Source organism: Dendrobates tinctorius, unplaced genomic scaffold, assembly GCF_039654945.1.
Source record: "Dendrobates tinctorius isolate UK_male_01 unplaced genomic scaffold, ASM3965494v1 ptg000158l, whole genome shotgun sequence".
NCBI lineage: Eukaryota > Metazoa > Chordata > Amphibia > Anura > Dendrobatidae > Dendrobates > Dendrobates tinctorius.
This window is the reverse complement of record NW_027361825.1, coordinates 35102403-35331949: the sequence shown is the minus strand read 5'-3', so window position 1 is coordinate 35331949 and position 229547 is coordinate 35102403. Positions and strand designations below refer to the sequence as shown.

General features: G+C 44.7%; 3 protein-coding genes and 1 long non-coding RNA gene across 25 annotated transcripts; 2 read left to right on the top strand and 2 right to left on the bottom strand.

Moving 5' to 3' along the window:
• Nucleotides 1–5863: 5863 nt before the first annotated feature.
• LOC141052085 (uncharacterized) lies at nucleotides 5864–9376 on the top strand. 2 transcript variants are annotated; one of them, XR_012220738.1, is made up of 3 exons: nucleotides 5864–5968; nucleotides 6521–6891; nucleotides 9063–9376. It is a non-coding gene; the product is annotated as an uncharacterized lncRNA (long non-coding RNA). The 2 variants fall into 2 exon arrangements; XR_012220737.1 differs by having other exon boundaries at nucleotides 5864–6891.
• A 175-nt stretch (nucleotides 9377–9551) lies between these two features.
• Nucleotides 9552–49366, bottom strand: SHKBP1 (SH3KBP1 binding protein 1). Its single transcript, XM_073549295.1, has 18 exons — nucleotides 49210–49366; nucleotides 47720–47773; nucleotides 46093–46138; nucleotides 39180–39253; nucleotides 39011–39069; nucleotides 38785–38865; nucleotides 38054–38224; nucleotides 37647–37737; nucleotides 30576–30766; nucleotides 30321–30436; nucleotides 29758–29845; nucleotides 23246–23362; nucleotides 22858–23028; nucleotides 22512–22667; nucleotides 16232–16328; nucleotides 15975–16159; nucleotides 14657–14792; nucleotides 9552–14094 (listed from the first exon to the last, which is right to left on the bottom strand). The coding sequence occupies exons 1-18, from the start codon at nucleotides 49266–49268 to the stop codon at nucleotides 13545–13547; spliced, it is 2442 nt and encodes an 813-aa protein (XP_073405396.1). The 5' UTR covers nucleotides 49269–49366; the 3' UTR covers nucleotides 9552–13544.
• Nucleotides 49367–53883: 4517 nt separating this feature from the next.
• Nucleotides 53884–112738, top strand: LOC141052080 (G-protein coupled receptor 4-like). Of its 19 annotated transcripts, none has more exons than XR_012220736.1 (4): nucleotides 53884–54032; nucleotides 98780–100373; nucleotides 110720–110856; nucleotides 111319–111330. XR_012220736.1 is itself a non-coding variant. In XM_073549282.1 (4 exons), the coding sequence occupies exon 4, from the start codon at nucleotides 98820–98822 to the stop codon at nucleotides 99858–99860; it is 1041 nt and encodes a 346-aa protein (XP_073405383.1). In that variant the 5' UTR covers nucleotides 55239–55425; nucleotides 58976–59058; nucleotides 66380–66578; nucleotides 98780–98819; the 3' UTR covers nucleotides 99861–102197. The 19 variants fall into 19 exon arrangements, 18 of the variants coding, with proteins under 18 accessions (XP_073405383.1, XP_073405381.1, XP_073405384.1 ...); XM_073549282.1 differs by lacking the exons at nucleotides 53884–54032; nucleotides 110720–110856; nucleotides 111319–111330 and adding exons at nucleotides 55239–55425; nucleotides 58976–59058; nucleotides 66380–66578 and having other exon boundaries at nucleotides 98780–102197; XM_073549280.1 differs by lacking the exons at nucleotides 53884–54032; nucleotides 110720–110856; nucleotides 111319–111330 and adding exons at nucleotides 55239–55425; nucleotides 58952–59058; nucleotides 66380–66578 and having other exon boundaries at nucleotides 98780–102197.
• Nucleotides 112548–227115, bottom strand: SPTBN4 (spectrin beta, non-erythrocytic 4). Of its 3 annotated transcripts, XM_073549274.1 has the most exons (37): nucleotides 226934–227115; nucleotides 219741–219893; nucleotides 205204–205355; nucleotides 204776–204949; nucleotides 204107–204198; nucleotides 203939–204019; nucleotides 202910–203025; nucleotides 201087–201199; nucleotides 195028–195215; nucleotides 194539–194656; nucleotides 193212–193370; nucleotides 192826–193128; nucleotides 190609–190759; nucleotides 189245–189558; nucleotides 188088–188647; nucleotides 186908–187045; nucleotides 185538–186294; nucleotides 181959–182161; nucleotides 181485–181575; nucleotides 162305–162451; nucleotides 147998–148261; nucleotides 134781–135005; nucleotides 133197–133286; nucleotides 132594–132872; nucleotides 130490–130620; nucleotides 127986–128190; nucleotides 127314–127691; nucleotides 126950–127194; nucleotides 125587–125725; nucleotides 124788–124872; nucleotides 121474–121670; nucleotides 120720–121384; nucleotides 119788–119854; nucleotides 118522–118799; nucleotides 118237–118410; nucleotides 118112–118154; nucleotides 112548–117330 (listed from the first exon to the last, which is right to left on the bottom strand). In XM_073549274.1, the coding sequence occupies exons 2-37, from the start codon at nucleotides 219886–219888 to the stop codon at nucleotides 117169–117171; spliced, it is 7632 nt and encodes a 2543-aa protein (XP_073405375.1). In that variant the 5' UTR covers nucleotides 219889–219893; nucleotides 226934–227115; the 3' UTR covers nucleotides 112548–117168. The 3 variants fall into 3 exon arrangements, with proteins under 3 accessions (XP_073405375.1, XP_073405376.1, XP_073405377.1); XM_073549275.1 differs by lacking the exons at nucleotides 201087–201199; nucleotides 202910–203025; nucleotides 203939–204019; ... (3 more) ...; nucleotides 219741–219893; nucleotides 226934–227115 and adding an exon at nucleotides 198907–198972; XM_073549276.1 differs by lacking the exons at nucleotides 181485–181575; nucleotides 181959–182161; nucleotides 185538–186294; ... (14 more) ...; nucleotides 219741–219893; nucleotides 226934–227115 and adding an exon at nucleotides 172959–173338.
• Nucleotides 227116–229547: the final 2432 nt, after the last annotated feature.

Below are 229547 nucleotides of genomic sequence, written 5' to 3'. Positions count from 1 at the left end.
GTCCTGAACAAGAGACCCCCTAGAATAACTCAGAATTCTCTGATATTTTCAGAAGGCTTTTCTTCAGTGGACAGTGCTTGGACTACAACGGGATAGAGACAGCTTTATTATATGTTTGTATATTATGGTTATAATACGAAGCATCGGGATTACCATTATATTAAATAAGGTAATACCTTGCAATAGTGAATAATTACATAATGGTATTTTTTTTCAAGCGTATGTCCAGTTTATTTTTCAGCATTTTGGGTCAAGTATACCATTACGGATTACTTTAATATCTAGTAGAAGCTTGCATTACTTGCAAGCAGAGAGGAGGCGGGCAGCCATGTGGGTGTTTCACAGAAGCAAGGTGTCTTCCACTTCTTAGTGATTGAACACTTCTAAAGCATAGACACTGTATAAGTAGGCTTTTTAAATGGGGCCATAACATGCTATTGCAATTTATGGTCCCCCTTTGTGCATTACAAATTCATCTTTATCTCCCTTAGATCCTTGCAGGCTTGGGGCTAAATGCAGAATTCAGGCAGGGTTTATATGAGAAAGTAGCAATATTTTATCATTAGAAAGGGGGATTTTTGGTACTTACCATAAAATCTCTTTCTTGGAGCCTTCATTGGGGGACACAGGTTACCATGGGGTGTATGCTGCTGTCGCTAGGAGGCTGACACTATGCAAATAAGAAAAAGTTAGCTCCTCTCCAGCAGTATACACCTACCAACAGGCCCAAATTACCTCAGTTGGTGCCAAAGCAGTATAAGGAGCTACTATAAGAAACTCAACCTATGTACCAACCAAAGGCACATTGGCCAACACGGTACATTAAGGGAGGGTGTCCCCCAATGAAGGCTCCAAGAAAGAGATTTTACGGTAAGTACCAAAAATCCCCCTTTCTTTCTCGCTTCATTGGGGGACACAGGTTACCATGGGACGTCCAAAAGCAGTCCCAAGGGTGGGAAAGAAATGCTGAGAGAAGGAAACTTAGGTCGGCCGGTGGGAGACCGCCGCCTGCAGTATCTTCCTGCCCAAGCCTGTATCAGCAGAGGCGTGAGTATCTACCTTGTAGAACCTCACAAAGGTATGGAGTGACGACCAAGTAGCGGCCTTGCAGACTTGCAAAGCCGAAGCCTGGTGATAAACGGCTCAGGAAGCTCCTACAGCCCTGGTAGAGTGAGCCCTCACCCCCGGAGGAGGCCGTTTGTCCTGGACGTGGTATGCCTCCAGAACCGCTGAACGAATCCAACGAGCAATGGTGAATTTGGAGGCTGGGAACCCTTTCCGACGACCATCCGAGACGACAAACGGAATCGGACTGAAGGAAGGGAGCAGTCCTAGCAAGGTAGATTCGAATTGCCCTGACCAAGTTCAACTTGTGCAGGGATCTCTCCAAGGGATGAGTTGGAGAGGGACACAGAGAGGGAAGAACAATGTCCTCATTGATGTGAAAAGCAGAGACCACATTAGGCAGAAAGTCCGGAACCGGTCTAAGCACTATCTTATCCTGGTGCAAAATCAGGAAAGGGGAACGGCAGAACAACAGAACAATGCTGCCAACCCCGAGACCTTCCAAATAGAGGTGATAGCGACCAGGAAGGCGACCTTCCACGAGAGGAGGGTAAGAGAAATATCCTGAATCGGCTCGAAAGGCGCACGCTGGAGGGCGCTCAAAACAAGATTCAAATCCCATGGATCGACAGGAGACTGGTAAGGAGGCGTTATGTGAGCGACGCCCTGAAGAAAAGTCTCCACCTGGGGAAGAGAAGCCAGATCTCTTTGAAAGAGGATAGCTAGAGCAGACACCTGACCCTTTAAGGTACTGAGGGAAAGGCCGGAGTCGAGACCCGACTGCAGAAAACCCAAAACGGAGGGAAGAGAAAAAGTCATAGGAAACACAGTTATCCTCACACCACCGAAAAAGGTTTTCCAACATTTGTGATAGATGCGATATGATGCCGGCTTCCTTGCCTTAATCATGGTCTGGATGACTTTGTGGGAAAAACCTGCATCTCTCAGGACCGCGGCCTCAACGGCCATGCCATTAAATTCAGAGACCGAGAATTTGGGTGGAAGAAGGGCCCCTGCGATAGAAGATCCGGACGGTCTGGAAGCCTCCAGGGAACGTCTGAGAGCATGTTTCCTAGCTCCGCATACCAGGCCAATCGTGGCCAATCTGGAGCTACTAACAGAACGGGAACCCCTTCTGCCTTTATCGTTTTCACGATTCTTGGGATCAGGGGAAGAGGTGGGAACAGATAAGGCATGCAAAACTGGGACCACGGAAACACAAGAGCGTCGCAACCGATGGCCATCAGATCCCGAGACCTGGCTACGTACTGCGGAACATTGTGGTTTGTTCGAGATGCCATGAGGTCGACATTTGGAACACCCCACCTCAGACAAATTTGGTGGAAGACATCGGAGTTGAGAGACCACTCGCGGCTCAGGAAATCGGCTTCCCAGTTGTCCACTCCTGGAATGTGTACGGCTGATATGGCGGGAACATGGCTTTCTGCCCAACGCAGAATCTTTGCCACCTCCAGCATGATCTGCTTGCTGCGAGTTCCGCCTTGGTGGTTTATGTACGCCATGGTCGTGGCGTTGTCCGACTGGATGCGGACTGGCTTCCCCGCGAGGATGGACTGCCAGCGGATGAGGGCAAGAAAGATTGCCCTGATCTCCAAAAGATTGATTGGCAGGAGAGCTTCCTGAGCATCCCAGCGACCCTGCGCCGTGAGGTGGAGAAAACCTGCTCCCCAACCCAGGAGACTGGCATCGGTGGTGATGACCTGCAATAAAATGGGAAAGAAGGATCTCCCGCGTAGGATCGAGGTGGGAAGCGTCCACCAGGTTAGGGATTGCCTCACCTTGAGAGGCAGAAGCACTGGATGGTCCAGGGAGAAAGTTGTCTTGTCCCAAGCAGACAGCAGGGCCAGCTGGAGAGGGCAGGAGTGAAACTGGGCATACGGCACTGCTTTGACGGAAGCAATCATCTTCCCTAGGGCTCTCATGCAGAGCCGAATAGGAAGAGGGACCAGGCGCTTTAGGGCTTTGATCTCCTGTCAGAGGGAAGAAATTTTCTTCTTTGGAAGGCACTCGAGCTTGGCTGGTGTCGAATTCCATGCCCAGGAAAACAAGACACTGAGAAGGGATCAGGGTCGACTTCTCTTTGTTGACTATCCAGCCGAGGCGATGCAGCGTATCCAGAGTGATCTGGAGGCTGTGATCGCAGTCGCGGCGAGATGGACCCTTGATCAGGAGATCATCGAGATAAGGGATTATATGAATTCCCTTTGAACGAAGGACGGCCATGACCGCCGCCATGATGTTCGTGAAGACTCTGGGGGCGGACGCCAGACCAAATGGGAGAGCTGTGAACTGGTAATGGCACGCCTGTATGGCAAATCTGAGGAACTTCTGATGCTGCACACAAACAGGAACGTGCAAGTAAGCGTCCTGAATGTCCACAGAGCAAAGGTATTCCCCCGGTTCCATGGAGGTGATCACCGAGCGCAAGGACTGAATTCGAAAGTGGCGAACTCGAAGGTGACGGTTCAACTGCTTGAGCTCCAAGATCGGTCAAAGGGAGCCATCCTTTTTTGGGACTACGAACAGGTTTGAGTAAAAACCGGAAAACCATTCATGCCAAGGAACGGGTACAATCACTCCTGAGTTTAGTAGAGAAGAGACAGCTTGGGAAAGCCCTGGGGCATGAGAGGGCTGCTTTGGTGGGCGAGAAAAAAAGAAATGTCCTTTTGGGAGCGAAGAAAATTCTATTTTGCAGCCTGATGTGACAACCTCCCCCAGGCGTCATCGACCGCCGCCAACCAAGTTTCTTTGAAAAGAAGCCTGCCTCCCACCGTGGAAAGATTCCCAGGTGGGGGTAATCCATCATTTAGAGGAAAATCTGTGGCTGTGAGAACCGGAGGGCTTAGAGGGGCGGCTCCTAGACCTCCAGCGAGGGGCAAGTTTGAAGGAAGGTTTCCTTCTTTCTCCCTGAGCGGAGGGATGGTCCAGTTGAGAGGATCCGCCTGAGGAAGAGAAGGGCCGAAAAGGCTGAGGGCCCTTTCTGTTGAAGGTGTGTCTTGGCCTGGATTGGGGCAGAGAAGTACTTTTGCCTCCGGTGGCATCCAAAATGATCTGGTCTAGCTTGGCCCCAAAGAGTCTGGCGCCCTGGAAAGGCAGGCCAGTGAGGGAATTTTTGGAAGCCGGATCTGCGTTCCACGCCTTCAGCCAGAGGATGCGGCGAATAGCGATAATGTTGCTGTTTGCTCTTGCTGAGCAAGAAGCAGCATCCAGGGAGGCATTCAACAAGTATTTACCAGCATGGGCAATTTGATCTGCCAAATCTGCTAGCTCCTCTGTGAGAGCTGCTGCCACAATGCCTCAACGGAGTATCTTGGCCCAGGCAGATATTGCTTTCGCCACCCATGAGGAGGCAAAGTTAGGGCAAAAGGAAGTGCCTGATGCCCCAAAGGCTGATTTGGCTAAGGCCTCAATCTGTCTGTCCGTAGCGTCCTTGAGGGATTACGCATCGGGAATGGACAGGACTGTTTGAGATGTAAAACATGAAACCGGCGGGTCCACCTTAGGAGATTCTGACCATTTGCTGGCGCGGTCAGGACTAAAGGGGTAAAGGATGTCCAGATGTTTTCTTCCCGGGAAGTGTTTTCCGGGGTTTTCCCAGTGTCTAGAGGTAGTGATGTCAAACTCGTTGTGATTGGGAAAAAGCTTGGAAGGACGTTTTACCTGTTTGAATAAAACTGATTGGTCCTGAGCAGTAGAATTTTCCTCCTTTATTTCGAGCATTTGTACAATAGCCGAAATAAGGCTACCTACCATGTCCTGCATTCTAGAGGTGTGATCTGCGTCAGAGTCAGACTCTGACAGAGAGGCTACGTCTGACCCGACATCCGCCTCCGAGGAGGGGGAACGGGCAGAGAGGGGCACCCTTGGTGCTGCAGAATCTGGGGAGCTAGACAGAGTACGCTTCCTAGTCCTTTCTCCTGATCAGTCTCTGGGAAGGTCATGGTCAGGTGCGTGCGAATCACCGTGAGAGGTGTTCGGAGCATCGGTGGCGGCAGAGATGCGGCATACGCTCCAGGACCTGTACCAGGGACTGTGAAATTTTGGTGACGTCTGAAACTGACTGAGACATGACAACGGTCAGACCTGAAACCGACTGGGACATGGCAACAGCCCACTCAGGGGGTGGGGGAGTGTTCTCATCTCAGGCGTTAGAGTCCTGAGGTGCCGACATGGTGGAAGGACTGCAGGATGAGCAGAAAGGGGACGGCTGACCTGAAGCCCACTTTCTCTTACAGCGGGCACAAGCGTAGTGAACTACCGTAGGGATATAGCCAGAGGCCCCTGCAGAATTAGGCATAGGTAGAGTCTATGTGAATACTGCAGCAGAACGCTATGGAGGTGATACTGCTGAGGTAAGCTAACAGACGTCAGGGTAAGGAAAGCAGAGCCTACCAGACACCCAGCGATGCAGTAGCGCAGGTAGCCGAGTCCCCCGCCGAAACCCAGATGAGGAGGCTGGTATCTGAGGTCCCAGAGAGAAAAGACTTGCAGGAGCATAAGATGGAGGCTGTACACTCTGAGCCAAAAGGAAGGGGCGTGTCCGGCCAAAGAAATTGAAAGTGGCGTCCTGATAGGCTGGCCCACCTGTGGAGGCGTGACCAGCGTGCTATGAACGCAATGTGAGAGTCGGGACCTAGGAACAGGCAGGGGGGCGTGCCCAGCGCTGGAAAATGAAAGGAAGGCGCCGATTGGCTGATGCCAACAAGGAGGCGTGCCCGAGCAGGGGAGAAGAGACGGTTGATAGTGAGAGCCGGCGGGGGCGTGGCCTAACCGGAGAACAACCCGGAGGAATAGGGCTGTAAGAAAATGTCGGACAGCGCGTGCTATGTGAAAAATGGCACAGAATTTGAATCCGAGAAGCAGGGACTGCAGTGGCATACTGGTGGGTGCTGCAGGGGCTTAGCGGTGTCGGGGGGGGTGACCTACTGCCTGTTTCTTGAATCCGGCTCCTCTTCATAGCTGAGGATGGCATCAGGAGCCCTCGGGGAGGGTCCTGGGAAAATAATCCTCCTTCCCGCACCGTGTCCCAACGGCGCAGAAGACTGTGTCACCCCTTAAGAATAAGGGGGAAGGCCACCACCGGCCAAGGACTGGCCACCGAGAGTTGCCCTGAAACACCACGACGGGTGACAGGGGACAAAGTCATGCCAGTGCGCCCGAGAGTGGGCGATGTGGGTGACACCACACTGCTCTCTCGGTCGCTTAAATGTGGGAAAACGGTGAGAAATCTGCACCATTACCGAACGAGCTGTATCTGAAAAATAAAGGTGAAAAGATTAATAACACACACAAAACTTGTAAGGAAAAAATACTGCAAATCTGGTGTTAAATCCAGGTCCGCCTCCTTCAGACAGTAAGCAAAAACTGGGGTAATTTGGGCCTGTCGGTAGGTGTATACTACTGGGGAGGAGCTAACTTTTTCTTATTTGCATAGTGTCAGCCTCCTAACGACAGCAGCATACACCCCATGGTAACCTGTGTCCCCCCAATGAAGCAAGAAACAAAAGGTAACTTTACTTAACATTTCAGAATAAACTACAATGTCTACGAACAAAAGAATAACTATATTTGGCTGTTATGTGACTTGTATCCCGCATTTTTACCAGTTTCTCCTCTGCAGGCTCTACCTCTTAATTTGCAATGGACTCTGAGCTGGTGTGAAGACAAGCAGCCATGATATGTCTCCCTTACCCATAACAGAGACATGAGAGATTTCTTTTTTATTAGCACAGAGCGAGAAGCAGCATGGAGGACAAAATATATCAGTACTGAGCAGTGTAGATGTGAGTCCAGCTCTGGAGTGAGGTAAAAGACTTGTTACAAAGCTCAGCAGAATCTTACTCTGTCTCTCCTCTGCTCTTCTTCCCATCTACATAGAGTTTAATAGTTGTAACCTAATACCTCTCTGTGGTGGCAACGTGTACAGTCATGGCCAAAAGTTTAGAGAATGACACAAATATTATATTTTCACATGATCTGCTGCCCTCTGGTTTTTATGTGTGTTTGTCAGATGTTTTTATCACATACAGAAATATAATTGCAATCATATTATGAGTAGCAAAAGGTTATATTGACAGTTAGAATGAGTTAATGCAGCAAGTCAATATTTGCAGTGTTGACCCTTCTTCTTCAGGACCTCAGCAATTCTCCCTGGCATGCTCTCAATCAACTTCTGGATCAAATCCTGACTGATAGCAGTCCATTCTTGCAAAATCAATGCTTTTATTTTGTCTGAATTTGAAGGTTTTTGTTTGTCCACCTGTCTCTTGATGATTGACCACAAGTTATCAATGGGATTAAGATCTGGGGAGTTTCCAGGCCATGGTCCCAAATCTCTGTTTTGTTCCCTGAGCCATTTAGTTATCACCTTTGCTTTATGGCAAGGTGCTCCATCATGTTGAAAAAGGCATTGTTGATCGCCAAACTGCTCTTGGATGGTTGGGAGAAGTTGCTCTTGGAGGACATTCTGGTACCATTCTTTGTTCATGGCTGTGTTTTTAGGCAAGACTGAGAAAGAGCCCATTCCCTTGGCTGAGAAACAACCCCACACATGAATGGTTTCAGGATGCTTGACAGTTGGCACGAGACAAGACTGGTGGTAGCGCTCACCTGGTCTTCTCCGAATAAGCCGTTTTCCAGATGTCCCAAACAATAGAAAAGGGGATTCATCAGAGAAAATGACTTTACCCCAGTCCTCAGCAGTCCACTCCCTGTACCTCTTGCAGAATATCAGTCTGTCCATGATGTTTTTTCTGGAGAGAAGAGGCTTCTTTGCAGCCCTCGAGACCAGGCCTTGCTCCAAGAGTCTCCGCCTCACAGTGCGTGCAGATGCACTCACACCTGCCTGCTGCCATTCCTGAGCAAGCTCTGCACTGCTGGTAGCCCGATCCCGCAGCTGAAACACTTTTAAGAGACGGTCCTGGCGCTTGCTGGTCTTTCTTGGGCGCTCTGGAGCCTTTTTGGCAACAAGGGAACCTCTCTCCTTGAAGTTCTTGATGATGCGATAGATTGTTGACTGAGGTGCAATCTTTCTAGCTGCGATACTCTTCCGTTAGGCCATTTTTGTGCAGTGCAATGATGACTGCACGTTTCTTTAGAGATAACCATGGTTAACAGAAGAGAAACAATGATGCCAAGCACCAGTCTCCTTTTAAAGTTTCCAGTGGTGTCATTCTTACTTAACCATGACAGATTGATCTCCAGCCCTGTCCTCATTAACACCCACACCTGTGTTAATGGAGCAATCACTGAAACGATGTTAGCTGGTCCTTTTAAGGCAGGGCTGCAATGACGTTGAAATGTGTTTTGGGGGATAAAGTTAATTTTCTAGGCAAATATTGACTTTGCAAGTAATTGCTGTTAAGCTGATCACTCTTTATAACATTCTGGAGTATATGCAAATTGCCATTAGAAAAAATGAAGCAGTAGACTTTGTAAAAATTAATATTTGCTTCATTCTCTAAACATTTGGCCATGACTGTATTGTTATGATAAGATAGGAGTTATTGAAAGTACAGTTCAAATTAGGGAATGTCTAGGGATACAATTATAAGAGATTGGGCAGTATAGGGCATGATCAGCTTAATTTCTCAGCATCTTTCCATCTCCTTGAAAGGGTACTGTAGTGGTAACAGTTTGGGACATCAAGAAAACACCTGACAGGTTTCCTTTTAGTGGGAGATACACTTTACAATTATCATTAAACTCAACACATGGATTTTTGTATACCAGATCCTTTGGTACACTGGGAGATAAGCGAGAGTCATGGGTGTGTAGCAACATGAGGTCCTGCAATTTGGGAAGATCAGAGGTTCCCCTGGTAAATACCGCCATTGTGCGATGAGACGGTCAATCCTCATATTTCACTCTTGGCATTAGGCACTGGTGCATTTAATATACACAACACAATCAATTATGAACTTATTATTAATTATGTCATTATTATGACTCATGGACTGTCTGTTCTGACTTTGTAGATTTCAGCCATGAGTGGGTTATTTCTATATGCCTCTTACAACGGGGACCTGTCTCTCCAGACTTCGCTTTCAACGCTCAGCACTGGACCAATGCACAGAGCAGATCCTGGCGACAGAGGGAGAATTACCTGCGAAACTGTTTGGATGTGGATTGCCATTCTTGCCACCATTGGGAATATCATGGTCCTAGGAGTAGTGTGCGCCTGCACCTTCTAAACTAGGAAATAACGCCAATATAGAACAATACCGTATCCACTAATAGAGGGATGCAAACAATCCACGTCTATTAAAAAATAAAAACACAATATATTGTATGCATGTTTGTTTTTTTTCAAATGTATGTATATATGCACCAAGTTCCTATTCATAGCGACCAGTAATATAATAGAACTGGCAGGACACGTGTGGACGTTTTTTGGTCAACCTTCACAGTTAACAAGTCACAGTCGTTTAAAAAAAAAATAAAAAAAAATTATATAACGAAAAACATACATGAAAGCTTATTTTTATTAATATTTTAGAAAGAAAATACAAGTCAGGTGACAAAAGTATTAGTCAAACAAAGAAATATAAAATTTAATAAAAAATAATGGCACTGAGTTTTATTAATGCAATGCATTGACCTGAACAGACGTCACTTCTCAGCGTGGCAAAGATATATATATTGTTTTTTATGTACAGGATATTTGGTCTAGAGGTTCCTGTTCTGCAGCGTTGAGGCCGACCTATTAATGCATTTGTGTAAATTACAGAAAATGTCACTCCTGCCGCAATTTTTCCAACATGTCCAAATGTGTGCCTTACTATTTTTTCTTTGTTTATTTCTGCTGCTTTTTTTAAAGGTTCAATATATTGATGTAAAATTTCCCAAGAATCCATTATACAGCTCTGGCAAAAATTAAGAGACCACTGCAAAATGTTCAGTTTGTCTGATTTTTCTCTCTATAGGTATATTTTTGAGTAAAATGTAAATTGTTCTTTTAAAACTTCTGACATGTCTCTGAATTTTCAAGCAATAAATTTTGTATTTTTTTTCTGACAAAGAAAAATGGTCAAAAAAGACAACAGTGCTTTCAGACCTCAAATAATGCAAAGAAAACAAGTTCATAATCATTTAGAAACAATACTAATGTTTTAACTCAGGAAGAGTTCAGAAATCAATATTTTGTGGAATAGCCATGAGTTTTAGTCACAGCTTTCATCCGTCTTGTCATGCTTTCCACCAGTCTTTCACACTGCTTCTGGTACAAAAACGTAAGCAGTTCTTCTTTGTTTGATGGCTTGTGACTATCCATCATCCTCTTGATAACATTCCAGAGGTTTTCTATGGGGTTCAGGTCTGGAGAATGGCCTGCCTATGACAGGGATTTGATGTGGTGGTCTCTCAATTTTTGCCAGGGGGGGGGGGTGTGTGTATGTATATATATCTATCATATCTTTTGCTTTGTTGGGGGTCTAACTTCAGAGATTGTAGTGGCCATGGCCCTGCATCCCTATGAGAACAATACTTTGAGAAGCAATTTTTGAAAAAACACTGGTTATGCCGTGAATTTTTATATTTCTGCAGAATACCTGTGTACCACATGCAAATGAGGCTGAAGTGCTTTTGAGGTATGGAAGCTCTTCCCGAGCCTCTGCTCTCCGCCGCTCTAATAACCGCCCATCGCTGTCAGTCAACCAGAAGGATCATGACTGTCTGGGTACGACTCTTTGTATCTAAACTCCAGCTCCTTTTCAAAAAGCTGGTGTAAAAATGACAAAACAATATTTTGCCCAATTATGTGTTGTGCAACAGTTTTCAAGTGCAAAGAGATAAATCAGACCCTAAAAGTGTCTAGTTTGCCCTTTTATAGATTTGTTAGGTCTAAGATCTGTGTTCCTGTTAAGGAAAGTTTTACTTTTTTCTGCTGGAAGTCGCTCACAGTTTTTGCACAGGATTAGGAAAGGAAACACAGACCCTCACATTCACTCAGAAAAGCCCCCAACATACAGCCGTCTTATAATACCAGACTAAAGCTCGTTAGTCGCTCACTCAAATGACTAAAATATTAGTAACAGCACTTAAAAATGGTCATAATTATAAAAACACATTGCTTGTAGCAAACACATCTGTAAGCCGGGTTTCACATTTCCGTATGGAGGAGCTGCGGAGGGCTGCTGACTTTCTCCGTGAAGCTCTGCTCACGGCCACACCTCCTCCGGTCCGCTCTGCCTCCGTCGGCATGGGGCCTGCGCCCCCCATCTTTAGCATTAGGTGCGCCGAACGCAACGTGTTGCATCTTGGTTGCATCCACATACATCGGCCCGGCCTGCTTACCTAATGCTAAAGATAGGGCATGCAGTACGCATGCCGACGGAGGCGGAGCTGACAGGAGGAGGTGCAGCAGTGGGCGGAGCTTCACAGAGGAAGTCCGCAGCTCCTCCATATGCAAATGTGAAACCAGCCTAACACTTTCATGCCTCTTTTACATTAAAGAAAAAAAAAAAAAGATAGATAGATGAGGGACCGAGCAGTGTCAGTAACCAGGGGCAAGTAATGTACAAGACATTCACTAATTCATAAAACACTAGATCTGTTCATTGACGTAACGGAGGAGAAGATGGAAGAGGAAGGTGAATACAATGAACTAAACCCTTTCAATCCTAGACCACCAGGGATGCTAATACTAACCCCTTACAATCCTAAACCACCATGGATGCTAAAACTAACGTCTTACAACCCTAGACCACCAGTAATGCTAATACTAATCCCTTACAACCCTAGACCACCAGGGATGTTGTTGATACTAATACAACCCGAGACCATAAAGGAAAGCAGATACAAACCCCTTTAAACCCAGGATCATCAGGGATGCCAATACTAACCACTTACAATCCGAGACTACCAGGAATGCCACTTCTAATCCCTTACAATCCTAGACCACTAGGAATGCTAATACAACCCAGGATCATCAGTAATGATATTACTAACCCCTTACAAACCTAAAGCACCAGGAATGCTGATACTAACCCCCAACAGCCCTAGACCATCAAGGAAGTATAATTACTCTTAAAAGCACATTTTTCATAGTGTAAACTTGGTTATATATTTTTACTTGAAAACATAGTATATACTTTATGCATGGACGATGGCCAAACACTATCTTGAAGGTTGCAAGGTAATCTGAACAAAATATAAAAATAGTGGATGAGACAATTTTTGGATAGGGTAAAACAAAGGGATGTTAATAAAGTTGAACAAAAAAAGATTTTGAGGACCCAGCGGCCATGTAGGTAACCTGTGTCCGTTGGACCAGAGTCACATGTACCTCCCACTACTAAACGACCGTGGCACAATGCATGCACGACAGAGCAGATACTGGGCATGATGCAAGAAGGTTTACAGTGCTCTGGTCCAGTAGCCACAGACTACTGACATGGTCACTGGACTAGGGTCCTGGGAATCTTTTGGCTCAACTCCAGCAGTTTACTGAATTAGAAAAACGTGTTTTTTCCCCAAGAACAGCACCACACCTATCAAATCATTTGTGTCTGATATTACAACTGAATGGGGCTGAGCAGCAAAGTCAGACACCTAGAAGAAAGGTTTCTAAAATAAAGCAGCCATTCCTCCAACACTTAAAATAGGTTGCCCAGGATTCTAAAAACACACTATTCTTATCTATGAGCTATATCTGGTATTGCACTTTAGATTATTCACTTAAACCCACAAACAAGAATAGTGCCATTTCTGTATAAAAAAAAAAAAAAAAAAAAAATTTAAAAGAAAAACTACATATCCTGGACATCCCCATTAAAAACTGCATCCAAACTCCTCCACTAAAAAGTCAGTCATTTCCAAACTATAATTCCTTGCAACCAAGATGTGGTTTGATCCAGAAAATGAAAATAAAGAATACTAAATAAATATCCCTATGTATGTGCCGAACTATGCCAATGGCGAGATGTCAGCAGACGTACAGTACGACGATTCCCTGTGCTCGTTGTTCACAGTGATTGTATAAAAGGTTGGATGTAAAATATTACCTTAATTCAATGATCTGGCTTTGACACAGCCAGAATGGCACTTGGAAAAGGCACCATTGAGTAATACCCCTCAGGCTCGTCTAATAAGGCACAAATCTAAAAGGTGAAAAATTGAGACTTGAATCCGTATTGCTGCTGCTTCTACTACTACTACTAGTTTAAAAAAAAAAGGAGTATAACGCAAGAATAAAAGTTTATAAAAGTGGACCCACAATAAATAAACGAAAATGTGGAAAAGGAACAGAATTCTCAGTCGATACTAATGGCAACGAATACATATAGGGCCATCCAGGGGCTCTGATGACGTCGCGTCTGCAAATACCTTGTGACAGGTGCAGAAAAGAGCGTCATTGGACAAACCCTTTAATACTTTAAGTAGGTCCAGGAGGAAATCAAATAGTGTTGCCCACATGATCTTCACTCGTTAATGGCGGCTTCTCGTTTACGCTGTGACTCTTAGAAAGAAGTCTCATTCAGTCTGGGCTTTGGTGGGGGTTTAGGGGGAGATGGTGAAGGTGTAGGAATATCAAATACTGCTGCAGAGGATTGAGGAGATGAGGATGGCGCGATGCACAGTGGTGGTGGCTGCTGGGGTGCAGGAGAGGCCGGCCGTCTCACTGATGCGCAGCCCCGTGATGGCTTGGCTCTGCTGGCAGTCACGTCGATGCTAGATCGACGGGAGTCAGATTGATGGGACTCTGTGAAACGAGCAAGCTCTTGGCAGCGCTCCACAAAATTGCCACTGATATGAGGAGATGGTGGATTAGAGCCCTGGGCATCTACTTTTAGCTGGTTGTTCTGAACTTTCCCGGGTCTTGTGTTGGAACGGGGCAATGTGTCCGACTTGTGCAATGAATTAAAGCTTCCTGAGAGGTGCGGCTGCAAGCTGCACAGAGAAGCCCAAGCTTCAGAGGGGCGAACAGATGTGGCTTGGGGGCGATGTGAAGAGGACACCATGAGCCTTGAGAAACGATCACGTGGGATGTCACTTAGCTGGGACTGTAAGCTGCAGGAAGGAACCATGAACAGGTTAAAAAGTCATTATAGGGAACCAGTCACCTTGGAAAATGCTATTTACCTGCAGATGAAGAGTTACTCTGCAAGTTACATGACGTCACAATGCTTCATGGCCACCACAGTGAAGGTGCGGTTAACGGGTAAAAATTAACTTTTTCCCTCTTGGGAACCTCCAGCTTTCAGTTATCGAGGTGATACAAGGAGCGGCTACAGTCACCGCTCACTATCCTGCAAGCACGCCACGGCACATCGAAGGCTCGCTCTATACAAATTCTCTGCAGAGCCAGCTGTCAAAGTGTCAGGACATGGTTACAGCTGCTGCAGACAACATAGTAAGCAGTGCACACCCCAAAAACTGAAAGCCAGCGGCTTACAGGAGGAAACAAGTTAATTTTCTCCCGATAGCTGCACTTTTTAATCAGGTTCACAGAATGTCTTGCACTGATCCATACAAGGCCCTGGGACATTAAATATATTTAGTGCAAAGTCAAGGACAAGAGGACGTGTAGGTGATCACATGGTGCATGGTGTTATACCGACAGTATACGTACCTGGATATGGATGCACGAGGATTCACAGTGTGAGAGAACGATGTGGCCGGGCTCATCTCAGGAGTACGAGTCAGAGCCAGGTCACACTGCTCCAGCTGTTCCAGCAGCTCCTCCTGAGTAAGACCCCCCAGCTCCACTGTAAGGGAGGAGAAAATGGGAAAGACTAGTGATCACCTTAGTTTAAAGCCTAAGTAGACCTTTACAGTTTTGTTTAGTCAATTTACTTCCTGAATGCAATTATTAAAACATTTCTACCATTTTGCTACTGCAGGGTGTATACAAGTCCCTTATCTACCGTAGTCTACGTGAGGACAGAGAGCATAAATTAAAAAAAAAAAAAAAAAAAAAAAAAAAGAGAGAAAAGCACATGGAGATGAAAAAGGTGCAGGCTAGAAGCAGTGCTGATGTTGAGCTGATGAAGACAGTAGCCCCCCCCCAATAAGCACAGATATCCCATCCAGCCTGTATAACTGGGAGAAACACTCCCACATCAGAAAAATCTAACACTTGGGTCTGCATAGCAGGGAGTCTGAAAATTCATGAAAGACTAAAGATTGCAGATTGAAACATGCTATTTTATTAGGCCACTACTAATATATGTAAAAAAAATAAAAATTCCCCCGAAGTCAAAAGGTGACCATAATCTAGAAATAGTCAAAGTCAATGCTCCCTCATATAGCTGCAGCATTTTGTCAGGGTCCCTTAGTGGTTCAAATCAATTTGAGAATATGCAAAGACAAGGACCTAATAATAAAGGCACCATTTTCTAAGGCTATAGGGGGTGATTAAAAAGATCCCACAGAGACTACAATAGGATAGTAAAGTTACAGGGAACCTGTCACTTGATTCATGCTGCCAAAACACGCTCTGGAGCTTGAGAGAAAATATAGTTAGAGGGTCCAACCAGGAAATAGTCCAGCACGGTCCTAGGCCGACTTATGCCAGCAACACTCCAGGTATCTGACAGGTCTTTCCTATAGAGCGGTGCTAGGAAAAATCTATAAATTCTCTGAAATACCGGAGTGTTTCAGGAAAATCAAAATCCTGGATGCATTCGTGAAGCCGATGTCCTGATTTATGCTGAACAAGGTTTGGACAGCCAAAGTTGCATAACAGGTTCCCTTTAAAGAGATCTTCTTGTAGATTGTGAGCCCTCACGGGCAGGGTCCTCTCTCCCCCTGTATCAGTCGGAGACTCATTTTATTCTGATTACTGTATTTGTTTTCTATGTATACCCCTTTTCCTTTTCACATGTAAAAGCGCCATGATACAAATGGACCGGAAAGCTGGACAGTGTAATGCTTAAGAAAGCTCCTACCTCTATTTTCACCCTTATTCGCCACCTCCATGGCAGTGGTAAGATCCCACATCTGGAGGCAACCACTGGCATGTCCCGTGAACAGGTAGCGCCTTGGGCGGGAACCTATCCGGCTAGATCCTTCGCACTCATGAACTGTGAAAGAAGTAATAGGGGAACCATCCACAGAACGAACCTCGCATATCCTACAGAAGACAAGGTGTGATTAACCCCAGTAGAAATAATAATGGGGACAATGGATTATAGAAATGAATTACCTCTTTCCAGTGGAAGACAGACGGACGTAGACAATGTTAGAATCGGGAACAACTCGCTGAATGAATACCTGTTGGTCGTCTCGTTCTCCAAAAGGACCTGAAAGATCAAAAACAGGATATTTTGGGTTGCTTACCGTAAAATCTGTTTCTCGGAGCCTTCATTGGGGGACACAGAGACCATGGGGGTGTATGCTGCTGCCACTAGGAGGCTGACACTATGCACAAAAAAGGTTAGCTCCTCCTCCGCCGTATACACCCCACCGACCGGCAGGAAATTCCTCAGTTAGTGAGAAAGCAGTAGGAGAAGTAACGGAATAGATTGAAAACAGAACGAACAACTCAACTGTAACCAAATCGACAAACATAAGAACACGAGTTGTAGAACATGGGAGGGTGCTGTCCCCCCCAATGAAGGCTCCGAGAAACAGATTTTACGGTAAGCAACCCAAAAAATCCTGTTTTCTCGTTCGCCTTATTGGGGGACACAGACCATGGGACGTCCCAAAGCAGTCCCTGGGGTGGGAAACAAACTTCCATTAGGCCAGTGGAATCACCACCGCGGCCTGCAGAATCCTTCTACCTAGGCTGGCGTCCGCCGAAGCGTAGGTGTGGACCCTGTAGAATTTCACAAAAGTGTGAACCGAAGACCACGTTGCAGCTTTGCAAAGCTGCAGCGCGGAAGCTCTGTGGCGCACCGCCCAGGAGGCACCCACCGCCCAGGTAGAGTGCGCTCTGATCCCTGAAGGAGCTGCACGATGCTTGACCCGGTATGCCTCCAAAATTGCCGATCTGATCCAGCGAGCAATAGTGGCCTTTGAGGCTGGGTGACCTTTCCTTGCACCGTCTGGAATGATAAACAGAGTCTGACTTCCACAAGGAAGATGTCCTGGCTAGATAGACTCTCAATGCCCTGACCAGGTCCAGCTTGTTCAAGGATCGCTCCCGAGGATGAGCTGGGCTTGGGCAGAAGGATGGCAGAACAATGTCCTCATTGAGGTGAAACGAAGATACCACCTTTGGAAGGAAAGAGGGCGGAGGCCGCAGAACTACCTTGTCCTGATGAAGTACCAAAAAAGGAGAGCGGCAAGAAAGGGCCGCTAATTCTGACACACGTCGGATGGAAGTAATGGCCACCAGAAAGGCCACCTTCCAAGAAAGGAGGGCAAGGGAAACATCCCTGAGAGGTTCAAAAGGAGGACCTTGCAGAACCCCAAGAACGAAATTAAGATCCCAAGGATCCACGGGCGCTCGGTACGGAGGAACCGTGTGAGCCACACCCTGAAGAAAGGTTTTGACCTGGGGCCGGGAGGCCAGCATCTTCTGAAATAAAATGGACAGTGCCGAAACTTGACCCTTCAAGGAACTGAGAGCAAGCCCCGCATCCAGCCCTGTCTGAAGAAACGCCAGAACAGAAGGAAGCGAAAAAACCATGGCCGCGATGTCATTGGCCTCACACCAGGAGAAATAGGCTTTCCAAGTACGGTAATAGATCTTGGAAGAGGAAGGCTTTCTGGCGCGGATCATGGTATGAATCACTCGATCAGAGAATCCTGCCCGTTTCAAAACCTCGGTCTCAACAGCCACGCCGTTAAATTGAGCGACCGAGAATGGGGGTGGCAAATCGGGCCTTGCGACAGCAGATCTGCCCTGTCGGGAAGCTTCCAGGGGGCGTCCGCGAGAAGGTTGACAATGTCCGCGAACCAAGACCTTGTGGGCCAATTCGGGGCGATGAGGACGACTGGAATCCCTTCTGCCTTGATTTTCTTCAACATCTTGAGAAGAAGAGGCAGGGGAGGGAACAGGTAGGGGAGCTCGAACTGTGACCAAGGAACGGCCAGAGCGTCGGCGCCCACTGCCATTGGGTCCCGAGACCTGGACACGAATTGTGGTACCTTCCTTTTGAGGCGAGACGCCATGAGGTCTACGTCCGGGGTTCCCCACCGACGGCAGAGCAGATGAAACACCTCCGGATGTAGGGACCATTCCCCTGCCGCGAGACCCTCGCGGCTTAGAAAATCGGCGGCCCAGTTGTCCACGCCGGGAATGTGAACCGCGGAAATTGTTGGAACAAAGGTCTCAGCCCATTGAAGAATTCTGGACACTTCCGCCAGGGCTGAGACACTCCGTGTCCCCCCTTGTCGGTTGATATACGCCACCGCTGTGGCATTGTCTGTTTGAATCCTGACAGGCAGGCCCTTGAGGCGCCGTTCCCAGTGGACGAGAGCCAGAAGGATCGCTCGTATCTCTAGGACATTGATCTGCAGAGCTGATTCCCGAGTCGACCATCGACCCTGAACAGTGTGATTGCGGAACACTGCACCCCAGCCGATGAGGCTGGCGTCCGTTGTGCCAATCTGGGAAGAAAGGACCGCCCCGAGAGAATGAGGAGAGACGTCAACCACCAGTTGAGAGACTGCTTGATCCGGCATGAAAGACGAACCGGACGATCCAGAGACAGAGCCGACCTGTTCCACCTGGACAAAATGGCCTGCTGGAGGGACCTGGCGTGAAACTGAGCAAAGGGAACTGCCTCTATTGCTGCCACCATCTTCCCCAGAATCCTCATGGCTGTCCTGAGAGATGAAAACCGTGCGATCTGTAGTGATCGGACGCCCTGCTGCAGGGGAAGAATCAGACAGGACTTTTTCCGGTTGACGATCCACCCAAAACTGGACAGGGTGTCTAGAACGATCGCCACACTTAGGCGGGCCTGATGAAAGGAGGGAGCCTTGATCAGAATATCATCGAGATACGGAAAAAGAACAAGATCTCTGATCCTCAACAAGGCCATCAACGCCGCCATAATCTTCGTGAAGACCCTGGGAGCGGTGGCGAGCCCAAAAGGGAGCGCGACGAACTGATAATGTTCGTGGTGAATCGCAAACCACAGGAACTTCGGATGTCCGGAAAATATGGGCACGTGTAGATAGGCATCTTGGATGTCTATGGAACACATGAATTCCTGCTCCTCCATGGAGGCAATCACCGAGCGAACCGACTCCATCCGGAAGTGGCGGAAGCGAACTCTCTTGAGTAACTTGAGATCCAAGATGGGTCGAACCGCCCCGTCCTTTTTCGGCACCACAAACAGGTTTGAATAAAACCCTGTGAATCGTTCCAATTCGGGAACGAGCACAATCACCCCGGAGCTGAGGAGAGAGGCGATGGCCGAACCGAACCCCGGGATCAAGGCAGGATCCCGTGGCGGACGGGATTGGAAGAAGCGATCCCGTGGAAGAGAAACGAACTATTTTGTATCCTGTCGATACTACCTCTCTGACCCAAGCGTCCTCTACTGAGGTGAACCAGACGTCGCTGAAGAAAAGAAGTCGACCTCCCAATTGGAAGGGACCCACGGAAGACCGATGATAGTCATGCGGACGTAGACCGTCCAGATCTAGATCTGGGTGGTCTTCCCTGGGAAGAGTGGGACCGCCAGGACGGAGTGGGGCTGAAGGAGACCTTCTTTCTTTCCTGACGTGCTTGTGGCCTTTGCTGGTTGGAAGGGTTTTCCGCCGCATTGAAACGGCGGAAAGACCGAAAGGGACGGAACTGACGCCTTGGAGGAGGTCTGCGAGGCTTGGATTGGGGGAGAAGAGAACTCGTACCTCCGGTAGCGTCCTTAATAATCTGGTCCAATTGGGTCCCAAAGAGACGCACTCCTTGAAAAGGCAGATTAGTCAGAGACTTTTTAGAGGACAAGTCCGCCTGCCAGGCCTTGAGCCAAATTGTACGTCGGATTGCCACGATGTTGCTTGACGCCTGAACCTCGAAAGATGCGGCATCCAAGGAAGCAGAAAGCAGATAATCCCCCGCATGGGAAATCTGATTGGCGAGATCGGCCAAATGCTCCGATTGTGCCTTATCCAGAATGCCCTGCCGAAGGTCCTCTGCCCAAGCGGATATAGCCTTTGCTGCCCAAGATGAAGCAAAGACTGGACATACCGCCGCAGATGCCGCCTCGAAGGCAGACTTTGCTAGGGATTCTATGATTCTGTCATTAGAATCTTTTAGAGACGCTACACCCGACAGTGGAAGAACAGTATTATTAGAGAGCCCAGTTGTCCGTGAGCTCTTTAGCGAACGGATACAGCACGCCGAGACGCTTTCCTCTTTGAAAGCGTCTAGTCGGATCTTCCCTTTCCTTGGTAAAAATCTTCCCAAACTCGGAATGAAAGGGAAACACCCTGGAAGGTGTTTCCGCCCGTCTGAACGAAACCTCCTGATCTGAGGATTTCGCAGGGGCGTCAGTGATGTCGAAGGTATGGTGAATCGCGGCAATGAGGTTCTGCACCGTAACCTTCATGTTCGCATCCTGATCCGAATCCAGCTCTAAGACCCCTTCAGATTCCGAAAGCGCTTCACCTGACTCGGGAGAGGAGGCCCGAGAGGGAGACTGCTGGGGAGTATGGGGTGAGGTAGGGCGAGGAGAGGACTCCGCCTGGAGATCCTGCCTGGGTCTCTTGCGACTGACACTGGCTGGCTCAGATGGGACGTCCTGGGACGTGCTAGGTCCCGCAGAAGCTCCCAAGGGCAACTTATCCAGAACGGCTACTAGGGACTGAGACACCTTGGTGAGGTCTGCCACCGACTGTGATAGGGAGGAGGCCCAACCCGGCAAGGGGGGCTCACTCACCCCTGGGGCTATGGATGGCTCCTGAGCGGCGTCGGGCTGGATTGGATTGCTACAGTCCAGGCAGAGGGGAGAGGACTGACCTGAGGGAAGTTTGCGGTTGCACGAAGAACATGCGAAGAACTTGACTAGGGTGCAGGGGAGGGCCGAAGAGCGGGTACGATCAGGCTTAGGGATAGACATTGTGAAAAACCTGAGGTAGTGCCGGAAGGTTGGGGGACAGAGGGCGGAGAAGGGTCAGTCTGCCGTGCAGAGCTACTCACGGTCCGGTGTCCCCAAAAGCGATGCTGCTCGACCTGTCCGGGGATGCAGATCAGGGAGAAGTCCGGCTGGCCGTCCCAAAGAGGCAAAAAGCTGCTTGCAGAAACTGCTCAGGGGCTGGGGAGCCTCTCCAGCTGCGTCCGGCTGGCAGGCTGTGAAGATGGCGCCTGCCTGTAGAAAAGCGCGGGTCCCGGGGAAGGGGAAGGGCGGAGCTCCTCGCAGGGTTAATAATTGCTGCCCTCTAGCCATAATATGCTGGGCAGGAGAGGGAAAGGCGGGGGGAGGGCCTGGGGAGAGCGGGAGTGAAGCCCGCTTAGTAGAAAGGGGCGGGGGGGCGTGGCCGCGACGCTGCGGTAGGCCCGAACACAAGCCGGGGCCTAAATTAGTTGCGGCGGCCGCCTGTCAGCAGGGGGTCGGCGCGGAAGACGCGTCGCAACACCGGGCCACGTCCCTGCCCAGAACTGCCTGACTCCAGTGCTACCCCTGCCGAAATGGAAAAAAAGGGGGGGAAGCGCAGAACGAGGCCCGTGAAGACCCGGGGCCTGCATGGATGCGGTGACCGTGGGGGGATGCGGGGAGTGCAGGGACCCCAACGTGGTCCCCCTGGCGACCGCTCCAAGAGAAAACGCCGGGGGAAGACTGACATACTCACCCAGGCAGGGGGCCTTACAATAAAGGTACCTGAAATTCCCACGCTGTCTCTATGAAATCCGCGCCTCATCCAACCTTCAGGCTCTGGTAGGCGAGAGGGTGGGAGGCGGGGGGCAAGGACCGTCCGTGTGGCTGGCACCTACTTGTGCGAGGCTCCTGGTCCTGCTGCGGAGACCTATGAGGATACGGGGTGGCAGTACACGCCGTACTCATAGTCTCTTTGTGGGAGTACGGATGTGACTGTTCACTCCGTATCCCTCCGGAACCTGCAAAGAAACGACGCACACTGAGGTAGATATGGGTCTAATAAAAGACCCGTGTCCACCTCCTACTGACACTAAGCTAAACTGAGGAATTTCCTGCCGGTCGGTGGGGTGTATACGGCGGAGGAGGAGCTAACCTTTTTTGTGCATAGTGTCAGCCTCCTAGTGGCAGCAGCATACACCCCCATGGTCTCTGTGTCCCCCAATAAGGCGAACGAGAAACATGATATTAAGCTAAAAAAAAAAAAAAAAAAGTAATATTCATTCACTGGGTCATGATAAGGCACAAATCTTTTTGTTGCCAGTCTTAGAAAAATCCAATGTCGTAATTAATAAAGATAGATTTTTTAGATTTGAAAGGAAGATATAAATGCTGACGAGCATATCAAAAATTTTCCATAAGTAACACTTAGTAGTAGCAATGTTACAGTATCTTTCTGACTATGCACAGAGCAATGCTTCCAAATATTACCAATATCATTCCCAGCGCTGCAGCCCGCGTGTCCATCAATGTCTTCTAGAGAAAGGATTTTGAAAGATGCCAACGGTGTGGATCCAGGCTGGGTAGAAATCATACCACGGAAGCGAGTGACCGTCCACGTGCGCACGTGATTATTATCTGCACAAACTGATTGGAGACAAAAGTACAGAGGATACAGCCGAAACAGCAACAGGATGGCTGTCCATATCCGAAATACTCAGCACAGGTAAAGACAGGAATGAGAGCGCTTTATGGCCAGATTTACGTGCAACGGTCTGGCTATGAACTTTCAGAATTAAGAATCAAAATTAAACGTGCAAAAACTAAAACTAATTACCTGATATGAGGTGTCGCTCTGATAGCATGATTTTAGTGACTGGGCTACGGTGGACTGTAAAAGTCTGAAAGAGTTGAGGTCCAGAGCCAACAGTCTCTGGGTGCTGAACTATAACCCTGACAACTCCAGAACTTGTGCCATATGCAATCTCAATCCAATTACCACTGTCACCTGTGTAAGAAAGTAATGTGCGTATTCTGTCAGAAGAGACACACAGTGGGACTTAAATATATATAAAAAGTTAATGATGAAAATCTTTATTCCCCAATGTAACAGTCAGATGTGATTTTATGGACGATTTAACGTGAGGAGAACATCAGACAAAGGCTGGATCGGATCAGATTTTAAGCTTAAAAACATTGGGGTGGGGGGGATTGCAAACTCATACTTGTTTTGGGTGTGAGATAGACGCTAAGGGCAGTTATGGCATCCTCCGAAGGATCTCGGTAAAGTTCTGTAACAAGAAGATCATTGTCCTTCATTCGCAAAGGAAACTTCTGGACATCTGTGTAAGAACAGAAAAAAGACACAATATGAGAAACCAAAAGAAGGTTAAAAAAAAAAAAAAAAAAAGGAGATTTTTGTGTACTCACCGTAAAATCTCTTTCTCTTAGCCTTTAATTGGGGGACACAGAACCTTGGGTGTTATGCTGCTGTCCACTAGGAGGCGACACTATGCATAATCTGAAAAAAGATTAACTTTGGCTCCTCCTCTGCAGTATACACCCCTGGACGGCGTCAGCCTTCTCCAGTTTTGTGCCAAAGCATAAGGAGGAACGTAACCAAATAACATAACCATGCCTGTAAGAAGGCTACTATGTACGAGCTCAAGAACAATATGAGAACTCAACAGGAAACAACGGCCCGTAAGGGCAACAGGGTGGGAGCTGTGTCCCCCAATTAAAGGCTAAGAGAAAGAGATTTTACGGTGAGTACACAAAAATCTCCTTTACTCTGTCGCCTAATTGGGGGACACAGAACCTTGGGACGTCCCAAAGCAGTCCCTGGGTGGGAAGCAGTGGACGAATATTGTGCCGACAGTCCCCTAGACTTGGGGTACTGCCGCCTGCAGAACCAGTCTACCCAGGCTCGCATCCGCTGAGGACTGGGTATGAACACTGTAGTTTTTCGTAAACGTGTGTAGGCTAGTCCAAGTGGCCGCCTTGCACACTTGTTGTGCCGAAGCCTGATGCCGAATGGCCCAGGAGGCCCCTACTGCCCGTGTAGAGTGTGCCGTGATACCGGCCGGAAGAGGGGAACTGTTAAGTCGGTAGGCCTCATGTATGGTGGACTTGATCCACCTGGCAAGGGTAGCCTTGGAAGCCGGCAACCCCTTGCGACTACCTTCCGTAAGAATGAAGAGGGAATCGGATTTCCGGAAAGGTGCAGTCCTGGACACGTAAATCCGCAATGCCCTGACTAGGTCAAGCGTATGCAGAGCCTTCTCCACTCTATGTACCGGAACCGGGCAAAGGGAAGGCAGTGAAATCTCTTCGTTAAGGTGAAAGTTGGACACAACCTTCGGAAGGAAGGATGGTACCGTGCGGAGAACCACCTTGTCCTGGTGAAAGGCTAGGAAAGGTCGTCTGCAGGAAAGTGCTGACAATTCCGACACTCTGCGTAACGAGGTGATAGCCACTAGAAAAACCACTTTCTGAGACAGAATGGAGAGTGGAACTTCTCTAAGAGGTTCGAAGGGTGGAGCTTGCAATGCTGTCAGGACCAGATTGAGGTCCCACGTATCCATCGGACGTTTGTAGGGAGGAACCAATCGGGAAACTCCCTGGATGAAAGTCCTTACTTGCGGTTTAATAGCAATGCGCTTTTGAAAAAGGACTGAAAGCGCCGACACCTGACTCTTAAGCGAACTTAAGGATAGCTTGGCATCTAGGCCCGATTGAAGAAAACCTAGTACCTTCGGGAGGTAATAAGGGAGTGGGACTTGTCCATGAGATTCGCACCAAGAAAAGAAGGCTCTCCAGGTACGATAATAGAGCTTGGCAGAGGCAGGCTTCCTTGCCCTGATCATAGTTGCAATGACTGCCGGTGAAAAACCTGCCTGGGTTAGAATCCAGGTTTCAAGGGCCATGCCGTCAAATTGAGGGCCCCTGAATTCTGGTGGAAGAACGGACCTTGAGACAGAAGGTCGTGGCGGTCGGGTAGACGCCAGGGGGCGTCTGCCGTAAGTTGGACGATGTCGGCGTACCAAGTACGTCTGGGCCAGTCTGGCGCGATGAGGATGGTCGGAACTCCCTCTTGCTTGACCTTCCTCACGACCCTGGCTATTAGGGGGAGGGGTGGAAAAATGTACAGGAGTCGGAACTGGGACCAGTCCTGGACCAGGGCATCCGCTCCGAGCGACCGCGGGTCGTGTGTCCTGGCCATGAAATTGGGAACCTTGGCATTGAGATGGGATGCCATTAGGTCCACATCCGGGGTTCCCCATCGTTGACAGATCTGGTAAAAAATCTCGGGATGGAGAGACCACTCCCCCGAGTCCATTCCTTGCCTGCTGAGGAAGTCGGCTTCCCAGTTTTCTACACCCGGAATGTGTACCGCAGAAAGAACCGACCTTGTGTCTTCCGCCCAGCGGAGGATATGAGCCACTTCTCTCATTGCCTGGGAGCTGCGGGTCCCGCCTTGGTGATTCACGTATGCCACAGCCGTGGCATTGTCCGACTGTATCCGTATGTGCGAGGCTGCAAGCAAGTGATGAAAGGCTCTCAGTGCCAAGAGAATGGCCCTGATTTCCAGAACATTGATGGGCAATGTCACTTCCCTCGGTGACCACTTGCCCTGTGCCCTGTGATGTAGGTGTACCGCCCCCCAGCCTGTCAGGCTTGCATCGGTAGTCAGGATCTTCCATTGTCCTGAGAGGAATGGCTTCCCTCGTGTAAGCGAGGTTGGTTTGAGCCACCAGTGCAGGGACCTCCTGGTCGATGACGTCAACCTGAACTCCCTGTCGAGGGAGAAGGGGTTCCTGTCCCAAGATCTGAGTATGGCTAGCTGAAGGACCCTGAGGTGAAACTGGGCAAATGGCACTGCCTCTATTGCTGCTGCCATCCTGCCGAGGATTCTCATGGCAAACCGGAGAGATCGAGGAGGACTGCGAAGGAGTGTGCAAACTCCCAGACGGATGGCCAGTGTCTTGTCCTTGGGAAGGAGCACCAGGCCCCTGGTGGTGTCGAATACCATTCCCAGGAATGTTAGAGTCCGAGTTGGGATGGTCGACGATTTCTGTAGGTTGACTAGCCATCCCAGGCGACTCAGAGTGTCTAGAGTGATTGAGACACTGACCTCGCAGTCTTTGAAAGTGGGAGACTTGACGAGGAGGTCGTCCAGGTACGGGACGACTAGAATGCCTCTTGAGTGCAGGACGTCCATGGTGGCCGCCATGACTTTGGTGAACGTTCTTGGAGCCGTGGCGAGTCCGAACGGAAGGGCGACAAACTGGTAGTGGTTTTGGTTGACCGCGAACCTGAGAAACCTTTGGTGGGCGGGAGCAATTGGTATGTGGAGATACGCATCCTGTATGTCTATGGAGGCGAGGAATTCTCCCTGCTCCATGGATGCAACGATGGACCGGAGGGACTCCATGCGGAAATGACGGACCCGTACGTAATTGTTGAGCTGTTTTAGGTCCAGTATGGGTCGGACGCCGCCTCCTTTCTTGGGGACTACAAACAAATTTGAGTAGAATCCTCGGAATCTCTCGTTCGCGGGAACCGGCACCACAACTCCTGATTGAAGGAGAGAGGAAACCGCTTGGTGGAAGACACGAGCCTTTTCTGGTGGTGTTGGAGGAACAGAAAGGAAGAACCGGTTCGGTGGAACGGAAGTGAACTCTATCTTGTATCCGGAAGACACTATTTCCCTGACCCACCTGTCTTCTGTAATAGGCAGCCAGACTTGCTGAAAGAGTAAAAGTCGGCCGCCTACTGGTGGGGTGTCTTCCGGAGGTCTCGAGTCATGATGAAGTGAAGTTCTGAGGTTTTCCTCCCTTGGGTTTCGCTTGGCCTGCTTTCGACTGCCAAGCCCTGTCCGGTCGCTGCTGCGTCCGTGGGTTGTCTCTGCGTGGAGAACGGTTGCGGTTTTGCACTGGGCGCGAAACGGACCAGCCCGAGGAATTCCGAAAGGATCGGAATCGCGTCTGGTTTCTTCGTTTGAACGTGCGTTTCGGTTTTAGTTGAGGGAGAGAGGTACTCTTACCCCCGGTGGCATTGGCTATCATGGTGTCCAACTTTTCGCCGAAAAGTCTACCAGTAGAATACGGAAGTCGCGTGAGGGACTTCTTTGAGGCCGCATCCGCTTTCCATTCTCGCAGCCAGAGGATGCGTCGGATCGTGATCGCGTTTGATGCTATTCCCGCTACACCTCTGGCGGAATCCAGGGCTGCATGAATCATGTAGTCTGCTACCACTGCCATCTGGACCGCTTGGTCCGAGAGTTCAGGATTTGAAGCCTGAAGACCCTCCTGTAGTCTTTTGGCCCAAGCTAGGATGGCCTTGGCTGCCCAAACTGAAGCAAACGCAGGGCCCAGAGAGGCGCCTGCCGCTTCGAAAATAGAACGAGCCATGCGTTCTACTTGCCGGTCTGCTGCGTCCCTGAGGGTTGAGCTATCCGGCAGAGAGAGTAAAGTCTGCGCTGCTAGCCCAGAAACCGGAGGGTCCACTTCAGGTGGATCTGCCCATTGTTTGTTGTCTTCATGTGGGAAAGGGTACTTCGCTTCCAGATATTTGCGATTAGTGAATTTTTTGTCAGGCTGCGCAAACTGTTTGGTAAGTATTTTCTCAAACTCATCGTGATTAGGGAAGACCTTAGGTGGTTTTTGAACACTTTCGAAGCAAATCCTATGTTTTGGGACTTCCGGGGGCGACTCTGGAATTTTTAGCACCCGATGAATAGAAGAAATTATGTCCTCAACTAGCGCTGTATTGCTAGGGGGAGAAGGTACCACGGACCTGACCGTTTCATTATCTGAGTCGGAGTCACAGATGCCCTCCGAATCCTGTGCCTCACTAAGGTGATCCCTGGAGGGCGACCTGGGGCGGGGGTCTTCTGTGGTGGGGGATCCCTGTGGTAAATTGCACTGTCTGTCTGTGGCAGGGGACTGCCCAGGAGACCTGGAATGACGCTGTCTCTCCCTAGAGGGGAACGACCTTTTGCTATAGTGCGACTCAGGTGATCGAGACCTGTGAGTCCGCTTACGTCTGTGAGAGTCAGAAGCAGCATGTTCCTGAGACAAGCTGTCCGTTTGCTGTGTACCGTCCATAGCCGGGGTCCGACTCTGCAGAGCTTGCAGCAATGTAGCAGTTAGGTTGTCTATGGACTGTGACATAGACTGAGACATCTGAGTTGCCCATTCCGGCGTGGCCTGTGACACTGAAGCGTCAGTAGGGACTCCCTGGGGTTCTGACCCAGAGTTCTGGATGCAGACCCGGCAGTGCGGATACGTGCTCCCACTAGGGAGCGTGGCTTTGCAGGCTGTGCAGAATGCATAGAAACATTCCTGCCTGGTTCTCTTCCTTGAGCCCGGCATAGTGCACAGAGGCTGGCTATAAGGGATCGTACAGGGGTGGCTACGCAGAGGGAACCCACAGAAAGCCTTATAGGAAGTATAGATTCACAGCTGAGTAATGAGAACCCAGCTGTGAGCTTACCCCACCGGTGTGCCCCTAGGTCCAGCGCCGACAGATCCAAGTTCTGTGCCCCCCGGAGACCGCTGTGATGCTTCTCTCCTGGATCTCATCCAGAAAAAATGGCCACCGGGGCTCTGAGGAGAGGGAGGAGGGGGCGGAGAGCTGAAAAGGGCGCGCTGGGCTGTGTAAAAACGCGCCCTTTCTGCCTCAATCCGCCCCTTCTATGACACTCCAGTGTGTCATTTTGGTCATCCGGGGGGCGGGCCGGGGGGCGGGGAAAAGGCGGCGGCTTCAGCTAGGCCGAAGCCGCGGTCTAAATTTGAAGCCTGATGCCCAGGAGGGCTCCAGAGCGGCGCGGTAGTCCGGGGGGGGGGCGGATTTGTACCAGACCCCCCCAGAACGGTCGACTGGATAGCGGTGGGGGTAGCAGGGGTAGCGGTTTTTGTATGGGGGGCCCCTGAAGGGCTATGGAGCCGCTGCTGCTGCAGAGACAGGGACGCAGCAAAAGCCCTGTTTCTGCTGTGCCATCCAGTCCGCACCCTCCCCCGGCCCCCACAGGATCCCTCAGCCGGCCTGGGGTCCCTGGAAGCTGCGGAATGCTGCCTGATCTCCGACCCTACCTGAGGCGTCTCAACCTAATACCCCCTGCGGGGGATTAGGGAGGGTGCGTCTGTCACCGTCAGGGGGTCTTCATCCTCGCCTCGACCTCAACCCAGACCCCTTAAGGGTGTTGGGGAAGGAGGGGGGTCTCGACCTCGAACCAGGACCCGAGGGACTGGGGAGGGAGCGACATGGGGAAAAAAACCACCTCAACCTCAACCGGGTACCCCTAATAGGGGACCGAGGAGGGAGCCATGCCGGGAGTCTCGCTGGAGACCCACTTTTCTTCATCTGTATTTCCGTGAAAAAAGGAAAAAAACGGAAGAAAAAAGGTGTGCCTCCTTGCGACACTAAGCAAAAACTGGAGAAGGCTGACGCCGTCCAGGGGTGTATACTGCAGAGGAGGAGCCAAAGTTAATCTTTTTTCAGATTATGCATAGTGTCGCCTCCTAGTGGACAGCAGCATAACACCCAAGGTTCTGTGTCCCCCAATTAGGCGACAGAGTAAAAAACCACACAACATCAACTTAGTAGAGAAATATATAATGGATGAATGGAGTTGAATAAGTCATGAAATTGGGTTTCATTTTTGACATGAAAGGGAAAAAAATTAAAAAATGTACCTACCCATCATTAACCAGCGAAAATAAAAGTAATTTACCTACATAGTAGATGGAGCCATTATTACACCCAAGCAGAAGGAAGGATCCAGCGGTGTCATAGCTGTTTATGGGTACCACATCCTGGATCTGTCCCAAAATGGAGAAATGCGTGAAGTGTCACAACAGTCACTCATTGCAATACATACAGGGCGGCACGGTGGCTCAGTGGTTAGCGCTGCAGCCTTGCAGCGCTGGGGTCCTGGGTTCAAATCCCACCAAGGACAACATCTGCAAGGAGTTTGTATGTTCTCCCCGTGTTTGCGTGGGTTTCCTCCGGGCACTCCGGTTTCCTCCCACATTCTAAAGACATACTAATAGGGAATTTAGATTGTGAGCCCCATCGGGGACAGTGATGATGATGTGTGCAAAATGTAAAGCGCTGCGGAATATGTTAGCGCTATATAAAAAATAAAGATTATTATTATTATTATACACACAATAATATACAATGTGAATTTAGGTTTGCATGTTAATGTAATATGTGTGAAAAAAATTAAAATCATTCAGAATTAGGTAAAAACCAAAGATAAATGTGTCCATTGAGCAGAATTAGAAGTCCCACCTGCCAGTGTTTGGTCACTGCGTTCCACACGCCTATCTTGCCGGTATGGCTGGTGGCTATTAGCTGATTTCCCACAAAGAACAAGGCTTCAGCAGGGACCCCGAGACTAAAGACCCCTGAAAGAGGTATAATAATAGTAAGCTACTAGCAACAGCCTAACCTAGGACTTCTCCTCATCAGAGAATGCTGCAATCTCCAAAGCATCAATTGAGCACATGGTTACATTTATAGATGCCATGTTCACACTTGCCTTACCTATTTCGCTTCCTGTGCCATCAGCAGTGATTGCCCACAAGATGATCTCACTGCAGGAAGAGACTGCAAGCATTTTGTCATGGTCTCCCAGGGATCCTCCAATCGTCTTGGCATTAAGAGCCACCCGCTCAATAACCCAGTCCAGGCAAGGGCTAGTGAAAATCAGCTGCCATCCAGAAGTCTCTTTCATTCTAAAAAAAAGTTGCAGAAAAGAGGGATTTTGGGTTCTTACCGTAAAATCTCTTTCTTGGAGCCTTCATTGGGGGACAAAGATTACCATGGGTGTATGCTGCTGCTGCTAGGAGGCTGACACTATGCAAAACAAGAAAATTAGCTCCTCCCCGGCAGTATACACCCACCGACAGGCACCAAGTACCTCAGTTGGTGAAAAAGCAGTAGGAGAAGCAACCAAAAACTATGAACATATGTACCAACCCAACAAGGGACTCGAAGACCCAACACGGTACAACTTAAACAGGGAGGGTGCTGTGTCCCCCAATGAAGGCTCCAAGAAAGATTTTACGGTAAGAACCCAAAATCCCTCTTTCTTTATCGCCTTATTGGGGGACACAGATTACCATGGGACGTTCCAAAGCAGTCCCGAGGGTGGGAACAGCCATAAAGGAACGAAAGAAGGAAGGACTTAGGTCGGCCGATGTGCGACCGCCGCCTGCAGAACCTTTCTACCAAGAGCTGCATCAGACGAGGCCTGGGTATGAACCCTATTGAACCTCGGAAAGGTGTGCAAAAACGACCAGGTCGCGGCTCTGCAAAGTTGTAAGGCCGAAGCCTGGTGTCGCACAGCCCAAGAAGCCCCTACAGCCCGGGTGGAGTGGGCTCTCTCTCCCGGAGGGGGGCGTTTTTCCTGAAGTCGGTAGGCTTCCAGGATGGTAGAACGAATCCAGCGAGCAATTGTGGATTTGGATGCCGGAAGCCCTTTCCGGTGACCTTCAGAGATGACAAGCAGGGAGTCGGATTGGCGAAAAGAAGTGGTCCTGGCAAGATAAACTCGCAAGGCTCTCACTACATCCAGTTTGTGGAGCGACTTTTCCAGAGGATGAGCAGGCGCAGGACAAAACGATGGAAGGACGATATCTTCGTTAATATGAAAGGGGGATACCACCTTTGGAAGGAAGGAAGGAAGGAAGGAACTGGCCTGAGAACGACCTTATCTTGGTGGAGGATTAGGTACGGGGAACGACAGGATAAAGGCGCCAGCTCAGAAACTCTCCTGATGGATGTAATGGCAATTAGAAAAGCCACCTTCCATGAGAGAAGGGACAGAGGAATGTCCTGGATTGGTTCGAACGGCACCTTTTGGAGAGCGCGAAGAACGAGATTGAGATCCCACGGATCTATCGGAGAATGATGAGGAGGAGCCACATGGGCGACTCCTTGGAGAAAGGTCTTCACCAGCGGCAAGGAAGCCAGCTCTTTCTGGAAGAGGATTGCCAGGGCAGACACCTGGCCTTTGAGGGTACTGAGAGACAGGCCCGCATCCAAACCGGACTGGAGGAAGCAAAGTATGGATGGAATGGAGAACGACAATGGAAAAACATCGTTATCAACGCACCAACGGAAAAATGCCTTCCAGTACCTATGGTAAATGCGGGAGGAGGCTGGCTTCCTAGCTCTGATCATGGTTTGAATGACCCGGCTGGAAAACCCTGATTCTCTCAGAATTGCGGCCTCAACGGCCACGCCGTTAAACTCAGAGACTGTGAATTCTGGTGGTAAAGGGGGCCTTGTGAGAGAAGATCTGGACGGTCTGGAAGCCTCCAGGGGACGTCCGCGTGCATGTTCACCAACTCCGGGTACCAAGGACGTCTTGGCCAGTCTGGAGCCACCAGAATGACTGGGATGCCCTCTGACTATCTTTTTGACAACCCTTGGGATTAGGGCAAGGGGAGGAAACAGGTAAGGCAGTTGGAACTGGGACCACGGAATTACCAGGGCGTCGCAACCGACGGCTAGAGGATCCCTGGACCTGGCTACAAAGTGAGGAACTTTGTTGTTCATCCGAGATGCCATGGGATCGACGTCCGGGGTGCCCCAACGCTGGCATATCTGATTGAAAACTGTGGGATGAAGGGACCATTCGCCTGATGCTAGACCCTGGCGACTTAAGAAGTCGGCTGCCCAATTCTCCACCCCTGGAATGTGAACGGCGGAGATCGCCGGAACGTGACGCTCTGCCCAAAGCAGTATCTTCGCCACTTCTGACATTACCTGCCTGCTGTGAGTACCGCCCTGGTGGTTTATGTACGCCACGGCGGTGGCGTTGTCTGACTGAATGCGGACTGGTTTGCCTACGAGGAGAGGCTGCCAATGAAGGAGAGCAAGGAAGATTGCTCTGATCTCCAGAAGGTTGATGGGAAGAAGAGCCTCCTGGGCGCTCCAGCACCCTTGGGCCGTTTTCCGACGGTAAACTGCCCCCCATCCCAGGAGACTGGCATCGGTGGTGATGACTTGCCACTGAGGCGGAAGAAAGGACCTTCCCTGGAGAACTGGCGCCGACAAAGTCCACCAAGTCAGCGATAGTCTGACTCTGAGCGGAAGGAGGATGGGGCGGTCCAGAGAAAAGAAGTCTTGTCCCAGACTGAAAGGAGGAACAGCTGGAGAGGGCGCGAGTGAAATTGTGCGAAAGGCACTGCTTCCATGGAAGCTATCATCTTCCCCAGGACCCTCATGCAGGACCGAAGGGACATGATCCTCGAGCGTTTTAGGGATTGGATTCCCTTGCAAAGGGTTGAAAACTTGTCCCTCGGTAGAAACACCCGGGCTAGATTCGTGTCGAATTCCATGCCCAAAAAGGTCAGATGCTGGGTAGGGTGCAGGATGGACTTCTCCTTGTTGACTATCCATCCGAGGCGTACGAGAGCATCCAGGGTTATCTGAAGACTTTGAAGACAGTCTTGGCGGGACGAGTCCTTGATCAGGAGAACGTCCAGGTAAGGGATGATGAGAATCCCCCTGGATCGAAGGATGGCCATGACTGTTGCCATCACCTTCGTAAAGACACGGGGAGCGGAGGCTAGGTCGAAGGGAAGGGCCGTGAACTGGTAGAGATTGTCCTGAATCGCAAAGCGGAGATATCTCTGATGTTGCAAACAAATAGGGATGTGGAGGTATGCATCCTGTATGTCCACAGAGCAGAGGAACTCCCCGGGTTCCATCGAGGCTATTACCAAGCGCAGAGACTCCATCTTGAAGTGGAGGATCCTCACGTGGCGGTTGAACAACTTGAGGTCCAAAATTGGACGAAGGGAGCCGTCTTTTTTCGGGACTACGAAGAGATTCAAGTAGAACCCTGAAAACCGTTTGTTTGAAGGAACGGGAACGATAACCCCGGCGGAAAGGAGGGAGGAGAAGGCCTGAAGGAACCCTGGAATCTGGGACCGCTGTCTTGGGGGTCGAGACAGGAAGAAGCGACTGTTTGGGAGGGAAGAAAATTTGATTTTGTATCCGGATGTGATGATTTCCCTGACCCAAGCGTCGTCGACAACGGATAGCCATGCGTCCTTGAAAGAGGAAAGTCTGCCTCCCACCCTGGAAGGATTTCCAGGTGGTGGTGACCCGTCACTTAGATGAAAATCTGCCGGACCGGGGCCCTGAAGACCTGGAGGGCTGACCTCTTGATCTCCAGCGGGGGGCGGGTTTATAAGATGGTTTTCTCCGGTCTCTGGAAGCGGTGGGCAGGTCCTGCTGGGATGAACCTTCTGCGGGAGAGAAGGCGCGAAAGGACCAAAACGGCCGAGAAGCTTTCCTGTTAAAAGACCTTCTAGGCCGGGACTGAGGAAGGGAAGTACTCTTACCACCAGTGGCATCCGAGATTATCTGATCCAGCTTGGCGCCAAAGAGCCTAGAGCCGTGAAACGTCAGGTTGGTGAGCGACTTTTTTTGAGGTGGTGTCCGCACTCCACGACTTCAACCAAAGGATGCGGCGTATGGCTACTATGTTGCTGTTAGCTCTTGCTACGCACCCAGCCGCGTCCAAGGAGGCGGCCAAAAGGTATTTACCCGCATGATTAATCTGGTCTGCTAAATCTGCCAGCTCGTCCTGAGGTGCTGCCGTCGAAATGCCCTTGCAAAGAATTTTTGCCCAAGCTGAAATGACTTTCGCCACCCAAGCGGAGGCAAAAATAGGACAGAGTGAGGCGCCGGATGCCTCAAAAATTTACTTCGCCAATGATTCTATTTGCCTGTCTGTCGGATCTTTAAGCGAATCTCCGTCCGGAAGGGACAGAACCGTCTTAGAAGACAGACGGGAAACTGGTGGTTCTACCTCGGGAGCTTTGGTCCATTTTGTGACTAGATCCGCATCGAAGGGATATAGCACATCTAAGTACCTGCGGCCTGAAAAACGTTTCTCAGGATGTTGCCAGTGATTGGCTAAGGAAGTGTCGAACTCCTTGTGATTAGGAAAGGTTTGAGAGGGAGGCCTCGCTCTCTTAAAAGAAACAGAGCATTCCTGAGGGGGTGCCTTATCCTCCTTTATCTTGAGGGTTTGGAATATAGCCGATATGAGACTATCCACCATGTCCCGAGTTCTAGCTATGTTGTCCGCCTCTGAGTCAGATCCAGATTGGGAATCCTCGTCGGACCTAGGGTCGTTTGCTGATGAGGGAGACGAGGAGCGTAGCCTGGGCAAAGCGGAAGGACCTTGCAACCTGGAAGAAGAGCCAGACAGAACCCGCTTCCTAGAGCCCCTACCCGGCCTGTCCGTCTGAAGGTCGCGGTCAGGTGCAGGCGACTCACCATGAGGGGAGGTCGGCGCACAGATGGCTGTAGATACCTGGGGTAACCGTTCTATGACCTGGACCAGAGACTGAGAAACTTTAGTCAGATCAGAGACCGACTGAGACATTCCAACGGCCCACTCAGGGGGTGGGGTGCTCTCATTCCGGGGCTCGGAGTGCTCCTGAGGGGCAGACATGGTGGAAGGGCTGCAGGACGGGCAGAAAGGAGACGACTGACCTGATGCCCACTTCTTTTTACAGCGCGCGCAGGCGTAGTGAATAGCGGTGGGTCTAGAAAAGAGAGCCCCTGCAGGATTGGACATATGTCTATGCGGTAGTAGCGCTACCTGATAGGGAACTGCCGTGGAGAGCTAATTATAGCGTCAGACTGTAGAAGCGCCGAGCCTACCGAGGTTCAGATGCGGAGCAAAAAACCGTTGTGTCCCCCAGGAAGAGATCCGGTGAAGGGAGAGAAGATGATATCCAGAAATGACAGGAAACGCTAGCGGTGGGCGGGGCTTAACCGCCGAGCTGCGTGATTGGAAGAGGACCGAGGGGAGGCGCGGTTAAGGTCAGACTGACAGCGCTGAAGTCAAAGCAGCCCTATGATGGGCTAAAAAGTGCGCGAAGAAAGCGCGTGCAGAGAGGGAAGAGGAAGCTTTCAAACTGAAAGTGAAAGCGTTTCCCTGTGCACTAACATGCGACGGCACGCCCGGAGCCAGTGAAGCCGCAGGGACAGTGAAGGTACCGGGTAGGTTGCTGCCCGCGGAAACCACCGCTGGACCCCCCGGTGATAGCAGAAGGGGCGCGCGTCTGACAGAGCACCCGGTGAAAAAAGGGCGGGAAATTCAAATCGGCCCTGAGAGGCACCGATCCTGATAACATTAATGTGGAGAGACTGCATGGTGGGTATTTCAAACAGGGGGCGCTGTACCGCCTGTAATGGGGCTGAATGGGTCAGCTTGGGTCCATTTTTGAGAGCGGGGCTGGAGGAGACATTCAGATCAGCTTACCTGACGTCCCTGAAGAGGATGACCGCAGGGGCCCACGATAGAGAGCAGGCCGCTGGGAGAGATGATCCTCTGTACCCGCACCATGTCCGTATGGTGCAGAAGACAGCGCCAAACTCATGCTGGCAGGGGAAACGTCACCGCTGGCGGCCGCCGTCTTCCTCTCAGCCCTGTCCCGGGAGAGGGCTGAGGAGGGGAATCGGCTAGGACCGGCCACCCGTCAATAGCCCATAGCACCCGAGAGTGATAGGGGAAGGTCCCGCCTGCGGTCCTGAGAGTTGCGATGTGGGCAATACCACAATGCTCGCTCAGCCGCCTGATATGGAAAAGCAGGATGAACTGACATCCTGTTTCCTGATGCTGAATCTGAAAAATAAATTGAAAAAAATTAATGCACACAACTAAAACCTGAAAGGAAAAAGAATTTGTTATATGCGGATCTGGGGAGCTCCCGGTCCACCTCCTACAGACACTAAGCACAAACTGAGGTACTTGGTGCCTGTCGGTGGGTGTATACTGCCGGGGAGGAGCTAATTTTCTTGTTTTGCCATAGTGTCAGCCTCCTAGCAGCAGCAGCATACACCCATGGTAATCTTTGTCCCCCAATAAGGCGATAAAGAAAATCCCATTATCCAAGGTAATTAAATTATTTTTAAACTTTAATCAAAGTATAAATTTTAAAAAATCATAAAATGCAAAAAACACACACAATCTTCCATGTGTCATGACGCTCATCCGGTTACACTGGGTTGATATTTCCATGTCAGAAGATGTGATAGGTGGTGGTCTGGCATCAGTTCCCTTCCAATCATTAGCACAAAGAAGAGTTGCAATAGTCAGTGGGCCTTTCACGCTCACTGTTTTTTTCCATCATTTTCTATTGATGAAATTGAAATGATGAAATTAATGAAATTGATCATTTGAGGGCTCATTACACAAGACTAAGCTCAGTCAAACCCACCGATTTTGGAAGCATCGGCCAACAATCAAATGTCTTTGTGAATACTAGCAATTCTCTCCTGACATAACCTGTTGAACTTCTAAATGTTGATGCGTTTTTCTCCAGAGACAAAAAGCAAAACAATCAGCGTCAAAAATATCAAAAGGAGCAGCGACTGATGTACAGGTGGGCGAGTAATGTGTACTGGTGGGGCTTCAATGTGCCAGCCTAGTTGCAGCTAAATACGTGTGGCTACCAGTAGGCAAGTGTAGCCAGCTGGGGAGGAGACTTTTTTCTTAAGGTCAGCCTCCTGATACCAGCAGAATTCTCCCATGGTTTCCCTCATGATAAAAGTTCAACTTCCTTCCATACTAAACATTACCTGTAACAGATTATGAACTGAGCAAAAGCCACGGCAATCCAATTATGATGTCCACAAATGATTCTGACCATGCCAGGGTCACCAGACAGCCCTAGAAGCAACCAAGTCAAGAATGTTTCAGTACAATATCGTATGTAAAGCAGGACTGAAGGTTTGTATTGTCTCTGCATGACCTAAAACCATGGGACACAAGAGTTATAAGTAGTCTGCATTCCCACCTAATGTATTATGCATGTGATTTATGTGCGGTTCTCAATGTGCAATCTGACAGCAGGCGTCCTTGTAATATGGCTGGTGACCCATCGTGTATCCTTCCAATGTTCACAAGGATCTGTGAAATGTCTATGCACAGATCCATGTAAGACATATCTCTCTCTATTGTAAAAATGAACATTACAACAACCAACCTCCATTTCCATAGCTCCTCTCTTCCAACAAACGTCCAAGAATGCCAGCACCCCCCAAATTGGGGGGCATAGTGTTACTCCTCCGAACAGGTGCACGCTCGTTTCCTGCACTTCGGGAGCTGACCTGCAGCCCGGACACGCTGTGACGATTCCTCTTCTTGGCCGGAAAAACTGCAAAAGAAATGATCAAGGCTTGTTTAATCGGTCGCTCCCTGCTGCAGGATGAAAGTACTAATGATGCTGACACATATAGTGAATTTGTACATCCCAAGAAAAAAAGCTCCAAATAACTTAAGGTTTTAGAACCCGCTTACATATTAAATGATTGGCTGATGCAACAGATTTCAGTGACTTTAGTCAAATCTGTATAGGGGGCTTATGGTTCACCAAGGTGCAGCATCGGGCAGTGCTGAGCACAGAGGGAGCAAGGTCTTCCAACCAAAAGCATTCCTGAAGAATCCTTTACTCACACAATATTTCCTCTGCTCTTTAGAGATACTCTGGGAGAGAACGCTGCAGGCCTTAAGTTGCATCTTCCATTGCCTGTTCCCGAATCTTGGCTGTAGGGAACAGGCAACCACTTGGGGGAGCTCAGACTATTCAGATGTTTATGTCTACCATTTAGTTCAATGGCAGCTGTATAAATTCCTGTGTAGCAACCTCCCCCTAGTGGTGTATGAGTGGTTTCAGGAGGGTGAAGAAAAAAAAAAAAGTCCTATATAGTCTCTTACCTGGAGGGGGGAGGTATCCATTAAATAATACACTCCCACACGAGGAGCGTTCCAGCTCTTCACACAGCTGTAGGCGTCTAACTAAAAATGTAAAAATAATATATATATATATATATATATATATATATATATATATATATATATATATAAAATTATCACACACGGTAACCATTACATATTCTTTCTAGTGTAATATAGACTGACAAAGTAAGAAAAAATATGATACCTAGCGGTGTGATCCCATAAAATTCTGCTTCATGTAGGAGAAGGGAACTGTTAACACCTCTACAAAACACCAAATAAAAATAATAAAATAGCCAGAGGGTAAATACAGATACTGTATATATGGGTTAGATTATATACTGAGCCTCTATGCATTCCCTCCATTTACTAACCTGGTATCCAACTCTTTGGTTCGTAAGAAGTTTAGTATTGAAGCAAATACTGTGGGGTCTCTGTCTATAAAGATCTGTTAAAAAATAAAAAGCAAAATGGGTATTATCACACTGCAATGGCTCACTTTAAAGGGCTTTTATGGTGCTCCGTAAAGTACAATTTCCTAAAAATAAAAAAAAAAATAAGATATTAACCCCTTCATGACATGCACCATAATAGTACAGCTACAAATAATTTACTGCATTACACAAGCTTCCATCCGGGCCATCTTCGTAACAATATCCCGAAAGGACAATTCCTATGTCTTAGAAGGAATTGTAGTTTACTGTCGGATTTCCAGAAAGAGTCACGGCTGCTCATGGATTGTTTCCGGGAACGAGGCTATCCATGAAAGGTGATTTTGAGGGCTTTTGAACACTCTCACAACAATACGAGGGAGGATGTTTTGAGAACACAGGTGAGACCCCAATTGAATACACTCAGCTTAATAACCCAAAATAATAACCAATGGGGTGACATTCACCAAATTTTGGAAAATAATTGGGGGGATTTTGCTGAGTGAGACAAAATTAAGGCCGTTTATTGTAGAAAAGCTTACTGTCGTAGCCAGAAGGGCTAAAAACTTAAAGGACTGTCTTACAAATAGTCACTTTAGATGACCCATATCCAGACTTCGGTCTGGTAATTCAAACGTAGGGTCCCTCCCGTGTGGTGGTTGCTTGATATGTCCATTTATGTTATCGGATACCGGAATCTCACTACCATCTTTATCCTTTCAGCTCAAGTCAAAGGCTGATTTGTGGCTACAACAAGGTGTATGTGGGACAAACCACCCAGGAACTACGCCGAAGGGTTTAACAGCACATATCAAACATATCCACGGCTAGGAATGATAGATCCAAGGGTAAGCAGATCACCTCAGTAGCAGCACATATCTTAGACTGGCATAATGGGAGCTCCAGGACCCTCCGGGATATGGGATTAGAGGGGGTTACCTTGAACATCAGGGGTGGTAGGTTGACAAGACGAGCTTCTGAGAAAAGAAGCTCGTTGGATCTATGAATTAAAAAGCATAACACCGGGAGGCTTAAATGAAGAGTTACTGTACATGGGTTTCTATAAGAGGACATAGCGGGATGGCTTTCTCCTTTTTGTGGATTACCCAGTGTGCAGGTCTTGAGCTGTGAGCCTACCAAGCTATTGGGTATTCTTCCTTTGTTATTTCTTTTGTTACTCTTCTGATCTTATTTTTTTTCCTTGTTTTTTCCCCCTAGTTACCCTTTAGCCCAACCTGTAGCTCGGGAGCCACATGTGGCTCGCGGTCCCATGAATTGTAGCTCGCGGCTGTCTGCCAGCTTGGAGTATTAGCTCCAGGTCCAGGAAACAGGTGTGAAGACCACATCTCAAAATGGTGAATTTTGTGAGTAGCCCTGCACAGGAGAGCAGATCTGGATGCATACACTGGTCTCAGGGATTTAGAGATAATTTGAGTATGGTAGGCTGGTAACAGGATGATACTACCTGTAAGAGGAGATGCTTGAAGCTGGATGTAACAGTGTGTTGCGAGAAAACTGAATGGGGATATTGTGGGAACCCTTGGATCCTGGTATTTTGCTTCGGGGTGATTTCTGTGGAAAAGCTTTGGTTATCATTGCACCCAAACTGGGGGCTTTGGTTGCTACTGCTGTGAGGGGGCAGTACCTGGATGTGGCTCGCAACCCTCAGGGCTGAATGTGGCTCTCAAGGTCAGAAAGTTTGGGGACCACTGCTCTAGGTGATACTTTGAAGATTCCACATCACTTGTAGAAAGGAGGCGATAACAACAGCCATCACTGTGGCATATGAAATACTTGGTCTGCAACCATTCCTTGACCGGTGGCTTCTGCTGCAATATTCGACCCTTGACCCGTGTAACCGGGACGACAAGAACTTTACTTTGATGGACAAGAACCTTACCAATTATCAAGAACAAGATTTTTGGAATCTTGTGATTTTAAGCTAACATCTAGAGTATTTATATGTATTATTTATATAGCACCATTGATTCCATGGTGCTGTACATGTATGCATGCTGTTTTCATCCTGAGCAAAAAATATTTTTTTTTATAAAAAAAAATCTTTTGTTAGATTTATCATTCAACTTCCCCACTTCACCATTTTTCAGTGGTCCTTATGGGACCTGGTTTTGATTCCTACTGTGTACAACGTATATATACGGTTTGAGATAATGTGATTTGGCTATCTGTTCAAAAGGTATAACAATGGACTGGAACTGTATCTTTATATAACCTTTCTTGGGGCTTCATTACTACTGGACAATTTAGTCTAAAGGTGCATATTATTCAGTATTGGTGGTGGGAGGTTGTGATCCAGCACTTGCGCACTTCCTAGCGGGATATCTGTTTAATTCTGCGCAAGCGTGTATGACGGGAATGAATGTTTGGCTGCGTCATTACAACTGTTATGGTGCACATGCGCACCCCTTCATTGAAGGGATTTTATTTTGTTTATTTTGCCTATGATCAAACCGGACATTGATACGTGTAGTAGTTTTGCTATGACGTCCTTCGGCTCTCTCTAATTCTGTGCCAGACACCTGTATTTTACTTGTGCGCAGTACGCATGTTATGTTGCCATAGTATCACTGGTTTATTGCGCATGCGCACTTTCCTTTTTAAAGACTTTTGTGTTACACTTCTTGTGACTGGTCTAATCTGGACCTGCGCAGTAGAAGTGTTGATGCGCCGCTCAACCTTGCTTCCTGGTTCCTGCCATCACATGCTTCACAGCAGGTAGGAACTAATGATATCTATTTTATGTATATATAGATCGGTAACACACCACTACAAACTACTGACCTTGAGGAAGACACCTGGGTATGTCAATACACGTGGGTCATAGCACCTACCTAGACCAGTGTATACTTGACCTAAGGGGGACTGGTTTAGAGTGTTAGATGTAAGATATAAACTGACCACTGCTATGGTCCCTTGAGGGTATTTTTTCTATTACCTCCCCAAAAAGGACAACTTTTTTGACACTTGCTTATTTGCTTGAGCCATTGGGGTACTCTTGTGTTATTTACTTGCACATGCTGGTCCTTGTTATTTAACAGTGATAGTGTACACTATTTGCCATTTCACTTGTTAATTATTTATTGCATTTTGGTGAGAGAACAGCATGCATATAATAGCCATTTAGCACTGTGATATTGTACCATGTACTATTTGGTTTGACTCCAGGGGGGGGCGATTCAAACATTTAATTTAACCAGTTATTTATACCATTCTGGCTGGTAGGTGTCGTGTCCCTCCCTTTGATATGGGCTCCGGCGCTGAGCCCACATCTTTCCTGGCACGCCAGCTGTTTTGAACAGCTGAACTGTGCCCCACAGCGGGTGGAATCGCGTTAAACGCCGCTGTCAATCTCTGACAGGGGCATTTAATGTGATGAGAATTCCTGCTACATACAGGCGATCTGATCATCGCCTGTGTGTAGCAGAGGCGATCGGGTTATCGCAGCTTCGAAGGACGCAAAAAGTAAAATATATATATATATATATATATATATATATATATATAAAAAATATAAAAAGAATAAAAGTTCAAATCACCCCCCTTTCGTCCCATTCAAAATAAAACAATAAAAAGTCAAAACGCCAGAATTATGTTTTTTTGGTAGCCGCAACACTTCATTAACCCCTTAGCGACAGAGCCAGTTTGCAGCTTAATGACCAGGCCAATTTTTACAATTCTGACCACTGTCCCTTTATGAGGTTATAACTCTGGAACGCTTTAATGGATCCCGCTGATTCTAAGATTGTTTTTTCGTGACATATTGTACTTCATGTTAGTGGTAAAATTTCTTCGATAAGTCTTGTGTTTATTTATGAAAAAAACGGAAATATGGCGAAAATTTTGAAAATTTTGCAATTTTAAAACTTTAAATTTTTATGCCCTCAAATCAGAGAGATGTGTCACACAAATTTCTTAAAAAATAACATTTCCCACATGTCTACTTTACATCAGCACAATTTTGGAAGCAAAAATTTTTTTTGTTAGGAAGTTATAAGGGTTAAAAGTTGACCAGCGATTTCTCATTTTTACAACAAAATTTACAAAACCATTTTTTTTTAGGGACCACATCATATTTAAAGTCATTTTGAGGGGTGTACATGACAGAAAATACCCAAAAGTGGCACCATTCTAAACACTAGACCTCTCAAGGTGCTCAAAACCATATTCAAGAAGTTTATTAACCCTTTAAGTGCTTCACAGGAACTAAAGCAATGTGGAAGGAAAAAATTAACATTTAACTTTTTTTTGCAAAAAATTTACTTCAGAACCAATTTTTTTTATTTCCACAAGTGTTAAAAGAGAAAATCAACCACAAAATTTGTTGTACAATTTCTCCTGAATACGATGATACCCTATATGTGGGGGTAAACCACTTTTTCAGCACACGGCAGAGCTCGCAAGGGATGGAGCGCCGTTTGACTTTTTCAACGCAGAATTGGCTGGAATTGAGATTGGATGCCATGTTGCATTCGGAGAGCCCTTAATGTGCCTAAACAGTTGAAACCTCCAACAAGTGACCCCATTTTGGAAACTAGACCCATTAAGGAACTTATCTAGATGTGTGGTGAGCACTTTGAACCCCCAAGGGCTTCACAGAAGTTTATAACGTAGAGCCGTGAAAATAAGAAATCTATTTCTTTCCACAAAAATGATCTTTTCGCCTCCAAATTTTTATTTTTACAAGGGTAACAGGAGAAATCATACCCGCACAGTTGTTATGCGATTTGTCCTGAGTACGCTGATACCCCATATGTGGGGGGGAACCACTGTTTGGGCGCATGGGAGAGCTCGGAAGGGAAGGAGTGCCATTTTGGAATGCAGACTTTGATGGAATGGTCTGCGGGCATCATGTTGCGCTTGCAGAGCCCCTGATGGGCCTAAACAGTGGAAACCCCCCACAAGTGACCCCATTTTGGAAATTAGACCCCCTAAGGAACTTATCTAGATGTGTGGTGAGCACTTTGAACCCCCAAGCGCTTCACAAAAGTTTATAAACGCAGAGCCGTGAAAATAAAAAGTCTTTTTTTATTTCCACAAAAGTGATTTTTTAGACCCCAATTTTTAGACCCCCAAAGTTGGCAAATAGTGGAAACCCCTCAATTCTTGCTCCAATCCTAACCCCAACACAGCCCTAACCCTAATCCCAACCCTAACCCTAATCCCAACCCTAATTCTAGTTCGCCCTAACCCTAATTCTAGTTCGCCCTAACCCTAATTCTAGTTCGCCCTAACCCTAATTCTAGTTCGCCCTAACCCTAATTCTAGTTCGCCCTAACCCTAATTCTAGTTCGCCCTAACCCTAATTCTAGTTCGCCCTAACCCTAATTCTAACCCTAGCCCAACCCTAACCCTAGCCCAACCCTAACCCTAGCCCAACCCTAACCCTAGCCCAACCCTAACCCTAGCCCAACCCTAACCCTAACCCTAGCCCTAACCCTAGCCCAACCCTACCCCTAACCCTAATGGAAAACTGAAAAAAAAAATATTTTCTTTATTTCATTATATTGGCCTATATAAGGGAGTGATAAACGGGGGGGTTATGTACTATTTTTTTTATTTTGATCACTATGATCGTTTATCATAGTGATCAAAATAATGAATGGAATCTACCAGCCGGAGCCGGCAGATTCAAGATGGCGGCGCCCATCGGAGGATGCCGGCGGGACGTGGGACCACCGGGAGGGGACGGAGGGCCACAGAGAGGTACCGGGGGGGATCGGGGACCCTATTTCTCTCTCCTCTGATGTGCGATCACATCAGAGGAGAGAGAAATTAAATGTAAAATCGCGTCTTTTTTTTTTTTTTTTTGCGGTCGCCGTTATAGGGTTAATAACGGCGATCGCAAAAGCGGGGGTCGGTAAAAACCGACCGATTCATGTTCTCTGGGGTCTCGGCTACCCCTGGCAGCCGAGACCCCGGAGAAAATCCGACACTGGGGGGCGCTATTCACTTAAATCACAGCGCCGTGAATTAACGGCGCTGTGGTTTTAGTACCCTTAATTACCGCCGTTAAAAGGCGTATCGGCGGTCGTTAAGGGGTTAAAATGCAATAACAGATGATCAAAACATCGTATCCACACCAAAATTGCATCATTAAAAACGTCAGCTCAGCGCACAAAAAATAAGCCCTCACCCAACCCGAGATCCCGAAAAATGTAGACGCTACAGGTATCGGAAAATGACAATTTAAAAAAAAAAAAAACCTGTACAAGTTTGGTATCTACGAACTCATAATGACCTTTCAAAATCATAATGGCAGGTCAGTTTTAGCAAACATAGTAAAAAAAAAAAAATCCAAAAAAACAGTTGTGGAATTGCACTTTTTTTTGCAGTTTCACCACACTTGGAATTTTTTTTTGTCGGGTACCCGACATGGTAAAACCAATGGTGTCGTTCAAAAGTACAACTCATCCCGCAAAAAACAAGCCCTCACATGGCCATATTGATGGAAAAATAAAGTCATGGCTCTGGGAATAAGGGGAGCAAAAAAAGGGCTACGGTGTGAAGGGGTTAACCCATCAAATGAAGAGTCAAGGTTTCCATGACCCTGTACTGGCTGTCATCAGGCTGAAGCAATGACGTGCCAAACTACTGATGGGGTCCTATGCCATCTATACGGACATTACCACTGTGGCTAATGATTGGCATGGTCCCGTGTCATGTACAGAACAGCCGCAGAGCTGTAATCAAATCCCAGAGTGGGAGCACTGAAATTTTGTGTTAATACATGGCTGGTTAATTTTAGTGCAGCTTATAACGGAGAATTATGAAAACAGAAACTTCTGTATAAATACATTTTAATGGCAATTTTTGCAAAATTTCAACAAAAACTCACGGCGCCAGTTTCATCTTTTAGGGAGGAAATGCGGCCACTGAGAAGGCTGTAGAATAAAAAAAAAAAAAAAAAACACATTAATGAGGGCCAAGGAAAATATTTTTTCTAATATCGCCCATAAGTGTTCATAATCTGAGCTACAACAAAAAAATATTCTGAAATTGGATTGTTTTCATAATTAAGGCAAGATGCTGACACAATCTTTTTTTTCTAATAGCAAATTTTTTTATCCTATTTTCCGGACATGATTATGGGGACAACCATTGCACCTGGCATCTAATAACAGCATTTATGATCTGCTTTAGGCTGCGTGCACACGCTGTGGATTCACCTGCGGATTTTTCCGCGTGGATTTGCAGGTAAATCCGCAGGTAAAGTGACCTGCGGTTTTACTGCGGATTGGCCAGCGGTTTTCTCTTGCGGTTTGACACCTGGACAATGGAATAGGTGTCAAACCGCAGCGGAATCCGCAGAAAGAATTGACATGCTGCTGATTTCAAACCGCAGCTCTTACGCACGGAAAAATCCGCAGCATGTGCACTGCGGATTTGAAAACCCATAGGATAACATTACACTGTACACTGCCTGCGGAACTGCTGCGGATCCGCAGAGGCAAAACGCAGCGTGTGCACACAACCTACCAGCAGCCTTATGAACTAAACAAATGAATACCCTGCGGATGACATGCTCACTTCTATGGGAGAGTGTTGTGGGCACGCTCTGTTACCTGTGCAGAGGTCATTATGCAGGGAGAGAGGAATGAGGCAGATACTATTATTTATCTATGACTGGCCTGAGACAAAGCTGCACAATTTCAGGATGAAATTAAAAAGAGAAAGTGCCATCATATTTTCCATATCATTAGCTAAATTTGAAATCTTTCAATATTCACAATTATCACAAAGTCTAATATTAGATTCATTCTTCCTGATCAGTACTTTTCACTAGTCTCATTATCATTACAGACAGGATTACAATGACTAATAACACCTCTATACACAGTAGACAACACAGGATCCACGATTCTCAATAGGTGATGTCACAGCTCACCTGCTCCTGTACAATGATTGATAACACCTCTATATACAGTAGATAACACAGGATCCACCAATCACAATAGGTGATGTCAGAGCTCACCTCCTCCTCCTGTACAATGACTGTATAACACCTCGATATACAGTAGATAACACAGGATCCACGATTCACAATAGGTGATGTCAGAGCTCACCTCCTTCCCCTCCTTTATGTTTGATAACACTTCTATACACAGTAATAACACAGGACCCACCATTCACATTAGATATCACAACTCACCTCCTCCTCCTGTACAATGACTGATAACACCTCTATATACAGCAGGCAACACAGGATCCACCATTCTCAATAAGTGATGCCACAGCTCGCCTCCTCCTCCACCTGTACAATGACTTTTGCCCACACCATAGTGTAGCCTGGTCATGTTTTTGTCTATGGAGATGCTGTAAAGAAGGCTTGCATGTCTGGGTTTCTGAACTAGTACAGCCAACCTGGCTTCAGTAGAACTGGAGGGTACTGGTCTTACATTAGTACAACCCCATAAATAAAGATGTAAAAACGCAAAAGGCTTAACATGAACATTATACAATACCTGGAGAAAAAGGAGTCTGAGACCCACGTCAGGGTCTGTCTGGATGTGCTGAACCTGCGGATGATAATGACATTTCATTAGACCTTCTCGGTTACACAATGCAAATCCCACAACTAATAACTCTGGGGGGGGGGTCTCTGTGTTGGCCGCACCCTAATTGTTAGAAGAGGACCCTTCACTATTACATGAAGATAAATTTTCTAAACTGACCAGCAGCCAATTTCCAGGTGCAATGGCCAACTAGTTCCTGGCCTTTGTCCAGCCAAGCACTAAAGAGTAAAGTCCCCCCCCAACATATGTGCTTCATGGACCCCTGGAGTAGAACATGAGTGTTTTGCAATACTGCAAAATCTGTAATTCCCTATCCAAATGTAATTTCCAGCATTTTCATTACAGCATGGACTAGTCATTTACGAGTAGGTGTAGATTTTTCCTACTTGGGTGGAGAGGTTTAAACACATAAGTGTAGGTTCTGTGCAGCTTCCTGAGACAAGTATCTCCACCTAACTGTATTCATGGAAAACCTCTGCACAATAGTGGGACTGCTGCCAACTTTACTCTTTTTGTGATGTCAGCACTGTACAGACTGCAGACTAAACCAGCGATCGCTAGACGTACAAAGCCCGACACATTAGACGGATGGCAGCCAGAGCTGGTGGTGGTGCCTGATGGCAGAAAGATTGGTTGTGCGAAATCTGAACATACCAGATTATTTTACCCTCCCGTGAGATAATTCACCACTAGAGGTGTCTGGCAAAGACTCCCCTTTTCCGGAGTCACAAAGCCCACTCTGAGCCCCCCAGCTCTACTAAAAGCTCCAGCGCCACCATTCTTGATTGACAGCCGGTCATCTGACAGTCATGCAAACGGTGGCGCTATCCTCAATTGACTTTCCATGGATCGGCCTTACCTGTCACAATCCCACTTGATCCAGGATTTATCGTGGGAGACAGACTAGCGTCTCCAGATACAATTATTACACTAGAAATCCGCTTCTAAAACCTGCACGTCAAGCTTTTTTTTTTGTCACAGATATTAATTTGGATTTGGCCACAGAAAAATCTAAATAATAAAAACCTGCTGCAGATTTAAAGGATTATTGCCATCTTGTACATTTATAGCATATCCACAAGCTATACCATACTAGTCTAGTAGATAGGTCTAGGTGGCTGATGGAAATCCCCATACAAATGACTGACCACCTCTCCCCCTGACAGCAGCACGTGTCAGGACCCCATTCCCTCAATAGATGCAGGTCCCATTGGTGGGATCCACAGTCTATATGTATATGCCATGTATCAATGAGATAAACAACATTTCCAGTAACTTCTAGGACAAAGTAAACGTGATCCTCTCCCAGTGCAAGCGGCCATAATATAAGGAACACACAGGTCCAGAGCTACCCACCATTATCACACAGCCACTTGAATGGTGCCCCTCTGCTTTTCCTGCCAGCAGCGCTCATTTCACCCTCCCTTTTACACACTCACCTCTTGCCCCCAACATTGAGGTGTATGACATCCCCGCTGCGGCCTCCCGGCGCCGCCATACCTCACTCCCTCAGCGACCACCTCACACAGGAGCAGCCGCGGCCATACTTCCGGCAACACCGGACAGACCTGACAGACACTGTTACCGGCCTGCTCATTGGTTGCAGCTCCTGTCAGTCACAATTTTGCCCCGCCCCTTACATTTATTAGTGGAGGGGAGGCGCCAAGTTATTAATACTAGGAGACGGCGGCGCCAGTAATGGGCTCTGTGAGGGAGAGAGCTGTCTGTGTTGTGTGCAGGGCTCTTCATGGGCTGTTTATTAGACATTTTCTGCACACACATTATTTTTTTCTGTATAGTCATGGCAGCATTTTGCCTTTTTGCTTTCTGAGCTAAAAGCTGAAATATTTATATCATTCCCATATTGTGGCCCGTACGACATTAGACTGAACACTGTCGAGGACATAGTGGACAATATTAAACGTGTCTAACAGAAAAAATACTTTATTGATACCCTTTAAAAAGAAACTTCCATAATGTTCCCTATCATAGGCATGCTAATTATTTATTTACTTATTTTAGGAGGGAACCTCAATCCTTTTCCCTAATAATATTCCCTCATAAATGATCCTTTCTAGCTGCAGTGGAGGTTGTCACCCTAAATAAACATGCGATTCACGGCGTGCCCGCTCACCGTTGCTTTTTCCCTGGCAAACCCTAGGTACTACAACCCCTCACAGGAGGCAAAGATACCAAGTCAAATCACCAATTTTACACATACTATTAAGGCCTAAACAAGCCGAGATAAAGTGACTGTGCTTGGAAAAATGATATTAATTTCAACATGGCCTTGAAGTGTGAAAAAAAAATTCACAAAAACAAAGTGTCAGTGCCTCTGATAAGTGCTACTAATATTGTCACAAACAAAATACCTATTTGCTGACAATCCAATTAACCACAGTTGGTCCCAGCTTGTCACAAAATAAACCCCACATAGCTACAGTATCACCACAACCTCAAGGCGTTTCCCCATTCCATCCTGTACATGGGTCATGGGGAGGCTTTTAGGAGATAACCCTTTTCGGGAGGTATAGGGTCAGATATGGTTTCATGGTGTCCATTCCTCAACAGTGATGGCCTGATATGTAGCATTATGTATCTTTATAAAGAAAGAAGAATTGGATCCAACACCTCTGTTTAAATCACAGGCTTTATTTCATGCTTTAAGGTCCCGTTACATTTAGCGATGCACCAGCGATCCCAACAACGATACAACCCGGTCAGGATCGCTGGTGCATCGCTAAATGGTCGCTAGTGAGCTGCCAAACAGGCAGATCACACCAGCGATGCAGCAGCGGTCGGCGGTCGTTACTTACCTGTCAGACGGCAGCTCTGATGACGACTTCTTCCCGCGTCCATGGAGTCGCTCGTCGGCGCCAGCAGGAAGCTAGCGATGAGAAATGGACCAGGACGATCTCACGCGATCAGCGATAACCAGCAGGGAGCCGGGTCGCAGGTATGTGCCACATGTAGCGAGATCGCTAGCGATATCGCTGTTGCGTCACAAAATCGGTGACGCTTTAGCGAGATCTCGCTATGTGTGCAGGGGGCTTTAGAACAGTGCTCTCCAACCTTTCTGACCTTGAGAGCCACATTCAGCTTAGACAGAGGGCCACGAGCCACATTCAGCACTGAGAGAGGGGAGCGAGCCACTTCCAGCTCCCATCTCCTTCAAAGTAATGTCAACCAAAGCCCCCATTACAGGTATAATGATAACCAAAGCTTTTCCACAGAAATCACTCCAAAGCAGTACACTGAGATCCAGGGGTTCCCACAATACCCCCATTCAGTATTCTCCCATCAAGCACTTCCAACACTGTCACATCCAGCTTTCAGCACCTCCTCTAACAGGTAGTATCATCTTCCAGCGTACCATACCTAAAACATCTCTAAACATAATAATAAGTATTATTATTAATATCATTATTATTAAACCCTTAAGACCAGTATATGTGCATCCACATCTGCTCTTCTGTACAGGGCTACTCACAAAATTCACCATTTTGTGATGTACTCTTCATACCTGTTTGCTAGACCTGGACCTAATGCACCAAGCTGGCAGACAGCAACGAGCCACAATTCATGGGACCGCGAGCCACATGTGGCTCCCGAGCCACAGGTTGGGGAACCCTGCTTTAGAACATAGTATTATGGCAAAGTTCACACTTGACATCTGAGGTTATGATTAAGAAGCATCGGTTCAAAACGCGTCAACTTTATTTTTGAATCTCTAGTGGGACTGTCTCCTCGATGAGATACATTCATGTACTAAAGCATGAAATAAAGCCTGGGATTTTAACAGAGGTGCTGGATCCAATTCTTCTTACTTTATATGGACTCTTCCCTTTAGATGTGGGATCCCGAGCACTCAATGATAGATGAGCTGATCATTTCTTCTTTTTATTGCATTATTTACCTTTATATATTCAAAGATTAGTGTCACGGATTTAATTAGCATGTCTATGATCAGGAACATTATGGAAGTTCGTTTTTAAAGGTATCCATACAACTTTATCATTTTTATTCCTCTTTTTTTAAAGAAGGCAAAGTGACCAATAAACATACATTTGCATTTTGCAGTTCACCGTTCGGGATAAATATGTTACTAGTTTGGACAGTAACCCACGCTACTATACCAAATGTGTTTTTTTTTAGATTAGGATGAACATATTTGATCAGAAAAAATGAGCTGATGGGGATTTCCCAAATCAATCAATTTGTGAAAAATGGTCAGCACACAGGCGGCATCATTTTTTTACTGACCCATAGACTTGCATTGAGGCTTGACTTGGATCAAAATTAGATAAGTCTCTGTGACTTTGTCAGAAACACTCGGTCTTGAAAATTATACGTACATGTGAACAGCCCCATAGACTATAATGGGTATGAATTCTATGGCTGTGTGCACACACTGCGGATTTTGCTGCGGTTCCGCAGCGGTTTTGGCTGCTGCGGACCCGCAGCAGTTTTTGCTGCGGTGTACAGTACCATGATTCCCTATGGGAATCAAAAACCGCAGTGCAGACGGTGCGGAATTTTCCGCGCGGATTATCTGCGGTTTTCAATCCGCAGAAAGAATTGACATGTCAATTCTTTCTGCGGATTCCCCTGCGGTTTGCCATCTCCTCTATTGAGGAGATGAAAAACCGCAGGGCAAAACCGCAGAGCAATCCGCAGGTAAAACCGCAGGTCTTTTGACCTGCGGTTTCACCTGCGGATTGTACAAAATCCCCGCGGATGAATCCGCACCTAATCCGCAGCATGTGCACACAGCCTATCTGTGAAAAACAGATGTCTGAATGAGCCCTGACAGCACATGTGTCAAGCACAGGGTCGGACTGGCCCCCCCGGAGAACCGGAGGATTCTCCGGAGGGTCCAGGCACTGACACCTGCTGGCATACTGGCCAGCAGGTGCCTAGTACCCCCACTGCTTCAGGGGCCCCCAGGCCAGTGGTGTGTCGCTAATAGTGGCATACCCAGCTGCTATGGGGCCCCTGAGTCAGGGGCCCTCCCGGTGCCGGCGGAGCAGCAGCTGGAGACAGGAGCCTGTCCCCCCCGCTGCTAAAGAGAAATTAATATTCACACTTCCCCACACCCCCATCGGCGTGGAGAGAAGTGAATATCATTTCACTTTAATAGCGGGCAGTGTTAACCGCAGGCTGAGGCTGACATTGCCTGCATGTGAAGTCGGTGCGGCTGCATCGGGGTCCCGGAGGTGGGCCCCTGGAGGGTGGCTAACTCTGAGGGCAATCGATGGGCAGGGAGCGATCCCTGGAGCTTGGCAGCGGAGCAGAGCTGCAGGGATCTAATGCCGCCCTGCTTCCTGCCCTTCCTGTCTGACACAGCGCAGCTGGATGATGCCATCATTCAGCGTGTGTTAGGGCTGGTGGAATGCACCGAATTATAAAATAATAGTAGGTGCGCTCGCAGCCCGGGGTCCACCGTGCAGAGGTGGTACACTGCTGCTAAGTAATGGCGGAAAAATTAAGCGGTGTGAAACCAGTCACACGTGGGTTACGTCACCCAGTGTGAACAGGGGCGAACTCTGTTAATGCACAGAGCCGCACAACCGCTGTCCGTAGATGCCGGAGCCTGTTAAGCTCACAGAGCCCGGCCAAAAGAGCGCACAGTGTACGACCACAGAACTCTACCCCAAGGACACGGGGTTAGAGTACTTCTAGGCCCACTGAACGTGCAGTGTCGCTGCCGCGAACGCCGCTATAGACGCTGGCTATGGAGCACGTGCACTGAGGCGTGCCCAGTCCCTGGTGAGGACTGATGCCTGACTCAACCTCTGTCCTACCTACGCCTAAGCCTGCTGCACAACACAAGCGTACCAAGGGTAGGGGTTTCTTAATGAGTCATTCACCAGAGACATTCATGCATGCATACATCACTCACACCACATAGTCTGCAAATACAGTCTTATGCTAGTGCATGACCGAGCAGCCATGCGAACCTTTTATAGCCGTGTCTGGGACCCTCCTGGCTACTCGGATGGGCCAATCCGAACAGGAGCAGGACCTGAGCATGTGACCTTCGATCTCCAGTAGGAGATCACTCCACGGGCATGCTCAGTGACCCGACATGGGGACTTAGTCCCTGGAGAATCTCGCTGCTGAGCAGCATGTATTGTCATAGCTGCGCCAGAAGTGGCAGCAGCAAGCAAACCCATGGAGCTGGTCTGGGCAGAGTGCCTGGACCGACAAGTTTGCTGAGCAACCTCCTCTGCGGCTGGAGAGGAATGGGAGACCACTGGAAGTAAGGCTTGGGTTTCTTTCTGTGCAGTGACAGAAATCTGATGCCTAACAGCGTGGCTGTTTCAGAGAGAAAGCTGCCAGGATGTGTTGAGGTGCATGAGAGAGCGGTGTTGTGTGTATTGGAGATTGGTAATAATGTGGGTGATGGAAAGAGCAGTGGTGGGGGAGAAGGCAGTGGTGGTGGAAAGGAGGATGGGGGAGTGAGCAATGAAGGTGGTGGTGAGGAGGCAATGATGGAGGTGGTGGGAGAGAAAGCAATGATGGTTGTGGTGGAAAGGACAATAGTGGTGGGGAGAAGGCAATGATGGAAGTGGTGGAAAGTGCAACGATAGGGGCTGCATTATACCTTATGAGGGGGTTGCATTATATTTTGTGGGGTGCTGCATTATACCTTATGAGGGGGTTGCATTATATTTTGTGGGGTGCTGCAATATATTTTGTGGGGTGCTGCATTATACCCTATGAGGGGGGCTGCATTATATTCTATGAGGGGGCTGCTTTATATTCTATGTGGTGGCTACCCCAACCCCTGCTACATAATTAAGACGTGTACTACCTTATATTATAGATATGAGCATTTTTTACCACACAATAGGTGGTCTTGTATTTATCTCTATGTAGCTACATAGTGGGCCCCAAGAATGATTTTCTCTGGTGGGCCCAAGGTGCTCCAATCAGACGCTGGTCACGCAACAGCAATTCAGAAAAACATCTGTACAATTTGCTGTCACGCATGACTAATTTAAAGCTGAGATTTTGCTGCAAAACAATTGCCAAATAGCAGCTAAGTTGCACACAACTTGCACTGAAGTCTACGCAAGTGTGCGACTTGCAACCAATGGTAGAAAAACCAACATCAAACAGAAAAAGTTCCAGCTGAACACCTTTTTTTTTCTTCTATGTAGAAATTCCATCATGTCTGCAAACATCAGCGGCTCTGTGCTGCAGTTGGTCGCAGATTGCAATGAGACACCAATGGAAATCATTAGTGTTCACTCGCTGCGTAGCCCTAGCCTTAAAAATCCAATAAATGTTAAAATAAGAGAACTCATGGATCTACAAAGTGTTCTTACTTCAGTTTTAAGTTTTTGCAGCTATATGTTATGTTGTTTTCTTTTTCCACTTCCTGAAGCATCAACTTTGTACATTGGAGTTCCTACTATCAGTTTCCCTGTGCTGCAAAGGGTTAAAGGACAACAATTCTGAATATGACACAGAAGACAGGCCTGCAGCAGTTTAATGAGGGGAGGATTTGACACAGGGATGGGATGGGGGTAGCACATCCACCCAATCTGAAGCACCTGGGTGTCTGGTTTCTGCTTCCCTGCTGGTCACGATTTCTGTACACAGTGACAATCAGGGTGCAGCCTATATACAGCTGCTGACTAGTGCAGGTAAGAGCATGGCTTGACCTATTATTTGCTGTGTCCAGTGCTTGCTCTCCTGGGGTTCTGGACTGTGGTTTTCTTGCATTCTTTCATAAGACCCCATGGGGATGGATGTAATGTTTTGCAATGTGAGTTCAGCAGAGACTCCTATGCAATATATCCTCTTGTCAAGCTAGTAAGGAGGGGGAGGAATTAGGAAATGCATTTGCCAAATTGTGGACATAAACAGTCTAATGCGCCCCCTACAGACATATATTTATATTAGAGGCATATAATGCAATGTGTTCTAATGAGAGCAGTCTTGTGGGTGTTAAGAGTATCTGGAGAATTATTGCAGCTTCCACTCTTTGGGGGTATGTTCACACTAACTTTACTGATGCAGGTCTGCTTCAAAATCCACATTAAGAAGCTCTATGAGAACATACCTTCTGCACTGAAAACTGTGAAATCCACAATATAAGGGTGTGTGCACACGCTGCGGATTCTGCTGCGGTGTACAGTACCATTATTCCCTATGGGAATAAAAAAACACTGTGCATACAAATCGCATGACAATTGCATATTTTTGGTCCGTTTTTTTTCCCATCCAGAAAACGGACCGTTTTTTTAATCGCAAATGGGTATGAGCCCTAAGAGGTAAAGGGGCCAGCATTCACTTTCAAATCAGCAAGCAGGTTTTGTAACAGACACAAAGTGGGCCATATGTACGTACTGTCCTCACACAGGGGGCCACTTCCGTCATTGAAGCTGCACACAGCATCAAATCCAGAATTTTGGTCAATTTACATTGCAATGTGTGGATAACAGTTTGTAAAATCTCATGCACTGAGGGGAAATGACAAAAGCCGCTTGAAGATGTAGCATGTCAGGGTATGTGCACACGTAGTGAAATCTGCTGCGTTTCTGCACTGGTTTTGGCTCTGCGGAAAAGCAGCAGATTCTGCTGCGTTGTACAGTACCTTTATTTTCAATGCAAAAAAAAACGCAGTGCACATGCTGCAGATTTTTCCGCGCGGTTTTGCTGCAGTTTACAATCCGCAGCATGTCAATTGTTTGGTGCAGAAACGCTGCAGTTTTACACCTCATCCATTATGAGGTGTAAAATCCTGCGGATTTACCTGCGGTTTTCTCTCCAAAATCCGCACACCCAAAAAACTACGTGTGCACATAGCTTCAGATGTCGCATCTTTTCACCAAGACGGGATATGTGCACAGCAATATCGTTTTGATGTTGCTGTGCACTGCGTTTATTTTATGGGGAGCTTTTTCCGGGAGATTCCAGGCAGAATCCGCCTGAGTAAGTGGTTGTGTGAAAATACCGTTAGATTAGTCATAAATATGTGTGTAATCCTGGCTGGAGTCACACATAACAGTGTTGGGTGTGCATGTAACACGTGTCCGACTTGCACCTTCTGAGAAACCGCTTCCTTAGTGCATTTTTCCACTGCAATTTTGTTTCCGCTACAGAGTCTGAAAAAATGCTATTGCGCTTTTAAGTGTAGAATCCCAGTGGCTCTGCACTAAAAAAAACTGCTACATCAAAACTGCATAAAAAAGAAAAGCGGCAATAATCAGAGCGTATTTTGGTGTTGACACCTGCAGAAAGACTAGCAGCATTTTCATATGTGAGAACACACCTAGTGACTTTTACTGCCTTATTAACAATAGACAAGCCATTAGCAGTTAATTTCTAATAGTGTGTGATAGATATATATCTATCTATCACACACACACACACGGTGGTCCGAAGGCTGGAACCAAAAGAGCAAATGAAAGCGTAAGGCTATGTGCCCACGGTGCGTGTTAAAACGCACACCAAAAACCGGACTCCTTCCCAGAAATCGCGCGTTTTTTTCACCGCGATTTCACCGCGATTTCGATCGCGATTTTCGTGTGCGATATTCAAGCACTTTCCAAGCGATTTGAAGCATCGCTTGGAAAGTGATTGACAGGTTGGTCACACTCGTCAAACATAGTGTTTGACAAGTGTGACCAGGTTTTTACTATTGAGGCCGCCTATGCGGCATCAATAGTAAAAGATAGAATGTTAAAAATGATAAAAAAAAATAAAAAATCGGGGTATATTTACCTTCCGGCGTCCCGCGATGCATTCCCGGGCCACAGCGTTCCCAGTAATGCCTTGCGAAACCTGTGATGACGTAGTCTCGCGTTGCTATAGCGATCTCGCGAGACCACGTCATCACAGGGCCTTGCCGCAAGGCATCGCTGGGAACGCTTAGGCCGGGAATGCAGCGCGGGACGTCGGAAGGTAAATATACCCCGATTTTTTTATTTTTTATTCTTTTTTTTACAGGGGTATGGTACCCAGGGCCTGGAGGACAGTCTCCTCTCCTCCACACCGTGGGTACCAACCGCACATGAGACGCTTAACTTCCCGCATGGTGGGCATAGCCTCATGCGGGAAGTAAGCGATTCTCATGCATTCCTATGGGTGCGGAATCACGTCAATTCTTTGCGATTCCGCACAAAAGAATGAGCATGCTGCGATTTTTTTCCGCGATGCGATTCCGCCGCGGAAAAAAGCGCAGCATTAGCACAGCATGTGCGAAATGCCATAGGAATGCATGGGGGGGCGTTCTGTACACGATTTTTAAACGTTTCCGCTGCGTTTTCGCGCCGAAAATCGCGGCAAAAACGCTTAAAAATCGCTACGTGGGCACACAGCCTAATACTACATGATACCCATTCAAACATCTGTTGAGTTATGATCTCACAATCGGTGTTTGAGTCTCTGAAGTTGCAGATTTTCTGTTGTATATCTGCATGTATCAATTAGGTTAATTGCATTGTTAGTTTTTTTTCTTTGTTTTCTTTTTACAGGCATTTTTATAGTATTTTTTTGTCTTTTGGTCTGTTATGTTTTAAATGTTTGATGTTTCCTGGAATTTGGCTTTAGTAAAACTTTTTAGTGATAGTTATGTATGGATTACATGAGTTATTTACAAGCAGATTTTTCACATCTAATGCAATTCTATGGGGAAAACTTAAAACTCAGCGTACCCACAAGAAAACTGAACACGTTGTGGATTTCAAACACGCACATTCTGAGTCTCATGACCTATAGAGACAAGGAACCGTTTTTAAAACTGATGTATGGTAGTGATGAGCGAACGTGCTCGGATAAGGAGCACACCAAAGTCACTCAATAGCACCTTATCAGAGCACATTTGCTCACTATAGTGTATGGATCATGAAACTCATATAGGTCAGTTTGCTGTTTGAGAAGAAAAAAATACAGCACTAGGACATGTCACATGGATGTGTGAATGTAGCCCAAATAATGGCAAGCTAAAGTTTTGCCCAAAGTGAAGGAAGATTTGTATCTACTTTTGTCCAAATCCCACTAGATACATTCAAAGCAAATTTTAGGGTTTGCTAAATTTTAAGAATTGATGTTTTATATGCCTCTCAAAGTGATTCTGCTTCTGCAGCTCTAGTCCTCCATAGATATATAATGGGAGGTTTTGGTTTTTGCGTGTTTTTTTTTTTTTTTTTTCTTCTCTTTTTTCAGTCTTTGAACATGTTACCATAATAGGAAAGGCACTTAACAGCAAGCTGAGCATGAAGTAATAAAACCCAAGAAAACACATTCTACAGCGCCGCTGGAAGCATTTACAGGTATAGAGATTTACTTATAAAAAGCAAAAATGAAAAGTTGGAAATATTGTCACAATTATGGAGAAACCTTTTAATCCTGCACAAGCGAGCAGATTTTCATTATGTAACCCTGCTGGAAAACACGGCAGGGAACCCCCCCTCAGAGAATGCAAGGACAGAAGCATGCAATCAGCTGATTGGAGGGATTAGAAGTAACGTCAGACTGGTAAACCCTGTTTTTATTCTTCAGATATGCCATCCCCCACAATTTATGGCATTACCTCATATACAGTGGGGAAAAAAAGTATCCAGCCACCAATTGTGCAAGTTCTCCCACTTAAAAAGATGAGAGACCTGTAACTGACATTATAGGTAGACCACAACTATGAGAGTCAAAATGAGAAAACAAATCCAGAAAATCACCATGTCTGATTTGGCAAGATTTATTTTGCAAATTAAGATGGAAAATAAGTATTTGGTCATTAGCAAACGTTCATCTCAATATTTTGTTATATATCCTTTGTTGGCAATGACAAAGCTCAAACAATGTTGGTGGTATGATGGCCCTTTCCTCCATGCAGATCTCCTCTAGAGCAGTGATGTTTTGGGCCTGTCGCTGGGCAACATGGTCTTTCAACTCCCTCCAAAGGTTTTCTATGGGGTTGAGATCTGGAGACTGGCTAGGCCACTCTAGGACCTTCATATGCTTCTTACGAAGCCACTCCTTCGTTGCCCTGGCGGTGTGCTTGGGATCATTCTCATGCTGAAAGACCCATCAATGTTTCATCTTCAATTCCCTTGCTGATGGAAGGAGGTTTGCACTCAAAATCTCATGATACATGGCCCCATTTATTCCTTCATTTACACGGCTCATTCATCCTTGTCCCTTTGCACAGAAACAGCCCCAAAGCATGATGTTGCCACCTCCATGCTTCACAGTAGGTATGGGGTTCTTTGGATGCAAATCAGCATTCTGTCTCCTCCAAACACGACGAGTTTTGTTTCTACCAAACAGTTCTACTTTGGTTTCATAAGACCATATGTCATTCTCCCAATACTCTTCTGGATAATCCAAATGCTCTCTAGCAAACTTCAGACGGGCCCGGACATGTACTGGCTTAAGCAGGAGGATACGTCTGTCACTGCAGGATCTAATTCCCTGGCAGTGTAGTGTGCTTCTGATGGTAGCCTTTGTTATAGTGGTCCCAGCTCTATGCAGGTCATTCACTAGGTCCCCCGTGTGGTTCTGGGATTTTTGCTCACCGTTCTTGTGATCATTTTGACCCCACGGAGTGAGATCTTGCTTGGAGGCCCAGATCGGGGGAGATTATCAATGGTCTTGTATGTCTTCCATTTTCTTTTATTGCTCCCACAGTTGACTTCATCACACCAATCTGCTTGCCTATTGCAGATTCAGTCTTCCTAGCCTGGTGCACTGCTACAATTTTGTTTCTGGTGTTCTTCGACAGCTCTTTGGTCTTCACCAGAGTGGAGTTTGGAGTGTGACTGTTTGAGATTGTGGACAGGAGTCTTTTATACTGATAACAAGTTCAAACAGGTGCCATTACTACAGGTAATGAGTGGAGGGCAGTGGAGCCTCTTAAAAAAAGAAGTTACAGGTCTGTGAGAGCCAGAAATCTTGCATGTTTTTCAGTGACCAAATACTTATGTTCCACCATAAATTAAAAAAAAATCTTGCCAAATCAGACAAGGTGATTTTCTGGATTTCTCTCATTTTGACTCTCATAATTGTGGTCTACCTATGGTGTCAATTACAGGCCTCTCATCTTTTTAAGTGGGAGAACTTGCACAATTTTTACAATTTTTGGCTGACTAAATACTTTTTTGTTTTTGTTCCCCACTTCTTATTTTCATGGCGTAGTATCACTCCGTCCGGCCACTTAATAGAATGTTTATCTGTGCAATGTGCACAACATTCATCATGAAATGCATGGCAGAATATGGATATTATGTACTCTACCTGTCCAATATGTGGTACTATGATAATATTTATCATAGCACAGCCTAATGAGCTAAGCTGTTTATCTGGGCACTAGTTCATCACACTGTATTTACTTAGATGCATCATGTACAGTTGTGGCCAAAAGTATTGACACCCCTGCAATTCTGTCAGATAATACTCAGTTTCTTCCTGAAAATGATTGCAAACACAAATTCTTTGGTATTATCTTCATTTAATTTGTCTTAAATGAAAAAACACAAAAGAGAATGAAGCAAAACATTGATCATTTCACACAAAACTCCAAAAATGGGCCAGACAAAAGTATTGGCACCCTCAGCCTAATACTTGGTTGCACAACCTTTAGCCAAAATAACTGCGACCAACCGCTTCCGGTAACCATCAATTAGTTTCTTACAATGCTCTGTTGGAATTTTAGACCATTCTTCTTTGGCAAACTGCTCCAGGTCCCTGATATTTGAAGGGTGCCTTCTCCAAACTGCCATTTGTAGATCTCTCCACAGGTGTTCTATGGGATTCAGGTCTGGACTCATTGCTGGCCACCTTAGAAGTCTCCAGTGCTTTCTCTCAAACCATTTTCTAGTGCTTTTTGAAGTGTGTTTTGGGTGATTGTTCTGCTGGAAGACCCATGACCTCTGAGGGAGACCCAGCTTTCTCACACTGGGCCCTACATTATGCTGCAAAATTTGTTGGTAGTCTTCAGACTTCATATGCCATGCACACGGTCAAGCAGTCCAGTGCCAGAGGCAGCAAAGCAACCCCAAAACATCAGGGAACCTCTGCCATGTTTGACTGTAGGGACCGTGTTCTTTTCTTTGAATGCCTTTCTTTTTTCTCCTGTAAACTCTATGTTGATGCCTTTGCCCAAAAGCTCTACTTTTGTCTCATCTGACCAGAGAACATTCTTACAAAACGTTTTAGGCTTTTTCAGGTAAGTTTTGGCAAACTCCAGCCTGGCTTTTTTATGTCTCGGGGTAAGAAGTGGGGTCTTCCTGGGTCTCCTACCATACAGTCCCTTTTCATTCAGATGCTGACGGATAGTACGGGTTGACACTGATGTACCCTCGGACTGCAGGGCAGCTTGAACTTGTTTGGATGTTAGTCGAGGTTCTTTATCCAACATCCGCACAATCTTGCGTTGAAATCTCTTGTCAATTTTTCTTTTCCGTCCACATCTAGGGAGGTTAGCCACAGTGCCATGGGCTTTAAACTTCTTGATGACATTGCGCACGGTAGACACAGGAACATTCAGGTCTTTGGAGATGGACTTGTAACCTTGAGATTGCTCATGCTTCCTCACAATTTGGTTTCTCAAGTCCTCAGACAGTTCTTTGGTCTTCTTTCTTTTCTCCATGCTCAATGTGGTACACACAAGGACACAGGACAGAGGTTGAGTCAACTTTAATCCATGTCAACTGGCTGCAAGTGTTATTTAGTTATTGCCAACACCTGTTAGGTGCCACAGGTAAGTTACAGGTGCTATTAATTACACAAATTAGAGAAGCATCACATGATTTTTCGAACAGTGCCAATACTTTTGTCCACCCTCTTTTTTTATGTTTGGTGTGGAATTATATCCAATTTGGCTTTAGGACAATTCTTTTTGTGTTTTTTCATTTAAGACAAATTAAATGAAGATAATACCAAAGAATTTGTGTTTGCAATCATTTTCAGGAAGAAACTGAGTATTATCTGACAGAATTGCAGGGGTGTCAATACTTTTGGCCACAACTGTATGTAGGAGGGCACGGATTGCTGTATTTATCTGTAGACATTATGGAACTATTTTGGTGTTAAATTTTGGGAACTTGTGACTCTTTCTAAAAAAATATTTGTTTTGCTTACATTAACTGTAAAGTACTATTTTTCTATTGTCACTATCCTAGATGATATATAAAATGCGTGAAAAAAATATATGGTTTTGGAGGCAGTGGCTGTGTTTATTGGTATGTTGCAAGGGTGTAGGCTTTACATTTCTTTTTAATTCTTTGCAGTTCTTCTTCTCATGAAAGAGTCTTAATTTTGCCACACTTGCGCTTAATGAGAATGCAGTTGCTCTTAGGGTTTGTGCACACGCTGTGGTTCCGCTGCGGATCCGCAGCAGTTTTTGCTGCGGTGTACAGTACCATAATATCCTATGGATATTAAAAACCGCAGTGCAGATGGTGCAGATTTTTCCGCGTGGTTTTCCTACGGTTTCTAAACCGCAGAAAGAATTGACATGTCAATTCTTTCTGCGGATTGCGCTGCGGTTTCATTGTGGAGATGAAAAACCGCAGGGCAAAACCACAGGCTAATCCGCAGGTAAAACCGCAGGTCTTTTGACCTGCAGATTTACCTGCGGATTTTGCAAAATCCGCGCTGCCAAATCCGCACCCCAATCCGCAGCGTGTGCACGTACCTTTATACATCTTGGACCCAGAACTAAACATAAGTAATGCCAGTGTGCAACATATTTTTAAAATTGGGATTTGCAGCCATTTGTAAGATCAATTAGATATACCTCTGCTCTGTGACTTACGTGTTTCTAGAAAACAGGGAGCAGTCTAACGTTTCCATAACTAGAAAGGTGGGTGCAGATGATCAGCCCTCTTCATTGACTGTGGCACTGGAAAGACCCTGTTCTCAAGCATAATTTGCACACACCTTAAAGGGAACCTGTCAGGTCCTTTTTAGCATGTAAACTGTCCCCAGTGCGTTGTTGGTGATGCAATGTGCATCACTGACACTTTTTTTTTTTTTTTCATTAAAAACGGTCTAATCATGTGCAAAAAGCACTTTTAATGTACATAGTAAAATGGTAACTGCTCATTTAGTCATAGTGGTGTGCTTCATATCATTCAGTCGAGGTTGTCACTGTCCACGCAACTTGAATGCTGTTCCCGGGGTTGTGTCAACGTCACTCAAATCCGCTTTGAAAAATCCCGCGCTTGCGCAGTGTATATCGAGGATCCGCGCATGCGCTGTGACGCTGTGAATAGCGGCTCCAGCTGCACAAGGTCAGTGAAGCTGAGTACTATACACAGCTTTAGTGCGCTTGAGTGGGAGCCACTCCACTATACACCGTGTAAGCGCTAGATTTTTCAACCATGACTGAATGAAATTAAGCACACCCTTATGACTAGATGAACAGGTACGATCTAACTATGCAAAGTGCTTTTTGCACGTGATTACAGCGACGTTTTTAATTAAAAAAAAAAAAAAAATGTGCTAATGATGCACACTGCATCATTAACAGTGCACTGGAGACAGTTTACATGCTAAGAAGGACATGACAGGTTCACTTTTAAGGCCGCGTTCACACGTTCACTATTCGGTCAGTATTTTACATCAGTATTTGTAAGCCAAAACCAGAAAGGGGTGAAAAATACAGAAGTGGTGACGTGTTTTGCCTCTGATTGTTCCTCTCCTGATTTTTGGCTTCCAAATATCCCTCTTCCACCTTTCCTGTTTTCTATGTAAATATTTAAAAATGTAATAAAAATTATTGAAACACAAACACTGATGTAAAATAGTGAACATGGCATTAAAGGGACTCTGTCAGCAGAGAATGACTGTTCAAAACAAGCACAGGCACTTGGTGCACCCTTCACGTGGCCAAACAGTTCAATGCTCCTTCCCACCTGTTTTTATTGAAATCTCTGGCTTCAATGACCCTGAGAATGGCAGAGATAGGCGGGAATGTGAACTTAAAGAAGCACTCCTATCAAAGTTTTTATCCTCTTATATAATTGCAGTCATCATATTATAAAGCACTTAGGCTAAGTGCACACGTACCGGAACTCTCGCGGAAATTACATTTTAAATTCCCGCGATTTTTCCCGCGGAAAAACTAGCATTTTAAAATAAAAAATTTTAAAATAAAAAATATTGTTATTCTCACCCTCCGACGTCCCGCGCAGCCTTCCCGCTTCTCTTCACGCTCTCGTTCCCAGTAATCCTTTGCGAAAATGCTCGCGATGGCGTCCCTTCTCGCGGGATCGCGACGTCTCGCGAATGACCGCGAGACTTCGCGATCCCGCGAGAAGGGACGCCATCGCGAGCATTTTCGCAAAGGATTACTGGGAACGAGAGCGTGAAGAGAAGCGGGAAGGCTGCGCGGGACGTCGGAGGGTGAGAATAACAATATTTTTTATTTTAAATTCTATTTTTTACAGGGATATGGTACCCAAAGCCCGGAGGACAGTCTTCTCTCCTCCGGACCATGGGTACCATCCCCAATTGTTCTGCTTACTTTTCGCATGGTGTGCACAGCCACATGCGGGAAGTAAGCAGAACAATGCATTCCTATGGGTGCGGGATCGCCGCGATTCCGCAAATTAATGAGCATGCTGCGGTTTTTACCGCGAAGCGATTCCGCCGCGGTAAAAACCGCAGCATTAGCACAGCATTGCGGAATCCCATAGGAATGCATGGGATGCTTATTTTTCACGTTTTCGCGGCAAAATCGCGCGGTTAAAACCGCTGCGGAAACGCGAAAAAAACGCCACGTGTGAACACAGCCTTAGGCTATGTGCATATGTTACGGAAACGCAGCAGGTTTTCTGCGCAGAATTGCACCAAATCCGCAAATGATTAACCTTGCATGAGCAATCAATGGGAATCCAGAATTGGTGTGCACATGCTGCGGAAGATTCCCTCCTGATTCGCAGCGCTTTATTTTCTGCAGCATGTCAATCATTTGTGCACATCTGCAGCGTTTTTCCCCCATTGACTTCCATTGAGGCACAGAATTCCGCAGGTGTAAAAATGTTTGCGGATTTCATGTGGATTTGGCTGAAAAACTGCAGCGGATTTTTAAAATGCAAATAAATCAGAAGGAGGAAGCATGTACATTATGGGCGGAGAATCCAAAATAGAGCCAATTGTGATTGAAACACATCAACAATGGATGTAGGACTTGAAAAAGGAATTTTATTTTTTTTTTTACAGTAGTACACCTTACAGTACAAAGGGAATCTGTCACCTATTTTTTTGTATATAAGATGCGGCCACCGCCATCAGGGGCTTAGCTACAGCATTCTGTAGATGTAACCTGAAAGAAGAAAAACGAGTTATATTGTACTCACCCAGGGGAGGTCTGGGTCCTATGGTCACGGTCCAGTCCAGCACCTCCCATTTTCTAGCAATGACGTCCTCTTCTTTGCTTCCCGGCTCAGGCGCACTGCTCTGCCCTGGGGGCTGTGTGACGTCCTCTTTTTTGCTTCCCGTCGCAGCTCTGGCGCAGGCACACTGCTCTGCCCTGAGGGCAGAGCAGAGCAGTGTGCCTACGCCGGAGCTGCGACGGGAAGCAAAAAAGAGGACGTCACACCGCCCCTGGGTGAGTATAATATACAGTAACTCAATTTTCTTCTCTTTCAGGTTACATCGGAGGCTTATCTACAGCATTACAGAATGCTCATGTACAAAAAAAAAATAGGTGACAGATTCCCTTTAATGAGCTAACAAAACCACAACCAAATACGCATGTCAATCCGCTTGAAAGCCGCACAAAAAACACGCAGAATATCCACTGCGTTTTCTGAAAAGAGATGTAGAATCCGCGCAGAAGTTTCCCCAGGTAAATCCGCAACGTGCGCACATAGCCTAACAATTGCTCATTTTGCCTTTCTACCAGCTAATTCTTCTTTTCTCTGCTGTATGTAGAAACAGGCAGTCTCTTGTCCCGACATTTCTCATCCTCCTCTTCAACTTCTGACTCAGCTGCTCCCTCCCAGTGCCAGGGACTTTTGCAGTGACTCATGAGGGAAAAGAGACTTTCTGTTCCTACATAGAGCTTAGAAGGATTCAGCTAGTCAGAAATTAGTCACGTGATATCACAGACCTAATAGAAAAGAGAAGAATTAACTGGGTAGAAAAGCAAAATGAGCAATTGTAATTACACAGTGCTGTATAATATGATGACTGCAATATATTAAAAGGACAAAAATTTTGATTGGAGTTCTTTAATTGTTTGGCCATGCCACTGTGCTCCGAGCGCCAGTACTTGGAGTGGACAGTCATTCTGTGCTGACAGAGTCCCATTATGCTAATCAGTTGTACATCACTTAGGAAGTGTGTGTGCATAGATATACAGCTCTGGCAAAAATTAAGAGACCACTTTCAAATATTCAGTTTGTCTGATTTTTCTCTTTATAGGTATATTTTTGAGTAAAATGTAATTTTTTTTCTTTTAGTCAATAAACTAATGACAGCATGTCTCTGAATTTCGAAGCAATAAATCTTGTAATTTTTTTCTGACCAAGAAAAATGGTCAAAATTAAAAAAACAAAAACAGTGCTTTCAGACCTCAAATAATGCAAAGAAAACAAGTTCATAATAACTTAGAAACAACAATACTAATGTTTTAACTCAGGAAGAGTTCAGAAATCAATATTTTGTGGAATAACCATGATTTTTAATCACAGCTTTTATGCATCTTGGCATGCTTTCCACCAGTCTTTCACACTGCTCCTGGTACAAAAATTTAAGCAATTCTTCTTTGATGGCTTGTGACTATCCACCTTCCTCTTAATTACATTCCAGAGGTTTTCAATGGGGTTCAGGTCTGGAGAATGGGCTGCCCATGACAGGGTCTTGATGTGGTGGTCTCTTAATTTTTGCCAGAGCTGTATTTAAAACTCAACTTTTTCTTCTTTTGAGTTGGCCCTGCCTCTTCCCTAAAAGGTGAGTGGAACATTGCCTGATCTTCAGTATCAATTCTTATGGAACTTATTTTTGGACTTCCATGCGCTGCTTGACAAAATACAGGATTCCAATTATTTTATTCCCAACGCGTTTCAAAGTAAGAGCTACTTCTTCCTCAGGGGATGACAAACAGTTTAGAGATGAAGGGAAGATTAGAAACAGGTCTATAGTTAGCGGCACAGTTTTGGTCGAGGGATGGTTTTTTAAGTAGTGGATGTATGATGGCATGCTTAAATGAGGAGGGAAAGATACCAGAAGAGAGAGATGTTAAATATTTTAGTTAGGTGAGTGGTGACAGCAGGGGAAAGGGACTGGAGGATATGTGACGGAAATGGGTCACTGGTGCAAGTGGTTGGGCGAGAAGATGCAAGGAGCCTGCTTACTTCTTCTTCTGTGACTGTTTCAAAATCAGAGAGTGAGCTAGATGCAGTGGGGGAGGGAGGACAGTGCATGGTATGAGGTGATTGGGAGATAATTTCCTGTCGAATCTGGTCAATTTTTTCTTTGAAGTAATTGGCCAGATCGTCAGCTCGGAGCTCCGTGGTTGGGGCGTGTACTCTTGGGTTGAGTAGAGAATGAATGGTGTCAAAGAGACGTTTCGGGTTATTGGACAGTGAGGTGATGAGGGTGTTGAAATAGGTTTGTTTTGAGAGGTGAAGGGCAGTGTTGTATGTTCTAAGCATAAACTTATAATGGATGAAATCTTCGTGTAGATTGAATTTTCTTCACAGACGTTCAGCGCACCTGGAGCACCACTGCAGGAAACGTGTTTGCAGGGTGTGCCAGGCTTGTCGCCGTCTGTGTTGTGGTGGTCTATTTATAGGGGGTGCAAATTCATCCAGGGCACTTTGAAGTGTTTCATTGTAATGTTTCAATGCAGAATCAGGACATGAGAGGGAGGAGATAGGGGCCAATGAAGACTGCAAGCTCTTCATAAGTTTTTGGGTGTTAATGGCCTGTATGTTTCTATAAGTATGGACAGTGGGGGTGACCTGAGCAGCCTGGCAGTTCTTGATAGAGAATGAAAGAAGGTTGTGGTCAGAGAGCGGGAGGGGGGAGTTTGCAAAATCATCCACTGCACAAAGCCGAGAGAAGACCAAGTCGAGGGAGTTTCCGTCTTAATGCTTTGGAGAATTAGTAAGCTGCGAAAGGCCAAACGAGGAGGTTAGAGATAAAAGGTGAGTAGGAGAGGGGAAGAGCAATGGGGATGTTGAAATCTTCCATGATGAAGGTAGGGATGCCACAGGAGAGAAAATGTGGAAGCCAAGTGGCAAAATGATCCAGGAACTGATGGGAGGGGCCGGGAGGACGATACACCACCGCCACTCGCATGGAGAAGGGGGTGTAGAGTCTGACGGCATGGACCTCAAAAGAAGTGAAGACTAGTGAGGGTAGTTGAGGGATAACCTGAAAGGTACATTTTGGTGATGGAAGCAGACCAACGCCTCCACCTGCTCTATTGTCTGATCTTGGGGTATGAGAGAAATGTAGTACCCCATATGAAAGAGCAGCAGCAGTGGTAGTGTCTGACTGCTGGATCCAGGTTTCAGTAAGAGCCAGGAGGTTAAGAGAATTAGAAAGGAAAAAGTCATGAGTGAAGGAGAGTTTGTTACACACTGAGCGAGAATTCCAAAGGGCACAGTTAAGAGAGACAGATGGCATACAGGGAATATTAATAAGATTAGAGGGGTTTCTGAGTGTAGCAGTTGGGGGGTTTGACTTTCTATAACATGGGGGACCAGGGTTGGGAGCAATGTCTCCTGCGACTAGGAGGAGGAGGATAGAAAGAGTGAGCAGATGGTTAAGTGATTTGTGAGAGCATCTCTGATGTTATATGTTTTGTAATATTAACCCGGATAAGACCCTATTTGCGCTTTTCTGTTCCTATAGTGTATTATACTGATCTCCAGTACATATTATGCCATGTTGTGAAGATTTTCTGCAGGTGGGCACTGGGTTTTTTTTTTTTTTTTTTTTATTTGATGCATCTCATTCCAGTGGACTTTTCTGCAAGACTAAAGTGAAATTTATAAAAAATGTATTGACCAGGCATAAAAAGTATTATTCTCATTTGTGCAGCAAAGGTGAATTGTTGTAAATGGAGAGGCTGCGTTCACACATCGCTGTTTTTTTTTCTCTATGATCAAAACCGTGAAGAAGAAAAAAATATACATAATAGTGGTAATGATCTTGAGTCCATTAAATGACCAGAATAATTTCAGGAATTGCTTGCACATAATTTGGCCAATCTAGAACTTGTATTTTATAAAAAGCAACATTCTCAATGCAAACAAATATAGAGAAGGGTGAAAAAAAATAAATAATGACATAGGTTGTTGCATAAAAATGTGGTTGTATGAAGGAAAATATAATTCACCAACCCCCCTCCCCTATGAACTACATCACTTTGCTTCCACATTTGGTTGTGTGCACTGATGTGTATCTTGTAGAGGTATTACTGATCTTATTGCACTGCCAGAGAAGACTAGTAGAAGATTCTTGATTAAGAGGCCTGCCCTCATCCAAAAACCTCAAGAGGAATGAAACTGATCCCCCTCCTGTATTAATTAGTGATGAGCAAACACGCTGGCACAAGGTGTTATCTGAGCATGCTCGTGGGGGATTTGAGTGTCTTCGGTGTGCTCGAAAACTGTGTTTGAGTCTCGGCGTCTGCATGTCTCACAGCTCATCGACAGCCCCAACACATGCAGGGATTGCATGTTTGTTAGACAAGACGTGCGGGGACTCGAACATATTATACGAGCACGCCGAAGACACTCGGTTAGCACCTGAGCATGCTCAGATAACATCTTATCCCAGCTCGCTTGCCCATTACTATTGTTAACATATGTAGAAAGAGGAGTGTTTTGTTTTTTTGTTGTTTTATGAACACAAAAGTCTAAGTTCTTCTTTAACTAGATGGGAAAAAAAATATTCTGTTAGCAACTTTTTTCTTTTTTCCAGTTTTGTGGTTTATTTCCTTAGACTTGTGGTTTGTTATGCATATTAGTTCCTCATTAAAATGTGCTTCTTTAAAGGAAACCTGTAAGGACAATTTTACTAGTCAAACTAGTGGGATGACTTTATAGGTGACAGAACAACAATACAAATTATACCTCTCTTGTAGTAATCTGATGTACCAGTGCAGAGAAATGAAGCTTTGAAGCCACATGCTAATTATCCTGGCACTCGGATTACATTGACGCACCCCTAGTAGCTTTCAGAATGATTTGTATAGGACTTCTGAACTTGATTTCTCAGCATTTGCACATCACATTACTACAAAACAGATATTTAGAATTATACTATGCGTTATACATCCAATAACACTAGTCCTGAAAAGTTCACCTTAACTTGCAATGGAGAGAGTATAATAAAAGTATACCATGATAATTCATACATTGTAACCCGCCCCCATAATTTTATTTATATATGTAATAAACGTGTGACAAAAAAGCAAGTTGGCACTGCCAATACTGCTGCCGATGTGAGACTGTCATGTCCATACTGTTCGTGGAGGATAAACCCCGAGATCTCGGGTGCTAGTGCAGAAAACACAATGTCCTCTCATTTTATTTATATGTGTTTAGATGATAAACCATTGTTACCTGCTTAAAAAAATGCATTAAATTATCTCCAGTCATTCACTTCAAAAACACTTAAGAAACTTCAATTGACAAATGCATATCCTATGTAGATCTAAAAATTGAGTGCTCCATGCAGATTGTGCACTTGATTAATAATAACATAGGACATAGTTTTACTGTAGCCCTTTACTTCCTCCCTAATGAAAGAGAGAGAGAGAACATTTAAAGGGGTTGAAAGATCCTCCGTCTAGCTCATCAATATGAAATCAGTGGGAATCCAACACCCAAAACTCCACCGATCGGCTGTGTGTACCTTCAGCGATGGACTGATGGAAGTGGTGAAAAGCTAAGCTCTGTTAAATGAGTAGTTCCTGGGTTCTGCAGCTCATATCCCATTAACTTCAATAGGAGCTGATCTGTGAAACTTGAGGATGCTCAGTGTATAGCGCTCTGCTGTTCCAGCTTCATTCCTTGTATATATCCAGCTTGGAAGCTGCTGATCAGACAGACATTCCTGTTGATGGCAGATTTGGGGAGCACTTGGTTGACAACTATCTAAAATATGTGGGATTAGTAGGTGGAATTTTGCTTCTCTCCCTATTGAAAATACTTGGACATTGAAGGTATGTGCCCATGTTGCGGATTCATCTGTGGATCCGCAGCAGTTTTCCAAGTGATGTACAGTACTAAAGTATGTTATCCTATGGAAAACAAAAACCGCTGTGCACATGCTGCGGAAAATTACGTGCGGAAATATAGCGGTTTATTTTCCGCAGCATGTCAATTCTTTGTGCAGATTCCGCAGCGTTTTTACACCTATTCCATTCTAGGAATCCGCAGGTGTAAAACTGCAGGCCAAAGCCGCAGGAAATCCGCAGGTAAAACGCAGGCATTTTGACCTGCGGATTCTGCAGATTCCGCGTGGAAAAATCCGCAGATGAATCTGCAATGTGTGCACATACCCTAAGAAGTAGCTGTTGGATTTGAGACATGTAGAGGAAGGAATACAATGTAAGGAAACTGAAGGAAACCCGTGCAAACACTGGAAGAACCTACAAACTCCTTGCAGATGACGTCCTTATTGGACCCAGGACAACAGCGATAACCACGGAGACACTGAGCTGCCCAAAGCTACCGTACATGAAAGCAAAAAAGTACAAGCTCTCCACCAGCAGTGACTTTACAGTGCATAGGAGCATTAATCATACCTGCACTGTGTTATTCAGGGACCATAAACTTGGGAACCTGAAGTGTTCAAATGTTGCATTCAGAAATCCTACTTGGAGCAACTACTTCAGGACCACCGGCAGAAGAAAAATGGACATGGTGGGAGTGTGAACATTTTGGCATGCCACAAATTACAGTGTGAAGATAATGAAGAAGTCATGTCTGCTACAAAGACCTACAATGTCACACATGAGGAATGTCTTTGAGTGATACATTTGTAACGAGCCTTCTGTGGGAGGATGGGGTTCGCATTACATGCATTCTCTAGGTCTGACCTTCATTCTGAAAAATATCTTACTGGAAATTGGAGATCTGTCAATGGTCTGATAAAATGACTCTTCCTTCCTTGAGGAAAGCTGACACTTGCCTTCTAGCTAGACTGTGAGTTTAGTTGGTAAGAATGATTTTAAAAATGTTCCCAGTTACCTTCACATCATCATATATACTGCAAAAGTAGCAGAGACTACAACCAATGTTTATGGGGATCTCCTGACTTTCCGCAACCGTTGGGGGATGAATTGGACATATTGAATTCAAGTGCACAATATTTTTGTTCTCAGAAGTGTCTGGAAGCAGCTTTCTTCTCTCTCCCCATTAAAAATACAGAACTTTGCCAAGCTGAGTGTTCATATGCATAGTGAAGACTGGAAAGAGCAGTCAGTCAATTTACTAATCACCTGAGAAATTATTGACGTGCTCATTCACCTCCAATAATAAAAGGGTTATCCGATATCCAAAACTACTCCACTTCCTTGCTGGATCAATGTCAATGTTTTGCACAGACCCCTGCCAAGATGAGCGCATGATTGACTGGTGTTGTGCCTATTCTAATGAACAAGGCACATGCATGATCCCTCCCCTGCCATCAGTGGCATACTATAGTTGGTTGTTTCCAAGTCGTTGACTAATGTCGCAGTGTCTGTGTAGAGTGGAGAGCCTTAAGTTGGTTGTTGCCTAGCTCTGTATTGAGAACCTGACTCCGGGATTACTCTTTTCTTTCCTAGGAACAATAGCAGCTGTATCGGTTGTTCACAACCAGAGCTCCTCTACAAGAGAGGACGCTCCACCAATACACATGGCACAGTTTGGGCAGCATCTACAAGAGAGGACGCTCCACCAATACACATGGCACAGTTTGGGCAGCATGTATCACCTGACAGATTCCCTTTGAGGCTTTTTTCATACATTAGTATTTTTAATCAATATCTCATCTGTATTTGTAGGCCAAACCTAGGGCTGTCTCCAAAACACAGTGTCAATCTTTCATAGTTTTTCTCTGTAAGTTCCATTTCTGGTATTGGCATACAATGATGCAAAATACTGACCAAATACTGATGTGTGAATGAGCCCTAAGGCTAAGTTCCCCATGATAATGCTCAGTGAATTTTTAAGCAGCAAAGTGTAAAGCTTTTAAGAAAATCTTGTGCCTTTTTTTCACAATGCAAAAACTGACCTGTGATGAAAATGTGAATTCTGCAACATGTCAGTTTCTGTACTGTAAATACTCATATTTGCAGATTTTCCCCATATACTTGAGTGAGATGAGAACAGTTAGCAGATAAAAAAGGCATCCGTGATCTATTGCTTTTCTGCAGTGAGAATGCATATGATCTGCACAAATGACTTTATCAATAACGTTTTAGGAAAGCTAAATAACATGACATTTAAAAAAAAAAAAAAGTTTTATTGTAAAACATGACATATCAAAAATAAATGAAACGGAAACTTAAAAAAATGCAATAAAATACACAAGTAAACTAATTTAGCAAATTGTTCATCACAAATGCACCAAATACTCATTGTGGGGACTTGGAGTTGTAGTAAAATTGGAATGAGTCTACATGGCTATAGCTGCAGAACAGGACATGGTACCTAGGCTAAGTAAAAAAGAAAAAAAGTCTAATCCCTTTCAAGTTTGTACATTTCACTGTTTCAGACTTTACATTGTTGTGTTTTTTTTCTGGAGATAAGGCGCTCGGCCAAGTTAAGTTTTCATATGAGATGGGGAATAGGGAGGAGATGGCGGTCGGCCAAACAAGGGTACTGATTTGAACTGATAAAAACACAATTTGTACAACAGTGGTGTTTATATGTCTCCATATTAGTATTCAAAATTAGATCAGCGACCTGACAAACTTACTGTAATGTTTGGCAGATTTTAGGAAATTTACTTTACCTCATACTGTAGCTGTACCACAGTGTCCCGTAAACTCCTCGTCCAAGAATCACTTAGTTGTGCTGGTTTCCCTGCAAATCTCAGTCGTGCTACATCACCTTATTTGATATATGTTTGCACAGGAATTCTTACTTTTACACTGTGTCCCACTATGGGACCCTCCTTTTGTGCAGGCTGATCTGCATGCTATAGAAGCTGTCAGCGCTGCAGCAACTTCTATGCACTAACCTGAGAGACTTCCTGACATGCACTGCGCATGACAGGAAGTCTGTCAGGTATCATGGCAGCGATCGGGCCCCCCTCGTCATGACGCGGGGTCTCCGATCCAAAGTCAGAGGGGCTATCAGCCCCTCTGCCGGCCCCGGAACGCTGCGATCATGTTTGATCACAGTGTTCCGGGGGTAAAAATGCCGGGAGCGGTCCGTGACTACTCCTGGCACTTAGTGCCAGGTGTCAGCTGTGAGAATCGGCTGACACCTGGCCGCAATCAGCCGCGCATCCCTCGTGAGCGCGGCTGATCGCACATGACGTACTATCCCATCCATGATCACTAAGGCCCGGGGCACATGGACGGGATAGTACGTCAAATGTCACAAAGGGGTTAAATCACTTTTTCAAGCTGGTGTTATAAAGTATTCTAGTTTACTGAGATAATGACTTTTGGGTTTTCATTGGCTGTAAGCCATAATCATCAACATTCACAGAAGTAAACACTTGAAATAGATCACTCTGTTTGTAATGACACTATATAATATGAGTTTCACTTTTTGTACTGAAGAACTGAAATAAATTAACTTTATGATGATATTCTAATTTAGTGAGAAGCACTTGTATAAGTGAGCAATATAAATAATAGTACAGGCAAGACCTCCTTTACCTCCATAGACTGCAGAGGTTTTTTGCCAGCAGGGGGAGCCTAAAACACAGCTTCTATAGTCGTCTGTCTCACCGCACAATATAATTAATTATAATGAGTTTATCATTGTAATTTTGTTACTTCCTTGTTACTTGTGGTTTAAAATGAACCCCAGTTACCTGGAGGAATCAAATATGTGATTGTTTGCCTGTACCAGCATTCATGAAAGAATATTTTGCTGAGATTGGAAACATTCCTAGAATTAAAGCTGATAATCTCTGCTCTGGTCCGGTGTTCAGTTCTGTCGCCTGCTGAGATCGGTCTTCACTCGTGCAGGCGGCACTTCTTACACTTACTAGGTGTCATGACGTGATGACCTTGCTTGAGGTCTGGTCATTAAGGATATGTGCACACGCTGAGGATCCGCAGCGGTTTTGGCCCTGTACAGTACCATTATAACCTATGGAAACCGCAGTGCACACGGTGCGGAATTTTCCGTGCGGTTCTGCTGCGGTTTCCAATCTACAGAAAGAAATGACATGTCAATTATTTTCTGCGGATTCCGCTGCGGTTTAACATCTCCTCCATTGTAGAGGTGATAAACCGCAGGGCAATCCGCAGGCTAATCCACAGATTTTGCAAAATTTGCGCGGAAAAATCCGCAGACCAATTTGCAGCATGTGCACACACCCTAAGACTCAGGTCCCAGTAGGTGCGGATATGAAATGCAATAGATGAAATGTGCAATTTAGCTTTCCAAAATTAGTGAGGTTATTTGCAGTGGGATTTACTGAGGTTGTACGTCCGCTGCAGGAGGTCAGCGGCAGAAATGACCCATGGGTACGGACGTGCTCACAAGGTGGAAAAGCAAAAGGTTTTTCTTGATCGGTAAATTTGCTGCCTTTTACATTAGCAATAAATGTCATGTGCACATACCCATACTAGACATTCATATTTAATCTGTGTTTTCAAAGTGTGAACAAGACCCGAGTCAGTAACTGGCTGCCGATCATTAACTCCTGCACACTTGGTGCTCCAGTCTTGCAGACCTTATTCACGTTTTGAAAAGTTTCCAAACTTAACTTTATGCTGCTTTAGTTTTGCTTGTTTCTAGGAAAAAAAATGGTAGCCTGAGGATTTGTGTGAGCGCAATGTAGTGAATACACAATGATGGTTACAGTTAGTGGTAGACAATGGCAGAGCAGGGGGCAGAGAGGTGCGAGAAGGGCACAATGACCCTGAGAAATCAGCTTGTCAGAAGAACAATATGGAGAACACAGGACCAGAGTCTCAGATCTTCCATCTAATTCTGGTTTACAGTGAAACCCACTGTGTTCTTGATGCAATTAACTCGATTGTTTTTGCTGACCTGCAATGAACACATAAATCAATTATTAGTAAGTGTCTCTTTCTTCTCTGCTAATGTGGGAGTTGGTTGAGACTCCCATAATGATTATTGGTGAGTGCCAATGCATAATCACTGGGTAAAGGGGGTAAATAATAAAGTGATCTCTTAGTTTCCAAAAAATGTATCTGGCCGTCCAATCGGGATACACTGGAATTGTACGTTAAACGGTTTTCTATTACTGTGCAATTACTGTTAGCATCAAATGTGCAATATCAATGCTGCATAATAAATTCGGTCATATATTAACATATGCTTCAAGCAGGAATTTCACAGGAAGATAAGGATCAAGGAGCAGAGATGCTTGCAGGCAAAGGCTGAAACATGCTGCATACATTAGTATGTTATGTACAGTGGGTTCAGAGAAGATGCTACATGGTGTATAGGTCAGGAGTGTTCAGAAAAACACATAGTTAATGGCTGAAGTCCAGTCACTAGAGCAGTGGTCCCCAACCTTTCTGACCTTGAGTCACATTCATCTATGAAAGAGGGTCACGAGCCACATCCAGCTTCTGCCCCACTCACACTAGTGACAACCAGAGCCCCCATTACCGGTATAATTACAGTCAAAGCTTTTCCACTGAAATCACCCCAAGGCAGTATGCCAAGCTTCATGGTTTCCTATCTTACCCCCATTCAGATCTGCTCTTCTGTGCAGGGCTATACACAAGTCAACATCTGGAGATCTGCTCTTAACAGTTGTTTGCTACACCTGGTGATAGTGCACCAAGCTGGTTGACTGTTGCGAGCCACACATCATAGACCTGCGAGCCACATATGGCTCCCGAGCTATAGGTTGGGGACCCCTGCACTAGAGCATCATTGTTGGACCATTGCATTATCTGCTACTTGCAACATAATTTTGTTGAAATTGTCAAATATTTATCATTTTTTTTTCTAGATGAGTAAAATGAACATAGTTAATTAAGGTTTCTGCATTAAGTGCGGTTAAGCAGGTGGCTTCAATTCCTTTGAGCTGGACATTTATATAGCTACCCATTTGCTGTGTGTCCATATTCGGGTTCCGGTCCTGATTGACCCTTTTTCACATTGATTTCACTATGACACATGGTAAGATTTTAATACTAGAGGTTAGGACCATCCGAATTTCGGTACACCTTGACACCGGTGGGATGGCTTTCACACTTTCTAATCAAAAACTGTTTACGAAGTACTCTATTTATATGCACTATTGTTTTTACTTATTTGCTTACAGCAGGGTATGTGTTACTTTTGTTTCTGTCTTAGGTTTTGTCTATTTAATGGTCAGTGTGAACATGTTCCTATATTTTGCATGCAACTTCTACACCAGTTGAGTTGTTTTTTTTTTTAATTAACTTGACTATGATCATGGATCTTTTTATTGTATGGCGCATATACAGTATTTCACTGCTTTATGAATAAAGCTCTTCTGTAGTCACTGTAAAGAGGCATTATTTTATGGAGGTGCATTATTATTGTACAGGCCACCATTCAGTGTAAGGCCAATCCTGGCCATATTGCTATAGTACAGGTACCTCTTTGCTCATTCAGGGTTAGAGATTTCCACCTTCTTCATTCCTTCTCTAGCACCTTGACCACATTGGCCAGTATTGCACTCCTTTGGGGAAGAAAAATCAGCACTAGTTATTAGTGTTGGTGTTGCATTTTACCCGACAGTAGGGTGCATCAGGATTATTATGTGAGACTAGCCCAGAGTGAGAGGCGCTTAAGTGTAGGGACAGACACAGTTTCCTGTCAGGAAGTTAGATAGGGCCCAGCATGCCACAGAAGCAGACCTAAGATCGAACCAAGCAATAGAACCGTATTGTCATGGAGTGACTAGCCCAGTGTTACACGACCCAACGATTGGTCGGTAACCAAAAAATACAGCAACATTACTCCATATACACCAGATTTGGCTGTACACCAGAAAGCTGCTCCTGCTTGGTTGGTCTCCAGAAAGGACCTGTACCACCAACAGTCAGCTGATGCATCAAGTGACCTTTTGAAGGAAGGTGGGAGTGGTCACCACAGACATCATCAAACCCAGCAACAATATAATTACACCAGCAGGCCACCAGGGGGAAAAACTGACATTAACCCCCGATGGCTTGAAAGGAAAAAAGTTTTAATATGAAAAGCCAAATCTGCCACAGATCAAAAAGGGGATCGTGACACACATGACATGGGTGTGCCTAATGTGAGTGGAGACAGTCTGGTCAGAGAATAGCGAGATCCGGAGTAAAGAGAGAGAGGAGCGATCAACTGGAGATTGGTCCTGGGACAGGATGCCTAGCATTATGGGCCTGAGTTTATAACTCCGAGGGGTAACGGCTCAACACAAAACAGAGCACGTGAGATGAAGAGAGTGCCCCGGGTGGGAGTTTAAAGATGTCAGAAGCAGAGAAGCTAAGTACCGTCCATATTGGATAACTTTTCCCTAGATGGGGATGAGAGGATGTGGAACTGCAAGTTGAGAATAGGACTTTCATAAAAGGGACTGTAGTACTGTGCTGGGCTATGTTGAAGGAAGAAGAACCAGTGGAGACAGAGACCAAGTGAGTTAAGAGAAAGGACCTGAGACTGTGTGTGAAAATGCTCCGTATTGTGAAGGAAACGTTCATCAAGCTGTGTACCCGTTATCTGTTGTACATATTTCCTACCAAGTTATCATTCAGTAAAAAGTTTATTTTTGACAGTGGTCTCCCTCATTGAACTATTCAACATCTGGTCCTGGCCATCTCGAACCATCAGTTACATGTGGTCTGCACTTGAGTAACACCACCATAGACAAAGTCCACACACCGACTCAGGACCCTCTCCTTCATGTAACGTGTCAGGGCGTAAGAGCACGAGTACCTCGACCACTACTTCTGCTACGTGCCATGTTACATTGGTGCCCATATTTGCTCCATGCCACCTGCATCACACGCGATATGTATAGGTATGTTTGCATTTTATGCTTATTGGCTCTATGCTGGGTAAATGAGTAATTTATCATTCTTGTATTAGTCACAATACTGACATCTGTAAACTGCAGACGTCAGGTCAATCCCTTCCTTCACTATGTCTGTGTTTTGTTTCTCCTCCGACATAGTTATTTTAGATAGTGTATCTAAGAACCAAGAAGAGCACACTGAACATTGATCACAAAATGAGTGTGGGACATTGCATAGGAAATAAAACTCCATTATTAGACAATAGGTGGCAATCCATACAATAGAGTGTCCGCACTTGTAGAAAAACAGTGAATGGCACTGATCGCACCAGTTTGTCTATGCAAACGTCCAGGCAACGTGCACATGACAGACATCTTCTCATTCTGGTTTAATATGTTTCCCATTCCATTGGTGATCCTCTAGGATATTGATTACATATTGACTGTTATTAACTGAGATTGTAACTGACCAGTTTGTGTCATTGTTTAGTTACCTTACATCACCCCTCTGTGTTCCCCCTTGATTATTATTTTTTTTTATTCTTTATTTTATTTCATCATTTTTTTTTCATCTGCATCTTACTGTTTTTCTACAAGTACAAGCACTCTATTGTATGTATTGCCACCCATTGTCTAATAAAGGTGTTTTATTTCCTATGCAATGTCCCACACTCATTTTTTTTGACCAATGTTCGGTGTTCTCTTCTTGGTTCTTAGTACTACCCCGAATGGTCTACCATTCAGTTCCCCAGCACATGTATGCCATCTTTCATGCACATTGATGTGTATAGTATTTCTCATCTTTGTATCTATATGACCTGCTACCTCCAGTTTTCATTTGTTCTGGATGGTGTATCTGTAGTGCTGTGTATACGCTTCCTCCGATATAACAAGCTATGTAAACCAGCTATCTAGACAGTGTGTCACTGTGACAATATTGGAATTTCCACAAATGTTCTGTCCCCCTGATAATGGCAGCTGGCCCCTCACTAGTTAGATTATATCTTAAAGTGTTCATTTTGTCACCTAGAAAACTCGCTGGAAAAGCACTTAAGGTGCCCAAGGAAAACTCGCTAAACCAATATCATGGCCTCTCATCCTCCAACTTGGTGAACAATGGTTTCAGCTTGGTTTTTAATACCTGACGTAAGGGGTACACTTGATTCATGCGGGCCTTTCTTACCAATCTCCCATCTACTCCTTAGTTTCTTTGAAAGATTATCTCTTAACCGATAACCTCCCCCTTTTTCACAGAAAACACAAGACACCAAATGGATTAAATGGCCACAGCGGTCTTTTATTAAACATAAATTACAAACAGTTTACAATAACCTCCCGGGAGGGGTGGTCCTCGAAGCCCGAAATATCTCAATTGCAGATATGTAAATCCCACTTTGGCCTCCAGGATTCGTTTTTCCCCAGCAGTTATGCACCAGCTCGGAGGCAAATAGTAACCAAACCCGGCCAAATCCAACCACTTAACAAGCCCCTTAATCATCCCAATCCACGGGATTAATTGCCCCATCCACTTAAAATCACACAGGGGGAGTCCAGGACCCCTTGAGATCCCCCCCCCTCCAGTCCGCCATTCCCCAATTCCACCAACTTCGAGGACCTCCCCCCATGCCCCAGTGCCGTGACAGATTATACATGACATGCGTAAATTTCTGAACCACAGACGACTATACCAACAAAAAGGGAGGGTGGGTGGGAAATTCTTAGTGTCGCAGGGATCCACGTGGAATGGCTGCTCCTGCAATATGGCTGATCCCCTATGTAGTGCCCCACCTCTGACCCCTCCTACTCCCATGAGCTAACACCCTTACAACACCCTTGCTCTTATATTAACCCCGAATGCCTCATAAACCTATAATGCTCCCTATATTCCCATGTTAACCCCGTCATGACGGCCTCCCTTGAAGGCCAGGGGCCCCGTACGGCCTCTCGACCCAGGCAGAAGCTTCAGGCCTTCATTAAGAGCTGCCCTCATTTGTTATACCTAGGAAAAGAAGATGGTTTGTAGAGGTCGCAAACTGGGAAATTTTTCAACAATCAGAAAGTGAAGCTTAAATTTTTTTCCAAAAATCACACGTTATCTTGGCCGACCTATACTCCACTCATTGTCAATTAGACTGTTGGAAAAATCTGTCCTCCACTTTCCTCAGCAGTTCCATAGAAAATAAATATCATTGAGGTTGAGCATGGAAATCTCCGATCTATTCAAGATGGGGATCTACAGAGCCCCAATATCAACATCAGAGGTTGTTGGACAGCAAGCTATTCCTTATGCTATTGATGGGGTATAACGTGGTGTTCGTTTTTTGTTTTTTTTTGTTTGTTTTTTTGGAAAACCCCTTTCACCAAGCTCAGTCTTCAGGAACTTTCTCCTACCCTTTACCTTACCCATTATCAACTTTCACTATTTAGGCACTGAAGTAAAAAATTAATTAGATATCGAATGGCTGTTTTCTTTGTGTATTGAACGGTAGTACGGCATGTTATGTAGTAATATGGCATTATTGGATACTGTACTGTATAGCAGTAATATTTAGACATAGTATGCTGGTATTATTTGGCCACTGAATTTCTTTATGGTGTAGGCATGCTTTGGAATAATTTTAGACTTGTTTAAACCTCTACGTAAAAATATTGCATATGTGAAATTAAATTGTAAAAAATGGAGAACAAGGTACAATTTTCTATTTGTACAGGGCCCTGTCTGAACAAAAATATTCTCCCCACTGGGATCAATAGACTTTGGTAGCTGATAAGGTCATCTTTATGGGGGTCGTCTTCATTTTTATTCTATTTCTAGTTCTATTCTTATTCTATTTTTATTATTTATTTAGCGCCATTAATTCCACAGTGCTTTCCCTATTGAGACTCACAATCTACAATCCCTATCAGTATTCTTTGGAATGTGGGAGGAAACCAGAGTTCCAGGAGGAAACCCACATAAACACGGGGAGAACATACAAACTTGGTGAGATTTGAACCCAGGACCCCAGCACTGCAAGGCTGCAGTGCTAACCACTGAGCCACCGTGCCGCCCCATCATAAAAGTTGCTTTTGTTAGGTTCGTACGTCTCCTTTTTTTTTTTTTTTTCCTCTGGAGAAGCCTGTATTAGACCCATTATCCAGTTTTCAGTCTTGATAAAATCCTAATTGGTCTCATGGTTTGAAGCTAAATCTGACATTCGAAAATGCTTTTATGCCTTCGTCTGCTAATAGATATAAGTAACATTTACTAGTACACAGGACAGGAATCTGTCCTTGAGATTCAGCTACAAGGCAGCCGTGATGGCTTAGCCACATATTTGCTTTAGCCGACCCCCTCGTTTGCAATAACCGTAAAGATGTGTATAAATGAATGTCTATATAACAGGTTTAGACTAGTCCAGGCCATTGTGAAAGAACTATCTGCACACGCTTCCCCCGGATGGCGGAGGATTGTATCGTATATTACGGTATGATACGTTGCTTCTGGCTTTAAATAAAAGACAATAATAATAATGGATCTCAATAGGACACTAATTTAATTTTGTAGTTGCTTCCTGCCTTGTGTGAACATGGAACATCTCAGATACTTGTGAAGGGGTAAAGTGTGAAAATGGCAGTAAACGGCCTCTACCTCCACTGGCTTGCATTGTTGGGTCTAAAAGGACCAGATCTGCAGTCAACCACAGCGTAGGGGGTGCAATCATCACTCTAAAGGCCCCGTCACACTAAGCGACGCACCAGCGATCACGACAACGACACGACCTGGCAAAGATCGTTTGTGCGTCGCTACATGGTCGCTAGTTAGCTGCCAAACAGGCAGGTCTTCTAAACGACGCAGCAGCGATCTGTATAACGACCTCGGTGGTCCTTGGGACCTTGTCACACAGCATGTAGTGTTTTAATGATTCAACCTATTCTCGCCTGCGCCGCAGAGATATGAGTCGACAACTAGGTTGCTTGTCGTTTATAAAGGGTGTCAAGGGGGGCGTGGCATGGCCGACGAGGAGTGAGCATGTGTTCTGGAGAACTCCCGCTCCTATACCGGTTACCGACCTATTAGAGACCTATTCAGATGACTTCTACCCCGATGACCACCAGAAGAGGCAGAGGGAGCACGTCCACCGGCCCCGCAGCATCTGAAAAGGCTCCCCATAACATCTCCCGCTACTTCACAGGAGCAGGGAAGAAGAAAGCCGCAGGCGCCATGATGGATGCGGCGCGCAAAGTACAGCCGGCCCCGCCGTCAGCAGGAGGCTAGGTACAGGAGGTGGGGGAGCAGTCTGAAGGGAAGGAGGACCGCAGGGGGACCCCTCGGGGATCTGGCGAGATGGCCTCAGAGGCGCCTCAGGAGACGTGGCGCTCTCCTCATAACAAAACCGCTGAGACCCTGGAGGCCCATCTTTCACAGGGAGACCCCGCAGGCAAGCCAGCACAGCCTCGCACCAGCGTGGCATGTGAAGGACCAGAGGTGATTTCTCCGGGGCTCTCCACGCTCTCAGAGAGGCACCATTACTCCCCCTGACACCAGTCTTATCACCACCAATGGTGCTACAGTACAGGGGGAAGCCGACCCTACGATGACAGGGCACTCAAATTACACCATGTCATCTGCCCATCAGGCTGGACTGCCATCTGTCATAGCTCCCCCACCTACCCACCAATTAGCTGCATCCCTGACCCCACAGTGTGGACCTTCTGCCCCTTTCTTTATGGGACAATCTGCAGCACCCATGGGAGTCGATCTCACATTACTATATAATAAAAGACATCCCGACAAAACAGGACATGGAACAATGCATTGTTCGTTTGGAGTCTTCCTATAAAGCTGAACTTTCCATACTTAAGGATGACATCCAACAATGCGGAGAGAAAGTTGAACCCCATGACCAGCTTCTGGCTTCCTTGAATGATAGAATGGAGGCTCAGGAGGCTGCCATGGCCACTCAAGCTAGACAGCTACAGACCCTAGCAGAGATGCTGGATGATTCTGAAAACGGGATGCAGGAACAACATAAGAATACGGGGATTACCCAAATCTATATCTCCCCAGAAGTTAGATACCTCTTTGAGAGGCATCTTCAACTCGGTATTAGATAAGCCCCAAGACACTCCATTGGAGCCACAATTTTAAGCGTGCCCTGAAAACTCATTTATTCAGACTGGCCTACTGCCTCAACACATTAACCTAATCTATCCCTATGTGGCACAGCCAAAAGTTTTTACCATAACCAGGTTCCCCGCATCATGTTTCCACATGCTTTATGCATCCATTAGCCCTCTGCATCTGTACTGTTACACACTTAACATTATGGCTGGTCCATACAATCAGGGCAACTGTTACTGTAGGGAAGGTGATCTGATGGACGGACTTGTCAGCAAGTAGGAAAGAGGGTTTGCACATTTTAGACAGATAGCAGTTATGACAGTGGGGAAACAGCTAGGAAAGTGTAGGTGACGTGCGGTACCTTGGGTTGACCACTAGATGGTAGGGAGGAGTGTAAGTTCAGGACTTAACAGCAGCTTAGGGCTTTAGAAACTGTTGGTCATGGGGGGCGGAGTTACAGGGAACCAGGAAAGTTATAAATTTGACGGGAGGGTTCCAGAAAGTTCCAGTCCCCGGGAGGTGCTCAAGAGACAAGGAGTCTGTGACAGTGTGTTTGCTGTGAGGAGAGCCAAACCAGAGGACTGAGGAGAGAGAAAGTCAGGGGGTGGTCCTGACATGAATTACCGCAGTACAGACGAGGCTCCGGGGAAAAGCATACCGTATTAAAGACGAAAACTGACCAGTAAAAGTGCTGATGGTGTACGGGCCTAAGGCGGCCACAGTGTCTGTGCTGACAGGATCGTCGCTCAGTGAAAAAAGGTACGGTATGTGTGTTTACGTCCCTGGTGGAAAAGTACGGTGTGGGTAGCGAGGCCTGGAAACGGAGGCCCGTGAAGGTATTACGTGTACTGCTGAGGCCATCAGTCGGACGGTAAGGAATAAACTTGGACTTGTTGTACCCGAAACCTGCCTCCATCTTTTGTCTGTGACGTCTCTGCGCGGTATAAAGAGGGACCACCCCCCAGCCTGGCCCACGACGCTACATTACCACCCACCTTTCGTGTCTCCCTTTTTTCCCTCATAGATTGTAAGCTTGCGAACAGGGCCCTCATTCCTCTTGGTATCTGTTATGATCTATGTGATTATGGTTATGCTGTAATGTCTATTGTCTGTACAAGTCCCCTCTGAAATGTAAAGTGCTGTGGAATATGTCGGCGCTATAGAAATAAAATTTATTATTATTAGATCGTGCCCATAGGGCTCTGGGCCCGCGTCCTAGTGAACAGGACCCACTGAGAGATGTGATTTGCCGGGTCCGTAAATACCAACTTAAAGATGCGGTCATGGGGGCAGCCAGGAGAGCAAGACCCATAATCCACTTGGACACCCGCATACAGCTTCTACCAGATCTGTCCAGATGGACTTTACAGAGGCACAGAGCTCTTCGCCCTCTCTTGGATATGTTGCGGCAGCACGACCTTCTCTACACCTGGGGCTTCCCGTTTTGCTTCCGGGTTCAGAAAAGGGGCAGAGTGCATTGTTTGAGTCACCCTAGTGGAATCCCAGAATTCTCGGCCTCCCTGGATATACCTGAGGTGGACATCCCTGACTGGCCACCCTTACCAACATTTTATAGACTGGATGATCCTCGCAGGGGTCAGGCTCCTCAACGGCAGCGACGACTCAGAAGACGGCCCAATGGACATGGGCGCATACATCCAGGAGAGGGAGACGCTGATTGATTACTCAGCTTTTTGATTTGGGGTTGGCTCTCATCTATTTGGGTGGGGGACGGGGATTAGGGATCATTTCTACTGGCAATACAGAACTGAAGCTCAAATCAGTTTTTACCATCAGTTGATTTCCCCTTTTCTCTTCCTTCCTCTCCCCTTTTTCCCCCTCCCTCCCCTCGTCCCCCCCCATATACTCTTAGACAGCCGATATTCCATGCTAACTACTTTCATATGCCTTTAATCTCTCACCATTCTGTTGTGTCCTACTTCAAAGGAAAATTTGATTCCTGGAAGCTTATGCTGCTTCAGGTTTAAATGTTGTGGTTTCTTTAACACTGCCAGTCATGATGATACTGATGCTATTTACGATGTGTAATATGTTAACGGCTTATGTGTTTATTAGCTAAGGTTATCTGGTAGATTCTCTGCTCTAGGGGTATGCGATTGTTATATCATTACGAGGTTGGGGACCGGAGGAGACGGCATCTCCATATCCCTTCTTGTCGTATACTTAACCCCCCCCCCGGAGGTGCTGTTTCGCCTCTGAGGTGCGCAGCAATTAACACCTCCACTAGGTTCCACGTTATCTGTTGAAGTGTACCTATCCACGCTCGTATTGTTAAATTTTTCTTCTACCCTTTGCTTTTTTTCTCTACTCCTTTGTCTACTTTCTTTGTTTACATTCTCCCCACCCTACTAGCTTCTCCCCCCCTCTCCACAGCGGGCACTGGACTCCGAAGCTGATCCATCCTTTTGAACGAAGCCTGACTCTCGATTCCGGTCTACAAATACAATGCCTGGTAAGACTACCACACAAAAGATTACATTGGGCTCTTTGAACGTTAGGGGCTTTAATGTACCGCAGAAACGGTCGCATATTCTATATGGTATGCACAAAAAAAGAGTAAACGTATTGATCCTACAGGAGACCCACTTTAAAATTGGACATGTCCCTAATATACCTGATCGCTATTGCACGACCTGGTTCCATAGCGCCAACCTGGACTCACGATCCCGAGGTGTGTCTATATTACTCCACAAATCCCTCCAACACACCATACTGGACACTCTAATTGATACTGAGGGCAGGTACGTGATCTTGAAAATCCAGATTTTTTTCAATAACCTACACTATAGCGGGTTGTACGCCCCCAGCTGGGACCAAATTCAAACCACCAGGTCTTTCTTGAAGACAGTGGCCGATTTCGCGGAAGGGGTTGTTATACTTGGGGGAGACTTTAACCTGACTCTTAACCCAACGATAGACTCCACGGTGGCAAAATCCTACCTCTCTTCGTCAGCTGTCCTCTTTGAAAAGGGATCTTCGTGACCTACGTCTTACCAATGTTTGGAGGCTCCTTAACCCCAACGTGAAAGATTATACGTTCTTCTCCACGCCACATAATTCATATGGCAGAATAGATTTCTTTCTCCTTAGTCATTGCGCATTGGCCTGGGACCCGAAACCGTCCATTGGCAGTTTCCTCTGGTCGGATCCTGAACCAGTCTTTTTGGACATCAGTCCTCCTGACTCGGTGACACACCAGTGGACGTGGAGATTGAATGATAATCTTCGAAAAGACCCTACTTGCGTGACTGATGTTAAGACTACCATAGCAGCATTCTTACAAGATCACACGCACCACACAACTGCTATGCCTATCAAATGGGAAACCCTTAAATGCGTCCTTAGAGGGGTACTTATTAAACATGGTTCCCGCCTGAAACAAATGAAAAATAGGGAAATTATGGACCTCACTGAAAAAATACTAACCCTGGAGCCGAAGCATAAGACTGGTTTGGGGGCGGGGACGCAGACTGACCTGATCAAATGTAGAGATGACCTGAAGTCCCTGCTAAACGAGAAGTCTCGTCATCATAGAAATCGCTTTCAAAGTATACTATACGGCCAAGCTAATAAATGTGGACGCCTGCTGGCTAGGTTTCTGCACCCACGCTGTCAGACCACATATATCGCATCTCTCCAGCGACACTGTGGTCAAACAACGTCGAACCCAACGGAAATCCTTGATATAATGCGACGCTATTATCATACATTGTACAATATTAACGGAGATAGCCCCCCTCAAGCGCCCCTGGACCCCCAACCACAAATAGAATCTTATATACATGATACCGCCCTCCCGACATTGGCCACAGACTTAACGACACCATTGGAAACTGATTTTACGACTGAAGAGATTGACAAAGTCATTCAGAACACCCCGGCTGGTAAAAGTCCGGGACCGGACGGCTTCTCCCCTCATTTCTACAAGATGTTCCGAGAGCAACTTAATCCCATTATGACGTTGGTCTTTAACTCCATCGTGAGCGACCCCTGCCCCCCGTTTGCCCCACAATCCTTAGAGGCTTTTATTACAGTAATACCGAAGCCAGGGAAAGACCCCATGGTGGTGACTAATTATCGCCCAATATCCCTCATTAACGTTGATGTAAAACTCTACGCGAAAATTTTAGCTAACCGGCTGGCTCCCCTCCTGCCTTTAGTTGTACATTCGGACCAAGTGGGGTTTGTGCGGGGGAGAGAGGTGAGAGATGGCATAGGCAAGACCCTCATTTTGACTGCACATGCTAAATTGAAGCATAAACCGCTGGCTTTGCTGTCGATTGACCCGGAGAAGGCCTTTGACCGTATACACTGGGGCTTCATGTTTTCGGCCTTATGACAGATGGGCCTGGGGAGCCGTTTCCTACATAGGATTGCAGCTCTATATTCCGGTCCTTCGGCGAGGGTTAGAGTCAACAGTGCAATGTCAGACTCTATAGCCATTGGGAACGGCACACGACAAGGCTGCACTCTGTCGCCCCTTTTATACACGGTAGTTATGGAACATTTGGCAGTGGCAATTAGAAGGAATCCCAGTGTGCACGGTCTATGGGTAGTCTGCGCTCATTATAAGGTCTCTCTTTATGCTGATGACCTCCTGCTGTACGTATCCCAGCCACACATTACCCTCCCGTCGTTGATGGCGGAGTTTCAAAAATATGGTGCAGTCAGCAATTTTAAAATCAATTTTCAGAAAACTGAAACCCTTAATATATCCCTGGGACAGGCAGAACTTGTGAGTACCATAGGGAATTTCCCATTTCGTTGGAAATCCGGAGCTATTCAATATCTTGGTGTTCAAATTCCCACCGACATGACTGACCTTTACAAATTAAACTATTTGCCCCTCTTAGAATCGACCCTGAAACGTTTGAGAGAGTCCGGACGAAAGAACATTTTGTGGTTTGGCAGGATGAACTCATTTAAGATGAATGTTCTTCCCAGGTTTTTATACCTGTTCCAGGCAGTTCCGATTATACCACCGAAGGCATTCTTCCAGACCATTAGATCTGCACTGACCCGTTTTATTTGGCAGACTTCTAAGCCCCGTCTAAAGTATACCATCCTGACTACCCTGAAGTCCAGAGGCGGTTCGGGCCTCCCTGACCTCGAACTCTACCATCGGGCCTCCATACTTGCACGTTTATTCGACTGGCAATTCGGCCACCGTTCCAAGCAATGGGTTCAACTGGAACAGACATCCTTTAATATCCCTCTACGACACCTCCCATGGATCTGACGCTATGACTTTGCTGCAGACGACTCTGAGGGATCCACGGGCTTTTTGGCGCGAGAAGCTCTACAGCTTTGGAATCGTTTAAAAATTAAAAAGAAATTGATCAGCGCCCTGAACCCGTTGACACCAATTTTTGGTAACCCAGATTTTCCTCCTGGTCGTCAGAGACCAATTTTTGAGTTGGCATATTAGTACTGACTTACGCCTGGGACAGGTTCTAATGGGAGGGGATATCCCATCTTTGGAAACCTTACGGGAACAGTTTCCCACTAGGGCACTCTCCTGGATGGAATACAATCAACTGAGGTCGTTTGTCCGGGGACACATGGTTGACCGCACTTCTCGCCCCCCCATGACACGGTTGGAAAATTTACTACAGCAGCAGGACCCTCCCTCTCATCTGATTTCTCTTTTATATAAGGAATTCCAAGCTGATTACTCGGAAGCGATCCCTAGTTACATCTGAGCGTGGGAAGAGGAGATGGGATATAAATTCTCTGCTGAGGATCTTGATAAAGCTTGATAAAGCTGAAGTCCATTTTCCCATCAGTAGGCGACACCTGTTGGCGGTGTGGAACCGAAAGAGGCACACTATTCCATATATGGTGGCAGTGCCCCGCTATACGACCCTTCTGGAGGAAGGTGTTCTCGGCTTATCATAGAATTTCTGGAGATCGTCCCCCCGCAAATTGCCATCTTTTCGATCCTTCCGGGACCCATATCCACTCAGAAACGGAGCCTTCTCCGGTTCTGTATCACCGCGGCATGCATGGTAATTCCACGCCATTGGCGCACGGCGACACCGCCAGCTATGGCGGAATGAGTGTCGGAATTTGCAGACATCTTCCGTATGAAAGAACTGATGGCTGAAATGGGAGGGGACAACATCCGCTTGATCCGTGTGTGTCAACCTTGGATCATGTTCAAGGAAACTACCGAACTATCTCAACTGGTTGAGGAGGCTTCATAGAGGTCGGTGTGGAGCTCTGGTGTCCGCTTCCCCCCCCCCCCTTTTTTTTTTTTTTTGTTCCTAACCTCTCATAGGTTTCAGACACGTGGTTGAAAACCTATTACCCCTAATCTTCCCACCTTAACCTCTTTCGTGCTCTTTTCCCCTCTTTCTTGTCTCTTTCCTTCTTCTTCTGAAATACACCTCTGCTGATACCTGTAAAGATGTTGCTACGTATGTTTACAATTATTGTTTTCTTGCGTCTGACCATTATATACTACTATTGTACCAGATGATACTTGGGGAGGAATGACATCTCTCCAGCCTGTTATATTGCACATAAGTAATGTATATCGAATGTTTATATAGTTGAGTTTATCAACCTATAGTGCCAATTACTTGGATTGATTCTTGTACATGGTAGTGCATATGAACCCTATACCAACATTCATCCCACTGAGACATTACGAGCCCTTGTCTCAGAAGATGTTTCGGTCTTATACGAGGCTGGCTATACTGCGACCTTGCACGGCTTGGTGTACAATGTTTGATGTCTTGTATGTTATCTTTGTCTTTCTGTTTTTTCAATAAAAATAGATTCAACATAAAGGGTGTCAAACTCAGCGATTCAGGTGCACCAGTGGGACACCAACGATCAAAAAGCGGCCCAGGACGTTCGAGCAGGATCAGCGACATTGCAACGGGGGCCACATCGCCGCTGCATGTCACACATAGTGACATCACTGACAATGTCGCTGTTGCGTCATCAAATCGGTGTTGCTTAAGCGATCTCGCTAGCGATCTCGCTTAGTGTGAAGGGGCCTTAATACAATCGCCATAGCTCACGGTGCGATATTGCACCTAATGTATCATTATGGTTAAGGTTACATGGCGACTTTGCCTGCGACACATGCAGCCAACGATTGCTCTATATTGCAGCATAAGGCAGGTGAATGGGGTTTCTTTGCAATCCGTAAGATGCCACAATCGCGACAAGACGCAAAAATTCCAGTTTTTTTTGCAACTTGTGGATGGCAATATGAACCCATTCACCTGCATTACGCTGTGATGAAGCAGCAGGCAGATCTCTGGTTGCACAATCTGCGTAGTCCCAGTTTATGGCGGTTGCATAGAAATCAAATGTGTATCTTCGATTTCTTGCGTCTTCAATTCTGTCATAATTTTAAAAAGGGTATGCTCACACAGTTTGTTTTTCAAGGGTTTCGGCATGAAAAACACATTGCATTATATGGAGATAATCCCCATTCAAACTTTTTTTCAAAGACTCTGCCTTGGAATCTGCTTTGAATTTTGGGGCAAATATATGTCGGGTTTTTTCACTTGAATATTCCTGGAGGCCCCACATAAATATGGGGAAAGTATCCATGGTCCAGGAAGATGTCTCTGGTTAGATTATGTGACTTTATGCTGTATGATGTGGGCAGACCTAGTATGGTAGCACTAAAAGTCCATATGATGGACCTATAGACACTGTGTGCCACCATACCGTATGTTCTATAGTCTCTTATAAAAGCTGCGTTTTGTAATATGGCATCAGAAACAAGGTGAGGAGCAGTGTGGCTCCGTAGTAGGCTATGTATTCCTTAATATGACAGTGTGCGTGGGTCTGAACAAGTATTCAGAATTGGCAATGCCCCTTATGGTTGCTCTGTTATTTGATCCTTTACATTAGTTTGATGCTATGAAGCAATTGCCTTTTAAGTACTTTTCCCAATTTTATGTCAAAAGGACTTCTAAACCAAGGGAACTCTTCAATTCAAAAAATACCATTTATTGTGCTACTATAATATGTGGTAGGGTATACGGAGGAGTGAACACGACGTGTAGCACCTGATGACATAGACAAGGCATCAGATGCAAATAAGCCCTTGTCGTCTTTAGCTTTTTATTTTTTTTTTTGGCATGGACTGATTACAGTGAAGACTATTGTGTGCATCAGCCAATGGCCAGGTAGAGGTTAATCTAGGATATGTGACAGGGCAGACTTTACACAACCTCATTGTCACTCCTGCCCCCCTGTGCTTATTAGTGGGAAGCTGGGCTGATTCAGACACATTGTAGGAGCTGAGCCTGAGTGGTGAGATCTAGAGGAGGAAGCCAGGTAAGAAATGTGTGCTAGTCCCATGTCTGTGTGTGCTGGCTGCATGGATGCAAGAATATATGGAGCGGATGCCATTGCGAAAAAGTGATCTAGTAGACCAGGCAAAAATCTACATTCATAGATGGTGACCCACCTACAAGACATCTGGAAAGCCTGGGCATTGGAGTTTATGGAGTATTGAATCTACCTTAAACAAAGGAGTATACAATTTTCTTTACTACTTTTCCTCCATTTGGCATCCAATAACTAGGCTGTATACATTTTTTTTGCATTATCTGAAAAGTTTTGTAAGTTCGAAAAGGGTTGAGAGGGGCAGGAGCAAAGCTATGGACAGTGGCATAACGTGAAGTTTGTGGATAATATCTCATGGATAATATCTCTCATGGCGTTTTAATAGCATTGGTCCTCATAAATAGACCGAATGGACTTTTTTGGGAACCCCTGGATCCGGGACATGGACGCGACTGCCACCCCTGCACCCACTATAGTTTTACCTCTGGCTATAGACCAATCCAATCGGAAAGATGGTTTTCTGCTTGATTTAGCTGAGTATCTATGAATGGCATAGGGTTTGTTATAGAGGGGTGCAGAGATGCCACTCTCTGTGATGGTATGTTAGGAGGCCAAACGACTCCTGTCACACCAGTGTTATAAATGGTACATGGTAGGTGGGGATCATATTAAGAGTCTCCATCTCTCAGCCCAAACGTCAGGTACCAGTGATCGAGGCCAACAATTTATTGCTAAATACCATTTTTTTGCCTCTTTACCATAATTGTAAACTACTCGACCCTGAGTTAAAAAAAAAAGGTTTGAGTTGTAATTCATCAGTGTAGGGATTGGTGATGTGGGCATGAGACCGTTATTAGAATAAAGAGGTGAAAGCTTGGGGTTATGGCCCCTTTAGATGAGCCAATAATGAGCGTTTGTCGGAATGGTCATTTTCAACCATTATCCTTTCCAAATAATCGGGCAATCACCTGGCAAGTGAGCAAAACGCTAGTTCTATGCCGGCTTAAAAATCTTCTTTATTGGCATCACTTTGCTCAGTGTAAGCAGGTCATTCTGCCTATAGCATGATATTATATGGGCACAGAGCGATTAGCCATCATTCTGCGCACATTGAATGTCCGTCGGCCAGTCTAAACGGGCTATTATAAGACCCCTTGTATGTAGTAGATTAATGGTTGTCTAATGGCCTGGCTTGTGCCATGTAAACCCACCTTTAGACTAGCTATATTCACATCAGCCCACGCATTTCACAATCCGGCTACTGTAGCTGTACGTTTGGTCCTGTTTTGATTGTCCCCTCCTTTGTGACATGAAAGCTACCGCAGAGCTCTCAGGAACGAGGCAGATAATTGCGGTATTTTTCTTGTAGAGACATGAAAGGTTTTAGGTCTTGTGAGCCGTGTCGGGGCTGTGACTGGAATTGGAGAAGTAGTATGGAATTGTAGTAAATGTCTTATCCCAGTTTAGCAGCCCATGTTACTGTACACACAAGCACTGGTTTACTAGCGGCAGGGCCGCAGGGGCCTGGATCAACACCAGAAGACCTATTGGGGGCGCTGTATGGATAGTAGAGTTTCTTATTAAAGTATTTTTACATGATGTTCTCTGTATATTGGCTGGATGGCTGCATGTATAGATGTAAACATATACACCCTATGTGTTCTCACCTTTGGGCTTAGAAACTTATTCGAGATGGCCACAGTAACCCAAGGGTCTTTGTTATTGTGGTGTCACCAAATTCCTGGAAGTGAGTAGTCCTAGCAACAAATCAACTATTGATTGTTGATAATATTGTGACCAGGGTCCTTGGTGGATCATTTGTACCCTCCCCCAGGGTCTCTTTTCAGATAAAAGGAGAATGGGATTTTTTTTTAGCCTTTTTAACTCTCGTTATTACACTTTTTTGTTCCATTGTGACAAAAAGAAGAAAGATCCTCTGTGCTCATGTCTCACCACCCAAGAGGTGGCTTTTTTTTTCTAAATAACTTGTGAAATAAAAAAAAAACAAAAAAAACAAAGAACAAAAACCCCAAAATATTTTAGGCCAGGGTGCTCAGTGCTGTGGAAGATTAAGGGAGCGTTGCTTGGCACCCCAGAAGACAACAGTGGCTACTTCACTGGCTAGAGTATCTTGGTGGTAATCACAGCACCGACATTGCAAGAGCGATGTGTCTGTTTCATTTTATGTGGAGCACTTTAAGGGGTTTTTCAGAATTGGGGCTCAAGTACTTTGTGGCTGCAGACTTGTGAAACTTCACAACGTGCACTGTGCTCGTTATCAGGATTCTCCAATGCCAAGAGTGGGCAGTCATGTGACCACAAGTATGTAATTTGCATACTTCCAGCCACATTCTGACTAGAGTTTCCGAACTCGCTCAGTTCACTTGTATTGAGTAAGGCCGCGCACGTTTAGTTGGCACGTGACCGTATGTATGCGATATGCATACCTGCGGCCATGTGACCGTCCACTCCTGGCACGAGAGCATCCTAACAGAGCGCTGTGTCACTTAGAGTGGCTACAGACTAGAACGCCAAACCTGGAAAACCCCTTTAAGAAATTAAAAACTCCACTACTGGACAACCCCATAAATACATTTTGTAAGCACATACTTAGGCCTCATTCAGACATCGCATTTTCACGTAAGACATCACAATATATACTCGGACATGTGAAACCAGCCTTACAAGATCTGTATGGGGTCCTTCTTGAAATTAAGTATACATCTCCTGCTCTGTCATTTGGGGGCTTTATAACTTTTTTTTGTATTTTTTAAGAATAGTGGATGTCTTCCACAAATGCCAAGTCTACCAGATTTGACTCATTAGGGTCACAAGATGCTCTTATATACCCTTTAAAGGGATTGTCCCCTAAAGATGACTCCTACCAAATGCCAGAACATCATAGAGAAAGGAATCCCAGCATCAAGAGGAACCCCACAATGTAACGCACCTTGTGTGGCGTCCCTCCTCATTGACAACAACTTTTAAATTTAATCTTTCAATATATTTTAGAATAATAAGATACTAGTAACGAAAAGATTGAGATTGTCACCAGCCCTGTAGTATAAGGTGTGTGCATCAGTTATGCATTTTGGGTGGAGTTGCCTTTCTAGTGTAGAAAGCCTGCTGTGTGCTGCACAAGTACATTGTCATATTGGTATCAAAGCAAATATAGTCTTAGAGGGAAACATAAGAGGGCAGATCTGGACCTAGCAACTGAGGAAATGAAGCACTTCAGGGCTTTTCTTTTCAGGTTGGAAAAATCCAGATAATTTAATATTCGATGAAGCGGAGTCATGTGTTTACTTAACTCTTTCTCCACCAGACTGCAATAAAGTCATTGTGAATTGTGAAGACTGTCTGGAGTTATCAGTTAGGAGGAGTGAGACTTTCTGTGGGACTATCACAATGGACTCTTGTTAGGGCTTGTGTGTGAAATAGCAGGGGATCATTATTATAAGGAAGTATTTAAATAGATAAAAGGATTATGTTCTCCTAAGCACTTTTTTTTTTTTAGCATTCCTATATGCCTATCTTGCATCCTGCCAAATAAATGAGATTTGGGGATCTGCTGTCAGGACTTTCTCATGGGAAAACAATTTTTTTTTTTAACAATGCAGATTAAATTGGTGTCATGGATAACAACCAGGGGTGACCAGTGTTCCTCAATGTCCTAGGACCACCTAACACCAGCTGCTTGATGACTCTGCAAAAAACTCCCCATATCTGATCTTCCCCTAAGTGTGAAGTGGCCTTTACTTCTTAGATTAGGTGCTCAAAGTAAACCCACAGATACTTTTATGGCGAGACTTTAGTTAAAGGGATCCTGTCATCAGATTTTTCATTATTAAATTAGTGCCTGAAAATAATGTTCCTGCTAATTAGGATCCTAACGATCCATTCCATGTGTCCAAACTAAAAGCGGTCTGATGGGTGTGTACCGTCCAACCTCATTGCCTGCTTTGAGCTCGCTAGCCTGATTGTATCAATCACAGTCAGAGGGGCTGGAATAGCAAGCAGTAAGTGGATGAGACCAGGATCACACATGCGAGGAATACGGCCGAGTCTCGCATGTTAATACCGGCACTGCTGCCGGCTTTTGGATCAGAGCGTGTGGCCACATAGCAATACATGGAGCCGCACGCTCCGCTGGTGAGTGCCGGCGGCGGTGCACGAGACTCTGCCATATTCCTCGCATGTGTGATCCCGACCTGAGGCTGAGGATGGTCTCTGCTTGCCCATAGGACCGCTGTGTGCCAAAAACCATGCAGGAGAGCATTTATGGAGATAATTTTTATTGGTATGCTAGGATGCAAGCGCTCACAGAATGGGAAACATGGCTGATTGTTCGGCCGATAGCCATCACAGCCGATTCTCCCATCCACGAGTGCTCATTTGACTGATCGCTTCTGTCTTCTCCATGTGAAAGCTGGTGACTGACATGTTGGCTGGCAGCTTATTTCCGACAGAACAATGAAATCGGACATATCCGATTGACGTTCTCTCCTGACCATCAGTTGGCCGGCACTCTCATACACCTTAGGCCTTTGGTGTTAACCCGCTATATCGTTAGGTTCAGCAGACATTAGTCTACTGTGTATGTATAGCAGGGGTGGGGAACCTTTTTTCTTCTTAGGGCCTTTTGGATATTTATGCCATCCTTCGCTGGCCGTACAAATCGTGCGCTAACTCTTCCCAAAAGGTACGCACTGGTGCGAGGACATAATCTTTCATTGCATATGCCTCAGCATTCAGTAGTGAACGCTGCATGCTTATGTTCACAGAGCAAAAATAAATTAAAGGGCTGATGTATAGGAACCCTTATGATATGTGCACACGTTGAGTATTTGCTTGCAGACATTTCTGCAAGGCTTCTGCACCTCTTGGCAGCAAAAACTCTGCAGAAAAATTTGCAGCATGTTTTGGTGCATTTTTTGCATGTTTTTATTTCCTGTGCATGCAAGTCAAAAAATGCACAAAAAATTGACATGCTACAGATTTAAACACACAGCAAATCCTGAAGGAAAAATGGTGATCCTGTGTACAGCACTTCGGGATTCTCTTTGACTTTCCTGGTATAAGGATTCCTTAGCGTTTTGGGGCATATTCCATGTGGGAAAAAAAACAGCATTAAAAACGCACCGTGTGCACACAGTCTTAGACGCCTGGTAGCAGCATATCTCCCCTAAAAACAAAAGTATCCTGCATGCCCCCGAAACACATCAGATGATGGGGTTGGGACAGTTTTTGTTTAATGTGTATAGGGGCTTTAGGAAGTTAGTGTTTTTTTGGATGGAAGGTGGAATTAGGAATTTAGCAGGATCGTTGTGCATGTGTGTATGTGTATATATGTTGTGTAATGCATACATGTTGTGTAACTCGTGGATTACCGTCTGTGTGCAAAGAAATATTGGAAGTTAAATGGGACTGCTCTGATCTTGTATACTATTATTCACCAGGATCTGCAGGCTGCAACCCAACAGGCCTCGCTGTGCGACAATGTGTAACGAAACTGTATCGTGCCCATTTCCAGACAAATATGAAGCCATCCTGTTCCCTATCATCTACAGCTTCGTCTTTATTGTGGGACTACTGGGTAACCTAACTGCGATTGCAGTGATCGTCCAGCTAATCAAGAAAAACAACATTTTGGGAGTGTATCTTGCCAACCTTTGTGCTTCTGATCTTATGTACATCTTCACCCTTCCCGTCTGGATAGTCTACACCGCCAAGGAGGATTGGGATTTTGGGATGCTTAGCTGTAAGATAGTGGGCTTCTTCTTCAATGCTAATCTCTACACCACTATCGCCTTCCTCAGTTGTATAGCCACGGACCGCTTTATTGCCACCGTTTTTCCCCTACGCTCAAGGTTCATTCGGAGCATGAAGAAGGCATTGATAACATGTGTGGTGGTGTGGATCGTTGTCCTCGGCTCCCACTCTTATTTCTTGAGCAGAGACGATCTGTTTATATCAACCCAAAATGTGGCACTCTGCTATGAGAAGTATCCCATGGAGCGATGGTTGGCTCATCTCAACTATTTTAGAACGATTTTATTTCTTATCCCATTGTTTCTTCTCGTATTCTCCTACTGCTCCATCATCCGTACAATTCATCATGCTTGCAGCATGGATATTGAGCAAAAGAAAAGAATTACTGGCCTTCTGTTGTCCATGACCGCCATCTTTATCATCTGCTACCTCCCCTATCATGTAATCCTTTTTATTCGTTCCTACTTCAGTGACTTGGAGTTCTGCAACTGCAAGCTCGAAATGCAGATCAGACCAGCCTATCGGATATGCTTTGCCTTCACGAGCCTAAGTAGCGCTCTAAACCCTTTTATCAATATTTTTGTCAGTGAAGGGGTAAAACGGGATTTGAAGGTGGAAATCAAAGCCATCTGGTTTTTTTTGCTATATCGAGGAAGACCTGACAAAAGGAGAAAAGGAAAGTGCCTTAACTTTGTATGTCATCAAGCCACAAGAAACGGTAATCGTCTCCTGTGCACACATCAAACCAAAGTTCAGACCCGATTCTAGATAAAGGAACCGTCATCTTGTCGACGTTGATTGACTAGATGTGTAGCTTCTATTGGAAAACTTGAGAAATCTGCAAAATATGGCAAAAATTAAGAGGACTCGATCAGGTCTATTTGAGGACAATCTGTAGACCTTATGTACAGTCCAATATTTTACAACCCTTCTACTTCTGGATCTTCTTCATGGAACATAATTGACTTCTTCGTTGAGACCACTCATTAATGCAATCCTTAACTGACTGCTCCATGAATTGAGTAATTTATGTATTTTTAAGGGAGTTGTCCAAGCTTAGAAAGACATCACTGCTTTCTTCCAAAACCAGCTCCACACCTGTCCATGGGTTGTATGTGGAATCGCAATACAGCTGGGCTGCAATAGGAGTTACACTAATTTTGGACAAAAGCTGCCGTGTTTTTTTTTTTTATTCCTAGACAACTCCTTTTATATTATAGAGAGAACCAGATCATGATGGGACAAGTGCTTGCCAAGTTGTCCTCTCCAGACCATAACTGGGTCAGTGAACACAGATTTTTTTGCTCTGCAATCTCAGTATTTTTGATTTTGTTTTTTTTTGTTTTTTTTTTTGTAGAATTTATTGCATTTGTGTCAGTATTACAGAGGTTTGGAAGGTTTTCCATACAACTCTGGTCTAAACTTTGTATCAAATCTTAAAAATATTGATCTGTATCAGATCTACGGCTTAGAATTTTTTTAAAAAAGGTGCTAAAAAATAGAATTACAAAGCCAGAGAGTCCAATCTAGGAGGCATAAAGAAATATAGTTATTTGACCTTGAGTTGAATTGTGACAGAGAGCAATAGATTGAATTAGACTGCACAGCACATAGTTACCGTGTTTTCTTCAGATAACACCTTTTTATCACTTATGCACAGGATAGGTTATACCTTAATGGGAGTGGGTGTCCGACAACTGGGACCTGCAAGGATTGCTAGAATGGGGAACTTTTATCTCTCTTAGAATGGAGCAGCAATTCACATGTTCGACTGCTGTTCAATTCCTTCTCTACGGGGATGCAGAACATTGCGCTCAATTTTTTCAGATAGCCCAACAGAGAAAGAATGGAGCAGAGGTCGAGTGTCCGACCAGCTGCTCCATTTTGTAACATGATAAAAGTTCTCTGTTGGGATAAAAACTCCCCATCACTAATCCATGGTATTGATGATAACCCCTTTAAAATATACCTTTGCTTTAGGCTGGTTTCACATGTGTGAGAATAGACAGCAATGTGAGGACCAGCACAGGTCTCCCTACCCGAACGGCCTCATTCACATACATGAGGCTGTGAAGCTCGGGTCAGGTAATCCACAGGTGGTCCGTACTCTGATCATGAATGTTGGACTGTGTTGCGATAGTGATCTGCATATCCATTCCGTTGTCTTCTTTTGTGTGCGGTGTTCTTCCTAACCTTTTATCATAAAACTGGTTAAAACAATGGTATTTTAAACTAGGTTTTCCATAACTTAAGGTTCCCACATACACATTAGATCACTTTTGGTTAAACGATCTTGAACTTTTTTGAATTATTTCAAAGGAGAAGGCCTGAATACCAGAAATGTCAGCCATTGAGGTTCAAACTTCTTGACTCTTATATTCCCCGCAACCATCATCTGTCGGGGAGAGTCGAATGTCCCTGTACGCATTAGACTGTAGGTCGATCTTGTCGTTATTGGTCTGTTCAGCTAACTTTAGTCTGATATGTATGGGGACATGTAGGACTCAACGTCAGATTAAGATTGCCAAAATTACCTAATGAGTAAAACAAATGGCTACTTTCTTCTCTATGGGCTGTGTGGGGTATTATAAGTCAGTCCCTATTCAGTTGCATAGGGCTGAGCTGCAGTACCAGACACGGCCCATAGAGCAGAGTGGAGCTATTTACGTAGTCCTGTGTTCCCTCAGTCATGTTACCTCTTTAAGGAGCCATTACGTTTGACAATGGCTGATAACAGTAAGCTATACAATTCCTAAACTTCATAGTCGTTTTAGTGAATGTATTTAGGCACAAGTCAAGTCGCCACTCGTAGAACATGGCGGTATGACTGATAGAAGTGTCTCAGCCGGGTGGGCCTTGCAAATTGGGAGCATTAAATCGTTGTGCTTTAACAGGGACTATTTTTTGTAAGAGGGACGCGTCATGTTGGGTAAGAGAGCGGGAGTCGCCATGTTTTACGACCGGTTTAAAAATAAAATGAGACTATTCTAGTAGCATTTATTTTTTTTTCTAATATTTCTGATATGTGCTGTAAATGTTTTTGCCTTCTAATTGATGGCGATGGACCATGCGTCACAAAATATCAATAAAGTTGTTTTTACTGAACATGACGTCTGTTTTGCTCTAGTAATAATGGCGCCTCCTAATGGCCAGATTAGAAAGCACAGCACATCATGGGTAATACGAATAGGTTGTGCCGATGGGCTATGTTCTAGTTTACATGGATACTGATTTTGATCTTGGTGCCCATAGCAACCAATCAGGACTCTGCTTTCATTTCATAAAGTGCTCTTGGAAAATGTGAGAAGCACTGTGATTGGTTGCTATGAGCAACAAAACTAATCTGTCTGTAGCTCATTGAAATGCAGCACACTTTCGTAGCCACTCGCTTCCAAATACTCTCGGCTGTGGTTGTTAGACTACGGCTACATGACTAACTAAAACCTGTCTCTAAACCGTGGAAAACATCCTGTCACAATGTGACTCTTAATCATAGGAAATATATTTATGTATATATGACTCGTGACTATGACCTCTCCCAAAATTGTGAACTTAGGGTGCTCATACACATTTAGAGAAATCTACACAGAACCCATGTCAGGGAAAGAAGGACCCATGTCAGGGAAAGAAGGATTAGGCATGTCGGGTTTAGTATGTCCTGCAGGTGATAAGCCGATGTCAATACCATTAATGGGCCATAGATCGAGTTAAACAAAATGAGGTTTACTCCTCGGTCCAGCCTTTCACTTGGTCTCTGTTGACTGGTAGCAGCGGTGACATCTTGTCAGTAGCATTGCATCAATCACTGAGCTCAACCATGTAGACTGTTCAAGCCGCTAAGGAGTTCAGTGACTGGCAGTGGTATTGTTGACATGACGTCACTGCTACAGCTGATCAACAGAGACTGGCACAGTGGCATAGGGACAGCGGTGGACCTGTGATGGGTACAGAAAGCCCCCACGGTGCCACTGCCATTTGAGGACGAGGAGCGTGAATAAGTGTATAACTGCAGGTGACGCCTCCGTGTTATCACCTGTTTATGCTGCTTATTTGCTCCCTCTTGTAGGCAAGCGCACCATCGGACCTGTGAAGGTCAAGGGGAAAGTTACCGCGAATGCCTGAGTCTATAGAGGTGCAAAATTGTGCCCCATAGCACCTTTATGCCATCACCACTACTGTCACATCATCAGGATCTTCAAGCGTCATTTTTTTTTTTTTTTGCTTATTGAGAGTGCAGCAATTGAGAAGTTGATTCATCAGCTGCCACTCTCTGCATAGGCAGAAACCCAAATAACAAAGCATAATGAAATGAGCTTTATAATCTCAGTTGCTGCCTATGCAGAGTGTAGGAGTTGATGCAAAACTTCTCTCGATTGCTGCACTCTGCATAAGCAGCAACTGAGATGACAGAGGATGAGTGGCTAATGAACAAAGATTACCGATTAATGTGCATGGCCCTTGATTCAATACTATCTTCATTCATTACTAACCAAAGGTTCATTACTAAGTGCGTCTATACGTTATATACACTTTTTCTAAACCTAACTAGGACTGACACTTAGGGCCAGGGTTAGGGTAATACAAATTGTTACTTTTTTACGTAATACAATTTTTTTTTTTTTTTAATATTTTAGCAAAAGGCTGAAAAAAAAAAAAGATGAATTTGTGAGTCAAAACGAATGATCGTTGTTTTACTGTACCAGCCAACAGTCATTTGTGATCTGTGTCTAAGCGTCAGAGGGGAACATAACATCCTTAGTCGCCAGGGTCCCTACTTTTTGTATTCCTTAGTCATTTGGTAAACCTTCTTTTTTTTCTCTGTTTGGCACTACGCTAACTGATAGGTTCCTCTTTGGATCTCTGTTAATCATCAGGGGACCATCGACAAAATTAAAAGTATAATTGTTATATTTATTGCAATTACCGTTATCTGGTGAAAACGCAGCACTGCATGCTATCCTGTGATAGAACAAATAAAGCGAAAAAAAAAAGTCGCCGCATATGACTTCAGAAAAGACACTTTAGGAAATGCACCCTCAATGTTTTGTTTTGGTATTAAAAATGTTGCTGGTCCGCCGGAGTATAAAAAATGCAATGAGCACAACCCTAAAGTGTTGTTTAGCCCTAGTGTCTTCTGCTGGATTTAGATAGCGCGAATATGGCCAATAATTGCGCGCTGATCAGCAGTCGTTTAATTTCCTGCTCAGCCAAGCCGAACACAATTCAATGTGCGCAGAACTCCTCGTTCATACAGTTTGTGTCCATACAATATCATGTTATGAGCAGCACATCACCTGTTTACACGAGGGACAACTGCTGATTTTTTTAATTTTTTTTTAAGCCAGCAAGCAAATGTCTTGCCCATTTGTCAGGTGTTTACCGATATGTTTAGATGGGCCAATATTAAGGAATTATTGGTCCGTTTACATAGGCCTTTATACAGAAAGCCACATTCGCTCACTGCCCTTTAGTGTTTTAAAAAATCTGCTTTAATATCACAATAATCATTGCATTCAATGAGGTGTTAAACTGATAAAACTTATTAAAAATGGCATAAAAAGAATTGAGAAATGGCAACTAAAAAGATTTGAGTCCTCAATCTCAGCTCATGATTATTCTACAAGGGTAGAAGAAGCCATATTGGTGCTAAAGGCAGCCCCTTCTCTTTCAGTTCCTGAAGTATAAGACAATAGCTGTTAATTCATTTATTTACGCTGTTAATCATCAATCCTTTTCATTCTGTCCTCCCCATACAGTGGATCCGGAAAGTATTCAGACCCCTTTAAATTTTTCACTCTTTGTTTCATTTCAGTCATTTGGTAAATTAAAAAAAGTTCATTTTTTTTCTCATTAATGTACACTCTGCACCCCATCTTGACTGAAAAAAAAAAAAACAGAAATGTAGAAATTTTTGCCAATTTATTAAAAAAGAAAAACTGATATCACATGGTCATAAGTATTCAGACCCTTTGTTCAGTATTGAGTAAAAGCACCCTTTTGAGCTAGTACAGCCATGAGTTTTCCTGGGAATGATGCAACAAGTTTTTCACACCTGGATTTGGGGATCCTCTGCCATTTTTCCTTGCAGATCCTCTCCAGTTCCGTCAGGTTGGATGGTGAACGTTGGTGGACAGCCATTTTTAGGTCTCTCCAGAGATGCTCAATTGGGTTTAGGTCAGGGCTCTGGCTGGGCCAGTCAAGAATGGTCACAGAGTTGGTCTGAAGCCACTCCTTTGTTATTTTAGCTGTGTGCTTAGGGTCATTGCCTTGTTGGAAGGTGAACCTAGGCAAAGTCTGAGGTCCAGAGGACTCTGGAAGAGGTTTTCTTCCAGGTTATCTCTGTACTTGGCCGCATTCATGTTTCGTTCAATTGGGACCAGTTGTCCTGTCCCTGCAGCTAATGATAATAATAATCTTTATTTATATAGCGATAGCACCAACATATTCCGCAGTGCTTTACAGTTTTAAAACAGCTGAAAAAAAGCAGCTGAAAAACACCCCCATAGCATGATGCTGCCACCACCATGTTTCACTGTTGGGATTGTATTGGGCAGGTGATGAGCAGTGCCTGGTTTTCTCCACACATACTGCTTAAAATTATCACCAAAAAGTTCTATTTTTATCTAATCAGACCAGAGAATCTTATTTCTCATAGTCTGGGAGTCCTTCTCATGTTTTTTTCGCAAACTCTATGAGTGCTTTCATATGTCTTTCACTGAGGAGAGGCTTCCGTCGGGCCACTCTGCCATAAAGGCCCGACTGGTGGAGGGCTGCAGTGATGGTTGGCTTTGTGGAACTTTCTCCCATCTCCCTACAGCATCTGTGGAGCTCAGCCACAGCGATCTTGGGGTTCTTCTTTACCACTCTCACCAATTCTCTTCTCCCACAATTGCTCAGTTTGGCTGGATGGCCAGGTCTAGGAAGACTTCTGGTGGTCCCAAATTTTTTCCATTTTTAAGGATTATGGAGGCCATTGTGCTCATAGGAACCTTGAGTACTTTTGCAACCTTGGCCAGATGAGCTCCTTGGCCAGTTCCTTTGACCTCATGATTAACATTTGGTCTGACATGCACTGTGAGCTGTAAAGTCTTATTTAGACAGGTGTGTGCCTTTACAAATCAAGTCCTATCAGTTTAATTCAACACAGCTGGACTCCAATTACAGTAAAGGTACTGTCACACTTATGTACCAGCGATCCCGACCAGCGATATGACGCGGTCAGGATCGCTGGTACATCACTAAGTGGTCGCTAGTGAGCTGCCACACAGGCAGATCTCACCAGTGACATCGCTGGGGACGGGGATTGCTACTTACCTGTCACACTAGGCGATCCTGCGTCCTCCCGCCCGCGTCCAAGCTTGTCGCTCGTCTCTCCACAGGAAGCGCCGCAGGAAGCTGACGACGACAAACAGTCCTGAACGTTCTCGCGCGATCAGCGATAACCAGCGGGGGAGCGGGTTGTAGGTAAGTATCAGACACAGCGATATCGCTAGCAATATCGCTATAACGTCACAAGTTATAGCGATATTGCTAGCGATATCTCTTAGTGTGACAGGCCCTTAAGGAGTAGAACCATCTCAAGGAGGATCACAAGGAAATGGACAGCATGTTACTTAAATATGAGTGTCTGAGCAAAGGGTCTGATTACTTATGATCATGTGATATTTCAGTTTTTCTTTTTTAATTAATTTGCAAAAATTTCTACATTTCTGTGGGGGTTTTTTTCAGTCAAGATGGGGTACAGCGTACATTAAGGAGAAAAAAATGAACTTTTATGAATGTACCAAATGGCTGCAATGAAACAGAGTGAAAAATTTAAAGGGGTCTGGATATTTTCTGTACCCACTTGACTTTGTTATCCTTAAGCCACTTTGTTACCATTTGGCAGTATGCTTCTGGTCATTGTCCATTTGGAAGACCCATTTCTGCCCAAGCTTTAACTTCCTGGCTGATGTCTTGAGATGTTGCTTCAGTATTGCCACAAAATCTTCTTTTCTCATGATGCCATCTATTTTGTGAAGTGCACCAGTCCCTCCTGCAGCAAACTAACCCCACAATATGATGCTGCCACCTCCGTGTTTCACAGTTGGGAAGGTGTTCTTAGGCTTTCAAGCTTCTCCCTTTTTTCTCCAAACATAACGATGGTCAATATGCCCAAAAAGTTCAATTTTAGTTTAATCAAACCACAGGACATGTCTCCAGAAATTAAGGTCTGTGTTCCTTTGTGCATTTGCAAACATTAATCTGGCTTTTGTTTCTTTTGGAGTAATGGCTTTGTCCTGGCAGAGTGGCCTTTCAGCCCATGTTGATACAGTACTCCTTTCACTGTGGATATTGACACAATCTTACTAGCTTCGGCCATCATCTTCACAAGGTTTTTTGCTTTTGTCCTTGGGTTGATATGCACATGTTGGACCAAAGCACGTTCATCTCTGGGACACAGAACCCAGTCTCCTTCCTGAGCGGTATGATGGCTGGACATTCCCATCTTGTTTGTAATTGCGTATAATTGTTTGTACAGATGAACGAGGTACCTTCAGGTATCTTGAAATTGTACTCAAGGATGAGCCAGACTTGTGTAAAGGGCATGTCACACTAAGAGATATCGCTAGCAATATCGCTATAACTAGTGACGTTATAGCGATATTGCTAGCGATATCTCTGTGTCTGATACTTACCTACAACCGGCTCCCCCGCTGGTTATCGCTGATCGCGCGAGAACGTTCAGGACTGTTTCTCGTCGTCAGCTTCCTGTGGCGCTTCCTGCTGTGAGGACGAGCGACGCGTGGAGCCGGGCGGGAGGACACAGGATCGCCTGGTGTGACAGGTAAGTAGCGATCCCCGTCCCCAGCGATGTCGCTAGTGAGATCTGCCTGTGTGGCAGCTCACTAGCGACCACTTAGCGATGTACCAGCGATCCTGACCGCGTCATATCGCTGGTCGGGATCGCTGGTACATCGCTAAGTGTGACAGTACCTTTAGTCCACAATTCTCTTCTTGATATCTTGGCTGATTTCTTGAAACTTTCCCATGATGCTACACAAAGATGCAATGTGTTTCAGGTGTGCTTTAAAATACATCTTCAGGTTTGTCTCTAACTTAGATGTTGCCAAAAGAAGCTTCCAAACACATGACATCATCATATGGGCAGTCCAGAATTGTTTAAAGGCATAGTAATCTTAGTGTATGTAAACTTTTGACTTTGCAGTAAGTAATAAAAATGCCTTAAAACATTCTCTCTCTTTCAGTATTCTGGAATTTGGCAAATATTAATAATTATGGTAATCCTAATTCACCTAAAACGGGAAAGGTTTATTCTGATTTCATGCCAAATATTGAGAAAAACATGCAGATGTGTCTTTTGAAAATTCTGGTTTCAACTGCATATGGTTCTCAGTGTAGGCCTTACTGGCCACCAGATTATTCCTTTGTTGCATGTTCTGTTCATTCCCCAATATACTAAAGCAAAATAAAGGATGGAATCTCCAGCGCTGGACTTCAGTTAAAAATACATCATTTATTGTAAATTCTTAAAATCGAACAGAAAAAAGTGTGGATAAGGACATACAGGCAGATGGGGTCTCTGGTGGTCTCCAACCTTGGTTGGAGACCACCAGAGACCCCATCTGCCTGTATGTCCTTATCCACACTTTTTTCTGTTCGATTTTAAGAATTTACAATAAATGATGTATTTTTAACTGAAGTCCAGCGCTGGAGATTCCATCCTTTATTTTGCTTCAGTCAACACCCCTGATCAAGGTGACTCCGTGCGCAGGAGGATTATGGATCGCAACCGAGACTGGTGAGCTGACCTCCCTTCATTTTCCCTATCCTTCTATAATTATCCAATATACTAAAGGAATTCGCATTATTTGCCACACAAGCACAGCTTCTGATAATTGCGTTTCACCCCTTAATAATGCCCTACTTTGCTTATGCCCATTTTCATATGTCCGAAATTCACGGTCCGAGTGCGGACTTCGATAACTGGACTGGCTGTGGGTCTCCAGACCTGGACTCAGCAGTGTCACATGCATATAGGTGGTGGTTGAGTTCAGGAGACCTCTGGCTAGTGCGGACATCGTAGACCAGGGTTCTCAAACACGCGGCCCCTGAGGCTGCTTTATGCGGCACACAGACGCTGTAGACCCCTTGACGATCCCTGTCCGGTCCAGTGGGCCGCTGACAGCAGCGTCTTATTTCAGCTGAATGTGCGTCCTTAGACTCAGTTGAAATGTATTGCCGAGCAGACACTCTCTAGTCTACACAGCAATAACAATATGCCAGCCGCCAGCCAATCAGAAGCCAGCAGTGGACATCGGCGTGTCGGCGCGGCAGTGTATGATGTCACTGCCATGAGCCAGCATGCAGATGTCAGCTGCTGGCCTATGATTGCACAGCAATACCAATACAAGCCGGCACCGCCGGCCAAAGTCTCTGTGCTGCAATACACTTCAATTGAATGTGTGTCCAAGGACACACATTCTACTGAAAAAAAGTGCTGCTGTCAGTGGCACCTGTACCGGGCCGTGATTGTCAAGAGGTCTACAGTGCCTGTGGCCACAAGTGCGGTAAGGATGCGGAGAGAACAGAGGACAGATGAGAAGAATCTCCACCCCACCCTTTATGTGTATGTGAGGAACGGCACAATAGAGGGCATATCTACAATATTGGGACCTGGATGGGGACACATCTACAATATGGGTAAGAATGAGGCAGCATTACAAGATGAAGAGAAGGTCGCATTACTACAAGAAAGGGACCAGGTTGGGGCATTGGTACAAGACACGGACATGGATGGGGCATTGGTACAAGATGGGGACATTGCTATAATATGGGGACCAGAATAGGGACATTGCTACAAGATAGGGACTAGGATGGGACATTACTACAAGAAGGGGACCTGGATGGTACATTACTACAGGATGAGGACATTACAAGATGAAGACTAGAATGGGGACATTGGTACAAGAAGAGGACCAAGAAGGGAACATTACTCTAAGATGAAGACCAGGATGGGGCAGTACTAGAAGATGGGGACCAGGATGGGCGACATTACTACAAATGGGGTCTAGGATGGGGGACATTACGACAGAATGTGGACAAGAAAAGGGCACATTACTACAAGATGTTTGTTACAATTAGCACTATATAGTAATTCTAAGACATTATTACTGTATGTGACCAATTGGGGGAAACAAAATTGTAAATATTTAAAAAAAAAATCAAAATAAAGCATGAAAAAATATTTTGCCACTAAAAATGCTGTTTTATATATAAGCTAAAGTATCAAAAAAGTGCATATTTGTTATCCCCACATCCATGTGACCCAATCTCTAAAAAAAATAATAAAATAAACACAGCAAAAATGTTCAAAAGGTGTATAGAAAAATAAACGGTGTCAATAAAAAGTCACTTTATCCTCCAAACAATGCGGCCCCCCCCAAATTCAAATTTTTTCTATATGCGGTCCATATACCCAGCTGAGTTTGAGACTCCTGTCATAGACCATAAGCAGACTGTGAATGTTAAAGATTTACTGGCCTACCTCTAGTCACAAGCCCTGATATGGTAAGCATTAAATGTAGCTGACATCTGATGATTTTTTTTTTTTTTTTTTTAAATAGCCTCTTCAGAAAGGAGGAAGTCAAGAACTCTAGTGAAGGTAGCAATCCTAGAAGTCAATATCGACTCTCATCAGTGTTTTCCCCTCATCAGTGCAAAGCAGGAGAGCTGATTTGGCTGGGTGACAATCTTCTGACAGGTGTGTCTAAGGAGTAAAGTTTCTCCTTGTGAAGAGTGTGAAGTTGACATAAGGAGACTTCTAGGCCATGCAATGCTTCTCAGGGAATTTATATACAGAAACAGCTGCTTCAGAAAGGAAAACAACAGGAACTTTAGCGCCTCCTTTTGAAAGTAGCAATCTACAAGGATAAACTTTACCTTTAAACACCTTCTCAGAAGCCTCTCACTGAGTCAAAACCACTTTCCCGCTTTACTCTGATGAGGGGCAAACACCTCAAAACATATCTCAAATAGAGTTTTATCCTAACTTGTGTGACCAGACCCTTTTAAAGGGTCAATATTAACTTTTAAGATTCCTGCTTCCAATAGGTGGCACTAGAGTTCCTGTTCGTCTCTGAAAAGGCTATTATTTGTATATATATATTTTTTTTACACAAACTATTAGAAAATAGTATTTACATGACTGTTTATTTCCCATTAGGTCGTGTCTGAGGATCCGGTATGGCATGTGGAAAAATCTGTGATTATTCGGCTCCATATGAGGCCACACTTTTCCCAGTTATCTATGGACTGGTGTTTACCTTTGGACTGGTTGGCAACTTGGCTGCCATAGGTGTTATCTATCAACATGTGAAGAGGGGTAATGTACTTGGTGTATATCTGGCTAATCTTTGTGCCTCCGACCTCATGTATATCTTCACACTTCCAGTGTGGATTGCCTACACATCCAAAGATGACTGGCTTTTTGGGGCTCTCACCTGCAAGATAGTAGGTTTTTTTTTCAATGCCAACTTGTACACAACCATAGCATTCCTCAGCTGTATCGCTGTTGACCGGTTTGTTGCCACCGTGTTCCCATTCCGGGCCAGGGCATTGAGAACTATGAGAGGCGCCATGATAATATGTGTTGTGGTTTGGCTGATTATCTTGGGGAGTCATTCTGTATTCCTTGCCCGGGATGAACTCTTCAACTCCACTCAGAATGTCAAGCTTTGCTATGAAAAGTATCCAATGGAACAGTGGATGGCTCGTCTCAACTACTTCCGGATCTTTGTGGTCTTCCTCATTCCCTTTGTACTTCTAGTGGTCTCCTACTGCTCTGTTGTTTATGTGGTTCACCGAAGTCACAGCTTGGAAAAAGAGAAGAAGCGAAAGATCATTGGGCTTTTACTGACCATGATGGCCATCTTTGTCATCTGCTTTCTCCCATACCATATTGTGCTCTTCATCCGTTCTTATGTGAGCGACCGTAACATCTGCACCTGTAACATAGAGCTAAAGGTACGTCCAGCATATCGGATTACCTTTTCCCTGACCAGTCTCAGCAGTGCTTTGGACCCTTTCGTCAACATCTTTGTCAGCGAAAGCATTAAGCAAGATCTTCTGAAGGAGGTCAGAGCGGTATGGTCTGGATTTCGATCCCTTCGACACGCACGAAGTTCTATAAGGCGGACTTCACGGAATGATGGATATAACTCTGTAACGCGTCACCTAGAAAATGATCAGTTACTGGAGAGGAAAGAGGAGACTGTACTTTGATGTGTAAAAGTTGGCTGGTCAATTTTGTGACATGCAGCAAATTGAGCCAGGGCTACCATTGGTCTCCAAAACGGCCGATAACTTGTGTATTAATCTCCCTACATTTTCACTGTCTTCAACCTTGCTTCCTTATGTTTTTCCAAAGAGGTAACAAAAGAAACCCCAGACACATTTAATGCTGTCACGCCTTTATTCCTCATAAGACTACAAATCCAGACAGTGCATTGAAAACTCTGGAAACTTAACTTTTATTTAACCTGCCGCACTGAGCCCCTTGGGAAAATACATGTTTACATATTAATGCCTTTCTGTAATAGCTGAATATTCTTTAAAATAAAATTACATTTTCTCTTTTTTTTAAATCCATTCTAGAAAACCATTTATGTATGTTATTTTTTTTTTTACACCAGCAGGAACAGAATCCAATGGGAGAGGACATTACCTACTCATGCATTATAACCTATGGCATGCAGCCTCCGAAAATCCTTGCACAATCCATGGTCCTAATGAATGAGATATGTATGTGTGTAGCTCTTGTGTTTTCTGTTGCTAATCGTGGGATAAGGCTACATTTAGACAAATCTTTAAATTCACCAGCTACTCCATCCAGTATGTATATTATGGACTTGACTCCATTCATGTCCAGCTTATCCGCAAAGCAAACAGTGCATGTGCTGTTGAATTTATCACATTTTTGCACGTGACAAGTGTAGGCTGCGTTTTTTTTCCTCTATTCTTTTTGTTCACGTGCATTAGCCAACTGATATTCTTTGGTCAGTGTGCGGTACGTTGTGCACAGGGATAGCACACCAGCCAAAGATCATTTTTGTCTAAACCCTAGCCTAAATCTGTTGTCTTTCAAGGCCTCCGAAAATATATAAAACAAAAAAAAAAAGAAGAAAGAAATGGATATAAATATTCCCATCAACAAGTCCAACATGCTTTGCTTCTGGGCCAATATGGCCGCTTGTAATTTCAACTTTTAATTTTTTTTTTTTAGTTTATTAAAATTGACATGCTGGCTAAAAGGTGTCCTGGAATAAGTGATCGTTGCAGGTTTCCTATAAAAAATAAAATAAATGTTGTATTAAAGGTTTGCGTGAGCAGTAATTTGCCATGCAAATATTTTGTAGAAATATGGAAGCGGATACGTGCCGTGAAACCTACAAGGCCACCTGCTGTAGACACTAGATGGTCCTTTTAGAGGGAAGCTCTAGCAATAATGCAGTATTCATTGGGTCTTTATTGAATTTTTTTGGAAACTGAGCTTGTTAGACAGTAAAGAGATTACCTAACATGAGGTCTCATCACTATAGCTCATCACGTCAGATCTCCATGCCGTCCCTGCTGAAATGCTGATGCTCTATCAGCACTTGTCCCCTGGTGGACCCCAGTCTGGAAGTAGGGGGGATAATTTTATTGTAAACGTGCAGGTAGGGGTAGCCCTAGATGTGACCTAGTCTCACCAACAGAGGTTTTCTACAAATAAACTTCAATACCAAACCCAATCCTGTGTTATATCTCCAAGCGAGCGGTAGGTTGGTCATCCTAAGACTAATGCTGTGCTTACTGTGATGCTGGGCATGACCTGATACTTTAGTGGGTAGCGATAATCCACAAGTATCAGAAGCTACTGATCCACCACAATTATGGATCATCCAGACTGGGGGTGTAATGTGACCCATGGTACATGATATTCCCATGACTTGGGCTCTTACAATTAGAAAACTTTTGCACCATCACTGTTGTAATGATCTGCAGCAGGTCTCGTGAATGTTGACTGCACGTCAACTTTGGATGATGTGGACGTAAAGATCTCAATGTAACACTGCCACATCGCATGTAACAAAGGGGCATGCGATCTAACGAGACCACGACGTGCCAAGAATCCAATCTTGCAGGATGTTAGATGGCATGTTGCACACAACTGTGCCGTCATAGACCACAATGTAGTTGTACGTGACCTGCCTGTAAATTTACTTTTTTTTAATCTTCTACCCAAACTTGTACAATTATTTTGATCACAAGACTCGATGCCTCATGACCAGAGCGCTACTCTAATTGAAACCTGTGCCTATCATTATGGTTGGGTGCATGTTGACCTGTTGTCAAGAGCTTTCAATACAGTGGCCTAATTATTTGGATATGAAGAAACCAACATTGTGAAAACAAAACTTCATGAAACAGTTTCCACATGGATGTCTTATGAATTCTTGCTTGTTGTAATGTCCATCTTCTCTTTGACACAATCACCCAGATACAACCTAATTCAATTATTAGATCCGATTATTTTTTTCACTTAGCATCTCCAAACACATATGTGCTCTTTTTCTGTCACTAATGTAAAGTATTGGAGTTGTTGTATAGGGAAAAACAAAACTAAAGCTACGTATCAAGTCCAAGCCCCATCTCTAGCTCTTGAGAAAAGGAATCCTGCGTTCCCTATAAATTAGTTCTTCAGCAACGGTGCCCTGACTGGTCTTCATTGTCATGTCTCTTCTTATCCCTATTTATCGGACAAAAGTAGGCAAATTCTTAAAGGGGTTGTCTGATTCTGGATAAAATATTATTAAATCCCCAGTTAGGTAATTCTGAGTTAATGGCGGGGACTATTACGGTATTTCTTAGCTTTCTTATTCCATTTAATTTGCAACTGTATTGAAGTCCCATTTTTTGTCTTGTTTTCGCTGACATTTTTTGTGCCAAATTCTTCAAAATGGCGCACACGGTTCATGAAGTTGGTGCAAACTATAAATGCTCTATATTTTTGTCTTTAACTGTTTTTTTTTGTAAGTTTTTAGCACAAAAAGTCACAAATCCTTTGAACAGTTACAAAAATGTACCAAACTGAAAACTAGTCAGGGCAGAGCCTGGAGTGAGATGTGTCCCACCAAAAAATGCAACATTTGGTAAAAATCGCATTTCATAAATATGTCTAGAACATCTTAATAAGAGCTGTGTAAAAATAAGTAAAACAGACTTAAAAAAAAAAATAAAAACAACTTTAAGAAGTGGAGCAAAAAGCAGAGAGAATAAGGTGCAAAGTCAAAAGCCATTAACTGGGAGCAAATTATTCCAGAGACGTGAACAATGGTGAATCAGGGCCAAAGTGTCTACAAATAGTGGCCCTTATTATGGAGGACCCAAAAGGTCAACACGGCATATTGACAGCCCAGTTATGTGAATGGGAGCTGTGTATTGCTTCATGTCTCATGTGGTGTTGCTGCAAAGAAGAACGCCTGTTGCAGGAATTTCCCTATACTTAAAGGCCTTAATTTTTGTATTGCTTTTTACTTAAATGTGTGTATTTTGGGTTATAAAATTATTTTTACAATTGGTTTACATAAAAAAACAATTTTTTGCACCTTTCACTTTATTTTTTTGCACATTGCTGACGGCAGAATAAGAATCAGTCATGATCTTGTCCTCACTGGGAGATTTTACTCTTAGCTGTCTTTTTCAGAACTTCAAAATCAAATGAAAGCTGAGCTGAACTTTGATGTGGTCACAGATCAGCTAAGAACAATTCAGTATAAAAAAATGCAAAAAAAAACAGCTGACTGATTCTGTTAACTCATTCTACAGCAAAAAATTAGCAAAAAATCAAAGTTCAACTGTGCAATTTTTTAATGAAATCCAGTTGCAAAAATGTTCTGCATTTAAGTAAAATAAAATCCATATCTTCCCATATTATCAGATGCTCCAGCAATGCGATGCACCGAGATATATTTATACTTGAGCAATTCTTGTAACAAAAAGGAATGTGTGACCATAGGACTACCCTTTTAAGGAACGTTCGTGTCCTTCTCTGATGGGCTAAGCTCCTGCTTTTGGTACAACCAAGTGAACATCAACCTATGAATTTACGTCATAATAGTTTCAAAATGAGATAAAAAAATATTCCCCGTACATCTATTTTCGACCATTATGGTAGTAACTGTCCTTTTCTATTCCGAAGGTGGGAACCTGTAAGGATACGAGTTGTGCTGTATGATAGAAGACCTAACATGTGGCCGAATGTGTAAAATAGGATTCCTCTCATTTGGATTTGGTGTTATGTTATTTTGTGCCAGGAAATGACAACTCCCACATTACTATCCTTCACTCTAGATGTTCAGGTCTTTCCCCTAAAATCGCACAAATGTGTAACAACCGCCCAGAATATTGCACAAGTTTTCTGAAGTTCCTTTCTGCATGACTGTCACAAGTGATAAAAAACTAGATCCTCTGTCCTCCCCTACACTACTAATATCTGTGCTCTTCTACATTCTCGGACCATCCTGATTCCAGAAGAAAAGGGAACTAAAAGGATTTTAGACAGGTGATACCCAAAGGTCTTCCGGTTCTTTTCCCTTGCCTGGACCACACAGGTCCTGAGAGTCTGGATTCTCACCACGTTTCTTACACTTACAGGTGTAGGCTGACTTGCTACACAGTTATCCAGATTGTGAGATATATATATATATATTTCACCAGACTCTATAAAAGAGCAAGATACATTATACCCACAGGGCCCGAGAGGAACCAAGAGGGGAATATTGTAGCATGGAGCTTTCAGGATAAAATTTTAACACTGAGTTTTTTTTATGTTTTTCTTGTGGGTAGGAAAACTATGTTCAGGAAATGCATAGACATCAAGATTCAGTTCCAAAACATTTCAGACCACCTGTAGAAATAAAGTCTGGAAGGGTTATCGCTGCAGGTGTGTGTTCTACTCCGGCTGAACCCGAAGGCGGCGGAAGAAGTAGAAAAGGAGGGTTATGTAGGAAGCTCCGTGCTTTCTCCTTATGGTTCACTTCTTACGGCCCCCAGCGCTGGATCTGCGGTCAGACTCTCTTTTTATGTTGCCTTCGTCTGTGGAGGAGGTAGTAAGGAGGGTCTGGCTCCATTTGGCTATCTCGGCGTGTTCAGAGACACAAGTGGCCATAGCCGTAATCCAGTTTTTCATCTCCTCCTATAAATGGCAGAAAAAAAATAGTGTTCAAGGCATCAATATCACCTTTATATTAGGAAAAAGACTAGAAAACAATTATTGACGATTTTCATCACGTTGGTGGAATGCACAGGCCTAGCGAGGTAGAGGGGTCACCGGAGTCTTTCTAATTAGCCAGAAAATTTAGGGATGCAAAATTTCAAAAGAAAAGAAACCAAAGTTTTTTTTATTTTTCTTTCTAAACTTTGGAGACATGGAGCAGTGCATGTGCCCAGGATTTCAGGCTGGGTGACCCAGCTCTCTGAGCAGCCGCAATTTAGAACTGTATCATCGTCAACATGATCCTGTGAGAGCAGGAAGTCAAATGCCTCACCACTCTTCATCCTGTAGGTCTTGGGCTGATACAAGGCTGACATCAGTCAACATGGCTCCTAGACCAGGGTCCTGCAAATCTCTTTTGTTCCATCCTAATACATCAAATTGACTTATATGGGGTGGTGTTGTTTCCAATCTCTACTAGATGGAATAGCACAGTATGTGGCATGCGCTGTCTATAATTCACTTGTTACCTATTTGGGGTAGGAAAGATTCATCGACTGTAATGTATTCAATAAAAACAACGGCAGCCATAGATTTCTGGACTGACACGATGGATTGCCTGCCGCATCATGAGAAGTGATCTAGCCCTCTATCGGACACTGACACTAGTTTGGGGGTAAAACTTTTCTCTAAATGCAGCTAATGAATTTTGACTAAATGTAATTGGCGAGAGTCAATGGTCACTAAAGTGAAGGCTGCTCACCTCATCTTTTGCGTGAAAGAGGAATTCTCTCCCATCCGTCGACCTAAAAAGAGAAATTTACATTGTAAGTTTGATCGGCACTGTTCCTCCCCGATCCATTTTATGAGCGATGGAGGAAGCCTCACCTGAGCTTGAAGACAAACTTCTTTTTCTTGTACTCATTGGCCACCTCACAGGTAGCTCCATGTAGATTAAGCAACGGTTCCCCCCCATGTGTAGCCCCTGAACTCTGACTCTTTGCATCCTTGTAAACCCCCAAGTCCCCTTTGTTTAGCACACAGTACAAGTTTACCCAGGACCTGCGAGAAGCAATAGAGATATGAACGTTAGGAGGTCCTGGGCTCTTGGTACAGACTTCACTGCTACTTGCAGAGAGACCACCCCCGCCCCGCAAGGCACTCTATACTCACCTATTTGAGGCCTTTTTACTGGGACCATCTAACTCATGTTTCCTGAAGAGGTATCCTTCCTGTTGTACTGTATGGGTGGGAGGAGGTGGAGGTGGTGCACTGCTCTGTGCGGGGGCTGATCGGGACCTCCGGGCTTCACCCGGGGGTTGGTTCGGGTCCTTGGGTCGAGGCCTTCTCCTTGGTTTTGGTCTGTCTCTTGCTCTTGGACGATCCGGTCTTGGTGTCCTTTCCGGAAGTTTATCTATACCATTGGGTAATCGCCCCGGAGAATCTCGACTCTAGAGGCGAATAACAAATACTGCTAAACAGGCAGCAGGAAAAAAATGAATATTCTACCCATATTCACTAGTTATTAGCAAGTGAAAAAACTGCTTTCTTAAAATTGGCCATACTTTGAAAGACTAATATCAAATGATGGAACATGGGCCCATACAGATACCGTATATACTCATGTATAAGCTGAGTTTTCAGCCCCTTTTTTGGGCTGAAAAAGACCCTCTTGGCTTATACACGAGTCCTACACCAGAAAGCCGGCATGGGAGGTGGAGCAGGAGACATCAAACTCACCCTCCTGGTGTCTGCATATCAGGCTCTGCTACATCTCAGTCCGGCATCTCTCTCATGTGACACTGCTCATTAAAGTAATGAATATGGACGCATCTCCAATTCCATAGGGGTGGAGAGCATATTCATTACTTTAATGAGCGGTACCATGTGATCGCACAGGAAGAGAGATGCCGGGACAGAGATGAAGCAGAGCTTAATATGTAAACTCCAGGAGGGTGAGTAGGACTGGGGGAGGGTGAGCCATGCCATATTCACCTGTCCCCGTTCCATTCCACCGCTGCGCTGTCTCCCGGTTCCTCTGGCTGTGATTTCAAGTCAGAGGGCGCGATGACGTGGTTAGTGCACGCCCTCTGCCTGAACAGTCACTGCAGAGAGCCGGCAACACTGAGGAGCAGCGGGCATTGACGAGAGGTGAATGTCCTTTTTTTTTTTTTTTTACATCGCAGCAGCATTATATGGGGCATATATTAATATGGGGCCACCATTAACCTTTGTGCAGCATTATATGGGGCGTATTTTAATATGGAGCATCTTGCGGGGCCACCATTTTACTTTTATTAGTATCTATTTTTATTTTTGAAATTTACCAGTAGCTGCTGCATTTCCCACCCTAGGCTTATACTCGTCAATAACTTTTCCCAGGTTTTTTGTGGCAAAATTAGGGGCCTCGGCTTATACTCGAGTACATACAGTACTTACTGGAGGGTTATTCTGTGACGCTTCCTTTTCCTGCAGCTGCTCAACAATATCTGCAAGTGTCGCCTTTCTGCAGAAAGAGATGACCAGATGAATAAATCCTGCAGCCTCCACAGAAACCAACATAATTTCTTCTTAAAGTCAATTATAGAAGACTAGTTAGCTAATGGGCAAGAGATCAGTTTTTTTCTGTTTTGTTTTTTTTCATATGTCCAAATGTCAGACGGGACAGAAAAACAGGCTCCTTGCACACAACTCGAGAGGTTACCAACCTCTTACTCATACACAGTTATAAGGATTTGTATGAAAAAATAGTTTTAAAGGGATTTTCCTACCATAAAAAGTAATGGAATAGAGCTAAGATGTGCTGTCACTTCCTGATTGCTGCATATTTGAGTTATCAACCCTCAAAATGAAGGTAAATCAGCCTAAATGAAGATGTGGGGCTCCATTTTTCCTGCACAGCGATGCTCCTGGCCACCTTCGCGTCAGTGAAGCTGTGTTGCAGTTCCTTGCACAATGGGTGGCTAGGAGTGTAACTTTGCAGGAGAAATGCCCAAGGCACCGCAAAACGTAGGTTTTTGGGATTGGCTGGAATCCCAGAGAATGATGCACAGTGCAAACTATAGCCATCTTGTAATAAGCAGAGACTAGATGACTCCAAATACATTACATAAAAGGCCAAACCCTACGCATTTTACAGGACCAATTGACCATCTAATATGTATGTGGTGCACGCAGACGCAATGCCGAAAAATTACATGAATGCAAAAAAGGAATCCGAGCCGAGCATGATGAAGTTGGGAGAGGATGGGTGACAGCTATAAAAGATGAAGACCACACAAACTGTTCACCTTAATCCGTATTCAGATACTGCTAAAACCCCAAACACACAAATGTTGGGGTGGGGTCAGGATCTTCTTTTCATCTCTTACCCTCCTTGCCTGTCAGGTTCATTCCTTGGCGTTTCATGCTCACTGGACTCTTGCCTTTCCGGCCTCCTTTCGTGCCTTTCTCTCCTCCTTTCGGATTGATCATGTTTTGGGGTCTCTTGTTCACTGGATCCCTGTCTTTCCAGCCTCTTATCGTGTCTATCCCGCCTCCTCTTCTCCTCTAGCTGCTCTGGTTTGGGAACCTCCTGCTCACTGGACTCCTGACGCTCTAGCCTGCGATCATGCCGGTCTCTCCGTCTCTCTCCATGCCGACTAGATTTACCGTCTGCTTTCTCCGTGGTCATATTTTGAGCAGATTTGATTTCCAATCGCTCTGCCCTGGATCCCTCTGGAGCAGGCGGTAGTTTCTCTGTGACCTTGGCCTCTATGTGGTCTATCTTTGGTTGCAGTCTTTCCGGTTTCATCTCCTGTCGTACGTATCCCACCCGGGACTCTGACCTCTCGGCTCTGGTTCTATGGCTATCCATTTGAACCCCATTGGGGATGGAGAGGGTGTCTTTTTGCTCTGGTTTTGGTTCTGTTTTGTCTTGGATTGTGTGATGTACAAGGGGTGATGGTCGCATTGAGTCAGTTGTGTCAGGGAAAACTCTACGACCAAGGAGTGGGGTTGCTGGTTGCTTGCTCTGTTCTGCTCTCATCTTCTCCAGCTTGCAAAACAAAAATGGAGCAAAATGGTTTGCAATACTTCAATATACAGGTTATCCTGCCACTTAGCCCTGCTTCATGTATTCCTTACCGTAGTAAGCCGCCTCAGAGAGCTGAATCTCTCCTCCCACGCTGCTGCTGTTTTACGGAAGGCCTCATGTCTTCGTATCAGCTGCTCCACCTCGTCCACGCTGTTTCCCAACTCCGGACTCTTCACTATGGGTTCCTGCGCTGTGAGCCAGGCTTCGGCCACGCCAGCTTCCTGAGCAAATTGGTGAACTTCAAGCACTGAGTTATAGGAAGAGAAGTGAGAAAAGGTATCACTTCCCTTGAGTGGTGTTTATTTATTTTACTCATTTATATAGCACCATTAATTCCACAGAGCTTTACATACATTATCAGCACTGTCCCCAATGGGGCTCACAATCTAGAATCCCTATCAGTATGTCTTTGGAATGTGGGAGGAAACCGGGGTAACCAGAGGAAACTCGCGCAAACACGGATTTGCCACATTTTTATATTATTACACACCAGGATGGATTAAATGCCTGCAAAGTCTTCATGGAAAACACTGGGAATGATGCTGATTCTGTGATGAAACTCACAAAATTCCTCCTTACCCACAATTACTTTGAATTTCACAAAACGATCTATCTACAATGGCTCCACAGTATGCAAATCTTTTCATGGCCAAGCTTTAAAGCGACTTTTTTTCCTCATGTCGCATCAGGCCTCTGGCCTTCTTCCGCTACATTGATGATATTTTAATCAAATTTAATCATCTGGAGGGAGTCTCAGTAACAGCTAAAGACGTTCCAACTTAATACTCAACTACTCCAGCACTGAAATTAACTTTTTAGACCCCATGATTAAGCTAAAGATCAATGAAATAGAGACATCCCTGTATCAGAAGCCAGTTGACCGTCCAAAATACCTTAAATGGGAGTTTCCATCCAAAGCACATAAAGAACTCTATTATCTATAGCCAAGCCATCAGATACAATCGTATATGTTCCAACCCCATGGATAGAGACAAACACCTTGGTCGCCTCAGAAAGACCTTTTTGAATCAGGGCTACCATCCAAGAAAAATTGAAAAACCAAATTACAAAAGCCACCAGAATATCAAAGAATCACCTGCTACATTACAAAGCTAAAGATGAAAATAACCGGGTGCCTCTAATGGTCACCTACAATCCAAAACTGGAGGTGCTAAGGGGAGCTGCACGGAAATTACAACCTTTACTACAAAAAGATGCCTGATTACAATCCATTTTTCCAGACCCCCCACTGCTGTGTTTTAGGCAGCCCCCAAATTTAAGAAGCATCATTGTCAGAAGCTCCCTGTCCTCTCCAACAGCTGGAGGAACCTTTCCTTGCAACCAGAAAAAAATGTAAAACCTGTCCATCTATAATGACCACGGACAAGATAAAGATCCCCAACTCACATCAGGACCACAAGATCCCAGGTACTTTCAGCTGCATTACATCTAATGTGGTGTACTTAATTATTTGTACTAAATGTCCAACTGGGGGTCTGTATGTGGGGGAGACCGGACAAAAACTGAGAACAAAGATGAATTCGCATCGCCATACAACAAGAGAAAAAAGAATGGATCTACCTGTGGCCAAACATTTTTGTATCCCCAGTCATAGCATGATGGACATTAAATTACTAAATTACTCGTATTAAAAGGTAACTTCAAGTCTCAGAGAGACAGGAGGGTATGGAAGTATAAATTTATGACAAACTTTGACACACTCAGTGCAGGAATGAATGTGTCGCATGGATTTATGTCTTTTTACATCAATTAAGGAATTTGCTCTTCAGACCTTCCGGGATCATCACACCACACAGAACCAGACACCAATCAGAGGACAATAAAACATTCAGACTCCTTATCTATGGACTGTCCCAATATTTATGTTTATCCCTCTCCTATAATGATAATTCTGCTTCAACGTCACTTGTCTTATCTATTACGTTATTTCTGTGCTGTTTTGTGCATAAATATGTGATTCTTCAGATTTGGTATTAGGCTGTGTGCACACGCTGCAGATTCTGCTGCGGTTCCGCAGCGGATTTGGCCGCTGCGGGTCCGCAGCAGTTTTTGCTGCGGTGTACAGTACCATTATTCCCTATGGGAATAAAAAAAACACAGTGTAGACGGTGCGGATTTTTCCACAGTTTTGAAACCACAGAAAGAATTGACATGTTAATTCTTTCTGCGGATTCCGCTACGGTTTGCCATCTCCTCCATTGTGGAGATGAAAAACCGCAGAGCAATCCGCAGGTAAAACCGCAGGTCTTTTGACCTGCAGATTTAACTACGGATTTTACAAAATCCGCGCTGCCAAATCCGCACCCCATTCCGCAGCGTGTGCACGTATCCTTAGTCTTTGCCTGATGAAGAGGCCTCAGTAGTCTGGAAAGCTTGCAATGTATTACCATCTTTTCAGTTAGCCATTAAAAGGTATCAACCACTGAGGACTCTCAATTCTGAATATTTTTCTACACATTTTATAGCAAGTCACACTAATGGCCGACTAGCTCATGCGCTTGCTGGACTGACAACACGCTTGTGGGACCATACCCCAATAGTCGTACATTCCCCCCCCCCCATTCACTAGAATGCAACATTGGCACAGGATGGTAAATTACGGAATAAGCGAAAATTCCAGGTGTGAACAGACCCCACTTTCTGCAGGCATGTTGAGCACATCATTAACCCTTCCATAGCGCTATCACTCAGTAGTGCTATCAAAATATATTATTAACCCTTTCAAAAACAGTTAGTACTGTAAATCCAATGAATAAGTGGTCAATAACCCCACCACCACTACGGTGCAAAAGTGTCCATTTTTAGAAGAAGCAAAAAAAAGCTCCAAAATGCCATAACGTTCCTTAACCCTTCACTTGATGCATGTCCATTCTTTAGTACTGCATCATTACCCTTGCATGCACTCACTAATCAGCTTCATTGCCAGCTATTTTTAACCGTTTACGACCCTATATTAAGGGTGCTGACTACTGTGGACATAAAAGCTTGGATCGTCACATATTTTGGGATGCAGATACAGTTAAATGCTCTCTACTGAGAGAGGCCCATACATTTTTGCTTTTAAGTCTCCCCCGCATTCATCAGGGGGGACTTGGAAAGCGAGTGTGGGAGCTGTAAAGGTTTCCATGGTAACCCTAATTAGCTGGTCTTTTAAATGGCAGGGGGCTGCCCACCTTGTGTTTTTTCGCTTTTTTTTTTTTTTTTTAAATCGGAAAAAGATTAACTAGGACATTTTGTGTGGAGTTGAGTTGGATAAAAAAAAAAAGTAAAATAACATGCAGATGGTACATTATACTCCCAAAGTTTGATTGCAGATCCTTCCACCATGATATTACACACTTACTTTGCTGCAGCCACTCCCAGTGTTTCTGCCATTTGTCCAGCATCTCTCTCTTCTTTGCCATCAATTTGTCCAGACTCTGCTTGATCTGGTAGATAAATTATTCAGAGCATTACCATATAATACAAGGGAAACGATATCCATTTAAAACGCCCTATGTGTCCTCCAACCCACACATAAATGGTGCAATGTAATAAAAATGTGAATTTTGTGCAAGGCAATAAAAATGGGTACTGGGTGCAATGCAAAAAAAAAAAAAATGGGAATTGGGTGCAAGGCAAAAAAAAAAAAAGGGAATAAAAAGGCAATAAAAATGGGACCTGGCTGTGGTGCAATAAAAATGGCAACCAGCTGCAATGCAATAAAAATGGGAATTGGCCACAATCAAATAAAAATGGAAATCGGCTGCAATGCAATAAAAATGGGAATGGGCTTCAATCAAATAAAAATGGGAATCGGGTGCAATGTAATAAAAATGGCAACCGACTGCAATGCAATAAAAATGGGAATTGGCTGCAGTGCAATAAAAATAAGAACCAGGGTACAAAGCAATAAAAATGGGAACTGGATGCAATGCAATAAAATTGGGAATTGCCTGCAGTGCAATAAAAATGGGAACCACCAAGGGGAACACTGGAAAGTGGTGCACTGCACCTGGGACCAATGCAGATTTCCATGACAGAGTCCAAATATGGATCATGATGCCTGGACTAGTCGAGGGTCTCCAGATCTGAACACAACAGTATATACGAACAGACCTGCATCAGTTCATACATATAGTTAGATCATGCAAATCACCTACTTCTTCAGTTGCTGGCCTCTTATTTAGGACTAAGGACTTTCCCAGTTCCACACAATCTGTGATCCGCTTATTTCGGGTCTCAATTTCACTTTTTAATCCTTGATGGTAGCTCATGAGAACTTCCACGGAAGACACATCTCTGGGAACACAAGAAGAAGCAATTATTAGCTGCTACATAAGTAACAAGATAATTAGAATACAATCACCTTTAAAAGAAAATTTCATCGATACAGAAAACGCGAGTTTTGTGTAAATTTTCAGCTTGCCCACAATATTATCAGCCGTTGAGATTCGCAAGGATTTCCTCTCCTTCTTGGGGCTTTCTTCAGACTCCATATTGGCCAGCTCAATGTAAAACTCAACCTTCGGGCCACATCCCCTGGTCTACATCTTTGGTACTTTACTAACTATAGACGTCTGTGTTTCACGGTCCATATAGGGACTGAAATTTGCAGACCCAACCACACGAGTGTCCTAACCTAAACTAAGAACCTCATAGGCAAATATAAGACTAATGGTTCAGGTCAACTGACTAGCGGTTGGACAGGGCATTGCGGTCCCTATACCGACTGTGAAATATGGATGTCTGAATCTAGCCTCAGAAGGGTCTGGGGTGTACCTAGTGATAAAGAAGATTGCCACACATTTGATGACGAAGAGTGTCTGTGATGCGCCCTCCAACAGCAGATGTTGGGGGTATAAGGATAAAGCAGTTGGATCTGACTGGCTGGTTCCTTTTAGTTTTCGGAAAATTAAGCTGCTATCAGAAGTGACTGTCAGTGGCTTACAGGCCGAGCATGTACATGTATGGAGGGGTAGGGAGAGCTCGCGGGCAGCCTCTCTACCCTAAAATGGATGATCGTACTAACGGCACATTTAGACCAGCCTATAATTGGGAACATCAGGACACCTGTATGCCAATTATTGGTTTATGTAAACAGGCCAGCAATAGGCAGTTGAAAAAGAAAAAACACTTGTTTGTGGGGTGACGGGATCGTTCATGCCGACATGAAAATCTTCGTTTTAACCAACACATCTCCCTGAGTAAACAGGACATGTGCTGACAAGAACACCGATATTCTATAAGCACAAAATGATCTATTACTGATTATTCTGTGGTCGTTCTGAGCAAGCCATTAATTGACCGTCAATCGGCTTGTATATAGCCAATTGCCGCTGGTATAGTGGCTGCGGTCGGCAGGTGTAACTGCACCTGCAGTCTTAAGGCAGAACAGCCACGTCCTTTGTCATTTCTATTGGGCGAGCACAACTCAAAAATTTTCCCAAAAGACAGCTTTCAATATCGATTGTTTGGAAACCAATTTTTTTTTTTCATTTCTAATTTCTACAGTTTTCTACATACCTGGGCTTCTCTCCTGTGCCAATTTGACATATAATGCTCTCCATCCAGGAAATGAGGTCCCGCACGAGACCTAGGAACTTCATGCGATCACTGGTGGTAGTGATCTGCAGCCTGCAGTCTTCACATGAGGTCAGGAGTTCCTTCCAGGATCTCATCACTTCTTGCTCACTGGTGACTATGGCCGCTGCATTTTCACCGGCATACAAAGTCCGCAGTTGGGCAGCATTTTCCTGCAGCTGCCGTACCTGAACATTAAAGAAGGGACTGATAATAAACCTTCACACTTGTCTCCTAACGCATCAGATCTATTATATGTAACATCCAAAAATAACACTGCTAGAACATAAATATATATAGAGCTCACCTGAGTGACAAGGACCTGAATGTCATGTTCAAATGAACTAAGTATACGCTGCAAGGAACCAGCTGAGAGCCGAGCTTCCTGCGCCTTCACCTCCGGCACCCGCTGCTTCTTCTCCTCCACTTGGGACAAGACTTCTTTGCAATCATTGAAGAACTTATGTAACTCATGGGAAGCAGAAAGCATCTGGGCCCTTGTTTCCATCAATTCCATTAGGTCTGCCCAGGCCTCATTTACTCCATCTTTCCATTCTGCAATGGTGGCTGCGTCTGAGTGCCCGTAGTCAATGAGCTCATCCACCATCTGATTGACTGCGGAGATACGCTCCTGCCCGATGCTGCCAGTCTCGCTCACAAACTCGGTGAACTTGTCTTGAAGAAGCTACGAAGACCGAAGCATGAGAAATACTCAGATTATAGAATCCACTATAAATGGTTTTTACATGCAGCCTCACCAATGTCAAATCTTAAGACTTGTAGGGTCTTTAGAAAATGTCTATATGTGTGAATTGGTCTTCTCTATCTTGCATGAACAGATGCAATGCAGACATTTTTTAATATCACTCCCCCACCTTCCTCCAGGGTTGTAGCAGACCACACCCCTAATTTAACAGACCTCCTAGATTGGTTCACTAGAACTATGTTGGCACAATAACATATAACCAGAGCCACTTACCGTCACATGCTCATAATCTTGGCCCAGTTCTGGAGACCCAGCCACCACCTCCTTCTCTGCAATCCAGTGCTCCAGTTCATCCACTTCACGACTCAACTGGAAGAGCCAATACTGCTGCTCAAGACGTCCTTTTCGCTCATCCACCAGGTCCTTCAGAGACACGTAGAGCCGATCAATCTGAGATTGACGCCTACTTATCTGCTCACTATGCAAGGACAGTGGTCAGTGCGTTAGTCGGGGGCACAGTACAGAGACAGCACAAAGGTGCATCGCATTGTAAAATCATCATCCAATATCATTTAGCACTTGTCTATGAAGAACTGTGTGTACAAAAAAACAGTAATACAGTACAGAGGGTGAACCAATTGTAATGCTGGGCCAGGAAGCCGGAATTTTATGCAGTCATGGCTGTGGCATGCCCCTGATATGCAATGGATGCCCATTGATTGCAGTAGGTAGCATGCAAGCTATTACATGGAGGTTCCCTGCTGACCAAGGGGCACGCTGTGCAAAGACCACTTCTAATCAATAAGGGATTAATGATGACCTGGCCCCCATAAACATTAGATCATTCAGCCGACGGCTATCACTCGTGACTTCGCCATACACAGGAACATCGCTCCTGTGTTCTCTACAAGAGAGCCGCTGCCAGTCATCCGCTTATCTCAGAGAAGAATAAAAGGATCAGCCACTGAGATGCCAACGTGCCAGATCCCGATCTCCCCCATGATCTTGTGTGCGGCCCCCATACAGATTAGACTGTCCGTCGATCCCTGCGATATTGGCGAGTTTTGCTGACTTTATTCCAATGTGTATGGATGGCATTGAAAGTAAGCAAAGGATATTACTACTGGACAATGGCCGATAATGAATGCATTCCCCATAAAATCACAATGCTGGATCTTTTAAATAAATTTAACAACTGGTCATTACTGTCCCCCACTCGTCTATAAGGTAAGTTCCTGCACAAATGACAACGAGCATCTTGAATTCCATTTGTTCATACATTTCCAGGAGGAATAACTGAACACAGGAACACAGTCCAAGAAAAGATGCTCTAGAATTGTTATTTCATGGGGAATACAAGTATTCACTAGAGTTGGTGCGAGTCCTTTTTCACATCTCTGTCCATCACTCACAACCATACCACCTCTTGCATTTCTGGCATCTACTGCTGTTTTTTTGATTAGCCGGCTTGGCGAGACGCCATCATTGCGTTGTGACGAACATGTCACATCGTTCAATCAGACTAAAAGATGCAAATGCCAAGAGGTGGTTATTGGGGAATCCGTCCAGCAACCACAGACCACGATCGTGACTGTTAGACAAGAACATGCAAATCGATTTGTACCAAGTCTAATTATCATTTCAGAGACACTAGACTTACGATCCAACCACGGACCATAGCGGGAGACCAAACAAGTCCTTGGCTGGCTTCTCCCAGTGACTCTCCTGGTGATTGACAGGTCTCTCCCATAGTGAGAGAAGCAAACAGGAATGTGCTGCTGACAATATGCAAACTGTATGGGGACCGAATGATCATATTAACAAATTCTCATCACCATACAAATTGAATCGGCAGGAAAACACCCTTTAAATCTCAGCTGATTGACTTTTATTGTCAAACGGTGCACGTTACGGGCAAAAGTTTTCCAGTATAATTAGCGTTCAGATGCACTGCTCAAATCAGTTAATGACAGGGGAACCAGCTTGCAGTAGTGATGCAAAAACATGTCCAGAGACCTAAGGTATGGGGAGATTAGGATCAGGTAGACTGAATTTAGCCATCCTTTTCTTCTCTGGGGACGTAAGCTTCCATCAGAGGCAGTGGCTCAGCTGAGCAGGTACACGTCTATGAACACCTAGTCATGTAGTTATCATCAAGAGCCATTAAATGGAGCTTGTCAGTACAAAATGACTTTTCATCTCCTACCTTTAGCCTCCAAATCCGTTGCTGAATTTGTCAGAAATCGCTCTTTCTCCAATTATGCTAATGAGGCGCCCAGGGTGTCCAGAGCTTGGCCATGCCACTCAGTTAACCTTCCCACCTACATGTTTTCCCGTTATCTCTGCCCTCCTCTTCCATGACTGACAGCTCTGGCTTTAGAGGAGCCAGAAAATGATGGAGACAGATGGAAAACAAGTAGGTGGGAAGGTGCAAATGAGCAGGTCGGCCAGGCCCAAAATGCACTAAGAGTCTCATTAGCATATATGGTAAAAAAAAATTATTTCTGGCAAATGCAGAGACAGATTTGAAGGCTAAAGGTATGATTTTTGTATTAGGGCTATAATACAGATTTTCCAGGATCTTCTATTAAATTAACCCATAGAAACCACTGACATATTGGCTATAAACAGAGCTCGCACTGCTGTGACCTACAGCCACAATCTTACAACCCCGCAAACAAGTCCCAACATCAATTGGCAACAACTCAAGCACACGACTACGGCTATAGGTTTGATACATTCCATAGAATTGGTAGGGGAGATCGTCACACTCTCACCTGTCGGGGTGTCCCAGATCTAGGAGGCTGCGACACTGTCGGGACAATTGAGCTATAGTCTCCTCGTAGTTCTCTATGGTCTGTTCCACCATCAAGTGCTTTTTCAGGAGTTGTAGTGTGCTCTGTTCATCCTGTTAGAAAGAAATGGTGTTGTTAAATATGAATAAATATGGAAAAATAAAGATTTAAATCAAAATGTTAATATGTTGAAAACGTGTGTGCCGATAGAGGTCAGAGTTTCATTTTGCTTTTGCAGAGCTCCAAATCCTCTGCAGACAGATTAAAGACATAACGCTCTGACTACCTGCACTCACCACTAGGGGTCGCTGAAGAACTAAATGCTGTTACCCAGAATATGCTATAATCTATTTATATAATTGCCTTGTAATGTTTTCATTTCCTGTTCTGTCCAGATGTCACCGTATCCCAGAATTTCAAGTGGAGGAAGTTCACCGACCGCCATATTGGGACACCCAAGTGATGGGTGTCCAAATATGGAAACTGCTGCTGGTACCAACCTATTGCGCGGTACCACCAGCGGAACACCGTCGCACCACACACACACTCGTGCTCTCACACACTCATACACACACTCACATTCACACTCACTCACTCAGCCTCTTGTGCAGTACCACCAGTGGAACACCGTTGCACTGCGCCTGCGCAAATTCTGTGCAGGTGCAGTGAATCATTCGGCTGATCCCGGCGGCAGGTGCGCAACGTGTCTACAGAAGCAGGTCACATTAAAGGGGTTTATCTATGAACAAAAGTTAATTTTAAATATTGTCTGTGTCTGTTCGGAGCATACCACATCTCCTGGGCAGGGGAGGAAGCAAAAGACTATACAGACATTACAGCAGGGGATCACAGAGGATTCATTTTGTGAGGTAAAATATTTCACTGACTGTTTTTAAACAATATTTTACCTCATAAAATGTATCCTCTGCGATCTCCTGCTGTAATGTCAGTATTGTCTTTTACTTCCTCCCCTGCCAAGGAGCTGTGGTATGTTCTGTACACGGTCAGACACAGACAATTTTTAAAATGAACTTTCGTTCGTGGGAAAACCCCTTTAAATAAAAATTCCTCCTGACATGCTGTTCACTGACTGATTAGTGATGGGGTACACAGGTCAAACGAGATTAAATGAGAGGAGAAGACAGCAGATGGTGGAGAGAAAAGTGCACAAGTGTGAGACAGACAAGACAGAGCACAGGGACAGCTCAAACGGGACAGCACATGAGGGGAGAACACAGCACAGGAAGGAGAGAGACAGCAGACAAGGGGGATAGCACATGGGGTAGACAGGTCAAAGAAGAGAGCACAGACGGGAGAAGTCAGCACATGGGGAAAGAGAGAGAGGATAGGTAGGTGAGCACATGGGGGGGAGAGATTCTCAATGCTGCAAAGCCTGCCCCCATCGTGACATTACCGCCCTCGCCTCCATCTAGTAGTCAATAATAGTAGAGTATGCAGTTAACTCCAAAGCTCCCTCTAGTAGCAGCTGCAGGCAGACAGCACAATACACTTTACATCTTCATGTTTACAGTTTTAGGACAGCACCAATCCCCTGCTTTCTGTTTGCCGGGGGCAGTCACCGCTGTGGACTGCAAGCAGTCAATAACAGAATTAAAAATCTGTATGTTCTTGAGAACAGAAGTAAATTGCAAAAGTTGATTGTTTTTGGAAACGTTTTTGCAATTTTAACCATTTAAGAACTTGAGAATAACCCTTTTTAGGAATTAACCAGGGCAGAATTTTGGATCTAAAATGACAATGATTTTATAAGGCAAGTCTTTCTCAAGAAACTTCTTTTGATATCTCGGCAGTCCATTATAATCTACTCCTATATTAAATGACTACTGGATCTTTGCTCAACAAGAAGTCTCAGGAACTGTGCCACCGTGGCTTCTAGGGTCATCCTCTCCAAGTTCCAGAATGACATCTAAAAGCCAACGGCGAAAAAGGAGCAATAATTGAGTCTTGGAACCAGGTTTTGCAAAAGTATATGCTCACAAGACGAAAATAAATGTTGATTTTTGGAGGAAACCCAAATACAGAGAAAGAGACCTGAATATGATAATTAGTCATTGTAAATACTGACCTTTCCTTTCTCGTCATTCATCATCAGGAGCTCCTGCTCGCTTAACCAGGTCTCCACCTCGCCCACATCAAAGTAATACTGCTGCACTTGGTAGTTGATGTCCAGAAGCTGCTGCCGCCTTTCTGCCTCTTCCCGCAGAACATCCCACATCTCCCGAAGACTCTCAAACCCAATTCTGACCCCTTCTGCTTCAGGAGTCCGAATGCTGGCAATGGCACCTGCTCGCTCTAAAATGTCGTCCACACGAGGGGAATGGACCTGAACCTCCCTCCTCAGGTTCTGATAATGTGACAAAGATTGGAGGAAAGTCATCTATTCATCAGAAGTCAAGGTACAGACATCTAGTAAGCAGCCTGCGAAAGTAATTTGACTTTTCAGTACACAGTGTCGGCATCCCATCCCTGGTTTACATGAGATGTTCTGCTGAGATCGATTATTTATAGGTGGCAGATCACTGGCATCAGTATACACGTTTCACTGGCCGGGAACATGTGCTCTCATGAAGGCCTGTTTGGCCTATTACTGGCACACATGAGCCCATGCTCCTACTCAACTTTAGCATCAATGGGCTTCATAGACCTAGCGCATAGTGCGGTAACTCACCTGGTTTTTCTTGATAAGTTGCTGCACGGTCTGTAAGTTAGTGCCATGATCTTTTGATGTTGCAAGAGGAAGTCGTTCCTGTACCCAGGTCTGTCAGAGATGAAATGCAGAGAGAATGAAAATGAATTCATCGTGCACAATATCTCCATACGGTACAGACAAATCTAAAGCCACGTGCCCTTGCATTCCTAGTTAGTGCCTGTAGGTAGATGCTGATACTACAACCCCTGCACTCCTAGTTACCGCCCGTAGATAGCTGCAAATACTACAACCCCTGCACTCCTAGTTACCGCCTGTAGGTAGCTGCGGATACAACAACACCTGCATTCCTAGTTACTGCCCGTATGTAGCTGCAGATACTACAACCCCTTCACTCCTAGTTACCGCCCGTAGATAGCTGCGGATGCTACAAGCCCTGCTCTCCTAGTTACCGCCTGTAGGTAGATGCGGATACTACGACCCCTGCACTCCTAGTTACCACCCGTAGATAGCTGCGGATACTACAACCCTTGCACTCCTAGTTACTGCCCGTAGGTAGATGCAGATACTACAACCCCTGCACTCCTAGTTACCGCCCATAGGTAGCTGCGGGTACTACAACCCCTGCACTCCTAGTTACCACCCGTAGATCGCTGCGGATACTACAACCTTTGCACTCCAGGTTACCACCCATAGATAGCTGCGGATACTACAACCCCTGAACTCCTAGTTACAGCTCATAGGTAGCTGCGGATACTACAAGCCCTGCACTCCTAGTTACCACCCGTAGATAGCTGTGAATACTACAACCCCTGCACTCCTAGTTACCGCCCGTAGATAGCTGTGGATACTACAACCCCTGCACTCCTAGTTACCGCCCGTAGGTAGATGCGGATACTACAAACCCTACACTCCTAGTTACCGCCCGAACGTAGCTGCAGATACTACAACCCCTGCACTCCTAGTTACCGCACGTAAGTAGCTGCAGATACTACAACCCCTGCATTCCTAGTTACCGCCCATGGGTAGCTGCGGATACTACAACCCCTGCACTCCTAGTTACCGCCCATAGGTAGATGCGGTTACTACAACCCCTGCACTCCTAGTTACCGCCCGTACGTAGCTGCGGATACTACAACCCCTGCACTCCTAGTTACTGCCCAAAGGTAGATGCTGATGCTACAACCCCTTCACTCCTAGTTACCGCCCGTAGATAGCTGCGGATACTACAACCCCTGCACTCCTAGATACCGCCCGAACGTAGCTGCGGATACTACAACCCCTGCACTCCTAGTTACCGCCCGTAAGTAGCTGCGGATACTACAACTCCTGCATTCCTAGTTACCGCCCATGGGTAGCTGCGGATACTACAACCCCTGCACTCCTAGTTACCGCCCGTACGTAGCTGCGGATACTACAACCCCTGCACTCCTAGTTACCGCCCGTACGTAGCTGCGGATACTACAACCCCTGCACTCCTAGTTACCGCACGTACATAGCTGCTGATACTACAACCCCTGCACTCCCTAGCTCCAGTAGGATACAGTTCGGAGCTTTTACAGTGACACGCAGAGAGAAAAAAACAAACAAACCAATAGTGCTCACAATTTCATCTTCCAGGTCCCGGGTGACTTGATGAACCTCCTTAGAGGCCAGGAGAATGCGTCTTCTTTCTTTCAATGGCTCGATCAAACGCACGATCCTAGTTCCGACCTCATTCTGCTTTTCTTCCACGGCCTCCTGACTTACCACATCCAAGGGGAGAGAGGCAATCTGCGCTTGCAGCTCTCCAACCTCCTTGTACCATTCTTGCATCTGTGACTCCATCGTCTGCATTAAAAGAGTCAAGGGAGGAATGGAGGATTTCTGAGTCAGGCTTCAGCGGTATTGGTAAAATTGTAAGACTCCTTAGAGGCGGAGCAGGTGGCTTCAGGAAATGAAGCAAATTCAGGCTGTTTCGAGAAACCCTGTCGGGTGTTGTTTGCCCCTCTAACCATCCCCACTAGCATACAGTTTTGCTTGAATATCTTCCTTAAGCCACCTGCATGGCTTCAGACAAGTGGGGACCCAGCAATCCCCAGCCGTCTGCCTTTGATCGGTGGCTGACTTCCCTTTCTTCATCTGCACAAATCTTGTGCTTGCAGCACCATTCATCGGAAGACCGGCACATGCGGCCCTGAACATGTAGAGCAAATTGCGCATGCCGAGTCTTCTGATCTGCGGGAGCAGAACTAGATGTCGGTAGCGGTTTATGGGGCAGAAATCACTGGACAGGTTCCCATTCTGGAAGTGAAGCCTATTTTTTGGGGGTAAACTCAGTAGCTCCTACTGTTGTCTAAAGGCTAGAAATGGAAAATGTCTTCAGAAAATAATTCATTATCTAAATCAGGTTTTTATGGTACATCTTTATAATTTTGATGATTATTTAAAAAAAAAATCTTGCAATTTTTAAATTAATCATTGGGCCTAATTTTAGATTTTTACTTTGTTCTGTACAGATAAATCTTTAGTAGCCACATGGACAAAGGGAGCAATCAACTGGCTCTGATATACTGACTTTCTATAGGAGAGCTTTCTAAGCATGCTCTGATGTGGGCAAAGTTCATTGTGAAGGGAGGAGGAGGAGGTGAGCCGTGTCATCACCTATTGTGAATGATAACATCTCTATATACAATAGCTAACACAGGAGCTATGAATCTATATATAGAAGGAGGAGGTGAGCTGTGACATCACCTATTAAGAATGGTGGATCCTGTGTTATCTACTGTATATAGTGGTGTTATCATTCATATTGTACAGGAGGAGGAGGAGGTGAGCGGTGAAATCACCTATTGTGAATAGTGAATCCTGTGTCATCTACTGTATATAGAGGTGTTATCTGTCATATTGTACAGGAGAAAAAATAGGTGAGATGTGACATAACACAGGATTCACTATTTAGAATAGGTTATCTACTGTATATAGAAGTGTTAAGTCATTGTACAAGAGGAGGTGAGCTGTGACATCTACTGTGAATCTTCCATATACAATTATGTTACCAGTCATTGTACAAAATGGGAGGAGGAGGTGAGCTGTGACATCTAATGTAAATGGTAAATCCTGTGTTATTTACTGTACATAGAGGTGTTGTCATTTTACAGGAGGAGAAGGTAATCTGTGATCACCTATTGTGAGTGGTTGATCCTGACTTATCGGTCATCGTACAAGAGCAAGAGGAGGTGAGCTTTGACCGCCTATTGTCAATAATGGTTCCTGTGCTGTGAATTGAGGTGCTATCTGTCATTGTACAGGAGAAGGCGGAAGTGAGCTGTGACATCATCCATTGTGAATATTGGTTCCTGTGCTATCTACTGAATTGAAAGATGTTATGTCATTATAATCTTTTTCTATAATGATATTACTTAAAAATTCAGAACAGTAAATTAGTCTACTATAGTATAGTATTTAGCTTAGTGGCCAGTGTGAAAATTGCAGGATTTCTAAATTATTTAAGAACAAATACACTGCTCAAAAAAAAATAAAGGGAACGCTGTATGTAACTCCAAGTCAATCACACTTCCGTGAAATCAACCTGTCTATTAATGAAACAACACTGACTGTGGATCAATTTCAACTGCTACAATAAAACCAACTCTAAGATGCGCACACAAGGATTATTTGAATGGATATTTGACAATGTAGGAAAGGATAGTCGAAACGGCTTTCTTACCTGTGTCCGTTGCGCAGCACTAATGATCCGTTCTGGATATTGCTTAGTCCGGATGGTTGGGAAGGATTTTCTTGCCGCGCTGTGGTAACAAAGAGCCCCTCGGGCTGTAAGAACCCTGGATTTGCGTGGTGTTAACAAAACACCAAGATCATTTATAGGTAGCCATTTTCTCCAGAACCCATGATAGCACACCAGAGAGAGAGATATGCTCACCAAGGACAGGAAACCTACTGAAATAAAAGGGGCTGCACCTCTAGCCTGCATCAGTTGGGTTACAGATGGGAATATATACGGGTGCTGTCATGGGTTCTGGAAAACAAACTGCTACATGTAAGTAACCTTGGTGTTTTCCCATCACCCACAACAGCACACCTGAGAGATTTATGGAGAATTGAAACCAATTATGGAGGGACCACCGTTTGCAGCACTCTTCTACTTAAGGTTAAGTCAGCAGAGGAGGACAGATTCAGTCAGAAGCCTTACAAATCTGAGCAATTGATACCTCCGCTTTTTCTTCCCAGGAAGTTGCCACGGCTCTAGTGGAGTGAGCCTTGATGCCTTGAGGAACCGGAGCACCACTCACAGTGTAAGACAAACTAATGGCCTCCCTGATCCATCTAGCAATGGTTCCTTTCGAACGGGTCTTTAGATGATGCCTCTAATACCAGATTTAGATTCCATGGTGGAATTCTTGGGATTGAGACCAGCCTGGACCTATCACAGGATTTTATGAATTGTGACACCTAATTTATTTCCTGCAGGATTACAATTGTATAATGCGCCTAAGGCTGAGAAATGCACCTTGAGGGTACTAGACGCTAATGCTAGCTCCAAACCTGACTGCCGGAATTCTAGAATGGAACCTACTGGAGTCTTATCCCCTAGAGGCTGCCCTGAATATTCTAGATTTTTTTGCCATGTCCTGCCGTAAATCCTTGTTATTGGTGTTCTAATTTTTAATAGGGTGGAGACTCACCCTGGTGAAAACCCTCTTTGACTTAGTACTGCTCTTTCAAATTCCACCCTGCTAGATGGAAGCCCTTCACTTGAGAGTTGCATACTGGACCCTGGGTGAGAAGGTCTGGGATCTCCGGCAGGATCCATTGATCTGACAGGAAATTGGCCGTAACAGGGAAAACCATGGTCTTTTCGGACAGAATGGAGCAATCAGAATTACCCTTGCCTGATCCTCACTGATCTTCCTCACAACTGTTGGAATCATCACTATTGGAGGGAAAGCATAGGCGATCCTGAAGTTCTAGGGGATCTGAAAGGCATCTACCGCGTACGGGTTTTCCTTTAGATTTAGTGAACAGATGTTTTTCAGGTTCCTGTTCTGTTTGTTGGCAAATCAATATTCGGCAGCCCCATGGGAGAACTATCAAAGTCCATCCCCCTGTTGTAGCCTTTCGTGGCTCAGGAAGTCTGCCTTTGTAATCTCTACTCCCCTAAGGCCTGTTTCACACTTCCGTTTTTTCAAATCCATCAAAATCCGTTGTTTTCCGTAAAAAAACGGATCCGCCATTTTTTGCAGGATCCGTTTTTTTGTCCCATAGACTTCCATTACGGTTACCGCGGATCCGTCAAAAAAACGGATCCGTTTTTAAAAAAACGGATCCGTTTGCATCAGTTTCCGTCAAAAAAACGGAAACGGATCCGTTTGGCGGACACAAAAACGGAAGTGTGAAACAGGCCTTATATGAAAGGTGTTGCTCTTCCAGCTGCAAGAGTCTGCTTACTGCCATCAATAGGGCGTGGGACCTTGTTTCCCCTTGGTGGTTGATATATGCCACAGTCACCCGGTTGTTCGACATAACCCGGACATGGCGACCCAGAAGAAAGGGAAGAAAGCTTCTTAGAGCCCATAACTCTTTCTGGTTTGATGCCTGGTTTCTCTTGAGAGATGACCAGGTTCCCTGAACTGTGTTTTCTCAGGTGCACCCTGTTGTGAGTATGTCATCTACCGGCCTTACCCACTGGAACCCTGATGTCAAATTTACTCTGTCTGCCCATCAAGAGAGGAAGTTTCTGACCTTCCCTACTAAATGTCCTCTTAGCACTCTATGTGCAGTCAGAATTTCCCTCTGAAGCTGTCTCATGTGGAATTGGGCCCATCTTACTGCTGGGATGCAGGATGTCAGGGATCCTCAGGCATATTGCTATCCTTAGGGCCATTCTTGGATGATCTATTGCTGTCTAGGCCAGGTTCACTATTTGGTCTATTTTGTCCTTGGGTAAGAGGCAGCTCTGAGGTTCAGATTTTAGAACCAGGTCTATGAAGGACAGTATTCACTCTAGCCTTAAGGGGGCTTTACACATAGCGATATCACTAGCAATATCGCTAAAGCGTCACCGATTTTGTGACGCAGCAGCGATATTGCTAGCAATATCGCTATGTGTGATACTTACCTCTGACTAGCTCCCCCGCTGGCTATCGCTGATCGCACGAGATTGTCCACGTCCATTTCTCGTCGGCGGCTTCCTGCTGGTGCCGACGAGTGACGCGTGGACGCGGGCGGGAGGACGTAACGACCACTGCTGCGTTGCTACGTCGCTGTGAGATCTGCCTGTTTGGCAGCTCACTAGCGACCATTTAGCGATGCACCAGCGATCCTGACCGGGTCGTATCGTTGTCGGGATCGCTGGTGCATCGCTAAATGTAAAGGGGGCTTTAGCCTTGAGTTGAGAATGTTTACCATCCAGCCAAGATCCTCTAGGACGATTCTCACATCTCTCAGCTGTGATGCACAGTGGTCTTCCAATCTTCCCTCTATAAGAAAGTCGTCAAGGTAAGTGACAATAATGATGTTCAGAGTGCGAAGGTAGGCAGCCACCTCTGATATTATTTTGGAGAAGATCCTTGGAGCCACCGACAAGCCGAAAGGAAGAGCTCTGAATTGATGTTTGACTTTTCCCTGAACTTACAGAGCTACTCTCAAGTATCTTTGATGGTCCGGATGGTTTGGGATGTGGTAATACACATCCTTTAACCCCTTAACGACCAGAGGTATTTTTGGTTTTGCATTTTCGTTTTTTGCTCCCCTTCTTCTCAGAACCATAACTTTTTTTATTTTGCCGTCAATATGACTGTGTGAGGGCTTGTTTTTTGTGGAACGAGTTGTACTTTTGAATGACACCATTGGTTTTACCATGTGGTGCACTCAAAAGTGGTAAAAAAAAATTCCAAATGCAGTGAAATTGCAAAACAAGTGCAATCCCACACTTGTTTTTTTGTCTTGCTTTTTTACTAGGTTCACTAAATGCTAAAACTGACCTGCCATTATGATTCTTTAGGTCATTACCAGTTCAAAGACATCAAACATCTCTAGGTTCATTTTTATCTAAGTGGTGAAAAAAAACTCCAAACTTTGTTGAAAAAAAAAATTGCACTTTTTTCTGATACCCGTAGCGTCTCCATTTTTCGTGATCTTGGGTTGGGTGAGAGCTTATTTTTTGTGCACCGAGCCAACGTTTTTACTGATACCGATTTGGCATATATACGTTCTTTTGATCGCCTGTTATTGCATTTTAATGCAATGTCGCGCGAACAAAAAAAGTAATTCTGGCGTTTTTACTTTTTTCTCGCTACGCCGTTTAATGATCAGATTAATCCTTTTTTTATTGATAGATCAGGCGATTCTGAACTCGGCGATACCAAGTATGTGTATGTTTGATTTTTTTTTTTATTGTTTTACTTTAAATGGGGCAAAAGGGGGGCGATTTGATCTTTTATATATTTTTTAAAAAAATATTTTTAAAAACATATTTTTTTCACTTTTGGCAGAAGCTGCTATAACCCGATTGTCTCTGCTACATACAGGCGATGATCAGATCACCTGTATGTAGCAGAATTCCTCACTTGCTTTGAGTGCCGACCACCAGGCGCCGCTCATAACAATCTGGCAGTGACAACCATAAAGGTCTTCAGGAGACCTCGGGTTGTCATGCCAACCCATCGGTGACCCGCGATAACGTGACGGGGTCACCAATGGATGGATTTCCGGCACGATTGCCGGTAGCACATGTTAAATGCCGCTGTCAGAGTTTGACAGTGACATTCAACGGGTTAATAGCCGCGGGTGGATTGCGATTCTACCCACGACTGTTCTGGGCCCATGTCAGCTGTTTTGAACAGCTAACATGTGCCGAGAAAGATGTGGACTAACCGCTGGAGCCCACATCAAAGGGAAGAAGTCCGACATTGGTGTAAATTTACGCCCGATGTCGGATAGGGGTTAAATCAATGACTTCCAAGAAACAGTTGTGATATAATAGCTTTATAACTGTGCTCACCGATTCCATCTTGAAGGAGCGATTTATTATCCACTCGTTGAGGTTCCTGAGATTGATGATAGTTCTGAGGGAACAATCCGTTATTTTTATCAAAAAGAGGGGGGAATAAAATCCCCTTCCCTTTTCTTCCTTTGGGATCTCACATAGAACCTGTTTTTCTAAAAGACCCATGATCTCGTTGTCCTTCTGGTGAACACCTGTGGGATGGCACTATGAAGGTTTGACATGGCAGACGGACAAAGTCTATCTTCAGACCTTCTCTTACAATATCCAAAACCCAGCAACTGGGGAAGATGTTCTCCCAGGCCTGGATAAAGAGGGAAAGCCTGCTCCCTACTCCTGACCTGGCGTCATTGAGAGGGCTTTTAGGAAGATGAAGAGGGGCAGCCAAACATATGGTAAATCAAGCCTCCTTTCCGCCCTTAAACTCCCATTTCCTCATTCCCCCGGAGGATGTCTCCTATTAAATTAAATATTTTCCTCCGAAAGGAAGACTTTCTCGTATTACTAGGCATTCTGGGAAAGCCCATTTTTTTGGCACCGGCTTTTTCCAGGATGTTGTCTAATTTATTTCCAAATAGAAATTGGTCATTACATGGAATTGTAGTCCTAACTGCTCTGACTAGCCTATCAGTATCCTCTGCTGGAGAGCATGGCCTGGTTCGAAGAGGAGGATGGGGACTCACTACGGTATTCTCCCTCTGATGGTGGAGAATCGCCTGACTCAGTAGAGACCTCCATAGATCTTTTCTTTCCCTTTTTTAAAAGTCTGGTGTCTCTTCCCTGATTGTCTTTTGTATGCAGTCTGAACTGAGACTCTTCTGTCAGTCCACTCCTAGTGTTGGTCTTACATTGGGCACACTCTCTATTCCTCTTCTTTGCGCTAGCTTTTCTAGGCTCCTAGTGATTTAAACAAAGAAAATGAACCCATTAAAATAGTGACATTCACGAAGATCACTCACCCCCGCTATCACTTTGACGGTACCGGATTCAGAGCCTGTTCAGGGATACATATGACATCCCTCCTGGATACCGAGGAGTTCTGCGTCCTTCCACTTCTCTGGCTGGGATGGCTGCCAATCCTGCTACTTGAATGGCTGCCCCCTTTACTGTGCTGACACTGATGGTGAGCTAGTGATGGTAGTGGTGGCTGCTGCTGCTGTAGTCTCTGATCCTCCATGATGGAAAGAGAGCTCAACACAAGCGCTGATCTGTGGCTATCTCCCCTTTTTACAGGGGATCCATTGCGCTCTCCTTGATTCTGCCACCTCCAGCTTGGTAAACACCCCTGCAATCTGCCCAAGTCAGTACATGCTGAATCCCTGCGAGTCCCAACCGGTGTTTTCACCTAGGGCGCCGCCATCTTGTTTCCGGTGCTCCCCCTCTGACATCACTCGGGCATGCCCACTCGTAGCATGCCTTGAGCCCGTAACTTCAGTGTAGCGTGCAACCGGAAGTGCATCTCAGCCGAGACCATGTCTGTGCTGCCCGCTCGTACACTAGAGCCCCCATTGGACCTGTGGATGGCACTTCCATTATCTTGAAGGCCGGATCACAGGCATACAGCCTGCTCTTCTGGGACTGGACTGGGTAAGAGACAAAATCAAAAAAATCTATTTATGTGAAACTGCCGATTCCAACACAAAGGTTTCCATCAATGACAGGAAACACTGATGCTGGGAAGAGGTCTTGCCCTTTTATTTAAGATTCTTTCCTGTCCTTGCTGAGCGGATCCCTCTCTCAGGTGTGCCGTCATGGGTGAAAGGAAAAAAGAACCGTGCTGGTATGGTGCCGGCCGGTCAGTGCTATACAAACACCTGTTCACAAAAGCTATCGTCTTGCAGGCGGGTAAAGTCACTAATGCCGTACTGTATTAGTGAGTAATGTATTAGTGACATCACACAACTGCCAGATGGTAGCTTTTTTAAACAGGTGTTGGTATGCAGTGACCGGCCGGCACCATACCAGCATGGTTCTTTTTTGTTAACACCAAGTGAATCCAGGCATACAGGATTTCTCAGCAAACACAGTGCAGGTTCTTACAGCCAGAGGGGCTCTTCACTACCATAATGCGGCAAGAAAATCTTTCACAACCATCCAGACTAAGCAATATCCAGAACGGATCATTACTGCTGCACAACGGAAACATATAAAGAAGCCATTTCAACTATCCTTTCCTACATTGTCAAATATCCATTCAAATAATCCTTGTGAGCGCATTTTAGAGTTAGTTTTAGTTTTGTAGCTTCATTGGACGCAGTCCTGTGCGCACCAAGGCAAAGGATGCTTCTGTGTATGCAGCTATAAAGGAAACAGGTATATATAGCACTAGTTCTCATTTCATATTCAATTTCAACTGCTGTTGTGCAGACAACAGGTAGAAATGATAGGCAATTAGCAAGGCAACCTTTGGTTCTGCAGGGGTCACCATAGACCACTTCTCTGTTCTCATCCTTTTTGGCTGTTTTGGTACGTTTGTATTTTGTCATTCCTCTCACCCCTAGAGGTACTGTACGGTACCATGAGGCGGTGTATACAATCCACAGAAGTTGCTCACGTAGTGCAGCTCATCCAGGATGGCACATCAATAGGAGCTGTGGCAAGCAAGGTAGCTGTGTTTGTCAGCACAGTTTCCAGAGCATGACGCAGATACCAGGAGACAGGCTAGTACACCAGGAGACGTGGAGGGGGCAGTAGGAGGGCAACAACCCAGCAGGACCGCTGCCACCTCCTTTGCGCAAAGTGGAACAGTGCCAGAGACCTCCAGCAGGCCACTAACATCCATGTCTGCTCAAATGAAGGCCCGACCTCCACATGTGGGTGTTGTGCTTATAGCCCAACACCGTGCAGGGCGATTGACATTTGCTAGAGAACACCAAAATTGGCAGATTCGACATTGGCACCTTTTGCTCTTCACGGATGAGAGCAGGTTTATACTGAGCATGTAACAGAGTCTGGAGAGACCGTGGAGAACGTTCTGCTGCCTGCAACATCCTTCAGCATGACCGGTTTGGCAGTGGATCAGTAATAGTGTGGGAAGGCATTTCTTTGGAGGGCCGCATAGCTCTCTATGTGCTAGCCAGAGGTACATTGACTGCCATTAGATACCAGGATGAGATCCTCACACCCATTGTGAGACCATTTGCAAGTGCAGTGGGCCCTGGGTTCCTTCTGATGCATGACAATGCTAGGCCTCTAGTGGCTGAAGTGTGTCAGTTCCTGCATGATGAAGGCACAGATACTATGGACTGGACTGCCCATTCCCCAGACCTAAATCCAAATCGAGCTCATCTGGGACATCGTGTCTTGTTCCATCCACCAATGCCACGTTGTGCCACAGACTGTCCAGGAGTTGACCGATGCTTTACTCCATGTCTGGAAGGAGATCCCTCAGGAGAACATCTGCTGCCCCATCAGGAGCATGCCCAGGCGTGTAGGGAGATCATACTGGCACATGGAGGCCAAACACACTACTGAGCATCATTTCCTTGTCATTCCAAATCCAGACCTCCATGGGATATTCATTTTGATTTACATTGATCATTTTTATGTTTTATTGTTCTCAACACATTCCACTATGTAATGAATAAAGATATGCAATTGGAATATTTTATTCAATGATATCTAGGATGTGGGATTTTAGTGTTCCCTTTATTTTTTGAGCAGTATATGAAAATTCGAACAAAGCAATATAGAATTTGTAAAAAAAAAAAATTCATTTAACATAAGAACCTGAATTATACATGGATCACTTTCTGTGGACACATTTACTTTACTGTACCAATAATTGATCCACACGGGTAAAGTAAACAGCAAGAGTCAGGAATATGCAAGAGTCTTGAAGAAGATGCATGCTGGTGAGAGTAAATCCTTTTTACAGAAGAATATCTGGAGCGTTGTATCAGAGGGTGGAAGAAAGTAGAGATTCACTAGTGATAGTAGAATATGGATGGGTCCAGAAATGGAAGAAAGGATAGTATGGAGATAGAGATGAGAGAGTACAAGATACCCCCACACACACACAATATCTACTGTACCGGGGATCACAAATTGCACTGTGATGTTGAGATTGACAGTCATAGGTGTCTGCATCATGCTGTAGGAAGAATGAGGTGTTTATGAATGATGGGTACTGAGCAAGCAGAAAGCTGAAACGTCATCTTTGCTCCAATGAAATGCGCTGTACATGGAGATCGGCATACATGTATTCACAATGCAAGACATAACACCTCTGGTATCCATGAAATAATCCAGATTCGGCCTAGATTGAAGGGTAGAATGGTGGATAAAGCCCTGGATTGCTTTCATGATCATATGCCAACCGTTTCAAGGTGGCTACCTCTATTTCAGGATGATGCTGAAGACTGTTTTTGTCATTGGTCTCACGCTGTTTTTTTCTCTCCATATTTATCTAAACTTTATTGTTTTTTTAATAATTTTGTACAGCATGGAAAGTTATCAAACTTTGCAAATCACTTTATTAGGGAAATTGATAACATTTTTGTACCAAAATTACATGTAACGTCCACCTCCTATTTACCTTCTGCTGCACTGATATCAGAATGTACTCATTTGGAGTACAGATGATGACAGTGAAAGAGGAGGACACAGGTGCTGATACTAAAGGCCCTATTTACCAAAGCTTTTGCTAAAAATAAAAAGCAGCATAAAAAGCTTTGAAAAGTAGCAAAATCTTGGCGTTTCTGTGTCATTTTCGCCAAAGTGGGTGGATCTGGGGCGCAACACACGGCTCATCTAATCCATGACGAGTTGATGCAGTCCATATACCAGAAATTTCACTCCAGTCTCTGGAGTAAGATTTCTTGTGGGTCGCTTGCCACTTGTCCATCGCTCCGGATTCATGAAGGAGGAGGCGTGCACCTGTTTATGAATCAGGAGTGTCACAATCCACCACAACAGCGAGAAAATAGGGGCCTTAGTGTTGTGTCATCAAAACAATCTCCTGTAGCTGGGGATAGACTGCTGAAGGACATTGTTCTGCTTATTATAACATTCAGAGGAGGACACATGAGCTTGACCCATCACTGCCATCAGTTGTACTCCAAATGAGTACATTCTTATATCAATACAGCTTAAAGCAGGCAAACAGTATGTGGAAAAGCAAAGGTTTGGAAACCATTTACATTATTTTTTTTACAGAAATGAGGTCAAATCCCCTAATAAAGTGATTTGCAAAGTTGCATAACTTTGCATGCTGGAAAAAAATATTAAAAACAATATATATATTTTTAAGCTGTCAAAAACTCATGTAAAAACTCCTCCAAAATTGCTTTCCTTTGCAATGTGAAATCTTTGGTGCCAGTAATACAGTTTTTCTATTCAAATCCATTTCAATAAGTTAATCGTCAAATGGTTTTCACTTGGCTATAGTAACAGGCAGATACACAAGTATTAGTCCTATTAAACTGACATAATCCACATTTGGTCCTGCCGAAGTAAGAACTGTAAAAATCAGAAGATTTTACAGTTGATCATCAATCCTTCTTCAGGTCTTCATATCAAAGTCCCGATCAGACGAAAATCACAGATTGGTTTAAAAAAAAATAAAAAAAAAAAAATAGAGTGCTTGTGCAAAATAGCAAATGATCGGCCAAATTTCTCATTTTGTGTCAAACACATGTAGCTTCAGCAATAATAGTAAAAAAATAAAAACCCACCTTTACAGATCATCTGCTGTTGGCTATCATAAATGTTTTGTGAACATTTCTCAATGATCGAGGGAATTAATGGGTCATTCCCCAATTAAACAACTTATCTCCAAGTGAGAACTTGGACTCACCAGGGTGAAGTTGATAGTTTTTGTGCTTCTTCAGACACAGAGGAGAACGTCTTAAAACTGCTGGTCCGATTGTTTAGACCCTCAGTGATCCTAAGATTGGGGCTCTAGAACCCCAAAACATAGATCTGCAGCAGCCTCCTAAATGGAGAGGAGATGTCCATGCATGGCAACCACTCAGGTTATTGGCTAGTCTTGTGGTTCTAAAGCCTCTATATTTGGATCACTGGAAGTACCAGCAATCAGCAAGTTAACTCCCATTCCTATGGATATGAGATATCTTGTTTTCTTTGGGGGACTAATGATCCTTTAATTTCCTGCTGCCCATTAGTGGTCATTCAATGACCACCAGTGGTATCTTACACTACTTTCCTACCTAGGATTTGAGGAAGCCAAATGCCTTCTCTCCACATTGTATTCCAAATGTCGGCACCCTGAAAGGGTTGGCAAGCACAAAATAAGTCTCAATCATTAAGCAAAAGATTATAGATTGCAAACAGTCCGGCAGCAAGTCAATTGCAAAGCATCACATTAATGGTTAATGCAACGGGGCAGCGTTACTAATCATGTCCAATATGTTGACAGTGCAAACTTGAACTCAAAAGCGTGAAAGTGATCATTTTTGTGCATCTTCAGACACTTGTTTAATGTCTGACCACTGGATGCCCAACTGCCTCTACATTCATCCATTATAGGGCTTCCAGAAAAAGCCAAGTGCACAGTTCCCCAGCCTTAAAGGGAATGAATGGCACAGTGATTGAGCATATGTGCACTTCTGCTCTATTCCAACTGGGCTAAAAGTGCCCCCATTCTGCGGTTTGGTGTGAATCCCAGCTTTCGGGCCCCACTGAGCAATATGTGTTCTCCTATTCTGTGAGTAGGTTGAATACGTCATAAAAGGGCTCTCAGTGAAAACAACTTAAGACTGATTAGTAGATATGCTTTGAATGTAGCCAAGCCCAACCCAAGGCTTTATATGGCCAACTTGGAGATCTTTGGAAAACTATAAAACAAGTGACTCACCTCTAGCTTCTTCAGATGCGTATTAACAGTGGAAATATCACAACTGGGTTCCACAGGTTGCAGTTGCTCTTCCAGCCTATGAAGTCTTTTGCCCAGGTCTGAAAAATTTTGCACCACTAGTTCGGCCTTACTAGTCTGGAACAGCTGCTGAGCTTTGGCTTGTGTACTGGATTCAAGCTCCACCCAACATTGACGGATCTCTTCTATCTTCTTCTTTACCACACCGGCCAGCTCTGGTTTTTCTTGGATCAGCTGATGACCTTCCTGGACAAATTAGACACCAGAGAAATAGTTCAAAAATGGTTCTCAATCATTTTTTCAGTTTTAATTATTATTATTATTATTATTTTTTAAGGCTATACTGTTTCCCCTTGCGGAGACTTATAGTGGACAAAGTGAACTCTGTTAAATTGGTCCGCAAATGTTTACAAACTTTGGTACAGGGAGAAAGAAACTGGCTGTCTACTGCTACCTAATGGATGTAGGTATCCTAAAAGTCAATGTCTGAACCCTAGAAGAGCCTCCACAAATGATGATTTAAGAAAACTTGGCTAAAGATCAGTCTTTTCTAAAAGGGAAGAGACGCCCATCTACAATGTAAACAACTGTTTGGTGGTGGTTTGCCCTTCATTAGTGCAGAGCAGGGATAATGGTCCTCTGGGTGAAAAGCCTTTGACAGAGAGCTAGGGGATTTTTTTTTTTTTTAAGTTAACTTGCTAAATTTTCTAGGTAGACTTATAGGCCTAGTAATGCAATCTAAGGCTGGGCACTGACTTGCCATCTCCAATAAATGGCACCAGAAGGTCAGTATTTTGGTCGCAAGTCATGGCACTACAGAAGCTATTTTTACCCAAAGTATCAGCATCATTGGGATCTGCAACATAGAAGCCACGGCAGGATGTTTTATATCTGTCCTGGTAAAATTATACTGTTGTGACAATTCAATTTAAATTATCTTGGCGTATGTCATAAAGAGATGTCAAAAGCAGAGAAAATTCATGACCGAGATCCCTGACAAAACACAAAAAGAAGGAACTGCAACACAATGGAGATCAATGGTATTTATTTCCTATAGCCCTTGATATATAATGCCACTGATTTTTATGATAAGCGCTTATCCCTTTTTTTTTCTCCATTAGAAGGAACACACCCCAGTTACTTGATCACAAATTTTTATTGCTCGAATCAACAATAGTCTGTTTTGGAATGAAAAGCAAGTATTCAATTCCTCTGCAGTGCCCCTGCAGGGAAAAGTTTGCATTACATGGTGACCACATACTAGGTCCTCCATGGAGAAATACTTTTATAACTGGACTACAAATATAGGTTGCTCCTCGGCAACTTGTAAAAATCTAAGTTACTTACCATTAACAGGATTTTACAGAGCCCATGACAGCACCACCTGAGAGAGGGTATCTTCCCACCAGGACAGGAAACCTACCGAATAATAAGGCGGCACCTCTCCTCCGCGTCAGTTTGGTTTCAGAGCACGAGAGGACCTCCAAACAGTTAGAAGCATAACCATCATCAAATACATTTTTCTTAACACCCTTAATAGTGCACACCCCAAGTGACAAAGCGGGGGAGGGAATATAAGGGTGCTGTCATGGGCTTTGTAAAATTCCGTTAACAGTAAGTAACTTAGATTGTTTTTCTTCTCCCATGGCAGCAGCATCTGAGAGATTTATGTAGATCAAAGCATCCGAGGTAGGGATCACCGCTTGCAATGCCTTCCTCCCAAAGGACAGGTCAACAGAGGAGGACAGTTTGAGGCGATAGTGTCTATAGAAGGTAGAAGGGGAAGACCATGTGGCCGCCTTACATATTTCATCAATGGACACCTCCGCTCATTCAGCCCAGGAGGTCGCCACAGCCCTGGTAGAATGGGCTTTCAGATTTCCAGGATCTGGTCTACTGCTAGAGGTGTAGGCTAAGCTAATGGCGTCCCTTATCCATCTAGCTATGGTCCCCCCGTGTAACACTACACCCCTTCCTGTTTCCCTGGAATGATACAAATAAGGTCTCATCCTTTCTACATTGCCTAGTTTTGTCTAGGTACTGTATCAAGGCCCTCCTGACGTCTAATGTGTGAAGCCTGTGTTCTTCTGCAATTTTTGGTTCACTATAGACGGAGGGAAGAACAACCTTCTGACATATGAAACTTGGAGGCCACCTTGGGGAGAAGCTGGATCTGGCCTCCACACCACTACCCTATCCTCTAAAGCCCCTGTCTCACATAGCGAGATTGCTAGTGAGATCGCTGTTCCGTCACCGATTTTGTGATGCAACAGCGATCTCGCTACGTGTGACACATAGCGGCGATCAGGCCCCTGCTGCGATGTCGCTGATCGTGCTCCAATGTCCTGGGCCATTTTTTGATCGCTGGTTTCCCGCTGGCCAGCATGCATTGCTGTGTTTGACAGGGACAATGACGAATGACCTCAATACTACAGGTCTGAGATAGAGGGTCCCAACGACCGTCGTATCGTTCCGTATTGTTGCTGCGTCGCTGTTGAGATCTGACTGTTTGACATCTCACCAGTGACCTCGTACGACGCACCAGCGATCTCTACCAGGTCGCATCGTTGTCTGGATCGCTAGTGCGTTGCCAAGTGTTATGGTACCCTAACACCTGCATAAAAGGATGATTAATGGATAGGGCCTGCAAATCACTAACCCTACGTGCCGATGTTAGAACTACTAGAATTACCATTTTTAGTGCTAGTATCTTATCTGGCACCTCATGTATGGGTTCAAATGGTGATTTTGTTAAGGATTCCAAGACAAAGTTGAAATCCCACGGAAGCATTTTTGGGGCTGGCACAGGCCTTGCATGCTTTAATAAACCTGACCACCCACCTATCTGCCACCAGGTTATAGTTGAAAAGGGCTCCTAAGGCCGGAATCATGCATGCGAGGAATACGGCCGAGTCTCGCATGTTAATACCCGGCACTGCCGCCGACACTCGAATCGGAGCGTGCGGCCGCATAGTAATACATGGAGCCGCACGCACATGAGTGCCGGTGGCAGTGCCGGTATTAACATGCGAGACCCGGCCGTATTCCTCGCATGTGTGATTCCGGCCTAAGGCAGATAGCTGCACCATAAGGGTGCTGGTGGCCAGGCCCATCTCCATACCCGTCTGAAGGAATTCTAGGATCTCTCTGATTGGGACCGCACCCACAACAGACTGCCCTGAGAAAGCCAAAAATTTTGCCCATATTCTACCATAAATCCTAGTTGTTATGTGCTTTCTACTCTGCATCAGTGTAGCTACCAAATCCTGAGAAAACCATCTCTGTATTAGCCGTGCCCTCTCAAAATCCAGGCCTTCAAATGAAGAACCTAGAGAAGAACCTAGGGATCTGCCAAGGAAATTCACCTCATCCAAGAGAACCATAGTCTCTTAGGCCAGAAAGGAGCAATGAGGATGACATCCACCACCTCCTCCCGAATCTTACTCAGAACTGCCGGGATCAACATTAATGGGGGAAATGCATGGGCCAGCCAGAAATCTCAAGGGATCTGCAGTGCATCTACTGCGTATGGTCTTTCTCTTGGATTCAGGGAACAGAAGCTCTTTGTTTTCCTGTTCTTTCTGCTGAAAGATAGATGGATCCAGCTCCCATTCCCCGTTTCAAGGTTGTCCGGCTGAGGAAGTCTGCTTCCTTGTTGTCTTTCACCTTTATGTGTAGGGACGATATCTGTAACTGATGTTCCTCCATCACCTGTAGAATCTCCTGAGCTAGCCGTAATAGGGGCCGGGATCTTGTGCCCCTTGGTGATGTAGGCTACAGAAATTCGATTGTCTGACAATATTCGAACCTGGCCCCCCTTCTAAACGAGGAACGATCTCTAGTACTGCGTTTTTTATAGCTAGTAGTTCCCTTTAATTTGAGGAACTGTCTGCTTCTGTTTCTGACCAGATCCCTTGCATTATATGGTCTCTGAGATGCACCCCCCCATCCTTCCGTACTTGCGTTTGATACTATCACATCTGATATTCGGAGGGACCATGGGACGCCGCGCAATAGATTCCCTGGATCCAGCCACCAGGCCATGGAGTCTACTGCTTCCTGGGAAAACATAATCTTCCCCTCCAATGTCCAGCCAGCCTCTTTTTCCCTTCTAGGACATCCTGCTGAAAAGCCCTGGAATGTCATTGGGCCCACTTTACTGCTGGAATGCATGATGTCATTGATCCTAGAAGAGCCATGGCTTTCCTCAGGGACATGATTGGGTTGGACAAAACTGCTGACATTAGGGATATCATTTTGTCCCTCTTTTCCTCTGTTAGAAGACAGACCTGTTTCTCTGAGTCCAAAATAAACCCCAAGAAGGATTGAACTTTTAGGGGTTACAGCCTCGACTTTTCAATATTTATCATCCAACCAAGATTGGACATAGTGTGTCGGATGAAATTTAGTTGAGTACTGCATTCGTGTTCTGTCCTGCCGATCAATAAAAAATCGTCCAGATATGGTACTACCAGTAAATTCTTTTCCCGTAAGTGTGCTGTCACCTCCAGAACAATCTTGGTGAAGATTCTCGGGGCCATGGCCAGACCGAAGGGCAGCGTTCTGTACTGGAAATGTCTGAGTTGTCCTTTTACATATACCGCTACCCTTAGGAATTGCTGGTGTTCCTGATGAATGGGGACATGGTAATATGCATCTGTTAGATCTAAGACGCTCATAAAACAGCCAGGGGAACAAGATCTTGATTGCTGTCTTTACTGACTCCATCTTGAATAGTCTGTAGAACTAGAATCTGTTGAGGCCTTTCAGATTGATAATAGTCCTGTATGACAGGTCTGGTTTCTTTATCAGAAACTAGGGAGAATAAAATCCCCCTCCCCTGCTGCTGAACGGGCACCTCCACTAGCACCCTCTTTTGAAGCAAGAGCAACACCTCCGCTTCCAGGGACTTTTGTTCTTTCCAGGATCTGGGGGATGAGATCCTGAAGCTGTGCCTGGGAATAGATGCGAACTCTAGTTTCAGCCCTGATTTTATTATATTGAGCACCCAGGCATTGGCCGAGATCTTCTCCCAGGCAGTTTGGAAGTGAGACAGCCTTCCTCCCACCTGGGATGGCCCATCATTTGGGGGATTTTCGGTTACTTGACGAGGAACCCGCAAACATGAAACCCTTGCTTTTTGGCTTATCTCTCCAGCAGTAATCAGGGCAAAAGGTGGCTACTTTGAAGAACCTAGAATATAAGACATATTTTCAGTTGTTTCACACGTTTTTGTTAATGATATAATTCTACATGTGTTAATTCATAGTTTTGATGCCTTCAGAGTGAATCTACAATTTATATAGTCATCAAAATAAAGAAAACTCTTTGAATGGGAAGGTGTGTCCAAACTTTTGGTCTGTACTGTATATATTCATATAAGGCAATAAATGAAGTAAAATAATGAACCAAAACGACAATATGCTCACATATAGTATATATATACCCAAATACCTCAGGCCTAATTTTGCAAGCCTTATGTAATTAATTGGCTCACAAGTTCAGCTGCTGCTCAGCACAATTTCAAGTGCACGTCATTATATTTTGCACATTTATCTCTTAGGCTGGGTTCACACGTAGCGGAACTCTTGCGGAAATTACCGCGAGAATTCCGGAATTCCATTCCGCGGGAAAATCGCATTTTAAATTCCCGCGGAAAAACTAGCATTTTGCAAATGTAATTAGCTTGCAGAATTGCTAGCATTTTCCAAGCGATCTGGAGCATCGCTTGGAGAACTGATTGACAGGTTGGTCGCACTCGTTAAACATAGTGTTTGACGAGTGTGACCAACTTTTTACTATTGAGGCCGCCTATGCGGTATCAATAGTATAGAATGTAAAAAATAATAAATAAAAAAATTGTTATTCTCACCTTCCGACGTCCCGCACAGCCTTCCCGCCTCTCTCCATGCTCCCGGTCCCAGTAATCCTTTGCGACAAGTACCGCAATGACGTCTGTTCTCGCGGGATCGCGACGTCTCGCGAATGACCGCGAGACTTCGCGATCCCGCGAGAACGGACGTCATCGCTCGCAAAGGCTTACTGGGACCGGGAGTGTGGAGAGAGACGGGAAGGCTGCGCGGGACGTCGGAAGGTGAGAATAACAATATTTTTTATTTTAAATTCTATTTTTTACAGGGATATGGTACCCAAAGCCCGGAGGACAGTCTCCTCTCCTCCGGACCGTGGGTACCATCCGCAAATGTTCTGCTTACTTTTCGCATGGTGTGCACAGCCACATGCGGAAAGTAAGCAGAACAATGCATTCCTATGGGTGCGGGATCACCGCGATTCCGCGAAATTAATGAGCATGCGGTTTTTACCACGAAGCAATTCCGCCGCGGTAGAAACCGCAGCATTAGAACAGCATTGTGGAATCCCATAGGAATGCATAGGATGCTTATGTTTCACGTTTTTGTGGCAAAATCGCGCGGTTAAAACCGCCGCGGAAATGCGAAAAAAACGCCACGTGTGAACTCAGCCTAACTGGGTTTCACTTTCTTTGCACTTTTTGCAATTTTGCACGTTTTTTGAGTGAGTCATTTCCTTTTGCACTATTTTTTGCACTTTATATATTCATAAGGCTTGCAAAATTAGGCCTGAGGTATTTGGGTATATACTATATGTGAGCATATTGTCGTTTTGGTTCATTATTTTACTTCATTTATTGCCTTATATGAATAAAATACATAGTAAAATAGTTTTGTAGGCTGAAGGAAGACCTTATGTCCATCTAGTTCAGTCTATTTTTAGTGCAGCTGTTTTGCATTGTTGATCCTGGGGAAGGCAAAAAACCCACAGAGTAGAAGCCAATTTTCTCCATAGGGAAAAATTTCCTTCCCCTAAGCTGGGTCAACCATCTACCTATAATATTCTGTTATTCGTAACCTTCTATACTGTTACTCACAATATATGCTCAATCTATTACAGCGGTTGAAACTGCCTTTTATGCACTAATTTTATAATTGTTGTTGTGCCATTTTTATAATAAAGGCTATTTTATCTAGCAATTTTATTCTTCTCACATTTATTACAATTTCATGGCCTCTACCAAGTTCTTTTCCCCATTCTCAGTTGGTTCTTTCACAGTTCCTTGGGTGGTCTACTCCTTCTATATTTTCTTCTCCAAAAGGAACTTTTAACCTGCGGACGTGATACCGTAGAAAAACCTTTCTTCTTGTCTGCGGTCTTATCAAGAATATCGTCCAAAGCTTGACAAAAAAAATATTTGCCCTCACATGGAAAAGAGCATAGTCTAGTCTTGGAATGAGAATCCCCCGGCCAGCTTTTGAGCCATAGAGCTCTACGGGCAGCGTTAGAGAGGTTTGCTGATCTTGCTGCTAGTGAAATCCACCGTCTATCCGCTATTGGTATAGCCAAGACAAATTGAGCATCAACCACAAGTAGTAATAATAAAATCACATTTTATTAATTCCAAAGTATAAAAATTCACATGATAGGCAAATGACAAAAAGATGCAAGAAAAAGAGGGACGTAAGGTTCACCCTTATTAAACATATTGCTGCATGGTAAAGGACAAAATGACCACCAGGGGCAGAGGGACGGGACTCCCACTCAACTCCTCTAACATGCTGCTAGGATCCAGGTAAAGGCTTACGTCCCTCTTTTTCTTTTTCTTGCATCTTTTTTGTCATTTACCTATCATGTGAATTTTTTATACTTTGGAATTAATAAAATGTGATTTTATTATTACTGCTTGTGGTTGAGGCTCAATTTGTCTTGGCTATACCAATAGCGGATAGACTGTGGATTTCAATTGTTGGTAATTTGAGCAAATTAATGAATTGGCAAATTTTTTTGGGATGATCTTGCTGCTAACCTGAGTCAGCCGAGGCCAAAAAGGAAGCTGCTCCCTGCAACAGTGGAAGATCCGCCAGAATCTCTTCCCTTGGTGTATTGTCTCTCAGATGGTTACCTAGCTGTTGTAGCCACACCATCAATGATCTTGCTGTGCAGGTTGCAGCTATCACCAGTTTTAATGAACCCGCCAAAGACTCCCAGGCTGACTTTAGGAAGATTTTGGCCTTCTTGTCTAAAGAATCTCTTGGAGCTCCCAGGTCTCCAAAGGGCAACGTGGATTTTTTAACTGATTTAGCCACTGCAATGTCAATCTTTGGGATTTTCTCCCATGTGCCGACTTCCTCCTCATCAAAAGGATATCTCCATTTTGAAGAAGATGGTAGTAGCCCTTTCCTCTCTGGCTTCTTCCATTCCTTGTTGATGAGCATCTTGATGTTCTAATTAACTGGAAAGGAACGTCTCTTCCCCTGACCCAAACCCCCAAACATAATGTCCTGAACTGTCTTGCCCATAGTGGATCTTATGGCTCTAACCAGTTTGTCAGTATTCTCCGCAGGGAAGCAGGGCCTACCCCTCGTATCCTCATCTGAGGAGGAAGAGGAGGATAACTGCGCCAGGTCTGAACTCTCCCCTCCATACTCCACTGATCCCTCCCGTCTCTGAATACAGTGGTTCTGGCTTCCCCTTTCCTCTTTGCCCCATCAGATCTTTTAAGGACTCCTGGACCTCCGATCTAATGATGGACTTTAGATCCATAGCAAACCCAGGTGCCTCCACTGAGATTTTCTGCTGTATACACCCGGAGCAGAGCCTCTTATTATAAGAGCTAGGTGGATCTCCCTTGCGCAGGGCGCATTCCCTATTATTTTGCTTGGAACTGCGCTTCAGGGGTCTTCCCTATCAACGAAACAGAGAGAAGGGGCTGTTTTTAGTATAGTGTACATTCACGTACATCACTCACCATCCAGCTGATCAATCTACGGTACCGGAGACGGAGGCTGAGCTGGTTCAGAAGAACGTCTCCTGCTGGCAGTGGGCTCGTGACCTGCGTTAATCTTCAGGCTGGTCCTGCCTTTGCGCACTTCACCATCTGCCACCATCTTTCTGGGCACTTCATTTTAAATATTGGGTGGCCCACCTCTTCTGTCTCATACAGTTTTAAATCCGGCACGCTGTGTGCAGGGGATCGCCAAACCCTGCGCACGCGCAACACGGATGGCCGCTGACGTCCCTGGTGTGCACGTTGGCGGGACGCGCCGGATCCCCTCCTGCGTCCGCAGACCCGGATGACCTCTTACGACTTCGGGCTTCTCGCTCGTGCGCAGACCCGGGCAGCCTCGATTTCCGGCGTGCTCGGCTTCAGGCACGCCAGCTCCCCCAGCGTCCCCGGCTGTGCGCAGACCCGGAAGGGTGTCCCGGTGCACATCGCTGGGACGCTCCTGCAATCCCCAGCACGCAGACCTGGGACCCGGGCAGGCAAGAGACATTTACCCAAGAGGTCGCTGCCTGCACGGCATTGCACCAACCTCCTGGTTGGCGTTACCTCACCCGCGGATGGCATCCTGAATTCCCAGACACCCTCCTTTGTAAGTGTACCGCTTGCTTCTGTAGGCTCCCACGAGGACAGGAAACAGAACTGATGCAGAGGAGAGGGTACCGCCTTTTTATTCAGTAGGTTTGCTGTCCTGGTGGGCGGATGCTCAGGTGGTGCTGTCATGGGAGAAGGGAAAAAATCCTTTGTGCCGCAAAATCTGGTCCTAAAACCACTTCTTTCTCTCTGCTTTGACCTAATGTTTATAGATGCCAATAATGGCGGGTTCCAGATGTTCCTTTTTTAAATGCTTCAGTTTGGTTTTAAAGTGACTGTCATCACAAAATGACTGTTCAAACCATGCTCCCTGAGCAGTTTAGTGCAGTTTTACATCTATTTTTGCCCCATCTTTTTTTGATTGACGGCTCCAGCTTTACAGAAGTCAAAGAAGGACAGAGACAGATAGTAAGAAGCACTGAAATGCTCAGCTGCGACAAGAGTGCACAAAACACCTGTGCTTGGTTTGAACAGTCATTTTCTGCTGATTCCAATTAAAATAATTTTTTAAAAATTACATTCTGTACCCGATCTTTCGTAGCTCCAGTTGTGGCGCTCACTGGTTTTTGCTTTTTGGAAATGGTTGCAATTGCCAGTGATTGGCTGAGTGGGAATTTATAGACATTTCCTATGTGTCAGTGACGGGACCAGCAAGCACACACCACCTTAGATTAGGGATCCGTGGGAAATTGGAGAGGATTTTTTTTATATTACTACTATTTCCTTGCTTTTTATAACGTGGGTAACCTTCAATTTGGCTGTTAGGCGTTTTATTTCCATCCTTTTGCTGATGAGGGGCGTTATGTCAGGTGAGCTGTGTCTGCTCTCTCCTGCCCACACACCACTAGTCACTCATCCTCAATGTATGCAGCACAAGGATCTCAATCTGCTACTTCCATCACTTCCACCCATAATTCATCTTGTTATTTTCCTGCAGAGAAAAGGGGGCAAAAATAATCGGATTTAATGCAAATTGGTGTCTGGCTGGTAAAAGCTGAGATAAGCTCCTCCAAGAAATGCCTGGAAGCCTATGATATGTCACACGGGTGAAACACATCTGAAGACGCCGTATCTGGGTCATGTTAGTCCCATTTTATATGACAGAAATGAGAATTAAATACAATGTGATCTTATTCTCTTCGCTGATCCTATAACTGAGCATAATTAGATCATTACATCTGACCTGCTCATATCCGGAGAGGAACGCAGCCTGCTAGACCACCTTACTATGGCAGACCCCACAGTATAAATATACTCCTTTCATTAGGCACCGTGTAATGCTTTCATTTCTCCAGTGGGGGCGCTGCGGAACAAATGTAGTTTCGCCTCACATTAAAGATAATTTTTAAGCGCCCTTTCAAAGAAAAAGACTTATCAGATCAGTCACAGTCGCAAATTATGGACGTGACAGGCTCAGTGTTCAGGTTTACCACATGGCGAAAAGATACGGGAGCTGCCTGCATTGATATGCATCAGTCTGGTCCGTAAAGTGGACCATTCTAGTGCATGCTGCAATTTTTTATTTTTTTTTACCAAGGTCAGGTTGGTGTGGAAAATTGCCCACTAGCACCAACACATTGGCTAACATTTGGTCCAGTCTCCACACGGACCAAAAAAAAACAAAACAGCTAATCAATTTGAACGTACCCATAGACTTAATTTCCAGGCTTTTAAACTCCGGAAAAAAAAATGCATTTTTTTAATTGTATTACATTTATGTAATGCATTTTTAATGACATTTTAACAATATAAAGCTAGGAAAAAAGACTGCAACAAAACAGCCAGTTTTGGTGCAGTCTTTTTTCCTAGCTTTATTTTCAGGACTTTACAAAGAAATCTTTGCAAATGATGGCAAAAAAAAATACCATAACTACAGTATGCTGTGTCTTTAAAGAAAAAAAAAAAAAGGAAAAAAGTTACAGATCCAAAACATCCACAGATCAAGATGAACTGTAGAACGTAACATCAGGCTACAACTTTTTTGGCCAAGAAAAAACCATAGAAGAATGTGTCAAAAATGAATTACTCAGGGGAGATTGTGCTACTTAAGGGCAAGTTGCCATTTTTGGGACTGATGTCATGTACTAGTAGTGACCTAGAATAAATACAGTCTTTACCACGTTGACCAAAATTCTAACGATTTTAATCGATATTGACCTAAACATTTTTTTAAATGGAGGCCACGGCCAATGTTGCATTATCTTCTGCCATGTCCAGAAATTTGCCGCACGTGCAGAAGAATGCAAATTGCTTATTTGCTCAGTAACGTTATACAATCCAACCTGGCTGCAGAAAACCTTTCACACAGTCGGTGATTGTGCCGCCGTTTGGTCACGCCTGTCTACATTAATTTGGTAGCGATGACCAATGCAAACAACTACCCTTTGTGCTCGTACTACTACTGCTACGATCACTCCTGCTACATTCATATGTATGTTTATAAATGGCTTTCATGTTCAAAACAGTTATCTTGGGGTATAAGAAAAAAGAAACAGCGCCACCCTTGTTTTGGGCAGTGACTGGCATTGCAGGTGCCCGAATGCACCAGCGACAGACAGCCTTTGGACATAAATTTAGACCTGTTTTCCTAATCCAGGACAACCCCTGTAGTAAATGCTTATTCTTATGCCAATACAAGAAGGCATACAGTTATAACATCAGTTTCCGATGTTTACTGGAATCTTGGCATGTCTTCATCCTACGGATCCAACAATCCTGACGGCTTCAGCAAAATAGAGAGAAATCTTTATGATCAAAGCCAGTGACCCGTTTATGGTGTTATTTCATCTTCCAGGATATCTTGCCAGGAGGGTATGCAGTGCTATAATCCGACTTGGCACGGCACGGCAGGCATCAGGCTGACACTGGGTGTCATGCAGAATCCATCCCCAGCAAGAAGACGCACAATGCAATCTGCGTACAGTAACACCAAGCACTGAAATACAAATAACTCCTGAAAAAAATGTAAGGAAATCTAACGTCACGTATGTCGGAAGTGCGTGTCCGGTTACTGAGAAATTACATAAACTGGAACCCAGATCTATCAGAAAATGGATCGAGGGTATAAATAGACGGCGACCTTTACAGGACATTGCCTCCATGATGTTATGTTCTCCTCTACAAGTTCAGTAGATACATGGAAATCTAACGTCATGGAAATGTCAAAAATATAAAACCAAAATAAGTTTGGGGACATTTGGTTATCGTCTCTTTCTAGTCTTCAGTTGATATAAGGCAGTAACGGACGGCCATGTTTTGTAACCCCCCCCCCATAAACTCTGGATTAAAACTAGTTGATCCCAGTGATTTCAGCCAGACTGGTGAACCATCTAGGGCTTGGTTCTCACACGCACAGTGCTCTGACATTTTTTTCTGTGCATGTCTGAAAAAGATGAATAATGCCAGGGTGCCAAACAGTGTTCACAGTGACTCCGTCGGGTTCTACGAAGTTCATGGCTTCTGACGGAATCCTGTGGTTTGGAGATTCTGACCGAAGCCACAAGGTAGTCCTCACCTGAGAGTTCTATTAGTGTGAACCTAGCCTAATTTGTGTGGGGGTTTCCCAACAGATGATGTCAGGACAGAAAAGGTTTGGACACGATGAATTACAAGGTCCAATCCTTCTGCTTCCCTGGGTATTGGCTGCCAATAGAGCAACTTCCTGACTGAGGGAGACAGGAGAAATAACTGTTGACTGAAGGAGCATTTGGCCAAGCATATGAGCATGTTAATTAGTCAGTGGTCCAGTCTGGAAGTCCAGAGTCTTTATGGAACTTTTAGTTTGGCCACTAAAAAAGAATTCAATAAAATTCCAGGAATTATCTGACTCCCAAATTCTGCAATAATTTGATCACCCACATGGCCCTTATTGATAATGAGCAAGTGATCTAAAAAAGTTCTTAAAGAGGACTGGTCACTGGCGTCTATTTTTTGTTATTTTATTCACCACTGCTCTCTCGAGTATTCAGTGTTTGTTTTTTCTTGTTTTTTAAATCCGACATAGGGTTCCAGAAATATAGGTGTTTTTATTTTACGCTTTTATGATGTTTCCAAGGGGGGTGTTGCTCACAAGATCCTCGGGGGTGTTTCTTTAGTCTGCTCTGCATTTTCACTCTGTGAGCACCGCGCCTCTATTACTTGGTGGAAGGTCCACTTTAAGAAACTTCTGGCACAAAAACTACAGAATTAGATCACGGTGGGTTCCTTTGGGATCATGGCTTGGCTGGTATATAAACATGTCTACCTTAGAAGTAATCCCTTCCTTCTCTTCAATAACCCTATGAATATAGACAAAGACATGTTTTGGATTAAATCTGGGGTCAGCAACCTGTAAGTCTCCAGAGGAGGGGTAACTACAACTTCCAGCGTGCCCTGACAGCTGACAATTACAGAACTGATTGGGTCCCCTAGATACAATTTTTTTTAATGATTAGCCTATAAAAACTACAGAATTATGCTTGTGTTTGCCGCCCATAAATGAGACCTCAATGTTCAGCTTGTAGCCTTAACGATATGCAAGAATACCATGCAAAGTGGCTTGATAGCACTTTTTCCAGCAGCCAGGGGCATATGCCCACCGACCCCACTGGGGTCTTAGTTGGTAAGCCACAATACACCACATGTCATGCCTTTTACTCTGGCTCTTCTTGTAGGATAAAACCACCCCATAATTCCTACAATGTGCCGGCAGCATTACTGCTCCCCGAGGTATTGGGATTATTCTGAATATTTAGATCAAAGCAAATCGAAAATGTGCTGGAAAGTGAAGAGGAAGAAAAACGAGGCTATATAGGATTATGGGTAAGGGCTACCACCCCAGGGTCTCTCCATAATAGGGGTCATCACATTTTTATCAATGCCTTAAAGGAGCCGTCACTTACCTTTTCAATCTTGTCCAGCCAGCCTTTATTCTGAGACAATTCAGCCATAAACGCCTGGTGCTTGAGCCATTTCTTGTGGAGTTTCTGAGTCACATCCCGCGAGTTATCCCGAGCCATCAGTGTTTTTTCGCTGATCCAAGCATCCAGCTGCGGGACATATAAAGGTGGGTGAGAGCCATGGCTTCCATGTTTGCTTTTATGGAAAGGACTATTCTAAACCAGGTGAGTGCAGGTAAGGACGGGAGCGAGGGTCCGGATATTCCCACTGGTCATTTTATCATTCAGGCTATATTTTGATAGATCTACAGATGGCAAAATGGAACGGAGACAAAAACAAGGAAAACACACCGGACAGAGGTACAAAAAGTAATGAGACAGGTAGGAAATGAAAGGGACAGACAGAGGGAAAGGAGAAGACAGTCAGACAGTTGAGACAGGAATCACATAATCCACTGCAAATAAGACAGGTGTGAGATAGGCACGTAAGAGACAGGAGAGAAGACGGCCGCGGCGGATGAGAAGACTGACCACCTTATCCGACAGGTGAGAGATGAAGATGGGATCAGGTATGTGAGAAAGAGACAGACAGATGGTGGGGGGTGGATGTCTGAGGAAACAGGTAAGGGTATGAATGGAGATGACAGGCCAGAGCAGATGGATTAATAGCAGGGCAGAGAGCGAGCAGTCGAGTGGAAAGGAATAAACAGGAGGCTGCATGAGATGGTGCTGTGTGGCTGCAGAAGCTGCTGTCAGTGCATAATGTCCTGTGATGCTGTTTGGTGCAGTGAGATTTGCTGTCCCTATGAGGGGTGGGCTGCTGGATCCACAGCACAGATGCGTTAGCCGGACCGGACAAGGCGCACGGTGCCCCTGCTATCCTGACACATGCTCATTGCTAGTAGGTCCCCCTCGATCCACAGTCAAGGTGGGATGGTGGAATGATCCCACTGCAGTGAATGGATGGAGGGGCAGGATCTTGAATGTGATGCGTCATCTTCCCCTCCACCCCTTCTCCTCTGCTCCCAGCTCCCGACTGCTTGCTCCAATCTCTACACCTCATTCTGTGTCCCTCTGTGAGCGCAGCGCCTCCATCTCCACATCTGTGCATCTCGCTTTACCAACCAGTGTAGCTGCTTTTCCAGCCGGACTCGTCACTCATCTATCCGTGATGCCTGGACATCGTATATTCGATAAAAAATGCTGCACGTCTGCATACATAGCCAATCTAGAAAAAGTCCTCAGCTTTCAGAATATATGTGCTGACGTTATCTGCTACATCACAAGTGAATGGGGGGGTCGCACTGTGATTCACTGATCCGCCAGCGCAACAAGCAAGTCGGCAACAGAATTGTTTGGATTTTCTCGGACTTGCTTGTTGTGGTCACGGCGCATTGCGCTGTACAGCAACCTGTGCCGCTTCCCGAATTTCCCCGTAGCCCCGGCCTTAGGATACATCCACAAGACCGATACGCTGGGAATTTTCCACAGCTGAAAATCCACAATGAAATCTACAATGGCCAAGACGCATCAAATCGTTTTTCGTTTTTTTTTTAACGAATTTCGCAGAGGAAAGGCTGCAGTGTTTACTGTGGAAAAGGCGATGTGCACATGAGTATTTGCAGCTGCAAAAATAAGTGTTTGCAAGAAAAACGCTGCCTAAAATATGCGCTTTTTACATGTGTTTTCTCCACGTCCACTTTAAGAATTGGTGAAAAAATGCTGCAAATAACGCTGAAAAAAATTGACAGGCTGCAGATCTGAAACTGCTTCAAATTTGCAAGGAAAAAATATGCGCGCGCTGCTTAAGATTTCAGGAATCTCATTCACTTTGCTGGTACGCTAAAACATTGCTTTTTTTAGTAAAAACGCGGGAAAACCATGGCAAAAACACAAGGCGTTAACATAAGGGCGCAGTCAGAAGGCCATATAAATCAGAACACAGTGTATTTCTATGCAGCTGTCACGCTTGGATCGGAAGAGCCGCCAGCCTGTCCGTGCACTGCGTTCCGATTTTTCAGTCTGAATGAGCCCTAAGAATGAAATCTGAAGCATGGCATGCTGTGGATTTACACTCTGCACCCCTGAAATTCCTGTTTTTTGTTCCTCGACAATATGTGGATGAGATTTTATAAAATTTCACCCGGTTTCCACTCCAGGCACCTTAATACACCTGTGGATTATCATCCTGCAACTCTAGGACAGAAAATCTGCAAAGTATCCATCCAGTGACAACACACCCCAAATAAAAAGGTCCCAATGTGCACGATACTTCATCCCCCACAAATCTTTGAGTGAGTGGAGAGTCACAATTCAGGAGTTTGAAAAAGCTGAGTGACATTTCCTGTGAAGGGAGCGATATCGCTCTCTCTCTCTAGCACAGGGGTCCCCAACCTGTAGCTCAGGAGCCACATGTGGCTCGCGGTCCCATGAATTGTGGCTCGCGACTGTCTGCCAGCATGGTGCATTAGCTCCAGGTCTAGCAAACAGGTATGAGGAGCACATCCCAAAATAGTGATTTACGTGAGTAGCCCTGCACAGAAGATCAGATCTGGTTGCACATATCCTGGTCTTAGGGGTTTAGAGATGTTTTAGGTATGGTACGCTGGAGGATGGTACTGCCTGTTAGAGGAGGTGCTCAAAGCTGGATGTGACAGTGTGTTGGGAGTCCTTGATGGGAGAATACTGAATGGGGGGATTGTGGGAACCCCTGGATCTCAGTGTACTGCTTTGGAGTGATTTCTGTGGAAAAGCTTTGGTTATCACTATACCCGTAATGGGGGCTCTATTTGCCACTATTGTGAGGGGGCCAGGAGCTGGATGTGGCTCGTGACCCTTTCTCGGAGAAGAATGTGGCTCTCTAGGTCACAAAAGTTGGGGACCACTGCTCTAGCAGTCACTTTTTCTTTTTTCAGCATAAAAAAACCCCACAACATTAAAAAGTGGAAAGGTTTTCTGTAACTTTTGGAAAGGTTTTCAGTAACTTATGAATGGGACTAAGGGTGCAGTCAGACAGCCGTATGAACGGGCTAGAGACTGGAACGAAATGCACGGACTGACTAGTCGGCGGCTCTCCTGACCCAAATGTGACAACTTCTTGTATTTCTGCGCAGCCATCACACTCAGGTCTGGGGAGCCACCGGCTAGTCCGTGCACTGCATTACGATCTCCGTCCAATTCCTACGGCCGTCTGACTGCGTCCTAAAGAGAACGCATTCACATGCGGATGTGGATTGTAGTCAGACTTTACACAGATTTCACTGTAAAATCCACACCTAAACTTATGCCAAATCCTCAGCATGTGAACAGGGCCTAAACGAGCTAGCTGTCAGCTGAGTATTCCTACATTTGACAGCTGTCCCTCCTGACTCCCACATACACCAAAGAGCTTAGTTCGGCCAAGCGTTCATGTGTCCGTGCATCAGACTTCTCTGGCAGCGGCTTCTCTCCTCTGTAAATAAAAATGATCGGGAGTTAAAATTCCAACTATCCGATCCTTCTCTTCCCTCTGATGGGAAAGGATTCACATGGGGAGGTCTCACCAAAGCCAGCAGATTTGGATGACTTTCATCTGTGTATGGGGTCCCTAAAGTGGACCTGTCACCAGGTCAAAAGTGAATATTTTTTGCTCTATTTTATTTCCACGTCTCCCCTGACTATTGCATTTTTAGTTGTTTTTTTTCAAATCCAAAGATATGGTCCTCTTAATTTAGTGGTAATTTTTATATCTTTATAAAGGGGCATGTCTCACAGGGTAATTATGCAGAGCTGCCTAAAGACATGCCCCAGAGGATCCTGTGAGCCACTCCCCCCTTAGTAAAGAACATAAAAATTAGCACTAAATAAAAAGGCTTACAGTCTCTGGAACAGAATGACGGATTTAAAAAAGGAAAAAAAACAAACACTGAAATACCCAGGGCAGCAGAGGATATAAAATAAGAGTAAGAACTAGTATTTTTTTTTTTAATACCAACAGGTCCTCTTTGAAACTAAATTTTCCCTGCAACCACTGAGGCCATTCTGGCCGTGGCTTTATCGCGTAAAATGACGGACGAGGCCAAGTTGGGGGCTCTGGGCAGAAAAGATTCTGGACCGACCCCAATAAAAGTCAACATGGCCTTCAAGATTTTGTTGGACTCTATTCAAAAATGAATCACGTGTAGCAGTCACACCTCCCCCCCCTTATCTACAGAAGCGAGATTCTAATCGAGACATATGAACCCGGCATTACTGTCTCTATGCATCCGACCACTGAAGTATATGATAATTCAACATAGTAAAGCATCATATGATATAATCATCGCAGGTGAATGAAGTGATACCAGTGCGATAGACAGATTTATAGATGGCATGGCTACATTAGTGTAGATGTGTGTTTCTTCGCTGGAGAACAAGTCATTGAAATGCTAACTAGCAGCAGGAGATGCCTGGTAGGTAAGTATCAGAGCACTGTGTGAAGATGAATCCCCCCCCCAAGGGAGCTGAATTCCCGTCAGCTGAAATAAGGCGTCTTGGAGGTGACCGAGATAATCAGAATTACAACAGCTAGAGCTGCTAGTAGCACCCAGGGCTGGGAAAGAAGCAAGTTAGGATTATCCTGCAAGGATAAGAACTGCAGACCCTCAATACATAAGATAAGTCTAGGGCCGCCTGAGACAATTATAAGATGAGCGTCACACTACACCTGCGTCTATTTACATAGAGCCTAAATATGGTCCTTCAAAGTGACTGTTTAGGTTCCCTATCAATGGAAAGGGGGTAAACTACTGAGCTCAGGGATAGGTAATATTATAGGATTTAATTCAGTACGTTCATGTATAAAACTACATAAATGCTGCCAGAACTAGAGAAAGCCTTTGTGTCCTGCTGACCCAGCACTATTCCCAGTGATTGACAGCTTTTCCTTATAAATTCATATGGGCAAGAAGGAACAGATTCAAGGGCTTTCTCTAAAGGTACTGGGAGGAAAGGGAGTCACAGGCTCACTCTTTGAATGGACACCAAGTTGGATCTCAGGCTCTCAGTGTGTGGGCAGGGCAAGTAAGACAGACTGGCAAACTTTCTCAAAGTGTGGGCGGATATGCAGGACTCGCAGGCTTTCACAATGTGTAGGCGGGACATGAAGGACTCGCAGGCTCTCTCAATGTGTAGGTGGGGCATACAAGACTCAAAGGCTTTCTCAATGTATGGGCGGGGCAAGCAGGACTGGCAGTCTTTCTCAATATAAGGGTGTGACATGCAGAACTCTCAGGCTTTCTCAATGTGTGGGCAGGGCAACAGGACCCCCAGACCTTGTCAATGTGTGGGCGGGCATGCAGGACTCGCAGGCTTTCTCAATGTATGGGTGGGCATGCAGGACTTGCAGTTTTTCTCAAGTTGTGCGCACGCAGGACTCTCAAGCATTCTCAGTGTGTGGGCAGGGCAAGCAGGACCCCCCAGACCTTCTCAATGTGTAGACAAGGCATGCAGTACTTACAGGCTTTCTCAATGTGTGGGCAGTGCAAGCAGGACTAGCAGGATTTCTCAATGTGTGGGTGTGACATGAAGGACTCCTAAACCTTCTCAATATGTGGGTGGGGCAAGCAGGACTTCCAAACCTTTTCAATGTGTAGGCAGGGCAAGTAGGACTCTGAAAACTTCTCAATGTGTGTGCGGGGCAAGCAGGACTTCTAGACTTTCTCATTGTGTGGGTGAGGCATGTAGGACTCTCAAACCATTTCAATGTGTGGACGGGGAAAGCAGGAGTTCCAGACCTTCTCAATGTGTGGGTGGGGCAAGCAGGACTCCCAAACCTTCTCAATGTGTGTGCAGGGCAAGCAGGACTCCTAGACCTTCTCATTTGTGGGAGAGGCATATAGGACTCCCAAACCTTCTCATTGTGGGGGTGGTGCAAGCAGGACTCCCACACCTCAATGTGTGGGTGGGGCAAGCAAGACTCCCAGACCACCTCAATGTGTGGGCAGGGAAAGCACGACTCCCAGACCACCTCAATGTGTGGGCAGGGAAAGCACGACTCCCAGACCTTCTCAATGTGTGGGTGTGGAAAGCAAAGCTCACAGGCTTTCTCGTGTCTGTGGGGTGTGCTGGACACACAAGGATTTCTTTACAGGAAAAGAGAGACTCAAACACTTTTTCTCTGAGTCCAGACAGCAGTTAAACATCTTTTTACATAAAAATACTATATTACATTATAGAAAACTATATATCCCTGAGCTCAACCTCTTCCCCTCGGAGATCTGACAAAGCTGCTTTAAGACGTGCAATAAAATTAAAGTATGTATGACGGCAATGGGACAATTTTCCACAGCTGCCGACATCTTTGGAGGATTACATAGCTGCAAGAATATCGTAAGGCGCACATGACATTTTCAGCATTCAGCTGTAAGACTTGTGTTTAAATTACTCTTTAACCCCTTCAACCCTGGGCGATTTTCCATGTGTTTTTCTTTTTTTTTCGTTTTGTTTTTTTTCCCTCCCCTTCTTCCAAGAGCCATAGCTTTTTTATTTTTCCATCCACATAGCAGTATGAGGGTTTTTTCTTGTGGGATAAGTTATACTTTTGAATAATATTATTTATTTTATCATGTGATGCACCGGACAGTGGGGAAAAAATATTCCAAGTGCATTGAAATTAAAAAAAAAAAAAAATTGCAATTCCACAATAGTTGCTTTGGGGGTTTTATTTACCATGTTTACTATATGGTATAACTGACCTGGCAATATGACTATCCAGGTCAGTACGAGTATGCAGATACCAAACATGTATGGTTTTATTTTTCTTTTAGTGCTGAAAAAAAAACAGAAATTTTTACGAAAAACAACATTTTTGCTTTTGTTACCATTTTCTCCGAGATCCATAACATTTTAATTTTTCAGGATCTGGGGCTGTGTAAGGGCTGCCTTTTTTACTGATACCATTTTGGGGTAGAAGCAATGTTTTGATCACCTCTTATTATAATAATAATAAATAATAAATTTTATTTTTATAGCACCGACATATTCCGCAGCACTTTACATTTCAGAGGGGATTTGTACAGACGATAGACATTACAGCATAACAATAATCACATACAGTAGATTATAACAGATACCAAGAGGAATGAGGGCCCTGCTCGCAAGCTTACAGTCTATGAGGAAAAAGGGAGACACGAAAGGTGGGTGGTAACAATTGCCCTGATTGTATGGACCAGCCATAATGTTAAGTGTGTAACAGTACAGACACAGAGGGCTAATGGATGCATAAAGCATGTGGGAACATGATGCAGGGAACCTGGTTATGGTAAAACTTTTGGCTGTGCCACACAGGGATAGATTAGGTTAATATGTTGAGGCGATAGGCCAGTCTGAATAAATGCGTTTTCAGGGCACGCTGAAAATTGTGGGGATTGGGGACTAATCGTATTGACCTGGGAAGTGCATTCCAAAGAATTGGCGAGGCACGTGTAAAGTCTTGGAGACGGGAGTGGGAGGTTCTGACTTTTGAGGATGCTAACCTCAGGTCATCAGCAGAACGGAGGGCGCGGGTGGGGTGGTAGACTGAAACAAGGGAGGAGATGTAAGGTGGTGCTGAGCTGGTGCTGGTGCTGAGCACCATTATTGTATTTTATTGTAATGTTGCAGCAGCTAAAAAAAACTAATTTGGGCGTTTTTGATTTTTTTGTTTGTTACGTCATTTACTGATAGCATTAGTTTAATTTATAGTTTGATAGATCGGACTTTTACTAATTCAGCAATACCAAATATGTGTATTTTTTATTTTTTAACTTTTTACATTTGACCTTGAGTTTTTTTTTTCCATATTTTTAAAACTTCACTTTTTGCTGTCTCTAATAGTCCCTTTAGGGGACTTGAAGCAGTGAGCATACAATCAAATGTGCTACACATAGGACATCAGCACTGCCATCTATAGTAAAAATCACAATCTCCTATGCATGCCAGCAAAACTCTGGCTTTGACAGAAGAGTCATTATAACAGGCACATGGGGTCACCCCCAGCTGTCATGGCAACCCATTGGCACCACCTCCATGTTTTTTTTTATTCAAATAAAGACTTTATTCTTGCTGTGTGCTTATTTACAATATAGGATTAAGTAACGGATAAGTGTCTTAGGGCAGTTTCACACGTCCAGATAATTCCGGTACAGGAAAAACCGGTACCGGAGCTATCCGTGTGCATACGGAGGTCATCCGTGTGCTATCCGTATGTCCGTGTGTACCATCCATGTGCTGTCCGTGTCCGTGTTTTTGAAAAATTATTTTTAATGTTAACCCTTTGACTTTTAAAAACACACACGGATCGCACACGGACAGCACACGCGTGCGGTACGTGTTTACACGGACCCATTGACTTGTATGGGTCCGTGTGATCCGTGCTGTTGCACAAAAAACGGACATAGCGTGTTTTGCACACGGACACACGGTCCGTGAAGACAGGCTGACATCTGCATAGACACATTCATGAGAATGTGTCTACGTTTGTCAGTGTCTCCGGTACATGAGAAAACTGTCACTACACGTACCGGAGACACTGACGTGTGAAACTGCCCTTATTGATGCCTCGCTATTACTAATCTGTGAGCTTGATGTCGCCAGACAAGACAAAGGTGACATCAACCCCACAAATATGAACCCCATTTGCCACCGCCACAGGGCAAGTGGGGAGAGCCAGGCAAAGCGCTAGAATTGGCGCATCTAATAGATTTGCCCTTTTGTGGGCGGCTGTGGGCTACTATTTTTAGGCTGGGGGGGTCAATATCCATGGTCCCTTACCAGCCTGAGAATACCGGCCTCCATCTGTCTTCTTTAGCTTGGCTGGTTGTCAAAAATGAGGGGAAACCCACAACGTTTAAATTATTTATTTAAATAATAATTAAAAAAAAACAGTGCGTGGATCCCTTTATTCTTGATAAAACCGGCCTTTCTAAAGTTGACAGATGAGGGATGCAGCCCACAGCTGTCAGTTTTGCCTGGCTGGTTATCAAAAATACAGGGGAACTTATGCCATTTTTTTATTATTTAATTATAGCACAGGCGTCAGCTGATGAATACTCCCATCATCCGCAACCTGTTCTCACTGTTATTAGCAGCAACTGGTGTAGGCTGATGGGAGTAGCAGTCCCATCAGACACTGCTTGCTCTCGCTGTTATCAGTTGAATATAAATCTCAACATTCTCTCCCCTGACAGTGCTGATCTCTGCATGAGTAGGGAAGAATGATGAGAGCAGTCTTCAGCACCCAGCACCAGGGAACAGCGCAATCTGTACCGCTACTTCCCAGGCGCCGGTATGTGTCACACCGATGACACACGGATGTCATCCATCTGCGGGACGTTTTGCACACCATGCTGCTGTTAAATAAACGTACACACTGTCTGTGGGAACACACTAACGTGCAGAGACAAATTAGACCAATTCACTTGAATGTGTCCATGTGTGTAAGGGTCTCCGATACTGATTTCTGAAATTGGGGGCTTCAGTCCACTCCAGTATTATGTGACAGCCTTTGTGACCTGCCAAATCACACAGTGTTGTCCTTGTGGAGCTGAGATCACTATTTAAATTCTTACAATGCAAGTCTACGGGTCTCAAAAAAGCGATAGGGCGTTGTTCCGAATCTCACAGACTTGCACAAAGAAGGTAACAAAGAAGACAATGCGTGATCCAGCAGGTTACAAATTGGTCACGTGATGCCGGAGTGGACCGGAGTGCTGCTAAATTCGGCAGATGATGCCAATCTGAAATGTGTTACTGCAATCATTACACATACAAATATCATGGCTACCAAAGTGAGAAATGAAAAAAAAGGAAAGAAAAAGTGCTCCTGTTAAGACCTTTGCTTCAAGCCCAATAATCGTTTTTGCACTTTTGATTTTTCTCTCTCTTGTTTTTCCAAAAGCCAGGACTTTTTTAGTTGACTTTTGAATAATGCCATTCAATTCACCATATAAAGAAGGGGGCTGGGGAAGGGCACAGCCTAGGGGAAGCCCCCCATGACTGCCATGGGTGGGAAGTTTTAGAACTGGTGTTGTGCCAGTTTGAAATGGTTGGCCGGGACGGGGGCCAGGGGAGGGGTTTAAGGTGGGGGCAGCCTGTATTAGGGAAAAAGTGCGGGGAAAAACCGCACTCACCAGCCAGGAGCAGAGGAGAGAAGTCCCACCCACCCTCCCTGTTTTGGGAGCATGTTGAGGGCTGCTAGGGGATGTACGTTTTAAAAAAAAAAAAAAAAAAAAAAAAAAAAGGTGATCGGTATATAGATTCTTGTCAGGGTCTATATGAGGCGTTGTTGTTGCTGTTGTCACAGTGGCTGTGGGGCGGGGGGTGGGGTTCTTGGAGTTGACGGTGATTGGTCGGGGAAGGATTCGGAAGTAACATTCCCGACAGTTTAAAATGGTATGGGGGATCTGGCTTTTGGGTATGGGCTCTGGACGGGGTTTTACCTCGGGAGCTATGGTGGTTGGTCTCCCAGAAGGGGAGTTACGGTGCCCTCGAGCTGGGCTGGACGGCTGGGGGTAACATGGTGGAAATAAGTTTATAGCCAGATCTTTCTAGCTCCAAGAACCCTCCCCTCATAATTTTGAATTATTTAATGTTTATTGTTAATGTTTGTTAATAAAATTGGCCGCTGTGGCCAAAATTATCCAAAGAATTTAAATTGTACCTTGTCTTATTCTCAGGAGAAGGGAAAGAGGGGGATGATAGGAGGCGGCGAGGTATCGAGGAGAAGGTAAAACTGAAGTCGCCATATGCGGTCATGTCCTGGAAACAATGGGGAGAAATGGTAAAAAAAAGTGTAATTCTGTCATTGCATCATATTTGCATAAACACTGTTCTAGAAGAATTAAAGGGTTATTCTATTAAGAAGTTGCGCTCAATCCACAGAACAGGTGGTAACTGCTGGATCATTGGGGGTCCGACTACGGAGACCCCACCATCATTTTATATTCATATAAAGCATGGTTTTCCAGCGCCAGTGGATGATTAGGATGAGAGGGGCTGAAGTATCTGCGGTCTCTGAATACAACATGTACATCAGGTCGAGAGGACAGATTGTGCTGTCATCTGTTACAAGATGTCTCCTGACAAGTCCCATAAAGCTGTACATCCGAATCATGAGCAGAACATCACATCCCGGGTGCAGGACCGCGGGAGGAGAAGGTGACGAGTCACCAAGGTTATAAAAGGAAAAATAGCATGAGAGAACCACCTACTGTGTAAATCGGGCTTGTGTGTTAATTTTTTTTATTTTTGGTAATTTTTTTTTTACATCACCCACAATCTGTATTGAAATTTAAATGGAAATTTGTAATTTTCACACAGTTTTCTTTTATTTTTTGTTCATTTCTTGATAGTTGCAGCTGCCAGACCTTTTTCCATTTCTGGAAGCTTCATTATATGAGTTCTTGCTTTTTTGTGTGTCGGTACAGCCATGTTGACATTACACAAATACTGTAGGGGGGTTCTGCACATTTTGTACAGGTGTCCGCACCAAACTAGGTAATAATAATCTCTAAATTATTGCATTTTTAATTTTTGCTGCAATTTTTATGGATTTTCGCAGGTTTTGAGGCAGCGGTTTTAATTTTTTTGATTCTGTACTTTAAAAAAAAAAAAAAAAAGCAGATTTTTTGGGGGGGATTTTTCTTTCAGGCTCCCCATCATAGAAGCCTATGGAGAGTGAAAAAAAAGCACCAAAGCTGCACAGTTCAACATACGCACAGTGAGACAGAATTTTTATGAAATCACATCCACTTTTCCTGGACAGTAAAAGGAAGTAGCATTTCTGCACAAAAAAAAGAGGCGTTTACGCTACGTGTGAACACAGCCTAACTGTCCAAGCAAAATGGATGTGATTTCATAAAAAAATCCACCCACTGTCGTCTAATGACGCTGCTGAACTGTGCGCTTTTGGTGTATTTATTTCTCCATGAGCTTCTCTATGAAGCCAGAAAGAAAATGCATGCCAAAAAAAACGCAGTTGCATTTTTGAGAGCAGAACGCTACTTTAAGTCTGCATGAAAAACGCATTAAATTGGGGAAAATGCATAAAAAATGCATATGAAACACAATTACCACAGAAGATTGTTATTGACTAGTTTGGATCTGACACCTGCAGTTAATGTAATGTGCAGAAAAAAAACCCACAGCATTTATGCTACGTGTGAACATGGCCTCAGTTACATTTTTATAGCTACAATTGAGAAAAAAAAGTCAATCACAAAATTTTTCAAGCTATTCACCGATCACAGTAAAAAATCTGATCACTGTATTGTATGGGTTCCTACAATTACAGGGACACCAACTATATCCATGTTATTTGCTGATTTCTGATTTTTTTTATTGCATTAAAAATGTATTTTTTTATTATATTTATTATTTTTTAGTACAGTGCTGTGCAAATTAATTGGGACAAAGCATTTTTTTAAGTAAAATCGTAAGTTGGTTACCAGTCAGTGATTCAAACCAGTTTTAACTGCTTTGAACAGGCACTCACACCTGATCAAAGCAGTTAAAACTGGTTTGAATCACTGACTGGTAACCAACTTACAATTTTACTTAAAAAAATGCTTTGTCCCAATTAATTTGCACAGCACTGTAATTTTAAAGCAAAAAAATCTGATTTATTTTACTTCTACAAAACAGAAATGCACTGGTATATAGAGATGTATCTCTATGTACCAGTACAATCCATCTGTAATTTAAGAGATTACACTGTACCTTCAAGTAGAGAAATTCTCCCACAATACCTCTATACTTGTCAGGGCAGCCTGTGACTCGTAGGTTTTGCTATTGCCTCCAATGATACAGTAATAAATGTCAAGAAAATTTAATGTACATCTGTAGAGAGTAGAGAGATGCCAGAACCACCACCCGAAATCAAGGGAGGAGTAGCTACGGGGCAGTGAAGACGTCAAGAGAGACATTGCACGGTACGTGGAAGTAGAGATATTCCACTGACCTCCCGGGACAGCTCTCCCAAATGGGGAATGTCAGGCTTGACCAGAGATATTTTGGAGCTATGCACATGTACATTAGCCACAATGAATAAATTCAGGCCCTATTTTTTTTGTATTGAAGCATCTTATGAGCGTGTGCAAAAGTCATTGTTAACTCATTGTTATCTGCTGTATGTAGATGTTACTTGTCATTGTAATCCTGCCTCTGATGATAAAAAGTCTGCTGAAAACTAGAGAAAAGCCTCAGTGCCTGGGTGTGAAAACTTCTCTTTTTTTAATAAATAACATGATATGAAAAAAAAAAAATAAATAATATATATGTGTGTGTGTGAATATATACACACATACAGTGGGGCAAAAAAGTATTTAGTCAGTCAGCAATAGTGCAAGTTCCACCACTTAAAAAGATGAGAGGCGTCTGTAATTTACATCATAGGTAGACCTCAACTATGGGAGACAAACTGAGAAAAAAAAATCCAGAAAATCACATTGTCTGTTTTTTTTTCATTTTATTTGCATATTATGGTGGAAAATAAGTATTTGGTCAGAAACAAAATTTCATCTCAATACTTTGTGATATATCCTTTGTTGGCAATGACAGAGGTCAAACGTTTTCTGTAAGTCTTCACAAGGTTGCCACACACTGTTGTTGGTATGTTGGCCCATTCCTCCATGCAGATCTCCTCTAGAACAGTGATGTTTTTGGCTTTTTGCTTGGCAACACGGACTTTCAACTCCCTCCAAAGGTTTTCTATAGGGTTGAGATCTGGAGACTGGCTAGGCCACTCCAGGACCTTGAAATGCTTCTTACGAAGCCACTCCTTCATTGCGCTGGCGGTGTGCTTTGGATCATTGTCATGTTGAAAGACCCAGCCACGTTTCATATTCAATGCCCTTGCTGATGGAAGGAGGTTTGCACTCAAAATCTCACGATACATGGCCCCATTCATTCTTTCATGTACCCGGATCAGTCGTCCTGGCCCCTTTGCAGAGAAACAGCCCCAAAGCATGATGTTTCCACCACCATGCTTTACAGTAGGTATGGTGTTTGATGGATGCAACTCAGTATTCTTTTTCCTCCAAACACAACAAGTTGTGTTTCTACCAAACAGTTCCAGTTTGGTTTCATCAGACCATAGGACATTCTCCCAAAACTCCTCTGGATCATCCAAATGCTCTCTAGCAAACTTCAGACGGGCCCGGACATGTACAGGCTTAAGCAGTGGGACACGTCTGGCACTGCAGGATCTGAGTCCATGGTGGCGTAGTGTGTTACTTATGGTAGGCCTTGTTACATTGGTCCCAGCTCTCTGCAGTTCATTCACTAGGTCCCCCCGCGTGGTTCTGGGATTTTTGCTCACCGTTCTTGTGATCATTCTGACCCCACGGGGTGGGATTTGCGTGGAGCACCAGATCGAGGGAGATTATCAGTGGTCTTGTATGTCTTCCATTTTCTAATTATTGCTCCCACAGTTGATTTCTTCACTCCAAGCTGGTTGGCTATTGCAGATTCAGTCTTCCCAGCCTGGTGCAGGGCTACAATTTTGTTTCTGGTGTCCTTTGACAGCTCTTTGGTCTTCACCATAGTGGAGTTTGGAGTCAGACTGTTTGAGGGTGTGCACAGGTGTCTTTTTATACTGATAACAAGTTTAAACAGGTGCCATTACTACAGGTAATGAGTGGAGGAAAGAGGAGACTCTTAAAGAAGAAGTTACAGGTCCGTGAGAGCCAGAAATCTTGATTGCTTGTTTCTGACCAAATACTTATTTTCCACCATAATATGCAAATAAAATGAAAAAAAAACAGACAATGTGATTTTCTGGATTTTTTTTTCTCAGTTTGTCTCCCATAGTTGAGGTCTACCTATGATGTAAATTACAGACGCCTCTCATCTTTTTAAGTGGTGGAACTTGCACTATTGCTGACTGACTAAATACTTTTTTGCCCCACTGTACATACACACACACACACACATTTCCTGTCCAAAGGATTTGGCACAACACAGTGATCGCTGGGGTTCTGACAGTGAGCCTGTGAACATGTCCATAGATTATAATGGGTATGTAATAACTATGTACAGTCATATGTAAAAGTTTGGGCACCCCTATTAATGTTAACCTTTTTTCTTTATAACAATTTTGGTTTTTGCAACAGCTATTTCAGTTTCATATATCTAATAACTGATGGACTCAGTTATATTTCTGGATTCAAATGAGGTTTATTGTACTAACAGAAAATGTGCAATCTGCATTTAAACAAAATTTGACCGGTGCAAAAGTATGGGCACCCTTATCATTTTCTTGATTTGAACACTCCTAACTACTTTTTACTGACTTCCTGAAGAACTAAATTGGTTTTGTAACCTCATTGAGCTTTGAACTTCATAGCCAGGTGTATCAAATCATGAGAAAAGGTATGTAAGGTGGCCACTTGCAAGTAGTTCTCCTATTTGATTCTCCTATGAAGAGTGGCATCATGGGCTCCTGAAAACAACTCTCAAATTATCTGAAAATAAAGATTATTCAACATAGCTTTTCAGGGGAAGGATACAAAAAGTTGTCTTAGAGATGTAACCTGTCAGTTTCCACTGTGAGGAACATAGTAAGAAAATGGAAGAACACAGGTACAGTTCTTGTTAAGCCCAGAAGTGGCAGGCCAAGAAAAATATCAGAAAGGCAGAGAAGAAGAATGGTGAGAACAGTCAAGGACAATCCACAGACCACCTCCAAAGACCTGCAGCATCATCTTGCTGCAGATGGTGTCACTGTGCATCGGTCAACAATACAGCGCACTTTGCACAAGGAGAAGCTGTATGGGAGAGTGATGCGAAAGAAGCCGTTTCTGTAAGCACGCCACAAACAGAGTCGCCTGAGGTATGCAAAAGCACATTTGGACAAGCCAGTTACATTTTGGAAGACGGTTCTGTGGACTGATGAAACAAAGATTGAGTTGTTTGGTCATACAAAAAGGCGTTATGCATGGAGGCTAAAAAACACAGCATTCCAAGAAAAACACTTGCTACCCACAGTAACATTTGGTGGAGGTTCCATCATGCTTTGGGGCTGTGTGGCCAATGCCGGCACCGGGAACCTTGTTAAAGTTGAGAGTCGCATGGATTCAACTCAGTATCAGCAGATTCTTGACAATAATGTGCAAGAATCAGTGACGAAGTCGAAGTTACGCAGGGGATGGATATTTCAGCAAGACAATGATCCAAAACACCGCTCCAAATCTACTCCGGCATTCATGCAGAGGAATAATTACAATGTTCTGGAATGGCCATCCCAGTCCCCAGACCTGAATATCATTGAACATCTGTGGGTTAATTTGAAGCGGGCTGTCCGTGCTCGGCGACCATTAAACTTAACTGAACTGGAATTGTTTTGTAAACAGGAATGATCACAAATACCTTCATCCAGGATCCAGGAACTCATTGATAGCTACAGGAAGCGACTAGAGGCTGTTATTTTTGCAAAAGGAGGATCTACGAAATATTAATGTCACTTTTATGTTGAGGTGCCCATACTTTTGCACCGGTCAAATTTTATTAAAATGCAGATTGCACATTTTCTGTTAGTACAATAAACCTCATTTGAATCCAGAAATATAACTGAGTCCAACAGTTATTAGATATATGAAACTGAAATAGCTGTTGCAAAAACCAAAATTGTTATAAAGAAAAAAGGTTAACATTAATAGGGGTGCCCAAACTTTTACATATGACTGTATAAAACACAAACATGTGAATGAGGTCTTACATTTATGAGCTGATTTATTTTTTTTTACTGTTTTGTTGCTTTATGGGCCTGTATTGTTAAGATCCATTTACACAAGATAACTCACGGGTTAATTGGAAAATTTATACCACCATAAAAATTGCTTTCGGTAGCACATCACCACATGTAAATAAGGAATATGCTGCCGACAACATGATGCTGTATGGCGACAGAGCGATCATATTAACAAGCGCTGATCGACTTGTGAGTTTGCTTCCCGATATTGCGCACTATTATCTCATATGTCAGTTCCCCGTCCGGATCCTGAACCTGCAGCTTTCCAGCAGATAATGACTGTATTACACAGGCAGGGTCTGCCATTGGCAGCAGCGACTGGAGCCAAGCTTCTCCCGTTGCTGCTAACTTCTTAAATGCCACTTTCAATCTCTAAGAGCAGCATTTAATGCGAGCTGTGATTTTTGCTAAATACTAAATTACTGTGGTATTGCCATATACAGTATAATAGATCAGGTAAAAAAAAAAACAGAAAAATATATATATATAAAAAATACCCCTGTTTTCCCCAACTACCCAACTAAAAATAAACAAACAAACAAAAAGTCTGTAAAGTAAGTCGGGTTTATCAAATTATAAAATTAACTAACTCGATCAGTAAACCCCATAAAGAGAAAAAATATACGCCAGAATTGTGTCTTTTTGGGGGGTCACCGGAATAAAAATGCAATAATTAGGAATTACCGTAAAACATATTTACCCCAAAATGATATTAATAAAAACATCAAATCGACACCCAAGAAATAAGCTTTCACACAGCTCCATTGGCCAAAAAAGAAAAACATTACAGGTCTCAGAAAATTGACACAAATGCATTTTTTTTATAATGAATTTATGATTTTTTTTTTACCACTTTAAAAAAACAAACAAACAAAAAAACAACTTTATAAAAGTTTGTTATTGCTATCATTTTAGTTACCAGGATAACCATATTGCCCAGTCAATTATACCATATGATGAAGTAAAAACAAAACCCAAAAATTAATGGCGGAATTGCGCATTTTTTTATTTTTTGAGCAGTGTCCCAACATGTGAAATTTTTTCCCCCCTCTTTCCAGTAAAATGAATAATGTCACTCAAAACTACAACTCGGCCTGCAAAAAGACCAAAACCCTCATATGTCCACGTGGATGGAAAGATAGAAAGAATGTTATGATTCTTGGAAGAAGGGGGAAAAAAATAAAGGGCAAAATCGGAACGGGAGGGGGGGTAGAGGGCTTTTACTCCGTCAGCTTTGGATTTCATGCAACATCACATGGAGGTTTTTAGATCATGGATTCAAGAAAAATATGTGAGAAAAAAAAAATCCAACCGCATTTCCTCCTCTATCCAACTACAAACGCATGGATGAAAACATGGCGTCACACAGCAGCTTTGACACAGAAAACCATCGAGGCCTAAAACTGTTCCACATATGTGTCTATTTTGAAGGTGTCGGACTAGAAACATCGATTTGAACTGGTGGTGATTTTTTTTGTTTTATTATTTATTATGGCTGACTTCCCCTGTAACTGGGACTAGCATATTAGGACCAGTTACAGGGAAGATTTGACTCCTGCTTGAACTGCAGAGCTGATCTGGGTCTGCTAGTACAAAGAAGATCCTGCTCCATACCGACACTCAGTGATTATCCAGAAGAGGAAGCGTTGTCAATGCTTCCTACACTGAAAACACAGAGATTATGTACACAGAGATATGGAAGGCAGAAACCGTACTAAACCATCTATGCCTTCTCTATGGGGAGTCTGGCTGTGTCTGACAGCCAATTCCCGAAGCTTATTATTCTGCAATGACATTCTAAAACATCACTTTAGTGTCATAGGTGGCTCAGCCAGACGTTTAAAGGCTATGAGCAGTGCAGAATTCATACCAACAAAAATGAAAACAGAAAAAAAATCGTCAATGTAACTATACTCATAAGAATAAATGGACAAAGCCAACAAAGGTAACCAGACATTTGGATATAAAACTTCAACAATTTACGAACACAGCTTAAAAAGGTCCCAGGTACATTTAAAATATTGCACCAAGGCAAAAAAATGACGCGTTTTGGACATAAAGCTGTCCTTAATCGTGGTATGGACATACGTCAGATTTGATGCCGATTTTAAGCAGCAAATAACGCAGGTGTTACATACAAATTGTGACGTGTGTATTGTAAAAGGGAGAAAGCCCCCATTATAGTAAAGGTCAATTTACACATAGAAATTTAATTTCCACTACAATCTAATATTACATAGCGACAAAGAAGCCTCTCTCTATTTCGGCTCATATAAAGAGCAAAAAAGGCATAAAAACAGAAATTTATAAAACGTGGGGGTCACACCTCACAAACCCGTTACATGTAGCATCACCTTAATGTGCCCCAAATGAGTCTGTGATGTAGGAAAAAGCAGCTTACAACACCGAAAACTCAACATTTCAGCAAGAAGGTCTTACCTCATTGCAGTCCTGCAGAAAGTGATGCAGCTGTAGGTGGTCTTTTAATCTTTGCAGCCATTTCTGAGCCAGGGCCATATTACGTTGGCTCCTAGTGAATAAAATATATCATAAAGTTTTGACTTTTGAAAGGTCAAACAACCAACGATCGTATAATAATGGTATAACCTACCGATATGTGACTATTATGATTAATTACTGTGTATTTATATGTTTTGTCACTCCAATCTTCCACAAATATAGATTTAATATAACTGTGGTTACCTGCCGTCACCAGTAGAGGGAGCTTACTGCATAAAGTTTATACATTGAATGCTATAGACTTACAGTATGCAATGAGCTCCCTCTAGTGGTGACCATTATATTTTACCTCTGTATCTATGCCGGGAATTGGATCTATATTTCTGTGCAATAGCTAAATATCATCACCATCATCATCGCTAAGAATAAACCCAGCTTTGTCGTCACTCTCACCTTTTCTGAATGGCTCCGATCCTCTCCTGAACTCGGTCTGCAAAGACGTTTCCAAGTCGTATCAAGCTCTCGCCTGCTTCCACCGCCACTGTCACTTTCTGAGCATTCATGTCCATGGTCGTCAGGAAATCTTTATGCTTCTTGATGGCCATTTCTACCCCTTCCACGGTATGTGATAACTCAACATGAGCCAGAGCCGATTCCTACAACCACATAATCAGACACTGTACTGTTTTAGTTTTTTTTCTTTTTTTGAAAACATTTATCATTTCTTCCCTACATGCTCTGTGAGCGGAATCCTCCTGGCATGGTGCCTGTTAACCATCCTGGGACAAAGGATGTTTGCTTCCACGCCCCTTTTGACAGCATGCAGCCGCACAGACACAGCAAAAGACCGGCTGCAGCTGCATCCCCTGTCTTATTTCTGTCCCCCGGCTGCAGTTTCGGTTTACAATAAAAACAAACTGTGCTTTTCCCACCCTCCCAGGGTTCAGCACTGAGTCTCGGCTGCTGCTCCCAGTTATTGACTGCAGTGCTGATGTCACGTTTGCAGCACTGCAGCCAATCAGTGAGCTTAGTGACTCTGCTAGAGTTTACGGCACCAGCTGCTGAGTTCAAAGATTGGCTGTAGTGATGTTGACTTGACATCAGCACTGCAGGCAAAAAAGAGACTGGCAACAATGGCACTCAGAGATGGACCTGGGGAGGGGGAGTAGACAGAATTTGTTTTGCTTTTTTTTGTTGTTTTTTTTTTTTTGCTATGGTTTTTCAAAAGCCACATCCATGAAACAGTGATTTCCCAAATACCGCTTAAAAAATAAATTAAAATGTATTTTGTCTCAGTCTGCCCCTGCGCTCATAGCATGCAGTCTCACAGACACAGTGGTAGAGACTGCAGCTGCATCCCCCTCCTCTGTCTATTAGTCAGGGGGTGAAAAACAATGTAACGGATCCAGAAGGTAAAGAGGAGAGATAATTACTGAATATATTAATCCAAACTTTGCAACCTATGGCAAAAACTATTAGTTTTTCTTATTTTTTTTAATCAGATCATTTTTATTGAAAGCTCAATACAAATTTTTCATTGTTAATTTTCGTGTATGACATACTAATTCCATATTATAAAACAGACAAAACATGACAACTTCAATTCACAAGCCCTCTCTTAACTCAAATCCCAAAGTTTTTATTATTTTTCACCCATTAAAAAAAAACATGCTACATGAACAACCACCTCTTCCAAATTTGCATCGGACCTGATTTCTTTTTACAAGATATGTTCTGTAAAAACCCAAAACAGACTTACTACTCAACCATTTTATTTTTGCTTAATTGGCCAATGCATCTCAAATAAAAGGAAAAACAACTTTGTCAATTGTCTTCATTAAAAATTTCCCACAATACACTTGGCATATTAGCAAGAAGTAAAGGCCCCGTCTCACTAAGCAATCTCGGTAGCGAGATCGCTGCTGAGTCACAACTTTTGTGACATAACAGCGATCTCACCAGCGAGATCGCTGTGTGTCACAGCGATCAGCGAGCGGCCCCCCTGCCGGTATCGCTGATCGCTGCAAGAAACCTCTGGACATTTCTTTGGTCGCTGGTCTCCCGCTGGCCAGCACGCATCGCTGTGTGTGACAGCGGGAGACCAGCGATCAGGTGTAAAAAAATAATTAAAAAAAATAAAAAATATAGTTATTCTCACCTTCCGACGTCCCGTTCAGCCATCCCGCCTCTCTCCACGCTCCGGTCCCAGTGATCCTTTGCACGAATGACCGCGAGACTTTGTTATCCCGCGAGACCGTGACATCTCGCGGTCATTCGTGCAAAGGATTACTGGGACCGGAGCGTGGAGAGAGGCAGGATGGCTGAACGGGACGTCGGAAGGTGAGAATAATATATTTTTTATTTAATTCTATTTTTTACAGGATGGCCAGCGATGCCGGGCGCTCGGCATCGCTGTGCTGATCGCTGGTGAAGCTGTCTGTGTGACAGCTCACCAGCGATCACATAGCGACTTACTAGCGATCCTGACACCTTGATATCGGTGTCGGGATCGCTGGTAAGTCGCTTAGTGAGACGGGGCCTAAGGGACAGATATAATGAAGTATCATTGCAAGATCAGACTACACAGTTTGTTCGTAGTCTGTTACCATGGAAATGCATAGGTTTGTAAACGAGCTGCAAGCTCTGAAAGTTAGAATATTTTTAGTAAAGACTAGTACTGGTGAAGTGAAGTTACCTTTATTTTTCATTGTGGATGAATTGAAGAAATAAAAAATTAGTTGTGAAGGTGTGCCTGGCTGATAAATATGTTAAACGATCAGGATGCCCCCCCCCCCCCACTGTCTGTAAGGTTGAGTGCACACGGTGCGGATTGTGCTGCGGATTTTTCCGCATGGATTTGCAGGTAAATCTGCAGGTAAAATGACCTGCGGGCTTACCCTGTGGTTTTCCCCTGCATTTTGACACCTGTACAATGGAACAGGTGTCAAACCGCTGCAGAATCCGCAGAAAGAATTGACATGCTGCGGATTTAAAACAGCAGCAAATCCGCGCGGAAAAATCCGCAGCATGTGCACTGCGGTTTTTAAAATCTATTATCATTGTACTGTACATTGCTTGCGGATCTGCAGTGGATCCGCACAGGCAAATCCGCTGCAGATCCGCATCAGAATCCGCACTTTGTGCACATACACTTAAGGCCCTGTCACACACAGCGAGATCGCTGATTTTGTGACGCCACAGCGATCTCACCAGAGAGATCGCTGTGTGTGACGGGGATCAGCGACCGGGTATCGTGCTTGATCGGCCTGGGCCATTTTTTGATCGGTGGTCTCCCTCTGTCCAGCAGGCATCGCTGCGTGCGGCAGCGAGAGATCAGCGACGCTGGTTTCTAATGTAAACAGCGGGTATCCAGGAGCCGCGCGGCTCTTAGATACCCGATGTTTACCTTGGAAACCAGCGTGTATGCCGGTTTCCAAGGTAAACAGCGGGTATCCAAGAGCCGCGGCTCCTGGATACCTGATGTTTACATTAGAAACCAGCTTGCTCGCTGGTGCTGATCGCTGAAGGGGCTGTCTATGTGACAGCTCACGAGCGATCAGCCTAATGATGTCCCAGCGATCCCATCCATGTCGGATCATTGGTAGGATCGCTGGGACATCGTTACGTGTATCGGGGCCTTTAGGCTGAGTGCACACTGCAGGTTGTGGCCTCTGGACAAAGGCCATTGTCTGCCGGATGGATGCCTACAACATAGTTCTGCCAACAGTAATGTGCGGGGGGGGGGGGGATAAGGACTCAACATGTCAGATATCAGACTACCAGACTCAATGAGGTCAGCTGCCACCATAGAATGAGTCCATGAGCCAGCCATCTAAAGTGAATTGGGGGCCTTAGCTTGCTTAAGCTTTGTTAGGGCCTGAAACAAGTGCTGCCTCCATATTTTTCCTTCTGTTCTCTCTGCTGGATAAATCAGATGTGAAAAAATATTTTATAGCAGCCTCCATATTCAGATACATGATTAGCACATATTGCTTTTTCCATTGTAATGGATCATGGAGCTGCGTGTCTCACCTGATTGTTAAGGCAGGCCTCCGCTTGTTTCACATCTCTCAGGAACAGATGGAAGATGTGGGACTGGACCAGGACCTCCCTTCTGTTCTCCCACATCTGGTTCAGCTTGTTCCAACCCACTTCTAGCTTCTGCAGCCATTGCTGAAGGGAAAGGTATGGGAGGTCGGCTTCCTCCAAGCTGAGAAGATCACTGACCGCCTGAATCTTGTTGTAGTCCTCCTCGTATCTGTTGATCTCTTCTTTCAGGGAGGCATGAAGTCCTAACAGCCTCTCCGCCTCCGACAGGTTGGACGGCAGCTCTTCGGCAGCCACCGCAGTTTGTGTTTTGACCAACCAGGTGAGGAAGTTGTCGAGGTCCTGAATGAACTGCTGAAGCTTACTGGCCACTGTGAGGGAATCCTCGCACCCCTGCAATGTTCTCTTAAGAGCATCCCATTCACTACTGATCTCCTCAAAGTGCACCAGCACCTCCATGGCCTGGGTAGGGTGGCAGGAGGCAAGAACTTCTGCATCCTGCTGTAACTGGACCAACTTGGGTTCAAGAGCCACCAACGCGGCCTCCATGTTGGAGAGCTTCCTCTGCAGGGCAAGAACCCCACCCAACTCCCCGCTGCCACATTGGGAGGTCTCCATGGACTTCCTCTTCTCACGGATCTGTGACTTTACTTCGTTGCATTCTAGGAAATAGTTCTGTAGGCGAAGGACGGAGGAAAGCTGTTCCTTCCTCTGCTCCACCAGTTCCACAATACGGTTCCACCTGGTCAAACAGAGTAGTGGTAAGTACATAAAAACTCACAATACAAATAAAAATATTACAATAAATGTGGTGTTAGGTAATGTAATATTCTCTTAAAGGGTTACTTGAGTACTGCTTGTAAAAACAACCACTTTTGCAATTTACTGTTTCTTAAAATTTGCAGCCGTTTGAGTTATTAACATTTTTTCTTTTGTTTACAGCTTGTTGCTTAGGGAACCGACCACCGCTGCTATTCATGCAATGAGCTGTAAACAAAAGAAAAGCCTTAAGATCTCAAGAACGGCTAAACATTTTAATAAGCAGTAAATTACAAAATCGCTTGTATTTACAAGCGCTGTCTGACACTAACCATATAAGATGGGCATGGGCCCCTTTAATTGAGGTCACAATTGAATTTTTTCGGTTTAGGTGAAGTTAGGCTTTAATATAAAATGTGAGACACCTTGGTAAAAGAGGACATGGTCGGTCGCGCTCATTAGATCCCCACGTAACAGAAGATTACTATAGCTCGGCCACCTCCGGTACATATCACCCATCAGCGGATGCAGTGTCAGGAGCATTAGAAGTGACAAGATAAATCTGCGAGTCGCTCCTTATATAACAATGTCCTTACCTGCTGTTTAAGTGATCCTGACAGGCCCGGACCTCTGACGAGCTGGGATGTGCCCCCTCCAGCAGCTGCTGCACGATTTGATTGACGTCCAGGACGCGACCCATCAGGCTGTTCATCTCCTGGTCCAAACTCTCAAATCTAAAAAAAAAAAAAAAAAAAAAAAAAATCCATCAAGGACAAACCAGAACTTGCAGTATTAATCCAGACTGGGATATCAAAGACACCCAGACATTTTGGGTAGTGTAGAATTGCAAAAATTCACCAAGAAAATATGATTTTTCAATGAGTTTTTGTAAATGAACTTGAAAGTGCACTGGGGGCGTCAGTGTACTCTGAGTGCACTTACACCCCCCCATTGCACTTTCAGGCTAATTCAATGTTTCTTAGCACAGGCACATCAGATTACTACAAAATGGCTATCATTCTTACTGCTGTACCAAGACCTAATCAGACATGTCACTAAAATCTTTACTGACAAGTTTCCTTTCAGCACAAAAAGAGGGAGAGATTTTATTAATTTCTGTCCATAAGCAATCCTCAATATTTCCATGACTATCGGGGTGGCCTTGTGTTAATCTAGAATCTTAGTCTAATATGTAACCCTCAGAGTCATGGAAAAATATAAATATTACCGCACTGGGTCTGTAGCAATGTAGGAATTATAAAGGTTGCATGGCTGAAGCTATGGTCATGGGGTTTTTCTGAGTATTGCATGAGTGACTGTAGAAAATGTCAGGTCAACTTTGCTACTAAAATCAGTGAAACGAATGATACCCTTTTTATAGTAATCAGATAAGCCAGCGCTGAGAAATCAAGATTTAAAGCAAAATGTAAATGAGCCTGGAAGTGCGTGTTGGGTGTGTCGATAATCTGAGTGCACTGACATGCCCCCAATGCAGTTCCAGGCTAATTAGCATATGGCTTTAAACCTTAATTTCTCAGCACTGGCACATCGGATTACTACAAGTCAGGTATCATTTTTATTGTTGTATTAAGACCTATATATACTAATTTCAGTAGCAACATTTTCACAAACAGGTTCTCTTTACACACAAAGAGAGAAATACCAATCCATGTGGTTGTAGAAACCCTCCTGCATACAAATTTACATTTCATATCAAATCTACATGACCAGGACAGTGTATGGGTTAATTTTCTGGGTACCCCGTGGAGTCCTCACCTGTGCTGGATGACCTCCACGTCCTCCAGTCTCTGTGGGATCTCCATCTTCACCAACCATTGCTCTTTCTCATCTATCCACACCTCGCAGGAGTTCACCTCCCCAAACATTTTGTAGACATCTAATGCGTCCTGCAGCCATTGACTTCGTAAGGAGGCAACTTCCACCACCTCCCCGTACAGCTGCTCCACCTCCACGATGCTGATCTGTACATCCACCTGGTCTCGGTACTCGGCCCCCAACTCTGACAACAGTTTTCTCAATCCAAGCACGGTGGCTCTGTGCTTCTCGATCTCCTCTGTGGCTGCTCGATGCTTCTTCACCAAAGATTGGGTGGAGAACTCGTCATGTCCGAAATCATCGCTGGATACTAGGCGGTAGGTGTCCTGCAGCCACCCAGCCAGCTCCACTGTGTCTGCATTGAACTGGTGGAAGCTGGAGGCCTCTTGTAGCTTCAGGTGATGAGTGTTGGAAGCCTTCTCAAGGTTTTCCCATTTCTGCTTCACCTCCTGCATTCGCTGGCGAAGCCCGATCATTCCTCTTCGCCTTTTTGTTAACACCTTGATTACAGAAAAAGCAAAAGATAATGATCATATTATATGATCATCCACCCGGTCCTATCAATTTCATCAATATTAGGCCGGGTTCAAACGAGTATTTCATGGGACTGCAATGCCCAAACTGACCGGGGGGTCTCACGACCTGAACTTGCAGCATCAAAGAAAGATATGAGGTTGTAAGTTCGGGTCAGGAAATCTGCTGCCAGACCGGGCATTGCTGGTATGAACCCGGCCTTAGTGGTTTCTGGTGTCTGACCCGATCTACGATCAGCTGATTGAGGGTATCAAGAGCGCAGTACAGTTTATAGTGGCTATACCTGGTACTGCAGCTAAAGAATGGATCTGAGCTTCAATACCAGGCACAGCAGCTAAAAAAATGTACGTTAATGCACCTGGTAAATACTGAAGGGGACACAGTGCTCCGGAATTAGACCCAAACCAAACTAACATGAAGACAGACCATCAATATCAAACAATGGATGGGACTCCGATTGGCCGGAATGTTAAGAGTCGAACCTCCGCTGATCCAATATTGATGAGCTATCATAAGGATATTAAATCCTTGAACCACCCCAATAAAACAAGCAGTGTATTCACCTGCTCCCCTTTTTGCAGGGTCTGTTGCAGCATGGCAAATCTCCCTCCGATCTCCCCCACCAGAATCTTGTGTTTACTCAGCAGTCGTAGGACACTGCTCAGATCCTTTCCATAACTTTGTGGGGTTGCAAGAATCTGTTCTTTCTCTCGTATCCATCCCTCGGCCTCCTCCACTTCCTGCAAAAAGCACCAAAGACGCTTTGATTCTTCCAGCTCACCCCGTCGTTTCTCTGCCAGCTGCCGTAGTCCTTCCAGACAGCTCTTAACGTGTTCCACCCGGTTGCAGATGATCTGGGGGTCACAAGGCTGGTAATCTGTATGACATAAAGTGATCACTCAATAGGCAAATCATTCTGCACATGCATCTTATCGGGTTTCTTCTTCTATATAGTTTACTTTTTAGTAGATGTCTTGTTCAGATATGTCAAGTGCTCGTAAAAAAGACAATTGGTGCTACCTGCAGTCTTCATTATACTCCTGATTGACCTTTAAGGGGTTGTCCACTATGTATAATGATACCTAAAATCCATAAAGGATTTCTAGGAACGCTCATTCATGAAAATCTTGCAGTTAAAACAGGCTGCCGATCACTTGACGAACGAGCAAAACGATCATCGTTCTCGGCAGGGCAGCGCACTGTGTAAACAGGATCTGTGCTGTCGAGAACAACGTCTGTGCAATCAGTACGCAGATCTTTCATCTAATGCTGGGTCGGCCTGTGTAAGTATGCTATTAAACGACCACAAATAAGGTGGTTCACTTAGTGTCCCAAGGTCATCAATATCACAGAACTTGGCAACCCCTTTAATTTATATGAGAAGTGGACTGTCAGAGGTAGGTCACCTGCTCAAGACTCACTATTTAAGCCCGCCAACAAGCAAAAAACACAAATATTCAGCCATCCAATGCAAGATCAGTTGTCAGATTGATGCCGATTATCTTAAAGGGATTTGTCTGTGATAAGACAACCCCTTTTATATTGCTCATTGTACAATGTGGGATCCTAAGGATTGGATTTGGTCAGGGATGGCTTTGGTGTATCAGACTGCCCTCTTGTGGGGAATAAGAATATGGCATGTATATATGACTTGCAGAAATGGTACATATGTTATTCAATGTTTCGGAAGTATCAGATGGACATATAACTCAGAGTATTGCATCGCAATGTTTGGACTGGCCGACCCGAGCATGGAGCTGCATAGAAATACATGAACCTATCATGCTGGGAGCTGGAGAGCCAATGGAAGTCCGAGCATTGCATTCCTCCTCTGAGTTATGTGGCCGTCTGACTCTGCCCTTACTTTATAATAATAATAATAATAATAATAATAATAATAATAATTTATAATAACAGTTAAACTCACCGGAGAACTGTGTGAATTTCAGAGCAGATTGGTTCAGGGTGTGGACTCTCTCCGTCTGAGCGGCGATATCCGCCTCCTGCAAGTTGTGTTTTTGAAGAAAATCTTCCACTTCCAATAGATGTTTTCCAAAATCTTTAGAGGACAGGGGAACCTGGGGAACACAGGGAGGCATAGACATTTGCGTAATCCCCCTTAATGCCTTCCAAACTACACATACAGTACAGATCAAAAGTTTGGACACACCTCATTCAAAGAGTTTTCTTTATTTTCATGACTCTGAAAATTGTAGATTCACTCTGAAGGCATCAAAACTATGAATTAACACATGTGGAATTATATAATTAACAAAGTGTGAAACAACTGAAAATATGTCTTATATTTTAGGTTCTTCAAAGTAGCCACCTTTTGCTTTGATTTCTGCTTTGCACACTCTTGGCATTCTCTTGATGAGCTTAAAGAAGTAGTCACCGGAAATGGTTTTCACTTCACAGGTGTGCCCTGTCAGATTTAATAAGTGGGATTTCTTGCCTTATAAATGGGGTTGGGACCATCAGTTGTGTTGTGCAGAAGTCTGGTGGATACACAGCTGATAGTCCTACTGAATAGACTGTTAGAATTTGTATTATGGCAAGAAAAAAGCAGCTAAGTAAAGAAAAACGAGTGGCCATCATTACTTTAAGAAATGAAGGTCAGTCAGTCCAGAAAATTGGGAAAACTTTGAAAGTGTCCCCAAGTGCAGTGGCAAAAACCATCAAGCGCTACAAAGAAACTGGCTCACATGAGGACCGCCCCAGGAAAGGAAGACCAAGAGTCACCTCTGCTGCGGAGGATAAGTTCATCCGAGTCACCAGCCTCAGAAATCGCAGGTTAACAGCAGCTCAGATTAGAGACCAGGTCAATGCCACACAGAGTTCTAGCAGCAGACACATCTCTACAAAAACTGTTAAGAGGAGACTTTGTGCAGCAGGCCTTCATGGTAAAATAGCTGCTAGGAAACCACTGCAAAGGACAGGCAACAAGCAGAAGAGACTTGTTTGGGCTAAAGAACACAAGGAATGGACATTAGACCAGTGGAAATCTGTGCTTTGGTCTGATGAGTCCAAATTTGAGATCTTTGGTTCCAACCACCATGTCTTTTTTTCGACGCAGAAAAGGTGAACGGATGGACTCTACATGCCTGGTTCCCACCGTGAAGCATGGAGGAGGAGGTGAGATGGTGTGGGGGTGCTTTGCTGGTGACACTGTTGGGGATTTATTCAAAATTGAAGGCATACTGAACCAGCATGGCTACCACAGCATCTTGCAGCGGCATGCTATTCCATCCGGTTTGCATTTAGTTGGACCATCATTTATTTTTCAACATGACAATGACCCCAAACACACCTCCAGGCTGTGTAAGGGTTATTTGACCAAGGAAGAGAGTGATGGGGTGCTACGCCAGATGACCTGGCCTCCACAGTCACCAGACCTGAACCCAATCGAGATGGTTTGGGGTGAGCTGGACCGCAGAGTGAAGGCAAAAGGGCCAACAAGTGCTAAGCATCTCTGGGAACTCCTTCAAGACTGTTGGAAGACCATTTCCGGTGACTACCTCTTGAAGCTCATCAAGAGAATGCCAAGAGTGTGCAAAGCAGTAATCAAAGCAAAAGGTGGCTACATTCAAGAACCTAGAATATAAGACATATTTTCAGTTGTTTCACACTTTTTTGTTAATTATATAATTCCACATGTGGTAATTCATAGTTTTGATGCCTTCAGAGTGAATCTACAATTTTCATAGTCATGAAAATAAAGAAAACTCTTTGAATGAGAAGGTGTGTCCAAACTTTTGGTCTGTACTGTATGTGTGGATTGTTTTTAATTTTTGCAGCAATATGAGATTTGATTTTCTAGAGGAACATGTTGCCGTAATATATATATAAAATATGGTCTTCAAAAACGTGGATTCTGGCTGCCATGGAGTAACGAAGTGGACACCAGATCGGGGTCTTACAAATCTTTTTTGCTCATCTCTAGGTGGGAGTTCGCTGTTTTATTAAAGCATCCATTTTCCATAGCTCATGTTGGCAGAGTGGCAATGCCCGAGTGATCACCTTGACATAATATTTACAGCAATGAGGTCCTCACGTACTATTACATAAGGTGAGGGAAGGGGTTAATCGGCACTGATTTCACACTGATGACATGACCACTTAACTAAATCTGACCGCCACGAACCTGCATCTCATCCATCCAGTCTATCATGTAGACCATTTCTTGGAATATTTTCTGCAGTGCCAGGTTTCTCTCCAGTCGCGCCCTCCTGGAGCTGAGCAGCTCTTTCAGCAGGTTCCACTGTCTCTGGATGTTGTCCTTCTGAGCGGTTATCCGGCAGATATCATAGTATCCTTCAGACTCCATCTCCTGAGCCAGGTCCGCCACCACCTGGATCCGCTCTTCATAGGAAGAGATATCTGCCTCGATGGCTTCGTGTTTTTTCATTGCAGCCTCCACAGCAGAGAGGTCGTAACCAAAATTATCCTATCAAGTAAAACCAACAGACAAAATTTAAAAAAGTGTGATCGCCTCTCATGATTGCAAACTTACTACCGTTCATGTGTTACCTGCGACACCAGACGTTGGTTCTCACTCAGCCAGGCCTCCCTCATGGCGGCTTTCTGATCAAACCTTTGGGACAGTAGTTCTAGCTTCTCTTGACGTATAAGTTCATTCCGAAGAGCAACCTCACGCTCATGTTCTGCCTTCTCCAGCTGTGTCCAAGCCTAGGTTATACCAAATGGATCCAGGATGTCACAATCACTGTTGATTACCTGCCGTTTAAGGTGACTTTTCTGAATAGGCTGTTACAACGTGTGTTTATGAGGAGTAACAAACGGTCTGGCCATTATAGGATTTGTATCTTGTATTTTTCCCAGTTTAATTTTCTGTTTTCTCTGAGCTAATGGGATAAGACTAGCTTCTATAACATCTCCCATACAAAGCCATGAGGTATTCTGGTTTCCCTGTCACTATGTAGCACAATATACTACGGTACTGAGCAGTATAACTGTGAATACAGCTCTGGGTTTGAGATAAAAGACTTACAAGAAAGCAACATACTAGCAAAATCTTCCCGCTATTAGTCTGAAATAGAGTTCTAATATTGTATTTTTGGTGAAAGAATATACATATATTTAAAGCATGCAAAAGTATAAGAAAAAATGAATTAGAGAAAAAAGTTAGACAATACATATATCCCAAAATGGCCTAATAAAATACTACTAATTCCACACAAAAAAAAGAAAATAAAGACTCCAAAAAATATGGTGATGGTTTTTAAAATGTAGATATGAAAATTAATTAAAAAAATTACAGCTGCAATCACTTCCTGAACCTATACAAACCCAGAAAATAACAGGGTCCCCACCATTGTGTCCCCTTCATTGCTTTCTCGCTGCATAGGAGCATTTGTGTCATCTTTTTGCATACTTTTTTTGTGTTTTTCATTTCCGCCTTATTCTTTCTTTTCATTTGCAGCTTTTTTAACTTCTATTTTATACCTGTTTCTTTTTTATGTTCGTTACTATTGGCAGAGATTTCAGGGTTTCCAGATGTTTGCGACCGATTCATAGTTTGGTGCTTTTTAAAAAGTTTCTAAACTTTTGCGCAAATATACTCCAGTCCCATCCGGAGTGATTTTATAATATGCTTGTATTTTTTGTGTGCACATGTTGTCACAGAAGATGCTCAAGAAAAGGTCCCTAAAAAGGCTTTTAGACAAAAATAAAGAAAATTTTTGATTTTGCATAAAATTCATGAACCGCATTATGCCATTTTGAAGAATTTTGCGCAAAAACAAAAGTCGATAAATTATATAAGACAACTAAAGAACGTGATGCGAATAATGAATCGGGCCTTAAATGTCATCATTCGGACAGATACGGAACCAACCTTGTTAATATCTGAGATGTTCTTCCCCTCGGATGGCACATACAGTTTACGTTTCTCTTCCCTCATTTTACTGCGAATAGAGAATAGAAGAACTTCCAAATTCCCCTTCTCCTGAAACCTAGCGAAAAAAGTAGACAATGGATCCAGTGAGCAGCACGATCCCTACAATTACCTACAATCGCTCCTAAACATTCCTTGTCATTGTCCAAGCAAAAGACTAAAGTCACATCAATGGCAGCCAATTGTGTCTGAAGATGCCCATTCACATTAGATCAGGGGTGCACAACTTTTTCTAGTTTGATGACCACATTGCCAGGTTGTAAAATGCTGTAGTAAAGCTTAAAGGAAACTTGTCAGGGCCACATAAAAGTAAGGACAGATAAGCCTCCCACATATGGGTTTGAGTATGGAAGAGCTGGAATGTAGAGATGTCGGCCAAACGAGCCGACATCTATCCTAGCCATGCGGCCACCTGAATACAGCACTCACTTGCATGGTTTTTCTGTGGTGCAGTACGTGGTAAATGCCTGAAGCTGCTGTTGGACACCAAGCAAAGAGTTGGCAAACTTCTGGTTTGTGATGATGGCTATGGTTCTCTCTATCCACTCTAGAAGTTCTGTTGCCAAAACCTCATATCTGCGGATATCCTTCTCAGTATCGATTGCCTGGTCCAGGACCTGCAGAGAACCAATGGCGAAGATAAACTTTTATAAGATCATGGAATGCAGAATTTTAGTACAAACATAAGATTATTAATCAGCGATAAAATGCCACAAGCAGCAGCCTACAGGGAAAATTCAGAGATAGTCTACTGAGAAAAAGTCCATGCCTTGTCCCCCAACCATGTCTGTTTGGACCTTGTGCACTGGGGACAGTCATGGGGCACAGAAGAGGGTCTTCCCCAAACTGTTCCCACAAAGCTGGAAGCTACAATTGTCCACAATCAGGGGTGGATTAAGGGTAGCCAGGGCCCGGGGCAGTTCAGACTCTGTGGGCCCCCCTCGTCACGTGACGGGGGTCACGAATCGTAGAGCCACACTCTACATAGAGAATAATGGGGCCTCCAGCACCGACCTCCACCCGCAGAGCCGCACTCTACATAGAGAATAATGGGGCCTCCAGCACCGACCTCCACCCGCAGAGCCACACTCTACATAGAGAATAATGGGGCCTCCAGCACCGACCTCCACCTGCAGAGCCGCACTCCACATAGAGAATAATGGAGCCTCCAGCACCGACCTCCACCCGCAGAGCCGCACTCCACATAGAGAATAATGGGGCCTCCAGCACTGACCTCCACCCGCAGAGCCGCACTCCACATAGAGAATAATGGAGCCTCCAGCACCGACCTCCACCCGCAGAGCCGCACTCCACATAGAGAATAATGGAGCCTCCAGCACCGACCTCCACATAGAGAATAATGGAGCCTCCAGCACTGACCTCCACCTGCAGAGCCGCACTCCACATAGAGAATAATGGAGCCTCCAGCACCGACCTCCACCCGCAGAGCCGCACTCCACATAGAGAATAATGGGGCCTCCAGCACTGACCTCCACCCGCAGAGCCGCACTCCACATAGAGAATAATGGAGCCTCCAGCACCGACCTCCACCCGCAGAGCCGCACTCCACATAGAGAATAATGGAGCCTCCAGCACCGACCTCCACCCGCAGAGCCGCACTCCACATAGAGAATAATGGAGCCTCCAGCACCGACCTCCACCCGCAGAGCCGCACTCCACATAGAGAATAATGGAGCCTCCAGCACCGACCTCCACATAGAGAATAATGGAGCCTCCAGCACTGACCTCCACCTGCAGAGCCGCACTCCACATAGAGAATAATGGAGCCTCCAGCACCGACCTCCACCCGCAGAGCCGCACTCCACATAGAGAATAATGGGGCCTCCAGCACTGACCTCCACCCGCAGAGCCGCACTCCACATAGAGAATAATGGGGCCTCCAGCACCGACCTCCACCTGCAGAGCCGCACTCCACATAGAGAATAATGGAGCCTCCAGCACCGACCTCCACCCGCAGAGCCGCACTCCACATAGAGAATAATGGGGCCTCCAGCACTGACCTCCACCCGCAGAGCCCCACTCCACATAGAGAATAATGGAGCCTCCAGCACCGACCTCCACCCGCAGAGCCGCACTCCACATAGAGAATAATGGAGCCTCCAGCACCGACCTCCACCCACAGAGCCGCACTCCACATAGAGAATAATGGAGCCTCCAGCACCGACCTCCACCCGCAGAGCCGCACTCCACATAGAGAATAATGGAGCCTCCGGCACCGACCTCCACCCGCAGAGCCGCACTCCACATAGAGAATAATGGAGCCTCCAGCACCGACCTCCACCCGCAGAGCCGCACTCCACATAGAGAATAATGGAGCCTCCAGCACCGACCTCCACATAGAGAATAATGGAGCCTACAGCACTGACCTCCACCTGCAGAGCCGCACTCCACATAGAGAATAATGGAGCCTCCAGCACCGACCTCCACCCGCAGAGCCGCACTCCACATAGAGAATAATGGAGCCTCCGGCACCGACCTCCACCCGCAGAGCCGCACTCCACATAGAGAATAATGGAGCCTCCAGCACCGACCTCCACCCGCAGAGCCGCACTCCACATAGAGAATAATGGAGCCTCCAGCACCGACCTCCACATAGAGAATAATGGAGCCTACAGCACTGACCTCCACCTGCAGAGCCGCACTCCACATAGAGAATAATGGAGCCTCCAGCACCGACCTCCACCCGCAGAGCCGCACTCCACATAGAGAATAATGGGGCCTCCAGCACTGACCTCCACCCGCAGAGCCGCACTCCACATAGAGAATAATGGGGCCTCCAGCACCGACCTCCACCTGCAGAGCCGCACTCCACATAGAGAATAATGGAGCCTCCAGCACCGACCTCCACCCGCAGAGCCGCACTCCACATAGAGAATAATGGGGCCTCCAGCACTGACCTCCACCCGCAGAGCCCCACTCCACATAGAGAATAATGGGGCCTCCAGCACCGACCTCCACCCGCAGAGCCGCACTCCACATAGAGAATAATGGAGCCTCCAGCACCGACCTCCACCCGCAGAGCCGCACTCCACATAGAGAATAATGGAGCCTCCAGCACCGACCTCCACCCACAGAGCCGCACTCCACATAGAGAATAATGGAGCCTCCAGCACCGACCTCCACCCGCAGAGCCGCACTCCACATAGAGAATAATGGAGCCTCCGGCACCGACCTCCACCCGCAGAGCCGCACTCCACATAGAGAATAATGGAGCCTCCTGCACCGACCTCCACCCGCAGAGCCGCACTCCACATAGAGAATAATGGAGCCTCCAGCACCGACCTCCACATAGAGAATAATGGAGCCTCCAGCACTGACCTCCACCTGCAGAGCCGCACTCCACATAGAGAATAATGGAGCCTCCAGCACCGACCTCCACCCGCAGAGCCGCACTCCACATAGAGAATAATGGGGCCTCCAGCACTGACCTCCACCCGCAGAGCCGCACTCCACATAGAGAATAATGGGGCCTCCAGCACCGACCTCCACCTGCAGAGCCGCACTCCACATAGAGAATAATGGAGCCTCCAGCACCGACCTCCACCCGCAGAGCCGCACTCCACATAGAGAATAATGGGGCCTCCAGCACTGACCTCCACCCGCAGAGCCCCACTCCACATAGAGAATAATGGAGCCTCCAGCACCGACCTCCACCCGCAGAGCCGCACTCCACATAGAGAATAATGGAGCCTCCAGCACCGACCTCCACATAGAGAATAATGGAGCCTCCAGCACCGACCTCCACCCACAGAGCCGCACTCCACATAGAGAATAATGGGGCCTCCAGCACCGACCTCCACCCGCAGAGCCGCACTCCACATAGAGAATAATGGAGCCTCCAGCACCGACCTCCACATAGAGAATAATGGAGCCTCCAGCACCGACCTCCACCCACAGAGCCGCACTCCACATAGAGAATAATGGAGCCTCCAGCACCGACCTCCACCTGCAGAGCCACACTCTACATAGAGAATAATGGAGCCTCCAGCACCGACCTCCACATAGAGAATAATGGAGCCTCCAGCACCGACCTCCACATAGAGAATAATGGAGCCTCCAGCACCGACCTCCACCCGCAGAGCTGCACTCCACATAGAGAATAATGGAGCCTCCAGCACCGACCTCCACCTGCAGAGCCACACTCCACATAGAGAATAATGGAGCCTCCAGCACCGACCTCCACCCGCAGAGCCGCACTCCACATAGAGAATAATGGGGCCTCCAGCACCGACCTCCACCCGCAGAGCCGCACTCCACATAGAGAATAATGGGGCCTCCAGCACCTACCTCCACCCGCAGAGCCGCACTCCACATACATGGCTGCTCTCAGTGCTCTGTGCTGTGCGCACAGGATCTGTGATGAGGTCACAGGAGGGGAGGAGACAGGGGTCACATGATCGGGGGCCCTGACACCTTACCTCCTGTGATCTCATCACAAGCCTTTGCACGCTACCAGCAGCATCAGCGTTCACGCTACTTGTAGATGCTGCTGGTAGCAGAGCACATAATGCCGCCCCCACGGTCACTCACTTTTAGGTGGGGAGAAGATGGAGTGCCATTGCAGCAGCCAGCAGGAATGTGGTGGGGGCCCCCTTAGAAGCTCTTGTGGTGGGGGCCCCGGGGCTGAAGCCCCGCCTGCCCTGCCTATAATCCGGCCCTGTGCGGTGGCGGATTATAATGGGGCAATTTACTGGCCTGGGCTGTGGGCCCCTTAACCCCACTGGGCCCGGGGCAACTGCCCAAATTGACCTCATTATAATCCGCCACTGTCCACAATGTCTGGTGCTGAAGAATTAAGATTTCCTTTCACTGGAACTAAGGAGCCAATGCCGATCCCTGAAATCAATCCAACAGCATTATCCTTCCTCTATCAAACTGTATAGGGGGCACAATGCAGTCAGGTGGGTAATGTTCTGGCATTCACCAAACCCACTCATCCATCAGACGCCAGATAGAGAAGTGTGATCCATCACTGCACAGAATGTTTCCTCCAGAGTCCAGTGATGGCAGCTTTACACCACTCCATCCAACGCTCAGATTTTGCGTGGTAATATAAGGCTGCATGCAGCTGCTCGGACATGATGCTCCCGGCGGGGGAGCAGTGTTTGTGCTGATGTTATACCAGTGGCGGTCTGGACTCTGCAGTTATGGGGTCAGCAGAGCGTTGGTGACTTTTCTGCCCTCTGCTCCTCAGCACTCAGCCCCCCGCTCTGTAATGTTACGGGGTCTCCACTTCATGGCCAAGTTGCTGCTGTTCCTTCCACTTCTCAATAATATCACTCACAGATGATGGGTGGATATTTAGGAGGGAAGAAATGTAATGAACGGACTTGTTACCCCCCCCCCGGTGGCTCCTATTATAGGACCACGCTGGTATCAGTGAGCTCTGCACCACTGGTCACTCTGTCACATGATAGTAAAGGTAGATGGCATGGCAGGGGGATGGAGATTATACACCAAGGGGCCAGATGTTCTACTGCAGGGTGATATGGCCAGATGTCATACACCGGGGTTAATAGGACTGAAGGCAAAACTGGAATGTGTCCCAATATTTGTTAATTTGTTGAGTTTATCACAAACTTTGAATATTATCGGAGGTAGTGATATAGAAATATTCGCCATCTATGACTGTATTTTATGGTTTAATTTTAAATCAATCTTAATGCAAGATTTGTGGCAATGCCGAGGAGCTGGAAGACTGGCAGAATAGCATGAGGTGCTTGTATTTGGGCAGATACACAGAGAAACATTACTTCTCAATCCAAAACGCCGACAACATGATTATCATTTATATTTATTGTATATTTGGGTGTTTTTTTGTTATACAAGACATTAATGGATTGTTTATATGTAACTGTAATATGTGGAGGTCTAACCCATGGTGACAACAAAGTCAGGACCCAATAGGCTCCAGTAGTTGGCGAGGCCTCGCTGCCTCTCTGGCTTTTGTCCACAAACCGCTCCATTTACCTCCAAGGTGCAAATGTAGGAACTCATTTGGGTTGTGCTGCTATTCTCTACAAAGCTATTATTAATTATTATTATTAATAATAATAATAATAATAATAATAATAAGCGCAGCACGGTGGCTCAGTGGTTAGCACTGCAGCCTTGCAGCGCTGGAATCCTGGGTTCAAATCCCACCAAGGACAACATCTGCAAGGAGTTTGTATGTTCTCCCCATGTTTGCGTGGGTTTCCTTCGGGTTCTCCGGTTTCCTCCCACATTCCAAAGACATACTGATAGGGAATCTAGATTGTGAGCCCCATTGGAGACAGTGATGATAATGTATGCAAACTGTAAAGCGCTGCGGAATATGTTAGCGCTATATAAAAATAAAGATTATTATTTATTAAGACAGGAATGAGCAAGAGAACAGCCGTATCCCGAAGGTGTATCCCATTCATGTACCATCTTATCCCGTCCCCATTTTGCTACGGTCACACTTGTGAGGACGTATAACTCACCTTTCCTATGCGCTTCCCCTCCACTGCTAACGCCTTCATCTTGGAGAAGTAATGATAAAAAGACACTACGTATGTGATGATGGATTTCTCATCTGGATTCTCTGTGTTAACATCTACAGTAAAAGAGAGGATATAGCATGACGACTAATAGTCTCTACACATATTGAAGCCTATAGCCCTAGCCACAAATGCGTTCTTTAAAAGGTTTTTACTCCCTTCTTCTAAGATGGGGAGATACCTTACTGATCACTGGGGGTCCAACGATTGGGACCCCCCAGCGCTTAGAGAACTGGACCCCCAGCACTTAGAAAACTGAGCTCTGTCTGAATGGAGTGGCGGCTGAGCATACGCATCACCACTCCGTCTCCAATAGCCAGAGGTAGCCGAATACAGCACTCTGCTTTTTCCCGTATTCAAGCAGTTGGAACCCCCATTATCAGAAAGTTATCCCCTTTTCTATGGATATGAGATAACTTTACTATCTTGGGAAAACCCTTTATATCTCTCAGTTCCCCAGGATCCTCCCTACGACATAAGGATACACATCTAGAATGAAAATATTGAAAGCCAAGAACATAGGAGGGAAGAGACTGACATACACTTACTTGTCCAGGCTTTCCTGCCTGTCTCCTGCAGTTTGGTTTACCATAGTAACTTGGCACGCATCTCTGAGCTTACAGTCCCCCATCTCTGGCAGTGGCATGCAACCCAAACGTTCAGGTAGTTGACACACTAGCCACTACTTCATATGATTGCCATGCTGGCCCATTTTGCAGTTCTTCCCTACAGGAAAGGAGTTTCCAGACATACCCACTTCTGCTATCCCACTGGTCTCTGCTACGTCACTGGACTCTGCTATATCACTATAGTGAGTCTCCTAACCTACTCAGCTCTGCTACAGACATATCCAGCTCTGTTACGTCACTTGCCTCTGCTACAACCCTTTACTTTGCTACCTCGCTGTGCTCTGCTACATCACTACAGTGAGTCTCCTAATCTACTCAACTCTGCTATATTCCCACAATAAGTCTCCAGACATACCCAGCTCTGTTACTCCACTGGGCTCTGCTATAACCTATTACTTTGCTACCTCACTGGGATCTGCTATATCACTACAGTGAGTCTCCTATTCTACTCAACTCTGCTCCATTACTACAATGAGTCTCTATACAGATCCAGCTCTGCCACACCACTGCCACTGAGCTCTGTTACAACCCTTTACTTTGCTATATCACTGGGCTCTGCTATATCACTACAGTGTGTCTCCTAACCTACTCATATCTTCTATATTGCTACAATAAGTTTCCAGACATATGCAGCTATGCCACACCACTGGGCTCTGCCACGACCCTTTACTTTGCTACATCGCTTGGCAATGCTATATCACTACAGTGAGTTTCCTAATCTACTCACCTCTGCTATATCTCTGCTATATCGCTACAATGAGTCTCCTGCCATACCCAGCATTGCTACACCACTGGGCTCTGCTTCAACACTCCACTTTGCTATGTCTCTGGGCTCTGCTACATCACTGCACTGAGTCTCTCGATCTTTTCAGCTTGGCCACATCACCAACTCTTCTCTACTGTGCTGTTTATTTGATTCTGCTTCTTAGGTCTCCTTTTGCTGGATCTCCACCATCCTTGTAATCTTACTAGGCTATTCCTAAAATTGCCGCCCAGCCTTCACAGCCTCTGTTGCTCCAAACTGTACACCTCACTGCAGCAACGTTATTTGTCTGAGCTGCACACCAATTGCTTTTCCGAACTGAGGGCTGCGATGATTCATTTCACCAGGTGAGACGCAACATATACAGCTCTCACCTTCGGGGTCCAGCAGTTTGATCAGTCCCAGCTGTTGTTCCGCTGTATTAAAAGCTTGCTGAAGGTTATGAGTAGCATTCGACTTGGCCAGCCTGCTGAAGTCAATGGTATCTGGTCTAATGACAAGAACACATTTGGTTAGGCTCACGTCGCACACTTCTCATATAGCAAAATGATATACAGCAGCAGTAGCGCTGTACAAAGCCCATCACCACTGATGTCAGTCCCAGTCCCAATGTTGCTCACGAAATAAGAAGAGGTTTATGAATCTCATCCACATGCTACAGGATGAAAACGGACCTGTGGTACAGTTTCTCAAATAGGCGGCATGACAATTTCTGTTGTGGGATTTTCAAAGCAGAGCAAAATATCGCCGGAAAATCTGCTTGTTGCATGCACGGCAGTGTGCACTAGTACCTACTAGGTCATACTTGCTAACTAGGAGAAACAGTTGTGGACTATCTTATTACTTAATAGAAAAAGTAAAGTCCAACCAACTCACTAGCTACACCGATCATATGATGTGTGTAAAGTGAGAAGGAACAAAAGAATCCAGCTTCCACCATCTAGTAAAAATTGGAGTAAACTTTATTAAAATAGAATAAGGCGCAAGTACAAAAACGCAGCGTGTTTCTGGTAGCTATGAGGAAGGATAATAAGTGTTGAATTTTTGTATTTGCATCTACAGTATTTCCGAGGAATATTTAATAATGCCTTCTCCATTTTTTCACTGGATCGTGGGAGACACATTTTTTTGCACCTATCGTACCACCTTTGGGCCATTTTCTTGCTCCAGAATGGTCAGACATTCCTCCAAGTAGGGGGAGACTAAAAAAAAAAAAAGCCGACCCCTGTACTGGGGTTTTGCCTCTGCTGATAAATGGAGCGGAGGTGCACATACTCGACCTCAGCTCCATCCATCCTTGGGATTGCTGACAGTCCCAGAAGTCGGACCCCCAAAGATCAGTATGTTCTCCTATCTATAACTTTTCATCTTGAGAAAAGTTATAAGTTAAAATATGTTTCTACCGATGCCTGTGGATCAGAGCACTGAATGCCAGCCCATCTCTCCAGCTGGTGGTAAAGTTCTGGATATTGACCTCAGGATAGCTGTAGATAGAAATAATAATAAATACATTACTATGGGATCTTGTAATAGGTCACTTATCAATTAGACAAAAAAAATCCAGAACGTACCCTGCTGTCTTCATCTGGCACCACAAAAGGAGGGCGTCCTTGGCTGACCTCGTCTCTCGGTTATCTTCAGTTTCTATCTTTATCACTTGGATCTTCCAAAAATGAAGAAATAGTGAAAATGTTCATAAAAAGGAAACAATGCAGTGACATAGTATTAATTGTTCCAGCAGAACTGAAGTCTCAATTCTGTGGATCTTCAGTTCCGGCAAAGTGACAACATGTTCTGCCATTCATTCTTGTAGAGTTGCAAGAGCTGGAAAACCACAGTTTAGACACCAAGAGTGCTTAGGTACATCTATGTGGACACACAGTTTTTTCAGACGTTCAAAAATGATGAGTTTTTCCACGTGAAAACTGTTTCTTTGTGAAGTTTTTCCATTTAGGGTCTACTTTGGAGCAAATTCCATCAGGAACTGCTTCAAATAACTGACATGTTTTTTCTTGTTTTCCCCACTAAATGCATCAAAATGGCACATGGGAAAGCATCCTAAAGCGCATACACACAATACTAAAAAAGGGGAATGGTTACACCCATGTGTTAATTAATTCACAAATTTCCAGGAGAAATAACAGAGGGATTGCACAATGCGGACAGTCCAGAAGGCTCTTTACAAATATACAATACTGACAATCAACACAATTTGTGTTCTTCTGAAATGTGCAAATTACCTGAAAACGAAGAATAATGGTCCAGACGAGGCCGAGCGTTAGCCGGTGATTCCCGTCTACAATATCATGGGATCCTACATTCTCTAAATGAACTCGCTGCTCCTTAAGAAACTGAAGAGCCTTGTCCACGTTTTCCAAAGAGTGAATCCTCATCCGGCCTCGTGTGGGTTTCGGCTGAGGGAAGATTACATTAATTCACTGCACTTGAAAACTTTATCTGAAGACTCAAAAAAAATATTTACTCCATGCAATCAAGGCCATTTAAGAACTACTACATATATCTACAGTATGTAAAACATACACGGCTGCAACAATGAAGCTGGACTCCGAGTCATGCTGCCCTAGGTGTTAGGTTCCTTTTGAGCTTCAAAAATCCATAAAAAAAAGATTACACCACCATTTCTAAATTCCCCATCACACAGTCGTACCAGCTGTTCCCCAGAGAGCACTTCCAGCAGTTTGGTAATGATGTACCCATCTCGCAAGTCACTGTACAGGTCATTCACGCGACAGGGAACTTTAGAGAGATGAGAATTCATCCACTTGGTAAATGTTTTCTTCTGCACGGCATCCCGTTCATCTACGGATTAAAGGAGGAAAAAAAGCTGAGAACGTATGTAATTATTAAACCAGATGTCTGATCAAGACCCCTCCACGCAAGCTTTATTCTTCTGAAACCCCCTAAAAATCATACCAGAGGGAAGTTGCAGCCGGTTATTCGTTGGGGAAGCTGAATGGTCAAATTAGTGCCAGTACAATGTAAGGGCAGGGCCACTTTGGCTTATAGAGGTGGGTTCCAAGAAGATCCCTTTCTGCAATTTCCATAAGCCCTATATCATGTAGTGTCAAGAGACTGTGGGCACCTACTCGATCCTTCGAACTAGGGACGCCCTAGTTTATCCCTGTCTCCCGGATTTTCCCATATGGCGGAGATGCAGGGGTCTTGTACCTAGCTGGGTGAGGGGCCGAAGTGTATAGGAAAACACTAACTAGACAGACAGGGGTACACAGAGATAAAAGAGAAGTACAATCATACAAATACATTCACTAAACAACAGAGTGGGAACAGGGGAGTTATAGGAAGGGGAAACTAAATGTAAGAGGATAAAGATAAATACGCAAGCCAACTCCACTCAGCAATCTCTAGAAAAACTCTCCAACTGCCAACTCCAAACACTGAACTTTCTCCTTCAACACCAAACCAGGAAGTAGAACTATCACTGGCATTTCCCAAGTGCCAGTGACGAGCATATATACCAGAGGGGAGTGGCCAACACAGAACAGCTAAGTCAATTCAGAATGGAGACCTCCAGGAGATCATCTGAACTGATTAACCATTGCCATGACAGAGCAAGGAAATCCTGCTCTGCTTGACAGGATGGTGAAACAGTTCTAATAAGTGCAGGAGGAGTTTGTGTATCCAAACACCACAACCTTCTGGCCCCTCTCTGTTGCAGTATCCCCATGAAAGTACCCACCCAATTCCAAGAGGGACCTCTGGAACCTCAGAACCAGGTTTATCTGGATGTGCAGCATGAAAAGACTGGACCAACCTGATCGCATGAACGTCAGACGCTGATAGCCACATTCTCTCCTCAAGACCGTAACCCTTCCAATGAATCAAATATTGGAGAGACCGGCATAACAAGAGAGATTCGATAATCTTCGCTATTTGGAATTCCAGATTCCTATCAGCACTGACTGGGGAAGGTGGTGGTGGAGATGGTTTAGAGGAAGCAATATATTTTTTGACAAGTGATCAGTGAAACACATTATGTATCTTAAAAGTGGGTGGCAAAGCAAGGCAAAACGCTACAGGATTAACAATGGCAACTATCCTATAGGGGCCAATTAACCTGGGTCACAGTTTCCAAGAAGGAAACTTCAACTTAATGTTCTTTGAGCACAACCACACCAAATCACCAAAACACACAGGGCAGGGCCCCATCAAGCGTCTCCGATCAGACATACTCTAATATTTGAAAGTATGTAGAAACTTAGCACTCAACTTAAGTATAAACAAGGCCTCCTGAAGAAGGTGTGTCCGAAACGCGCGTTGGGGCGGGCTCGGGGACCCTTGTTTTGCCTGCACTGTCTGTTCTCAGGTAATATCATTAATGACATGGCGTTTTTTTGCATATAACTTCTGCTCCTAATTAGGCATAATTTTGCAAACATTTGCTAGAAATATATGCTCATTGCAGACTTTGCTCAATTTTGCCATGTATATTCTGAGGAAATAACGGTTTCATGTCGTATATGACAATATTGGTATACTATTGGCAACATGGTGCCCAGGGTCCTAATCATGTGTTACCAATGATTTACTAGTACTTGCATGTTTTTTAGCTATTTGTTTCCTGCAATTCCACTTAATAAAATATTTTTCACTATGACCTTTAGTTGCCTTTTTGGATTCGTCCCTCCCCCCTTTCTCTATATGAGTTTTGGCAATTGGTCACTGACAGTCCAATGTTATAAATATATGTGGACATTAATTATGGTCACTTATGACATATTATTCATTACATTGTCTCATAGGATGTTTACATTTTTTTACACTAAAATAAATCACAATGTCCCCCTGAAGAAATAAATGAACCAGGGCTGAGGACCAATTGGTATAAAAAGATATATTTTTATTAACAAAGAATTAAAAATATTCAACTAGAGAGATGTACATATCAATAAAGGGACGTTATAAACCCATTGATTTTTCACATGTATCAACCACCCAAATAATACACCATTATCAAAAATAGTAATAAGTAAAAATTGCTGCACCTCACTTATCCTATAAAAACATCCACATGAATGCGAATACTATACAATGTGTTATGATAAATATCCATAAATCAATTAATAAGATAAGGGCTCTCAAAAATATATAACTACTGCAAAATGCCAAAAACCGCCAGTAATCTGGACTGTGTCGATTCCCATGAATATGTGTCAGCTGGGCAAATTTAATAACCATCTATATGGCAATGTCTTCCTTTTTTCGCGGTATATCAAACCGCTCTCCCCATATAAAAGGTGATTACCACCCTCTTTTGCGGTGTGGACCAACGTTCAAAGAAAAAACGGCCAGAATCCGCCTATTATGCATGATGACTGGCATAAGATATAAGCCCATACATCGGCATTATTGCAGCAATCATATAACAATAAGACAAATAATGTTATGGAGCAAGGCAGCCATTACCAGTGATCGACAAGGAGTCTCCTCGGGCGTCCCTCTGCCCCGACGCGCGTTTCGCTTTTGCTTCAACGGGAGGCATGACTAAGGAGGGGAAATCCCCGTTTATATAATCCTCTAACAAGCTGCAATCAATTACAATGTTAAAGTACCATGGCGCATGCCCAGAAGTAAGCACTCCAAACCATGAAAAATTCAACCCATAATATCACTTAAAGTGAATCGCTGGATCTTGAAGAACAGTATTAAATTTCCTACATCTAAGCGCTACAATAAATGAATGAGACTCCTTGTCGATCACTGGTAATGGCTGCCTTGCTCCATAACATTATTTGTCTTATTGTTATATGATTGCTGCAATAATGCCGGTGTATGGGCTTATATCTTATGCCAGTCATCATGCATAATAGGCGGATTCTGGCCGTTTTTTCTTTGAACGTTGGTCCACACCGCAAAAGAGGGTGGTAATCACCTTTTATATGGGGAGAGCGGTTTGATATACCGCGAAAAAAGGAAGACATTGCCATATAGATGGTTATTAAATTTGCCCAGCTGACACATATTCATGGGAATCGACACAGTCCAGATTACTGGCGGTTTTTGGCATTTTGCAGTAGTTATATATTTTTGAGAGCCCTTATCTTATTAATTGATTTATGGATATTTATCATAACACATTGTATAGTATTCGCATTCATGTGGATGTTTTTATAGGATAAGTGAGGTGCAGCAATTTTTACTTATTAATATTTTTGATAATGGTGTATTATTTGGGTGGTTGATACATGTGAAAAATCAATGGGTTTATAACGTCCCTTTATTGATATGTACATCTCTCTAGTTGAATATTTTTAATTCTTTGTTAATAAAAATATATCTTTTTATACCAATTGGTCCTCAGCCCTGGTTCATTTATTTCTTCAGGGGGACATTGTGATTTATGTTATTGGTTATGGTATTTACTTTTTGATTATAGAGGCATTTTTATAAGTGATTCATTTTTTTACACTACCCTCTTTGTATGTTAAGTATAAACAAGGCGAATTTATTGTAGTACTAAAGTATACAGACAAATGAGTCCATGGTCTACAGGGAATTGCCAAAGGTTGAAGAGCCCTGGACGGACGAGGTTTGGAACGCACACAAATACTGCAGACAGCTACATATTCCCGAACATCCTGGTGCATTCTAGACCACTAAAAACGATGAGTAAGAAGATCTGTGGTGGATTTACTAACAGGATGTCTACTCAGGACCGAATCATGATGCTCACTCAAAATTTTAAGATGGAGATTCACAGGGACGAATAGTTTACCTGAAGGACAGGCCGCAGGGGCATCCCTCTGAACAGCTACGACCTACTTCTCCAGATCATAACATATAGTAGCAATAACTATACCTTTCTGTAATATAGGAACCGGATTACAATTACTTCTTCTGAGATAAAGCATCCACGTTAACTTTCTTATCCCTTAGCCTATAAATCACAAAAAAGTTGGATCTGGTAAAAGGAATGACAATCTTGCCTGTCTAGGTGTTAGATGTTTGGCAGATTCCTAATACAAAATATTTTTATGATTGGTGATTACCGTGACCGGATGAACTGCCCCTTCCGAAAAATGATGCCACTCCTCAAAGGCCCACTTTATTGCCAAGAGTTCCCTATCAGCAATGTCATAGTTTCTCTTGTCAGACAGTTTCTTGGAGAAGTATGCACATGGATGCCATTTACTTGGAGACGAACCCTGCGACAATACAGCCTCAACCCCCACTTCTGATGTGTCAGCCTCTACAATTGACATCATACTGTATAAGAATCAGCGTAGAAGGAAAATATCTCTTTAAAGTATCAAATGCCTCACTGGCGAACCCTAAAAACCTTTGTAAAGCTTTTAAGTCTTCAGGATGATCACAATCCAGTACCACCTGGACTTTCGCCGGATCCATGCTAAAACCGGTGGATGATAAGAAATATCCCAGAAAAAGCATCTCCTGAACCGAAAACATACATTTCTCTAGTGTGAAATATAATTTATTGTCCCCGAGTATTTGCAAGACCTGCCTGACATGTACCTGATGTGATTCGAGGTCCGGCAAATAAATCAATATGTCGTTCAGATAGACTCCCACAAATTTACTTGCCAGACAACAAAAAATTTCATTTACAAAGTGCTGAAAAATGGTGGGAGCATTAGTCAACCCAAATGGCATGAGGAGGTTTTCGTAGTGTCCCTCTAATGTATTAAAAGCATTCTTCCACTCATCTCCCTCCCTAAGGCTATGTGCACACGTTGCGGATTCCGCTGCGGTTTTTTCCGCGCGGAAACGCAGGTAAAACCGCAGGTAAAGTGACCTGCGGTTTTCCTGCGGTTTGGTCTGCGGTTTTGCCCTGCGGTTTCACACCTCTACTATGTTAAAGGTGTGAAACCGCTGCGGAAACCGCACAAACAATTGACAGCAAAACCGCGCGGAAAAAAACGCACCGTCAGCACAGCGTTTTTGAAACCCCATAGGGTTTCATTGTACTGTACTTGGTCAGCGGAACTGCTGCGTTTCCGCAGTGGCAAAAACGCTGCGGAAGCGCAGCAGAATCCGCAACGTGTGCACATAGCCTTATACAGATGAGATAAGTCCCCTGAGGTCCAGTTTAGAAAACAACTTACCGTATATACTCGTGTATAAGCCGAGATTTTCAGCCCATTTTTTTGGGCTGAAAGTCCCCCTATCGGCTTATACACGAGTCATATACCTGGGGGTTGGCGGGGGAGGGGAGCGGGGGTGTCAGAGATCATACTGACCCGCCCGGCGCGGTCTCTGCAGCCCCCCCGCTTCTCCCACGGTCTCCCTTCCTGCCTTCAGCGGTCACGCGGTACCGCTCATTAAACTCATGAATATGCGCATATTCATGAGTTTAATGAGCGGTACCACGTGACTGCTGAAGGCAGGAAGGGAGACCGTGGGAGAAGCGGGGCTGCAGAGACCGCGCCAGGAGGGGGTAAGTATAGCGATATTCACCTGTCCCGAGTCCATCGCTGCTCACCGCTGTCTGCTGCATCCTGTGTCAGTGACGTTTAGGCAGCAGAGGGCGCCGCGCCCTCTGCTGACTGAACAGTCGCTGACACAGGAAGTGGCAGACAGCGGTGAGCAGCGATGGACCCCGGACAGGTAAATATCTCAGGTGCCGGGACCTAAGCAGGAGAGGTGAATATGGCATTTTTTTTTTGCAGCAGCATATGGGGGCATACTATATGGAGCATCTTATGGGGGCATCTTATGGGGGCATATACTATGGGGCAGCATATGGGGGCATAATCTATGGAGCAGCATATGGGGGCATATTCTTATGGGGGAATATTCTATGGGGGCAGCACATGGGGGCATAGTCTATGGAGCAGCATATGGGGGATAGTTTATGGAGCAGCATATGGGGGCATATTCTATGGGGCAGCATATGGGGGCATAGTCTATGGAGAAGCATATGGGGGCAGCATATGGGGGAATAGTCTATGGAGCAGCATATGGGGGCATATACTATGGAGCAGCATATGGGGGCATAATCTATGGAGCAGCATATGAGGGCATAATCTATGGAGCAGCATATGGGGGGCATAATCTATGGAACATCTTATGGGGGCATAATCTATGGAGCATCTTATGGGGGCATAATCTATGGAGCATCTTATGGGGGCATAATCTATGGAGCATTTTATGGGGCCAAAACCTTTATGGAGCATTATATGGGGCATATTATTCTATGGAGCATCTTATGGGGGCATTATTAACCTTTGTGCAGCATTATATGGGGTGTATTTTGTAAGGAACATCTTATGGGGCCATCATGAACTGTATGGAGCATTATATGGGGTTCCTGATTCAATATGGATATTGAAAAACATTTAACCTACTGATGTCTATTAATTTTACTTTTATTGGTATCTATTTTTATTTTTGAAATTACCAGTAGCTGCTGCATTTTCCACCCTAGGCTTATACGCAAGTCAATACGTTTTCCCAGTTTTTGTGGCAAAATTAGGGGGGGGTCGGCTTATACTCGGGTCGGCTTATACACAAGTATATACGGTAGTTCCAATGATCTGGTTAAAGAGATCAGGAATGAGAGGGAGAGGATAAGGATCCCGAACCATGATCCGATTTAGTTTACGGAAATCTAGGCAGAGGCGTAACCCTTCATCTTTTTTCTTAACAAAGAAAAACCCTGCTGGAACAGGAGACAAGGAAGGTCTAATATGACAACTAGGCTGGAGACACACTAGCGATTTGAAAATTGGTCCGATTTTGATGCAGGAGAGTCGGACGAGTGTGATGCAATTGTCATGCAAGTTTCACGCGAGAGTCATGCCCTTTTTGTCCGATTTTTCACACCTAGCATCCGAATTATATCAGAATGCAGTGCGATTGCTATCTGATTGCAATGCGATTTTAACATGAGCATGTACATACAGCAATTCTGTCATTTACACATTGTTTTAAAACGAAATATTCTTCAAAACATATACACTGTTAGGAATCTGGGTTCTATAATGCCTATGCGGGAATCCAGATTCACACATTTGTCTCCAGAGGCTAAGTCCTTTGTCCCAGCTTCTGAGCCTGCTCACGGGACTAGCTCTCATTGGAGTTCAGGAGTCAGGTGCTCAGGTCCTGCTCCTGATTTGATTGGTTATGCTCAGGGCTCTGGAGATTTCCGGCAGGTCCCGTACGCTATAAAAAGTGCGCATGGCCGCTATGCCATGCGCTAGTATTTTCATACTGCTGCTGTATGTATGGTGATGGATGCTTGGACTGGTGACTGACTTATTATGAAACCCCTTTCCTCTGATATTACGATTGTGTGAGTGATTGGGCAGCCACCAGTAGCAGCGCTAGCGTCAGCGCGCTCCAGCTATACTTTTCCAGCAGCTAGCGTCCTGCATCGCGCCAGCGAGTTTGCGGTGTCTCCTCTGTGGCTCCGTGCACACCGCGCTGCGGTTGCAGTCTGTCGGACGTTCGCAGTTGCGACGCTCCGCATCTTTTGTTACGGTAGGTCTGGACGGAGTAGTCCTGCGGTTTAAGGCTACTCCTGTGACCTTAAATACCGAATCTGTGTTGCTGTCAGTCTGTGACATAGAACAGACTCAGCGTTTTTGTATACTCTGTGCGTGCAGCTCTGTGTGTGAACAGAGCTTGCCTCTGTGAATATTGGGTGCAGTTATACCCAGTGCACACTACCGCCGTAGTGCTCTGCTTCTGTTAGCAGCGGTCTTTCCATCTGCCGCACGGTGGACCCCGGGCGGCGAACACGCTTATTTATATTTTTTTAAGCGTGTTCCGCCGCCGTAACATAATACTATCGCCAGGGTCTGGCTAAAGATGGCAGATCAGCAGCAGCTGTTACAGCTTGTGCGTCAGCTCGAGGCTCGTCTTGCTACCCTTGAGAGAGCTCTCGCAGCTTCGCAGGCCACAGATGCTGCTGTCCAAGCACTTACGGACGCGGTTGGGCGTATGTCCATGTCTGCCCTTGCACCGACAGTTACCCGCCTCCCGTTACCCGAAAAATATTCTGGGAATGGCACCTCCTGTAGAGGTTTTATCAGCCAGTGCTCGATTCACCTGGAGCTGCTGGCTGCGCAATTCCCTACAGAGCGGGCCAAGGTGGCCTTTATTATATCCCTACTGTCGGGCAAGGCGCTGGAATGGGCCACGCCATTATGGGAGCGTGGTGACCCGGATATCCGGACCGCAGCTAATTTGTTAACCGCTATCAGGCAGGTGTTTCTGGGTCCACGGGTTACACATGATACCTCTCTGCAATTGCTCGCCTTGTCCCAAGGATCACTCTCGGTCAGTCAATACGCCGTCCGTTTTCGGACACTGGCGTCCGAGTTGGAGTGGTCCGACAAGGCTCTAATTAAAGGATGCCCTCTCCACGAGAGAAATTCCTACCAATCTCGAGGAGTTAATATCAATCTCCTCGCGGATTGACCACCGTTTTTCGGAGCGTGGTTTGGAGCGAGCACACTCCAAACGGAGAGGTACTCCGGCTCCCAAATTTTTTGAGCCTCTGGAGGTGTCTGAACCAGAGGTTCCGCCACCCGAGCCCATGGAGGTGTCTCGCGCCATGTCTGAGACAAGTCCGGTTCAAGAGCCTGTATGCAGTTGTCACCACCTACTAGCTGCTTCCCAGGAAGACAGTTCCCCGCAATGCTCTGACTGTGAGCCGGTAAGCGAGACCTTTGTCCCTCCTTGCCAGCGGCCTAAAGTCCTCGCGTGGGCACACGCGCCCAATGCGGACGGCCATCGTGGCTATATGCAGACCACGAAGTCTTTGGCCTGGGCGTATTGGTGGCCACACAGGGCTCGGGACGTAAAGAAATTTATTCGGGCATGCACCCTATGTGCTCGGGATTCTCTTCCCGAACGGAGTGTGGCTACACCCGTCGCTACACGGCGGCCATCTCCTAAAACTCCCATTGTCTCCCGGGTATCCCTCCTGAGACCTGGCGATCTGGCCTCTCCTGATACCGTCCGTGTGTCCCGCTTTTCGGTTTCACCTACCGGGACATCAGGCTCACCTTTTGACGAGTCTGAGACCTGTACCTCTGTCGGGCACAGGTTGGTGGACCGGAGGGTTCAGGGAGGAGGGGGCCCTAGGAGGGGGGGTAATGTTAGGAATCTGGGTTCTATAATGCCTATGCGGGAATCCAGATTCACACATTTGTCTCCAGAGGCTAAGTCCTTTGTCCCAGCTTCTGAGCCTACTCACGGGACTAGCTCTCATTGGAGTTCAGGAGTCAGGTGCTCAGGTCCTGCTCCTGATTTGATTGGTTATGCTCAGGGCTCTGGAGATTTCCGGCAGGTCCCGTACGCTATAAAAAGTGCGCATGGCCGCTATGCCATGCGCTAGTATTTTCATACTGCTGCTGTATGTATGGTGATGGATGCTTGGACTGGTGACTGACTTATTATGAAACCCCTTTCCTCTGATATTACGATTGTGTGAGTGATTGGGCAGCCACCAGTAGCAGCGCTAGCGTCAGCGCGCTCCAGCTATACTTTTCCAGCAGCTAGCGTCCTGCATCACGCCAGCAAGTTTGCGGTGTCTCCTCTGTGGCTCCGTGCACACCGCGCTGCGGTTGCAGTCTGTCGGACATTCGCAGTTGTGACGCCCTGCATCTTTTTAAGCGTGTTCCGCCGCCGTAACATACACACACATTATACATATACATATATATATACACACACACACACACAGTGGGTACGGAAGACCCTTTGCTCAGACACTCATATTTAAGTCACAAGCTGTCCATTCCCTTGTGATCCTCCTTGAGATGGTTCTACTCCTTTATTGGAGTCCAACTGTGTTTAATAAGACTGAGAGGACTTGATTTGTAAAGGTACACACCTGTCTATATAAGACCTCACAGCTCACAGTGCATGTCAGACCAAATGAGAATCATGAGGTCAAAGGAACTGGCCAAGGAGCTCAGAGACAGATTTGTGGCAAGGCACACATCTAGCCAAGGTTACAAAAGAATTTCTGCAGTACTCAAGGTTCCTAAGAGCACAGTGGCCTCCATATTCCTTAAATGGAAGAAGTTTGGGACCACCAGAAGTCTTCCTAGACCTGGCCGTCCAGCCAAACTGAGCAATCGTGGGAGAAGAGCATTGGTGAGAGAGGTAAAGAAGAACTCCAAGATCACTGTGGCTAAGTTCCACAGATGCAGTAGGGAGATGGGAAAAAATTCCACAAAGTCAACTATCACTGCAGCCCTGCCTTTATGGCAGAGTGGCCCGACGGAAGTGTCTCCTCAGACATATGAAAGCCCACATAGAGTTTGCTAAAAAAAACACATGAAGGACTCCTAGACTATGAGAAATAAGATTTTCTGGTCTGATGAAACATGGTGGTGGCAGCATCATGCTATGGGGGTGTTTTTCAGCTACAAGGACAGGACAACTGGTAGCAACTGAAGGAAACATGAATGGGGCCAAGTACAGAGATATCCTGGATGAAAACATCTTCCAGAGTGCTCTGGACCTCAGACTTGGCCGAAGTTTCACCTTCCAATAAGACAATGACCCTAAGCATACAGCTAAAATAACAAAGGAGTGGCTTCAGAACAAATCTGTGACCATTCTTGACTGGCCCAGCCAAAGCCCTGACCTAGCAAATAGTAACTTGGCACTCAACTTGAATGATCCTTTTTGAAAGAAAATTTTATTATGTGCAGTCTCAGAAACGTTTCGGCCCACAACAGGCCTTCGTCAGTCTGCCGACTGATGTCACAGTATGGTGACTAAATGCAGGTCCAAAATTTTGCATATATTGATTCTTGCTATCAAGGTTGGTGCAGGTGTGCACTGTGCACTCACTTGATACTGTTTGCGTATGGGCTGGTAAACTAGCCAGACTCAATATATATTGATTTTGGTGCAGTATCTAACTCCTTGGATTCAAATTAGGATGATGCACATTGTGAGATGCTTGGCCATAAAAAACAGGCGTTTGATATGAAAAACTAAGTGCTCTTGAACCATAGGTCCATCCAGGACTGTAGCTGAGAGGGAGCACAAGATAAGCGGTGTAATCAATGTGGTGCTTGTGAAGGTCGGTTTGGGGTGTGTAGATCAAAACGCGGTATCCACCGCTTGTATGACAGCCTGACCTAAACCCAATTGAGCATCTCTGGAGAGACCTGAAAATGGCTGTCCACCAACGTTCATCATCCAGCCTGATGGAACTGGAGAGGATCTGCAAGGAAGAATGGCAGAGGATCCCCAAATCCAGGTGTGAAAAACTTGTTGCATCATTCCCAAGAAGGCTCATGGCTGTTCTGGCTCAAAAGGGTGCTTCTGCTCAATATTGAGCAAAGGGTCTGAATACCTATGACCATGTGTGATATTTCAGTTTTTCTGTTTAAATAAATTAGCAAAAATTTCTACATATATATATTAAAAGCCGGCAAATGATCTGCCGCCTACAGTACAATCACAGAATGACAGGTTAGAATAGAATAGATATATATCTATTCTATGTCAGTGACAAATATGTATTTATATTGCATAGAGAGATACAAGAAAATCTGGTAATTCATCTGCCGGGTTCTGTAAAATCACAGCAGGAGCCAACAGGATAGAAGAGATGGATTACATACAGTAAATACAAATGAAATAGGTAGATGTCAGTGACAAATACAATTAGTACAGAGTGTGTGCAAATTACCGGACATGTATTTAATAAAAGATAATTTTTCCGAAAAAAATGGCGTAGGGGCAGATATTTATAGCCTGGGAAGGGGGTAATATCCATGGAGCGTCCCAGGCTATTAATATCAGCTCACAACTGTATACTTAGCCTTTACTGGCTATTAAAATGGGGGACCCTAAAAAAAAAATTACATAGGATCCCCCTATAATTAATAACCAGCAAAGGCTATGCAGACACCTGTGGGCTGATATTAATAGCCTAGGAAGGGGCCATGGATACTGGCCCCCCAAGCTAAAAACATAATCTCTCAGCCACCCCAGAAAAGGCGCATCTCTGCCACCGCTACAGGGCTCTTCCTACTTGCCCTGTAGCGGTGGCAAGTGGGGTTAATAGTTGGGGGGTTGATATCACCGTCAGGAGAGAAAACACAGACACCCAGAATAAAGTCCTTTATTTGAAATAATGACACAGACTCCTTTAATATTCTTAATTAAACCATAATTATGACCTCACCTAATTCCTGCAAAGCCCTCGATCTCCTGTAATAAAAGTAAAATAAAAAACAATATACCATACCCGTCCGTCGTTCTGTCCCACGCCGTAATCCATGTCTGGGGGATATACAGTTTTCAACCTGGATGGTGCCAGGATGCGACCGTCCCGGCTGAAAAACACTGGTGAATAAGATGCTGCAAGTGCAGCCTCAGTGACTAGCAGTGAACTGCGGTGACCTCTGGACCGTGGGAAAATGCCAGTGATGAGGTGACTACAGTGTCTTCACAGCAGATCACCGTGACAATTTTTCATGGTGATCTGCTGTAAAGACACTAAGCTTGAACTGCGGTCACCTCATCACTGGCATTTTTCCATTGTCTAGAGGTCACCGCAGTTCAGCCCGGCAGCCTCAGTGACGTCACCGCTAGTCACTGAGGCTGCGCTCGTAGCATCTCATTCACCAGTGGTTATCAGCCGGGACAGTCGCATCTTGGCACTGTCCAGGTTGAATCCCAACCCCCAGAGAACCTATCCAGCAAAGTGATCTTGGGTTCCACCATGTGTTGCCAGGGTCCTAATCCTGGAGTCAATGAGAGCTGTAAAGTCACGGAGCGCAAGTCTGCCACCTCCAGTCAGAGCAGCCACAGAATTCATAATTGATCCAAAATTGTTGGGCCAGTGTCATATAGTGTCAAGGGACTGTAGGCACCTACCTGATTCATAAATCTAGGGCTGCCCTAGTTTATCCTTGTCGACCGGATTGTGTAGACTAGTTATGCTCCAACCCTTATCTGATCTCTCCCCCACCAAGGGAGATGAGGGGGCCAAAGTGTTTCGGAAAACATTAAGGCCTGTTTCACACATCAGTCTTTTCTGTCAGTCTCAATACGCCAAAATAGCGGAAAACGGATCCGCAGGCGGACTGACAGAAACGGGGGTCGGCGGATGTACGGATCCGCCGATGTTAAAAATTTTAAGGAGCCGTGCCTGGGGAAAAATAAAAAAAAAAAAAAAAATTAATACCGGCGGATGTAGTGAGCGGGCATCTGCGGTGAGCGATCATCTCGCGGGATGTGGGTGAGAGCATGGAGATCGCGTGATGAGAGAAATGGGGCTGGAGATCGCGCGATGAGAGAAATGGGGCTGGAGATCGCTCGATGAGAGAGAGATTTTCATCCAGCAGACAGACAGAATTGCGGGTTAAAACAGAAAATAGCGGATCCGGAGAGAGAAAAAACATTGCAGGGTCCGTCCGGTCAGGTCAGCGGACGCCAAAATATTGGCGGATCCGCAAAAATGCGGATGCTACGGATGGCCATCAGTCAAAATCCGACGATAATGAAAGTCAATGGTGGAAAAAACGGATCCGGTTTTTTTCCAAAACGGCGGATTTTGACTGATGGTGACAAATGGATGTGTGAAACAGGCCTAACCAGACAGGTATAAACAGACAGGGATAAAAAGAAACTTCAATCATACAAACACACTCAAAACACAACCGAGTTGGAAACAGGGGAGGTATAGGAAGAGGAAATCAATTGTGAGAGGATAATGATAAACACGCACACCAACTCTACGCATAAATCTCCAGAAAAATTCTCCAACCGCAAAACTCCAACCATTAAACTTTCTGCTTCAACACCAAACCAGGAAGTATAACAATCACTGGCAACTCCCAACTGCAATGAGGAGCATATATACCAGAGAGGAGTGGCCAACACAGAACAGCTGAGGCAAGTCAGGATGGAGATCTCCAGGAAATCAACTTCACTGATTAACACTTGCCATGACTTAGCAAAAAAAAACTGCACTGTGTAATAGACTGGTGAAGCAGTTATAATAAATGGAGGAGTTTGTGTAACCAGACGCTGAGATCTTCTGACCTCTCTCTGTCACAGTATCCCCCCCGTGACACCCAAATAAAGCATATGGATAGGGGCAATGGTGTAAGAAAGGAGGTAGTAAATAAAATCCTACAATATTTTATCTCCTGTATTCCACCATGAATTACTGCTTTTTACAAGAAAGGTTCAAGATTTGCTGCCAGGGAGCATCACTCTTACCGGCCAAAGCTTTGATCCTGGAACACTCAAACAGTTTGCCAGAAGCTGCAGGTTCATCCCACGGACGCTCAGTCTGATCCCAGCGATTGTTGTTATTCGGGGGAGTTTGCACCTCCATGTTATCAAGTTCTGGGCTCACATTTGCCATCACAACTACCAGAAAAATGAAAACAAAATAGGTGTAACAACGTCCAGCATTGAAAATAATGGTATATTGATTAGATACACTGTCAATGTCTAATTTTTTGGGTTCAAGAAGTGGATAAATGACAGAAATAGAGACAGGCCCACAATCGGCACAAAAAATTATATATGTGTATTGGTGCTGCCAGACAATATCTCAATCACCTGTCTACCATTCTCTCCGAGTTGCCTGTCATTTGGCTCTTACTTTTCAAATGATTTTACTGCTATGGCCACCCAGGATATACCACCCACCATACATCGAGAAGCATCCTCATGGACAAGACTTCCATCCAATCTGTGCCAGGTATGGTGGTAAGGAAGCTTGTACCACTGCTCATGGGTCCTCTGTGAAGATGAGGTGGTCATAGCTTCCAGTTACTTCTCTTTATCAATCTCCATCGCATGGACAATTTAGTTTTTCCGCTACAGATAGACTGAAACACACAGGAAAACCTCCCTCTAAATTTTGTCAGCTGCGCTAATAGGCACTCTACGATTGTTTGCCTTGTTCAAACAGAGTTTAAAGGGGTATTCCCAAAATAGCAAGTTATCCTCAGTAGAGGCAATAACTTGCCGATTGCTGGAACCCCAAGAATGTGGTTCTGGCACTCCAAGAACGGGGGTCTTCAGAGGTCAGTCTTGTATGGATAGGAGGGACCCCTAGCAATAAGCAAATAATTTCCAATCCTATGGAGAACTTGATATTTTGGGAACAACCCTGCAAGACAACTTTATGTGTGCTCACCACCCTCAGTATCGTAGCATACCTTGGGATGTACCTGCTTTTCTTCAGCTTCCCACTTGGATCCGTACATCCTCCCAGTCTTATCCGTCTGCCAAACTTTCTCCTTCAATTCCCATCCTTCTTTCTGGGAAATATCAGTTAGCAATCCCTACATCTGAAAAGGTCTAAACCCCTCATGTTACTAGAGCCACTTTTGGATAACTCTGTTGGACAGCTGTAAAGACCCCCACATGGTACACTACCAGTATATATTGGTGCCATCTTCCTCCACTCTTCTGATATATTACTCTATTATAAGTAATATTACTCTATTATAAGTAAAATGTGCACTTTTTGAGTTTGGTCGGATACACTTATTGGGCAATTCTCAGACAATACTGGAAATAAAACTTCAGGACCCTCATAAGCGTCTAGCCCGACATTCAGGAAACCAACAGAGCTCATTTCCAGCCAGCTCACCTTATATCCATTCAGTGAGGACATATGTGCAGTTTTATATACAGCGAGGGAGATTTTCCTCCAATGACCCTGATCAGGAGCTCGTTGGGAAGTATGGTGGATGCCATCGCACCCATTAGCTTACTTTTATTAGTGCGTCCGTCTCAATGACATGGTCATTCTAAGTCCCGAGGAATTACACGAGTCTGTATCAAGTACTAAGACTATTGCATTAATGCTGCAGGATCACGTCTGGAGAGTCCTGATCTCTGCAGCTTTCCCCCACCCATATGGCAAGCGAACAGTAAACAGGCGGGCACACTGCAGCGTCAGCGGAGCCGATGTGTAAAGGCGAACCTGTTTATATGGGAGGACTGCAAAACTACAGACACATCTGTAGTGGCCACAAAGGACATTGAGCATCATGTGAGAAATGAGAGCACTGAAAAAAGCAAAATGACTATAGGAATGTTATCGTTTTCCATGGACAGTGCTTTAATTTTGCAAAACACTGTTGAAGACGGACCTCCATTGATTTCGGATGGACTCTATAGGGGTTGATTAAATGATATCAGTTCATATAAGGCTTCATTTATTTTCTATTATCTAAAAGGATTTTTCAATTTATCGAATTTAGCTATGACTTTGCAATAGGACATCACATGTTCTGACCCCCAGAATGAGAACGCCTTCCACCTTAAAGTGCATGTAAGACACAGAAATCACCAAGGATGGGTCAGGCAATTTGGATATTCTTGATTTTAAAGGGCTATTCCCAACATTACAAAATAATCCCCAAAACACAGGAAATGTTATATCCTGCAGATTACAGGGGGACCGATCCCAAAACTGAAGTTCTAGTCTGTGTCGCTACTCCATTCATTCTCTACGGGACTGCTGGCAATGGCCAAGAATGGTGCTTGGCTTTTTCCAGCAGCCCTATAGCGAATATATGGAGAAAGAACGGACCTCTACAGATCTGCAAAGTTATCAACTATTTTTTTTTTTTGCACAGGTAATAATCTTTACTGTTGGGAAAAACCAATTAAGGAAGATAAGCTGCACCAGAGGGGTCTGTCCTATTCTGTAAACCTCACCTGAATCCCCCCATAATCATTTAACTAGTGCTTGGCCAAGCCTTCATGTTTTTATAACAGCGGAGAGAGGAGAAGGTGTCTGGCAGCTACTTATCTTCCTTGAAAAACAAAGGGATGGGGCACTGAAGTCCCAATAGCCCAATCCTGCTTCCAATCCACATAATCTGTTGGGGCAAGAGTCGGCGGACCCCCATATACAGTAGATGGCCTACTGATCCCAACAGAATCTTCAGGTTCAGCTGACTATCATCTGTCTACTCCCTCTTACTATTTGGAATACATGCATGCTCAGCCAAGCATGCATGCATATAAATGGAGGAGGATGGGGGGGACGGGTGGAAGAAACAGCTGTAGGCGATGACAGCTAACTAATGGCCAGGTTAGGAGAGAAGCATTGGGGAGTGAGATCCTAAAAGGACAGAAGACCCTCCCTGCTCCATTTCTTTTTTAAGGAACACTCCACTATATACTATAAGACCTCATATTCACTGGCGATAAAATCGGACGATTGCAATCCGATCTTTAATCGGATTGCACTCTGACCCATGTTAGTGAATGGGTGACATCTCACTTGCGATTTTTTTCTCAGCCAAAATCAGTCTGAGAAAAAAATCGCAGTATGCTGCGATTTGCAGCGATTTTTGACAATAGAAGTCAATGGGTGCGATTAAAAAAACGGACCATTCGTTTTCCATCCATTTTTAACGGATACATCACCATTCTGTGGTATAGAACACTGTAAATGGTCCTGTAAATGACTGAAGAAAAAGAGTGGCAGGGTAAAAAAAGGAAGAAAAACGGAAAAAAAAAAAAAAAAAATCGCAAAGAAATCGCATGACACTGGCATAGTACTCCACCCTTTTTTCCAGTCCAGAAATTGGACCGTTTTTAAATCGCCAATGGGTATGAGGCCTAAGTGTAATTATATCTCTGTGATCGGACCCCTGATCATACAAGGGGTAAATCATCTCTTAGGGCACTGGGGAACAGCTAGGTGATAAAATATATTACCAGTATTATGTGTTATTCACTGATACCTCCTCCACTCCAGATCTGCAGACCAGGACAGGACGGCCGTCCTTACACAAAGTGTCCAGATTGGCTATACCATAACTTTCCGATAAAAGAGATAAGAAATAACCTAGGGGCGGCCGCACATTACTATTGTCCTGTATACCCACTATAGCATGCTGCACAGTACCACGTCTATTGTTCTGCATGCATATTTTTATCCCGTCCACGTTCTATATAACCCTCTAGACATATAATATCTAATCTCTTGTTATCATATATACATGGTGCCCGCGGTCTGCCCACAACCAGTATTAAAAGCCCCACACTGTCGCTAATAATCACATGAACACAGCTGCTGCACACTGCATGCCCACCCAGGGAGTACATATGTGCACTCAATATGGCAGTTCAGTCAGGTCTACGGATTAAATGACATGGGATTATGCCCATATTCATACCATCTGCCTGAATACTGTGATTGTGCATTAGTAAGATGGGCGATTGCAACCAGAGAAGGCCTAGAATTGTGTATATATGTATAGAAGTGTGTATGTATGAAGAATTGTGTGTGTGTGTATATATATATATATATATATATATATATTACATTAATAAATGAGTCTGTATGTGTGTATGGGTGTGTGCATGTATAAATAAATATGTAAATATGCATGTATGTGTGTGTGTTTGTATACATATAAACGCCATATGTATATAGTATATATTGTATGTATGTATGTATGTATATGTGCATGGGTGTGTATGTATTTGTGTTTATATTTTGTATGTGTGTATATATATATATTGCATATGTGTGTGTATGAGTATATACATGTAAGTATAAAATATGTGTATGTCTGTGCATTTATTAATGTGTCTGTATATGTATATATGTGTGCATATAAATTGTATGTGTGTATATGTGTATGGGTGTATGTATAAATATATGTGTGTATATATTGTATGTGTATGGGTGTGTACGTATTTGTGTACATATATGTGTGTAAGTAGAAAGATGTGTATGTGTATATAAATACTATGTGTGTATATATTGCATGTGCATGGGTGTGCATGTATTTGTGTGTATATTTTTTATGTGTGTATATATATATATTTATATGTATCTGTGTAAGTATAAATTTGTGTATGTATGTGTGCATGTGTATATATTGCATATGTGTTTGGCTGCGTATGTATGTATAAATATGCTGCATGTGTGTCTGTATATATGTGTATGTAGGTGTGTCTGTATGAATAAGTGCAATACATATATGTTTATATATTGCACATATACAGTATAATATATATATACACACACACACACAGACACACACATAAATATATATATATACAGTTGTGGCCAAAAGTATTGACACCCCTGCAATTCTGTCAGATAATACTCAGTTTCTTCCTGAAAATGATTGCAAACACAAATTCTTTGGTATTATTATCTTCATTTAATTTGTCTTACATGAAAAAACACAAAAGAGAATGAAGCAAAAAGCAAAACATTGATCATTTCACACAAAACTCCAAAAATGGGCCAGACAAAAGTATTGGCACCCTCAGCCTAATACTTGGTTGCACAACCTTTAGCCAAAATAACTGCGACCAACCACTTCCGGTAACCATCAATGAGTTTCTTACATTGCTCTGCTGGAATTTTAGACCATTCTTCTTTGGCAAACTGCTCCCGGTCCCTGATATTAGAAGGGTGCCTTCTCCAAACTGCCATTTTTAGATCTCTCCACAGGTGTTCTATGGGATTCAGGTCTGGACTCATTGCTGGCCACCTTAGAAGTCTCCAGTGCTTTCTCTCAAACCATTTTCTAGTGCTTTTTGTAGTGTGTTTTGGGTCATTGTCCTGCTGGAAAACCCATGACCTCTGAGGGAGACCAAGCTTTCTCACACTGGGCCCTACATTATGCTGCAAAATTTGTTGGTAGTCTTCAGACTTCATAATGCCATGCACACGGTCAAGCAGTCCAGTGCCAGAGGCAGCAAGGCAACCCCAAAACATCAGGGAACCTCTGCCATGTTTGACTGTAGGGACCGTGTTCTTTTCTTTGGATGCCTCTTTTTTTCTCCTGTAAACTCTATGTTGATGCCTTTGCCCAAAAAGCTCTACTTTTGTCTCATCTGACCAGAGAACATTCTTCCAAAACGTTTTAGGCTTTTTCAGGTAAGTTTTGGCAAACTCCAGCCTGGCTTTTTTATGTCTCAGGGTAAGAAGTGGGGTCTTCATGGGTCTCCTACCATACAGTCCCTTTTCATTCAGACTCCGACGGATAGTACGGGTTGACACTGTTGTACCCTCGGACTGCAGGGCAGCTTGAACTTGTTTGGATGTTAGTCGAGGTTCTTTATCCAACATCCGCACAATCTTGCGTTGAAATCTCTTGTCAATTTTTCTTTTCCGTCCACATCTAGGGAGGTTAGCCACAGTGCCATGGGCTTTAAACTTCTTGATGACACTGCGCACGGTAGACACAGGAACATTCAGGTCTTTGGAGATGGACTTGTAGCCTTGAGATTGCTCATGCTTCCTCACAATTTGGTTTCTCAAGTCCTCAGACAGTTCTTTGGTCTTCTTTTTTTTCTCCATGCTCAATGTGGTACACACAAGGACACAGGACAGAGGTTGAGTCAACTTTAATCCATGTCAACTGGCTGCAAGTGTGATTTAGTTATTGCCAACACCTGTTAAGTGCCACAGGTAAGTTACAGGTGCTGTTAATTACACAAATTAGAGAAGCATCACATGATTTTTCGCACAGTGCCAATACTTTTGTCCACCCTCTTTTTTATGTTTGGTGTGGAATTATATCCAATTTGGCTTTAGGACAATTCTTTTTGTGTTTTTTCATTTAAGACAAATTAAATGAAGATAATAATACCAAAGAATTTGTGTTTGCAATCATTTTCAGGAAGAAACTGAGTATTATCTGACAGAATTACAGGGGTGTCAATACTTTTGGCCACAACTGTATATACACACACACACATTATATATATATACACAAACATTATCTAATATATAAAGCTCAAAGTGTGTATGTATGTACAGTATGTATGTATGTATGTATGTATGTATGTATGTGTGTATGTCCGGGATAGGCATCCGCACCGTCGCAGCTACAGCCACAAAATTTGGCACAGTCACACGTCTGGACCCCGAGAGTGTCATAAGCTATGTTGTGAGGCGAAATTTTAACCCCGCGCGTTCCAATTCACCAAACAATTTTGCCCCTATCTACATAATGGGGAAACAGTGTGTGCGTGTCATACATACATTATATATATATACACACATATATATATATACATACATACATTATATATACACACACATTATATATATACATATACACACACACATATATACATACATTATATATATATACACACACATTATATATATATATACACATATATATACATACATTATATATATATACACACACACATTATATATATATATACACATATATATACATACATTATATATACACACACACATACATATATATATATATATATATATACATACATACACACCCACACATTATAGATATATATACACACACACACACATATCTCCTGCACTAGAACTTGCACATCACTATTGCCTGCACTATGACAATCTAGCTGTCCTTACCCCAGCACAGAGCCCCCATTACAGTTGTACCCCAAGCAGCAGGGCATGGTCCTACCTTCACCATGATAAGGCCATAAAATGTCACCCACTTTCTTCTGCTCCCCTCCTGGTCCCTCTGCTGTGCTGCAATGTAGAGGTCATTGGGTCCCGGGCCCTCTTACCAGGCCCTGGACACCGGTGTGCAGCAGGAGCATCTGCAGATAACGATCCGGGGAGAGGATGCTGCAGAATCCCTTTCAGAAAATCATCTCATGGACCAGTTCTTGCAGCGCAGGCGCAGTAAGTGCCGGTGAGTTCCTGCAGGGGGCGCTTAGAAGACGGCTACAAGGTTGCGCAGGCGCAGTTGAAAGCAGACGGATCCCGCATCAGCTAGCAGCAAACTCGAAACAGCTGAGACAGAAGGTTTGCGCCTGCGTATTAACGACTGTTAGTGAGACCTCTTGGTGACCAGGAAGAAGAGAGCTACGCATGCGCGCTGAAAAGTCTCAGACCTTGTCCTTTCTGCAGCGATGTGTTTGCAAGGCACCAGTCTGCGTGTGTAGTGTACGTGCTGCGATTTGTAGTTCTCCAGTAGTGATGCTACATGGTAGCAGACGTGCCCATTTTTGAGAAGGGATTTTCAAAGAAGACAGTGCAATATAGGACACAAACAAGACGGGTGGGGTTAGTGAGACCACGCCCATAATGAATCTTAGGGGACGGTGCTTGAATGTTCCCAAATTTAAAGGGGTTGTCCAGACATAACAACTGACAACCTATTGGTAGCACTGTGCACAGGGCATAGCGGTATGAGATCAGGGTGGTCCACACCTTCTGATATCAGCAGTCCCCAGGAGATCGGGAAACCTGCCATTTTTACGGCGTTTGTATTTGATGATCCATGTACATACTGGAATGTCCGGCCATACCCAGGATCTCCTGTCCTGAGCCCGTAAATTGATTTGACAAACCCTAATTTTTATTGATCCCATTTTGGGGTAGCTATGACGTTTCTATTGCTTTTATTTTATTAGATGGTGCAGTGACCACAACCAGTTTTGTAGTTTCATAAATTGGACTTTTACAGATGCAGCAACACTACATGTGATTTATTTTTTTTAATGAATTTATATATATTTTTTACACTGGGAAGAAGCCGCGGTTGCTGCTGTTAGGCTAAGTGCACACGTACCGAAACTCTCGCGGAAATTCCCGCGAGAGTTCCAGAATTCCATTCCGCGGGAAAATTGCATTTTAAATTCCCACGATTTTCCCGCGGAAAAACTAGCATTTTGCAAGCGTATTTAGCTTGCAAAATGCTAGCGTTTTCCAAACGATCTGTAGCGTCGCTTGGAGAACTGATTGACAGGTTGGTCACACTCGTCAAACATAGGGTTTGACAAGTGTGACCAAATTTTTACTACTGAGGCCGCCTATGCAGCATCAGTAGTAAAAGATAAAATGCAAAAAAAAAATAAAAAATGGTGTTATTCTTACCTTCCGATGTCCCGCGCAGGCGTTCCCAGTAATCCCTTGCGAAAATGGCGGCGATGACGTCCGTTCTCGCGGGATCGCGATGTCTCGCGGTAATTCGCGATGACGTCGCGCGAATGACCGCGAGACTTCGCGATCCCGCGAGAACGGACGCCATCGCGGGCATTTTCGCAAAGGATTACTGGGAACGGGAGAGTGGAGAGAGGCGGGAATGCTGCGCGGGACGCCGGAAGGTGAGAATAACAATATATTTTTTTTTAAATTCTATTTTTTACAAGGATATGGTACCCAAAGCCCGGAGGACAGTCTCCTCTCCTCCGGACCGTGGGTACCATCCGCAATTGTTCTGCTTACTTTCCGCATGGTGTGCACAGCCACATGCGGGAAGTAAGCGGAACAATGCATTCCTATGGGTGCGGGACCGCCGCGATTCCGCAAATTAATGAGCATGCTGCGTTTTTTACCGCGAAGCGTTTCCGCCGCGGTAAAAACCGCAGAATTAGCACAGCATTGCGGAATCCCATAGGAATGCATGGGATGCTTATTTTTCGCGTTTTCGCGGCAAAATCGCGCGGTTAAAACCGCCGCGGAAATGCGAAAAAAACGCCACGTGTGAACTCAGCCTTATGTTGGAAGTGAATACGAGACGGCGCGCAGATTAACCACTAGTGGGCGGTATAGCAGCATTTTCAAATAGCACTATAGTTTTAAAGGGGTATTCTGAAGTTTGGAAGTTATCCCCTATCCTTGGAGGTCCCACCCCTCAAAGATCAGGACATTATCCCCTACATAAACACTTTGATTGTGTTACCATATTCCAAGATCCAAAGCTTTTGTTTTTTTTTTGTGGTTGGAAGGTTACGAGGAGTGGTTCTTATGGGTGGTTTTTATTGGTACCGATTTAGGGTTCAGTGAACAACTTTTATTTTAAAGGGGTTTTCTGGTAAGATTGCATTGATGACATCTATCTCAAGACAGGTCATCGATATCAGGCTGCTTTCACATTTGCATCTGTTTGCACAGCGTTTCATCCGCAGCATGTTTGCCTATCATTAACATGGTGTTCGCACGGGCATGCGTTTTCATCAGTTCCCAATGCATCAGCGTCCGCATGCGTTTTTTTACGGTGTGCGGCGGGGTCCAGTGAATGCAACATGTTGGATTTTTGGAAGCGGCAAAAATCAGTCAAATATGCG

Coding starts and splice junctions, on each gene's coding strand:
- SHKBP1 (XM_073549295.1), bottom strand. CDS start 49,268: ATGGCGGCGCCGGGAGGCCGCAGCGGGGATGTCATACACCTCAATGTT. Junction 38,225..38,784: donor TGGATACCTCCCCCCTCCAG/GTAAGAGACTAT, acceptor TTTCTTTTGCAG/TTTTTCCGGCCAAGAAGAGG. Junction 29,846..30,320: donor CAGTGACCAAACACTGGCAG/GTGGGACTTCTA, acceptor ATTTTGGGACAG/ATCCAGGATGTGGTACCCAT.
- LOC141052080 (XM_073549277.1), top strand. CDS start 55,699: ATGTGTTCTAATGAGAGCAGTCTTGTGGGTGTTAAGAGTATCTGGAGA. Junction 55,773..98,779: donor GCAGCTTCCACTCTTTGGGG/GTATGTTCACAC, acceptor ATTATTCACCAG/GATCTGCAGGCTGCAACCCA.
- SPTBN4 (XM_073549274.1), bottom strand. CDS start 219,888: ATGGCAAATGTGAGCCCAGAACTTGATAACATGGAGGTGCAAACTCCC. Junction 204,199..204,775: donor CCATTATTCTTCGTTTTCAG/GTAATTTGCACA, acceptor CATTTTTGGAAG/ATCCAAGTGATAAAGATAGA. Junction 188,648..189,244: donor CCCTGCAAAAAGGGGAGCAG/GTGAATACACTG, acceptor TCTGTAATCAAG/GTGTTAACAAAAAGGCGAAG.